The sequence below is a fragment of the Trichosurus vulpecula genome, chromosome 1, assembly GCF_011100635.1.
Source record: "Trichosurus vulpecula isolate mTriVul1 chromosome 1, mTriVul1.pri, whole genome shotgun sequence".
Lineage (NCBI taxonomy): Eukaryota > Metazoa > Chordata > Mammalia > Diprotodontia > Phalangeridae > Trichosurus > Trichosurus vulpecula.
In genome coordinates this window covers 523,575,804-523,832,640 of record NC_050573.1, presented here as the reverse complement: position 1 = coordinate 523,832,640, position 256,837 = coordinate 523,575,804, and the positions used below count along the sequence as shown (strand labels likewise).

The 256,837-nt window shown below is 40.3% G+C and overlaps 2 protein-coding genes and 2 pseudogenes across 3 annotated transcripts; 1 reads left to right on the top strand and 3 right to left on the bottom strand.

Moving 5' to 3' along the window:
• The first annotated feature begins 6,630 nt into the window (after positions 1 to 6,630).
• On the top strand, positions 6,631 to 7,704 carry UTS2R (urotensin 2 receptor). Its single transcript, XM_036753313.1, has one exon. It carries the CDS (start codon positions 6,631 to 6,633, stop codon positions 7,702 to 7,704), a length of 1,074 nt encoding a protein of 357 aa, XP_036609208.1.
• A 38,922-nt stretch (positions 7,705 to 46,626) lies between these two features.
• On the bottom strand, positions 46,627 to 154,276 carry SMURF1 (SMAD specific E3 ubiquitin protein ligase 1). Of its 2 annotated transcripts, none has more exons than XM_036741198.1 (18): positions 153,821 to 154,276; positions 87,419 to 87,457; positions 84,652 to 84,760; positions 83,030 to 83,163; positions 82,815 to 82,880; positions 81,439 to 81,514; positions 80,556 to 80,794; positions 79,744 to 79,828; positions 77,312 to 77,458; positions 75,730 to 75,928; positions 72,679 to 72,782; positions 61,502 to 61,616; positions 60,372 to 60,550; positions 58,730 to 58,867; positions 57,545 to 57,665; positions 54,594 to 54,795; positions 51,737 to 51,821; positions 46,627 to 50,163 (listed from the first exon to the last, which is right to left on the bottom strand). In XM_036741198.1, the coding sequence occupies exons 1-18, from the start codon at positions 153,873 to 153,875 to the stop codon at positions 50,064 to 50,066; spliced, it is 2,193 nt and encodes a 730-aa protein (XP_036597093.1). In that variant the 5' UTR covers positions 153,876 to 154,276; the 3' UTR covers positions 46,627 to 50,063. The 2 variants fall into 2 exon arrangements, with proteins under 2 accessions (XP_036597093.1, XP_036597094.1); XM_036741199.1 differs by having other exon boundaries at positions 51,737 to 51,812; positions 153,821 to 154,039.
• A 14,294-nt stretch (positions 154,277 to 168,570) lies between these two features.
• On the bottom strand, positions 168,571 to 170,796 carry LOC118834870 (annotated as a pseudogene).
• Positions 170,797 to 180,064: 9,268 nt separating this feature from the next.
• Positions 180,065 to 193,785, bottom strand: LOC118841209 (annotated as a pseudogene).
• Between the last annotated feature and the right edge of the window lie 63,052 nt (positions 193,786 to 256,837).

The following is a 256,837-nucleotide window of genomic DNA, read 5'->3' as shown; positions in this document are numbered from 1 at the left end:
CAATAAAAAAATCAAAAAAATTAATATCAAATTTCCCTAGTAAAGGTGTCTTTTCTCAAATATACAGAGAACTGAGCCAAAATTGTAAAAAATAAGAGTCATTCCCCAATTGATAAATTGTCAAAGGATAGGAAAAGGCAGTTTTCAGAAGAAATCAAAGCTATATATAGTCATATGGAAAAATCTATTAGAGAAATGCAAATTAAAACAACTCTGAAGTACCAATCAGAAATGACACATTCTGGAACAGATGAGGGAAAAATAGATAAACTAATGAACTGTTGGTGAAGTTGTGAACTGGTTCAACCATTCTGGAAAACAATTTGGAGCTATGCCCAAAGGGTCATAAAACTATATATACTCTTTGACCCAGCAATACCACTACTATGTCGGTACCTAAAAGAGATCAAAGAAAAAGGTAAAGGATCTATATGTACAAAAATATTTATAGCAACTCTTTGTGGCACCAAAGAATTGGAAATTGAGGGGATTCTCTTCAGTTAGGGAATGGTTGAACAAGTTGAGGCATATGATTGTGATGAGGTACTATTGTGCTATAAGAAATGATGGGGGGGGGTTTCAGAAAAAACATAGGAAGACCTATATGAACATCATCATGCAAAGTGAAGTGAGCAGAACCAGGAGATCATTATGCACAGTTACAGCAATATTGTAATGATGATTGATCAACTGTGAAAGACCTAGCTATTCTGATCAGTACAATGATCCAAGACAATTCCAAAGGACTCATGATAAAAAATGCTATCCACCTCCAGAGAGAGAACTGATGAACTCTGACTAAAGATTAAAATATGATTTTCTCACTTTATTTTTTCTTGTTTTTTGTGTGTGATACAGCTAATATGGAAATACATTTTGTGTGATTTCACACGTATAATTGATATCATATTGTTTGTCTTCTCAGTGGGAGAAGAGCTAAAAGGAGGCAGAGAGTTTGGAACTCAAAACAAATTTTTTCAAAGAATATTAAAAATAAATTAATTTTAAAAAGAAGACACACATTGATATTTACAAATCCTTTAGGACTGAGCCCACATGGCCCACCATACATTTGTTTAATTCAAAGAACATTTATTAACTACCTTCTTTGTATATGACACTGTGCTAAGCATTGGCAATACAAAGATTAAAAATTATATGGCCTCCCTAGGGGAGCTTAGATTTTGAATTTATGTTTTAAAATTCTATTTTGCAACAAAACCATACACTATGTAATTATAATGACCAGTCTGGGCCCTGGAAAAGAGCTGATAAATTTTATCTCCTTCCTTCATTATAAAGGTAGGGGACCATGAGTGTGGAATATTGCATATACTTTCAGATACAGTCGATGAGTTGATCAGTTTTGGTGAATTCCTTTTTTTCATTTTTCTAAAAAGAAATCTTTGATATAAAGGACTGTTTGTTAGGGGAAGGAGGAAAGATGCATTTAAAAAGAAAAATGATATTAAAAAAGACATCAATAAAAATGTTCAGACGGCTCTGTAATCTGATCAGTTTGTAAGCTCCCTCCAAGATTCAGACTGCAACCCACCCATGCCTGGCAACTCTTTGTCCACTTCCTCAAATAAACTCATCACAGGAAAACCACCTCAACTGCTTCTGACTTTTCTCAATCTCTCCTGACTTCAACAGGGTGCCAGAAGAGTACTATGGTTGTCCACTCTCTCTTCAAGATGAGCTCATTTCTTCTTTAGAAATTTGGGAATATGGGATCTCAAAACTAAGATCTTTAAATGTATACTGAAAGTTAACACAAACATGTTATTGGGACCTCTCAGAAACATTTATGCTCTGTTATCCTAAAGAGCATCACATCCTAATTATCGTTAGTAATTACTGAATCTTCATTGTTTGAAGAGGTGGCAATTCTTATTTTCATAGGTCTTTTCATAGGACTTTTCATATCGGAAGACTCTTCCTCACTCTTTCCTTGGAGAATCAATCTCCCGCTTCCTTCACAGCTCAGTTCAGATGCTATTTCCTACCCACAGCCTCATGTAACCTCCTCAGTTGTTAGTGATTTTTCTCTCTTTAACTTACTTTTGATGACTTTGATTTTACTTAGCTGGGTAGATGTATCTCTCTAGTGAAATGTAAGCTCTTTTTAAAAAAAAAAGTTTATTGATATCTTTTGTTTTTATATCACCTATTTTTCCCTCTATCCTTCCTCTTCCCAGATAGCAAAGAATATTTTTTTAAATAATAAAGAGAATGAAGAGAAAAAAAAAACAGTAAAAAAAATACTTGATTAGTTCATGAAAAACATCTGAAAATATATGCAATGTTTCACAAATGGAGACCTCACACCTCTGCACAAGATATCTTCTCCTATGTCTTCTTTTGGGCTGAGTTGTTCTTTGTAATTTTGTAGCATTCATTTTTTTTGGTTTTGTGGCTGTTGTTCTTTCCATTTACATTGTTGCAGTCATTGTATACATTGTTTTCATGGTTCTACTTACTTCACTCTGCATCAGTTCACATAAGTCTTTCCATGCTTCTCTGTAGTCATCATTACATCATCATGTAATATTCCATTACATTTATATATCACAATTTATTTAGCCATCCATCAATCAATAAGCATCTACTTTATTTCTTACCACAAAATGTGTTGCTATAAATATCTTGGTGTATATGGGATTTCCTTTTTAACCTACCTGTTTGGGGTATATGCCTCCTAGTAGGATCTCTGGGTAAGATGTAAACTCTTTAGTGGAAAGAACAGAAAAAACTGTTTTTGTTTTTTCTTCATTATTCTAGCTTCCAGCCCAGTGCCTTGTACTAGGAACTTACTAATTGTTGAATTATTAGCTGAATGCTTAAAAAGTTCCCTTATGGCATAAAATTATGCAGATCCTGCTCTAAGATCAAAATTACATTTAAAATGAATTCCCCAACCTTATTTTAGTAATTGCCTTAAATCACAAAGTAAAAATAAAAGGTCTATATAAAAATAACAATATGTCACTTTTGAAACAAGCAGCTTTTCTGAGCCACAGAAAGGTATCTGCTTAGAAAAATTATAAAATTTTATTTTGCTAGACTTGGAATTCAGGGACCTAAATTCAAATCCTAGTTTTGGCCATTACTATCTTTTTCTTTCAAGGCAATCTCTAGATTTGAACTCAGATCCTCCTGACTCCAGAACCAGTGGGTTATCTGCTTTGTGTGAATCACTTAACTTTTCTGAAGCTCAGTCATCTCATGTCTAAAATGGGGACCAGAATGCGTACTTTCACCACCTACTCTACAGGAAAGCATTTTTGTAAACCCTAAGGTGCTCTAGAAATGTGAATTGTTATATTCATCCAGCTAAGAAGAAGAATCCAGGCTTAATGTGGGAAAAGCCTTGTGTTAGGAAGAGCCATTAGAATGGGAGCTCTTTGATGAATGGAATTATATTTTTGCCTCTCTTCGTTTCAGCCCTCAGCCCAGTGTCTCTTATTTAATAAATGCTTTTTGACTCACTGATGAAGATGTTCAGCCAGATGCCACATGGGTGAAGTAGGAAACAGAGTGCAGGGACCAAGGCAGGGACTGGGCTACTCCCTAATGGACCTAATCAGTATTTGAATGCTGTGCCTTCCCAGAATGCTGTCCTTTATCAGTAGGAATGTGACATCTTTCAAGGAAAAATCCTTGAGGACTTCCTATAAAGTGACTCAGACAGCTATTGTTCTAGAGAGAGCAGTGGAGACAAAACCAAGAATTAGTGTATCAAGTAAGCACATTCTATTCTTCCCCATGGATTCAGCCTCAAGCACATATTCTTATTAGCCTTGGGATAACGAGCTAGGACTTTCAAGGTCTGTTTTCCTAAGGTCTCTTTTTCTTGCCCAATGTGTGGTTCTACTCATTAGACTGAACCAATGAAATTAAAGGAATGGGATGGGCAAGCAGGCCTGAGGAAATCTGGATAGATCAGTTCTTAATTAGCTAGGCGATTGACTGGCTGCAAGCCATTTCCCTGTAAGCTCAATTTTCCCCATCTGTAAGAGGCAAGTGCTGTCTGTGAAAACAAAGAGATCGTGGGAAATATTGGTACTTTCTGTCCCTGAGGTTGGATCCAATTTGGACCCATCTCCTAAGATAAATGGAATGGGAAAAGGACCCAGGGTATCAGAATGTGAGCCCATGGGTCCTAGAACTCAGATCTCATTCAGAAACATTGCCCGTTTCACCTCCAGGATAAGTATAACCCTAGGACCATAACACAGCTATAACATCGTGTCAGGTTACTTAGAGAAATCATTCTACTTTACCCTTGCAAGATACCTTCCTTTGCAGGGGCAGGGGATGGGAGGTGGGGGGGGGTTGGCAACTGGGGTTAAGTGACTTGCCCAGGGTCACAATACTAGTAAGTGTCTGAGGCCAGATTTGAACTCAGGTCCTTTTGACTCCAGGGCTGGTACTCTATCCACTGCACCACCTAACTGCCTGTACAAAGCATCTTTCATGAGAGAAGTCAGGATGGTGGAAGGTCTGCTGGATTAGAAGTCAGAGAACCTAAGCTCTGCCATTTACTGCTAGTGGGATATTGGGCAGCACACTTCTGGTGCTTCTACTTCTCCTTCTACATGATGAGGGTGTCTTTTCCAATGCTAAATCTCTGACCCTATGGTTCTGTTTTGGAAATTTCCAAGCACCTTGAATATTAAGTAGAGTCCCAGGTTTTTGTATTAGAACCAATGTTACCATCAGATCACCTCAGGGAGAATCAGATGCTAATATTCTTGCTGGTAACATGCCAGACTGGGGCACAGTGACATGTTCCAGTTACTCATTCCACTGTTTATATCATCCCTACCCTCCAGCCTCCTCTGCAGCTTGGAAGACCAACCTTTCTGCTGTCTTTCTGATTTTTCATCAGCCTCTTAAATGGTAGGAGGGGTAGGAGAGACAGGGATGGAGTGATTTTCCAGAGTAGGAACTAGTTATATTTGCCCTGAATCTCCAAGCATACCTCAGACCCATCCAGATGTTATTTCAATTTTCCTCTAGAGGTAGCCAAGAAGAACAGAGAATGAAGTCAAAATATACAGCCCTAAAGCAGAGAGGCTGATCAGGGAATCACTTCTTTTTTTTTAAAAAAATGACACTTTAGGCTCCAGCTGTAGCCAGAAGTTTGTCTGGCCAGGTGTTACAGGAAGGAAGACAGAGGTTGCCAATAGGTCTCAGTCACCCAGTGACAAGAAGCTAGTATTGCATAGCCGATGACATCTCTCCTCCAAGTCCTAACAGCAGGTCTGAGAGTGTGAGGAGCTTCTAGGTCAGCAGTGTGTGTGTGTGTGTGTGTGTGTGTGTGTGTGTGTGTGTGTGTAGTGAGTCCTAGAGGAAGCATCAACTGATATCTATCTTTCCCCTCCCCTCCCCAGAGAAATGAGTTGATGCACTCTCTAGGCTTAAAAAAGCAGCCCCCAGTCATTCACTATCTGCTAGCCACCAGCAAACGATCAGCATGACTCTTTACAGAAAGAACTAGCTGCCTCTGGCTGCACCTGGCAATGCCTCTCATCTAGCCTACTGAGAAACCAGCCTTCTCTGGACTAGTGCTGCTCACTTCATCCCAAGGTTTACCGCCTTTGCTGGCAATTTGAAATTCCCCTCCCATCTGGGTGGAGAGAAGCAGCTTATTTGCCTAGCACTGGAAAAGAAGACACGTCTAAGGCACTGGGCTCCAAAGTATCCTCAATGGGTGATAAAATGGGGAATGTAGCTTGTGACTGGCCAAGGAGCTGAGGGTGCTCTGCTTTTCTTCAGCTACATCATAGGCAGGGCTTTTGTGGTTTTTTGGGATCCTAGCCACCTGCCGAGGACCCTTCAATTCATGGAGTTAGAGCTGATCCCTTGCACAAAGCAGGCTACAGAAGGAACTGAGTTGAGCTGTCTGTCAGGATCTGCTTTGGGGAAGAAAAACCTGCTAACTCTCTGCCTTCCAACTTCCACCCTGAGCTCTGACCCCATCCTAGCTCCCCCAGGAGTCATCCTCCGGCCAGCTTCCCGTGGGAGCCTCTCTCCACCTCATTTCGTGGTAAGAACTGATTGATTTCCGTTTTTTCTGACTTAAATGGGGATTTGGGTGCCAAAGCCCACTTGTGCCCAGAGCAGCCATGGTGGGGTGAGAGCTGCCACATGCCTTTCGGAAACTCTGAATGCTTTCTGGTGGAGTTGAGATGCTTGGTGGGTGAGCTCATCTCTGCTGAGCCCACAGCACCCAGGTCTGACTGTCTCCTGCACTTTCACAACTGGAGCCTGACAATTCCCACACATCAGGAGGGGAGCTGCTATAGGTATGTCAGAATTCCTTATCTCCTTCCAACCACTTAGTTGGTTTCTCCTATGAGCTGCCTCCAACCTGGGATTGGTTTTATCTCAGGACACTGAGATGTGGTGACTTGTCTTCACTCTTCTGTCTCTTGCAGATTCCTGATTTGACCTGGTCTGGGCCCCCTGCACACCTCCTGACCATCATCTTGGACTTCCTAGACTCCTCATCTGCCACCAGTCCTAATCTCTGGTCCTGTGCACATCCCCTTGCCTGCAGGGAGCTTGCCTGATCCTGACTCTGCTCTCCTGTTGTCCATGATTCTGGTGTGATACTGTGACATGGAGCTGGGTCACTTCCCAAATGTCACCACCAATGCCACCTTTGAAGGACCAGGGGACACCGATGGCATTTTTATTACTTTCTTCCTGGGATGTGTCCTGGCTTTGATGTGTCTGGTGGGCACTATAGGCAATATCTATACCTTGGTGGTCATAAATTCTTCCATGAAGCTAGGAGGCTCCATGTACATTTATATTGTTAACCTGGCCCTGGCGGACCTCCTGTATCTGTCCACTATACCCTTTGTGGTCTGCACCTATTTTGCCAGGGATTGGTACTTTGGGGACATTGGCTGTAGAACCCTGTTCAGTCTAGACTTCCTCACTATGCATGCCAGTATCTTCATCCTTACTGTCATGAGCACTGAGAGATACTTGGCTGTGGTAAAACCTTTGGACACTATCAGCCGATCTAGGAACTACAGAAGAATGGTCACTGGCATTGTGTGGCTGGTGTCCTTCCTCCTGGCCCTGCCTACCATGATCCTCATAGACCTTCGCACAAGCCATCGAGATGGGGTGACCAAACACATGTGTCACCCAACTTGGCAGCTGGGGGCCTATAAGGTCTATCTCACCATCCTCTTCCACACCTGCATCTTGGCCCCTGGACTGGCCATCTGCTACCTGTATGGCAGGCTGGCCAGGACCTACTGGCAGTCCCAGACAAGTGTTGTCTTTACTGCTGAGAGAACCAAGAGGTGCCCCCGGGAAAAGGTCCTTTACATGATCTTCAGCATTGTCCTCACATATTGGATTTGCTTCATCCCCTTTTGGCTTTGGCAACTACTAAGCATCTATGACCAGCAGCCAGGGAGTAGTGCTGGGAACACTGGAGTCTATATCAACTTCATTGTCACTTGCCTGGCCTATGGAAACAGCTGTATCAACCCCTTCCTCTACACTCTGCTCTCTAATAACTACAAGGAATATCTCCAGAGCCACCAGAAGAGTGATATCTGTTTGTCTAAACTCAGGAGCAAGAGGTCTCAGCTGTCTGGGAGCCTTGGGCAAACAGAGACCACGGCCATTGTCCAGATCAAGGGAACGCTCTGCCAAGCCAGCTCTGTGTGAGAGGTGAGTTGTTTCGTGAGAAGGCACTGTGGGAGATACAGAAAAAAAAGACTTTGTCTCAGACCTCCCCAACCTAGTTGGAAAGACAGAGATAGCAGAAAGAATACTGGTGTAGAAAACAGGTAACTAACTCTCACTTGAATACTATCTATCTCGGTGACCTAGGACAAGTCATCTACCATCTCTGGACCTCATTTCCTTTATAAATAGAATAAAAGAGTTGGACTAAATGAACTCTAAGGCCCCTTCCAGCTCTAACATTCTGCAACCCTAGGAAAAAAGTCATACACTATATTACACTGTTGAGATTTATCCTGTTTTAAATGTATATAAATAATAGAAGTTTATGGCTCTTCTTAGCAATACAATGATCCAAGACAATCCCAAAAACTCATGATGAAGAATGCCATCCACCTCTGGAGAAAGAACTGATGTTGTCTGTATACAGACTGAAGCATAATATTTTTTCCTTCATTCCTTCCTTTGTTCCTTCCTTTCTTCCTTTCTTTCTCTCTTCGTTTCTTCCTTCCTTCCTCCCTCCCTCCCTTTCTTTCTTTCTTTCTTTCTTTTTCTTTCTTTCCTTCCTTCCTTCCTCTTGTACAAAATGAAAAATATGGAAATGTTTTCATGATTGTACGTACATGTATAAACTATAACTGATTACTTAGCATCTTAGGGAGGGGGGAGGGGAGGGAGGGCGGCATAGAATTTGGAACTCAAAACTTTAAAAAAATGTTAGAAATTGTTTTACATGTAATTGGGAGAAAATAAAATATCGTTTAAAAGTAAAAGCAATAATGTTAAACTGCAGGCCAGGTAAACTTTCAAACATGAGGGTTCGAATCTATGCTTGGGTTATAGGACAGCTTCAAGAGGCCAGGAATACTTGGGACTCAATAACTCATCATCAGTCGTGAGCAGAAATTACAATGGTTTTTGTTGCAGGTGTGTGTGATCGGAGAGGGAGCAGGGTGAAGCTGTCCCCCTAAAATCTTTGTTATCTCAACATTTTATAGTCAAAAAGCTTTATAATTTCTTTATAAATTCTGAAATATACATTTTTATATGTATATGTACATACACATACATATATACACACCCATTTTTCCCCATAAAGGTAGTGCAGTGAAGTAGAGAGTGATATTTTCCCATTATGAAAATTAGGTAAGATGATAGTTTCTAGCTATATATTTATTATACCAATCATTATTCCCAACATTTCATGTTTTATTTTTGTATACTATGTACATTATGATGAAATTGTAGCCCGGGATTGTATCTCAGGCTATATGGTATCACTGGTGTTAATTTTTGATAAATGTTCTGTTGTTTATTGGGGAAAAAATAAGAATATAAGAAATATAGTCTTTCACATGCTAGAGACTAACCACTCTGGAACAATTTACCCAGATGAATGGCCACCAGAATTTCTCATCCCTCTCTCCTTCCTTTCTCCTTTCCCTGGACTTGCTGCTGCTGGGGAGACTTTAGCCTGACGGGCCAATCCAAACTGAAGTCAAAGTGGCCGGGCTGGCTGGGATGATGGAGGAGAAAGAGAAGCGGACGAGCATCCCCTCCTCTTCCTCACCACTGTCATTCCCATAGCTGGCCCCTTCAAGAAGCCTCCCCAGCTCTCACTACCTAGCACCTCTGCCCCAACATACGCTGTATAGACTCCATTCCTGTCCTAGCACCTGTGAACTACCCCTTTCCACATAAAACTGTTGCTGATCTTGTCCCACTATGGCTGGCTCTGCTTCTGTGTATTTGTGCAGGGGTGGGGAACCTGCAGCCTCAAGGCCACATGTGGCCTCCTTTTGTGAAGTTTGGGTTCAGTCAAGGGGCTGTACTTGAGGACCTAAGGGCCATGTGGCCCCTAGGTCCTCACGTCTTTTTGTGAAGTTTGGATTCACTCAAAGGGCCACACTTGAGGACCTAGAGGGCTGCATGTGGCCTTAAGGCCACAGGTTCCCCACCCCTGGTACAGGGTGTCCCCCAAGCCTGGATCACATCTCTGCCTGTAGAAAAATCTTTCTCTGCATTCTAGGCCCAGCCCAGGTACCAACCTCCTCCACAAAGCCTTCTGAGACCTACTCTCCCCTCACCACCTCTCCACCCAACTTAAAAGTAATTTCTCCCTCCTCAGATTTTCTTAGAGCACTGCGAATCTCCCCCTCTGACTTGTTATACTCCTTTTTATACAGTTCATACCTCCCCATTAGACTCTACCGTTCTCAAGAGCAAAAAAATAAACCATTTTCCCCCTGTCCCTAGCGCAGTGCCTTACTTAGACTTTGTAGATTTAAAATAAATTTCTATTGGATTGTTAGGTTGGATCACCTTCTTTTATTACCATTTGACCCTATTTGGCAGATTTAAATGGAAAAAAAGAAGGGGTAGTGCAGAATATACATGGATTCTTAGAACTTATGCTGGGTGTTTCTGAGAGAAGCGGGGAATTCAAAGGTATATCTTCGAGGAGATGATGTGGTACTCAATCTGGAATCAGAAGGCCCAGTTCATATCCCACCTTGAATGCTCATAACCTCTGTGACCTTGGGCAAATCACAGAACCTTCTTGGGCCTCATTTCCTTCATCTGTGAAACAAGAAGGCTGTGCTGGATGACCTCAAAGATCTCTTCTAGCTTGAGATCTAGGATCCTCCATCAGATACAATCTCCATTTCCCAGAAGATTATGATTGAGCTAGGGAAATAAGATATCCACACAAACATAGCAACCGGACTAATTCTCCTCACTACTTTCAGGAGAAGAAGGGGCAGAAATTGTGTTTAATTGGTAGCTGCGGCCAGGGCCCAGCCTAGGACATTTGCAGAGGCTCTGGGGCATAAGGGTGGTGGCAACATTAATATAGGTGACGTCAGTTTACTGTGATGATCCTGGGCAACTGAAAAGGAAAAGAAATCATAAAAGGGCAGCCATATGGTGGGGTGTGTGGGTAGGGGAGGATATGGGGGGTGGAGAGGGTAGAAGAGGGGAAGGCACAGTCCTGACCTCTTTGCCTTGGTGATGGGGGAAGTAGGGAGTTTATGATAATAATTATAACAGCCATTAACAGAGGCTTTAAGATTTGCAAAGCATTTTATGCATATCATCTCATTTAAGTCCAGCGACACTGTGAGGAAGGTACCTGGACACAGAGTTGTAGAATCATGAGCCTGGGACATAGCTGGGATTGCTATAATAAATGCTTGTTGACTGACTGGCTGACCGAAGGAATGAATGAATGGAGGTGTTATACAGCTACAAATCTATTTAATCAATTCTCTCAACCACTGGATATGAAGTTTTCTTCTCAGCCTTGAAGCTACTGAGGCTCAGGCTGAGATTACTTCTGCCCTTTGGCTTCTTTTTCTGGACTCTTCTGTGAATTGCCTCGTCCTCTACGGCCTCCCCTGGATCCCTCAATTCAACTGTCCCTCTGATAATTGCCCTCTGTGACAGCGGGCAAGTCTTAGTGGGCAAGACCCTAGGTCGCAGTGACAGGCATTTCTTCCCTGGGAGTTCCCTATGCAGATCATAGGTGTTCATGCTTCCTACACAATATTATAATATATTTACACATAGTCATATTATAGGTCAGTTTTTGATGTTTCTCATGTTGATGGTGTATGTTACAAATGTTTGCGCACCTCATTTACTTTACTAAGGTTGCGATTATTTTATTCATTTATTTTTTTACTGGTAGTTGGGGTCAGAATGGAGATCAGAAAAGGCAAGCAAGAGTGTGACATGTTGCTAGGGAAAGCATAAGGAAGGTAAAAGTGTCTCTCATAATTCTGTGGCCATGGCAGAAGCTGCTACTTGCATAAAAGTATTTTAGAATTCTCTAGCCAGTGTGGGATTTGCTATTTTTCATAGAACAGAGGGGCTGCTGCGATGAGGTTAAAATATACTGATTTTTCCATTTTTTTTCACTTTGAGGAAATGGAGACCTAAAGAGGTTTATTATCAGTTAGGGGGTGTGCTAAGTCCTAAGAATTAAAATGGCTTTCTAACCATAAGTTAGGTGACATCACCACATATCTCACTCTTTATAAATATCCAATGATTTCTATTCTAATTCAGTATCAGTTAGGTGTTTGCTCAGTTCCTTATCCTCAAGGACACCCGTCACTTGCTTGTGTCTAATCTCATATGCATCTTTGGGTTTGATATATTCTATTAACTTCTTTAAGAGACTACCACAGTATATGAATGTAATGGAATACTATTGTGCTATAAGAAACGAGGAGCAGATGGACTTCATTACAACCTGGAAAGACCTATGTGATCTGATGCTGAGTGAGGGGACCAGAACCAGGAGGTCATTATATCTGATTACAGACACACGGTATCTGTAAGGACTAACTTTGATAGACTTGGCTCCTCTCAGCAATGCAAGGTTCAAAGACAGCTCCTAAAGACTCATGATGGAAAAAGCTCTGCACATCCAGAGAAAGAATTATGGAGTCTGAATGCAGATTGAGGCAAACTATTTGCTCTCTTTTTTTTCCTTCTTTTTTGGGTTTGTTTCTTCCTTCTCATGATTCATTCCATTGGTTATAATTCTTTACAACTGGACTATTATGTTAATAAGTTCAATGAGAAGGTATATGTAGAACCTACATTAGCTTATGTACCATCTTGGGGGTAAGGGGGAGGAGAGGGAGGGAAAGAAAATTTGGAACCCCCAAATTTGTGGAACTCAGTGTTGTAAACTAAAAATAAAAAATAAAAAAAATTCTAAAAAAAGAGACTACTACAGTACATCACAAGATCGAGAGTTTCTCCCTTTTATATCGAAAGGTAATTTTGAGAAATGGTATATACACTTGCTGAACTTCCTTGCCACCAGCAAAATCGCTTCTCTGGTCTTTGACATAATTCCTACCACATGATTCAGGATTTTCATGCTTAAATAACTCACCAGTCCAAAGCTGTTCCTTTAGCTGTTCCTCAGCTCTGGGCCCCATTTTTCTACGTTATTTCCTCGCCAATGCCGTACAGCCAGTTTCCACCTTGTGTGAATAATGAATCCTATGAAGTGATCACTTGTGTTCAAATTTACACTCTTCAAAATTACAATTATTTCAAATACGGGCAATTAGTTCCAGCCCAATGAAAAATATGTAGCGAGCATTTCAAATAATGCGACTACTTTGTGGGGTTTGTTATTCGCACTAGCAGGGCCTAGCTTCAGTTGCATGTTGAATCCAAGATTCTATTGATTCTTACCCAGGAGAACACGGGTCAGTTCCTGAGAAATTACCATCTGGGTACGATTATCCTCATTTTACGGATGAGGAAACTGAGTCTTTGAGAAGCTAAGGGACTTGCCCACAGCCACACAGCTTGTAAGTGTGTGTATTCAAAAGGTTTCTCTTCTGATCTCCATCTCCCGGTCCACTGCTCTATATATCGTGATGGTCTTGTTGAATTCCACCTGGGAGTGTGACTTGTACTGCAACCTCACAGCGCTGTTGAGAGGAAAGTGCTTTGTAAACCTTGGAGCACCTTAGAAATCCAATAGAAATGGGAGCTCTTATTATGAATCATCGGCCAGCCTCTGTCTGAGGCAGCAACAGGCTGAGGAGATTAGGGGAGAGGGACGAGTCTCAGATGATCACACTCATTTGCTGTGCCCTTGAGGCAGCTCTGGCTTTGACTTCTGATGAGTGATTCACACTCCCTTAACACCCCGGCAAACTTTGGGGTGAAAGGGAAGAGAGCTTAAGAGTAGGGGAAGGAAGACAACACTCATTCTGAGTGGGCGTGGACAGCAGGAAGGAAAGAGGATAACACAAACACCGTCTGGATTTATTGGTTGAATCTCTTCTGGCTGTTGGAGCTCCAAGAATGACTTAATACCTGGCAGTCACTTCTTAGCAGCAGCAGCAAAACAGTATCTACCATCCTCAGCTCAACTTTGGACTAAGAGCGCTCTCTAGGGGCATGTTGGAGCCCTAGGGCGCCTTGGTCACTGGGGATGTGGAACAGTCCCAAGCCAATTGCTTCACATCACAGAATTTAAAGCTGGAAGGGACCTTAGATACCTTTTAATGAAACTGCCTCCTTTTGTGTGTGATTGTGTGTGTGTGGTTGTGGTTTGTCCTTTGTTCTCAAAGAGGACCATAACATAAGGGAGATATGACATGATTTGCACTTGACTTTGATTTGAGTGAGGGAGGGCTGTGCAAGGTCATCAGCCTCACTTTCTTCTCCAGAGCCCTCTGGATCCAGTGGCCAGATATCGAACAGGATGACTGGAGATGGCCCAAGATGCAGTGGGAGACTTTGGCCCAGAAAGACAGACAGATAGACAGACAGACAGACAGACAGACAGATAGATAGATAGAAGAAATGACCTTGACCAGTCCCTTCTTGGATTCAGGTAATGTCATCAGCCAATGCCAAACAGGGCAGTTAGGACACCAGTGGAAAGAAGGGAAGTTTGAAGTTCCTGAAATCAAAATTGGGATAGGTGGGTAGGGAGATTGAAACTAAGGCAGAAGCCAGGGCTCTCCTCTGCAACATCCCCCCATCAATTCCTTCTCAAGGGTGTGCCTCCTCACTGCCAGGCAGTCAATTTTCTCAGTACCGAGCTGGATATTTTATAGACAACCCACAGAACACAACCTAGTTTCCTCAGTCAATTGGAACATACTTCTTGTGCAGCATCATTGCTACAATTGATTAAGGAGTCTTTCTTCACTTAGTCTAAAGTCTATGATTGATTGAAGTTTCAGGATGCTCACCCTGATACCTTTGGTAAAGGTATTTTACCAAAGGTATCAGGGTTAGCATCTTGACACTCACTTTAAATGTTGGTGGGGTGATTTGATTGACTTACTCTATTGATTCCTTCCCTTTACATAGAGGTAAAGTAAATCAGGGCCCAGGAAAGGTTAGTTACCTGCCCAAGAACACATAGTAAGGCAAAGCCAGAATTTGAACCCAGAAGCTCTAACTCCAATACTCTTTTCAGTTCATCACTGTGCGCTTGCTGTCTGTTCATAGAAACCTAGAATGGCAAAACTAGAAGGGTCTTCAGAAATCCCCTAGAATAATGCTCTAATTTTACAGCGTAGGAAGCCAAGGCCTAGGAAGTTCTAACAAAAACAACTATAATGGCATTTACTTAACCCTTTGAGGTTTACAAAGTGCTTTACGTATAGTAAATTGATCCTCACAAAATCCTTGTGTAGTAGATACTATTATTATCTGTTTTACAGATGAAGAAACTGAGGCTGAAAAAGGTTAAGCGAATTGCCCAAGTAGTAAGTAGGTGGCCTAACAGGAAAGTTCTTGGGCTCAGCTTTAGAGAGAAAATAGTGTAACTGCTTAAAGGAGGCCACTGTGGAAAGGGTACCCATGTAGTTTAAGTGATAGAAGCACCTGGAAGAGTGTCTATTTCTCTTGAACCCCGGCTCTTTGGCTAGAAGAGGGGGTAGTCCCTGTATAGTCTGAATTCTGGAACCTTAGGATCTAGGCCAGGGTTTTTTTTTTCCAGAACAATCTAGCCTTCTAGTGAGAGAAGGGGATGTTCTGCTCAGTACCAATCTCAGGGGCTGCCTCTTCATTAATTCTAAGTCTGAGAATTTGGAGATTGAATTTAATAAGCATTTAAGAGAAGGGATATTTCATTTCCTGGACAGTGGGACTCTTCATGAGAATCCTCGGTGCTGAGAGAGAAATAAGGGACTACAGTTACAATACCGGGGAGCAAGAGACCTGACCTTTGCTTTCTGCTATTACCTGGAGTTATTCAGATGGTTCTGGTATTACGCCTTTACAATAACCTCAGGTGCATTTCACTTCCAAGGGAACTGCCTTTAGGGTAGTAAAGTAAGGCTGAATGCCTCCATAGCTAGCATTTAATGATTTAGGTTTCTAGTCTGACAATGAATATCTACTAATACCAAGTACACGTCTCCTCTGACGGGAGTGCGAACCACACGATAAAACTGATTCTAGAGGATTGCATATATCCCTGTGGAAAGCTTTACACACGAGACAATTAGAGGGCTGCCTTACCAGGAACCCCAAGATCGTTGCCCTTTTGAGGATCGGTGCTATGGTTCTGGAGGGCCCTGGGGAAATGGGACTCCCTACAGAGGGAGGATAATTGCAGTGACTGCTTAGGGATTACAGTGAGTCCTTTTATGTGTTTTTGTATATTCTGGGGGGTTGATATAAAGGCTTTCCTGTACCTGTTATGTATGCTTTATCACCTGGAATGTTTGTATGCAAAAGCATTTGACTGATAGTTCAGTTTTTAGTGTGATATTTGGCACGTCAAAAATTGGTAAATGCTACAAATCAAGGCTCTTTTTCTGCCCAGAACCATTTGCTAAACATTTAACTGCACACACCCCTGCATATGACAACTGTCAACTCATGCTGAGGTTGCTGTCCACTAAAATCCCCAGATTTTTTTTCAGATGAACCACTGTCTAGTAATATGTTCCCCTCTTGGACTTGTGAAATTGATTGTTTGAATCCAAGTGCTATACTTTACATTCATTTATACTTGTGATAGAATCCTAATAAAGCTGCCCCCAGCCCCAATAGTCTAACTTCCTTATAGGCCCCATTGAACAGCAGGCGCACAGCCCCTATGTAGCCACTCACCGCCCCCACCAACTCAATATCCTAACTTCTTCATATATGCCTCACTGCCCACTAGAACAAAAGGTGTGTCCATGAACTCATATTTCTCAAAGAACAGCATGCATGTCCATGGGATGGGATCCCAGCCATTGCCTCTAGCTAGCCACTGCCCCCAGACCCATTCCTCATATTTCCCACAGAAAAACAGGTGTGTCCATGCACTCAATCACAACCACATCCATGTAGCCTTAGATGGGAACACAATACTCAGCCAACCAGAAAGCAGCACTACCAGGATGCTCAAGTAGGATGTAGACCCCAAAACAATAGACTTTCTCTAAGTAGGCACCCGCGCAGTCATAGAAAAGCTGTCCTTTAGGTGAACTTATGATGTAGAGAGGCTTATTATATTATCATACATACATACCCCTCAAATGGTTTTTTCTGTATGCATTGTGGGTAATCCCATGGACAGTTCCACTGTGGCTGGGATCCCTCCGCTATTATCTAATCCCTTAACAAACCCCTCTTGCCTTTTTAATATTCATAATTTCTGTTATGTAATTACATCTTTGCCCTATAAAAATCTATCTTGCTTTCTCTGAAGTTGCTGGCTCCTCTTGGAACTTAGCCTGTTTCATGAGAGGCATCGATCTCAATAAATGCCTATACTTGGGTTAAAGGTGGTCTGACTGAATTCTTTGAGACGGTTTCACCACAACACACCATGAAACCACAATACCTTTGTTACCCTTGGCTCAAAGGGCCAATTGTATTGGACTCTTTCCTCACTGTTGGATATTGGTTACTCAGTGCTTGGTTCCTGCATGAGGGTGGAGTTGGTGAAAACTGAAGAGAAATGAGATTGTCTTCAGTCTTCCAGTGTCAATACATTCCAGCCTTTCTTGATTCTGGGAAGAGACTGCCATGTGGGGAAGCTGGCAAGCTCAATGACATTCCTATCCTGTTAGAGACTGGGCAATTTCCCCTTGGGTGAAAATTGGGACTCTCTCTTGGTTGAGCTGCATTATTTCAATCCCGAAGGGAAAGCTCTCTGCCTCTAGATTATTTAGTATATATCCTCCTATGTATACTTTCTCTGATTTCTATTTTGCCATTGACTTAGATAAATGGGATTGTTTGCTATTTGCTATGTGTTTTCATCATGGAACTGGCAATAGGTAGCATTTTGGATGTATAACCTGGGGCACTCCTTTCCCATTAAAGGACATCAATCAGGAGTATGGCTTGAACCTAAAACTTTCCTTCCCCAGGCTAACAATACTTAAGGATCCAGGTAGAGATAATTCTAACCCTCTAACTATATCTGAGGAGAGCAGAGTGGCCAGTCTCTGGTCCCAACTTTTTGCTTCCCCTCCTGGCAGAAACCAAAGCTCCTTGGAAAAGATAAGAGTAGGCGAGATCCTAGAAATATCTATTTTATCTATTCGTGCCTTCCTGAGAGCCACATCTAGACAGACCCATGTGGCACACGTAATCTACATAGGCAAAAACAAAGTGAAGCGCCCACATGCCACCCCTTATACCTGTAACAATTCACTGGGGGCGTCAAGGGTGGGAGGGTGAGGTGGGGGCTGGGGAGCTGGATAAGAATTGACCTTCCTCCTTCACAATCTCCATCTGCTGGGGCCATCCACGTACCCATCCCAGCTACTTAGCTGCTCAAAGGGCTTGGATGAGATGGAAGTTACCAACTCTATTCCTTCTGGTGAGATGGAGAACCACTAGGCCTTACCTCTGTCCTGTTTCCACACTCTAAAGATCCCTGGTCCTGTCATCTGACCTACTCATATGCTTAAGGACCCTTAGGCCCAGCTTTTCATCTCTGAGGCCCCTGAATGTTTGGGAATCCCTTGCCTTTCTATCTACCCCCACAGCTGTACTTTCTTTTACATGCGACGTCCCCCTCAATTTGAGTGTGAGCTCCTTGAAAACAAGGACTATCTCAACTTGTCTATCTGTATCACCAATACTTAGTATTTAGTAAGAATTGAATAACTGCTTTTTTTCATTAATTCCTTCTTTTTTCAGTTCAAGTACCACCTTCTGCATGAGGCCTTTCTAGGTTCCCCTCAGCTGGTACTTCCCTCCTCCTCCTCCCCAGGTTAATATATGTACATGTGTATGTGCATATACACAAATACATACATATGTGTGTATGCATATACGACACAGCATATATGTAGATATATGTGTTATATACATGTTTATATATGCGCGTCTTGTCTCCCCCATTACAAACCAAGTCATAGGAACAAACATTTATTGAGCATCTACTATGTGCCAGGCACTGCGCTAAGTACCAGGGATACAAAGAAACGCAGTTAAACCCCCCAAAACAAAACGAATCAAAAAAGCCATCCTTGTTCTTCACAGCCCAACGGGGAGACAACACAAAAAAAGTACAAACGAAATATGCAAAGGATAAATTATAGATAATCTCAGAGGGAGGCTTCTAGAAGAAGATGAAAACTTTAGCTGAGACTTGGAGGAAGCCATGGACAGCAGGAAGCAGAGAGTTCCGGGCATGGGAGACAGCAAGTGAAAATGCCCAGAGTTAGGAGACAGAGTATCTTGTTTGAGGAATAGCAAGGAGGCCAGAGTCACTTAATTACAGAGTATGTAGTGGAGACTAACGTGTTAGAAGACTGGAAAGGTAGGAAGGAGCCAGCTTATAAGGGTTTGAAAAGTAAAAAAAAGAAGATTTTATATTTGATCCTGGAGGTAATAGGCATGCACTGGAGTTTATGAAATGCAGGATGCATGTGACAGACTTATGCTTTAGGAAAATCACCCTGGCAGCTGAGTGGAAGATGGATGGTAGCGAGGAGACACCTGAGGCAGGGAAAGCAACCCAGCAGGTTATTGCAACATTTCAAGGGTCGGGTGATAAGGACCTTCCCCAGGGTCTTGGCAATGTCAGAGGAGAAAATGGGGCATATATTGGAGATGTTACAAAGGTAGAAATGGCAGGACTTGGTGAAGACAGGATGTGGGGATGGGAGAAAGAGGAAAGAGTTGAGGATGTCACCTAGGCTGCCAACCTGGGTGACTGGGAGGATGGTGATAGCCTCATTAGCAATAGGGAAGTTAAGAAGAGGGGTGGGTTTTGGGGGGAAAGATAATGAGTTCAATTTTGGACATGTTGAATTTATGAGACTTCTATTTAAGGTGTACAATAAGCAGTTGAAGAATATAATTAATAATGACAATATAACCTTCTGGAGAACATAATTCATTTTGCTTTTGTCTTCATATTATCAGTGCCTATTACGGTACTTGACAAATTGTAGGTGCTTAATAAATGTTTATTAGTTATTAGATCTGGATCCATTTTTATGGCAGGAGAAATATCCTAAAGCCCTACTCCATATTGGCTCTGCTAGTTTTTCCTTACAAAATATTGAAACTGTTCTTGAGACTTAATTGGTCCAAAGGATTAAGACCCATTGAGATAGCTTCCTGGTGGCCTCTGTGCAAAAGCTAGCTCCCTTGGAATCAGGAGTTCCTCCTTCAGGTTTCTAACCAGTGTACCAACATGGCCAACACAGAAGAACAGCTGTGCCCAGCTGAACCAATGCCGTATCCTTACTAATATTCTTTCCCTATTATGGTCAAGTAAACTTTCTCTTATTAACTGTTGGGTGGTCTGTGAATGTTTCATTTCATTCCATTTCTGAACATGAAACACCAGACTGGACTGAATCAGTCCTGTCCTATAATTGTTACCAAGAAATGTGCCAGGGACAGAGCAAAGATGGTGGAGTAAAGGCAGGGACTTGCTTGAGCTTTCCCCCAAACCCCTCCAAATACCTGTACAAAATGACTCTAAACAAATTCTAGAGAAGCAGAACCCACAATAGGACAGAGAAGGAAACAAATTTCCAGCCCAAGACAACCTGGAAGGAAAGGTATTGTACCACTCTGAGAGAGGAGTGCAGTCCAGTGCATAACTCATTAACACAGACCAGGCCCCAGCAAACCTGGAGCAGGCCTCAGGGGCAGCTGTGGTGGTTTCCAGACTTCTCAACTCACAAATGCCAAAGACAACTTAGAAGGTCAGTAGGAAAGGTCTGTTGGACCTCGGTGAGAGAGGAGCATAGTCTGGCCCCAGTCCTGTGGTGGTGGTAGTGGTGGCGGCAGCTGCTGCTTCTGGAGCTCTCAGCCCACAGATGGTGGGGGCATTGAGAGACTGATCAGAGGTAGATTCCAGGGATCTCTTTGCTGGTGCTGAGGCAGGATTCTCTTGCTTTGCCCTGCTTGGATCTGGGTCGTAGTCCTAGTTGGTGGTCCTGGGGGGAGGAGGAGTGCTGGCATGGTGGAGATTGTGGCAGCAGTGGAGAGAGAATCCTTCTCACAGCTCCAAGGCAGAAAAGAGTGTTTGTGGTCACTCACACACTAGAGCACAGGCCAGGAAAGGAATAAACACCTCTCCTTTGATCATACCACCTTGGAAGAACTGAAAATTTACAGGACCCTAGAAGTGTCTCTGCAAATAGCTACACAAAACCTCTGAAGCTTGGGACAGGACACCCTACACACTGGAAGAAGAGTCCTACCTTAACAAAGAGTTAAAAAGTAACTATCTTGGAAAATGAGCAAATAGTGCAAAAAAAACCCTCAGACTATAGGACCTTAGTTTGGTGGCAAAGAAGATCAAAACATACATTGAGAAGAAGACAACAAAGTCAAAGCTCCTACATCCAAAGCCTCCAAGAAAAATATGAATTGGTCTCAGGCCATGGAAAAGCTCAAAAAGGATTTTGAAAATCAAGTAAGAGAAGTAGAGGGAAAATTGAGAAGAGAAATGAGAGTGATGCAAGAAAATCATGAAAAACCAGTCAACAGCTTGCTAAAGGAGACCCCAAAAATACTGAAGAAAATAACAACTTAAAAATAGACTAACCCAAATGGCAAAAGAGGTCCAAAAAGCCAACGAGGAGAAAAATGCCTTAAAAAGGAGACTTGACCAAATGGAAAAGGAGGTCCAAAAGATCACTGAAGAAAATAATTCCTTAAAAATTAGAATGGAGCAAATGGAAGCTAATGACTCTATGAGAAATCAAGAAATTATAAAATAAAACCAAAAGAATGAAAAAATAGAAGAAAATGTGAAATATCTCATTGGAAAGACAACTGACCTGGAAAATAGATCCAGGAGTGAGAATTTAAAAATTATTGGATGACCCGAAAGCCATCATACCTAGCAAAACTGAGTATAATCCTTCAGAATAAAAAATGAATAGTCAGTGAAATAGAGGACTTTCAAGCATTCTTGATGGAAAGACCAGAGCTGAATAGAAAATTTGACTTTCAAATAAATACAAGACTCAAGAGAAGCATGAAAAGGTAAACAGGAAAGAGAAATCATAAGGGACTCATTAGAGTTGAACTGTTTACATTCCTCCATGAGAAGATGATATTTGTAACTCATGAGACCTCTCTCAGTATTAGGGTAGTTGGAGGGAATATATGTGTATATACATACACACGCACATATATACATACACACATATAGATAGAGGGCACAGTTTAATATAAAAGGATGATATCTAAAAAATAAAATTAAGGGGTGAGAGAAAGGAATGTACTGGGAGAAGGAGAATGGGAGAGGTAGAATGGGGTATATCATCTCACATAATAGAGGAAAGAAAAAGCTTTTTCAGTGGACGGGAAGAGGGCGGAGGTGAGAGGGAATGAGTGAACCTTACTCTCATTGGATTTGGCTTAAGGAGGAAATAACATACACACTCAGTTGGGCATGGAAATCTCTTTTACCCTACAGGAAAGTAGGGGGGAAGGGGATAAGAGAGGGGAGGATGATAGAAGGGAAGGCAGGCTGAGGGAGGGAGTAGTCAGAAGCAAACACTTTTGAGGAAGGACAGGGTCAAAGGAGAGAACAGAGTAAATGGAGGGCGGGATAGGGTGGAGGGAAATATAGTTAGTCTTTCACAATATGACTATTATAGAAATATTTTGCATGACTACATATGTATAACCTATATCGAATTGCTTGCCTTCTCAATGAGGGCAAGTGGGGAGAGAGGAATGGAGAGAGTTTAGAATTTGAAGTTTTAAAAAACGAATGTTAAAAATTGTTTTTACATGCAGCTGGGAAATAAGATATACAGGTAATGGGTTAGAGAAATCTATCTTGCCCTACAAGAAAGTAGAAAGGAAGGAGACAAGAGAAGGGGGGTGGTGATAGAAGGGAGGGCAGATTGGGGGAAGGGAAAATCAGAATGCATGCCATCTTGGGGTGGGGGATAGGGGAGAGATGGGGAAAAAATTTAGAACTCAAGATCTTGTGGAAGCAAATGTTGGAAACTAAAAATGAATTGGAATAATAATACATAAATATATAGTAAATAAATAAATAAAATACAAAAATAAATAAATAAACTAAAAAATAATAAGATTAATGAAAGTGAAAAAAATAAAAGAAATGAGAAGTTAAAAAGAAAAGAAATATGCCATCCGAATTTTGTTGGGACTTCTTGGTGCAAGGCACTGGAGGAGTTACTTGAAAGAGCAGAAACTTTCTGAGAGCTGGGGATATGGATGAATATACCAGATTTGATGAACTGAGGAAAGGGAGAACTGTTTCAGTGTAAAATTAGAGACAGATTCTGCTCTCACAATGGAACTGTGACTTGTATCTCTCTCTGTCTCTCTTTTTTAACTGGGACTTCTAGTGAGAGATGATTGAGGGTCCCTGTGTGGTGGGTCCCTCCCCGAACTTGGCTGAACCATCACAAAGCAACTAGAGCACATCTCTGGGAGGCAGTGCTCAGGTCCCTCCAGTGGCAGCACTTGTAGCAGGCTGCAGGCCTGGGAGGGCAGGATTGGGGATGGGGAGCAGAGTCTGGTGCTTGGGCTCCCTGTACGGGGATTGTGAGCAGCACTTGCCCCAGCACAACTGCTGTAGGTCAGGTGAGTTGCAGATAACAGACAACGGCGAAGGCTTTAGCGCTGTCCCAAGGGCTTCAGGCTCCGACAAGAGTAGTTATTAGTGGTCACTGGAACAGGGAGCAACGTGGGCCTTAGTGTCGGCAAAGTGGGCAGCGACCCAGGCTGCGGCGCTGTGGGCACTGACATGAGCAGCAACAAAGCAGGCCCAGAATAGTCATCTGTTCACTATGACGTCAGACTGATGGGGCCCCTCTCCATTGCTCCCTGTGCCACACTCAGTTGTAACTGGACCACGATTTCCTAGGGAGGGTGTGCAAGTGTAAGAGATGGAATCATTGGGAAACATATTCCTTTCTGGCCATAAAGGAGGCAAAATTGTCTACTCATCCCCGGCAGAGGAAAGGTGGGAATGTCTCAGCAGAGTCGTTTTAAGAGGCAAAGACATCTTTTTGGGTGGCTCCCAGGGTGGGGGCGGATCTGGCTGGTGAGCCAGAGAACACTGATTAGGTGGGAGGTTCAGGAAATTATTGATATTTACCCTGGAATTGAGACAGGTTGCATGCAAGAGGATAATGACCTCTTAGATCATCTTGCTACAGCTGACTGTGATGTAAGATGAGGAGAGGTGACTGCAACAAGTAATTCATAGCCCTCATGGTTCTGGCGCTGTTCCTGCTTATAACACCCCCTATGAACTGCAAAGATTTGGCATTACCCACTTCATGATTATGCCACTGAGATACAGAAGTTGGTCCTCTTGAAGCTGGGAGGCAAAGCCTGTATTTTTTGTTTTTGTTTTTTGTGATATTAATTAGGTTACTTCTTCAGGGAGAAGTTATATATCTTGTTTTATTTTTGCCATTTTTCCTTTTCTTTTACCTGTATTAAACTCCTCCTCCTGGGCTGTCTACACTAGGCTTCTCACATCCTCAAGGTCAGAATCATGCGGTAAAGGCCCTAAAGCTATTTAAGTGGGTAGAAGGTCTTCTAGACCTTTTGGGCCTTGCCACCAGTGGTTGGGGTGTAGTATGAACAGCATCCTAAGGCCCTACCCCACTCAGGCAAGGCCAGTTTTTCTTTAAATGGTGCTGAAATAATCCTTGCGGTTTAGTAGTTTGGTACATAAGGTGTGTGTGCATGTATATGTCCATGTATACATATATATATATATATATATATGTATATATATATACATATATATATATGTATATATATGTGAGTTGTAAACATACCAGGGGTGTAGGATGTGTTCAGGGAAGACTAGTATCTGGTATGAGGGCCGCTGAGCCCTTTTCAGGGCTGCTTTCCACCATTGGTGTCTCCCTGACCTACCCAACTCTCACCTGGGGCTCCAAGATGCTGTAGCATGTGCAACGGCCACACCCTGGTAAACCATTTCAGCAGGGGTAACCAAGGGGTTTCAAACCCTTCAGTGAATTAGGGACGTGTTTACCCCAAGTATGTGAAGACTTCCTCTGGTGGAATGGACAGATGAGAACAATTTGTTCCAATGGCCATGAAGGCAGCTGAAGCAGGCTCTGTGGAGCGCTTAGAGCTTTGTTAGATACTGAAGATGCCAAGGTCATCCACTGCATCCCAAGCCATCACCAGTTGTCTTGACTCTTTCCTGGCTGCGGACTGTGATGACTGGAAGAAAGAGTGGGGCTGATGACTTCGTGGAACTCTGCCTCCCTTAAATCCAACTTATGCACGAATCAAAGGATTTCACCCACAGCATTTTATCAATCTTGAAGTCCTTCGGTGACAGGCAAGTGACGAAGCAGCAGTTGCAATTACGCAAGGAGCTGTCATAACGACCCTGCACCCAGGTGGTCTGGGCCATAGGGTCGTCTTATCCCCGGAAGCAGCAGTGGAATTTGGCAGCCCTCTGGGTGTCTGAGATGTCTTTTAAAGACTGCACTGCTCACCTCCTGTGGTGAGGAAGGGGCTAGAAAAGGTGCCCTAAAAATTGGCCTGACTACTGCAGCAGGCAGGGATCTCATCCTGCATCTCCACCCCAAATGTTCCTATGGAATATTTGTGCCCAACATGTGGTAAAGCATTCCAAGCTTGTACTAGTCTGATTAACCACAGTCAGACCCACTGTGACTTGACACTAACATCGTGATGTCATTTTGGTCCTCTCAAAAAATGAAGGCCAACAACTATCATGCACACACCTATACATGCATACACATACTTAATACAAGTACACACATATACATAATTGTATATAAACATATACCTATGTGTGCATACATATACACACTTGCATATACATATGTTTTATATATAACATGTATAGTTTTATATGTGTATATTTATATATTCATAAAACTAACAAATACAGGAGTGAAAGACATTCTCCAGGAGATATGCTATCAAAGGACAGAACAATTTTCAAAAGAATTGTAAACTATGAACAATCACATGAAAGACTAATACTTAAAATCACTCATAAGAGAAATGTAAATTAAAACCATAATGAAGTTTCATCTTATACCCAGCAAACTGACACGATAATAAAAAGACAACAAAAGGCAGGAATAATTAATATTGGAGAGGTTATGGAAAGTGCACTAATGCACTGTTGGTGGACTGTGAATTAGTACAACCATTCTGGTAAACAGTTCGGAATTATGCAAATGAAGTAGCTAAAATGTCCATACCTTTTGATGTAGAGGTTACCTCACTAGGCATGTACTCAAGGAGGTTATTGATAAAAAGAAATGCTCCATATACACCAAAATATGTATAGTTCCACTTTTTGTAGCAGCAAGGAATTAGAAACAAAATAGATGCCCGTCTTGGATGAACAAATTGTGGTACATTATGTAATGGAATATTACTGTGCTATAAGAAACAGTGACTATGATTAATACAGAGAAGCATGGAAAGACTTACATCGATTGATGCACAGTGAAGTAAGCAGAGCCAAGAAAACAATATATAGGATGCGATGACTACAACTTTCCATGTAAATGGAAAGAACAGTAAAAAAAAAACAACAAAAAAACCAAAATGAGCATTGCAAAATGACAGAAAAGCAGCCAACACGTAGAGAAGCCAGCACCTCCCTCACCTCCCTTTTCTAGTTAACCACACTAGAGACTTCAGGTGATTTCTCCTTGGGTAAGATAGGGGACTCTCTTTCTGGTTTGAACTGAGATATGTGGATTCCAGTGGGAGATCTCATTCATTTTGTGTGCTGTCTGGTGTATTCTCATCTATATAACTTCTCTGATTTCTGTTTGCTATCAGCTTGGGAAAAAAAGGGTTTACTTGCTGTCCAGTATGAACAGTCTTTGTAGGAGTGGTGTTTGGTGGGAAAGGAATCAAGTCTTGACTATGTAGTTTGGTGGCTTCCTTCTTTATTAAGGGATAAGGTTTAGAGCTTAGCTCAAGCTCAGGGGATATAAAACTGCTTCGCCTAGTCTAACAATGTTAGAGAGATAGATATAATTCTAACCTGTTACCCCCTCTTTGAAGAGAGTAGAATCTCCTGCTATCCTCCTGGAAGGATTTGAAGTCTCCCTTGGAGAAGGGTAGGTGGAGGAGATAATCTATTCATGCCTCTCTGTGGGCCGCATCTGGACAGACTCACGTTGACACACATAACCTATATTGAGGAATTCTCTCAACCCAAGGAATAGAAATTCTTGGGAGAGGTGGACCCAAGGGGTCAAAGGTAGGAAGCCAAACTGAACACGTATGGCACACACATCCTTTGTACCACTGTACCGTGTGTACCATTCAGCTACTTCCTTCCCATGTTTTTCTTTCCTGAGAATGAGGAGGGAAAAAGGTAGGGGAAAGGAAGGAAAGAATGTTACATTAAAAGAGCATCAGGGACTCCAATTTGTACATATCCACTATTTTGTGAAGCTAAGTTTCAGTTGACTGTAAGTCACCTGATTTTGGAGAAGTCACAATATTACTTCTCCTCCCAAAGGTCACCTAATTTAAGGAATGTCACAAGACTACTTCTCTCCCTCTCACCTCGGTGTCTCCCAATCCTCTCCACCAATAAGAAATCTGGTGTCTCCATCCCTATAATCCTATTTTTTTATGTTTTTCACTCCCTCCAAAATGTATATTAACTGTGTAGAAACCAGTGGTCAGGGTCATTGGCTACCAAGAGCCTTGGACTCAGCTTGTTTCTGCAACCACATGTGTTGCTAAATAAATCGTAGTCTGGATGTCACTACATGGTTTCTTTATTCCACCATAACAAGAGGGATCCTATGACTCTCACAGCTATGAAGTTATTTAGCCTATAGGTGGGAATTTGTTCTTTAGAATGTTGGCTTGAATACTAGTTTATGCAGCAAGTAAACCATAGTAATTTGTGGGGCTTTGTACTGGAATTTATGAAGGATGGTAAGTTGGAGACAGAGGTGGATTCCAAACCCGTACAGGGATTGAAAAGAATTTTTTTCCTTCAATAAAAGATGAGAGTGGAAACTGGGAAGGAGAGAGGGGGAGAGAGAGAGAGAGAGAGAGAGAGAGAGAGAGAGAGAGAGAGAGAGAGAGAGAGAGAGAGAAGAGCGATGCAGAGAGAGAGAGACAGAGAGAGTTTCAAAACTTTTCAGGATATGTCAGAATCCTAATTCTATTCTAGACCCATAAAGAAAATGAACTGAAGAAAAAAAAACATGGGGTGTGAGGGGGATTTAGCCCAAAAGCACCAAGGCTGGTTGGCTTTAGCCTTGCTGAGTTCTATCTTTTAACTTTGGGTCTATAACAGTCAAATATTTCCTATTCCACCCTCTCCCTCCTCAAATCCTGGTTCTATTACTTACTACTATGTGATTTGGGGCAAGACTCTGTGCCTCAGTTTCCTCAGATACAACATGAAGCATCTAGACTAGCCAATCTCTAAGTTTCCATCCCAGTCTAAGAACTGTAAAATGCTATAGAATTATAGAAATTAGAAATAATCAAATATATTAACTCAGGAAAAAAAAGGGAGACAAAACTAGCAATCTGACAAACAATAACCACAAAATTACCACATAGGGACCATTAAGAGTTTTCTTTCTAAAGCTGCAAAAGGAGATAAGGGTAAAAATGCAACTTAAATAGAAGCGAATGCGGAGGAGCAGGTTGGAAGTGTAATAGTCCAAACCTCACAAAAACTCTCCTACAAGTGAATTGTTTTTTTTTTTTTTGGTGCATGTGACTAAACTGCAGAATGGGAAGGCACACAAAAGGAGAGAGGGAAGGTAGAAGAAAGAGGGGAACATGTGATATACTCTAATAAGTTAAAGTTTAACAGTGAAGGAAAATAATTCTTGTAACCTCTCAAGAAGAAAAGGGAGGATCTTGTATGGGAGAATGGGTGAGGTGGCAAAGAGGAATCGAAAGGGGAAAAGAAAGGAGAAATTCTAAATTCAGGGGTAGGAGAGGGTCCCACTGAAGAACATTTTCATTGGTGGAGAGAGATATTCTATAATGAGAGATGGGAAATTTTTAATGGGGATAATCTGTAGGGATTTGGTACAACCTCCTTCTCCTGCCTCAGAGAAGGGGAATCAGAGCTCCTGGAGGCAACTGAAAGAAAATGATAATAATGAAACAAACAACTTACCAAAATTCTGGCATGCAGCTAAAGAGTTCTCAGGAAAGAAATTGTATTCCTAACAATATACAAAATAGAAGAGGAGAGGATTAATGAATGGAGTATGCATTTAAAAATCAGAAAGCCAAAATTAAACTCAAAATAAGCACTGAAAATGAGATATTAAAAAAATTAGAGGAGAAAAGGATAAATTCGAAACAAAAAATACTATAGCACTGAATGAATAAAGCATTTATTAAGTACCTGCTATGCGCACAGCACTGCTAAACACTGGGGATTCAAATAGACAAGTTAGACAGTCCCGCTTCTCAGATAGCTCACATTCTAATGGAGGCAACATATATGGAAGACTTCAGCTGTCAATTAGAAGGAAAAGGTCCATGATCTTTAGGGTGCAGAGGCCAAAAAATGTTAATGTGTCTTCTTTAATGTCATTTCCACTGATAAAATGGTCTTGTCAAAAAAATTTAAAAAAATTTTTTTTAATTTTAAAAAATGGTCTTGTCACTAGACTTAGATGACTCTTAGGAGAGAGGAAGGCTCTCACTTAAATCCAATTCATGGTGCAAGTCAAGACATCACCCTTGAGATGCCATTGGTCCTCTTTGAGAATGAAGGGACCTTCTGTATGAGGTCTCTATAAAGAGAGGCCTTCCAGGGCAGGTGTTCTGAGTTAAAACTTGTCACACATATTTCTTAGACGTGTGGCTTGCTACTACTATGGTCTAAATTTAAGCTTACTCCTCCCATGGATGCTCTGTGTATTTGTGGGAAGGAGTGAGCTGCGCCCTTAGGAGAAAGTTTTGTATTAATTGTCTTTATCATACAATCTGAGAGTAGTAGCAGTAGTAGCTGCCCTCTGGGGACCCAGCCTGCCAATTCAAGCACAAGTTGGAGAATGCTGCTATTTCTTCTTCTTCTCTTCCTCTTTCTCCTATTTTTTCCCCCAAAAGTTGGGACAATTTTTTTTTGTCCTGGACAGTCTTCATTTTTGATTTCTTGAAATATAGCTCTGAAAAAAGAGGCTTTAAAAAAGCTCATTGTGTTTTAGATGGAGCTACTTGACTAAGCCTTCAAGCCCACATCACTCTGGCTTGGCCAATAGTAACCCCAGTCCAAGTGGTATCTCACTGTTTAGGTTTTGATGGTTTAGAATGAAAGTAAATAGCAATTGTTTTCTAGAAACGTTGAAGGTCCTCCCCTCCCAGATTGTTATCTTTGTGATGATAAATTATTTTAATTAATTTTTTTATTTTTAATTCTCAACATTCGTTTCCACAAGTTTTAAATTTTCTCCACCTCCTTCCCCTCTCTCCTCCCCAAGATGACTTGCAATCTGACACAAGTTCTACATATACATTTATATTAAACATATTTTCACATTAGTCGTGTTGTATAGAAGAATTAGAATGAACGGGAGGAACCATGAGAAAGACAAAATAAAAGAAGACAAAAAAAGAGAGCAAATAGTATGCTTAGATCTGCATTCAGACTCCATATTTCTTTCTCTGGGTATGGATGACATTTTCCATCATGAGTCTTTTGGAGTTGTTTTAGGTGCTTGCATTTTGTCTCAATACTTATTTGCCCTTAGTCATTCAATGGATGTGACCTCAGGCAAACTGAGACCTGGGAAAGACCTTAATGTAGAAAGGCCAAGATCATCCACTGCATTCTGGGCCATTGCTGGGTTGTCTTGACCTTTGTCTTGCCACTCTTTCAGAATTGAGTGAGGCTGATGACTTTGCAAAGCTCTGCCTCACTTAAATCTGATTCACATTCAGGTCAAGACATCACCCTTGGGATGTCATTGGTTCTCTTCAAGAGCTAAGTATGAACTACAACAGCAACTGGTAAAATCCTATGAGTTTCTGATATTGAACCATTTGATAGTGCTGAGAATTTTGATCTAGCTGTGGCCATAGAAGAATCTGCAGGAGCTCTTGCCAGGAGGCATCTCCACAAGGGTTGCTTCCCAGAATGATGGCTTGAGAGCACAGGGCTGTCTCCATTAGGGTTTCAGGTGAGATGGTGGTCGAGGTGGTGGTGGTTGTTGGTTTCACTTGCTTCCTACTTGACTTCACTTCCTGGCATATTTTACCTCCTGTCACTTGCTCAGTGTCCCCTGATTCAGCCAGTCTGCCCTATGGGTAGCAGTTGTTTGGCAAATGGTGGAGATGGATGGCTCCCTCTCCACATGATCTGCTTTCCTGGATGATGGCTGGGAGGGCTGGGCTAGAAGCAAGATGAGCAGTTTGGGGGTGGTACTATTATTCCCAGGGATCCCATATCCTTCTGACTATTAGTGACAGTTGTTGCTGCTGGTGATGTGGAAAGTGGGCTGTCTTGGATCCCACAGAGATCATAAAAATGGGAAAAGTATCCACATGTACAAAAATATTTATAGCAGCCCTTTTTGTGGTGGCCAAGAACTGGACATCGAGGGGATGCCCATCAAATGGGGAATGGCTGAACAAGTTGTGGTATATGAATGTAATGGAATACTATTATGCTCTAAGAAATGATGAGCAGGCAGACTTCGGAAAAACCTGGGAAGATTTACATGAACTGATGCTGAGTGAAGTGAGCAGAAACAGGAGAATATTGTACACAGTAATAGCTACACTGTTTGAGGACTAATTTTGATAGACTTAGCCCTTCTCAGCAATTCAATGACCTAAAACTTTTCCAAAGGACTCAGGACGGAAAATGCCATCCACATCCAGAGAAGGAACTATGCAGTCAGAATGCAGAGTGAAGCAGGCTCTTTTCTCTTTTGTTTTATTTTGTTTTCTTTCTCACGGTTTCTCCTATTTGTTATAATTCTTCTATGCAATATGACTAATGTGAAAATGTGTTTAATAGGAATGTATGTGTAGAGTACATATGGGATTGCATGTCACCCTGGGGACAGAGAAGGGGAGGAGGGGAAGAAAATTTAAAACTTATGGAAATGAATGTTGAAAACTGAAAATAAATATTTAAAAAGTGGGCCCTCTTCCCACAACATTTTCTCCCCAGTGATGACTGTAGGGGCTGGGTTGAAAGCAGGTCTGGTGGTTTGGAGGCTACTGCTATTCCCAAGGCTCATGGGCTCAGGGTCCTGGGCTCTCTCCATCAGAGTCTGAGGGGTAATAGTGGTCAAGGTGTTGGCGCTAATAAAACTTGTCCGGCCCATGCTACCTCCTGTCTTTCCCTCAGGGTGCCCCACTGCTTCAGTCAGGTTGACTTGATTGCCCATTTATAGAAATTATAAACAAAGCTAAAAGTTGTTTCTTTGAAAAGACTAACAAAAATGATAAACCTTTAGCCAATGTGAGTAAAAATAAGAGGGCAGAAAATCAAATCAACATAATAGCCAATGACTAAGATAAAATCACAATAAAACCAGAATAAAAAGAATGATCAGAATCTACTACACACAGTTATATGATAACAAGACTGAGAACACGAAAGAAATAGAAGTATACCTTCAAAAACATAAAATACCTAAACTAATAGAAGACCAAATAGAGATGTTATAACAATCCAATAACAGAAAAAGGAAATAGAACTAGCTATAAAGGAACTACCAAAGCTGGTACTCAGAGATTTACGGGAGAATTCTGTCAAACTTAAAAAAAAATTAGTAAAAAACTACTGAAATTATCTTCAAAAACTGAGATAGAAAGCACTCCCCCTAATTCCCATTGTTAAGGTGTAAGGATGCTAGGACTCCGAAATAGCAATATGTGGTTCCTGCCCAAATGAATTCGACTCAATCCTTCTTTCAGCCAAAGAAAAACAAAGTTTATTAAAGATCCACCATATTGGGCAGACTCTTAAGGAATCTGAGCATTTGTAAGGCTAATGTAAGCAGGCCAGATTGAAGCCAAGTACCTTCATGGAGGCTGAGATGGATCCTATATACAGAGAGACTGTGGGAGGGATCTAGGGTTGGCCAAGTAGTCTGAAGAAGGGGGGGCATCTAGGAAGGATCTTGATGGGAGTGGCCAGTAGACTGGGGTGACTAGAGGTCTGAAGCCAGGAACCAAGAGAATGGGGTTTTAGATAGGATCAAGGGTGGGAAGTAGTCAAAGGTGATCATGGACCTTGAAGGGCTAGGCTAGGTTAAAGATAACAGGAAATTGGGCATAGCGATAATGAAAGGTTTATAGCCTCAGGCAAACGCCAGATCAAGTGGGTAGGTTCAAGAAGAGTTCAAGGGGGTTCCTAGAGCCTGTGCCCTGTCACTATTAAGAGACAAATATAGTTCTAATACCTAAATCGGGGAAAGATAAGGCACAAAAGGGGAACTACAGACCAATATCATTAAAGAATGTCAGTTACAAATTTTAAATAAAATCCTATCAAACAATACTATAGCAAGTTATCCAAGAAATCATTCATTATGACCAAGTTTGATTTATATCAGGGATGCAAGTATGGTTCAACATTAGCATAACAATCAGCATAAAAATATGAAAAACATCCAAAACCACTTATCTCAATAAATCCTCAGACGCATCCTTGACCCTCTCTCCAAGCGTATACAGTCGGCAACACATTACTATTGATTCTTCCTTTTCCATGCCTTTTGCGCCTTTCATTCCCACCATCACTATTCTAAATCCAGACCCTCAATGACTCATGTCCATAAAATAAAAATCTCCTTGGCTGGTAGTTCTGCCTCCACTCTCTTCTCCCTCCAATTTATCCTATAAACTACTATTAAGTTTCACACTTTCCCACATCATCTCTCTGCTCCGAAGGTTCAGTGGCTGCCAATTCTCCCCATGAAAAAGCCATACTTCTTAGCATAGTTCTTACAGCCTTCCACTATACGGCCCCGATGGATCTTAGCACCCTTAACCCTCATTACTCTGGTCCAGTTAAACCGATCTGCTCACTGTCCCCCAGATATACTGATGAGGTTTAGAGTTGGTAGAGCTGGTTCAGATGTGAAAGAATTCACTTAGATCGTCTCTGTAGCCACTGGGAGCTTTATTGACACAAAAGCAGCAAGGGTGTTCTAGCAAGGAAGCTAAGTGAGACCTTGATATTTGTGGGGGGGGGTGTTATGCTTATATAGAGGTTTCAGAATGGTGAAGTAGTTTTAGAGGTTTTATGGGGTTGAAGATTAGGGACAGGATGAGGAAGATGGATGTCACAAGATAAGGGAGACAGGAGAAATTTGATGACCCAGGATGGGGGGAGACAAGGAATTTTATGGTTCAGGATAAGGGGGAAGCTTTATGGTATTTCAAGAGAAGGGGAAGAAACTTTAGGATGCCTTTAGGTTAGGGAATAAACCAGGGAAAAGCAACTCTTAACCCATAGGGCACTGTTTGTATCCTCATCAATACTTCAGGGCTTTTCACCTCCTGGGCTCTTCTAATTGCGTTTTCCCTATCTGGGGCATCTTCTTTCTCCTCCTCCTCTCTGCCCAAAGTATTCAAATCTCATCTCCTTCATGACATCACCTCTACCTGGCCTTGTGCTCAGTACTCTCCCTTTCACTCCTCCAGATTTCTTTAGAACTTCAAACAGAAGTTAGAAGTTTAGAGCAGAAAATTCACTTGGGTGCTTGACATAGAGTCTTTACTGTCACATAGCTATCTTATTAGGGTGGAAGCTAGCTGGAGTGACAATGAGGGTGACAGGTTTTATATACAGTGTCCCAAAAGTCTCTTTAGAGTCTGAAAATTCCTTTACATACCTTATCTCATTTGCTTCTCACAGCCCTGGAAGGTAAGTACTACAGACATTATTAACACCATTTTACAGACAAGAGAATGGAAGTTTGAAGAGTTGAAGTGACCCAAGATCAAGGGCTAGTAGGTATCTAGGCAACATTTGAACCCAGAACTTCCTGATTCAAGTTTAGTGCTCTATGTTCTGCTGGCTCGTATTCTTTGTGTCCCCAGTGTCTAGCCTATGAAGTGACTAATGAATGTTTGATGATGAAAAATGCACAAATTCTTAACCAAATTAAGTTTCACTGTTTTCCCCCAATGCTATCGTTTCCCATGACCAGACTCTCAATTGAAGCCTCTAATCAAGTACAGTGAAACAAAACAAACTAATATACTGACCAACCTTTTAAGTCAACCGGTCAACATTTATTAAGCGCCTACTATGTGCCAGGCACTATGTTACAAAAAAAGGCAAAAGACAGTCCCTGCCCTCAGGGAGCTTATGATCTAGTGGGGAGACACGATGAGAAGAAATACATACAAAGTAAACTATATACAGAATAAATAGTAAATAATTAACAGAGAGAAGCCTCTGGAATTAGGAGGGCTTAGGGAAGGCTTCCAGTAAAAGATGAGATTTTAGTTGGGACTTAAAGGAAACTACAGCCATTAGTAGTCAGATCTGAGGAAGGCAAGAACATTCCAGGCATAGGGAGGTTGTTGTTTGTCCTTCATTCTCCAAGAAGATCATGACATCAGGGAGGTGATGCCATGACACGAAAGTGAATTGAATTTAAGTGAGGGAGGGCTGTGCAAAGTCACCAGCCTCACTTTCTCCTCCGGAGCCTCTCTGGGTCTAGTGGCCAGATATAGATCAGAACAACCGGAGATGGCTTTGGATGCAGTGGGAGACCTTGGCCTTTTGAAGCTAACCTCTGTAAGTAGAAAAGGAGCTGCCCACTGGGGACCAAACTAGAACTGGTCAGTTGGGTAACATTGGCTTTCTTTCTTTCTTCTTTCCTCTTCCCTCAGTCCACGTGGGGTATCACAGCCTTCCCTGTGGGTGCTCTGCCCAAAGGGAATGTAAATTTTACTTTAATCTCCGAAACTTTTGTTTAAAACTCCAAATCACTCTGGCTCTCATTGATTGGCCAACAATAGGTCCCAGGCCCAAGCCCAACTTGGTCATCGCAGGGCCCTGATAGGCTCAGAATGGTTGTAAACAGCAATTGTTTCTGTTTTGGCCAGAAACCCTTTTCCTCTCTGATTTTTTTTTATTAGGTAGGGTCATTCTCACCCTCATTCCTTATTAAGCCTTAATCAGGCATACACAACAGAGAATGTCCAGAGCCAAGAGATGGAGTGTGTTTTGCTCCTAGAAAAGCCAGGAGGCCAGTGTCACTGGACTGAAGAGTATATGTAAGAAGACTGGAAAAGCAGGAGGCAGCTAGGCTATGAAGGGCTCTGCATGCAAACGAACATTTTGTATATGATCCTGGAGGCAATAGGAAGCTACTGGAGTTTACTGAGTAGGGGCATGGCATGATCAGACCTGCGCTTTGGGAAAATCATCTTAATGAGTGAACTGAGAATGGATTGGAGTGGGGAGAGGCTTGAGGGGATGAGGGCCTACACTAGATTGTGGTAATGTCAGAGGAGAGAAGGGGGCGTATGCGAGAGATGTTGCACAGGTGAAATCAATAGGCACTGGCCATAGATTGGATACGGGGATGAAAGATAGTGAGGAGTCAAAGATGACTCTTAGGTTGTGAGCCGGAGGGATCAGGAGGGTGGTGTTGCCCTCAATAGTAATAGGGAAGGTAGGGGAGGGAGAGGGAAGTTTTCAGGGGGTGGGAGTGGAAAATGAGTTTTGTTTTCGATATAATGAGTTGTCAATTTTCTCACATCACTTTGTAAATCTTGAAATGCTTTATAAATGTGATTTGTTTCTCTCTAAAACTATAGATACAAAAATACAAACTTGATCCTCTTCGGATTAGAGTTGCTATAGCGCTGATGGTTAAATTTAATCAGTTCTCTGCCTCTGGGCACTCACAATTCTTGGGGACAATTCTGGTCCTCTATTTTCCTCACTTTTAATCATAATAAGCCCCATGTTCAGTCCTCATTACTAAGATGTTCTATTTTTCAAGCAGTTAATTTGGAGGCACAATCACAGTGCAAACAACATATGGTTAGTGATTTTCATCATTATAGTAATTAGTTACTGTGTTCATTTTAATTGCTACTGCCTGCATCTATGTTCCTACGTGAAAGCTAGGAATATCAAGTTCTCTCTTGTGAAAAGCTCCTGAATATGGTTTCTATGTCTAGTTTTTTTCTGTTCCTAACAAGCCATGTAGAAATTGTAAGACTGATAAATAAACATCCTGTCTTCTTGGGCTGTTGCAGGTAATTGTCACAACATTCCCCAGAGGCAACTGAGCACAAACCACTTGCATAAGGATATCTGGCAAAGCGTTAATTTAGCCTTGCAGATAAGTACCAGAAGTTGCTAGCCCACAAGAAGGACTCAGTATTTCACTTTCCTTCCAGGCTGCATATGTGAAAGCCAACTAATAAAAAGCACATTTTTATTGACCCACCAAATTACTGTTGACCCATGACAACTATGAGGGGATTGTTGTTCAGTCTCTTCATGACTCTGTGGATCATACTGTCTGTAGGGTTTTCTTGGCAAAAATATTGGAGTGGCTTGCCATTTCCCTCTCCAGCAGAGTAAGACAAACAGAGGTTGAGTCACTTGCCCAGGGTAACAAAGCTACTAAGTGTTTCAGGCTGGATTTGAACTCAGGTATTCCTGACTGCAGGCCCAGTGCTCTAACCCCTGAGCCACCTAGCTGCCTCTTGAGGAGCCCAATTATCATAAAACCGTTCCAGGTGTGCCATTCAGGAAAATAAATATTGACTTGGAAGATAATTTAATTACTCTTGCTATGCAGCAGTTTAGAACCTGTGATAACAGCGGGAAAAGTGTTGGACTTGGCATCGGAGGACCTACATTTCATATTCTGGTCTTGCCACTCATTATCTGTGTGACTTTGGGTAAGATGCTTAGCTTTTCTGGGGCTCAATTACCTCACCTGTAAAATGATAGGGTTGGATAAGATGATCTCTCGGGTCTCTTCCAGCTCTAAACATACAACCCCATGTTTCTAAGGTGTGGCAGGATTGCGATCTGTCAGGGAGAGAGTACCTACCCTAATGAAATCACATATTTGAAAAAAAGCTGATGCTTTAAAAAATACACACATTTTCATTTCCCCAAAATAGTCCCCCAATAGAACCCACTCCTGTAACAAAGTACATTTAGGCAAAAACAAAAAACAATTAAAAACCAAACCAATCTGACACATTGTCTGACAGTACATGCTTTGTTTTGCGCCTGCACTCAAACACCTCTTGACTAACAAGAGCCATTTTTCATCATTGTTGTTTGGTCATTTTCAGCCACATCTGACTCTTCATGACCCCTTTTGGAGTTTTCTTGGCAAAGATACTGGAGTGGCTTTGCAGTTTCCTTCTCCAGCTCATTTTACAGATGAAGAAACTGAGGCAAACAGGTTTAAGTGATTTGCCCAGGGTCACATAGCTAGTAAGTATCTGAGGCTGGATTTGAACTCAGGTCTTCCTGATTCCTGGCCCAGAGCTAGCTCTACCCACTGTGCCACCTAGCTGCCCCTTTTCATTGTTAGTCCTCAACAATCAAGACTGGTTGATGCATATGCATCTTTTGGTGTTTTTTCCCCACCTTTATATTACTGTAGCCCTGGTGAATCTGCTTATGTCGTTCTATACAATTTGTATACTTCTTTCTGAATTTCTCTGAATTCTTTTTATTCATAATTTCTTTTGCCAAAATAATATCCTATTATATTAATATACCATAATTTCTTGAATGATTCTCCAATCAATTGGGGAATTTATTTCTGGTTTCTTACTACCCCAAAGAGCTTACCTTGTACTTACCTACTTACCTTGTTTCCAGATTCTTACTATCACAGAGTCCTGCTGTTAACTATTGAAATCACAGGGCTTCTGAAGTATTATTGAGACGCCAGCACCTAAGCCTTGACAAAGTCTTACACCTTGTGCAAAGGACCGACATGGCAACATCTCTCCAAAGGGAGGCACTACCAATATTTGCAGTCCTCAACTTTCTTCCTTCCCATCCAAGGCTTGGAAGACATCAGCCTTATCTCCAGGCCCAGAACAACAGCGAGAACAACGGGTCTGAAGTCGGGAAGACATGAGTTCAAATTCAACTTCAGACATTTACTAGCTACTCAACCCTGGGCAAATTGCTTAATGCCTGCCTCAGTTTCCTCAAATGTAAAATGAATCCGACAGTAGCACCTGCCTTGCAGGGTGGTTGTGTAGCTCAAACGAGAGAGCTTAGCACAGTGCCTGATGCAGCTGTTGCTCTTTGTCTTGGAAGAGGACCGATGACATCATGGGGTGATGCCTTGACTTGTGTATGAACTGGGTTTAAGCGAGGCAGAGTTGCACAAAACAGTCAGCCTCACTCTCTCTTCCAGAGTCATTGAAGTCCAGTGGCAAGACAACAGTCAGCATGACTGGAGATGGCCCGGGATAAATGGATGACCCTGGCGTCTCCAATGTCTGACCAGGCTCTGAGTGCTCCTCAACACCTGCCTCAGCCGCCTTCAGGGCCATTAGAACAAATTATTCCCATGTGCTCATTCTGCTGAGGGAAGTCTGCACAGGACTGGGGTAGACATCATCTTAACTCACCAATGGGTTTGACCCTGTAGGTTACCCTCGGCTTGGTTTAGTCTGCTGAGATGGTTTTACCAGGGTGTGGTCACCATGCATGCTATAGCTTCTTGGAGCCATAGGTGGGAGTCGGGTGCAAGGTGAAGAGCAGGCGCAGAACCACATCAGAAGTCCTAGTCTTCCCTGACGCCCCATATACCCGCTGATGCTTAACAAATGCTCATTTCCTTCCTTTTCCTTTTCTTTTATGCTGACGTGATTTCCTTATTAACTGTTCCCCTGCGGTCCCAATAGAGAAGCCTCGATAAAATATTGGCTACGTCTGACAAGGTGTGCCTTTTTCTGTACCTATGCAAGGCACTGCTGAGGCAGGAGACATGTTCACAATTAGTCCTCTGATATCATGATTAGCCACTGTATTGATCAGAGATCTGATAGCTTTCCATGCTGGGTTTTTTTAAAATAAAATTACTATATTTATCTATCTATATGTATATTTATCTCCCTTTGCTCTGCCTCAGTCCAATTTCTATGACTTAAGATTGCCTCGGTCTAAGTTTTATTTCTTTAAAAAAAATGTAATTTATGGAATAAATCAAGCATTTCCATAACATGCGAGATAATTGCATGTGAAACTGTAAATATATTATGTACTACTTGCTATTCCTTTTAAATGTTATCATGTAAAATTTTTTTCCTTTTTTTTCTTCTCTCCCTCCTTGCTCTAGAGATGCCTACCATTAGACACAAATATGTATATGTGTAAAATCATGCTATACATACTTCTATTTATCAGTTATTTCTCCAGACACAGAGAGCATCTTCCTTCATATGCCTTTTGTAGTTAATTTGGGCATTTCTAAGAGTCAAAATGACTTATTTGCTCAAAGTTGTTCTTAAAACAATATTGCTGTTCCTGTATACAGTTTTCTCTGGGTTCTGCTCATTTTGCTCTTCGTTATTTCATGCAAGTCTCTCTATGTTTTTCTAACATCACTGGGCTTGTCATTTCTTATGGCACAGGAGTATTCCGTCACAATCATATTTTCAGTCTAAGTTTCTATGAATTCCTTCATATTTATAGTTTGTTATGGACTAATAACATACTATTACACTCAGGTGTCACAAAATACGTTCAGCCAATTCCTCCGTTAAGGACACCCACTTGATTTCTAGGCCTTTGCCACAACAAAAAGAGCCGACAGGAGCATTTTTGTATATATAGGATATTTCTTTCTGTCTTTGATGCTGCGGTAGGTACCTTGTATTGATTTCATCAAATCAAAAGTTATGTACAATGTAGGGACTTTTCTAGTATAATTCCAAGTCCTTCAGAATGGCTGCGCCAATTCTCAGTTCCATAAATAATGCATTAATGTTCCTGTCTCCTGCGCCAAAATCCTAGCATTTACAAATAATGATTTTTGTCTTTCATTATCTTTGTAGATTGGATTGGTGTGGGGTAAAACTGAGGACTAAAACAATTTTTGTTTTTTATTAGCGACTAGAGGCATTCTTTCTTGTGGTTATTGACAGCATTTCTTCTTTTAAAAAACTGTCTTTTATATTCTCGGACAATTTCTTTATAGTATATTTGTATCACTTTTCTAGGTATCTAGGATATTGGACTGGACCTGTGTACTGTGTAGTGGACTCCTGGGAAAGAAATTCTCTCTACCAACAAAGATCAGCAGCTGTTCTGCAATTTATAGTTCAAGAGAATTGCCTGGGGACACTTAAATGTTAAGTGATAACTTATCATTTAGCCGCTAAGAGTTTGAGGCAGTGGTTCTAGATCATAGGTTTTCTTGACTCTGAGGCCAGCTCTTTGCCTTGCTGACTTTCCTACAGCTCGGCTATCAATTGGAGCTTTACCAGACATATTTGCTGGTAATATTTTCCCCCACTTATCATTTATCTTAACTACGATGATTTTGTTTGTGCAAAATATTTTATATAATTGAAACTTTTATCTTCTGTGATCACCTTTATAGACTTTTTTTGCTAATCATTTCTCCCCAGAACCTTTTCATTTTCCTCTACTCATAAAAATACAACCTTTTATATTTAGTTTTTATATCCATTTCCAAATTTCTTGTGACATGTTGTAAGCTGTTGGTCTAAGCTTGATTTTTGCCTAAATGCTTGTTGGTTTTGCTATCAATTCCTTAATCCAGTGGTTCATATTCTTGGGTTTACCGAACACTAAGCCACTGTGTTTGATTGCTTATGGGTCTTGCTCACTTAGTTTATTTCACTGATTACACTTTTTGGTTTTTTAACCAGTACAAAATAATTTTGATGATTACTCCTTAAAATTTAGTTTCAGATCTTACGGTGCTGATTTCCTTTTTTTTTTTTTCCTTTTCTCCGTGAGATCCTCCTTTTATTGGCCAGGCTGTGCCCACAGCCTTCTGCAGCTGGAGGACCAGTCACTACTCCCTCACCCAGACAGAATGGAAGAGCAGGTGGGAGTGACTGAAGCATTATGACTCTGGTTCTTGACTGGTAACTGCACCTCTCCAAGACCATGAGCATTATAATTTATTTGCTACCATGATTAACCCTATGGCTAGCAAACACTCACCACCTGTTACTTCCCCATCCTTGTGTCACTCAAAGCCCAGACACAGGAGCACATTATCCCCAAGCTCTACGTGTTGTCTTGTCCATATCTTCCCCAACCTTACCCCACCCGCGTCCCATTCTGACTCTTCCACTGTGTTGTCTGGAATTCCTGTTGAACAAACTTCTCTTTTTGCCGGACCCCTTTATCCCATGCTCTTTCCATTTTATTTGTTCTCAGTAGGGCCTCTCTTCACATAAAACTGCAAACTCCCTAGCAATAATCTCTAGCACTGGCTATACCTTTACGCACCATGCCCATGCATCAGGCCTGAACAACATATGGTCCACCAAAGGGTTTTGGATGATTGGAGAAAAATGGAGAGGCTGTAAAAGAAAGTAAAGATGTAACAAGTGCTTTGTGCCCTGCTTAACCCACCTTCCACTAGTCACTACTGTGCCCAACACGTAACTTGGCGGGTGGGTTGCCACCGCACACCATCTCTCATTTGTCACATCGCTTGTGGCAACCAACCATTGCCAGTTTGTCTCTAGTCTGAGGGGAGCGAGAGCCGTATCTTTCCGCTGTTTTCAGTCGTTACTGGTGTTGAAGAGGGACAAAGTGAGTGCAGCCGAGAGCTGACGCAGTTGACGCCCACTGTGCGATGAGGGCAACAACGTGAGAGCTTCTTCCCTTCCCTTGCTGGGCGGCCATACTCCAAGTGACACGGGCTTCTGGTGTTCTCTCCAAGGTCAGATACTCAGTCTAGTATTTCTTTGTATGTCTGTCAGCAGTTGCTGTGGAGATTTTTTGGTTCTAACATTAAAGTTTTTGGGGCAACTTTTAAAATGGGTGATAAAAAGAAATGGAAGATTGAATCAGAATATAGTGATTAATCCGGAGTGGACAAATAGATACCCATTGACTTACGACAAAATATTGTGCCTTGCTTGCTGAGAAGTAATAGCTGTTCCGAAGGAATATAATCTTCGTCACCAATTCAAATCAAAACATCCTGACTCAAACTGGACACCAAGCATCCAAATGGCTGAAAAATCTCAATGAGGAACAACAGCTTTTCTAGAAAGTAAACTCAGAAAATGGGGCGGCTACTAAGGTTAGTTTTCAGATTTCCAAAGAAAGTACTGCTGCTGGGAAGTCTTTTACTAAAGGTGACTTCATAACGAAGTGTTTGCTGATTGCAGTTTCTGGATTATGTCCCGATAGAAAAAAAGGGTTTTTGAGAAATAGTTTAATCATCAATTCTACCTTTACTTGGAAAGTGAGCCACTAAAAACCTATCTGCGGCCCGAAGAAGTCGAGTTCATTTTAATTTTGGCCCCTACCCACTGCCAAGTTGTGTAGGTCTGCCAAACATGCACGCTGGTCTTGGAGGGGGAGTTGGAAGATTCTTCGCTCATCAGTGCCCCTTCCAGACTTCCTTTCTCACCATCACTCAGCAGCCTGCCTCCCTTTGAATTCACTTGTAAAATATTCCAACCTATTGAAATCATGGTAGCTACTATATATTGACCCCCAGGGCATTCTCCTATAATTGTCAAATGAGGTATTTGGAATGTGCTTAGCACAGAGCCTGGCACTTAGTAGGCATTTAATAAACACGTGTTCCCTTCTCCCTTTCTCAAGGTGTTCAGTGCCTAGCTCACCGTCCTCCTCTCTTCCCTAACTTCAGCCCTTACGCTATTCTTGTTAATGCTTTCTCATATTCCCTAGCCTCCCGATTCTTCAGTCTCCTTAAATCCCATGACTTATTCCTCCACTCCACTTCAGACACAAAGATGAGCACATCCTGCATCTCACCATTACGCACACATTCCTGTCCTTAAAAAAAACAAAAACAAAAACCCCAAACCGGCATTATTCTATCTGCCCCTGACCTCCCATCATTCTATCTCTCCCTGTCTTATCCCTCCTAAACACATTCTTTGACTTTATCATAACCTCTAATCCCTCAATCCCTCTGTACTTTTTTTGGGCCATGGCTTCTGCTCTGACTTTCCCCTTCCCTATATATTAAACTTTAGGCTGTCATCTCTTGAATCTCTCACCTTGACGATCGATTGCCTTTCATCTCTTGCCAAGCCCCAGTCCACTATGTGTGTCCTCTGCTCCTACTCATATACTGGGCCCTCATTGCAGCAAGGCAATCCTTTCATCGCTCTTTGGCTGCCAATCTCCCTCCCCACTAAAGTTGTTCCAAACCTTCCATTCTCTTACTCACATCACTCACTCCTCTCACTTCCCTCCTTTCTCAGTGGAAGACCACATCTCTTTCTCTACTGAGGATTGAGGCCATTTGACCTAAGCTTCCTCTTCTTCCTTTTTCTTCATTTTCATGTCTTAACATCATACACTGTTCTTTCCTCCTTTCCCCCAGGGTGGGCACCTAGCTAGGTGATTATAACCACTGTCCTTCCCCACCTTGGCACTTGTGTAGAGCAGGGATGACAGTGATTAGGGTTGACATATTGGACCTTTGTGGATGTGCGGTTCTTCATGAGGAATCCCTTACAGTAGATTTGCATTCATCCTTTGCCTGTCAATTTTGTGTTTCCTATGTTGTAATTTATTGTTCTTTAAGTGGTTTTAGAGAAAGCTGAATATAGTTGTCATCCTTGTCTCTTCTTCTCAACTGCCTCTTCTATCAATTCAGGTGTAAAGTTCTGTTAAGTTTTTCTTGAAATATATCTTATCCATCCCTTTCTTTTCACTAATGTTAGCCTAGGTGGGATGCTCATCTTTTGTCTAGACTACTTCAGTGGGTCTCCCTACTGTGTTCCTTGCTACCAGGCTTTTCTCTAATTCATCTTTCACACACCTGCCAGATTTACCTTCTTAATACTGAGGTCTGATCATAGAGCTCCCTTGTTCAATGCTAATCTTAATCTGACATTCTAGACCTTTCACACCTACCAAACTACCTTTCCAGCCTCACTTTAGAGCACTTGGAAAGTGAACATTTACTGCCTCCTGATCTGATCTTTGTCTCGTCTGTGCATTTGGATATGTCTTCCTCTGTTCCCGTAATGGATTTGTCCCCAGACTCCAAAATCCTTATTCATCAGGCTTACACGACTTTCACACAAGAAAGGTTCTTAATCTTTGTTTGTGTCATAGTCCCATTTAGCAGTCAGATAAAGACTGTATTTTAGAATATTTTTAAACGTGTAAAACAGAATACAAAGGTATACAAAGAGATCCCTCTATGTGTGATTCCTCCCCTCCCAGAATCTCTCATGACTCTGACTTCTCTGCACTTACTCATGTTTGTCTCATTTCTTCTACTACAACGGAAGCTTCACAAGGGCAGGGAATTTATAATTGTTAATATTTATATCCCCAGCATCTAGCAAAGGGCCATGAACAAAACGAGTACTTAAATGTGTTTGGTGGATTCCCATAACTATGCCCGAAAAGTAAAAGCACTTCAGTCTAAAAGAGGCAAAGCTTTCAGAAAGTGACTGAGGAACCGAATGAACTGTAGCTGTCTAATTCTCTAAACAAGCTGGAGGATCATCATCTGCATGGTGGTTGTCACCTGTTTAGTGTCCAAAATGTGGTTAAGACACGGGAAGAGAAGAAAAAGGATTATTCTAAATTGTCCCAGTGAACCACACCATTTACCACCGGCAAACTCCATGTCACATACCTGATGGAGGTACCTGATGGAACACAAGGTAAACCTTATGGCAGAGACAGGATTCTGAGTTTGGCCCAGAGCGGACCCAAGCAAGAGAACGTGGGCAGCTCAGAGTCAAAAAGGAGACGATGCTTTTTATGCTCCTCCCCCCCGCCCCCAAAAAACCTCTTTATATAATCTTCTTACCTGTCCTGTGAAGTAGGCATGGCAGGTATTTTCCTCATTTTACAAATGAGAAAACAGAGATGGAGAAGTTTCATAGCTAGTTAGTACGAGGTCCTAGACTAGGGCCTAGGTCTTTTGATTGGAGCGTGGTGAAGGTTTCAATAGATCACAACTCAAAGCTTAGTTCCATCAATGGTGGATGAATAGCACTATCTTCTTACGTGTTACAGCTAAGTCTTCATACAAGACGGACAACATGTTATAGGTTATACGTGTACTTAAGTTTCAAAGTCCATTTCTCCATACGAGATTGAGGAGGAAAAAGGACTTAAATGTCACTGTTAAGTAGGGAGGACCGTTCCAGTAGATTACCATGTTCCTTTCATTAGTATCATCTCTTATTCCACTTTCAGATTTATGTCCACTGTCCTTAGACCATGACTGATTTTCACAGAATCAAATACTTTCTGAGCTAGGAAAAAACTTCAGAAGGAATTCAAGGGAATAAACATTTACATAGTACCTACTATGTACCAGGCACCGTTACAATGACCCTGGGAGGCAAGTGCTTTTATCTTTTCTACAGCTGAGGTAAACTGAGGAAAGCTGGGGTAAACAGAAGCGAAGTGACTGGCTGAATGTCACACAGCTAATAAGTGTCCGAGGCTGGATTCAAACTCAGGTTTTCTAGACTCTGGGCCCAGGGCTCTGTCTGCTGAGTTGCCAGCTGCTTCTCCTTTTACCAATAGGAAACTGAGGGCCAGTTAAATTAAGTGACTTACCCAAAGTTGCATAACTAGTCAAAGACAGAGCTGGGCCCAGAACGCAGCTCTCTTGCCACCCAGTCCAGTGATTCGTCTTCTACTGTGCCACAACATTCCCTCTTTGGTACTTACTGGCTTCCTTCCCTGCTAGTGTTTAAAGAAACAGGTTTCTAACTTACATGCCAAAAACAACAGATGCCAAAAAATGTAAAGTTGTGAGTTTATTGCATATGTAACAAAAATGAACATGACCTCCTGGGTCCAGCCTACTATACAATCACTGTTTATTTCCAGCTGGTTCCATAACCACATTAAATAGAACTAGTATTTCTTTAAATACTTTTGATTTAGACATAAAACGAAACATTAGTGTACAACTTTCACAAAATAAATCAGCAATAAAAACAGTGGGAAGAGTAACAAGGATAGCAGCAATACTTAAAAACAAGACATTACAAAATAAATTAAAAAAATACATTAGAAAGTGGTTGAGGAACAAAATAAACAAATTAAAAAAAATGTATACTGTGTCTCCGGGAGGCTGTGTGGAGCAGCGGGGGCTTGGGCACTGGCTCCAGAAGGTGAGGGTGATGGTGGTTTCTCTACAGAAAGGACTTTACTTGAAATCTCATGGATTTCATGACCACCTCAACCTGAATTTAGACCACACTGCTAAATAAGCAAGCTTACACTTTCACCATCAGAACTGATAATTTCTGCTTTTCAGAAATCAACGGGTCTTGGTTCCCTTTCAACCCAAACATGAAGAGTCAGCCTCCTCTCCTCTTCCCTGTTTCAAACACAAGCAGAATGGTGGTTTTCCTACATCCCTGAGTGTATAGTGTAGGCTGATGACAGTTTGTGAAGGCAAGCCTGGAAAGTTGTACCCCTGGAGTAAGAGGGCATCGAGGTGAGGGAGTGGGGGGAGTTTATCCTGCATCACAGAGGAGAAAGGCCAATGAGATCATGCTTCAAGATGATTTCACAAGTGCCCCTCCCTCTTCTAAGTAGATCCATGGGAAAGACATAAGGAGCGCTTACAGTTTACTTGCCATATTTTATTCTTTGGGAAGGTTCAGCAAGGCCTGAACCATTTTACACGTTCAAGGTTCTTGGAGTGCAATGTTGTTCGTGATGACGGGACTGTTTGGAAGGAGACAACTGGAGCTTTGAAAAACTCTGCTCATTTCAGGCAACACGACAACTGTGACACTCCGACAACCTTGGACACAAGTCTCCCAAGGTAGGGGCTGTATAGTCAATAACCTGATGCAGAAACAAAAGAAAGAGAGAACACCCTTCCACACATTTTTAGGAAGCTTTCTGATCAGCCTCGTACATACAAGGGATACTAGAAGCTGACCACTCAGGCCTAGCTGGACATGCTTTAATAGACATTAGACTGGTTACAGAATTTCAAGAGAGTGGTTCTCTCTCCTCACTGTTGCTGACACAGAGGAGGTAGTTTTAAGGCTGTCAAATCAACAACACGTTCACAAGCCTTTCAAAACATCTGCCTTTAGTTTTTGGACTGATACAGACTCCAGATAGTGGTTGGGAAATAATGAAAGGTGTATCCTATATAATTTTTGACGTTGCCACAAATCCCTGGACAAAGTCTTTTCCTCTTCAGTTCTCAAAAGAGGAGAATCATAGCAAAAACTTCATTATTTGGGCAGAACTCCCAGGAGGAAACCAAAGAAGTCATACTCAATGGGACCATAAACCAAGACTTTTAGAATTCAAGTACCTAAGAGAATTCCAAAGGCCAGAAATTTGGAACAGTTAATCAAATCTTCCTATTACAGCAGTTTGAAGCAATAGCCTTTCTGCTTCTGAAGAGTCTCAATGGTCCAAAAGTGCCATTAAGGTCCTAGAACCTGTTTGAAGGGAGTGACTGTCCAAATCTTGCTGCAGAAATCCTTGCCAAACTGTGCAAACCAGATTTACAAAAGAGGGTATGCTTCCATACCACTGAGTTCCCTTCTACTCCCTACATTAACTCACAATATGCTCAGAGAAAGACAACAGAAAAAATATATCAGGATTTGAAAGAGTAGGTAGCTGCTTATCACAGTTTATGAACTGTTCTGTTGCAGTTTAAAGTTCTTGGCAATGTCAATGCCTTTTTATTTTTAAAGGAAAAAAAGGACAAAGTACAAGCTTCCAGAAGGTGTTTTCCAATTCATCTCAGACCTACAGCTGAATCACAAGGCTTTAACCCATATACTGAGCAGCGAATTATCCTGGACTTGCCAAAAATAAAATAAAATAAAATAAAAATACAATATACAATCAAATCTGTTGTTTTTAACTGAAATTTTAGCTTTCTGAAATCATGCCATTTTTGTTGAAATACTGTTTGATCTTTTGTGCAAATTGGAAAAACTGTTAGTGACTTACAGCCTGAACTTGCACTGGTCTTCCTTTTATTGGGAAGCCATCTTGGCAAGTGAACTGAGTACCAACCTCTCATGTTGGCTTAAGACACCGGGGGAACAGACAGATGTAGCACTGTGAAATCACCTCGCCTCTGTTGATGACAGCTTTAAATCTTTACTATAATTTTAATATTAAATTTGACAGACTTAGTCACTGTGGTCATCTCCTTTTCCCACTCCCTTCCAAGCTGCCTTTCAAAAGGCCAATGACTTTTAAGAACAGAAGTTTGTTCCGTAGTTTAGCTTTTAGCAATTTCCTCAAAAAAAAAAAAAAAAAAACCCTTACAATTTCAAGTCATACAATGGTTGCTCTATCAGGTAAGATGGTGGCATGGAAATCACAGGTTGGGGAATTAATTGGTTAGGTTGGATATGTGGTCTGTTCCTCATATAGGCTCCACTAGGTGGTGTTTTTACTGGAAAAACATTTGAAACTGGACAGACAGAAGGGACAAGGCCCTCTTCAGAAGAAAGAAAATTGTTCCCATGTGCAAAAAAGTTTTAATAAGTACCCCCCAAAAGAACTCCTCCGAGCCTTCAGAAAAAGCTGCCTGGATTTCTTCGTGCTTCCCAAGATGAACCACCCTTCTTACCTAGAGCTCCTGGCTATGGCAGAGTTTCAGCTGTTTCTGCCATTCAATAGGCATACACTATGCAGTTTTGTTTTTCTGTTAGAAATTAATTGGTTATCTCTTCATAACGGACTGCTACGGTGTGCAATTTGGAATTTCAGCTCTGGTAAGATATCCTGCAGCTACTGAACTCAAAGGGGACCTCAAGGGGGCTTTGAGACAGAACAGCTGATTACGTCTACCAGCTGCAAGTCCTCAGTTAAACCAAGCTCCGTTACCTAACTGTAGGTTGATGCTCCTATAAAAGACCACAGGTCACTGACCCTATCACAATATGTGTTACATGTCTAGCAGAATATCCTGTGTAACCAAAGCCAAATGTTGAACTTGGCTGTATTTTATTGGATGGGTGATGGAAGGGGAGAGAGGGTATCGTAATAAAGGAGGAAAATATGGGTAGGAGCCACCGACAAAAGTCCCTCCCCCCAAAAAAAGGAGGGAAGACAACCCTTTCCTCAGGGCTGTCTAGTGTTCCAATGCCTCAGCCAGCCTAGCAGGAGGCCCACAGAAAGCTTCTAAGCTTTTCATCAGGGGTCCATGAGCTCATATCCATTTCCTTTGGTCTCCTCTTCACTCCACTGCAAACCCACACGTTTCTTCCACAGCCGTCAACAGCTTCTCGTAAAGCTTCTCATAAGACTCATAAGGCGGAATGTCAATCCGATTAAAGCTAGGCCAACCAGACAGAAGGACAATGGATTAGCACAGGTGGATGCCAGGTCTTGAGGATATGTTTAAAAGAACAGACAGGCCCCTTCTTACCACCCAACCAGCTGTGAGAGCGAAACAAGCAATAATCTCTCCAGAAGGATGGGAAAGAAGTCAAGGAGTATTCCTCAACTCCCAAATAAGGTGGGCTGTTTCCAGTGTGAGGATTTTCTAACACACAGGAAAAAAAATAATAATAAAATAAAAAAATTTAAGGTCTTCGAAATGATACGAAATGGAACTATAATCAGTTACACTGTCATGACAAACCTCCCAACCTTGTGAGTTTGTACTAGTTTAAAAAACAACAAAAACCAACCAAACAAAAACCTTAGGACACCGCTCAGGCTCTTATCCCAGGTTTGACTGGCAAAGGAGTCAACCTTCCATCTGCCATGTGACTCTACTCCTCAAGAAACCTGAGAATAGGTTTGTAGAAACAAAGGAGGAGAAATTTACTGCCAAAGTAGAAATTACATTGTGTGAGGGGAGAAAAGAACCCAAGACAAATCTTTGAGTAAGAAGATTAAATAACTGGCTAGATCGCCCATGTGGACATGCACTCCCATTCTCATTTTAGAAGAAAAGACTTACTAGGACATGGAAAACTGTGACCTAGATGATACATATTTTATTTAATGGTTAATAGAAACACCAACAGGTTCCCATTAAGAAAAAGGTGAGCTAAACAGCACTGTGGGTCTCAATTGTAATGGATATCTTTGAATGTCTGGGAGCCCATCTTATTTTAAACACTAAAATACTAAGTGAAACCTGTCATAATGGCTGTTTCAAAAAGTAAATTTACATCATTCATTGAAAACTGCATAATACCATAATTTTGCTGGTAACAGTATTTTCCTCAGCATAAGAGGCATCACAGCAAATTTGGCTAAAGATGGTTGCTCTCCTATAAATGAGGGTCTTCCAACAAAGCTTTTGCTGTGATCTAATTTTTGAATGAAAACAGAATGTTTCCAATGCAGAAAATCAACGCCAGCATAAGGCTTATGGATAGTTTTTTTTTTAAATCAACAAAACCTATCAAAATGGGTGAGAAAAGGTTTGCGAAGAGAGAGCACCAAGAACGCTAAGCCAAGTGAAAGTCTGAGACAAACAACTGAATCTGTAAGGAATGTAGGAAAATTGCAAACAGGTATTGCTTAAATATTTTTAATAATTACTTGCCTTGTAATAAAATCAGTGTCTTAGAAATACTCTATAAGCTTTTTTTGAAAAACCTTTTTATAGTGGACGTAGGTCACAATAGCGGACACGGTGCCTTTATTGGACTTATCTTTCGATTCTGATGTACACAGAAAATACATCATTTTCATTTCAAATTCTCATTTTCAAAGAAAGACATAGTTGGTTATGAAGACAAGAGACACGTCAACAAAACACCAAGTACCACAGAGAAGGTAATGGCATTTTCACTCTACTATTCTTTAATTCGAGTGAATGCTTACTCATTTTCAGAACATATTTAAGACGTTACAAATCCATTTTCCTCACATGCACATGTTTGTTCTTACCAGGTGTGGGCCTTAGGAAGGTTGTCTGTATTCGCATCTATCAAGTGGATGGTAAATAGCCTGGGTCCTGCAGCGCCTGTAGAACCTTACAAACCGACATTCTAGTTAATGCACTTCAGAGACAAATTTATGGCATTTCTCCACCCCACGGCTGTTAAGGGCTTTGGCCCTTAAGGCCAGGGAGCACAAAGAGGGGTGTGTGTGTGTATGTGTGCGTGCGTGTATCAGCGCACGCTCCCCCTCAAACAGCTTGACATGAAGTTCATACATTAACACGGTTATCAGATCAGTTTTACAAAGTCATTATGAGAGGGGGTAAGCCAATTGAGTACCTACACAAAGGTTCAGAGTGAAACTCGAGGTACTTCCAAAGACCAAAATCTCAGAGAATATCAAAGTTATGATTTCCTTCAAAAACTATTCTTCCCCCTCCTTTAAAAAAAAAAAAACAAAACTCTGAGAAACAGAAGGACAAAAAAACAACTAAGATGAGGAAAACCCCCACTATCCCCCTTCCCAACCAGCCTGTATGATAGTAGTGCTCAGTGTGGGTCAGATTCCAGTGATGCTTAAGGAATGTTAGAGCTCCTGACATAAGGATGGGCTCTGAACTGCAGAGCCAATGAATTTTAGGGATGGGAGGAACTTTACTGATCACTCAGTCCATCGCTTTCGTTTTACACAGGAGAAATCTAAGAACCTGAGAGGGTTAATCCCCTGCCCAAGGTCATACAGCTAGAGAGACTACAACTCAGGTCTGCTGATTCCCAGTCTGGTGCTCCTTCTAGTCTGCGCCAAACTGTCAGTGCCTTTTGGGAACTCCACAGCAGGGGACATGGGACTAGAATTACAGGCAGGCTAATCAAAGCATTCAGAAATGGCCAATGGTATAATCAAAAAAAAATGCTGTTTTCCTCCCAAAGAATTATTTTTGCCCATCCTTGGTAAAAGCTACAACACATTACTGTTCTTTGAAAGAACAGAATGCTTGATATATTTCTTCTTCTCTCTCTACTGGTCAGCAGGTGTTCCAGTGTCCCTGGGGGACCATTTTGTTGGTCATCTGGAGGCCACTGATGCACTGAAGGCTTTTTCAGGTCTCTAGAAAATTTCCTGTCCAATTCTGAATGTGGGGGCTTTGTTGAAAGAAGTTAAGTTCTGTCCACTGAATTACATTATTCTTGGATCAAGTGGTTTTGGTTTCTTGACATATTCGTCCTCAAGTTGATAAACATTACCTTCAATTTTGGCAGATTTAACATGGCCTGGATTGTTAATATGTGAGGCTGGCCTAACAGAACTGTTACCATGGGAAAAGAATTTCTCTTTAGAAAAAAGGATGAGTACACAAGATAACTGAGGTTAAGTCTGTCTTCTCTGCCACAATCAACTGAAAACAAATCTAGGAAGTTGGTCTTGTCTTTCTCTGGCTCTTAGCACATATATGCCACTAATCAGATATGGGAATTGAGGAAGAGAGAAGGGTCAAGGATGACTCTGATCGAAAGCATAGGTGTACTGGAAGGGTGGTAGTGTCATCTGTAAAAATAGGGAAGTTTGGGGGGGAAATTCCATTTTGGTTATGTTAGATGCTTATAGGACATTCAGGAAGAGATGTCTACCAGATAGTTGGAGTACAGGAAAGAAATGAAGTCCTCTACAAAGAAGCTGTACAAAGGAGGAGGTTAGGTATCCTAGGTCGATGCCTCAGCTTAGCTAAGATGAATGACTAGCTCTTTGGAAAGATTCTATCGGCTGCCTAAGATGAGGTTCTGTGCTATACCAGTGTGTAGGTGGGTAATAATAAATCAGTAATTAGTGTAGGTAATCCATGCTGTTATGACTACTGATAAAGGTGCTAGCTTATTCATTAATGTCTCCTCCTCTTCATATACCTTACTACTATTGACATTTCCACCTGTATCTTAAAGCATTAAGTGCCTTTTTTATAGTTTTCAAACATCTTCTGTTTAACTCAACCACACATGAAGAGACATCACTGACCTTAAAGCTCACAGAAGCTGAAAGAACAAGTGCATTAAGCCGGTAAGAAAGGGTTTTAATCCCTCTAACAATGAATTACTGAACAGCCACCTGATTATAATCCACAGCTGTGGAATCTGCCTCCTTCAAGAGCTCTGAAAACAGCAGAACCTTGTGCCAAGTGGTACAGTGAACAGGACACTACGCTAGGGGGCGGCAGACCCAAGTTCTTGTTACTGAGAAATAACTGAGTCACAACATCTCGGTTACCTTGTGTGCAAAAATGTTGGACTAAATGATCTCCAAAGTCCCTTCTGCTTCTGACATCATAAGAATCTATCTGGAAACCAAGAGGATGGAGACCTCTAGAACCTGAATTTGTAGTTCTATCACCAGGAATAATCTTTCTTCTTTATTTAATGGGAATGTTCCTCCATCTGGTCACAATCCAGATCTGATAGCAGAGTGCCTGCTACATGACTGAGTACTTATGAGACCGTGGCTGACTGTCATTCTAGATACAGGGGTGGGGAACCTGCAACCTGGAGGCCACATGTGGCCCTCTAGAACTCAAGTGCAGCCTTTTGACTGAATCCAAACTTGACAGAACAAATCCCTTTAATGAAAGGATTTGTTCTGTAAAACTCAGATTCAGTCAAAAGGCTGCACTTGAGTTCTAGAGGGCCACCTGTGGCCTCCAGGCTGCAGGTTCCCCACCCCTGGTTTAGAACATTCAGCAGTACTAGCCATTTATTAACAGCAGAACATATATTAAGTTGAAAAAAGTTCATAAAACAAATACAGATCCCAGCCCTTCATGACACTGACTGAAGTGATAAATGACTCATCTGACCCCAGCCCACACATCAGTCACCTTGCAAAGCCTTGAAGCCCTGGAGAGGAACGCGTGTTGAGCCAGTCACGAACTGCAGCAGCCTGGCTCTCCTTTCTTCATCAAACGTTTCGACTGCTTGCCAGAACCACTTGACAATATTGCTATCTGCCATGCAGTGCTTGAGACGGGTGTTTGACTTCCAATCATTCAGGTCTATTTTATCTAGGCCTCCGATTATAAGCTGGAAAGATGTGAAAAGAGAATTACTTCAAACATCAAGGATAAAATGTATCGTAGCTAAGAGAACTTTACCCCAAAATGAAATACTTCAGCCAAGAATTTTGCTCCCAAATGCCAGTTCCTCCATGAAGCATCCCCGCCCCTCACTGCTGTTAGTTCCTCTCCACACCTCACGTCACATCATTTTGTCCTGTGCCTTTCTAATGTATTACAATTATCTGTATAGGGACTATAAGCTCCATGAGGCAGCAACTACGTCTGAACTATACCTTCTATCAGCCCCGGGGCTCTGCACAACATACAGACTTAGTAAATGTAGAATTACAACAACCAATCGTGACTCCATCATGACTCCATCGTGACGATGAAACGGGAAAGGCAATGGACTGTATGTACACAATGAAACATACATTGTCAGGCATGAGCAATATAAGAATTTGTTTTGCCTGACCACGTTGTTGGTTAGTTGTTTTCAGTAATGTCCAACTCTTTCTGACTCCATTTGGGGTTTTCTTGGCAAAGATACTGGAGTGGCTTACCATTTCCTTCTCCAGCTCATTTTATAGATGAGGAAACAGAGGCAAACAGGGGGGAAATGACTTGCCCAGGGTCACATAGCTAGTAAGTGTCAGGCCAGAATTGAACTCAGGTCTTCTTGAGCCTAGGCCTGGCACTCTATCCACTGTGCCACCTAGCTCCCTTGACTACACTTAGTTACAAGGGAGGGTTTTTATTTTTATTTTTGGTGGGGGGGGGGGGGGAGAGGGAGAGAGAAAACACTGATTGTGACAAGGAAGGAAGGAAAGAAGGATGGACATTTTTAAAACAGAAAAAAAAGGAGTTCAAAAGGGGACACAAACAGGGCCTTATTAGTACTACTGTGTTGCATTTACTACATACTTTAAAATGATCTATTTAATAGACTCACTGTTTCATGTACAATTCCCTTCCTATCCTAAGAAGCATATGGAAATATTCGTGTTGGTTGAATTTAGTCAAGTTTATAAAAGAAGAAAAACTTGAGAATGTGGAACTAAAAGCAAACAGTCATATTCAAATAAATATGAACTGAACTTATTTAAGCAGCAAATATGCTACAAATACTGTACCTACCACCCATCACCATAATCCGTCTGTTTTCTAAAGGTTAATCTTGGTAAAATGTAAATACGCTCTGGGCTCAGTATGGTATAAGGGTGAGCAGAGCTGCCTTCTCAGCAGCTGACCTGGGGTCACTGTAAAGCCAACAAAGGCACTAGGCAAAGGGGAATGGAGTGAGTCTGAGACGTCCATCGAACATCAAAGTAGAAATGGTCAGAGGAGGAGCTCAGCATAACACAGGATAGGGAATGAAAAGAAAAACACAGGCGGACTTCAAGGAAGCATGGTGGTAGATAGAAGAAAGGGAAAATGGAGGAGACATGGAAACTGTATCATAAATGGGGAAAGGGAACAAGTTACTGACTTGCAAACCTTAAGATTTTCTCTATGGAAATTATTATTACTACAAATCAGCACAATTCCCAGTACCACACATGATTTGGCAAGTATACCCATTATTAATAATTAGCAAAGGCTGGTGAATGTGAGACTATGCCCTGTGAGGAACCAAAAATAGATATGTTTGCATATATTCTGAATTTTAATCCAATGACCATTATAGAATGTTTCTCTGAAGAGGGCATAAGGTGAGAGTGGGAGCTTCTGCGGTCTTAATCCTCTTTGAGGAGACAAAGAATAAGGGGTAAAGTGGAACAACAAACACACACTACAAGTTGTCAGAGGAACCTAGATAGTACCAGAGAGCAAGATGTGCTTAGGAAATGTCCACTGGCCATGGTAGAAGGACACATTTTTTGCAGGGGACAGAGGAGAACTCCTTCTGCTAACTGCTGCCTTTAAGCTTCTCCCTTCTCTATAGCTGGCCTCTGTCCATGATCCACACCCATTAGATACCAGACATTTTCATCAAGAAGTAACATCCTTGTGCTTTTACACTGTATTGGGACATGAGGACTCAGTGGGAAATAACACATACACAAGAAAGAAAAGTAAGTGTGATTATGTAGCAATTATAGTGAAATAGCAAGTGTGCCTACATGATGTTGGAAAAGAAGCTGCTGAAAGAATGAAGTGGGGTTCAAGGAAATTCAGCTTTTTTCCTTAGCACATCTAGAAAGTTTGCTCCTGGATCATTTCACCACAATTGTGCTTGAGATGCCACATAATCCCTCCTTGAAGCAGAAATACTTAAACGGTAACTTATGAACATCACCCAAATATAACTGATATAAAGGAGGACCCTGGGCACTTCACCATTTCCACATTGCATAGTTTAAAGCATAGTGAAAGAGTACGGTTAGGGAGAAGATACTTTCTTGACTATGAGGGCAATTCTAAGCCCATAAAGAGAAAAGGTCTTAAGATTCTTCAATGCTAGAGGTCGTTATAATTATAAGAAATGAATACCTTAAAATTATTGGACAGATTGTTGATCTAAATTCACTGCCTTTGTTCATGGCTGATCTTGTTATCATCTGAACAGATCTAACCACCATCACCCACCTTTGTGCTCCTGTATGCAGGCATGTATGACATGACTGTCACCAGTTTCAAAAGGAAGGCAGCATAGGTGTTACACTGATTTGATTCAATCAAAACAAAGAGGATAAAGAACCCTCAGCCCAGTTCTGTAGGATCTTTAACGACATGACTCGGCCCTTCATTCTGACTAGAGATAAGGTGCATACCTCAAGCTCCTTCTGGTCAAAAGGCTTTAGTAAGTGTTGGGGGATGAGCTCATTAAATCCTTTTTGAAGTGCTAGGAACTGAGCCTCGATTCCTCTCATAAACCTCCAATTTACATACAACCTGAAATAGAAAAAGCCCCAAGTTAGAAGCAGTACAAAACACTGTAGGAAGGAATGATTTTTTTCTCCATTGATAGTCAAGAAATCTTGACATGTGATGTCAGAACTGATAAAAGCAAGCACTGCAGGAAGACACACTGTAAGCCTCTCCAATCCCCCCTGCCCCCCAAAAGGTTAGTAATAACTAGATGAACTATCAAGTTTCAAGTACACCAACTCACACCTACACACTTTCAATTGCTTACGTAGAACTGGACTACTAGAAATAATATGGTCTTAACAGTGATTGCTACAGCTCTACCCTGATGCTTCCAAGTTCATTTATATAAAAATATAACTTAGAACCAAGAGAAAGATATGTACCCATTCTACAGCTTAAGGAAAGAGAAATGACCTTTTAAAAAAAATTTCCCTAAATCCCTCCAAAATTACAGGTGTTGATATAATGATTTACCTTGAGTAAGAGGTAGAAAAACAGGCTGCAATAGAGATTAGGGCCCAGCAGAGTGTGTGGTTCTTCGCCTTGTGTCATTCTCTAGTAACCTGCCTGTGACTGAGGGGGTCACCGTCACAACGGAAACTGTAGTGTGGTTGTGGTGAGTGAGGGTACCCCTTGGGAAGTCTGCCTTGCAGCTAGGACACAGAAATCTGTCCCATCCTCCCCACCTGTATGCACTAACAACTAAACAGCCGTTTATAAAGCTGGCTCCCACTTTAGGATAGGGTCGTCACTTCTTCCCTCTCCCTGGGGCACAGATGAAGTGTGTTTGTTTGTTCGCTTTAGAGCCTCGCTAGGCAGGGCTATCACAGTCAGCAACCACAGGGCGCTGGATCCCAGAACCTCTGGAGGTCTCTTCTGGTAAACATGACTCCATGGAAATAGGAGTGTAAGGGGCAGTCAGACCTCAGCTAGAGTCTCGTTGTGTTCCATGACAAAGTAAGCTTCCTGAGGGCAGGGACCAAGACTACGCTAAACTTTGTGAGCAGAGAATTGTATAGTTCTGTGCACCCTTTAGGTGCCCAACATATATTTGTTGCTGCTACTGATGATCCTGTGGGTCTTACCGGACATATTCTTTCTTGTTCTCCTCTGTGACAGGAACATTTCTACCATTTGGTTTGAGCTCATGTTGAAGAATCCGCCCAAAAGCATTATGTTCTACGCAGAAAGTGTGATCCAACACAGGAGTGATGTCGTTCTCTCTGTCAAAGTCAAAAGTACATGTTAATTAGGACTTTAGGACTATAAAACACAACTTACTATAAAACAAACAACTATAAATGGTAGAATCAGAAGGAAAAGGAGAAAACAATCTCCTTTACTGAGCATGTGTGCAGAGCACTATGAAATGTCAGAACAGGAAAAAACTGGTACTTGTCTCTCATGGAGTTTAACCTGACTTGGGAAACAGAGCACCCACCAAGTAGTGGGGTATTATGGAAAGAACAACAGACACGGGGATCAGGAGGCCTGACTTCTAATCACAGACCCAATATTAGCCAGCTACGTGACCCTGAGTAGTTACAATCTTGTTGGCTTTCGATTGTCATCCACAGAAAGTTAAGTAGATCATCTTCAATCTCCATTCCAGCTCTGAAAATCTACGTGATTCTAGTACGACCTAGGTGCTTAAGTGCCGAGGAGGCGGCGTGGGAATCGAGTCAAGAGAGAATGCTGCACAGTGAAAGCAAATATCTTAATACTGCTTCCCAGCCAAAGAAACATACTTTTAAGCGATGCAATGAACCATTCAGATTTGCCAGGCTAAACTGAAAAATCTTTAGCTGTACGGTTAGAACTTGATTTTTCTATTTACCGTATCTAGTACAGTATGCTGAAGTGTAAAGTGCAGAGGATGTAACACTTCCAATAAGATGCCTTCTTTCCTATTTCCTTACTCTACCTAATACACTCCAGATCAAATGGAAAACTATGAAATGAGATGTGCCCTCATATAGGGCTGATCCATTAATGAGTTAGTTATTCCCGTCCAACCCATTCGCTCCTCATCCCAATGAAGCAGACAGGCAATCACTAGTGCTGAGGCTGGACTCTCTCCAATTCTATAAAACATACTCATTCTTCAAAACATGTGGCTCTCAGCATTCTGTGGGTGGCACCTAAAGCACTGGGAGCATATGTCTGAAGAAAGCAGAAAATAAAATGAATTTTGTTTTGGGAATTTAATGAGCCTTACTGAAATAACAATTGTTCACCTTCATATACTGCTTTAGGATTTATAAAGTGCTTTCCTCACAACAACACTATGAAATGATCAACGCAAGTGTTATCATTCGTATTTTACAGCTGAGGAAGTTGGGCCTCGGAGAAGTGAAGTCAGCAGAGCTCGTGGGCCCGTGGCTGCTAAGGGCTGATTCTGAGCCCACTGCTCGACACTGTATCACTCTGGTAACTGGGTACATGCCATGGCATTGCAAACCCAAGGTTAGGGTTCTTTAGTCATTGTGGTTTCAACTCAATAAATCAACTAAAAGAAGAAGAAACTGGACTATAAACTAGAAATATCTGATCAGATACCAGCAAATGTATTTGTCAAGTTTTTATTCTCCTCCACATACACTTCTTCCTGTTTCTCCTTTCTCTTACGTGCCACCTCAGAGATAAAAGAAATCAATAGAATTGCTGCCTGTTTCCATTAAGAAGAGAGCCTTGGACTTAAACCATCTGCAAATACACAGTACTTACAAAATCCAAACCAAGCTCTTGTGTAGCTCTGGGTCAACTGATTCCAAATCTGATAGCTGAATGGGCTTCCCCAGCAGCTGTTTGTAGAAAGGAACTGTGAAACCTCCATTGATGTAGTGTCCATGGAACACAGCCAGACCCATTATCCGACCAACAAAGTGAAAATAAGACAAATGATCCTGCAGGGGACACCAAAGAGCAAGAATTGATAAGAAAATTGACTAGCTAAATGCTGACATCTTGTGGTTTGCTGTCTCCATGCTAGAAAGAAGGCAAGGCTGCCTATAATCAAAAAAAAATCTAAATCTTTCTAGTTTCATTTGTTCTTTTATATGCAAATATAAGAAAACTATGGAAAATAATAAAGCATAGATTTTAAAATTATATTTTGGAAAGATTCTTCCTGACCCAATTATTCTTTTCCTGATCCTTCTTTTGTAGGGGGAAGAGAAGTGAGAAAATTAATCATAGGCAAAAAAAGTCCCCAAACCTTATTTAATAAGCCCTTACCTGTCAATAAGAATAAGATGGTGAAAAAAAAATAACCTTAAAAATAACCTAATAACCCAAAACTTTCATTCCTTTTAACCAGAGAAACCAATTTTTGGTTAAGATGTTGGATACTTCAGCCAATTTATTATGCTCACTTTGCGTCCTGTCAGTGGAAGGTTGTGAAGCTCAAGTAAAGCCTTGACTTAGAAGTGACAGGTGTACTGCTCTACATTAACCACCCACGATATCCAGAGATTGCTAGGACTTATGGGCAATAAGTATAGGAACATGGATATATGTTTTTTGGTTGGAAAAACAGAGTTCAGCACTTATGAACCTAGGAAATAAACTTCTTTGATGAAAATAATATCTATTAGCTGGAACTCTCTCAAATGGCCAGTTTACTTACTGTTCTACACAAAAATAAGTCAACTGCAGATTCTGTTTACTAAAAACCTCAGAAGTACAAAATGATCCAAGTCTTTGAGTTCAAACTAGTCCTCATTAAACTTCGAATGCTCCTGTACTTAACCTTTGAGCAAGTTATTGACTAAATTCAAAATTTAACTGGATGTTAAGAGTCAGCTTTAAAAAATTCTGCCAATTAAGCTGATCAGCATTATGCTCATTAAACTTACAGGGTTGATTGAAGAGTCTGGATTTATTTGCAGCATGTAAATATTATCTGTAGAATACTGGAAGAGTCCGTAATATGGATTCAGCATTTCATGGCACAACAAATAAAGCCACTCCCTAGAGATAAAACAGAATTTTAGTCTACAATGGAACATCTTCATCTTTGAAATTTATCTAAAAGTACACATTCCTAATAGAATTCAACCTGCATCACTCATGCACACAAAAGTCAAACATCCATGTTTATAGAAGAGTTAGTCGTATTACCCCAAGAACAGAAGTAAAAATAAACCAAATTTTTGACCTCAACGACTCAGTATTTACTAGACACATCTGTTGATAACAATACTAGGTATTCTGTGGGTGTGGGTGGGAGGGAGGTCAGGGCAGGATGAGAGCAGGGGAAGATACAAAGCAAAGAGCAGAAACAGATACTGCCTTCGGTAAACTTTCTAAAAGAAGAGAAACTCAGTGCCCTAACATGAGCTGGATTATTCAGCCCTATTCAGATGGATTTAATGAAACTAAGACAAAAGAAAACTGTCACTGAAATTCATTTTTGAAATAGCTGCAAGTGCCTGAGTGTTTTAATCCAAATGACTTTGATACTTTATGTATTCATATAGTTTAAGGATTTAAAAACACTTCTTTTTCTGCATTGTATTTACTTGAAAAGGATTTGGTAGATGCAAACGTGAGGACATTTTGAAGTTCTATAAGCATTTGTTGCACAAAGCACTATGTTATATGGTAGGGGAGACAGAAAGAGAAATAAGAGTTCCTCCCTTTACTTTGGAGCCATAGAATCAACATGAAACATCATACTACAAAATGGAGAAGTGGTCTGCTGTAGTGGATAAAAGGCAGACCAGGAAGATTTGAGTTCAGAATCCTACCTCTGACACAAACTGGCTATGTGATCATGGGCAAGTCACTTAACTTTCCAGAACCCTATACAACTGCTGAACATTAAAGATGTGCTGCTATCTGCATCAATAGAGGGAATTCCCTCTACTGCTTATCTGAACTCCCTGCCTCCCCCACTAAATTGAAAGTCAGTCATGACAAATATTGGAGAAGTAAATAATTTAGTGCTACACAATACAGAGAAAGATCATTTATGACTGAGGTGGAAGAGTTGGCACCTGAACCAGAACCTGAAGGAAGAAAAGGATTTCAATAACTAGAGGTAGCGACTTCGGTCTCAGGTGAGAAGAGAAGGGAGACCATGTGGCTCCCTTTACTGCTGCGTGTGCCCTGAGAAGACGTTTGGCACAGAACAGTTCCCATGTGCCCTAAAGCAACTTCCCCCTGCACCAGGAGACTTCCACCTGCCAAGACCACCTGATTTTTCTTCTCCAGTTAGAAGAGGAAAGAGACCTTCCTCTGACCACAAGCCTACCATCTCCATACAAAGAGGAGCAACCTTCCCTTTGACTTCAGGTCTTCCATCTCCTGCTCCATCTGTCCCTTAAGGAGAGATAAAGAGGAAAGTACAGGAACCGATGCTGAGTGAAGTGAGCAGAACCAGGAGAACATTGTACACTGTAACACCAACATTGTGCAATGATCAACCAGGATCGACTCGGTTCTTCTCAGCAATACAATGATACAAGACAACTCAAAAGATTCATGATGAAAAATGCTATCTACGTCTAGAGAGAACTACGGAGTCTGAATGCAAATTGAAGCACACTATTTTCACTTTCTTGGTTTTTTTTTTCCCCTCCTGGTTTTCCCCTTTTGTTCTGATTCTTCTTTCACAACGTGACTAATGCGGAAATCTGTTTAACATGATTACCCAAGTATAACCTACATCAGACTGCTGTTTAACATGTGGTTAACATGACTGCAGAAGTATAATCATATCAGATTGCTTGCTGTCTTGGGGAGGGGGAATGGCAGGGAAGGAGGAAGAAAAACTTGGAACTCAAAATCTTATAAAAATAAATATAGAAAACTATCTTTACCTGTAATTGGAAAAAATAAAATACTATTTGCAAATATTAAAAAAAAAGAGGAAAGTCTCAGGGTGGAGGGGAGTGGGACTTCCTTCTCCTGTTCCATGTCAAGAGGCAAGAGGAATACTGTCTGAAACGGCCTCCCACCTGACTGTATGCCTTCTACTTCATGCTGTACTTGGCTCCAGCCTGATCTCTAGCATCCTTTGGGAAGAGGAGTGGAGCCTTCTACTCAATGATAATAAATATCCTCACACATGATGATATCCTATACATCCCAGTGATTCTGAATTCCTGTAGGTCATCATCCAAATTCCATTCTCCAGCTCCCACCAACTGATTCCTTATTCCCATCCCCCTCAACCCTCCCACCCCAAAGTTCACACCAATGTCACCCACTCCTTCCACTGTGCTCTCTGGAATGCCTGCTCCATAGGCAACAAACTTCCTTTCATCCTAAATCTTTCTCATCTAACCATCTATCTACCAGCTAGTACTGAAACTTGCCTCCTCACTGATGACTCTGTCTCCCTGGCTGCACCTTCACTCACTTGTCAAGGCTCACTTGTCACTTCCAGGTTCTTTTCCTACACTCAGTAAACTTCCCTCCTTTGAAGCTATTCTTCTCTATCACCAACTCAAAATCCTGGTAGCTATTGTCTACACACCTCCAGGTCAATGCCCTTCCTTCCTCCTGGTTCACAATTCTCCTCTCTTCTCCAACACCCTACCCTCACACTCGAGGACTTCAACATACATACTAACTCTCTCTCAAACACCCTAACCTGTCAGAGTCGTTAAACAGTTAGTGGTTAAAATACCTTAACCACTCTACCTACTCAATTCCCATGACCTACTGCTTTACCCTACCTTGGCCCCACACAAAACTGGTCTTATATTTAATCTTGTCATCACCTACACCTACCACCTCCATATTCAAGAATTCTGAAATCTCCTTACTTGAGCATAATCTATTGGCTTTTTATCTCTCCCTCTGCCTTCCCTGACAAAACCCAATTTTTTGTGGGCATCATGACCTTCAATCCTTAACTACTCTCTTCTCCTTCCCCAATCTTGACCCCTTTGGGAGCAAATCCAACTCCACGCTGTCCTCTCCAGTCCCTAGCCTCCTTATCACGTCAATGATTGCACTTTGCCAAGCCTCACTCACACATATACCTTCTGCCATTCTATTCTCCTTCACCCTTATCTCATGGGAAGAGGTGGCCTTATTCCTTACCAAAGCAAACCCTCCTACGCGAACAAATAATCCCATTCCATCCTGTCTCCTCCAACAAACTGCCCTGTCTTCCCCATTTTAACACTTATTTTCAATCTCTCCCTGGTTATAGGCTCTTTTCCTACTGCCTCAAAACATGTTCTCATCTTCCTGATCCTCATAAAACCCTCACTTGATCCTTCCATTCTGGCTAACTAGCACCCCATATCTCTTCTGCCTTTTGTGGCTAAACTCCCTGAAAAGGCTACCTACAGCAGTGCCTCCACCTTCCCTTCTTTCACTCTCTTCTTAACCCCTTACAATCTGGCTTCTGACCCCATCATTCCATGAAACTGCTCTCTCCAAAGTTACCAAAGATCTCAATTGCCAAATTCGATGCCTTTTCTCAATCCTCAACCTCCACCTCTCTGCAGCCTTTTTGGCCGTTGATCACCGTCTGCTCTCCTTGATACTACTCTCCTCTCCAGGTTTTCAGGTTACCACTTTTTCCTGGCTCTCCTCCTACCTACCTGACCACTCCTTCTCAGTCTCCTTTGCTCAATCTTCATCTAGATGACACCCTCTCCCAGCAGGTATCCCACAGACCTCTGTTTTGGGCTCTCTCCTTTTCTCCCTCTAAACTACTTAGTGATCTCATCAGTTCCCATGGATTTAATTATCATCTCTATGCTGACAATTCTCAAATCTACATATCCCACCCTTATCTCTCTGTTGACCTCCAACCTCACGTCTCCTTTCAGACATCTTAAACTCCACATGTCTAAAACTCATTATCTTTCCCCTTAAATTCTCCCCCATTCTCACCTTCCCTATTACTGTACATGGAATAACCACCAATCTCCCAGTCCTTCCAGCTGCTCTGGTATGACTACCACTCTGGTGCAGATTCTCATCACCCTACACCTGGACTATTGCATCGGTCTGCTCACGGGCCTGCCTGACTCAAGTTTCTCCCCACTCCAATCCATTTTCCATTCAGTCATCAAAATGATTTTCTCAAAATGAAGGTCTGACCATATCACCTCATTACCTCCTCAAATCCTACCTTAGCCCTAAATAAACTCCAGTAGTTCCCTATTGCCTTAAGCATGAAATACAAAATGCTCGGCTTGATGTTCAAAGCCCTTCATGACCTAGCCCCCTCTAGCCCTCCAAAACCATTCTCCCTGCCTGTACTTTTCCATTCAGTGACCTTGGCCTCCTGGCTGTTCTAAGATTAAGACACCCCAACTCTCAGCTTCAGACCCTTTCTCTGGCTGTCCCCCATGCCTGGAATGCCCTCCCTCCTCACTTCTGCTTTCTGGCTTCCTATAAGGCCCAACTAAAATCTGATCTTCTACAGGAAGGCTTCCCGAAGCTCTCTTAATTCTAGTGCCTCCCTTCTGTTAATTATTTCCTGTTTATCCTGTATATAACTTGTTTGTACACATCTATTTGCTTGTTATCTCTCAAATCAGATGGTACACTACTTGAGGGCAGCCACTGTCTTAAGGGATTGACTATTTTTGTACCCCTAGCCCCTGGCACATAGCAGGAATTTGGTAAATGTTTATTGACTGACCCCCTGACAGCTAGGGGGCGCAGTAGATGGAATGCTGGGCCTAGAGTCTGGCCTCAGACTTTTATTGGCTGTCACCCCTGGGCAAGTCACTTGATATGGTTGAGCCCAGCTGTAAAATGGATATAGTAAAAGCACTCACCTTCCAAGGCTGTGGTGAAGATTAAACGGGCTAATATTTGTTCAGTGTTCAGCACACTGCCTGGCACACAGCAGGCCTTTAACTAATAATGCTTTTTAAAAAAGGGAAAAAGAAAAAAGAAATACGTTCTAGGCATGAGTGACAGGTTACATAAATGGATGTAGGTGAGGACAGGAAGCAAAATGGGATTAAGAAAAAGAGAGCAGTATTAGGGATAGCTAGTAGGCTTCTGGACATTTCCAAATGGATGTCATACAAGCGTCTTTCACTCAATGCGTCTAAAACACAACTCTCTGCTCTTTCTTAACATGAGCTTAACATCAAATAAGTACACACAGAAAATAGAGGGAAAGCACACATTTCTATTACATGGTGGTCTTCTTTTGAAATGCATAATCAGTTCAATGGTTACCTTTCAAAACTATTGTACTAGTTTGTCCTATTTTCTGTGCTTTAAAGAGATGCTTCAATTACTCTGTTTCTTTTCTTTATTCTGAACTACCTCATCCCTAGTACCCTTGTCCCACTCTTTTTCCACTGGGAAAAAAACAACCCCCAAAATTCTTTTAAGAAATACGATTAGTCAAACAAAACAAACGCCTACACTGGCCTCGTCTGCCAACATAGAATCTGATTCTGCACCTCAGGTCTACCACTTCTCTCTCAAGAAGGAGGCAGCATGCTTTATCATTGGTCCTTTACAATCATGGTTGATGACTGTATTAAACAGGGACCTTTCCAAGTTGTTTTTCTTTACAATGGAATACTATTATTATATAAATTATTCTCCTGGTTCAGCTTCACTCTGTAACAGTTCACGTAAATCTTTCCAGGTTTCTCCCCAAACACCCTGTTCCTTGTTTCTTATAGTATTCCATTACATCCATATACCATAATTTACGTAGCCAATCGCCAAAAGATGAGTAGATGCTTAATTTCCAGTTCTCTGCTATTACAAAAAAGAGCTGCTATAAATATATTTGGACACATGGGCCCTTTTCCCCTTTCTTTCATTTCTTTGGGGGTCTAAGCTCTGTAGTGCTACTACTGGGTCCAAGGATACGCTCCCTTTACTAACTTTTTGGGCATAATTAGATATTTGCAAAGCACAATGGCCCTACAGAAGTACCAGTATTATTAGCTAACATTGTTCTATCGCTATTAGATACCACTATTCTACTTACCGCTCTGATCAGAACATTCCTTAGTTTCCTCTGGTGGACAAATGTCTATGTTCTACCCCCTAACTAAAGGTGTCTCCCACATTCTATCTAGGAACCTCTTCTTTTTCTTTCTTGATCACCCTTCTATAACTGCTCTTTTTAATTTAATTATTTTTTATGTAAATGACCTCCAGATCTTCATATTCAGCCCTAACTGCTCTCCTTAGCAATAACAAATGGATGTCCCATGGGCAGGCAGCTTTAACTAAATGTGTCTGGAAACTGAACTCAATCTTTTTTATCTAAACCCCCTCCTTCTCCCAAACCTCCCTATGTCTATTGAGGGTATCATTATTTCTCCAGCGGCCCAGGCTCCCAACTTCAGCGTCATCCCATGTGTATCACACCTGCTCCCTGCTCACCATTCATATAGCTATCCGCCTGGTTCATTCAGGACCCAATCTCCTCAAATCAGGGTTATTGGAATAGCCTCTTCAGCCACTCAGCTGCCCAACTAGCATTCCTAAAGCATAAGTTTTACTATGTCACTCCTCTTACAGGTAATCCCAGGTGTCCTCCCCCCCCCATCATTAGGATAAAACAGAAATTTTTCTGTTTGACATTTAAAGCCCTGCAACCTACTTTTCCAGGTTCACTGTGCATCACAGGAGGCCTCCGATTCAACAAACATTAAATACCTATTATGTGCTAGGCACTGTGCTATGTGCTGGGGAAACAAATAAGAAAAAAAAAGACAGTTCTTGCCCTCAAGAAGCTTACAATCTAAAGGGGGAAGACAACACACAAAAGGAAACTGGAAAGAGGGGGAAACAAGTGGAATTTGATACGAGGGTATCTTATTCTATGAAGCTCAACCAAGCAAAGCTGCAGAAAGAAAACGAAGAATTAGCTGGAAAGTCCGGGTCTTAACCTCTATAAAGAAAAGCTTTGGGAGGAGTTTAGTGCTCCATCCTCTAACCCTGCACTAGGAGGGGAGAAGGCCAAAGGAGATGAGATGGTGTTGAGTTTTGGAGGCTGAATGAAACAGCAGGATGCGAGTTCAGGCAGTCAGCTTGTGCTGGGAGGGGCATCTTGCTTTGTGGAGTTCAAACCAAGCAGAGCTTTCTTTGTGCCTATTTTGTATTAAATATTCTGTGTAAGTGCTGTTTCTCCTCTGCTCCTTAAGGGTTGGAGGTGTTTCTTTCTTGTCTTCATCTCCCTAGCCCCAAGTGCAAGCATTTCATAAATACGTGGTTAATGAATGAATCTTTGACTTTGTGATCAATGCCACTGCCACGTCCCATATCCTTGGGTGCCAAGTCATGCAGATTCAATGCTCATAATCTCTCCTGTATAAGTGCTTTTTTTCTTACTCAAATGGCCCTAGTTCAGGTCTCTGCAATCAACTACTACCCATACCATTCCAACAATCTCCTCATTGGATTCAAAGATGATTCCAGTCTCTTTCATCACTAGTTATTTGCCCACAGAGCTTTTCAAATAAACTTCCTAAGGCAAATACCATGTCACTTTCCTATTTAAGTACTTTGATTCCCTATTGCCTCTAGAATAAAATACAGACAACCTAGCTTGGATTTTAAAATCTTATAGAAGCTCACTTTAAACTACCCTTGCTAAAATGGCCCAGTTATTGTTTAATGTATGCAATACTCCATACACAACATTCCATCTCCCAATTTTGTACCTTCACAGAGTCTGCTCCCCATCCCTAGAAAGTGCTTGCTTCTCCCCTCTGCCTCTTACAATTCTCAGCTTGTGTCCACTGTCACTTCCTAATGCCCCAATTTGTATCACTGTTCTCTCCCCTTCTCAAATTCATGTGTAAAGATGCACAGATACTATACATGTGTATTTACCTGTATTCTTATAGTAAAATGTAATCCCTTGGAAGGTGTCAGGACTGGTGTTCATTTTCTCATCGTGTCCCAGGGTCACAAGAGGCACTCAGTAAATATTAATTGGATACTACAGGCCATAGGGAGTCTAGAGAACCCTGAGCTGGAGAATTGCAGTGAGTCTTCTGGGCCAGCAGGACTAACCTGCACTGTGAGGGGGAGGGGGAGGAGGCAGAGGCAGGTCTGGAAGGCCTTAGTGCCCAGCTCCAGACCAGGAAGCTGCTCCTTCTGACTCCCACATCACTCCCCACATAACATCCCGAAATGCAAGTCAGATGTGCAACTTTCTACAATTATTACATCATGTATTTTTCTAACAAAAATACACCTAAGGAAAATATACTTGACCAAAAGAGAAGCAATGAATTATATTAGAGGACTATTCACTAATCCAGGTTTACCATGGTGTAATAGAAAGAGCACTGGATTGAGAGACAGAGGTCTTGGTTTTCCTACTTACTATTTAACCTTGGGTGTAGCAATGCAACCTAACCTTGAGCTAAAGCACTATACCTCTCTGAGCCCCAGTTTCCTCATCTGTAAAATTCTATCTCTAAGGTCCGTTCCAACTCTGAACCTATGATCCTATAAGTCATGACAACAGAAAGAGCAAAGGTAAATGGAACTTTCTATTACAGACAATAAAAAAAGATCAGAATGGAAACAGGTCCAAGATCATAGATACAGTAAGAAATGAGTCTATATTCAACTTTAGAGAGCAGAAAGAAAGTTCAGAATTGTATTTAGATATAAATAGTTCTGAAAGGGACAGGACTACTATCCTCATCAGAAAGCATACTGATAACACTCCTTATGAGAAAGAAAAAAAAATGGTTTAAATAAAAAATTCTGAATTGCCCCCAAAATTTGAGGATTTGGGAAAACTATTTTCCAAAAAGCCAAGGAATTGCAATTGTCTAGACAGGAAGTGATTAAGGCATAAGGAAGTATTTCAGCAGAGGCACAGACAAGGTAAAGATGAACATCAGTTATGTTGTAGAGACTATGAGTAAGATAATAGACAAGGAAGAGCTTCGAGGTCAGGAAGTGTTGTGTCCTGCCCCCCCCCCTCAGTTTACCCTCCATCTTGCCCCAGCTCACCCCACTGTTTGTGCTCCCACCTCCACGGACCCCACTGTTTGTGTTCCCTTCTCCATGGAAATAATCCTGCCCCAGCTTGTTCCACTGTTTGTGCTCCCATCTCCATGGACCCCACTGTTGGTGTTCCCATCTTCACAGATATCAGTTTGTGTTTTTTCCCTTTAAAAAACCTGACCCTACCCCTGCTCGGGGCTGTTCAATTTGAGTCTTTACTCTGAACAGTTGCACGCTTGAATAAATCCATATCAACATTTACATCTGGGTCTTGCTTGCTCTTCTCGGCACAACAGAAGGACTTTGGAAAGAAAAACTTAGAGGTCAAAGGTCTTGAAGATTAAACCCGATTTGGAGATTAAGGACAAGAAGAGTTAAGGAAGAAGGCAGATACAGGGAGATATAAGCTTTAATACTTCAAAATATCTGTAACTTTTATCAATGTGGGCACTCTCTTCACCAATGTAGAAGGAAAGCCCTCAAATGGGTTCATGAATTATGTCTAGGAAATTCATCATGAGGTGGCCAACTTTTTCTTGATCTGCCTCACCACAGTCAGACTGATCCTTAGATAGATAAGTCTATTTACTGGTACTGTACTCAAAGTCTTTCCAACTAGGTAATGTATCCTACTGTCAGTCTTCAAGAACTCAAGGTCACCTTATGTTTAGGATAATTTGTCCTTTCAAAGGCAAAGTTACTGAAAATACAGAAAGAGCACACCCTACATTTACAACTGTCATAAAAATGGCTCTAAGAAAGGCAGGGCAAAGAGGCTAAACAGATTGAGAGACTCAACTAAAGAAGAGAATGTGGGAATTGGGTCCCCCTTTTTTAGAACCAGAGTTTATTAAGCCTCTTCTGTGCCAAGCATTGTGCTAATAAGCAATGCAAACATTTAAATGGAAAGATTCATACCAAGAAGGAAAGGGAATGGGGGGGGGAGGCGGCGGTGCAAGACGTATTGGCCTCTTGCCAGGAAATCAGTTTGTATTGAGGATCAGTGCAAGCAAAACTTTGTCAGGAAGAAGGCAGTTTCTCTGGGACAATAAACAGCAGTTATAACAGGAATGAGGCTTGGAAAAGCAAGTCAAAACTACTGGTTAAGAAAAGGAAAATAAAGTCGAGCTTAGATTTAAGAGCAATTATGGGAGAGAAATTAGAAGCCCCAATGAGTCTGAAGAAATAACAGCAATAATTCTGTTATAAGGAAATAGAACCTATTTGGAAATTTAGATAGTTGTCTTTAAAAAAAAAAAAACAAAAAACCTTTAAAGTCTTCTAAATTGCAGTATGAGCTATTGCAAAGAAAACCAGAGAGACTTGAAAATTCAAACACACCACAATATTACAAGATTATTCAGTTCAGGGTTCTTCTAAATAATGACCTTATTTAATATTTCTAAAATAAATTCATTTTAATGAAACTGAACACTGTAATTAAGAATGGTATGTGTCCCCAAAGGAGAGATTAAAAAAAATATACCCTCCTCTCTTCTTCACAGAGGTTTCGGTACAGAATAGTTCATACATTTTCATATGAGCTTCATATGTTGGTTAGTTTTACTGAATTGCCTTTTTCTCCCTTTTTCTTTCTTTTATGCTTTTTGTTACAAGTTAATGGCTCACTGGAGCAATATACTGGAAATGAGGGTGATGTAAAAACAAAGGATACCAAATTTTTAAAACATTTTTTTAAAACACTTAAACACATCCGGCTTTTAAGGAATATGTATCTATGGCAATGTTTACCTCAGTAGAGACTTCTTCAAGTTTCAATATGATTCCTTCGCAACCATATGCATAGGTTTAAAGGTCCAGCTTCAAAAAGGAAATGGCTAAGGACTTGTACTTCCTGAAAGCCTTCTTTTGCTACACGACATTGAGTTCTTATATATTTTTCAGACAAAGGGAGTGTGTATGAAAGCTCCGTGCAGTAAGGAGAGCAGCCATTTGATGTCTCCACCGCTCTAGGAAGATTAAATTAGCACCACTGATGTGCTTGCGTATTTTAAGGTGTGAATACATTTGCTTTTTAAAATAACTGATATAAAATCCAGGCTAAGACCTAAAAAGCAAAAAGGCAGACTAATTCAAATCTCACCGGGCCACTCCACCATAGTCCAGGCCTTCTTCGCCACGGAATTTCACCATTAACCTCTTTTTTAAGTCTTTTGGTCTCATCTTCATTATCTGACGGTAAGACTCCTGCATATGAAAACAACAGTTTTCAGAGAGGTGGCTCTTTCCTTTATTCTCAAAAGTCACGACAGCACTGAAAACAGATTTACTACAATGATATGGGTTAACAGCAAGTTTCTTTCATTAGGGATTCAGCTTGTCTATTTCTCCATTCTTTTTAGCATCTTGCACACTGATAAGTCTTACAGAAGTCAGTCAAGAAACATTTATTAAGTGCCTCCTAGTAGCTAATGCTATAGAGAAGGGAAAATCAGAATTTAACTGTAAATGCAATTTTTCATTACTTCAGGACATTGATTTTGATAGCTGACTCTCTAAAGATAACTCTCAATATAACTCAATAGACTTTAACCAAAATGAAGACATCATTTGTAGAACTAGGATTTTAATGGAATAATTATTAGCCAGTTTGTTCCTTTCCAAGGAGAATGAAAAAAAATTCCTCGGCAACTAAAACTCAGCTGAGTTTCCCTTTAAAAAGGTTCTAAAAATCATATGAAATTCAACAGTATAAGAACATGTTAGAACTCTCTTCTAAAATTACCAGCTAAATACAGGGTGTCCCTAAAGTCTGGACACACAGGAAATCTCATTAACATCTCATTAACTGTTTCACCAAAGACTCTGCATTGTTCAGCGATGAAGCTTTGTTTTATGTGAATTGTGAGGTTAACAGACAGAATGTTAGATACTGGTTGCAAAGCAATCCGCATTGGGTGGACCATTACAAACAACGAGTAGCACAAAAAATTATGGTGTGGTGTGGTTTGTGGAAAGTTCATGTGTGGGGGCATTTTTCTTCGATGAACATTTAACTATTGAGAATTATCTCACTATGTTGAGAGACCAGTTAATGCCCCAATTTGAAAGGCTAGATGAAGGACTTCCTGAGTGGTTCCAACAGGATGGCACCCCTGCCCATTTGCCATCGTGGTAAGAGACTGGCTGAACGACAATTTCCCTAACTGGATGGGAAGACGTGGTCATGTGGAGTGGTCTCCTTGTTCACCAGACCTTAGCCCCCTTGACTTCTTTTTCTGGGGTATGCTAAAGAAGGTGTACTCAATGAAAATCACAGATGCAACACACTTGACTGAATGCATAAAGAGTCAATGTGCTAAAACTGACAGCAATGTGGAGTTACCGCATCGAGTTCATGTGAATCTTGCAAAGCACGTCAACCTTTGCATCACAAATGATGGAAATTATATTTAAGATGTTATTTGTTAATATTTCAATTAAATAAAATGTTGTTGAAAATTTCACTCATTTCATTTCTTGAAAATATGCATTTTTGCCTATGTGTCCAGACTTCAGTAACACCCTTATATCCCATGAAAATAGGGAACTAATTTGACTTGTCTTGTCCCCAGCCCAATCTGAGCTCCAAATTAGCAGTAGAAACACTTGCCATGGGTTGCAATGAGTTTCAAATAAAACTTTTGTTTTACTCTTGTAAGCGTTGAGGGTATGGAGGTCGGAGGCTGGAGAAAGAGAAAAGAATACTGGTAACAGTGAGGTATATCTAAATTTAGGAAAATTAAGAAATTAGCTATGAGATTACATATTTACCTTAACAACAGCAATAATAATATTATTCTAAGCATTAAGAAAATCAGTGTAAATGAATGTATAAAAAGAACATCGGAGTAGGCCTCAGGGGACCAATTTTAGTTCCAGTTTGGTGGCAAGCATATTCTTTAGATCTTGGTTTCCTGATATAAAAAAAAGGTGGTGGTAGTGGTGGGGGGAATGAAGAGTTTGGAATAGATGCTCCATAAAAGTTCACCCATAATTCTAAGATTATGAATTCTCCTCATTTGAAACCAAAAGAAATTTCTCAAGGGGAAGATCACAACTCTCTCTTCAGCACTGACTTACATCTCATTAGCTCAGAAGCCATCTCTAGAAGTGTGAAACATTTATCTGCTGTCTGCTGCTTTGCATTTTGCCTCTGCTCATTTGACATTACCTCAGAAAGACTGATATTTCACTTCTTCCTGCTTTTATCCCCACAGAATCTGCTGATGTCCAAAGATGATCAAGATGCAGTGGGATGACTTAGGGTTTTACCTTAGAGGGATATCTGTTTTGAGACATTATCTGAAGAGACCCCCTGTAGAGGAACTTACTAGGAGGGATACTCATTACTTTGGTAGAGTTTTATATTGATAAAGTCTATGTATTTTTGGGCATCGTGCATAGGAACTGTCTGTTCTGAAGAATAAATTTCACAAGAAACTAATTACACAGGACAGAGAAATCAAGAACTGAGAAAGTACTAATCATGAGAAGGGTTACACGTCTGCTGCTGTACAAGGACTGTACAGGTGTAAACTGCCGTTACATCAAGTGCAGTCAGGCACAGAATGGTTTAATATGCCATATAATACCAGTTTCAATACAAACCACAGACTCTGGCCTATTCAGGGGTACCTTTGAACTGCTATGATGGGGGAAAGAAGGATGACGGGGTGGGGATGGAGTGCAAGTACACTTGCGATTCTCTCCTTAAGAGATCCCCTCTACCATTGCAAATCATAGCCCCTGCAGAAATGTGTAATCTGAGAGAGCTGCCTGGGCACTGAGCTGTTCAGTGACTTACACTGGGTCACAGGGCTTGTACTGAAAAGGGGACATGAACTCAGCTTTTCCTGATTCCAAGGCAGCTCTCTAGCCCCTATGCGATGCCACCTCTCTTAAGAGGAAATACGATCCTAAAAACATTCAGGCCTTACATGTACACCAAACTCCTCCTGCCTCATTTCGAAATGAAACTGATGCCTAAATATGAAACAAAAAAAAAAAGCAGATCTCACTGGAAAAAAAGAAATGACTTACAGAATGGTTCACTTGTATCAGTTTCTGTTCAGTACAGTATGGCTGTATTAGTGAGTGGGCTACCTTATAGATCTATAACCTATGTCTAAATCAAAGGTGCAGTGTTCTATACCTCAAATATTTCTTCTCTGGATACTTCTATGCGACAATGCCCAGCTTGGGGTTGTTGAAGAGAAAGTTCATGTCTAAGGACTTTTAATTTCTGTACTAAATCTCTCTCATATCTCTGGGCAGGAAGCTCTTCATCCTCTAATGACCCTTCATTCGGCACTGACAAAGGCTGGCTGGGTTCCTTTAGTTGGCATTGGTGACTAAAAAGGAAATAAAAGTAAAATTTACTCCAAAAAACAAAGACATGAGAAACGCAAATTGTTGAAAGTCTCATTACAGATTACATATGTATAACCTATATGGAACTGCTTGGCTTCTCAATAAGGGAAGGTGGGGAGGGAGGAAAGGAGAGAATCTGGAACTCAAAAGTTTTAAAAATGAATGTTAAAAATTGTTTTTACATGTAACTGAGGAAAATAAAATACTAAATAAGGAAAAAAAGTCTCATTATAATAATATATGTAGCATTACAAAATAATTCAGTACACAGACTGGGACATTTACTAGTCAAACATCCCAGGAAACAAAACTATATATCATGAATTATGAATACATCATTCTCAACCTATAACATGGTAGGTAGTTGCCTCTGTCATCTTACATTAATACTACAAAGGAAGCTCTATTATATTTGATATACAAGTAGGAAGTCCATCAAGCAACTTTTTTCCTTTGACCCTAATATTGTAATCTAGGAAAGAGTACTATGCCACAACACTTTTGGGCAGACTGACAATCAAAACTTGAAATATAACGAATGGAGTTAATACTGAATGATGCACCTCTAGAGGGGTGTGTGTGTGTGTGTGTGTGTGTGTGTGTGTGTGTATGAGAACACACACATATACATATACATAATATGCAAATAATATAGGTCAAATCCAATTATAACCAACCACGTTACAGCATTGCAAAACCAAAAGATTTTCAAGACTAGGCAATAACCCACTTATTTCCTGCAATTTTAAAGTACGCAAAATTCTAGTAAAAAGAACTGAAAAAGCATGTTATAAGAGCATTTGATTCATACAAGTTCTGCCACAAATATTAGATGTCACAGAGGAGAGTTATGACGCTTTGTTGTAGGAGCATAACTAATCCGTAACAATAAATGTAGAATCTGCAACAATTCTCAATTCAAAGTTACCCTGTGATGAGGGTAGTAAGTAAGGCCTGATAGGTAACATTATCCCCTACGGGCAGCATTGACAGTGAGTGCTGAGTGGGCAACGATGAAAAATCTCATTTTACTTCTCTGGCATGAAGAACACATTAAGGGCTATGACATTTCATTAGAGTGTTGCTTACATAAGAGTTTTATTAATGGAACTGCTTAATAATAGTTTCAATGAATTTTACTTAGGACATGCAGAAAAAAGAACAAGGTGGCAATAGCACATGGCTGCAGTACTGTACTGTTTATAGGTAATTTGGGGTTTTAAAATATGTAAATGCCCAAGAAACACTTGGAAGATTTTACTACATTTATTGCTCACTAACACTATAGAGCAGTTATATTAGGAAAAAGTTTACTCAGAGCCTGAAGCTAAATTGTAAATTAAAGTAAAAAAACAAAAACTTACTTCATAATGTGATGTAATCTTGGATCTGTGAACTGGGTTGTTCGGTTATTGTGATCTACAAAATATATTCTCCCAGAAACTGTACTTCTAACTTCCCAGCCTGGTGGTAGGGGCCCAAGTTCATCACAATTCACACTGTTAAGGTCTCTACAGATATGAAAACAGACAAAGATTAGTCCATCTTAGAAAGGTGAAGTTGAATGAATTGCTTATCAAAACCACAGCACTGCAATTCTACTAAGTGGTATGTTCATTTGACCACAGGGTCAAACACGTAAGTTATGATGAAAACAGTAACTGCCTTCCAGATGAGCCACAATGCAGCACGGAAATCTGACAAATAAAAATTAAATCTCTAAGAGGACTTCGTTTCATCTGGGTGTTCTAACGCATACACAGAAGGGAAATGATACTGCAGCACCATGCGACTGAAAACACTCCTGAATTCACAAAGTTAAATATTATATTCCCTTGAGTTACACACACTCCTAGCCAGCAACAAACTTTTCAAAGGTGACAAGGCTACGATAAGTGTTTGAAAAACTGATGATGTATATAAGCGAAGTAAACAGAGGCAAGAAGACAATGCATGCCATGACTATGATCACAAAATGTAAGTTCACTCTAGACTCCTCCTACATTGGTGTAACCAACCTAAGCTCAGACGAAATAAATTTTGGAGAAGAGAGGGAGCATTTTTTTTTGTTTCTTTTTTGGCAGGGCAATTAGGGTTAAGTGACTTGCCCAAGGTCACACAGCTAGTACATGCTTCAAGCGTCTGAGGCCCGATTTGAACTCAGGTCCTCCTGACTCCAGGGCTGGTGCTCTACTCACTGCGCCACCTAGCTGCCCTGAGAGGGAACATTTTTAAACCAACTTTTTAAAACAGAATTTTAACTAAATAACATTAGATAGTAATACTGTCCTCAGATAGAAAAAGAAAAAGCCACAAGATGTTTTAGAGTAAAAATGAGATGTCCTCTTGACCTGACTTCAAAAGTGTTGATTCACAGCAGGATTTTGGGGGGGGGGGGCGGAGAGATGATCCAAAGTCTTTCATTGATTTTTGTTTTTTTTTATATAGTATCTTATTTTTTTTTCCAATTACAGGTAAAGCCAATTTTTAACATTTATTTTTAAATAAAATTTTGAGTCTCAAATTTATTCCCTTCTTCCCTACCTAAGAGGGTAAGCAATTTGATATTTAATCATGTAAAACCTACTTCCATATTAGCCATGTTGTGAAAGAAGAACAGTTTGCAAAAACTTTACAATTTGCAAAAGGAAAAAAAAAAAAACAAAAAATAAAGTGAAAATAATATGCTTTGATCTGCATTCAGACTCCATGAATTCTTTCTCTGGATGTGGACAGCATTTTCCATTATGAGCCTTTTAGAGTCATCTTGGATCACTGTATTGCTGAGAAGAGCTAAGTCAATCATAGCTGATCATCACACAATGTTGCTGTTACTGTGAATAATGTTCTCCTGGTTCTGCTCACTTCAATTTGCATCAGTTCATGTAAGTCTTTCCAGGTTTTTTCTGAAATCTGCCTGCTCATTATTTCTTATAACACAATAATATTCCATTACATTCATATACCACAACTTGTTTAGCTATTCCCCAATTGATGGGAATCCCCTCAATTTCTAATTCTTTGCCACCACAAAAAGTGATGATATAAATATTTTTGTACATGCAGAGCCTTTTCCTTTTTTTATGATCTTTTTCAGATACAGAGCTAGGAGTTCTGTGAAGTGGTACCTCAATTTGCATTTCTCTAATTAATAGTGATTTAGATCCTTTTTTTCATATGACTATAATAGGTTTGATTTCTTCATCTGAAAACTTCCTGTTCCTAACAGAAGAGAATTTTATACAGAAATTAATTCTACCCAAGTAGATGCCACATACTCCAAGGAATGGGGGCAAAGAGGAAAGCAAGATTTTGGCAAATTCAAATTTTTTTTTTTTTTGGCAAATTTCTTTAGTTCAGCGTTCACAACCTCTGGGAAGAGACTAAGACAGAAGACAGAGAGTGAGACTCTCTGAATCAAAGATGAAGCTACTTGGGTTTTAAATAGGACTATGCATCTTGAAGGTTGTATCTGAGTTTCCAATAAGACTGATTTTATAGAGTGCATCTGATTTAATCTGGGGCAAGAAAGGATGTCTCTTTTCAAGATATCTGACATGCTGATCAGTTTTTAAATGATTCACTTATGTTTCAGCAGCTGTCAGTTAGAATGTGGTGAAAGTCTGCAAGACAGCAGCAGGGCTGTGCCCGTATGAAAGTCACTACGGAAACATAAGACCGCTGTAGCAAGAGGAGTCATTCTGCGGTTGCTGTCTAGAGCTTCGAGTCTATTGGGCTGCATCGGCCACGCTCGGGGATCCGGGCCATCATCGTGTAGCTGTGGGTCTGCACATACCTCGGTATTCTAGGGTCATGCCACGTGCTCACGCCGGTCTGTGTGTGCAGGAAGTAAACCTGCCCTTGGACGGTCGTTCTTTGTTCTGAGCAAAGGATTAAAAACAAGAGAGCAACAACAATCACTTAGGACGGGGATCTAGGACAATCCCCACTCTTCACTGTAGAGCGCTGCGCTGTGGAGAGTGCGGTCTGAGAACAGCGGTGGCCGGCTTCTGGCCACGAGGCACTCAAAGATGTGCAGGCAGCTTGCTCAGTTGTGACGCGTGCCCACAGCCTCGGCTCAGCCACGCTCCCGAACTTCAGTCCCTGCGCTTTCCTCTCTTTACCCTTGGCAACCGCTACTTTTGACTTCTGTTTCCCAAATCTAAATTATAATCAAGTAATTTAGAGTGAAGATTCCTGATTCTGTAGTTCTCTTTAACGGTCATCTCTTCATTCCCACCTTGACACCATCCTTTCTACACTGGAATTATAGGACATGATGGATTTTCCCTCACTGCCTCACAGGCCACTTTGACTTGCCATTCTAAACTCCACTTACTTTTCTTCTTCCCAGCATTCCCACAATTTCACCTCGAGGGCAGAAGCTAGTGCGGACAAATCACCTTTTCACAGGTATTTGCTTCTCTTCCTATCTATGCAGATAGCACCTTCAAGCTTGTTTTCACTTCTAAGCTGTCTACTTTTACCCTAACAAAACTACTACAGCTGTAAGCATAGAAATCATGAACATACACATTTTTTTTCCAAAGCGACTTGAAATATTTTGGGTGTTTCCCACGTTACTTATAACATTATGGGGAAATTTACCGTAGCCTTCAGGTAGGTCAGGGGATTGGTGGCCATGTGGTCGGTTCTGAGGGGTCTGGATATGCCCTCGGACCTCAGGATTTCGAAGTCTCTGTGCCTGAAGTCTTTGATCCTGACTTGGAGATTCCACAAATCTGCAATTTCCTCCACCTGCAGCACCAGTACTGTCTGTATATGGGGCTGGTTCCTCCATAAAGCAGCTGAGTGGCCTTCCAGGACCCGAGTCTTCATATACCGTTCTGGAACAGGTAAAGTCACATGTGAAAGGGGTCAAAATTTCCAAGTTAACAAATCTGGAACCTTAAAAATTAAACTAGTTTCATCACATACACTAAACCTATTTCTTTTATTTTGTCAAATACAGGGCCCCAATCATGTTGTTCTACAACATTCACTATGAATCATTTAACAGAAAAGATAGGGTATTTCAAGAACTCAAGGTTATTGAAATGTCATCTAGGTCATCAAAGGCTCATCTCTAGGGACATCAGTGACTGAAAACCACACTTGCTCTGTGAAGGAGGCTCACATGACTGACTGAAGTACAAGAAATAGGAGTCCATTTTTCCTCAGTTAAAATTCAAATAACCACTGTTATATTTATTTCCATGTAATTTATTGTCTAGGATGCATAAAATGAAGTTCTCATTTTAAGTACTTTTAAAACATAAGTCTTTACTTTTCTTGATAATTTTATAGACCAGTTTATATTTTATAGACAATCTTCTCTTATGAGCAAGAACTGATGACTTAACTATTCTATTGTATTGTAATATTTGCTAAGCATTCGTCAGAGTGCACTGGTGTATGAAGTCATTTATTACTCATGTGGGGAGTAAGCAGAAGCAAGGAGCCCAGAAGTGACTTCTTCATTTATACATACCCTTCATTTTCTAAGAGTCCTCTGCAGTCCACAACAGAGCCTCCAGTGCCTATTCTGTCTCGTGTCTGTAAACTGACTAAAAAAACAAAGGAAATCATGCATTAAAATCCACTGTTATCTCATCCTCTGGTAAGCTGTCATCCACAGTATATTTCTAACTTAAAAAGTATGGGCAGTAAGGCAAATGCATTCCTATAACCCCCAGGGAGGAAGCAATTTCTCCTAACATGAGACAGCACCGCTGTAACAGAACATCCCTTGTGACAACTGCCAGTTCAGGTCAGAAAGAGGTACTTTATTTCCGAAAAGTTAGATCTTCAATTTCTTTCCAAGTTCTGAAGTTTTTAGAGGTGATAATTCACTTTGGTTAAAGAGATACACAGATGGCACTGCTAACAAAGGCCAAAATGCAGGAAAGCAAAACTGGCTATTCACTACCACTAGATGTCACCATCAAGGGAACTGATAAAACCTCTGGCTCCTTTTCCCTCCCACTGCACCTCTTTCTGAACATCCAAAAGAAACCAAGAAGAGAGAAACAAGCATGAATGTGTATATCCTAAGTGTGTGGGTATTTTTTTTATTTAAAGTAGTTTTCCTAACTTACTCACCATGACCAAATCTATCACTGTAATCTCTCCAATGCACAGAGTCATAATGTTGTTTGACTTGTCATGCAGAATTTTTTCTTTTAGACTGCCTCTGGTGATGGCCATAGATTTCCATTCCAAGGAACTTACCCTAAGTAATGTGGGTATGGGCATTGTTGTATCTACCCCAGTATCCTGATCAACAGTGGCACCAACTATTTAGCAAGGAAATAATTTAAAATGAACTACCACATATATAATCTGCGTGTTATCTAAGCTTTGCCAAAGTTCTGTGAACTTTTTTTTTGGTAACTAGAACTTCCAGTTGCTATAGATCATATTAATACTGAATTCCTTAAAATATCCTTTGCCATTCATGAAACATGACGGACCTTCTGGAGAAAAGGATGATTTCCCCAATTCTTCATAAGAGGCATCATTCTTATAATTGATAATTACACAAAATGATGAAAAATTAAATGTCCATTCAAATAAATATGAAATCTGGACTTGGGATGATCTATAAGGCCTTTTAGCACAAATTTCATTTTATAATCATCCTGAAACAATAGTACAAGGGAGAAAAGAAAAGGATGACAGTAATAAAAACTATGAAATGACAACTAATGGTAGGAGATAGCCCTAGTGCTTATTTTGTCCTTTAAAGTGTTTGTGATTTTGTAGGAAAGATTCTTACAACACTTGCCAAAGATAACATGTTTTTTTCAGACATGAAGAATGGACTATAATCACACTATGATTTTACAGAGATGAGAAAACACTTACCCACTATTTGGCCACGAACTGCATCAGTATCTGTGGGGTTTAGTTTGCATAGATCCAAACGCTGGTCTGCAAATGAACAATTCAAAACTTAACCCAAGGAAATATTAAGTGTGCAGTAAGGTAGAAAATTTATTTTTGATATTCAAATAAATAAAGCTTCTTTAAGCCTTCTGTAAATTGCATTAAATTGCAGAAAGCAAGCCATTGGTTCTTACATCCAGTATCTTTTAATCTGCTGATGGCATTGGAGAGGAGACGCACACACCCCAGGAAGCCAGCTCCCTGTTTCTTGTGGATTTTCTTGTGGTTCCACACACTAATGGTTATCGAATCGGTTTTTCCAACATATCTGAAAAGATTGTACAATACATGGAAAACTCAATTTAAGTTCTGGTCCTACATTATGGCATTTGAGTAAAACTGCAAAAGATTCTTTAGAATAGTGGGACCCCTTTATATACAATCAGAGCTCAATATATGTTGACTGTTAGCAGACTTAACAGTGGCCTTATAAACTGTGTTTATTTGGGGGGGGGGACATTTGGTCAATAGTATACCCAAATACAAATAATTCAATTAAACGGATATTGATTTAAATAGCTACTGTGTTCAAGGAACTCTATTCAATGTGTTGGGGATACAAAAATGAAAGACAACAACTGCTACCCTCAAGGAACTTACAATCTTTAAAGAAATAAGACACACATATAAATAAGCATGGTGCAAAGGAGAACACAAAAAAAGAAAAGGAGAAGTACAAAGTGTTATTAAAAAATGTGATGGGACACATAAGGGAAGGCCTAGTGGATGGGGGGGGCAGGATCTGAGGTAGGGATTGAATAAGGATATCAGTAGGTAGACAAGTAGAGGGAATGAATTCAAGGCATGAGGGATGACCTGAGGAAAGAATGTATGGAGTAAAAAACAAGACAAGATCAGAAAACTGTTGCTGGGCCAGGTGGCTACTAAGCAGGCGTATGAAGAAAAGTAAAGTGAAATGAGACTAGAAAAGTAGTTGGGGCCTTAGACTGTGGAGGACCTTAAGAATCAGATTAAGGAATTTGCATTTTATCCTAAAAACAATCAATAGTCAATGAAGGTTTTTGAGTAATTAATGCCATTGTGAGGATTAATTCTTGGGAAGCTAATCTTGATGCCTGTGTGACTTACAGGCTAAAGCAAAGAAAGACTGGAGGAAAAGAGGATGGGGGAGTCCATGATGCCTGAAGGGAACTTAAAGGTCATCTAGTCCAATCCCCTCACTTTAAAGATAAGGAATCTAAAAGATCTGCCAAAAGTCACATGGTCAGTAACAGTCAGGATTCAGATCCACGTCTGGGGTGGGCCACAGAGCCTTCTGTCCCAACATGGCAGCCAGAGACTAAAAGTGATAAAAACTGCATAAACAGGGATTTTGGAACTTAGGTACATATTTTAAAATGTACAAAGCTGATTTAAGAAGCAGTGTGGCATAGGGGAGAGAAGGCTGGCTTTCAAGTCCAGGAGACTTGGGTTCAAGCCCATCTCTAACAAATACAAAGCTGTGCGACCATGGGGAAGTCTCTTAGCCTCTCAATGTTTCATACTTCCAGGAGGAGGAGTGACAGATGAACTGCTGATAGGCTTTGGAGAAGAGACCCCTTCTGTGCCCTAAGGAAATCCTAGGTCTGTACTCTTCTCCTTGCTCTCTTTTCCTACTCCCCGCAAGGCTTTGTAATTTAGCCACCAATTCTATCAATAAATGGAAAAATGGCTGGTTCATCCCTTAGGGTTTTTGTTTTTCTTTAAGGATATCTCCTTTTGCTTTCCTAACAGTTTCATAGAACAGTTAACTTACAGATCATAATGCTGATTCCACTTAGGATCCAATGTGTTTTTCACAGTGTCAGTTGAATGGCACTGACCAGACCCATCAACCACTATTTTTGCAAAGGGGTCAGGAAGTCCTAGACAAGAGAAAAAAGATAACATCTGTATTTAAATAAATCCATTTACAAAGACACAATGCTAGAGCTAGAAGGGATCCTAAGGATCACCAATCCAGGAAAGAACATTGTATACTTACAAATTCCATTCATAGTTGAGAAAGAAGAAACTGTAAAATAAGTTATTTTCCTTTGGGGTTCTGAAGAAGAGGGGTTCCTCCCCTAAACAACATCATGTATTGAAATTCTAAGAAGAAAAGAGATCTAACTGATCTAAGTTTATACCTAACTAAGAATTTTAAGTATATTTATATTTACGCTATAAACTCTGGGGCACCTGAAAGTGAATCACTGTACACCAGAGTCTTAAAAACATGCCATGGGGCGATGTTATAGAGAATAAAGGGCAATGTTATAGGAATAAAGTTTCATGATCATGGGATCTTTGGGACCTTGGAGATCACAAAGTCCAACATTTCTCCCTCAAAACACCCACACCCACAACCTCCCTCCTCCCCCACCAGTCCCTGTCCAGTGATCCTCCCCCAGCTTTGGCTAGAAGATCTTCATTGAGGAGGTGCTCACTCCCTGGTAACTCATTCCATTCCACTTTTACACACATTTGTCAGGAAGTTTCCCTTTACATTTTGCTGCAATTTAATTCCCTATAAGTTCTACACATCTGCCCTTTGGAACCAAACAAAACAAGTCTAATCTCTCTTCAACTTGAAAGGTTAATTTGGAATATTCAATAATAAATCCCTGCTAATTATTACCTTATATCCCTTCTGCCCTTCCTAGCTAAACTCCTCAAAAAAGACATCTACAACAGGTGCTTCCACTTTCTCTCCTTGCACTCTCTTTTTAACTCTTTACAATCCAGTTTATTATCTTATCATTCCACTGATACTGCTCTTTCCTGAAGAGCATTTCTTAATGGCCTTTTCTCAATTCTCATTCTTCTTGACCTTTCTGCAACCTTCGACATTATCAATACTTTCCTCTTCTTGATAGTCCCCAGGTTTTCTAGATACCACTCTCTGCTGGTTCTTCTACCTATCACTCCTTCTCAGTCTCCTTTGCTGGATCCTTATCCAGATCACACCCTCTGACTATAGTTGTCCTTCAGGGTTCTGTCTCATGCCCACTTCTCTTCTCCTATATTCGTTCACTTGGTGATCTCATCAGCTCTCACAGATTCAATTACTATCTCTATGCTGCCAATTCTTAAATCTACCTATCCTGCCCCAGTCTCTCTATTGACCTCTAATCTCACATTGTCAACTATTTTTCAGGTATCTTGAACTAGATGTCCAGTGGACATCTTAAACTAAACATCTCCAAAATGGAATTCATTATCTTTCCCCCTGTTTGTAGAGGGTAGCACCACCTTACTAGTTCCTCAAGTTCAAAACCTGGAGTCACCCCTGACTCCTCACAATCTCACCCCCCAATCTCACCTTTGCAATACTTCTCCAATACGCCCCCTTCTCTCCTTAGACATTGCCATCACTCCAGTGCAGACCCTCATCACTTCACACCTGGATTATTGCAACACCTTGCGGGTGGGTCTGCCTGCCTCAAGCCTCTCCCCTCTCCAATTTATCCTCCATTCAGCCACCAAAGTGATTTTCCTAAAGCTCAGGTCGAACTACTGACTTTAAATGTCAACAGCAAATCTTGTTTACAATATTAGGTTGTCCTATCTGTGAAGAAAGTGCCTGCTAAGCAAAAATTAGTTTCAGTGTAGGCCCTGTCCAATTAAGTTCCCAAACAATGGAGTACGAATTAATGACGCTTTAGTATACGTGAAAATATAAAACTTAACGACAAAGGTGGACAATTATTTACTTTGTAAAAGAATTTTCTACCTTATAAAAAAGACTCACAGTGAGATCCCTCTAAATAGCAAGCTTTACAGATGAATAGGATCCACAGGTTTAGAGCTGGAAGTAATCTCAGAAGGCTATCAAGTTCAATTTCTTTCATTTAATGATGAAGATACTGAAGTTCTGAGAGGCTGAGTATCTTAGTGAAGCAGCTAGGTGGCGCCACAGTGCACAGGGAACTGGGCCTGGAGTCAGGAACACAAGTTCAAATCCAGGCTCAGATGTGTGCTAGCTGTGTGACCCACAGCATGTCACTTAATAAATACTGGCCCCAATTTCCTCAACTCTAAAATTGGGGTGATAAGAACACTTTACCCCCCCCCCCCCCCCCCCCCCCCCCCGTGCTGTTGTGAGGATCAAACGAGATAATGCTTGCAAAAAGTACTCAGCATAGTTCCTGGCACATAGCAGGCACTGTACAAATGTGTGTTCCCTGTCCCTTGCCCAGGGTCACTGTATAGTATTTACATCGTTGGTGTCTGAAGCAAGATTTGAATCCAGCTCTTCCTGATTGCATGTCCAGTGCCCTAACCAGAATGTTCTTGGTGTGGGGGGATAAGAGGAGATTTTCTTCCTCTAAGCTTAATAGTCTCTGATCTGTGATCACATGAGAATGGAGTCATGGGTTCTTGTCTAGGCCAGGTTCTGTTAGTTCATTCAACAGAGGACAATATTAGGGGGAACACACCCAATGATTTGATTTAGGCGTTTATTTAAAAGGTTTAAAAAAGTTCATAAACATATACATGTTAAGAATTTTGTAAGTCAGCAGCAATAGGCGTTTACTTACTGAAGAAGTCTTTCTTTGCAAGGTTCTTGGCACAAAGTACTGAAAAGAACAACAAAAAAGAGTTAGCACTCGTCAAACAGATTCACTAAGACTTTTGTTTTACTTTTCTGTAGGGAAAAAATCCACAGAAACTCAATTTCCCCTATTATTTGCTTTGCAAATATGACAGCACATTAAGCAATGCAATGATGAGGAATTCAAAATTTGCTTTTTCTTGACCTTTGACATCAACTATTCAAGACAGTGGAACATTAGTTTAACTTTCAAGTGATATTTTAGAAATCTACAAATAGCTTTATTAACAAATATAAAACCACCCCTGTTCCTATGAGATATCTTTGTTTTAAAAAAAAGTTTAAATTATTCCCGGTTGCCTTTACTTTTATATCTAAGCTAAGAGAAAAAAAGGAAATAGAAGCTCTTTATGCATTTCTGGCACTGTGATTAATAATGTGACCTTTGAAATCCAAGCTTCAATGCCTTCATAAAAAAGTAACAATTGTTATACTTTTTTTTTTTCTTGTGAGGCAATTGGGGTTAAATGACTTGTCCACAGTCACACAGCTACTAAGCGTCAAGTGTTTGTGGCCCACTGAACTCAGGTTCTCCTGACTCCAGGGCCAGGGCTCTACTACACCACCTAGCTGCCTCCAATTGTTATATGTCTTGGTGCAGAAATTTATATAGGCCCAATTAGATGACCTTTTAAAAATGGTTTCTTTCTCTGATTTTATCATTCAAGATGACAAACTGATCCAACCTGCCCTTCCCCCATTCAGCAACAGCTCATACAACAGACCCCTGGGGAACACTGCGCTCCCTGGACCTAATGACTCCCAATCCATACTCTAAACCCTCAGACAACTGAATGTACAGTGCACTGCCTGACACTTTCTAGGTACTTCAGTAAATGTGTCAATCAATTAGATCTGAATGTCGAGGGCTGTGCCTCGGAAAGCAAGAAAGAGAAGCAGCATCTGCATGCCAATAGCTCACAAAATTGAAGGCTCAAAAACCAAAAAGTATGAGTTCCTTTGAATCCTGGTTCTGCCATGAAACTAGCTGCAAGTCATGTCAACTTCTCTGGGCCTCAGTTTCTTTATTTATAAATGAGAGAGTTGTACTAAATGACCTGTTCCAATTGTAAGATTCTGAGTCTATGATCAAGTATGTACTGAGCATCTGCTACAGGTCAGGCACTGTGCTGGGTGATAGGGAAACACACACAAGAATAAAACAGCCCAGGCAGTTAAAGAGTTTACATGAAGCACGCCAGATGGAATAGTAACATGTACTATTTAAGTATATATGTAATACAAAACTAATTCAAGGCAGGTTAGAGAAGTAGGGCGGTGTTAGCAGTTAGGGAGATCAGGACATGCTTCCTGTGGGAAGGGGTGCTTAATCTGAGTCTGGGAGGCTTTAAAGAGGCAGAGGGAAGTTGAGAATGTTTTCTCACCAACGAAAAGACGTGAAGGGGGTTAATGGAGTGTCATGTATAAGCCATGGGGCAGTTCAGCTGGAACACAGAGCTCACAAGGAGGAGTAATGAAAAATGAGGCTGGAAAGGTCAATGGTCAGGCTGTAAGGAGCTTCAGATGCCAAAGGAGAGTTTATATTTGATTTTAGGGATGGCAGGGAAGAGACTGAAGTTTCCTGAGTAGGAGAGTAACATGTCAAGCTAGTTATTAAGGAAGGAAGACCACTTTGGCAGGTGTGTGGGGAAAAGATCAGAGGGGGGCTAGACTTGAGGCAGGGAGACCAATTAGGAAATCTAGTGTAACAGTCAATCAAGAGGTGATACTTCCTAGAAAGTCCACAGCACCCTGTCCTGAAGGACCTTACAGAACTGTAAACTATTTCTCATCTCCTGGTCTTCAGCTGCTACAATCTTCTCCACAATGTGACCTTCCATACCATGTGCGCAGTATTCTGTATATGCCAATTTATTTAAAATTGTCTCCCTCTTTAGAATGTGAAGTCCTTGAGAATAGAGCAATTTTTGCCATTCTTTTTATCCCCAATGGTAAGCACAGTGCCTAATAAATATTATTGAATGGAACCTCAAAAAACAAAAAACAAAAAAAACCAAACCCAACTCCTATAACTTTGGAGAGAAAAGTTTCAGTTGACTGATTAGGCTGTAAGGCAGAACTGCACAGGGTTTATTAAGAGTGAGAAGAAACAAAGGCACCAGTTAAGACAACTTTTTCAAGAAGTTTAGCTAAAAGGGGAAAGAAAGATAGAGGACAATAACTGGTGACATGGCAGAATTTAGTACGGTTTGTTTATATTCTTAAAGGATGGAAGAAACCTAGGTCTATTTGTAGGCAATAGGGAAGAAGGGAGGGAGACGTGAAAATTAGAGAAAGAATTTGGATGATGATGGGGGCAATCTGCTGGAGATGTTAGAAGAGGATGCAATCAATGGTATATATAGAAGGGCTGGCTCTGGCAAGCAAAAGGGCCACCTCATCAACAGGGACTGTCATTGTCTGAGCATCAGTATACAGTGTCTCTCTTACCCATATACACCCACACCCACCCACACCCCTCTTGTAAAACATACGTCTTTGTAAAAGGACTCTATAGCTTTAGCTATTTTTTTTCAAGTTCTTTATAATATGACTTAACACAGGAAAAACTAGTGAACAAACAATGACCAAACCGATATTACTAAAGCACAAGTCTGACCACATCACTTGTCTGTGTTAGCTCCAGTGGCTTTCTACTTCCTCAAGCTCTTCCACTTGACATTTAGGGCCCAACACAATCTATCTTCAGCCTACTTTTTAAGGCTTATTACCTGTTAACCACCACCACACACGCTATAATCCATCATCCCAACAGGTCCACTCCCTGGTTCCTCATACCCAACATTCTAGGTTACGCCTTTTTGATCCCTGTGCCTGTAATATACTCACTCCTCACCTGTCTTTGAGAATTCCCACTTTCCTTCAGGGATCAGCTCAAGCTCCATCTTCTATATGAGAACTTTTCCAAGTCCTTTAGTTCTAATGTCTTCCCCTTTCCAAAATTACTTTATATTTACTTTGAATATACTAATTTATATAATGTTTATATGTAATATATAATGTTTAACAATCTATAATAATGTGTGTGTATACATACACACACAGAGTCTATATGTATTTTACTTCCCACTCAATAGAATATAAGATGCTTAAGAACAGGGGCTGCTTCCTTATGTCTGTATTAGCAAGGCCCTGTAGGCGAGAGCCTTACTGCTCGCTGAACAAATGGATGTAATAACATTTTCTAATTTAAAAGTTATATTGTTAAATTCTGTTGTGCTACTCTGAGAGAAACCTCTATAGAAGAAGCACATCCTCTGAGTGTAATCTCACCCTTGATCTGTGACTCACACTTCACAACTGCCATGGACATGTATGTAATTTGTTTTCTTTCAGATTTCCTTTCACTCTTCCTCTAAGCTTTACTCTCAAAGTGCAGATCAGGGTCTCCTGGAGGTTCCAGAAAACATGTAAGGAGGTTTGTGAGGTCAAAGCTATTTTTATAATAATATGAGGATGTTTTAATTTCTAATATGGTAAACATCAATAGCTATAACACAGATATACAAAAGAATGATGCACCGTAATTTTTAAGATTGCAAAGGGGTCCTGAGACCAAAAGGTTAGGAAAAAATGCTCTCATATAAAATATTAAACAAAGCCAAAATTTACTGAACCAAATTTACTGATACCAAAAATTTAATCACAATTCAGATCTTCTGGAATTTCAAGTCATGTTACCAACATTTATTCTATTAAGCTTAAAGTTAGAAGATTTTCACTTTTTCCAAAACTATCATTTGATACTGTACTTAAGCAAAGTAGAATGGAACCTCAACCCCACAACCTAAAAAACAAAACAAAAACAAGAAACCAGTCTTTTAAAAAAGAAGTCACACTATGAATTACTTTTAATAAAAAAATGAAACTACAACCTGAGGCATTAACACTGTAGTAATTTAGGCCAACATGTTTCATTCTTGTCAGATGCCTAAAATGGACATGATACCAGTAAGCCTGGGATGGGTTGGTGATGTTTTTACAAAAGTGATAAAAAGCTTTTATAATAAAATTAGAAATACATGTATTTTTAAACTACAAATTCTCCTGAAAGAAATGCTAACCTTTTGGTTAATTTCTAGATTTTAGAAATTCAATGCCATACTGTGAAGGGAACATAAAACGTCACTGGAATAGGAATGAAAGAATGGGGGCCTGGGCTGCTAGCTCTGTTACTGCCTCGGGGCAGCTTACTTACTTTCTGGGACTCATTTTCTCCATTTATAAAAGAAAACAGGGGATAACAGGGTAAGACAGAATGAAATCTTAAGGTATTCTTTCAGCTCTAAAATCTGTAATTTTAAGATAATCTTGAACACAGTCTTCAAATAAATTAGTTTGTTCACATTTGGAAGGTAGCAATTTTTCACATGTCCTATTCAATTTAAGGCTCATTATAGTGGAATTGATTACATCATAAAAGGGAGGAGGTCACACATGTTATCTGATTGCAACCTTAGGATCTGCTTATGTACAAAGGTTAATTAGGATCATATTGAATCTGGTTCAGTTTATGATACATAACCCCCTTTCAAAAAACATCTTTATAACAATGAAATAAAAACTATCTTCATCCATCCCGGTAGGTAAGATGATGAAACCAAAGTAAGTTGCAAATGGCAGAGTGATTAGCAAGGTAAATTAAATAGCACAAAGTTCATCCATACGCAGACCTAAATACTTAAGAAAAACTCACCAATGATTCTCATTGAGATTAACGATTGGTTGTTGACATCAAGCTCAACCACGAGAAAGGAGAACACTTATTGCTGCCTCAGCCCAACTGTACTGCTATGTGACCTTGGGTGAATCACTTTCCTGCTATAGCTCCATAGCTTCCTAATCACATTCCCACAATTTCCTAATGGGAGAGAGGTGGTGAGATTGAATAAGATGATGTCAGCGACTGTGTGAGGTCCATGGAAGGTGATTTATAAGTAAGAGGCATATTCAATTAGTAAGAAGGCCCAGGGTTTTGTAACCCAGGGGTTACAAAAATGCCACTTGTGGTCTTACATGCTTGGCCCCCTGGTATATTTTCAGGACACTTTTGTCTCAGGAAATACTCCCAATATTGATCTTTGGTTTCCCTTTTCCTTATACCTAAATCCAAACCCTCCCCCCCCAAATGTGGTAATTTCTTCATCAATAACAATCTCTATTTACATGTACCATGTGGCTTGCAATTTATCTCTTGGATTTGTCTTTGTTTATTCCTCTGGTCAGTCTTAATCTTCCGTCACCTCCCACACGGACAACTTAAACAGGTCTCTGTGACTCAACTTCATCCTCCCCTCCAATCAACTCTGTACACTACTGCCAGATTAAATCTCCCTCAACTACTGCTTTTTCTGTGTCACTCTCTTCTTCAGAGGCTTCCTATAATGTTCACTGCATTAAATTCAAACATCCACCTGGCTTATAATGTCCTCCATAATTTGGCCTTATGGCATATCGAGTTTCTCAACACTCCTCAACAGGCAGCTCTCCACTCCAGTCTACTCACTGATCCCACACATTCCATGCTCACTCTTTCTTCATGTCTTGCTCGTATCAGTCCTAGAAGCCGTGCGGTCCAATGAAAAGTACACTGTCTTTTGAGTTAAGACAACATTAATCCAGACCTTGCCTTTGTCCCTTACTTGCTGTGGGATCTCAGGTAAGTCACTCAACCCGCCCTGGGGTTGAATTTCCTCATCTATAAAGTTAGGGGACTGCCAGACAGCCGACAGGGCTCCTCCAACAACAGTAAGTCTGAATCTATCAGCCAGGATCCTATGATCTGAACTGTTCTCCCACTCACCCTTCACCTACCTAAAAGTCTATCTTTCAATGTGAAATTAAGTAAGCTTTCTGATTAGTTTAAGCCACATTCATCCTTTTCTCTTTTCTGAAACTACTGCATTCACAAGAAATAACAGAGAGTTTACTACTTGTTTTCAAACTGTTTATGGATAGTAATTTTGGAAGCTCCTTGAGAGCAGGGCATGTTTCTCCTGCATTTTCCACTATTATCATAAGTGATATTTGCATAGCACTCTAAAGTTTGCAACCCCCCCCCCCACATATGATCTTCCATAAGTCAGTAACTCTGCAAAGCAGGCATAACAGGTATTATTTCTATTTTATAGTTTTCTAGCACAGTAGTAAATGCTGATACTCAATACCTACTGCAGACACACTGGAGCTTGAATGGAACTTAGAGTGTGTGACTCCAACCAATCTTGTTTAGAGTCCACAAGGATACAAATGAGAAAATAAAAGAGCACAATGAGAAAAACACAGGCTGAATCACCCCAATAATTTGAAATGCCTAAACAAAATTTCCATTCATTATAAAAATGAAGACAATTCCCTATCAGAAAGTTCTTATCCAAGTCCAAAAACTCCTATTTGTCACTGAACAAAAATTTTCCTTAATTTGTCGAAGGGAATAAATGGCAGACAACTCAGAATAAAGGTTTTATTTATTTCTTAAGCTCGTTACGGTCATACTATACTGGATTCTAGCTGGGGTGCTAGTCCCTCATCTACCAATTTAGAAGCTGCAAAGTTGATGAAGCCCTCAATTTTTTGATTATATCAGTGAGGAGAATGTTCCTAGTAACATTGAAACAATCAGACTGGGGCAGCTAGGTGGCACAGTGAGTAGAGCACATGCCCTGGAGTCAGGAGGACCTGAGTTCAAATTTAACCTCAGACACTTGACACACTTACTAGCTGTGTGACCTTGGGCAAGTCACTTAACCCCAAATTGCCCTGCCTTCCCCCCTCCAAAAAAAACCCCAAAAAACAAAACAAAAAAAACCCAATCAGACTGCACACACAGACACATACACACTCTCTCAGTTAATCTCAAGACAAATCAGAAGACGCAAACTATGCCTGAGGTTCCATTCTATTATTTGCTTACTAAATTCAATGAAACAAATTCTTTTGCTGCCAGCGCTTTTATAATCGATCAATAAACATTTATCAAGTATCTACTACTTTGCTAGGCACTGTGCTAAACCCTGGGGATACAAAAAGAGGCAAAGATAGACCCTGTCCTCAGTGAGTTTATAATCTAATGGGGTAAACAACAGGCACGTAAATATAAGCAAACAAGCCACATACAGGAAAAATAGCTAATAATGAACGGGGGACGGGACTAGAAAGGTTTGGGAAGGCTTCCTGTAAAGATGTAGCTAATGGAAGCCAGGGAAGGCAGTAGGCAGAGCATTCCAGGCATAGTGGACAGCCAGAGAAAATGTCCAGAGTAGAGAGAGATAAAGTGTCACAGAGCAGCCAGGAAGCCAGTGTCAATGCTAGTAAAGTCTCTGCCAAGAAAACCCAAAGAGTCGGACGTGACTGAACAACTGTAACAACAAAAAGGGAGTAAGGTATAAGATGACCGGAGAGGTAAGAGGGAGCTAGGAATGCCAGAAAGAGCATTCTGTATTTGCTCTTGGAGGGGATAAGGAGCCACCAGTTTAGTGAGTGGAGGCCAGGAGTGGTGGGGATGGGGTGACATGGTCAGATCTGCACTTTACAAAAATCACTTTGATAGGTGAATGGAGAAAGACTTGAGATGAGCAGATCCTCTAGCAAACTACTGTCATGAAATGCTAAGAACCTGCACTAGAATGGCGGCAGTGGCACAGAAGGGGGTGTATTTGAGAGATGTTGCAAAGGGGAAATCGACAAGCTTTGCCAACATTCTGGATTGGGCGGGGGGGGGGGAGGGTGCTGGAGAGGTAAGAGACAGTATGGAGTCAAGGATGACTCCTAGATTGCAAGCCTGAGGGACTGGGAAGATGAAATGGTGGTGCCCTCTATGGTAATAGGGAAGGTGTGGGGGGCTGGGGAGGGGATACTGGTGGTTTAAGGGTAAAGAGGAGTTCCATTTTAGACGTGTTCAGTTTAGAATGTCTAACGGACATCCGATTCGAGACGTACGAAAGGTAGTTGGAGATGTGAGATTAGACATCAGTGGAGAGGCTGCAGGAGGCATAGAGATGGTAATTAAATCCATGGGAGCTGATGAGCACCAAGCAGTATGGAGGGAGAAGAGAACTGGGCCTGGGACAGAACCCTAAGGGACACCTACACAGTTAGAGAGTGTGATCTGGATAAGGACCCAACAAAGGAGACAGAGAAGGAGCAGTGACACAGGTATGAGAAAAACCAGGACAGTCACTGGACTCTGTGGAAAAAGTCACTGAATTTGGATTTCACACATATATCTAGGTATCCCAAATGCATTTCTAACAACCAAAAAAGGCAAAAGTATTTTTCCTCTGTAGGGAGGAGTCTTTAACATCTTTTTTTTTTTTTTTAGGTCAGGATCTGTGTGGATAAACTTCCAGTGTAGAACTCCTCCTACCAATTTACCATCATTTATTTGTAATGTATAGCCTTAGTTTCCTGGGACACTGAGAAACTAAATGACTCTAAATCTTATGGTCTCTTTATTGCGATGTGTAAGCATCACAGGATAGTCATTGGCCTAGGGAACTCCCTTGTCCAAAGCAGGTCAGTACCTTCTCTGTAACTTATATTTTTAGTCATGAAGAACAGAGGTGTCCAACACCTGAGCAGCCTGAAGAAGTCCAATGTAATTGGGAAATATTGAACAAAATAAAAAGACAAAAAATATATAGATAACATTACATTTTAAAGCTAAGTCACTATGTGGCCTGCAGGGTTCCTTCAGTATGGGTCAGTGGGTGACACCCCCAGTCTTAGACCACAGAGAGGTAAATGGACTTGTCCAGTCACATGCCCAGAATGTGTCAGAAGGAGGTCTTGAACTCAGGTCTTTTTGATTCCCAGAAAGGTGAATGCTGTATCCTATACATCGCCCGCCTCTCAAATTAATAAAACACATTTTAAAAGCCCCATTAGTATTCTATCTATTTGGGGAGCCAAAGTAACCTTTGGTGAACTAATCAATATAGAGATAATCATAAAAACACTTCTCTGCATTTGTAGATGACTGTGCTATTCCATCTCCAAGCAACAACCACACTGCCCATCTCTGGAACCAGGTTTCCTCATGCGTAACATAAAGAAGGTTAGATTACAGGTCCTCCTCCTCTGGCCTCTCCTGCCTGAATGATCTATGGAGTTATGTGACTGTCAGCATTTAGACCAGGGGTTCTTTGTGTCATGGACTCAATTCTCAGAATGTTTTTAAGTGCGTAAAATAAAATACATATGATGACAAAGGAAATCAATTATATTGAAATGATAATAATTAAATTGAAATAATTATGTCAATAAATAATTGATGTAATTTTTTCCTATCCAAGTTCATAGACCCCATGAAATCATAAACTCCTAAGGTAAGAACTTCTGGTTTAAACAATGACCAAAAAAACAGCAGGGAGAAGAGACAATTAATTCCTCACCCCTTTTCTTAGAAACCCAAGTTGGGTTGAGTGGGGATAACTCTTATTTGTATAGTGCTTTGAAATTTACTTTAAAAAGCACAACAACCCTGAGAGGTAGGAACTAAAAGTATTATCACTTCCTCTTTTGAGGTATGGAAATGGAGGCAATGAGAGGTTAAGTAATCTGCCCATGGTCACATGACAAGTGTCCATCAGGGGCTTAAGTGTTTGAAGCAGTAATGACAAAACTAAGCTCTCAATCAGAGACTGAGTGGCCTACACATTACCTCAGTGACAACATGGCAGCTAAGTATATTCACACCAGTCAGTAAGCCAGCCAACAAGCATTCATTAAACACTATGTAGGAGACCTTGTGCTAAATAAACACGAAGAATATAAAGAACAGCAAAAACAGGGTCCCTGCTCTAAAGGACCTCACATTCTAATGGGGGAACAACATATAAATTACTGCATAGATACACGGTAGGTACATTTCAACATGTGGCAGGGGTTGGGGTGGGGGAGATGATGGGGACAGAGGGATGGGACGCCAGGAAGTTAGGAGGCCCGGAGAGAAGGGAGATGAAGGGTCATCTGTGAGAAACAAACAAGAAGGTAAGCATAACCAGACTAGACTATAGAGGAGAATAAAGTATAAGCCTGGAAAGGTAAGAAATGGGCTGGTCGTGAAGGGCTTTAAATACTAAAAGATTTTGTATTTTTTTCCTGGAGGGAATAGGGAGCCATCAGAATTCAATGAGTGGAGGTACAACATGGTGCTACCGACCCTTTAGAAAACCACTTTGGCATCTGAATGAGGGATGGGCTGGAGTGGAAAGAGACCTGAGGCAGGGAGAGCAACTATAAAGGCTTCTTTAGTAGTCCAGGCCAGAGGATGAGGACCTGTAGTAGGGCGATGACTGTGTACATGGAGAGAAGGAGATATATCTGGCAATGGACTGGATATGTGGAGTAACTGGGAGCAAGAAAATGAGGAAGACATAGAGGTTGTGACCTTGAATGACTGAAAGGACAGAGGTGCTCTCAATAGTTAATAGGAAAGTTGGGATGAGGCTTGGCTTTTGGGCAGGGGTGGGACACAATGAGTTCTCTTTTGGACACTGAGTTTCAGAGGCCTATAGAGTATCTAATTCCAAATGTCCAAAAGGTAGTTGGTGACACAGCTCAGGAAAGAGATTAGGGATGGATATATAGGTCTGAAAGTCATTTGCATAGAACTGATAGTTGAACCCATGTAGGAACAGATAAAACCATGAAATAAGCTCCCAGTATAGAGGGGGAAAAAGAGAAGAGGGCCCAGAACATAGGCTTGGGAGCCACCTGGGGTTGGTGGGCATCACCTGGGTAAAGATGAAAAGCAAAAGAAACAGAGTAAGTCAGAGAGGGGAAAATATTGCAAATGGTATTCTTTAGAGTCTGTTCATTTATGCAAAGTGCATAATGAGGTATAGGTATATTCATGTTGGAATTTTTTTGGAAATAGGAAAATCTCCAATGATTTCAACAGGGAGAATATTCTATTCCTTCAGCTTGAGAATTAGTGAGTAGTCTTGTCATGCATTCTTATACGACTGCTGCTCTACCCTGGAGGCCAGCACAGCAATGGTAGATGAAATGGAACTTCTGGCCAGAGGCTGTAAACTCTGGAGGCATCTGGACTCTTTAGCTGAAAGAAGCCCTATAAAGTCAGGTTTATTACTATACCATATGGGTTAGTAATTGGATTGATAGTCGCTTACATTCTGAGGAAACACAACAGAGGCATATTTAGCTGGAAAATAGTTTTTTCTCCAATTTCTGCCACTGCCCCAAACCTTCTAAATGGTGGGCTCATTGAAAAATGTAATATTCTTGGGCTGATGTAAAGTACAAGGATGACCGAGCATTTGTGGAATTTGTGGAACACTTGGTGGAATACTCTAAACTGTAACACCTTAAAGTGCTTCTTCAGGACAACAGTTCATGGATCTTCAATAAACTAAATATAGCACTTTTTTAATCCCATAGTAAAAAAGAAAAGAGCTATCAAGAGTGCATTTGTAATACACTTTTATTAACAGAAACATTTTTCTTCCTAATGTTTTGTATGGAGAATTCAATTTTTTGAAGGGGCTTTTACTTCTGAGCACTTTTTTTTAGTTATTTGCTGCTGGCCCCCCAAAATGTTTTACTGGCTTCTGTTTTTCTTTTATGTGCATCATCCCTTCTTTTTCCCCCTCATGCACATAGTGGCATCATAAATGGCACTGCTTAACTCCAAGGACACTGTCTTCTCAAACAGCTCTCAATTTCTAGGTCTCCAAAAGCTCATTTCCTGACAAGCTCGTGGTGACTTTCCAATAGGAACTAATAAACAGTTTGTGACTTCGGTTTCCCCAAACCACTGGGAGCTGTTTGCTTCCAGAATGACCATATGGTCTATATAATTTTTAGCCAAAATGCATGATAAAACCTTGCTAGCATGTCCACACCACATAGCTTGGAAGTCTTGTCTTTGCTTTTCAGCTGTTCTGTGCTACTATATAGCAGATTCACTTTAGAATTGCATATTGATTAAAATGGGTTTGGAGGAAAAGTAGAATAAATATCCTGCACTATTAATAACTTAAAATGAAAGTCTTAGGTACTGGGTTCTCTCATATGGTTGTGTGATTAAAAAAAATCCCACCAGTTTAAAAGTTGACAGAAAGAAAAAACAAAAACAAAGAAGTTAAGCAAGACTAGTCTAGGGTTACCAGGCAAGTGAGCTCAAGATGAGGACCTAATTTAATGACTCAAAATTCAACTCTTCATTTAATCATACTACTTCATCAAGACAGCTGGGCAGGCATATGAAAAAAAAATTCTAACTCACCACTGACTGGAGAAACTCAAATTAAAACAATTCTCAGGTGCTACCTCATACCTATTAGATTGGCTAATAGGACAGAAAAGGTAAATGACAAATGTTGGAGCAGGTATGGGAAAAATGAGACATTAATGTACCATTGGTAGAGCTGTGAACTGATTCAACCGTTCCGTATAGCAATTTGGAATCATACCCAAAGGGCTATAAAACCAAGCATACCCTTTTACCCAACAATACCACTACTAGCTCTGTATCCCAAAAGAGATAAAAAAAAAAACAAAAAGGAAAAGGACCTATACGGAAAAAAAATATTTATAGCAGCTCTTTTCTGGGGGTAAAGAATTAGAAACTGAGGGGATACCACATGTCAACTGGGGAATGGTTGAACAAGTTGTAGCATGTGATTATGATGGAATACTACTGTACTATAAGAAGTGAGCAGGATGCTCTCAGAAAAACCTGGAAAGATTTGCATGGGCTGATGCAAAGTGAAATTCACTGTGTACGAAGTAACAGTAATACTGTAAGGTGATCAGCTGTGAATGACTTAGCTATTCTCAGCAATACAGTGATCCTCAAGACAGCTCTGAAGGACTTAACGATGAAAACTGCTATCCATCCCCAGAGAAAGAATGGACAGTGTTTGAATACAGATTGAAGGTGACTTTTTAAAAAGTTTTTATTTTTCTTGAGTTTTTTTTAATCTATGTTTTCTTACACAACATGACTATTATAGATATGTTTTGCATGACTACACATGTATAACCTTTATTGAACTGCTTGCTTCTCAATGAAGGAGAGAGGAAGGGAGAGAACATGAAACTCAAAAGTTTTAAAAATAAATGTTAAAAAATTTTACATGTAACTGGGGAAAAATAAAATACTAAATAAATACAAAAAAAAAAGAAGAAAGACAACCGGGCAGAAAGGATAAAGCAATGTTTTGTTGTGTTAAAGTCTCCAAAGTAAAGCAGCTAACAATGAACTTGGCAGATTGTTTTAGTTTTTAAAAATCACATCACATCCAAATGGTTTAGTGGTTTTTGTGAAGGACATTTAAATGCCTGAAGCAAGTACCCCTAACTCATTTCTTAGTGCAGTCACTGAGGTCAATTCTGCCGCTTCCTTCTATCCTCTGGGCAGGCCATTAAATGTCCCACTTAGGATTTCCACCGCTGGGCATCTCATGAAGGTTCTAAAATGTATTATTCCAGGTTGGTGGTTATTTATGTTCTAGGTGAGAGAAAAAAATGGGTCCACAGAAAATGTATGTTGCTAAAGGCACTAAATATATAAATATATAAAGCTCTTAAGACTGTCCAGAGGATGGAATAAAACACCCATTTTATTCAGAAATCAAAGGAAATTAAACTGTTGGTACAGGGCCCAGAGGTATCAATTCTAGTCATTTTTCCTGTATTTTGTGACCTGATATTTTGTGGTTTGAGGGTTTCATTCTTTTTTAAACTGTTAATACCAAAAAGTGATAGCAAAAGACAATTCTGTACCCTAGGCTTTGGAGAGAGTTGATAGATTATGAACACAGTCAAAGTCAAATAGTCTCTGTCTCTCCCCCCACCCTCCATTTCAATAATTAGTAGCATCAGAGGATCACCTAGGATCATAGATTTAGAGCTGGAAGTGACCTCAGAGATCATTCTGGCTACCCTCCTTTTCTTTCCCCCCAGGATGAGGCAGTGAAGGTCTGAACCAGGTTCTGGTTCTGGAGTGCTGGTCCAGGCCCAGCACTCTGTCCACTATACTGCCTCACCTTGTTTTCAGATAGTTCACATTTTTTTTAATAGTAGCATCAATGTCAGAAGGGCAAAGGAAACGTTTCATGATTAAAAATTTAAGGTCAGGTTTTCTTTAAACTTCCTGGGAATATTTTTAATTTGTATCACTGAAGGGATATTCTGGATTTAAAGGTGATTAAATACTCTTTTTGCAACTATATCAGAACTATTTCCAGAAAGCCTCAAAGTACAAAATATCAGAAGAATTCTATTGACGAGAACACTAAGTTATTAGCTCCGTTGCATTTTTTCTTTTTTAGATTGGAACAAAAAGAGTCAGTCAGCATTAAGGACTGAAACAAAGTACAAACATTGTCTCAGTAGGAAAGAGGTGCCATCTCTCTGGGGGCAATTTCAAAAAGACACTATTGTCAAGTCAAACCACATGAACTACTTGGAAACTCCACCGCCAGTTAAATTAGCCTAAGCTGGACATAAAGAAAGAAGTTATAACCACAGAAGGGCTGGGAAAACACAAAGAACAAAACAAAGTCAACTGTGTGTTTCTGTAAATTATTGCAGGGACCACTAATTAATGAGTCCCAGATATAAAAAGAAGGCATTTCTAAGCTATTTTAACAAATACTACCTAAAACATATAATTTCATAATAAACTCAAAGTATTTGAAACTGCTTCAAAACTGACTTCCCAGCTTCTGATCTGCCTTATTTCAATCTATTCTGCACATCACTGACAGGTTCCTATTATTTAAACAAAGCTTTCATCATGTCATTCCCTACTCAAAAAACTCTTGACACCATGCCTCAGTTGCCTTCTCAACCTGAATATTTCTCTGCACACTTATCCCATTCTCTGATTAGTTAGCTCCTATCAATGAAGGCTCCATTTTGAGGCCTGGGCCAGTCATCCTTCACTCCCCTCATGGTTCTGCTTGCGACCCTCCAGACATCACCATCCTGCCCCACTTGGTTACCTTCTTCCCTCCCTTGCTTTTTCACTTCTCAAACTACCAGTCCTGCTTCTAGCCCAACTCTCACAACCAATCAATCTCATCTACATCATACTATATTTTTATTTATTTTGTTAACCATTTCCCAATTACATTTTAATCTGGCTTGGGCAGCACTTTGAAATTTTAGGTCTCAATTTTGACACCTGTGATCTTAGGGATCAAATATAAAAATCTTCTGTTTAACATTCAAAGTCTTTTATAACCTAGCTCTAACTACTCACCTTTCCAGTTCTTACACTTTATTCTCCGCTAAGCCATATGCTCTTCCATCCAGTGACACTGGCCTTCTGGCTGTTTCAAGAACAAGACACCCCATCTCACGGTTCCAGGCATTTTCTCTGGCTGTTCCCCATGCCTAAAATGCTCTCCCTTTTCATGTCTGTCTTCTGGTTTCAAGTTTCAACTGAAATCCCATCTTCTACAGGTAGCCTTTCCCAAACCTTCTTAATTCTAGTGCCTTGCCTCTGTTATTTCTGATTTACCCGGTACCTAGCTTGTTTATACATATTTGTTTACTTGTTGTCTCTCCCCTTAGACTGTGAACTTCATGAGGGTAGGGACTCTCTTTTTCATCTTTCTGTATTCCCATGGCTTAGCACTGTAACCTGGCACTTAGCAGTTAATAAATATTTACTGAATGACATTCTGGTGATGCTTATTTATTCAGTAAACATCAAGTAACTATTATTTTGGTATAGGATCAATCAATCAGGGAGATACAAAATTTAGATAAGACAGTCTTGCTCTTTGGGGAGTCTGCAATCTAATGGGGACTTAAATCACAAGAAATAAATCATAACATAAACTATTATATATTAATTATTACACACATAATAATACAAATAAAGACACAACAATACTATGCCCAATAAGAGGTGAGGATCACCAAGGAGAATCATTACTGGAAATGTATCCCACAGATGTGGGGCTGGGTTTTCTCTTCCCCCTCTATAATGTTTCACTTGCTGATCTCATCAGTTCCCATGAATTCAATGATCTACACTGAAGATTTTCAAATCTACTTATCTAGCCCTAATCTCTCAACAGACCTGACATCTTGCATTTCCAACTGCCTGAGGGATATCTCACACTGCATGTCTCAGAGACACCTGAAATTCAACATGTCTAAAACTGAACTCATCATCTCACCCTCACCCCACCACCCCTGCCCTAAGCCCTCTCCTCTTCCAAACTTCCCTATTACTGTCCCGGGCAGAGGTGTCAAACTCCCAGAGGAACCAGAGTAATAAGCTGAGAAATGTTTAACAAAATAAATCAAAGTATAATATAACACAGGTAATGTTAAGTTATGGTTTTCTAAGTCGATATGTAGCTGCAGTGATCTATTTCTACTTGAGTTTGATTCCACTGGTCCAGGGTATCACCCTCCTCCCCAGTCATCCAGGCTGGTACTTACTTTCCCCTAAAATGAATACATTTAGATACAGTAAAGGTATTTTGATGTATTACTGATGTCTTATGTTGTACATGTTGTGTCTTGTTATAGTAAAAGGTATTTTTATGCATATGAGCCAAGTACTTATAGTACTATATCCACTCACCCTACAGTATTAAGAATGATACATACATACATACATACATACATACATACATATATATATATATATATATATATATACACACAAACACACACACACACACACACACATATAAAATCTATATACTATGGCAGTTAGGTGATGCAGTGGATAGAGCCTCCTGGTCTGGAGTCAGGAAGATTCATCGTTTTGAGTTCAAATCTGGCCTCAAACACTTTTAAGTTGTGACCCTGGGCAAGTCACTTAACCCTGTTTGCCTCAGTTTCCTCATCTGTAAAATGAGCTAGAGAAGGAAATAGTAAACTATTTCTGCCAAGAAAATCCCAAATGGGGTCATGAAGAATTGGACACGACTGAAACGACCTAACAACAATAAAATATGTAATATAGATTTACAACATACCAGATCAGCAGCTAGCATTTCCTACAGAGATGAAACTTCTTGAGAAACTTAAGAGTTTCTTGTAAGTATTATTAATTTAGAAATATACTTGTCTATGCAGGAATTATTAGTTGCTGATTTGGTGTATTGTAAATCTATTACTTGGAGTTATACAGAAACTCACAGTTTCTTCTAAGTACCAGAACAGAGCCAAAGGCAGACTGTTCCTATTTCCACTACATGTAGAGACTGGCCAATTCATAACCTGGACTCTCCAGGGAGATATTTAGTCTGTGAATATTTTGATAACCCTGGAGGAAAGGTTTCTTAATATCTTATATATGAAGAGAATGATACATTATTTCTAGTTAGAAGCACTATCCTTTGGAGCACTTTTTAAAAATCAACTCCCATATGTGTACACACACACACAAGATTATATACCTAGACTATTGTACTAATATAGTATGCATATTAAAATGGATAAATATGAAAGAATATTTGAAAGGTATTTTTATTTATTAGTAAAGAAATTCTTGCTCACTAAAGTTATTGATAATATTTTAGTGACAGAGATGTGATTGAATATATTTCATCATTTCTGAAAAATCTGTTTCATTGTCCTGAGGAACAGGGCAATCATAATGATTTTTCAGCAGATGTCATGTTTCTATATGGATATTCACCATATCCAATGAAAAAAAAACAGGAAAAGTGAACAGTCTGAATTCAAATCAGCAGCAATGTTTTAACACAAATCCATCCCTCTTTCCTTATGTGGCTCCTGCTTAATGGATGGCATCAGACCTTAATTTCCTATTTATGTCTGGACGTTTTCCTGGGGCCATACTTGAAGCTCTTCCATTATGATACAACATGTCAGAGTTTGCATTCTGCTGGCATAGCCTTTGAGAATCCATAGTCACCTTGACACTACAATGAAGCACTGGAATAGGGCTTTTTGTGGATTCCGATATGGTAGAAAAAAATCTCAGACCTTACTGATTCCAAAAAAAATGTGACCCAGAAAATAACAACAGCCATCAACCCAGATACTAACTCTCCTATCTATACAAAATCTTCATGAGAGTCATCTATACACAAATGGAGGGCACTTGTGAAGATATTAGTATGACCAAAGCAGGCTTTTGCAGAAGATATTCAACAATATACCACCTCTTTACAATCCCACAAATGACTCAAAGATGTAGAGAATATGAGATGTCATTATGCTTAATGTTTGTTGATTAAGAAAAAAAATCACATTCAACTGAGATCAAAGCATTGCCTTACAGGCTCTTTTACTATAAGGTGTCTTTCATCCTTATAACAAGGTCATTCACAATTTCCACCTCTTCAATGACCTTCTGATAATAAGCATAGGTGAAGCATAAAATAGGGAGATAAATGCTCCCCAAAAGCACCTGCCACAGTGAGGGAGATGTCTCAGCAAAATCAAAGTCAAGGAGGTCTTTGCTTTAGGTTCTCCTGCTTGTGGAGGGCATTGTGCAGACTGTATTAATCCCAAAGACACTGCAGGGGTTTTCTGGAAGAAATCTGTAATAACTCAAAAAGAATAATGAACTGTCCATCCACAAAGGAAAGCCCAAATGGATGAAAAATGTGTATTGCTCAGATTTCAACATGCATTTGACTGGATACTCAGTAGAGCTTGTTCAACTATATGCATATGAGGGACAGATGATACAGATGAACAATGAGCCTGTCCCAGAGTTGAAAAGGAAAAGAGAGAAGAGCCTATAGTGCTTTTGTGGAATTACAAAGCATTTTTACTGAACCCAATCTTGCCATAACAGCAAAGGTCCATCTTTTCAATACAAACATTTTACCGGTATTAATGTTTGACAGTGAGACCATTTGGAGAACATTACTGTCTCCAAAGGACTACAGGAGAGCAATGGCAAAGTACAAGGTGGGTGTGAGCAGGATGCAACATATAATCAACGAAGAACTCCAAAGAACAGGAGTAAAGGATATCATCAAGGAACTACATGACAGAAAGAGACAGTAGATGGTCACTCAGGAGAGTAAGGGATAAGAGACAGTAAAAATGCTCCACTGGTACCCTCTTAATGTCAGGAGAATTCCGCTTTGGCACACTGGGTGAACTGCCTGTGGGAAATTTTGAAGACATGAATGAGAGTAAAAGATGATGGGCAGAAATGGATAAGGTGTGATTTATATCACTGGAGGGAACTCCTGAATGAATCACATATCCATTGGGGTATTTGAGAGTTTGAATGTTTTAGTTGTGCTTTTCTATGTATGTGAGGAATAGCAAGAAGTTCAATTTGGCTGAGTTTCAAAAGGTTATAACAGGCACTGTGCTTAATAATAATAATGATGATGATAGCAACTAGCATTTATATAGCGCCTACTATGTGCCAGGCATTATGCTCCACACTTTATAAATGTTATCCCACTATATCCTCATAACAGCCCTGGGAGGTAAGTGCTATTCCTATCCTTGTTTTATAAATGTGGACTCTGAGGTTCTTTTTTTTTTTTGGAGGTGGTAAGGCAGGGCAATTGGGGTTAAGTGACTTGACCAAGGTCACAAGGTTAGTAAGTGTCAAGCAACTCCAGGGGTAGTGCTCTATTCACTGCACTACCCAGCTGTCCTGGAATCTGAGGTTCTTAACCCAGGGTCAATAAACGTTTTGATAACTGTATGCCTATTTCCTTCGCAATCCTATGTATTTTATTTTATGCATTGACAAACATTATTCTCAAGGAAAAACCAAACATTGTTTTGAGGAGTCCATGACACAAAGAAGGTTGAGGACCTCCTAACTCTACAGATGAGGAAACTCAAAACATGAAGACAAGGTGAAATGAACTAAGGTCACACAAGGAGGCGCAGCCAGGGCGAGAACAGAAGCCCGGATCTGTTTGCTCCCCTAGCAGCTTTCTTTTCACAACTTTCTATCTCATTGCTAGCAGGCACTCAAGATCATCAATCATCCAGAGATTAATGGGAGCAATGATTTTGATATCATTAATTAATTTTAAAATCATATAGTGAATAAATCAGTTAAAAAGGACGAGATGGATGTGAAATGTCAAAAAAAAAACCCACTAGCTAGAGACTAAAAGGGGGAGGAAAAAGAAAAGCAACTTGAATTTAAGGACATGCCCATCAACTGGAGAATAGCTGAACAAATTATTATTTGGCTAATAGAATGCCATTCCATTCTAAGAAATGACAAAAGATAACTTTGGGGAATCCTGGTAAAATATATGTATGCATGTATATCTGTGTATACATATACACACACAACTTGTAAGGTGATAGATGAGAATTTGAAGCCTCTTGGGAAGTGGTAGTATTAAAATTCAAGGCCTTCTGACAGGTTCCCAATAGGATGATAAAAACTGGATTATTTTCAAGAACTGGGTCTCAAAGGACAAGTAGCCACTTACACAGTCACCTTCCCCAAGGCTTTTGGGGTATGTGGAAAGCTGCTGGGAATCCATCCTTTTCTGGTGAAAATGGTTTTTAAGTTTCAGGAAGGTGCCAAGTCGGCAACACTCTCCCTCTATAAACTGACCTCTCAAAATACTAATCTTCCTTTTGCTTGCCCCTAACCTTTCAGAGTTAGTGCTAAATTGATCCTCTATGGGAAAAGGCTGTAGGTAGAATCCTGTTTTTAGACTACTTACATGAAACAGAATGAACTCAATATAAACATTCAATTTGTAATGCAGTAATAAGCAAAATTATCAGCATCCATCGATTTAGAGAGTGAAGACAACTTAGAAGTCATTTAGTCCAACCCTCTCCTTTTATAGAAGAGGAAACTAAGCCCAGAGAGGTAAAAGATTTGCCCAAAGGCTCACAGCTAATAAACAAGTAGTAGAGGAAGGATTCAAAACCAGGTCTAAATTCTCACTCTTTCTACTACTACGAGTTCTACTACTGTGGTCTGCATGGGAATTTCTGCTGTGTCTACCATTCTTCCCCTAAATTTAACAAACTCTATACTATTAGAGAATTTCTATGTCTATTTCCATATAATATTTTATAGAAATATTTTCTATTATACTCAATTTCTTTTTTTTAAAGGGGCAAAAACTATGTATTGACTAACAAGTAATTTTCGCAATGTTACTACCAGGGAGCCAGTTGTAAATATGATTATTAAAAGAACAAATACATATAACTCATCTCCCCCAAATTCTACAGCCACCTAACTCAGGCTTAAAACTTCAAATTATTTTTATATTGCTCAAAGTAAAGGCATGTTTCGGACCCCAAAATAACAAGTGAATTTTCACTAAATCTGAATGGCGAGCAACCTAGTGAGCTGGAGATTTCTGAAGGAAACCACAAAGACAGAAAAAAATGTCCAAAACACTGTCCCAACTTTCATTCATTCATTTATTTACATCAATTCTAAACACACATGATTTGGTGAAGTTCATGTAGCACATCCACAGAATACTATCCAGGTGTAAGAAATAAGAAAAGAACCATACATGAACACTGAAGCATTTTCTTAAAATTGCTATGTTTATATTTAGTTTAAAAATATTTACAGAATACCAAGTAGATAATGATAGAACTTTCATTTGCCCATTAAGGTCAAGGGACTATTTTCTCTCCTCTCAGCTTCCTACCTTTTAAACATTTGGATCAGCCTTCATAAATGATCTGTCTCAGATATATTCTGTGCTATTGCTGAGGTGAAGTGGGAAAAAAACCCCATGTTTTAAAAAGCACTTGACTGAGGTTAGGTTTTCTCGTTCTAGCTAATTAACCCTAAATTCCCTGTCTTTGGCACTCCAGGAGGCTCCTTCTTAGTTCTCAGTGCTTGATAAGTAATGTCATCTTCAGGTTAATCACCTTGAGTTACAACAAGTACAAGGTTTAGTAAGGTTATGAACCACATACAAATAGACTGGTCCCTCCTCCCTAAGTGGACATTCCTCTCCTTTAGTAGAACTCCAGTCTAAGCTGAGCTTTCCCTACCACGGGGAAGCTGGCCACCTTTGGTTCCCTAGATGGGCTGAGAGTTGATGTGGTGAATAGAATGGTGGGCTGGAATCAGAAACACCTGGGTTCAAATCCCTTCTCAGACACTCACTTGGCAACCCTTTAGTAAATGACTGTTAAGTCTAGAGCAATTAAGAGTAATTGGTTGTTGGAAGGGCTGAGAAAAGACAACAACCTTAGAGCAAGTCATTTAAGCTCTCTAAGCCTCAGTTTCCTCATTTATAAAATGAGAGGGTTAGATGACTTGTAATGTCTTCCTTACCTCTATAACTATAATCCTAACAATCCTAAGATCTTATGAGTCTATTCTTGATTCAGGATGAGCTGTACTTCTAAGTCAGTTCTGCTGTCTCTCTCAGGAGCAGGGGTATCCTATTTTCTATTGCCTCTTAGGAGAAATAACTCTTTTTCTGAGCACCCCAGCCTGTAGACAGACTCTCTCAGTGGCTTAGTTAACCTAGTAGCAATTGAGTCTTTTAAGAAATCTTATCTTCAGTGCATACCCTTTGACCCTGCAATGCTACTTCTAGGGCTGTATCCCAAAGAGATCATAAAAATGGGAAAATGACCCACAAATACAAAAATATTTATAGCAGCTCTTTTTGTGGTGACCAAGAAGTGGAAATTGAGGGAATGTCTATCAGTTGGAGAATGGCTGAACAAGGTGTGGTATATGAATGTAAGGAATACTACTATGCTATAAGAAATGATAAGCAGGTGGACTTCAGAAAGACCTGGAAAGACTTACATGAACTGATGCTAAGTCAGGGGAGCAGAACCAGGAGAACATTGTACACAGTAACAGCCAATACTGTGTGATGACTAACTTTGATAGATTTAGCTCTTCTTAGCAATGCAAGGATCTAAGACAACTCTAAAAGATTCACAATGGAAAATGCTGTCCACATACAGAAAAAGAATGGTGGAGTCTGAACGTAGATCGAAGCACATTATTTGCTCTTTTTTTTGTTTGTTTCTTCTTCCTCATGGTTTCTCTCGTTGGTTCTAATTCTTTACAACATGACTAATGCGAAAATAGGTTTAATATGAATTTATATGTAGAGCCTATATCTGTCTTGGGGTACAGAGAGGGGAGAGATGGGAAGAAAATTTGGAACTCAAAATCTTATGGAAGTGAATGCTGAAAACTAAAAATAAATGAATAAATTTAATAATAATAATAATTATAAAAAGAAATCTTATCTTCCTCTACCCAGGCAGCCAACCTTTGTTAAGAAAGATTTAAGGAGAAAATAAGTTCAGCAAGAAACAACCGACAAATCTACCACATCCAAGAGCATATGCAAAATGCAACACTAATAGCTATATATACTTCTGCAAAGAGGGGAGGGAGGTGCATTTCTTCAACTGTTCTCCACGGTCTAAGTTTAGTTATTATATAATTAAACATTTTTTTTTGTTCATTCCACTTACAATGTTGTAGGTGTTGTATATATTATTTCTTTGTTCAGATTATTTCAGAATGCCATCAGTTCATATAGTTCTTCCTGTGCTCCTCTGATTCTTCATTACTCACTGCCTCTTTATGATACAATAATATTCCAATACACTTATGTGCTACAATTTGTATATACATTCCTCAGAGTCAGTGTGGTAGAGGGGAGAGTGCCAGTTATGCAGAGAAAGTACAAATCCTGCTGTTGTCACTACCATTATGACCTTGGGCAACTCAGCTCACTGGGCTTCAGTGTAAACTAAAGGGCTTGGTTTGATAGACTTGAGAACTCTGATAGAGAATGACCAACTATGATTCTAGAAGATTGATGATGAAACTTGCTGCCCAGCTTCTGACAGACAGCTTAGAGACTCAAGATGCATTATCAGACATATATTTTCAGATATAGTATAGGAATTTATTTTGGTTGACTATACTTATTTGTTATATGGGCTTTCTTTTTCTTTTTTTCCATTGAAGGGTAGAGGGCAGGAAGGGTAGGTAAGAAAGGACAGACACAGGAAAGCAAAAAAAAAAAAAAGTTGCTGAAGCATCTTTTTTTTTAATGCAGAAAACAGAAGGAAGCACAGACTAGCAGACCAGTTTTGAAAGCTACAGGTTGAACTTACTATACACTTAAAAAGAAAAATGAGCTGTACATAATAAATTTGCAGTTTCGTTTACAATCCTCTTTTTTTAAATGATACCATGTATGTGATGCTTATCTTATAAAAATGAACAACTCTGACCAACCATGATGAATGCTACCCACTTCTTGATAGACATGGACTATATATGCAGAAATGAGACACATTTTTGGACATAGACAATATGAGAATTTGTTTTGACTTTTTTTTGCTATGACATTTGTCATAGGAGTTTTGATTTTTTTTTCAGGAGGTTGATGAAAGAAAGAAAAAAAATGCTTAACTGAAAAAAAAAATTAATTTAAATTCCAGAATGAGACACATATTTTTGGGCATGGCCAATGTAGGAATCTGCTTTGCTGGACTATTGAGAGTTTGAGGATTTTTGTTTTTGTTGTTTGGGGGAGGGCAGTGGCAGTACGAAGGACAGATATCAATTTCTTGCAAAAACATATAAATGAATAAATAAAAGGAGTTGGCCTAGACGCTAAGGACCCTTTTAGCTTTGGTCTTACGATTTCCAATCAATAAGCATATACTTTCTTGCCATTCTTCATGACAAAAAGTGATTGTATTAATTTTTCGTTCATGCTTGCACACGGAAACTTTCAGTCTTTGACTTCCTTGTAGTACATGCCTTAAAGTGGGATATCTAGTTCAAAGTGAATGGAAATGTCACTTTCTTAGCATGATTCCAAATTGCTTTCCAGAATGACTGAATCAATTCATAGTTCCGCCAAGAGTGTCTATTACTGTGCCTCAGTAGTCTTTTCTCAGTCCTTCCAACAACTAATTTACTCTTAAACAAATGCTCTACATTTAACATAGAAAGTAGCCATTTAACATAGATTACAAGAACTTTTAACTTCACACTCCCAAACAAGCGTAGACTGACAAGACGAATAGAAAAACAAAGTATAAGGGATTCTACTGAAAGAGCTGCATCTATTAAAAAGTGGGAAATGGAATGCAACCACCAAAAGAAGTAAATAAACTACTTCTTGTTCCCCCATTCCATGACCACCTCAAACATTTGTTGTCAGAAGCTCTTATGATGTCTAAAATTCTAAATTTTAAGGAACTTTGTAGAAAACAGTTTAGTCAGCCATGAAGCTGGTCAACATCTTCACCTTGGTGAAAGCTACCAGTTTCCTTTTTTTAATTTTTTCCTCATTTGAAATAAAGGTACCTATGACTCAGATATTCCATTTCCCAGATTCAGTCACAGAAAAGGCAAGGGGAAAGAAAAGGAAAGAATAGTTACACATTATCATTACATAGATATTGTATGCTTTGTTAGACTATAAAGGGTCTTCTAAAATCTACTCAAAGCATTCATTAAAATGAAACAAGGCAACTAACCACAATGACATTAAATTACTGCCAAATGGTCAGAGCCCTGCAAAAATTTAATCCAAATTCTAAACAGTTTTTGTTGTTTAATTCTTGAAATGTTTACGCAAATATCATCTTATGCCAAAGCCAAGTTGTGTTTATGATTTATTTTTCCTCATGCAGTTTTATCAGTTTTTTAGAAACTGTTTTTAACTTAAAACTCAAATATACTTCAGAGTATTTTAAAAATTAAATTCCTCAATTATGAACTGATTAAAATTAGATCAGCTAAAATATAATGCCTAGACATTAATTAGCAACAAGACCAATGCATCAAGTACTTTGTAGTCTAGAATTTATGTTCTAGGCACAAAGATTTAAGTTTCATCAAAAATTCAACACAAAGTACGTCTGAACTGTACAAATGAAACAAATGCCTCTAGGTGGCAGAGTGAATAGTGTTGACACTGAAGTCAGGAAGACCTGTCATTTAACTTCTGTCTGCCTCACTTTCCTCATCTGTAATATAAGGATTAACAATAGCACCTACCTTCCCAGGATTTTGTGAGGATAAAATGAGATAATAAGACTTGTAAACTGCTTTGTAAGCCTTAAATCACTATAGAAATGCTAGCTATTATTATTACGATGAGTATTAAATAAAATTATCTTAGTCATCAAGAATGAAAAATCACTAGGCCATCACGTAAGCATCTAAAGCACAACACTTAAGTCCCTTATTTAGAAACAAAAAATGCAAAAAATAAAAGTGGAGAAACTCTGTCCCATCACACCTAAGCAGATCAATTTTACTGTAAAGATCAAAAGAAAAGTAGTTTCCAAAACATAATGAGCTAGAGATAAAAAATGAAACTCTATGAAGGTAGGGGCAGATAACTTCTTTATATCAATCAATCAAGGAGCATCAGCTGAGTGTTGACTTACAATAGTATAGAGCAGTGCTGGATGCTGGTGCTACAAAGACAAAAAAAACCCTTTGGCTTTCTGAAGAGTTTGTATTATTGGGGAGGGGGCAGGACAATAAAGACATGTAAATATATGTATAATAACTATATACAGAATAAATACAAGGCAGTTAGCAGGAAGGGAGAATCTCAGCAGTTAGGAGGATGGAACACACAGAAAGGGGTATCCCCTACAATGTCCAGAACATGAGCAGGCACTCAAAGAATTTTTCAATATACCGAATTAAGAGATGTCTCTAAGTGGAGATCTGACTTGAGACTGGTCCCATGACCTCATCCTGAAGTCACAGAATCTAGATTTATAGTGACTGAAGAACAAGAAACAATAGAAAAATAAGAAGGCCTAGAATTTGACTAGAAGTGGACAAGAAGTAGGAATTTATAGAGAAAGAATGGATGAAAAAAGTTAAATCTGATCAAGATGGCCTTCCAGCTCAAAACTATGATCCTATAGTCACTGCACAAAACTCAAATGGGAATCTTTTTAACATATGACAAACACAATCTTCAATCAAAAAGTATGCACTGAGGATGAGTGTAGAGCTGACAAGATCTGTGTTCCAATCCATTCTAGAGCTGCCCAATGAATGGGAAACAACTGAACTGAACTTATTTTCTGTCCCTGGAGAAGAGTTCAGGGTAGGGCACCAAAGTCTATGCAAGAGACAGAAGCAGACCACTCTTAAGGGTATATTCCCAGATGGGCTTAAGTCTCCCTTGTTTTAAAAAATATGTATTAGCTGAGTGTCTTATATGATTAGTATGCTAGGGATTGTTGGAAGACTTTTTCAAAAGGCCTTTACAACCCAGGTGCAGACACAAGCCAATGGTACAAATACAGAACAGTTCAATCTTAAATAAAAAATTTAAAGGCCGTCAGTATTATGCAGCCCTCTTTCCACTTCTACGGCAACAGTGGCGTTGCAGTGCAACTACGGAACAGTTTTTAAAACATCTCTAGACATTAACTTAGCTGCTGATACTCTAAATATGAAATCCTTGCCCTGGTGACGAAGTAGACATACTGCTAACGGAGCTAAATCATAGAAATCTTGACATTCTTTCTATAAACAAAACCAGAATTAATCAACAAGGACTTATTTAGGCTGTGTTATATGCCAGCATTGCCCTAAGCTGAGGATACAAAGATAAATGAAGCAGTACTTTTTACTCAAGATGTTTATATTCTATCAGAAACATCATATACATACATACATACAAAAATATATACAAAGCAAATACAAGGCAATTTTAGGAGGATGACAAAAGGACTCATGTAAAAGGTGGGGTTTGAGCTAAGATATGAAGGAAGACAAAAATTCTAAGAGACGGAAGTGAGGAGTGGGTGCATCCTGGGAATAGAAGACAGCCTATGCAAAAGCATACAGATAAGAGATGGAATGACATGTGTGAGCATCAGTGAGAAGGCCAGTCTGGCTGAACTTTAGTGTAATGGAATAGTAGTAGTACATAGTAAGGTGGCAAAGGTGTGATGATGCCAAGCTTTAAAGGCTTTAAATGGTAAACAGAAGTCTGCATTTGATCCTAGAGGTGATAGGGAGCCAGAAAAATTTACTGGATAGAAGAGTAACACAGTTATACTTGTATCACTTCGGCAAAAGTGCAAAGGATGAATTAGAGAATCCAGAAGGAAATAATGGGAAGACATGTCACAGATTATACTCAAAGAGGCAAAGTGGGCTGAGTTGATTTTAACATACATCCAAAGGCAACAAGAAAGATTTCATGGAACAGTTGGTTACTTCATGTTCTAGTGTTCATTATAGGTACTTGCAAAAGGACCACCAAATTATGCATCAACATCTGTGGCAGAAGATAAAAATACAGAGAAATTCTATGAACAGTTCAACAAGACCTTCAAAATCATGATATTTGGTGACTTCAACACAAACATGGAAACAGGGAAGAACTGTGAAAAACGTTGGAAAATACAGTTTGGGATCAGAAAATAAAAAGACCCAAGATTTGTAAACTACAGACAATCCCTCACACTGATACAGCATGAATGTTTTCTTTGAGAAAAGGATTGAGAGGTGGCTGAGCATTAAGAGTACCAGATACCAACACACACACACACACACACACACACACACACACACACACCCCTCTTACATTTTAATGGACAAGAAAATACTTGTTACTGAAATAGTACAAGTCATTCCTGAATCAGCTGCTTATGTAGTCAAAATTAATGGAAAGCTAGAATGGAAATTAGAAAAATATGGTGAGCAATCAAAACAAATTAACACTGAAAAAGGGTATATGGATAGAGAAAATAACACCAATGTGGGCTACAGCAATCTAATACAGAAGCTCAATCTAAGGAAATTGACTGTCACAAACAGGAAGACTTAGAAGACCCTAAAAGTGCCTTAGCTATAAAACACTTACTTGTCAAACAGAAGGGACATGGAAGCCAATAACAACTTCTTTTGGAGAATCTTACAGTGAAAGATGGAAGAAGACCATGAGAAATTCATAAAACAATGAGAAATCACAAAGGGGAAATTTTGTGTAAAGAAGGCCTGGCAAGAGTCACAACTAAACAAGTATATTTTGAAGGTATTTAAGAATGAGACTGTACAGAGGATAGACAATTTGAAAAAGATTAGCCAAAGTGTAATTCTTTTCACCATCAAGGACAGTGGAGTCTCTAAAATCACAGTTCTGGGTGTTTTACTGAGGAAGTAGAAACAGAAAGAAGTCACAGATGGAAAAAAACCAAACGAAATAAAGCAAGAATATAAGAGAAGAAGTCTTTGCTAGAGCTGACACAATTTTGAGGGTTGGAGATCAGTTTTCATGGCGTTTAAGAGAGGAACAGACACCAAAAGTATGGAAAAACCTCAGACACTATTAAAAAAAAAAGTCGACAGTAGTACATCAATAACTACTGACCTATGTGCTTACTTTCTAATCCCATATAAAATCTTCAGGAGAATACACACACCCCCACACCATTCTTGACGAGGGTATGAGAAGAGAATAGACAGACTTTTACAAGTGATATTCCATAGTAGATCTTTACAATCACACAACTAAGTGAAATATGTAGAGAATACAAAATCCCATGTACTTACTGTCTGATGACTTTTTAAAATATTACAAGTATGAAATTATGATGAAAAGTCATAAAATAAAATGAATGGGGAAGAGAATGGACTGGCCAAATGACAACTAGAAAGGAACAGCTCATGATGGAAAGCCTACGTGCTCCACTATACTAACAAGAAAAAACAAACAAGGCCCCCAGCGTATAAGGTGGGCAGTCTGTGGGAGACTCATATAAGAGTCACACAGTGGGGCACACACAGGACAGGCATGGATAGGTTGTGAAGTACAGTTGGAAAAAATACCCATATTCAAAACATCACAAATTCATTTGAATATAGAGGTATCGGTGTATTCCAAAGATACTATGTTGTCAGTGTCCCTTAATTATTTTTCCTTATAACAAGAAAGGGCTTTGAGAAGTAGGAAATGGTAGATGGTATATATAAAAACAGAAAACATGAAGAAAGCCTTAAAAAAAAATAATGCAACACATTTACCTTATCAGCATACAGCTTCCCTTCATGGTAAATATTCAAGGTTATTACTTCTTAATAAACCTAATGAACAGTCCAAAATGTTTTGCTTCTATAAAAAGTTCATGCATTTGCTGATACTGTAAACCTGAATTATCAAATGCAAATATATTTTCTTTTCACATCTGAAATCAAGGAGAGAGAGAGAGGCAAAGCAAGGAAAGGGGTAGAGGGACATGGATGGATGGAACAGACCAGACAAGGGAAAATAAGGAAAAATGGAATTCAATAACCTATGTTTGATAAAATGGAAAAAGTAAATTACTTGGGAAAAAACTCCTTATTTAATTAAAAACTGCTGGGGAACCTGGAAAGCAGTCTGGCAGGAATCAGGCTTAGACCAACACCTTATGCCATAGTCCACAATACATTCTAAATGGCCTTAATATATAAAAATATTGGAAGAGAAGCAGATCCTATATCTCACAGCTATGGGTAAGAGAGATATTCTTAACCAAATAAGAAACAGAGGCAATTAAAAAATAAAACAGATAACTTCGATTACATAAAACTGAAAAGCTTCTGCACAAACAAAATGAAGGCACCTAGGATAACAAGGGATGTGGTCGAATGAGGAAAAAAAAATCTTTGTATGAAATTTCTCTGGTATGATTTAGTATCTAAGCTATGACATATATAACTAATAGCCATTTCCCAATGGTTAAATGGTCAAAGGACATGATCAAACAGTTCTCAAAAAAAAAAACTGCAGGAAGTATTCACAACCACATGAAAAAATGCTTCAAATCATTAATAATAAAGAGAAGAAATACAAATCAAAACAACCCTGAGGTTTCACTGTACTCCTTGCAGACTGGGAAAGATGACAAAAAATTACAATAGTCAATGTTGGAGGGGCTGTGAAATAAGAGACACACAAATGCATTGTTGGTGGAACTGTGAAATGGTACCACCATTTTGGAAATCAATTTGGAATTGTGCAAATAAAGTGACTAAAATGTCCATAACTTTTGGCCCCAAGATTCCACTACTGGGCTTATTATCCCAAGGAAGTCATACAAAGGAAAGGAAATGCGAATAATGTAAGACTTTTCGGTATAGACTAGAAAACACAGGAGGGAATGGAATAATGTGATCCAAAGAACAACAGATATCAGGGTACAGCCTAGGGTGACCTACTCCGCAATCGTGAGCTAGAGCAAAAATGAAAAAGGATGAATGTTCAACAATAAAGAGGTGTTTGAAACATTATATAGCAACCAAGTGCAGCAAGAAGGAGTGACAGCAGGGAGATAAGTAAGAAACTTCTTTCTAAATGTACACAAGAAGACAGGGGTAAAGGCAGAAGAAGGGAGGTTAACAGTGAAAAGGTGGGTCTGGAGCATTATGGACAGAACGTGGTGACACCCTGTCTGCAGGTGAAATCAAAAGAATTTTATTTTTGTTTTGTGGGATTACACTGCAACAAGGCAGTACACATGAAAGGGGTGAGAAGTGCAGGGGAACAGAGGGGACATGTGATGCACCAGGATCAAATCTAGGGCTGCCAATGAGATGACTCCTGTGGTCTCAGAAAGAGAAGAACCTACAGGGAAGTAGGTGAGGAGGGAAAAGAGGAAGAAGGCCTTAGGTAGTAAAGGGGGGGCGGGGTGTAGTTCCACTGACTAATGCTCCTATTGGTAAAGACGGTCTGTGAAAAGACAGGGGAACTTTGTGCTGAGTGTGAGCTGGGGAATCTGCTGTTGGAAAAGTCTCCTCTTCCTTCCTCAAAAGGAAGGAGCTGGAACTCTTGAGGGCAACTGGCACCTGGGGTGATGGAAAAGCATGGACCCAGGGAGAAGATTTTGAGACAAATGGAGGAAGGGGAGGGTATAGATAAATGGTCTGCACGGTAAGGGATGTACTGGGGGAGGGGCCCTATCATGGGGAAATGTCTGGCACTAATTGGCATTGTTCTGGGAGGGAAGCAGAATTGAATCCACAAGGCAAATTCTACAAGGCAGAGGCAAAAACCACCTAGAGGGGAGAGCCTAGAATGGATACCTTGGAAGTTCTGATTGCATGAGGAATATGGAGAAAGGAGAGAAACCAGATAACAGTCATGAATCAGAGAATAAAAGTCTAGAGTAGACAAAAAGAAATAACAGATAATGAAGAGAGTGAGAAAAATCCTTTTTGGAAAGGGGCACCAAAAAAGTAATTAAAAAAAAACAACAACAAACAGATCTAAATGAAAGGAAAAGGACGAATCTATTTGACTGAGAGAGAAAAGGTGGGTGGGTGGGGGGAAATTATATAACCAGATAAAAGCAGGAGAGAAAAAAATAATAAGCAAAACCCCAAAGGGAAAGGGGAAACAAACAAAGAGGAAGATATCAGGGGTGAGGGGAAGAGAGCCAATGGGAACAGGGCCATCTTAAAAAAGAGTTTAAGGTAAATTAACTCAAGGAATATAGTTCTGTGTTTGCAGCAGAAGGGGAAAAAAAATCTTACCTTGAAAACTAAAATCCAATATTACAGACAGATGGAGGAAAATATAAAGCTAACTAAACTTGGAATCAGGGAGAACTGGTTTCCCTCAGAAATCTACCAAATATATGGGCATGGACACTTAACCTCTCTGAGTCTCAATTTCTTCACCTGTAAAATGGGGATAATAGCACAACCACCTCATGGGGTGTCTATTCAATATTCACATTAATCCCATGGCACGGACATATATAATAGTAGAAACTACTCTCAGATAGTGACAGAGAAATTTAGAGAGAAGACAGCGTTAATCACAATTTGGCAGTCGTCCTGATCTATGTTTTGCCACTGTACCCAGATGGCTCCAGAGGAGAAAATGAGGTTGGTGACTTTGCACAGCCCTCCCTCAATTAAATCTAATTCACTTGCAAATGGCATCACCTTCCTGACGTCAAGATCCTCTTTGAGAAGGAAGGATAAACAACAGCAATGGAACTAGGAGTGGACTTAAGGTTTTGAGGCAGAGCTCAGTTTGATTTTTAAGTAAAGAGAAAAAAGACACCATTAAAAACCATAGATTTCAAACAACCTTTTGTCAAAGTCAATGCAAACATGCAAGTCCTCAACCCAACAAATTCATCTGCCTTGAGAATTCTGAAAAATAAAGAATATCTTTAGAAATTCAAACTCGCCATCAATAAATGGCTTAACTTACCCACATCATGCCAGTATCTCTCCATTAGCTATGCTGTCTTATGCTATGAGCTGTTTCAAGGCACTACTTTTAACTTTCCAGTACCTTCATATATCATCTGTACCCCTGAAATCAATGCAAACTCAGAGGCCAATAAAAGAATCTCAGAATTTAAGCAATTGAAAATATATGAGAATTGGAAAGGGGAAGAAACAACAAAAGACTGGTATTTTGTAAGTTGTTTATTACTGCAAACATTCAATTTAATTCATTCTCCAAAATGTTAAGATAAGACAAAGTAAACAAATATGGCTAATAGTATCAATTGCTTGTTCTAATCAGTGACTCCAGGTGTTTTAAATACAAGTATGCATACAGAACGTTTCACAAATTGGCCATCACAAATAATACATTTACATCAGAACGTAACATATACACATAACCTCAAAATGGCAGAATATAAATTTTTCATCTTTTTAAACTAATCCAGAAAACACATAAACAAGTTGATAATTCTAATACTGGATTAAAAAAAAATTATAGGATGATGGCTTCCCCCCCTCCCCATCTGTCTCTCCCTTTAGCACACACAGTCCATCTTCAATTGCAAGTCTGACTGTGCCAATTCACTTACTCAATAAACTCTAGTAGCTTCCTAGCACCTCTAGGATCAAATATAAAATTCTATTGCCATTCAAAGGTCTTCATAACCTGACTCCTTCTCCCAACTTACCAGTCTTCTTACATTTTACATCCCTTTGTGTACTTACTTGGTCTCCTCGCTGTTCCTCAAACGAGACACTCAATCTCCCAACTCTTGAGCATTTTCAGTAGCTGTCCCCCATGTCTAAAATGCTCTCTTCTCATTTCCTGGCTTACCTGTCTTCCTTTACAGCTCAGCTAAAATTCTATCTTCTATTAGCTTTTCCTAATTCTCCCTTAATTCTAGTTCTTCTCTCTGTTGATTACCGGCAATTTATCCTGTACATAGCTTATTGTTTGTATGTTGTCTCCCCATTAAACTGTGAACTCTTTAAGAGCAGGGACTGTCTTTTACTTTTCTTTGTATTGCCAGTGACTAGCATAGTATCTGGCACAAAGTAGGCACCTAATTAGACACACAGAGGCTTTCAAGAAGGAAACTTGTGTGAACTGCCTTTGGGAGCTTTTTATTTCATGTGAAAAAAGAAAGAAATTTGCAGAAGGTAACTCTGCCCCTGTCATTCTTTCAAGCCAAAATAAAGTGAAGTAAAACTTAAGTCTGTCCATTTCTTACTTGTCTATTTCATTAAATACAATACAGTATTTCAAGAAGAATCCTAACTTATACAGTGCCATAGCTCTTGATATATTTAACTTAATAAAAAAATGAATGCCTCTTATTAGATATCATTTACTTCTATAAAAATTCCACTTACAGTGTCTCAACATTGTCTCATTGAAAATTCCATATAGAAAAAAAAATGATTAAACAAATCCCACAAACATCCTACAGGGCTTGCTATATCCCAGGAGGTAGCTAGTAAAACTAGACAGCTGCAATGCAGAGCACAGAGGCTCTCAGAAAGATGGATTTCCTCATTATAATCTAAACCTACTGAAAATAACTGCTATGCCAGCCATCCTGTATTTCAGTTCCTGGGTTTCTACAATTTCATGAGTGCAAAAATATGTAGAATATACAAACAATAGAAAATACTGGGGTGGGTTAATTTATTCTTTCCCAGAGGGAAAAATTTTCAAATACCATTCTATATCAAAGTAGTATAAAGAAATTTGATTTTCCTGACCAAATACCTTCCAATTTATTCACATGTTAAACTCTATCCAAATCATGTATCAAATTTTGGTCCAAACGACAAAAGGGATAAAATACTACATCGTGGACGTTCAAAAATGTGAACGAAATTAGTGTGCTATAACAACATCTCTACCAACATGCAATAATCTAGAAGTAAATTTAAGTAGATAAGCGTTTCAAATGAAACATATATTTACATATCATGAAACCCCTGAACTTATAGAGATTTAAATACTTTTGTCAATGGATCCTTTTGAGAGCCAATTGTACAGAATGCTGTATCACAAAATTCCTTACAGGGAAAGAATAAGGAAATAATATAATAAATTATTTAAAATTTGGTAAACAATGTTCATGAGGTCACATGAATCACAAAGAAGGATGAATCTGGAATCCAGCTGCCACTACAGTAGGAAAACTGATTAATGCATCTATGCAAATTAGACAGGTGGCAGCCTATCATAGGATCTGATCTGCAAAAATCCAAATGCCTCCTGGGAGTTTTGCTCTTTTCCTAAATCAGTTTCCTTGCCTCCTGTCTTACAAAGCTCATGAATTAAATAAAAATCAAGGGGTTTTATGTTTTGATAAGTTATCTATTCTTGATTACATTTTTTCAGCAGCTTCACTGAACTGAAAAGGTAGCATTTGTTTTGTCTCCCTCCTCTCAAGTCAAAGGAAGGTTGGAGAGATGGTGGGAAGTGGGAAGAAATCCAAACGTGACTCCAATTACGAACTGAATACAAGCATATTACATGAGAATACTTCGTGGTGGTCAATTTCTATTCTGAAGCACATTTCTGTACCACCACAAGAAACAATTTTAAAGGAAACAATTTCCTGACCAAACTGCCTCCAGACCAAACCTAGGCTATATCAATGCTTTCAGCTAACAAGAAGGAAAAATGTATAAAAACCCATCTTTGTACCCTTATATGAACTCTTTTATGAGGATACAGTAAAATGTTTCTGATAGCTCAGTCTTGAAGGAGGCCAGGGAAACCAGGAGGCAGAGTGGAAAAGGAAGAGCATTTCAGGCATGGGGGACAGCCAGGACAAAGGCAGAGACGGGAGATGGCGTATCATGTGTAAGGAAGAGCAAGGAGAAATGCAGCTGGATAGCAGACTATGTGGAGAGAGGTAAAGTGTACAAAGATTGGAAAGGCAAGGAAGGGATAGGTCAGGAACAGATTTAAATGCTAAACAAAGCTTTTTCTATGTGATCTAAGAGGTAATATGGCACTACTGAGTTTATTGAGAAGAGGGAAGTAGAAGTAACATGGTCATCCCTATGAACAAGGAAAATCACCTTGGAGTGGGGGGAGATAAGGCAGGGAGACCAAGTAGAAGGCTACTGCAACAGTCCAGGCCCACAGCGATGAGGCCTGCAGGAGGGAGGTGGCTGGGAGGAGAAAGAATGGGATGTATGAGATGTTGGTAGAAATGACAAGACTTGACACCACATTGGATATGTGGGGTGAGTGAGGCTTGAGGAGTCAAAGACAACAAGGTTTCAAGCCTGGGTGACTATGAGAATTGTGGTACCCTCAGCAGTAATAGTAAAGTTGGGAAGAGGGAAGGGTTTTGGAAAAATGATAATGAATTCTGTTTTGGACATGCTGAGTTTGAGGTAGTTGTGGGGACGTGCAGTTTGAGATGTCAAGAAAGCAAATAGTGATGTTCAGGAGAGAAAACGAAGCTCAGGGGAGTGACCAGGGCTGAATATATAGATGTGAGAACCATCTGTATTGAAATAATTGAATCCATGGAAGCTAACCAGATCACCAAGTAAGCTAGTACAGAAGAAAAAAGGGAAGAGGGCTGAGGACAGTCTTGGGGTACACCTAGAGTTAGGAGAAACAGGTCCTCCAGCAAAGACTGAGAAAGATGGATCAGACAAATGAGTAGAGAGCAGCGTCACAAAAACCTAAATGAAAAGGAGAGTATTCTGAGGAAAGGCTAATTCTGAGGACAGACAGATCATGAATGATGAGAACTGAGAAAAGGCCAATGGGCTTATGTCTATTCCTTACATATCAGACTTCTTAGAAACCTCCCAGAAAACTCCTGACTTAATCAGAGAATCTCAGAGTTGGAAGAGACTTCAGGGACCATTTAGTCCAACTCATGCCTGCAAAAAGGAACAGGATCTGTTCAGTACAGTGCAGTGGAAAGTGCTGGGCTTAGCCTCATCAAGACTAACTCCATGATCCTGGGCAAGTCACTTAAGCTCTCTGCACCTCAGTTTCTTAATCTGTAAAAGGATAAGGAATCAATCAGCACTACTGTGAGGTTCAAATGAGAATTTATATACAGTACTTTCTAAACTTGAAATCACTATCTAAATATGAACTATGATTGTTGGGTTTTCTCCGGGTAAATACGAAAGTTGTCTAACAATCAAAAACTTGCCTCCCAGCAGATGGTCTTTCAGACATGGGGGGGAAGAATGGTGACCTTTGGGAAACCTCTTTAAGTGCTTGCTTGCTCTTAGGAAGCAATGAAACCATAATCTCATCCCATACTATCAATGAGACAGCAAGCCAGTATCCCAGGTGCTGATTGCCAGTTACATTAGATGGCACTTTCAGGGAAAAGAGGTATTATTTAGAGCAACCTCACATTTGTTCTTGTGAATACTGGCAATATTTTTTAGGACTACTAGGCTAGCAAGTCTGAGTTTGCTACAGAGATTATTTAACTGTAAAAGTACTTGCATTCACTCACATTTATCATAGAAAATGTGTGACAAACACCTTAAATTTGAGAAGGAATACTGAGTTTTGTCAACCCAAAACTGGCTGCTGAGAAGAATGACAAGAGTACTTTTTCTTGCAAATTCAATATATGTGCGTACACCACCCCAAGATATTCCCAAATTCACTTAAAATACTGGAAAAATCTCTCAAAAGTGTGTGAAAATCACCCTTAGGAAAAAAAATATCAAGTTCATGGGGAGAACTAACCAAGACAAATTACAATGAAACTCATGCTACTATTCACAACGTGAAGAACACGCAGGCATTGTTTGCTGTGAAGGAACCTAAGCTCAACAAATGTTGACTCACTGATTCCTGCCAGGCATTCCCTGTTACACCCTTACACTAAAGGCATTCCATTTAAAATAGAATTAGGGCTTCACTTTTTTTAAAAAGAGCATGTTATTTCAATGAATATTACAATGGCATCTAAGAAAGTCTTTTTAGATGGATGTTTTCTTTAAAAGCTCTTCAATCACATATACCTTTCTCAGCTACCATTCCCATCCCACAAATGAGTCTGGTTCTTTTGTATCGTGACCATTGTAGGCAGGAGGACAGACAAATTTCTAAGAACGGCAGACAAGTTTCTAAAGTAGAAGAGTGCTACTGAAAGGGGTTTTAGGATCAGAGATACGGATTTAATTTCCTCCCCCATTCCAGACACCACAGAACTGGACCATGGAAGCCAAAAATCAGGAACGTAATTTGGCAACAGCTTGACCCCGATGGACCACGCTCATTCCCATCGAGGTACTCATACTATCTGGCAACTACTTAATTAACAAGGGAGTTAGGAAGAGTGGCAAAACATGGCCAAGCCTTAAAATAGGCCAACCAGTAAATGAAGAGGTTTAAGGTGAGAATCATACAGATGACAAATCTCAACCCAAAAAATCTGGGGGGGAAACAGACTAGCATTCTCCATTCCACTGATAACTCATTATACCATATTCCACAATGCAATGGATATGTGACCTTAATCTAAAGAAGAGGGAAAAAATTAGAGCAGTACATCATATACCTTTCACAGCTATAGGCAGGAGATGTACTCTTAGCCAAAGGATAGAAGCAATCACAAAAGATTAAACAGATAATTTTGGTTACATGAAACTAAAAAGCTTCTGGAAAGACAAAATTAACGAACCTACGTTAAGAAAGAAAGAGGTGAAATGGGAAAAAAAAACCCATTCTATCAGATTTCTCTGATAAGTGTTTGTTATGTAAGATATACAAACAACTACTAAATACATATAAGTCATTCTCCAATAGATATGTAGTCAAAAGTCATGATCAAACTTCTCAAAAGAAAAATTGCAAAGTATTCGCCACATGAAAGAATACTCCAGATCACTAATAATAAAAGAAATGTACATCAAAACAACCCCGAGGTTTCACCAAAAACCTTGTAGATTAGCAAAAAATTACCAAAAATGGCTATAGTCAATGCTGGAGAGTTTGTGGGATAAAAGGCACGCAAATGCATAGTTGATGGAACTGTGAACTGGTACAACCATTTTGAAAAGCAATTTGGAATTATGCAAATCCAATGACTAACATATCCATAACCCTCTTGACCTCAAGATTTCATTACTTGCCTTATACCCCAAAGAGGCCACCGATAAGAAGAAAAGTGCCCATATACACCAAAATATTTATAGCAGCACTCTCTGTGATAGCAAAGAACTGGAAACAAACTAGACACCCATCAAATGGGAAATTGCTAAACAAATTGTGGTACGTGGACATAATTGTGGACATATTACTGTGCCTTAAGAAATTATGTATGTGACAAAAATAGAAAAGCTTGGAAAGACCTACACGAACTGATGCACAGTGAAGCAAGCAGTCAAGAAAGCAATATACACAATGTCTACAACAATGTAAATGGAAAGAACAAAAATCAAAATTAAATATAGCAAAATTATAAAGAGAAAGCATGATGTAAATGAAAAAATATTAGAGTTCACCCCCATCCAATCCACCCTTTCATGGAGGTGGAAAGTCCACAGGTGTTACACAATGTTTTTGGACTTTTCAAATCTATCAATCAAGTTTTGCTGATTTTTTTTCTTCTCTTTTTTGTCTTTGTCTCTTAAAAATAATATCTGTTATATGAGATGGTTCTCTGAAAGGGGTAGTGGGTGTAAAAAGCAGAAGACATCAATAAAAATTTATTTTAAAAAGGGAATTGCAAACTATTAAAAATCATATAAAGAATACTCCAAATCACTAATAAAAGAAACATGAATCAAAACAACCCTTTTCACCTTACACCTTTCAACTTAGCACAAATAATAGTCAATGTTGTGGAGGGGTTATGGGAAGACAAGCACCCTAGTGTATTGCTGGTGGAACTATTTTGGAAACCAATCTATAGCACTGGAGCACCTGCTATTTCACAATAACGACAGTAATAATAACATAACGACAGCTTTCATTTAAATGGCACTTCACAATTTACAGTGACCTTTTTCCAGAACAATCCTATTAGCCTACCCCGTTATGGGGTTCAATCTGTAAATATAGCTGAGGCTCACAGGGATTAAACAACTAGTTCAGAGTCACAGAATCATAGATCTAGAGGTAGAAGGGACCTCAAAGGCCATCTAGTCCCACCCTAATTTTACACATAAGGAAACTGAGTCCCAGGGACGTTGAGTTAAGAGAACACAAGGTCACAAAATTAGCAAGTATCTAAGCAAAGGTTCCCAAAGTGGATGATACTGCCCTCATGAGGCGCTGGAATGATGGTGGGGGGAGGCACTTGATAGTAGCCTCAGGTATAGTTGCGGGGAGGGGGGGGCATTGAGTAATTTGGGGGGGGGCAGTAGGCCAAATAAGTTTGGGAACCTCTGAATTCTAGAGCAAGATATAAACCCTCCATCTATGACTCCAGATCCAGCGCTCTTTCCACTCTATCAAGGGACCTTAATTAGTTGAGCCAGACCCTTCAAAGGCTCAGAGCTCAAGTGATTTGCCACATGGCATGATAAATGTGGGGGAAAAAATCTGAAGACATAGCTGCAAGAACACAGTAGTTAGAATCAGAGGTTCTGAGTTTGAATCCTGACTCTACTACTCACTACATATGGAACCTTGGATAAGTCACTTCTGTGAGCTTCAGTTTCCTCACTGGATCTGACGACCTCCAAAGTTCCTTCTAGCTCTAAATCCCATGAAACTATGGGGAAGCACACACCATGGATGGGATTTACGATCTATAGCAAGGGTTTTTAACCTGAAATCTCATGTCCCTATGGAGAGAAAAGAAGAGAAAAACCAACTCTTGGACAGCCTAAGAGAATCTCCCCCACCCTAGGCTTAGTCTAGCAGACACAAGTTAATCCATTTTCTTGGCTTACAAAGTCTTCAAACTACATCCCCTTTCCTACAAATTAAAATCATTGCTTGCAATCATGGTTCGTTAACACATGCCAGAGAAAAAAATGCCATTATATAGAAGAGGCAACACTTGACCTAAGAATAAAGCACTTTTCCTCCATTGTATATACTCCACCCAGACATTCTTTAAAGGAAAAGATATTACTATCATACTATCCCCTTCCCAACTCCACAACATTTTAGTTTCTTACAGTACCCTTCCTTTTTTTTTTTTTGGTAGGCAGGAGGGTCTCCCTATCTAGCCCAGGCTGGAAGTGAAAACACAGCTCATTGGCCTGATCACACTACTGGTCCACACAAAAACTCTGACCTCTTGTTTCTGGGCCAGTTCACCCCTCCTTAGGGAGTTAGGCTTCCCCATCCCTTCCGAGGGGCTCACCATGGGTGCCAGGTTTTGTGCAGACAACCAAATGGCTTTTACTCTACTGCAGCACAGAAATTCCAAGCTCAAGGGATCCTCCACTAGCCTTAGCCTCTTTAGTAGCAGGGATTATAAGCATGGGCCCTCATGCCCAACTTATAGCACTCTTTAAAGATGTTGCTATTGATCACAACAGCAATGGTTGTAGCTAAAGGAGAGGCTGGAGTAGTTAAGAAAGCCTTGTCCTTGGTCTCTTTCTGGACCAACAATGAATAGTGTATTAGGAAGCTTATCAGCATAGCTCTTACAGTCTCTCTTAATAAGTGTTCCAGGAAATCTCCAAAGTGAGTCTAAATTTAGGTATAAAAGCTTTCACCATCAATGCCAACCACCTCAACTAGGAAATTCACATACATGCACAGCAGCTCAGAACCTAACTAGCTTCTTACATAAATGTCTCGGATTTGACAGAACTAAAGCTGCTGCTATCCAATGTAAATTTTCTCCTGACACTACCATAAACATCTTGAACCTGGATAAAATGGGATTAAGCCTTCCTAAAAAAACCCTCTTTCGGGTGTGGGTGGGGGAGGATGGGGGGAAGAGGCCAAAGATTAATGAGATTTTTTTCTTTTTATTAACAAGGTAGCAAAGGATTTGCCCTATGCACCAGATGGCATAAAATAGTTACAGCCTCTATGAAATAAACACTCTAAAACTGGAATTCTCTGACATACTGAGTCATATGGTAGTGGACAACCATATACTTATTCACCAATTCTATTTCCTGTCGCACCTGGGCCCTTCCCAGAGATCTAGGTTCAGCCCTGGCCCTTTGAAATAACAAAATCATAGTAGAAAACAGTGCGACTTGAGATCGCTGATGAATAACAAGGAAACAATGCTGTTTTTTTCTATGCACTTATTCTTAACTGTGATAGTAATGCTGACCTATTCTAATGTCATCTATAGCCCTCTCACACTGATTCTAAATTCCAAAGACTTCTGTTTCTACAGTTAACACTTATAGATGGATGGTGGATGGATACTTATAGAAAGAAAAAAAGTGATGTGGTCTCATGTTTTAAATGACTGTAATTCTCCTCTTCTCCCCACCCCCAATCAGCTGGGAATAATTCCCAGATTTTCTCAAGCTTAGTTTGGAAGTGAGGCTCAGACTTGATAAACACTCGACGCAGGAAATGCTTGAGATCACAGACTACTTAGAATATTTGGTTTATCCTTTCCCAAGAGGTTTCTTTTTTTCTGTAAGTTCGATTTGATAGGCATTTTGGTAGTTTCAAATTTTTTACTGAAATTTCCTAAGATGCTGCTGATAGATCAAATTATAGATTCAAAACAAAACTAGTTGGTAAAGTGCCACAGCCAAGGAAAAGCTAATCAAACTCTGAGGACAGGACAGGACATTGCCTTATATAAGGTCCAACAGTGCAATTAAACAAAAAAGCCTCCCACCCTCTGAGAATGTTTCAGTTTTAAGGCAACCCTCGGGATACCTCCGGGAATGCAGGGAGTGGTGTGGGCAATAAGAGGAGTTTTGCTAGATTGTGATATTACATAATTCAATTAAAAAAAATTTACTAAATCACTACTGTGTCAGACAGTGTGCTATGCCTTGGGAACAAAGATAAGTAACACCTACTAGGGGTGGGGAACCTGCAGCCCAGAGGCCACATGTGGCCTTCCAGATCTTTGGGTGCGGCCTTTTGACAGAGTACAAGTTTTACAGAACAAATTCTTTTATTAAGGGGATTTGTTCTGTGAAGTTTGGAGTCAGTAAAAGGGCCACACTTGAGGACCTAGAGGGCCACCCACAGAGCATTTGATATGACATGTTTGATAAGACATGTATGAAAATATCTGATACAAGGCAGAATGTGGCAAATATATAGAAAAGGGCCAAATAAAATACTGTGGAAAGTTTAAGGTATGGAAAATCACTTCTAAATTGGGGGGTGGGGTAGGTGGAGAAAGGGGAACCATAGAGGAGGTGGCACTCTCCTGAAGGGAGGAGGAACAAGAGACCATGAGGAGAAGGAAAAACATAAATTTTGAGCTTCATTTCAAGCAGAGGGATAGCATGAGTACAGGAAAAAAGATGAAAGTGGGCAAAATGAAAAAGGGGATTGAACTCAATTTGGCTAAAATATCAACTATAATAAAGAGAAATAATGTGAGATAGAAAGCTAGAAACATAGACTGAAGTCAGATTGTGGGATATAGAGTCAAAGGACTTTTGAGAACCTAGTTCAATCCCTTTGTCCTTCAGATGACTAGAGTCCAAGAGAGATTAAATTACTTGCCCAAGGTAACACATGTAGAAAAACAGTAGTGGAGAGAGTAAATGTAGATTACCTTATCCAGAAGTTTGGCAATAAAGGGGAAAAAGATTGATAGGACAAGAACCTGACCTTACTAATATAGGGTCAAGAAAAAATGTTTTTAGGATAAGAGTGTCCTGAGAATGTTTATAAAACTAAGGGGAAAGACTGAAGATACATACGAAAGGATGATTGATAGAAGACAGGAGGGGATGATATCAAGGATATAGGTGAAGGGAGAAGACAGAAGGGGATGAGAGCAAAAGACTAAATGGAGGGGTTAGCCTTGGCAAAAAGACTACTTCAACCTGAGGAGGAGATGGGCCAAAAAAAATAATTTATTTAGAGGAGTGGAAAAGGGTGGTTCGCTTGAAATCAGAAAACCTGGGTTCCAATCCTGGCTTTGTTACTTAGGATCTTATGATCACAGACTCATAGCTTGAATGACCTTTTTAAAAGTCCACTGAATACTTTCCCTTTTACAAAGAAGGAAACTGAGGTATGAGAGAAGTGAAGTCACTTGCCTAGAGTTCCACAAGTAAAGAACATCTGAGGCAGGATTCCAACCCACGTATTCCCAACTCCAAAACCAGGGACCTAACTACTATGCCATGCTTCTTCTATTTCTAAAACTATGGTCAAGTTGATAAACCTAGCTTAACCTGTTTCTTTATTTGCAAAATAGGAATAATTGCATCCTATACTACCTGCTTCAAAAAGGTGTTCTGACATAGAACACTGTGAAGCTTAAAGTAGTACATAAAAGTGAGATCTCCTCTTAGTAAAAAAAAGAAAAAAGCCTGCCGAAAACAAAGGGGTAGAGGGGTTGGAGACTTGAGGAGAGGTTTGGAACAGCTGTCATGAAAAATGTGATAGTACGTCAGTAAGAAATGAATAAAAGGTTTGTTGTGTAGTAGATGAGAACCAGCATAATCTGTATTGGGCTCAGTTAGCACCTTTTCATGAAGAACCAGTCATTGGTGGAAGTTATCTCTTGTCGGGGACTATCTGGTCATGTAGATGACTCCTTAGTGGTGCTGACAACATATGACATTTAACACAGCTAAAATAATAAACACAACAATAATAGAACCTCATATGTTACACAAAACACTACATATTCTATTTCATTTGATCCTCACAACAATGCTATGAAGTACCGCATTTCCCCGTGCATAAAGTGTACCCTTTTTCAAAAAATTTGGGGTCTAAAAACTGGGTGTGTCTTATACAGTGGTTGTAGTATTTTTCCTTGCATTTCCTGCTTTTTCGTGCTTGTTTTTGTGCTCACTGCTGTAGTTTTTTACTTGCATTTCCCGCCTTTTAGCACTTGTTGTCTTTGCATTCATTGTTTTGCATTTGTTACCAGTATATCAGGTTATGTTTTGCCACGTTCTGCCCAGAAATGGCTCAGAAAAGATTTTCGTACAGTGCTGAATTCAAGTTAAAAGTGATCCAGTTTGCAAAAGTGAATGGAAATCATGCTGCTGAACATAAGTTTGGTCCTCCTCCAACTGAGAAAACAATCCAAGACTGGCTACAGGAAGAAGAAACCCTACTGAAAACACCACAGCAGAAGGCCATGAGAGGCAAGTCAGCAAAATGGCTTGATTTAGAGAGGGAACTGAAGATATGGATTGACGAGTAAAGGGCAACTGGAATTCCTGTGTCCACAAAGATGGTTCAGCATGAGGCAAGAAGAATTGCTGATGAAAAAGAAGTTACTGATTTCAAAGGAGGACACAATTGGTGCGAAGTTCATGGAACGGAATGGACTAAGCATGAGTACACGCACCAGACTTGCCCAAAAGATGCCTGAAAGCTATGAGCAGATGAATAAAACTTGAATTCAATAACTTTATGTAATACATTTTTTTTCAAATTTCGGGCCCCAAAATTAAGGTGCATCTTATACATGGGAGCGTCTCATACATGGGGAAATATGGTATATAGAACAACAATTTCATCCTCACTTTGCAAATGGGGAAACTGAGGTTCAGGTAGATGAAGTAATTTACATAGCTAGTGACAGAGCCAGACATCTAACTTAGGCTGGTTATCACACTTCTAGTGCTCCTTCCAGTGACACCACATTCCCCAAATAATCAGGAGGTTCTAGTTCTATTTGTGAAACAGTTTTGGCCATAAAAGGTGCCACTTGACTTGATTAGCATCAACAGCATTCTACCTAGTAATTCATAATTTCAAATCATTTTTACAAGTCTTTTTTGGATCTCTAGCATTCTATCCAAGGCATTGTGCCCCTCTACAAGGCAACCACCATCATTAAGATCCAATATGCATTTAAAAATCACTTCCTAAATATATAAAATATTTATTACTCAAAAGTCTGGTTGAGCAGAAACACATGACAGTCTGTCTCCAAAATTGAAGGACAATGAACTTTTGAAATCAAAGGAAGCAAATTCCAAAGATAAAGCTCTTCTACAAAGGTTAACTAGTAGATAATCCTGATGATGAAACTACAACTGGGCAGAACTGACCTAAATCTTCAAAAAAAAAATCTGTAAATTTGCACATGAAAATACACAAATACATTCAATTGGGGGAGGGGGGTGTCTAGACTTGTGACATCATTAGTTTAGTAGGGAGCTCAGCAACAGTTCTAATCAACTGAAGTCTTGGAGACTTGCCTGTGGCAATGAGAAGTTAAAGTACTTGTATTTGAGACCAGACTTGAATCCAGGTTCCTCCAGACTCAGAGAAGGGCTTGCTATGCACGGTGCCTTATCATATTGCCTCTCTCACACACACATAGTTCTATATATATTTACTTGATGTAAATCAAAGGGCAAAACAGAAAAAGGAATGGTGCCAAAGGCCACCTGCATACCAAAAATAGCAAAAAAAAAAAAAAAATCATCAAGGCCATATATTAATGAAAATGAAGGTAGATGGACTGGTCAAATAGTCAGGGATAACAGATCAAGTAATGCACTGGTACCTGGAGAAAGGCTGGAAAGTGTGTTCTGCAGCTCCTCTCTGGAGAATTTAAAGAAAGACATGGACAAGAATCAAGCAGCATGAGAAGGAACTAAAGCACAACAGCAGAAGGAGCAGCACTAATAAGATCACAAAGACATGCAGTTTTGAAGTATATGTATGTATTATGTATTTGAGAAACCCTGATCAAAAAGGTGAAAATTTAATTATGTATCTAAGGCAGATAACAAAGCCAGTGACACTTGCTAGGTGAAAGTGAGTAGCCAAAATAAGTAAATACAAGGGTCCCAATTCTAGGATGGTTGGGGTGCAAATAAATTGTGTGCAAATAAATATTCTCTTTCCCTTTTATGACACACATCATAATAAAAATAAATGTCACATAGATGACCTTCAAACTGTTCACTTTCACTTTCTGGTTATCCTTAAAAGACTTGAGAAGAAATGTACAAAGTGACAATAAGAGGATAAGAAGGAGATAAGAAAGGGACTTGCCTCAAAAAGGTTACAATCACAGAAATTTAGCATAGATGAAAAAAAAAATCACAAATGTGCTTATAAATTTCCTTGCAAAATAGTAATAGCTTTTATTTATACAGTGTTTTCAGAAATGTTTGATCCTCACACTATTCCTGTGGGACAGAGAGTGCAAAAATGATCAGGCTTCATTTACTGCAAAGAAGATCAGACTTGGGGCAGACATAAATTCTAAGTCCTGAGCTCTTAACATAAATATGAAGCTCTCCAAGCTTTAATTTCCTCCTGTGTACAATGGAGATAGTAACACTTAGATGTGCCTCTCTACACTGTTGCAAGGAAAGTATGGTTTAAACCACAGTGCACCGCACATACATGAGTATCATTATTCCAATTTTAAAAGACCTATAGCCAATAAAGCCAGGACAACGATATTTTTGATTCCAAGTTAAGAGATTTTGCTTCTGAGTGAACAGTTTGAAAAATCCTATTGTAGACGACTTTGGTTTCCACAACAAGGGCAAAGGAAAGCTGTGGTGGCAAAAATTACTTTATGTTCTTGTCTGCCTATAGTCCAATCTTTCCTCTGGTACCAGAATGTGCCCAATTCCATGCCAGGACACTCTTGTGGACAGGAATGGAGAAAGGGAGAGACAGTAAAGAGTAGACAGCTCTCCGGCTTTACTTCTCTTCTGCTCCTATCCTTTCCCTCAAGCCCACAACTTCCTGCTGCACTTTTCAATTCCCAAATCTAGTTAACTCACAAAAAAATTAAGTAAAGGAAACCTCAAAGTGTGCTCCTGGGGCAAACAGCCACCCTCTAAGAGAAAGCACAGCATGAAGAGAAAGGCAGTAGTATTAGGACTACACCAAATAGAAAGGCATCCACAATTATATTAGAGGGAATAAACCAGAGAAAGGACAAAAAGAGTCAGATGGCATAAAGGTCTAAAACCAGAGGCAGGTTTGTTTGCTTAATCTGTGATCTCTTCAACTTATAACAGTATCATGACTCATAAAATTTTGAGTTTAGTTTGGTCTAATGTTCCTTAAAACTTACCTATCGGGTGAAAAATAATTTCAAATTCCAATGGAAGTACTTATATAAAGTAAACATTAAACAAACAGATCTCATTAAACAATGAAATTCTCATTTTTCCTTTAAATTTTTAATAAGCACATTATTTCAAAATATATTATTTACATCTCAATATCAAATAAGCTAAGTTAAAACCTTGTTGAGAAAATTCAACATGGCAAGCAAATTCAAAACAAGTACTCTTCTTTAGTCAACTAGATATACTTTGTTCTTTAATAAAATATTAAATACTGTCAACTAAGTTCATCCAAAGCCTCTGACGTGTCAAATTAGCGAATTTTTGTTGTATAATATCCAAACTGCAGCGGAAAGAGTGCTGGCTATGGAGAGGAGCAGGGTTTGAATTCCAACAAGGCCACACACTGCTCAGGTGACCCTGGGTAAATGATTCCACCTCACTTTAGTTTCCACATTTACAAAATGTAGAAGGTGGACAAGATGACTTCCAAGCTCCTATGAATTATTCGAAGGACCAGATCCTTAATCCTGACTATCTAAAAGGTGACACCTTAAGTTACAGACATTCATATATCTAAAGCCTTGCTAAAAGATTTAAACCTATTCCAAATATAAACATACACATCACTGCCATTCAGTCCATTAGAAAGAACAACGTGGTAGAGATTATAAATTAAGTATTCTCTCCTTTCTTTTGGCAAAATTCTCCTTTAATTGTAACTTAGGTATTATTCTGCAGAAAAAAAAAATTGTACCTTGAGTTGATTCCTTACACGCCAAAAGAAAATATAGCAAATAAAGTCTCACTAAATATGTCGAAAAACTGCTTTTATAGTATTAAAATATACAATGAGACTAGAACAAGCTCCTTACATATTATCACTGTCAATTAATATTTATATCCTCACACACACTTGCTAGATAATATCAAAGCCTAAAAGATAACCTGTACAATGACATCCTATCAACACTTTTCTCAATACATTAACTTTCTAACATACTTGGGGGGGAGGGAGGAAGCTATTGGACCATGGGCATGTAAAACATTGGTACATTTTTTAGTACCAGCAAAGCAACCAAGGGTCCCAGCATTCAATTTCACCCAGCCATTCTTAAGAATCCTATAATCCACCTCAAAAAGTTTCTGCACTCCTCCTGTGTGGTCATTTTAAACAAAAGCAGGATCCTGCCAATATTTCAGCTAATGAGGCAACACATAAACAATGCAAAAAAGTAAACACCCAACTAAGAACTATCTCATTCATTCGATATAAGATTAACATTACAAAACAGGCCCAAACTACTCACAACTTTTTAAAACCCAAATCAGTGGGCAAAAATATCAAGCTTCTAAAAGAAATGCATTCTTTCTAAAGACTGGACTATGCCCATGAGGACAGACTCAGGCTCAATAAATGACAGCTATTTTTTCTAAACCAAGTTAGCACTTGAATGTCTGTGACTATCTCAAGCACTACACTTCTACAATGTACTCCATACATTTGAATTTTAGTGGAAAATCAATCAGCATGAATTTCTTCTAAGAATTAATATGCTTTCCATACTGAATGTGCTGTTACAGCAACACCATTTTTGCAACTCTGTCTTCTTCCATAGGTCTTATTATCTTGGCAAAACAATCTCTCTTCTGCAAAATAGTTCCATTTGATCATTACTAATGATTTGGAGAAAGTTCCCAAATGTTCAAAATCACTGACAACAAATGAGACAGAACTGGCAGGCCCATTCTAACCCTCCAAAAATCTGTTATTAAAACAAAGTGGCATCCTGGTCAGTCTTACAGTACAAAAGAACAAGACCAGTAATTTTAAGCAAAATATAAGCATGAAAAAGAACTTTAGACACAGTAGTATGTTATATTGAAACTAAAGGCAGATGGTAATAGTTTGGGGTCCTGAAACAATTTCTATGACTTTAAATCCAGGGGCAGCCAGAAAGGAATAGCTTAGAGCTTTTGGATAACTCACTATTCCTAAAAAGCACAGTCTGGCTAACTGAATTCTCCGTAGAATTTGCTAGGTAAAGGTTAGAGAGATGACGCTCCAACTATGCAGTAGATATTAACCCATGGTAGCCTGCTACAGTATATTTTAGACACTTTTCCCTTTAAAAAAAAAAAGGCAGTGGAAAACACATTCTGTATGAGGTACATTACATTAAAAACGTCACCATTGTATTACAGAACTGTACAAAAAATCAGAAACATTCTCAGACACAAGTCAAATACGAAACATGTCAGAAAGATTCCATATAGTGTTAATATTCTTCCTGCTGCCCAAATTCATAACCTCCTTTTAAAAGAATAGTTTTGGCTTTAAATCTCTGAAAGGAAGACTATACATCAAATAACTATTCCAGACATGTTCTTCACCAGCATTTTATTATAAAATACCATTATTTTATATCCAGAGTGTTCACATTCAAAGCTTATAGTGCAATTTTTAAAGATAAAAATGTCAGCTTTTTTCCTACCCTAACAACACAAAACATGTTAGACATATTAAAGAAATGAATTATTTTTTTTCATTCTAGTTACTTTCCTCCATATTTCAACTAGTAACAGAAAAAGATTTGTCCACTTACATACCCACTACTGTGAGTGCAAAACCACTATGACTATTTTATCTAAATAACTCAAGTAGTGGCAGTTTCACTGATTCGTGGGAAAACTAGTCTATAAACAAGAGCTACTAAGAAACTTGGCCTTCAAACCAATCAGTCAAAAAATATGTCTTAAGGACTTATTAAGAGTCAGGCAAGTTGCAGTGCCAAACACTAGTTATACAAAGGAAGTTAAAAAACTAGGCTCTGTCTTCAAGTAGCTCATGTTCTGGCGGGGGAAGACTGTAAATAACTAGGTATATAACAAGATATATATATGGAGAAAGAGCAAATTAAAAAAAGCTACTTCTTGAGAGCCAGTTAAATAATCATAATGGTTTGGCCCTCACATTAATGGGGATATAAATGGAGAAATCCCTTTCTGATTAACGTTCTTACGACTTTATCCTATTTGTTCTGTTTTTACCTACTGATATGCCACAGGCTATAAGGTGGTACCAGGGGGCAACAGCTTGGAAGCTTATTTTATTCAAAGTAAATTTTTCCACTTTTTTTTCTTCTTCCTAAATTTTGTGGTGTGTACCTTTCTTTTTGGTGGTAAGGTGTCAAAGACTAAGCAAGGTACTCCAGGTACATTATTTTTTTCAAAAGAGAGAGAATTAACAGAAGGGGCTTTGACAGATGGAATCATTATGGTTTCAAGTCCTGGGTACCACCCTTGCCTGGGTAGTGCCTCATTTATAGACAGTAATGAGAGTGACAAATAGACATGGAAAGCCATGGCAAAAATAGGAATCAAAAAAATAATACCATCTTTCCCCCCAAAATCTAATTTCCTTCAGAATGTCTTTATTCCTGTTGAGGGCAAAACCTCTACATGCCACCCCCCTCTTAACCCCTCCCCCCAACTCACACTGATACCACCTCAGTCCAGGGCCTCAACAGCTCTTGCCTAGATGACTGCAGTAGTCCCCTAACTTAGCTACCAAAAATAGTCTTCTGAATGCACAATTCTGACCATTATTACTCCCCTGTTAAAGAAAAATCACAAAGATAAAATACACACTTCTGAGCTCCACACTCGTGGCCCTTCACAATCTGCTTCCCAGTTACCTTCTAACTTCATTTTATATGCTCCCCTTCACATACTCTAGGGTCCATGCAAACTGGACTACTAGTTAAGCTATTCCCTGATTTTCTCTTACCTTCTTCCCTACCTCTGTGGACAGCACATTCCAAACCTGGGACACATTCTACCTACATTTTTCCTCTACTTCTAGCAACTGAAAACCTCTCCCCTTTCAAGGCTTAGTTCAGATGGGAATGAAGCTCTTACCTCATCTCACCAACTGAAAGTTGCCCTTCCTCAAATTTTCTTCTAGTATTCTGCATGATTTGTGCCTTTTCTCTTATAAAATTCTACCTTGCATCATACCTTTTTGTGCATATGGTTTCTATCCTCTATTGTACTGTAAGCTCTTTCAGGGCAAGGTACCTGTTATTTTTTATCTCTGTAAATAGAGTCTAACACAATGGGCTGGAATATAGCAGACCCCTGATAACAGTTTAATTGAATACAAGGAGGCTGAAAAAAGAACTTCAGGTCTCCAAACTTGTACTGCATAGAGCAGATATTTATCAAACTTTTGTTAAACTAAATAATGCAGGGGAAATCTACTATTAGGGTGATACTAAAAATCATAGTAAAATGTGCCACATACACAAAAAAGAGCTATTTTTCTAATTTGGGAACTGAAGAAAACTCCCTTTACAAACTGACAACAATAAAATAAGTACACCATGAGCAAACAAGTCACTTAAGAATATTGCTTATTCTAAACATATAAATTTATTCCTTCACTGAAATCCTACTTTGATGCCTAATAGTTATCAAATGTCTTTGACCTTAAATCTTCAAAGCTCCGGCAGAACCCACCAAATTAAAAAGGCTCTAAGTATAGACATGGTCACAGGATGTGATCCAACAGAGAGCCTGGTTCACTTTGTAGAGATACAACATTATAGGTAATGAATTTTTTAGTCATAGCAACTCATAAAATTGACAACTAGGATGAGGTGATATTGAAACCTAATTCATTTAAGGGCATGCCAAGATATTAACGAAATCAGAGATTCTTTCAAATAACTGAAAGTAGCATGGAGCCTGTTTGGGGTCAGAGAACCTGGCTTCAAATCCTACATCTGCTAGTTACTGGTTTTATGATCTTGGACAAGTCATTTTTCTTCCCAAGACTCACTTTCTTTACGTGTAAAATGACAGATTAGATGATCCTAAAGTCCCTCCCAGGACTAAAGTCCTTCTGAGGCAGAAAAATATAACTGAATTAAGTACATACCTCAATGCTTTTGTAATTATGCACAGGAACCTTAAATTTATTTACACCAATAGCTATGAGCCCCTCTTTTTCATGTTCCCCACACCTCCCAAAAGACTTAGGGCCATCTTCAGTCATCCTCATCTATGCCTTGCCACGGGACCCAGACAGCTTTGGAAGAGGATTGAGACTGGTGACTTTGTACAGACCTCCCTCACTTGCAAGTCATGACATCACCTTCAGGACGTCAAAGTCCTCTTCCAGAACAAAGGACAAAACAACAACCTCCTAAAAGACTAATCACCATTTTCTGGTGCTTTGTGTTAATAATAAAATACATCAACAGGTCTAAAAATAGATGAGAGAAGAAGTCTTTCTGTGAAGTGCTGATTTTGGCTTTAAAGGAGACCAAAGATGATAATCAAGCACAGCTAAGACTACACGTATCTTAGATTTTGGAATCTGCTGGTACTGTATTTGGAAATATAACCTAGCATGACTTTGGAATTAGATTTCAAAATTGGAAATAAAAGAAAAAATGTAATGCAAAACATACAGAAGCACTTCCAATTTTGAGTTACTAGTCTTCAGAAAGCGGCAGTATCAAAAAAACACAATATACCACTAAAATTTATCAGGCTCTAAACCATATTGAGAGGCAGACAAAACAATCTCTTTAAATAAATAAGAAATACTCAACAACTCTAACTAGAAATGAGGAAATTTGCGCAAAGTTCTACGATGTCCCCAAAATAAAATTCCAAATAAATGACACAAACCACAACTTTAAAGAAAAATTTCCTAATCCAAATCCTGTGCCTGGTTTATTACATAAGTTCAATCTAGGGCAGACGAGTTTTGAAACCGGAAAGAAGCAGGATGATTTTTTTTTATTAATTTGCCATGTTTTTGTTTTTATGTCACCTACATTTTTCAATACATCCCTTCCCCTCTTCCATTCCCAGAAAACCATCTGTTTCAATGGAGACTAAAAAAGGAAAAAGTAATTCACTAAAACTAACCAAGATATCAAGCAGTCCACACTCATCCTCCCCATGTCTGCAAAGGGCAGGAGGTCCATTCGCGTATTTCCACAATGGCTAACACTGAGAGTTTGCAATGTGCTTCAGGTATCTCATTTGAGCCTCCCAACAACCCAGGTGGGCAGGTGCTGTTACTATACCCACTTAACAGATGATGAAGCGGAGGAGGTGAGCAGTTAAAGGATTCCCCCAGAGTCACAAAACTAACATATGTCAGAGGCAGGTCTTTCTTACCCTAATCACTGTACAGGCTAGCTTTCCCAGCTTGCACATTACCATTTCACAGGATTCCATGTCTACTGTTTTGTTGCTCTTTCCATTTACACTGGTTTTAGCCTATCATTTTTCTTGGTTCTGTTTACTCAACTTCAGATTGATTCATGTAAATCTTCACCTGCTTCTCTGAATTCACCATATTTGTTTATTATAGTACACTGCTGTTTTCGTTACATCAATAGGTACCTTGCTTGTCTCAGAGAATACATATGCTTTCTGATAAAAAAGTTAAATTCAAACTATGATATTCTTGTTTGCAAGATTAAAAAAGGTAATTTAGTGTTTTTGTGTCTCCCCGCAATCATTTAAAAGTCTTATTTATTAATATTAAGAACTAGTTTACTAGCTGCCCTATATAATACTGTATTTTTATAAAAACTTTCTGAGTACAGAATGACTACAATTGTACTGAAAATATTTATCATATATATTAAGTCTAGAGTTCTGCAAGGTAATCCATTTTCCTCTTGAACCTTCATTAATTTTACTTTTTTATGATAGAATTAGGAATAGGAAATAAAACAGTTATTTGCATAGTACCTTCCCCCAAAAAGCTGAACACACTTAAAAAAAAAATCTAATCAGGAGGCAGAGCCTAGAAGGGGTAACAATAGGAAGCAGTGCAATGAACTCCACTCCACACACTCCTCCAAAGAGATCTAGAAAATTCACAAGATAGGAGAATAACTTAAATAGTTGGAGGAATATTCAGTGTTCATGTCTAGGCTTTGCCAATATAATAAAAATTATAATATTACCAAAATTAATTTATACTTTTAATACTAAAGTACTATACTAATCTAATTGCCAAAGGGATACTTTATAGAACTTGATAAAGTAATAGCAAAATTCATTTGGAAAAACAAATGATCTAGAAGATTGAGGAAAATGATGAAAAGAGGTAGAGACAAAGAGGGAATAGAACTCCTAGACTAAAACTGTACTGCAGAACAGCAGTCATCAAAACCATCTGATTTTGGGTGAAAAGTGGAGAGAGATATCAACGGAACAGACTGGACAAGAGAGAATAAGAGACAATGGAACTCAATAATCGGTCTTTGATAGGTTGAATTGCCCAGGAAGAAACTCGTTATTTGGTGGAAACTGCTGGGAAAGCTGGAAAGCAGTCTGAGAGATACTGAGCTGAAGACCAACATCTTACACCATATTACACAAAAATTTTAAATGGATATGCAACTTTAATATTAAAGCTCATACTATAAAAAATTCTCACAGCCATAGGTAGGACATGTACTCTTAACTAAACAAGATATAGAGGCAATTAGAAAAGATAAAATAGATAACTTTTGATTACTTGAAATGAAAAAAGTTCTGCACAAACAAAATTAATGCACCTAGGATAAGGGAAGTCGTTGAATGGGAAAAAAATCTTTGTATCAAATTTATCTGATAAGGTTTGATATCCAATATATATGAACAATTAATAAATATATATGATTAATAGCCATTCCCCAATAAACAAATGGTCAAAGAATATGAAAAAACAGTTCTCATGGAAGAACTGCAGCAGAGTACTCACAAATACATGAAAGAGTATTCCAAACCACTAAAGTGAAGTTTTGCCTCACACCCTGGAGACTGGCAAAAATGACAAAAGAGAGCAGTGGTCAATGTTGGGGGGGAGGTTTGTTGTGGAATCATGGGCACATTAAAGCATTGTTGGTAGAGTTGTTAAATGGCACAATCATTTTGGAAAGTAATTTGGAATTATGCAAGTAACGTGTCTGAAATGTCCATCTCCTTTGAACCAGAGATTTCATTAATGAGCTTATATCCTGAGGAATCCACTGATAGGAGAAAAATCCTTATACACACCAAAATATTTATAGCAACCTTTTTGTGATAGCTAAGAATTGGAAATGGAGTAGATGCCCATCGAGTGGCTGAACAAATTGTCTTACATGAACATGATGGAGTATTATAGTGCTGTAAGAAATGAGGTGTGATGAATACAGAGAAGCATGGAAAGATCTAGAAGGACTGATACAGAGTGAAGTGGGAAGAGCTAAGAAATCAATACTCAGAGTGACCACAACAGTGTAAATGGAAAGAATAATGACACACCAAGAAATCAGAAGTAAATGTAACCAAACTATAAGATTCAAGGAGGCCTCAAGTGAGAAGATGGAAGACAACATTCCCAGTCCACCTATTCATGCAGGTGTTGCATATCAAATGTCATTTTGGACTTTTTTAGACCAATTGTTTTTGTCTCTTAAAAAAAACACTGCTGTATGCAATGGCTCTCCAGAAGGTGGAGGGGGACAAATGACTGGGATAACTATGATGATGTAGGAAACAAAACCTATCAATAAAAACTATCAACAACAAAAAAGAATAAATGCATCAGACTGAATCTTCACAGGCAAATCCAGAAAAAGTTACAGTGAATCATTTGTCCAGCTCAGCTTGATATAGGAAAACAGACAGTGAGGTCTATGGACATTGGGGGAGTGAGCAGGAAAACTCTGTGGAAAGCATTCCAGTGCCTAGGGAGAGACTGTACACCAAGATGAGAGAAGGTCTCAAATTCATACCAGGTCATTAAACTGGTACAAACTGGCAGCCATGTCATCCACAACCCAGTTCCTGGTCATAGATTCGGGGCTAACTGCAAAGGGGACCTGTTTAGGGAAGTGGAGTTCTTGTCCAACAAGGCCCTGAATGATATATAGAGAAAGCGGGAAGTTCAGAAATAAGCAGCAGCATTAGCCTGGCTAAGATTCCAAGTAGAGAGCAAAGTCTCAAAGCACCTAGCCCAGCCTGCAGAGGAATGAATAACCAACACAGGTATCCCAGACCAAAGGGGAGTAACACAATTCAGGCACTCTGAACCAATAAAACTTTCCAGGTGGCTTGATACAGACTGAGTCCAATAGCAGTCTATTTTTGCACAGACCCAAACCCAGGTATGGAATTTGCAGAGTTTAGACCGGGGTGGGGGAAGCAATCATCAGACTCTACCCTGAATCAGAAGACTTTGGGAGCACTGAAAGCTTGCAGCTTCCCAGTGTGTCTCAACAACCAATTTCTGAGAAAGCAGCAATAGAACTGGTCCAGACCTTACCTCCAGAAGTATGACAGAGTCCAGCCCTAACACCAAGCCCAAAGTCAGAAAGTGGGCTGGAAGAATGGGCAAACACACAACAACAACAACGACAAAAGATCCCCACCATAATGGGCTTTTATAGTAGCAAAGATGTTCAAGACAAAATGCAGAAGAAAACGACTCCAAAACATTTATAAGCAGTACCTCAGAGATAAACACAGCATGTTTTAATTGAACTAGAATTCCTAGAAGAGATGAAGCAAGAGTTAAAGAAAAGTTTTAAAATGTTTTTATAAATGGAATAAAACTGCCTGAAGAAAAAAGTTGGAAAAGAAAATAGAAGTACTAAAGAAAGAATTGGAAAAGGAATGAACAGCTTGGCACAAGAAGCACAAAACCTCGTCCAAGCATCAAACTTCCTGAAAATTAGAATGGACTAAAAACAAGCAAATGACTTCATTACTTCATGGGGCAATGAGAAATATTAAAACACAATTTAAAAGCTGGGGGAAAAAAAGAAGAAAATGTAAGGTATTCTCATAGCAAACAGATATGAGAGGAAAAAAAAAAGTTAAGAATCACTGGACTATTTGAACTCCATGATCAAAGAGTCCAGACAACATATTTCAATAAATCTTAAAAGAAAATTGTCCAAATCTCTTAGAACCAGAGGGCAAAGTAGAAATAGAAAGAATTCATCGTCACCTCCTGAAAGAAACCCCCAATGAAACTTCCAGGAACATCATAGCCAAAATCCAGAGCTTCCAGGTCTAAAAAAAATATTTCAAGCAGCCACAAAGAAAGAATTCAAGTAAAAAGGATCACATACAATTTAGTAGCCACCATTATAATGAAGCAGAGAGCTTGGAATATGATATTCTGGAAGGCAAAGGGGCCACTCACCCAGCAAAACTGAGTATAATGCTACAGGAGAAAAAAATGAATCTTTAATAAATAGATTTCCAAGCATTCCTGATGAAAAGACCAGAGCTGAGGACAAACTCTGAAATTCAAACATAGGAGTAAACTGAAACATAAAATGAACTAAACAAGGATAAACTGCTTACATCCAAATATGGAGAGATGATACTTGTGTGCCCTTCTCAATCTTATCATCATCAAGGTTCATCGGAGTCCAATTAGACAAGGCCTGGAAATGTTTCCTCTCTTGATGAGCTTAAGAAAAAACTGAGAGGGGAAGAGGAATGGTCGGGGTGGGGGTTGGTTAGGATTATGGAAAATTATCTCATATAATTAGGATGCCCAAGCAGACACTAATACAAAGAGGAGGGGGTAGAAAGGAGTGGCTGACACTTGAATCTCACTCTCATGCGGTCAAAAGAAGGGAGAATACATACACACACAGTTAGATACAAAAATGTATTTTACTCAACAAGAAAATAAAAAGGAATCGGGAGAAACTGGGAGAGGGGAACTGAAGGGAGGTCAGATTAAGGGATTAATCCTAAACAAAACAAACTCTAAGAATGTACAAAAATATATATAACTCTTTTTGAGGTGACAAAAGATGGGACTCTGAGGGAGTGCCCATAAACTGGGAGATGGAGAATAAGTTATGGTATGTAAATGTGACGGAACACTATTGTGCTAAACTTTTATCAGCATAATGACCAGTATTCCAGAGGACTCATGATAAACATGTTATATACCACCTTTTGAGAGATAAAGGACTCAGAATGTAGAATGAGACAAATTTTTTTTTGTACATTCCCAATGTGGAAATTTGTTTTGATTGAAATTTTCATTGATACATGTTTCTAATGGGGTTTGTTTTCCTTGTTATTTCCAACTGGGGGAGAAGGGATGGGGAATAAAGTGAGAAGGCCGACTCTGGCTAATTAAAACAAAACAGTTTTAAAAAATAGTTTCTAATCATTCCCCTGAGAAATCCTTATAAGACTGAGTAGGAAGCAAGTATTATTGCCATTAACACAAGGAAACTGAGGCATAAAAGATCATAATTTGCTCAAATATCTTCTGTAAAGTACTGGTAGAACAAGAAATAAAATTCAGACTTCCAAACTTCTAATACTACGTTCAGGTCACCAGAAAGCAGTATTTCCTTTACTCAGTAGGTTTTTGAAACACAAGAAAAAAAAACAAATTACAACTCTCAATACCCAGGTTTACAATAATATATCCCAAGTCTCTTGAAAGCAAACCACAAGGTTCAGGCTCATGATCTTAAAACATCTGAAGTGCATCACACAGCATCCAGCATAATAGGTTCATGCTCAACGATCCATGATGTTACAGACATTCCTTAGCCAATTAGAATTCCTTTCAACTTCGATAGAGGTGAACACAGCTGGAATTGATGGAGTGATGTGCATCACCATAGACTCACTGGCTGTACATTATTTTAGCCTTATTCTGAAACAATAAAAGGCGCTGCCTTATCCACAAATATGGACTTAGTCTAAACACATCCATGGTGTCACATACACTGCATGTGTAGACACAGTAAGAGATTCCTGCCTGTGCAGGAATGTTTAAACATTTTTGCTCATCTGTTTTAAAATCCTGGCCTGCCGATAAAAAATACTTCTGTACTTTTAAGTGAGTGGCCTTCTAAGTATTTCTGCCGACAGCAGCCACAACGTCCAGGACAATAAGTCAATTTAAACTGGAGGCTTTTGTTTGGGGGAAAAAAATTCACTCACTAAAAAAAAAAATAGCAAACAATCTTTTAAGTTCTCTGGCAATAAATAACTCATGTGCTCATCAGCACGTATTTTAAAATAATTATTTCTCTCAAACTAATCTACCTTTAGTATTAGAAATGTTGTATCCAATGAGAATGTGAACCCTGAAATTCTTTTTTATCATGCATAAATTGAAATAGGTAAAAATGGCATCACAAAGGGATCAAAACATTATTTTTCCAGATTAGGGAAAAAATTTCCTTTCTTTCCCACAAACGAGTTTGAAACAGCCATTTTAATTTTAACAAATACCCTTCACTCAAACAGCTTGGCAAAACGGGACCCTAAGGTTGGGAAAGACTGAAGGAAAAAAGGGGGCCAGCAGAGGATGAGATGGATAGATAGTAACACGGAAACCACAAACATGAACTTGGACAGACTTCGAGAAATAGTGGAGGATAAAAGGGCCTAGTGTGCTATGGTCCACAGGGTCTTGAAGAGTCAGACACAACTGAACAAGAAGTATGGTTAATCCAAACGAATGGGCCGAGTTGAAATATTATGGCACATTTTTTTTTCTGGAAATGTTACCTTCTCAAATAGCTAGGACTCATTTACCACCATCTAACCCACTGTTTCCTCCCTTACCAGGTTGTTTCAAAACATGTGACTAGGGGGAGAGTATTCAGAATACAAAAATTTGCAGAAAAAAAAACCCATGATAGAAAAGTAAAATAAAATTTAGATGCTTCAGAATAGAAGTTTGGTGTTTGACCTATAAATAGAAAGACCTGAAAAAAAAAGTTTTAAGGAAAAGTTTTAACCAAGGTTAATGTCAAGAATGATGGCTTAAATTAAGAGTATAAAAAATGGAGGGTTTGGATTTTTTAAAAATCAGCTAGGAGCAAAACCACTTAGAAAGACTTGAAAATCATCCCATGATCATTCCATGAAGATTCAAAGGGAAAAATGGCTTAGCCACTTTAAGAAGACAAACAGGAGGAATCAATAAAACTGATAGGATTGCTGATATGATACTAAATTCCTTAGAAGGATGTGTGATCTCACTAAAACAGATGTTCTCACCCAATAGTAAAATCCTTCTATTTATACTAGGTAACTAGACCATCCTATGCAACCCTGGACCACTTCCATATTTAAGTTTGTCAGAAGGGGTCTGACAATCAAGAACATGCACTATGTTTCTACAGCAGTCCCAAGATGTAGCTACACTACAGCCTCTGGGAATTTGGCTAAGAGATTTCAATTCTTTTCAACAAAGGTTTAAAGGTCTACGAAGAGCAAAAGACATCATGTGCTAGGCACTATGGATACAAAGACAAGAAAAGCGCTCCTGTCCTCATGGAGCTTTCATTCTCCTAGAGCAGGATCAAGCAGGATCTCCTTCTCCCCAGAAGATAAATACATAATCATTCCAAGGAGAGCATAACAAGTTGGAGGGGAGAGTGTCAAATAAGAAAGGTTTTTGCGAAGAGGTGGCACTTGAAATATGCCTTGAGGGAAGCTGCGCCCTCCAAAAAGAGGAGTGGGGGCGAGAGTGCATACAGTGTGACTCCTGACAGTGCCAAGAATGAGGGATGAGATGCCTTATACCAGGAACAGCTATCGGCAGGTCAGTCTTACTAGAATGGAATACATACATAAAGGGTAAAAAGCCAGTGGGAGTCATACTATCCAGAACTTTAAATGGTATTTTATTTCATCCTAGAGAAAACAGGGACCACCCACTAAAGATTTCTGGGAGGGGTGGTGGTGGTGACATGATCAGATCTGTGTTTTAGGGAATATCAATTTGAAAGTTAGGTAGAAGATGGACCAGAAACAGAGAGGTCAATCTGAATTTCATAATTTGTGTATTCCTAATTGGAAAAAAAAAGAGAAAAAAAAATTATGTTGTGCTATATCACATAGATATAGGTTGAGAAAGCATTTAATCATTTAATGTATTAAGTTTGCTAAAAAACAAAGCCATGTAACTTTCCCACAGAAATGACGCAGTGTAGTCATGGACCTCTTAGAAATCCAGTGTATCCAACCACAGATATATGGATTCTGTGAGGACCAACCCTGACAGATCTTGCTCTTCTCAGCAACACAAGGTACAAAGACAACTCCAAAGGATTCACGATGGAGAATGCTATCTACATCCAGAGAAACAACTATGAAGTATGAATGCAGATTGAGGCACACTTCGTGCTAGCCTCTCCCCCTGCCCTTTTTTTGTTTTACTCTCTTTTGTTTTTGGGTTGGTTTTTTTTTTTTTGGTTCTGTTTCTTCTTTCTCATGATTCATTCCATTGGTTATAATTCTTCTCCACAAATTGACTAGTGTGTAAATTAATTCAATGCGAAGTTAAACGTGGAAGTTATATGGGATTCCATGCTGTCTTGGGGAGGGAGGGGAGAAAATCTGGAACTCAAAATCATGTAGAACCAAGTGTTGTAAACTAAAAATAAAAAAAATTATTTAAAAAAATAAGGAAATAAAAAATAAAGAAATCCAGTGTATCTACTATTAGTAAATATTTCTGAGCAAACACCAAAAAAGCTAAGCTCACTGTCACCTGCTATTGATCAAAAAACATGTATCAAAAAGCCACATTGATGGGAAACCAACAACTAAATCACCGTAACTTCAAATATGAGAAAATTTATAAAAATAGTAACTCTCCACACTTCATATGGTCACAGAAGATCAGAATACTACTCATCTTCCTTTACCTTGAATTTCCCATGCACTCCTAGATACCGCTTATATAGAAAGTTTAGAATCAGAACTTTAGAAAGACAACAAAAGTAACAGATCCAGGATTTTGACTGTCTGGTAACAATAGGAAAAAGCTGTCCTTTCAAGAAAAGGACTGGATTTCTTAGCACTCAGAACACATAAAAATTCCACTCTTACCTAAAATGGACAAAATAAAAGTGTCTGGTATTCATTTATATGCCACATAAGAACAAAGGTTTGCAAAACCTGCTTAAATTTAAAATCAAATTGGTTCTGAAACATTTGTCTGCTTTTTGTGGAAAGGAATTCAACAAGCATTTATTAAGTGCATACTATGTGCCAGGCACAGAGCAAAGAGTGGGAATACAAAAAAGGCCAAAAACAATCCCTGACTACAAGGAGATAATAATTTAATTGGGGAAAAATGTTTGCAAAATGTTTTAAAATACATAATTATTCAAGTATTTTGCATCAAATATATTCAATCAACTACTGAAACTATTTCAAACTAACATAATTATGGCAGCATTTATTTCAAATCTTTATCAAAATATAAATGATTAAGATGTCCACTAATATTCAGGACACATTTATAAATTATCCCTTGAAGGCAAATTCATCATAAAATGGATTTATACAATCATTTTCAAAAACACAAAATAGAGAAATTTCACCATCATGGCAAAAATGATTAGAAATTGTCACTAGACTAAATTTTGTTTATCATAAATCAAATTCAAGATATCTTACTTTAAGCCGAAGTTTCTGCACATATATCCCAAAAGGCATCCTGTAGTTTCCCCTCTTAAAGCTTAGCTATAGAGCAGGGAATTAATAACCAGAAACGAACAGACACCACTAATTTGGAATAGGTAACAATGTGACTATTAGGGCCAGAAAACTACCTTGACTATTAGTTTAATCTAGGTGTTCTTAATGTGCGGTATTGATAACTATTTCAGTATAATTGTTTCCTTTGTAATACCATGCAGTTTATACTGTAGTACTATGCAGTTTTAAAAAATGTTATTCTGAAAAGGGGTCCCATAGTTTTCACCAGACTGCTAAGGGTCAATGATACAAAAAGTTATGAGATCAGTCTAGACCAATTTCCATACTTTATAGATGAAGAAAATGAAGCCCAAAGAAGTCACAAAGGGCTGGGGCTAGAATTTAGATCTCCTTCACTTTGGTTCAAAACACTTTCTTTCCACTTGCCATAAAATTCTGCAGCCAAAAGTCCTAAATATCTTCTCCAACCCTAATGTCTTGATAATCTGTATTTAATTATGCTGCATGTTACTTACTAACCAAAACACCTCTCTAAAATCCATGTTTTCAAATGTCATCAGAGTAACTTAGAAACCCTTTTATCAAAAACATTTAAATGTATTAAGATGCACAATAAACCAGAAGTGAAAAACTGTCAAACTTCCCAACTTTAAAAATAGACTAAAACCAATTTTATTTTCAAACTATTTAGTTCCAACTTTTTCACACGAGTTAATGTTTAACAGACAACTGCCATCATGTCTGTTACACAACTATTACTAAGCTCTCAATTCCCGTTTCGAGAACAATTACATTCACAGATTGACTCAAATCCATTAGGTATTCAGCAATTTAGGCCGGGAGGGAGGAGGGGGAAAGCACTTTGGAAAGAATACCGATCATTTAATCCTTTAATATCAAATGCCATCCATAAGCTCTTAAAAGTATTTCTGCAGCTATCACATTTAAAATCCTGAACAGACCAGTATATGGGAGTGGGGGTGGTGTGAAGGGAAAGACAAACCCTGCTCTCTCTTTTACTTGGGGCATGGGGAAGAGAAGTCAGGTCAATGATCATCAAATACGATTCATAAAAACACACTCGACAAAAGCAAAAAAAAAAAAAGTAAAATGTTTATTTCGGAAACAAAACATTCTAACCACACCGCATTTCTAACAAAACACATGCGTGCAGTTAACAGTAAAAGAGTAACTGATTTAATGTCTATAATAGATTGCATTGTAACTGGGAAGCAAATTAAGGTTGTCTTGTAATTAAACTTTACAAGTATCATGATGTCAAAAACACGACATTTTATGCACCCATAAAAACAACTCGACTTAAAAATAGTGAGAAGTGCCTGAGTACAGCATAATGGCTCCTCCAAGAACAAAGATCCTGTAGGATACACCTGTTGCCTTACAAAACCCCAGTCTGGGCCTGGATCATTAATAATTCATTATTCTGTCAGCTTTGTAAACAGAACTCGCAAGTCCTTTTATTTAAACAGGAAACAGATCCTACAACAGGCAACAGCGGGTTTTCAAAGAGAACATATGGTTTAAAAAAATTACCTACAGATGTTTTTACAAATACTTTTAAATGCCCAAACCGTGCCATGCGTTTGTCCTCAAGGCTCGATCCTCTCTCTTTTTATTTTTATTTTTTGGTTTTGTTTTTAAATCAAACTCCTTTGACAGGAATTGAACAAATACAGATTTGAGGGCGTTTCTTGAGCAGGAGAAAAATCAAGAGGGGAAACTCCTGATAGGGATCGGACAGAACTTTTGGCAGGAAATTTTCTAGCTTGGAAAGTCCCCTGGCAGAAATCTATTTGCAGGGTAATGATTCCGTGCTAAGCACAGATCTCAACACGCAAATCCCAGGGCCTGCAGTGTGGGGAGAGGGGAGTGCGGGGGAAGGAGGGGAGAGAGAAACGGTGAGAGGGGGGTGCCAGACGGAGGTGGAGGTGGGGGAAGAAGGATGCTGGGGCTGGACACTGGACACAGGATGTCTGGAGCCTGCCGGGGAGAGACAGTTTCCAGCAGCAGACACTGTCCACACCACACCCCCCCCACCTCCCCTTCCACCCAACCGCCGGCACCACCCCGCCCCCTCCCCGCAATAGCGCATGCGCACCCCAGGGCTTCCCCATTCACCCCTATGGGGATCACTACGGAGCTGACGGGGGAAACATGGAAATTTCATTGAAGAAACGAGAGTGAATCGAGGAGCCGGGACTTGTGCAGCTGCCAGAACCGAGGCTGGGGGAGGGGAGGAGAGAGGATGGGGAGCCACGGCGCGGGTTACCCCGGGGCGCAGGGATATGGGGAGGGGGGATGCAGGAGAAGAGTCCTGGGGGGCGGGAGAGAGACGCGGGTAACCGGACCCCGGGGCAGGCGAGCGCACGCGGGGCACGACCCGCAGAGGCCTGGGGTGGGGGGTCCGATCAGGGACGCCCCCCACCCGCCCTCGCCCCCTGGCTCCCTCCCGCTCTCGCACCCCCCGCGCGCCGGTACCTGTCAGCCGGATCTTGATGCTGGAGCCGTTTCTCCGAGTCCCGGGGTTCGACATCTCCTGCCAGCGACCCGGGGGGAAGGATCCTCCACAGCCCGTCCGAGTCCGCCCCCCGCCTCGGCCCCGGCCCCTGCCTTCTTCCTCCTCCTCCTCCTCTTCCTCCTCAAGGTGAAGGGTTCGCCGTGGATCCCCGGGTCCGAGCCTCCGGGCCACAAACTCCAAACACCGGGGCAGGGTGGGTGGGGGGAAAGGGGGCGGGCCCCGCGATCGAGCCCGGAGAGGAGCAGATCTCCCACCACCCCCCACCCGCCCTCCCGACCAACCCCCAGTCGAGAGCCACCGCCTCCTCCTCCGCCTCCGCCTCCTCGGAGCCCGAGACCAGCCGCCGAGCGAGCGAGCGAGCGCCGCCCTCGCCGCCGCCGCTGCCACCGCCTCCCGGAGCCGCGCGCGCTCCCGCTGCCGCCGCCGCCGCCGCGCCTCCGCTCCCGTCCTTCCTCCCGGCGACGCGCGCGCCCACGGCGGCGGCCTTGCTCTCCCTCCCCCGCGGCGCGCTCCCGCGGCCGTTCCGTTTTATTTCCCCGCCCAGCCCGTGCGTGCGAGCGTGCGTGCCCCGAACGTGAGGCGGAGACGCAAAGGGCGCCGCTGACGTCGCTCCCCGGGGTGGAGGCGGGGAAGGGTCTCGTTGGGCGCCATGTTGCGGGTCTTCTCGTAACCTGGAACGGGGAGTGGGGCTTCCTCCATTTTTACGGTCGCACGTGCTGAGCCTCACCGGCCGCGGCCGAGAACGTGGGAAGAGGCACCGCGAATGGCTGAAGCGCCGGGCCGGGTGCCGCGACCTTGCAGCGGGGCCGGGGAGAATGCCACCGGGGAAGCCGCCGCGGCGATAACAATGGCCCTCGTTTCTGTAGCGGGGTTTGGAGTCTGGAAGTCCCGAGTTCAAATCCAACTTCATGCATTTAGTAGTTGTGTGACCCTAAGCAACTCAATCTTGAATTCAGTCTCAGCCCACCATGGGGCTTCTCTAAGTTGAACCTGTCTCGCTCGTTGTGAGATCAAGTGAGAATATTTTGCAAACCGTCTTGCAAACCTTAAAGCGCCGTGTAAATGCTAGTTACTCTTAATGAATTCCCCGTAAAATGCCGGCCCATGTAAACATTTTCCCCTTCTCCCCATCGCCAGCTCCTATTTGAAACTTTCCCTCCAGACACCGTGCGCACTTTAACAGACACCTTGAAGTTACAGGTTTCCATAGACTCAACGCTATTTGGGGGTGGGTGGGGGGGGTTGCTTTCTCTTTTTCCTTCTCTTTGCCCCATCCTCTGTCCCAGACCATCCCGATCCCATTCCAGCCGCTCAGTTGCTCACACGGCTTCCACCAACCCTGTTCCTTCTGATGAGAAGTCGTCGTTAGGGTTATTTCTTAGGGAGTCTTCTACCCCTACTAGATTGCGCCCTTTTGGAGGGCACGGATTATATTTAATCTAAATCTTTCCTCTCCCCAATGCCTAAGTATGCTATTGGGCCGGTGTTTCCTGCTTATTGCGTATTATCTTGTACTCAGATAACAGGAGGACTTTCCTTTGGCGTTTGAGAACCTCAAATGGACGGGAAGTTTTCCATATCTAGGATGTTTTAAAAATACCCAGATAAAGAAGTCACTGAGGTGCACCTACTATGTGTTCAGCTCTCTGATTCAGTAGACGATTAAGAATTATGCATGCAACGAATGTTCCGTGAACTATTCGAATAGTCAGTGTTTTTATGCTGAGTGATGGGCACCGTCCTGATGTGCCAGTCTTGTGGGAAGGGGAATTTCTGATAATTTAAACTTTCTTGGGAAACAAGACTAAAGAGAAAACAAAGCCAGTCACTCAACTTCTGTCAGTGGTAAAATTCTTAATAGAATCATATTTGTTGAATGACCGTATAATTCAAAAATTTTTTATTGATATCTTCTTTGAATATTATCAACATTCCTGTTATAACTCCTGCAGAGTTATCCTTTATAATGAAATAATTTTTAAAGAAAAAAAGCATTTCAATAAAATTAACCAACATACCAGGTCCAAAGTGTACAGATATCCATGCACACTCATGGTTTCCGCTTCCGTTTTAAAGAAGGGGGTGGGGGTAGGCTGGTGCTTTCTGGGCTGAGCCCCTTGCCTTCTCTTTGCTGCCATACTCTGACCCAAACCATCCAGATCCCATCCCAGCCACTTGACTGCTCACACAACTTTAGTGTAGGTCACCAATCCTATTTCTTCAAGACCTCCAGTGCTGTCATCTGACCTACAGATGTAATTTAAGGACCTCTGAGCTTTGCCATTCCACTGCCTGCTGTACCCTTGGAAGTTTCTTTTATGTGTTACATCCGCCAAGTGGACTGTGAGCTTCTTGAGAGCAGAGACCATATTGATTTTTCTCTTTGTACACCCAGTGCTTGGTATACAGCAAGTAATAAATAAATGCATTTTCATTCATTCACTGAGGCCAAGTTCCAGCATTGTAATTTCACAGCATTTTGTTTCAGTTGTTTTTATTCTTTGTCTTTAAGTTGTAATCATGGTCTGCTTCCTTTACTCTTCATCAGTTTGTCTTCTCCATGTATCCATCATACTCTTTTTTTCAAGTTTTCAGATAAATTTAAATTGATAACTTTATCACTGACATTTCCCCATACATGACTCCCCTCTCCTTTTCCCAGGGAGCCCTCCCTTATAATTAAGAATAATATGGGAGGGATGGCAATTAATTCAACAAAACTAACCAACATCTTGGAAAAAAATCTGACCCTCTGTGTAATGTTCCACAGGCATAGTCCCTCACCTATGCAAAGAACAGCAGGAGGTATATTCTTATATCTCCTTGGGTACAAACTTGGTCATTACTATTTCATAGCACTCAGTTCTGCTGCTTTTGTCCTCTCCATTTTGAATTGTTGTAGTCATATGTTGTTTTCCTGGTTCTGCACCAGTTTTTATCAGTTCATATAAGTCTTCCCATGCTTCTCTTGTGTTTATTGTTTACAGCAAAGTAATATTCCGTTACATTCATGTACCACAGTTTGGTTAGCTCTTTTTAAATGCATAAGCATCTACTTTGTATCCATTTCTTTGCTACTACAAAAAGTGAAGCTAATATCTAAGAATGCTGTATCTACAGCATTCCCCTGATCTACCAGTCTAGTAACCCGATCAAAAAAGGAAATGAGGTTATTCTGGCATGACCTGTTCTTGATGAAATCATGTCAACTATTTGTGAAAGGGATTTCTCAAAGATTCTTAGCTTGTTCCAGGTACTCTGGATTTCATAGTAATTGCCGTTTTTAAAAAACGTCATTTTTATAGTGCTGTAAATTTTGCAAATTAAAGTAGATTATCTCATTTGAGCCTCATAGCAATCTTGTAAGATAGATACTATAGGAATTATCCACCCTTTACGGATGAGGAAACAGACTCAGGTTAAGTGGCTCAGTCATGTTTGCAAAACTGAGTAACAGAAATAGGAGCCAAACCCAAGTCTTCCAGATTCCAAGTCTAACACGTTATCCATTAAACCACAATGCTACTCAGACTTATGGGATGGATCTAAATCAGACTTCCTTCTCATTTTAAAGTAAGGGCAATGGTACCCTTAGAGGTTAGATTATCAATACATAGCTAATAAATAGTAGAAGCAGAATTTGAACCCAAGTGCCCAATCTCACTGATTATTCTTAAAGATCTATTGAACCGTAAAAGAATCAAATGTCTCGAATTTCATCCTGAAATCCCAGGAAATAGTGGGAGAGGTCAAATTTTGGAAAGCGTAAATATGGTGTGTTAATAGGTTAAAATATGTCTTCTGACCTAGAAACATTTTCACCAAGAAGTAATAGTTGTATCCATCCCATCCATTTGTTCCCATTTCTAATATTCCCACGCACCATAGCAGGTTTTAATATGGAAATAGTAACAGGAAATGCTGGATGTATAGGGGCAGCACAGCACCCTCCATACCATTGTTACCACTTCTAAGGGCTTGATGGATTGCTATCTTGTAGCCAAAAATTCTGGAAGATAGCCCTCCCTGTGTGTCAAGGGGCCTCTGAAACTCATGATGGACTTAGGTCTCTTCCTGTATACTTTTCTCTGGGCTTTTCTAACACTACTCCTTTGTTATTCTTCTAACTAACCACTACTGTCTCCCTTCCCGATCTATCATCCATTTCATGCCTCCAACTAGGTGTTCCCCATGACTCTGTCCTAGGGTCCCTTTCCTCTCTACACTCTCTCCTGTGATGAACTTTTTCTCTATAGCTTTAATTATAAACTGTATGAATAAATAAATGAATGAAGATGCATTAATTAAGCATTTACTATGTGCAAAGCACTGTGATAAGGTCTGTGGATCCGAACAGAAAAGCAAGGCAGTCTCTACTCTTGAGTTCACATTCTAATGTATGAGATAATACATACTGGTTCTTTCACCTACAACTCAGATGGAAAGGTCCTATAGTCCTTAGAGTGCAGTGGTGAAGCATATGGTAATGAATATTCTTTCATGTCATTTCTACTGATGATCATATCCATTCTGATGTTGAGCCCTTTGACAATGCCAAGGACTTTGGTGTCAAGAATCTTATTTTGTGGGTCTTTGGTAACTCTGGATGCTGAAGAAGCAGGGGGCTCCAGAACCCACAGAAACCATTGCCAGATCACATGTCCACGATGATGGATTGCTGAGTGATGTCTTATGGGACCTTGGCTCGAAACAGGACTGATGGCATGGGGGAGGGAGATGGTACCACACCCAGGGTTTATCTGCCTTATAGTGGCAGTTGGTTGGCAGTTGGTGTTGGTCTGGCAAGGTGTATGTTATCTATGCTCATGACTCACAGATTTATACATCCGGCCCCAGGCTTTTCCCAGTGTTTCAATCCTGCATCACCAATGGTCTATTGTACATTTCAAACTGGATGACCCAGAGACTTTTCAAACTATAAATGTTTAAATCCTTCACATTTTTATCCCTTCTCTTTACTCACAAACTCACCATCTTAGTTCAGGCCCTAGTTTATTGCAAATATCTCCAAATTAGTCTCTCTAACTCAAGTGTCTCCCTACTTTAGTCTATCCTATATGTTGCTGCCCAGGTAATTTTCCTTAAACGTAGATCTGACCATGTAATGGCATGGTTCCTGTAATGGCAAGCAAAGTGGGATTTTTTGCTCTTTTTTCTTTTGAAGTTAAGTCTCTGTAACACATTAAGTGCTTAATGTAATGTTAATGGAATAGAATGTTAATGGAATAGGACCTGCTTTGAGCTCTGGCCCAGCTTAAAGCTGTGGTTCATGCTTGGTCACATGGAGCCTGGGTCACATGGAGCCCAGTGTGGGAGGAGTTTATCAAAAAAGGGGAAAATAGCGGGAAGTGAGAGCGAGGCAGAACTGAAAGAGAAAACCTAGTGTGAGGGGGCAGAGAGAAGAATTTTCCTGGGGCAACTTGCTTTTGGGAAGGCCTAATAGAAAGATTGTTTGTGATATCAATACTCCCTCTGTTGATCGGTATTAATTTCTCAGACAGAAGCCCTGTCTATTGATCTATGTTAATTTCTCAGACAGAAGTCCTGTCTGTTGGTCTTTATGAGTGAATCGAGCTGAAGGGCGGAGACCAGCCCACGGGTAGGAGGCTTAGCTTAAGTCCCTCTTAAGAGCTGTTAAAGTGAATTGGAATGATAGTGCTGGTAATGTGTGTAAATATTGTTGTAGTCTTGTTAGGCTTTGTTTTCCCAGAATCAGAAGCTGCAGGCAGGAGCAGGAAGAGCTTGGAGTGGAGCAGTCCCAGTGAGCTGAGACATGAAACAGGAGCATATGAAGCCAGGCAAGAGCTGGGAATGGTTGACCCACAGAGGAGGAGCCATGGGACTTCTAAGCCAACCTTGAGCTAAGATGAAAGAGGACTTTACTTGGAAACTCTGTATTGACTGAGATTGTAACTTACTGTGACCTAGGGGTGGATGGTGTTTGTATTTTCTGATACCCCTTAAGGATGATATGTTGTGCTAGGGAAGACCCTGGTCTGGGACCCCCTGCTTGTGTAAACAAGTATTTTGGGGATGCAATGATATATGCTGTGTGAGTATTTTGAGGAATGCTATAAGATATACTGAATGATATTTTTTATTTAAGATTATGTGGCCACCTTAGTAATAAGTTGTTATGTTGCTATGAATGCTATGTTTAGTTTATTGAATAATGTTTAGTTCTGAATAGAGAGTTCATTATACTATGTGACAAGACCCTTAAAGTTATTCACAGCAGCAGTACTTGAGAGTGATTGGCATTACACTCCCTTACTCAGCTGTGGTTGCCCATTGCCTCCAGGACAAAATATAACATGGCAAGTTTTTAAAGCTCTTCAAAATCTGACCCCAACTTACCTGTCCAGCCTTAATAAACATTTTTCTTTACAAACTTGGTGGTTCTGGCAAACTAATGTTCTTATTGTTCCTCATTTATAACACTAATTTTCTGTCTCTGTGACTTTTTGATGGCCTGGATATACTTTCTTCCCCCCCCCCACCTTAAAATTCCAAGTTTCCTTTAAAACTTGGTTCAAGTGCCATCTTCCATATCCTTTATCCTTCCAAATCCACCTTTCCTAATCCTGCCCCAAATCCCCCTGTGTATGTTTTCTCTTCCCATATGGAATGTAAGCTCCATGAGGGTGGAGGCGGTTTCACTTTTGTTATAGACCATGTAGGTGCCTGAGAAATGCTTATTGATTGATTGATTGACTGGTAGATAGATGTAGGATTTAGATCCTGAGATCATCTGACTGAATCCCTTCATTTTGACACAAGGCAACAAAGGCCCAGAGATATTAAATAAAGATCACTCAGGAAAGAAAGTGGCATTGCCAGAATTCTAAACTAGGTACCCCGACTGTAAATCCATCTCATTTTCTACTACAACATACTCCCTTCTGGGATGTGTTGATTAGGATGCTCTTGCCTCTTACTGATTTGTCTTGAACAAGGATTTTAACTTCAGTTTCCTCAATCTAGAAAATAAAGGGATTGGACTATATCAGTTCTATCAAACTCAAATAGAAACTGGACCCACAGATTAACATTATCTATGTTCTATTGTATTTTCATTTATTTTGTTAAATATTTACCAACTACATTTTAATTTGGTTCACCTGCACTCAGGAATGCTATCACCTGAATGCCCTAGTGTGTCAACCTCTGGACAATGTGATCTCAATAGTCCTTTCCAGCTCTAAAAATTCTGAGTCTAGTGAGCACATTCTATGATTGTGAACTTTAGGAGTTTTCACTGAGTGTCTTTAACGTGGATACTTGGAGCAATGATTCCAAATCTAGAATGTCTATTGTTTGTATTCTTAGGAAGTCAGATTTTTTTCTCTTTTGGTGTAAGCAGGGCTTCATGAACCTCTTCCAATGTCCAAGACAACTTTGTCTTTTGAATTCCAATGAGCTGTTACTTGCAGTATAAGCTGCACTCCTCTCTGCTAGTTATCTGACTAGCATATTTCTTGGTCCCTAGCATTTTTCTTCCAATATTCTCTTACCTACATGGATGCTTGGTTTTATCTACTGTTCTCCCAAACCCAGAGTAGCGCTCTGTCTCCTGTGGGAGGCAGAGAAACCATAGACTCCTTTTACTTATTAACCCATTAATATAAGTTAATATATAAATGGTTAGAGGTCATTGAGTTCAGTGTCCTCATTTTATATATCAGGACACAGAAGTCTAAAGAAGTTTAATGACTCTCCCAGTATTACCAGCTATTTAAGTGCCTGAGGTGGAATAGGCTTAATATATATGCAAAACTTTTATAGTTATGTTGACATATAGCTATATGATAGAGTGATAAAGTTCAAATTAACACTCTAATATTATACTAAATTTAATCATAATTAGGAGTATTCCTGACAAACTATTGTGAAATAAACAAAAATGAATTATTCTACTGAAAGAGAGACTGCTCTCTTTTTGGTCAAATTAAGTGACTTCAAAGTGAATATCTAGTCTCTACATAGGAGAGCAAGCAACTGGTTTTACTCCTCTAAATTTATCACTTCAAAGAGACTCTCTTCAGGTTCCTGAAGGAAAAGTTTCAGGAAAGAAGCCAACATGATTGAAGTCCTGGTTTCTCTGCATGTTAACTTCTTCCCAGAGTTTTTCCCTCCTTTCAGGAACCAGAAGAGGGTCTGGAAATATGAAGCCAAAAGACCAGGATCTCTCTCAAGTTCTTACCAACTCCACCCCTCTTGCAGGCTGAAGCACTAATCAGTCTCCACCAATGAGGAAAGTTCCATGCAAATGGCTCTGTGAGCCAAGAGTTACAGTTATTAAAACTAAAAACTGAACTAAGGCTTTTGAAATTATGTCTCATTCTATTTATTGAGTCTGTTGTCTGACGGGTAGCATGCTTATTTATTGGTCCTCTGGAATCATTGCATCGATCAAAGTTGGATGTCTTTCAAAGTTGTCCATTTTTTTACAACGTTGCTATTTTATAAATTGTTCTGGTTCTGCTCACTTCACTCTGTATCAGTTCATACAAGAAGAAGACTAGAGTTTTTATCTTCATATAATCTGGAGCTGTGTCGAGAAAGAGCTGCGATACCGTTAGCTGAGGAATGGTTCCAAGGTCTCTCTGTTGTACTTGAAAACCACACCATTTGCTGGAGGTGAGCCAAACAGGAAAGACTAGAAAAGCAGGGCCGAGGAAAGGTAATAGTAATGAGAAGGACCCATAAAGCCTGCTGGGAGTTGAGGATGGAGGCAGCAGCGCAGTAGAATATTGACTGCAGCATAGTTGTCATTGAAAGAGCCTTCCCCTTGCTGGTCTTTCTTTATGTTACTGGTTCCCTGGAAGGCTAGAAATTTCTGTAGAGTATCTTGAAATTCTGTGAGTTTGAAAGTGAATCTTTGTGTGCCCTTTACTGCATCATAAGGGAAGCTAGTGGCTCCAGTTACTGAAACTGAGAGGCTCCCAAGGTGTATCCTAGGCCTTCTGGTCAAGAGGAATCTGAGGCAAGGGTTATTTGCTATTACCTTTATGGCAGATTTAGAATGTCTGTTACTTGCTTTGGCTAGACTGATATTTAAATTAGTTTTTGCTCCTATTGTGTTATCCAGAATAGGTGCTAAATGAACATTTGTTGAATTGGGTTTGTTCACAGCCTCTGTGCCAGAGCCTGTAGCCCAGTAACACAATAGAAGCTAGTAGATTAATTTACAAAGCAGGTAATCTATGCACGGATAATCCAAAATAGACTAGAGAAAATATTCACATGTAGAATATATTTTCTGCAAGCAAGGAGGTGACCTAATTCTCCAGCCTGGCTATTGTATTGAACTGGAAACACTGCTTTATGCACACTGTATTTAAATTGAAATCATCTGCTCTTTTTTGATGAGAACCAGCATGGCTGTCTTGTATGCACATTTTTTAATCTTGCCCTGGTTATACAGAAATAGAAACAAGGGCAGATAAATGTGCCAAAGATTTCCTAAATACAAAGAAAAAGATAGTAGCTGAATCTCCTTATTTAAAATCACTAATGTAAACAAATGAAGTTAATTCAGGGTCTAATAGCAGCTGGTCTGTATGGGGTGAAGATGATATATAATTAATAGTTACTACTTCCGTGTTCTTTATCAGCTTTCTTGAAGAAGTATTCATAAGGACTGGTATTTCAAATTCATGCACATGGTTTTATTAGGAACATCTTCCAGCACAAGTGGATTACCTATTAGATTCACCACATCCTTCCATCCAGCTGTTTGTACACTGGTTCAGTCACTCCAGTTTAGGGGAACAGCCACACCTCCTATTCATATACCTCCCAGGCACTATATTTTTTTAAAAACACTGTGCTATTCATTATATGTATTTAAGTGAAAATGTAATTTTCCCAAGTCTCCTTGAGAACTTGGCTCAAGTGCCATCTTCTACAAGGAATCTTTCCTGATGTCCCCCACCTGCTAGTGCCCTTCCCACCAAAATCACTTTGTACCTATTTTGTCTATATTTGTTTTGACCCCATTCGAATATAATCTCCTGAAGTGCAAGGGCTATTTCCTTCCTGGTTTTGTATCTCTTACACTGCATATAATGCCTGTCACACAGTAGGTGCTTTATAAATGCTTATTGACCAATTGATATCTATAATATTATTTCACACTCCTTCTTGTGCTATATTGTTATCATAGAGTATTTCCTACTTCACATGTATTCTATTAGGAAGATTTACAAAGCATTTAGAGTTTTTTGGTAGCGAATCTCTAAAGAAATTATTGATAAATGATGGTAGAAATAATTAAGTTTTGGTATGTACACTAATTTAAATGAACTTGAGACTAATTTTTGGATAGAGGCATTTCTTTTTAATAAAGCTTCACCCACCTTTGATTTTCAAAAGGCTTGTACTGTTCTCCTTTCTCCACAGGCCGCATATTTCTCTACTGTTCATTTCCATTTCCAGGTTGTCACTTAGAGGTATAATCATTCTAGACATTGCAATCTGTTCACAGAGAAAGGTCTGTGATGTCTTAACTAAGCACAGTGCCATTGCTTCAGTGGCTCTCTAGAGTATATGGGATTCTATTGGACTAAATGGGAGAACAGTTTTACTGTCGCTAGGGAAAGACCCTGACTACAGAGAGGAAAGATATTTTTTTAAAAAAAATATTACCTTTTACATTTAGGGGTTAGATTCTCTACTCTTTGGCTAAAGCTGAGAAAAGACAATTAAGAAATAAATTCTACAGTCCAACTGAAACAACTAATAAGGCTAGGCATGCTATTAAAGATTTGAAGGTCAAGGAATAGGGCCTTATACCCTAAATAATTATGCTACCGAATGGAATATTTTAGTCATAGTGGGCTAGTCAAAGGAAAGTGCTTACATTGCGGAGAGGGTGGGGCTTCCTCAGCATGTACTAGCCAAGTTCTATGGAATTTTTCAGGATAATGTATCCCTACCCTAAAGGAGCCTCCATTCCCCAATCTAACTCTGTAGTACTAAGCCATGTTTAGATGTCAAGAGAGGGTTTGTTTAGAGAGAAGAGGGGGCCTGAGCATCAAGGCTTCGTTATCCAAGATCCTGACCGAGCTCCTTCTTTTGGCATTTGGAGGAAGGAACTCAGGTGTGTTCTGGGGAAGTACTATTTCTCTAGGAAAATCTGGTTCAATAGAAGAAAGAAAAAAGTTGCCGCTTGACAGGTGCCTCAGGTTGGAGGACTCTAAGGCTGTTGATAAAGACCAGCACTGTAATGCTAATTAAGCCGGCAGATTTATGCCTGTGGGTGGCCTGCTGCCTACAGTCATGCCGTAGGGAAAGTGAAGAGGAATGATCTTACTTAGGGACAGCAGGGTAAAATTTCTTGGTCAGATTTGCTTCTTATTTAACTCTGTGGAAGAACTCCCATAAAATTTGGCCATGGATAATACTCTAGCTTTTTTGTTCTCACAAACAGGATTTACTTTCTCTCACCTTTTCTTAAAATTAGCACCATACCACAACTGTTTACCAATCCAATATGACAAGGCTTTCTTTCCATGAAATGTGTGGAGATATAAAAATCTGAGGCTTAGAAAGAGAATAGATAAAGTTCAATGTAGTAACAATTCCTTATCACTTGAATTTATAAGGTCCGGTCATCTCATCAACAGATCCTTTTGGTCTGTATGATTTCAGACTAGAAACACAGTGATGGATTATGACTTCGTAACTTTTACCTAAGTTCATAAGTTAGAGAATTCTACAAATTATACACTTTCCATAATTTTTAAATGCTGGGACTTCATGGGTGTGAGGATTCCCTCTACCAATACAGATTGTTACCTTTCGATACCTTTGTATTGTCCTCATCAATTGTTGTGCCTGAAAAAATTCATAACCCACTGACAAGGAGTCTCTCCAAACTTACCTAGGCTGCTTGTTGTGTTGGTAACCAAAATTGGGCTCCTTAGCACTTAGTCAACAAGTGCCCTTGAATAGTTTGGCTTTTTCCCCTGAACTAACTGAATGCTGTTTGTATGTTGGATTGGAGTAAGCTTGTTGGCCCCTTCACCTTGCTTCCCTTGCTTAAGCTGATCGAAAGAACCTGTGCCTTCCCCGGCGTACCTTACACCCCCACGAAGCCGGATGGTTAAAAACAGCTTCTGTTGGAGCTGGAGGCTGCTACAGCTACAGCCACAGTCGAAGCTGAAGCAGGAGCTGCCGGTAACAGAGGTGACCTATGGGAGGAAGCTGAACAAGGACTTGAGGCCAGTGGGTAATCTTTTTACCATAGAGGGGAAGCATGTATATGATTTTGCTTTACACCGTCATGCTTCTCTGTGGCCTCCTGGTTACTCTTGTGAGGTGGACTTATTGGGCCTGGAAGCTTTTGATCAGTATATCAAAATGGGGATGCTGGTTCATGGGTTGGTTACTGTGGAGCCTAAATATATGCTTTGATTCTTCTGCCTCTTATCTTGAGAATTTCTTATATCCGGTGGTTCCGAACCTTTCAGATGTATATATGATCCTCTTTGAAATTATAAACTCTGCCTTCCTAATACACTTGTCAAACAACAGATACATTCTAGTCACTGGATCCATGCTAGAAGTCTTTGCAGATGGGCAATGGCTAAACAGAGTGTGGTACATGAATATAATGGACCATTATTGTGCAAAAAGAAACGAAAAATATGACAAATACAGAGAACCACAAACTCACATGAACTGATGCAAAATGAAGTAAGGGAGACTGAGAAAACAATATATACAACCACTACAGCAAAGCAAATGGAAATAGCCACAAAACAACCCAAAATGAATATTGCAAAATCACAAAGAATAAGCATGTTTCCAAAGATGAGATATAAGACTACACTTTCCCTTACTTCTTTGCAGAGGTAGAAGGTAATAATTGTGCAACATTACATATATTTCCAGATTTTTTTTGATGTATTGATTGGTTTTGCTCATTGCATTTCTCATCTTCCTCTAAGAAAAAGAGCTCTAAAAATGTCTCTTGTTCTATGGGATGACTCTCTGGGAGAAGGGATACAGAAAGAGTTCTCTGCTACCTCAAAAAGTGTTAGTATGGCTTGTTTTGATGTGTGTGTGATTTAACCTTTCTGTCTTTGACCTCCTTAGGGATATATGACTAATAATGTTAATTTTCTTTTTAGGTAGTTATAATCTATATAAAATGCTTCCTTTGGGTATATAAAATCAAAACATCAAATCAATTTGTTTTTAAAGAAATCTTTTTTTAGCTTGGTGGGACCGGTCGGAGCTTGCACGCCATTGACATCACATTGTAGGACCCGTGATCACCTCTACACCTTGATGAGGAATAATCATAATAGACCGTACTGTGAAGGACCAAGAAAGTCACTACCTTCTGATAGCTGTTGGCAATTCTTGAGATAGGGATTAAAGTTACAAGTCAGAATTGTGCAAACTTTTCCCTCATAGACCTACACTTCAGACACAAAAGGAAATTGTAGGTACTCTTATGCTATTCTCTATTGTGGTACTGATGCTGACTTCAGCCTCATAGGCACCTGCACTGCAGGAAAATGACCAACACTTCTCCTTATACACAGACCAAGACAATAAGGCAAGGAGCTTGAAAAAAAATTGAGGGGGGCATAAGTATCCTCAAATTATATGTGCTACAAATGCTACACAAACTATACACTACGTTATGTAATTTTATAAGGAATGGTGGAAGAGAAAATATGGAGGGAAAGGCTATGAAAGCATATAGAAAGAGGAGTTAAAACAATTCGAGCTGATGGTAACATCTGAGTATTTAAACTTTTGATCAAAGCAGAAGTTTTTTCTCTTAACTAAAAAATCTTTTCTCAGCTTATAATCTAAAACAAAAAGGATTTGCTATTAATTTTTAAAAGATGTTAAATTTTCAGTAGGATGGAATTTAGTATATTGAGGGCCCCAAAATATCAGGAATAATATTTTAGGTTTTCTACTGTGAAAGCAAAAACTTTATTCTAGATGTTCTATAGATGTACACATACATACCCACTAAAAGAAAACGATGTTTTTCCTCTCTACAATTGCTAACAGTAAAGAAAACAAAGTTAGTGCTAGGCTAGAAACTTGAACAAGTTGTTGTTTTGATAACTTGGAATAATAAAATAGAGTCGGAAGGGATTTTAGAGGTCATCTAATCCAAGCTCCCACTTAGTGCAGAAGTCTCTTCTTTGACACCCCTGACAGATGGTAATCCAGTGTCTGCTTTAATTTTTCTATTGAAAGGGAGAGCATTGCCCCACAGCACAACCCATTACCCTTCCTTCTTTATGAGGAAGTTTATTGTATAATCCATCTTTTACATCATGATCATTTCCAAATATACCCCTACCCCATAAGCTATCTCCTCTAGCAAAAATAAAAACAAAATAATATAGCACAACCAATCAATACGTCAACTAGGTTTTACAGCATATCCTGCATTTTCAGCATATTTAACAGCACACTCTGAACTCACAGCTCTTCACTTTTTTTCCCCTCTGAAAATGTGACTTTATTGATAGTACATAACAAAGGACTGCGTGCCTCTCTTCCCCCTACTACAAGAGTTCCTCAGGGCAAGGACTATGAATGAGGCATGAGATCCTTAGTACAGGGATCTATCCTAGGTTAAGGATGTGGGATCCTCAGTGGTGGAACTCCTTATTTGGCTGGGGATGAAGATCCAGGTCTTTCCACTTTACTTCTTGGAGAACATGTAGACAATGAGGTCTGCTACATGTTTGCCATAACCATACTCATTATCATACTAAGAAATAAGCTTGACAAAATGGTCAACACCAATGCCAAAATCAGAGACAGAAGGGTGGATATCGCAGTTACAATCACAGCATACGCTGTGGTCCTCTGTTTAGACCAAGATGGCCTTCAAGAACTCCTCTGATGCTGGTTTCATCACTCTCATGATATCATCATATTTGGCAGGTTTCTTTGGGAATCTGAACACAGAAGGCCATGCCTTCGAGTTTCCCATTCAGCTCAGGGATGACCTTGCTCACAGCCCTAATTGCACTTGCTGCTATTTGTCCTTCATTCCTGAAGAGGACTATGACATCAGGAAGGTGATGCCATGACATGCAAATGAGTTGGATTTAAGTGAGGGAGGGTTATGCAAAGTCAGCAGCCTCACTTTCACCTCTGGAGCCATCTGGATCTAGTGGCCAGATATAGATCAAGACAACTGGAGATGGCCCTGGATGCAGGCGGGAGCCCTAGGTCCCTAGCAGGTCTCAGTTTGACTCAGGCAAAGCCTATTTGGTGATTAAGGCTTAATTGTTGTATGTGTCCTTTGTTCTCGAAAATCACCATGACATCAGGGAAATGATGACAAGACTTTCACTTGACTTTGATTTGAGTGAGGGAGGGCTGTGCAAGGTCACCAGCCACACTTTCTCCTCCAGATTCATCTGGGTCCAGTGGTCTGATACTCACCAGGATGACTGGAGATGGCCCAGCATGCATTGGGAGACCCTGGCCCTTTTAGGCTAAGGTCTTTTCAAGTGCTCACTGTGAGTGAGGTTTACATGCATTCTGAGCCAATCAGGGCCCAAACAATGACCAAGTAGGGCTTGGCCTAGAACCTATTATTGGCCAATCAATGAGAGCCATAGTGATTGAGGTTAAGGCTGGTCTTTAAGAAAAAAGAAGAAAAAAATTACACTCCTTTGGGCAGAGCATCTGCAGGTAAGGGTGTGATACCCCATATGGACAGAGGGAAAGAAAAGAAAGAAAGAGAGACAGAAAGGAGAAGGAGAAGGAGAAGATAGAAAGGAAGAGAGAGAGAGAGAAAGAAAGAAAGAAAAAAAAAAGAAAGAAGGAAAACTGTGTTGCCCAACTGGCCAGTTCCAGTTTGGTCGCCAGTGGGCAGCTCCTTTTCTACTCATAGAGGTTGCTGTTTGTCCTTCATTCTCAAAGAAGACCATTACATCAGGAAGGACACCATGCCATGACATACAAGTGAATTGGATCTAAGTGGGGGAGGGCTGTGCAAAGTCACCAGACTCATTTTCACCTCCAGAGCCATCTGGGTCCAGTGGCCTGATATTCACCAGGACGACTGGAGATGGCCCAGGATGCAGTGAGGATCCTTGGCCTTTTCAAACCTCATTGCACTAGGGGAAATAGGAATGTTGTTTTGGGTAGCACCATGCTCATCACACCATGACTTGCCAGAGAGATGATCTCCTGTTTTCTGGGTAACAGTTATGGCATGGACTGTGGTCATAAGTACCACAATGCAGAAGTTGTCATGATGATCTTGGCCAGGGGGCCAAGTAAAGTTCCTAGTGTAGCGGCCATTAACAATAATCTTTTTTAAATTTTATTTTTTTCCAATTACATGTACAGATAATTTTCAATATTCATTTTTCATAAGATTCTGAGTTCCAAATTTTTATCCCTCCCTCTTCTCTTCACCTACCCAGATGGCAAGCAATCAGATATAGATTATACATGTATGATCATGATTAATGATAATCTTAAAGGAATTATCATATTTCTCATGGTTCACTCCCATCACAAACAACGGGGCATCAACAGAAGGGGCAGAGATAATAGCATGCTTAGGTCTCCCCTTCAAGTGAGCCCCAGTCTTTTCCATGGTGGTAAAGATACCAGTAGACTCTACCACTTACTCTACTCAAGTATTCCCCCATTTAATATTGGTGGGATCATGCCTTTGGAAGATAGTAAAGGCTTTTCCATTGATCACTAGCTTTCCATTCGCAGCCTTGACAATGCCCTTGAACTTGGCATGGGTAGAATCATATTGGATCATAGAAACCATGGAATTGAGGTCAGTGAAGGAGCTATTGATGGCTGCAACATCCACTCTGCCTGAGACAAATGCAGCCCTAGTCACCAGTGGCCCAACATGGCCAAATCCATTGACTCTGACCTTTACCATCTTGTCTCAGGGATGCAACTAAAGCAACAGATCCTGGCACTGAGCTTGGGAGAAGAGCTGAGAGTCAGCCTCCTACTTTTTAAAAAAAAAATTGGTGACCAGAGAGGTATATTTTCTTCTTGGGGTCAAGCTTAGTCATCATACCCACATAGCTTTTATTTTATTTATTGTTTTATTAATTTTTTCTATTTTATACTGTATTGCTGTAGTAATTGTGTATAGTTTTCCCAGTTCTGCATACTTCGCTGCATTAGTACATATCTTCCCATGCTTCTCTGAATTCCTCATATTTATCATTTCTCGCAATGTGCTAATATTCAATTAGATTTATGTACTACAATCTGTTTAGCCATTCACCAATTTGTGGACACCCACTCTGTTTCTAGCTCTTTACCACCACAAAGAGTACTAGTATGATTCTTTTGTTACAAATGAGACTTTTCCTTCTGTTCTTGACCTCCTTGGGAGTATATGACTAATAGTGGCCATTCTCTTTTTAGGTAGCCTTGTTCAACACAAACTTCTTCCCTGTGCTAAATCTGCTAAAGACGGGCATTTGCCAATCTTCAGCCTTCTGACACCTCTCCCAGTCTTTGTAATCAAGAAGCAGCATGTGTAGTTCATAGAACATAGAATTAGGAAGACCTGGGGTCAGATCTTGTTTTCCATACTTCTAGGCTGGGTGGCCACAAGCATGTCATTTAACCTCCCTGAGCCATGTTTCCTTATCTTTAAAATGAAGGGGTTGGACTCAATGGTCTCTAAGATCCCTTCCAGCTCTAAATCTGTGATCCTATAATCCTAATTTCTCAAAGTTTCCGAACAGTTCAATTTGTCTGGATTTGGAAACCTGGACATACCGGGTGTCCCAAAAGTCATAGTACAGTTTATAGTTTTGATAGCTATTTCAGAAATTAAATAAACTAAGTAGATTATTAAATGAATGGCTAAGTAGGCTATTAAAACTTAAAACTGCACTAAAACTTTTGGGACATCCTGTTACTTAAAGCAGTAAGAGACTTTTTTACTCCCCTTCTTGCCTGTTTGGTTCAGTTCCCTCCTAACCACTTTTGTTTGACTCTCCCCACCCCACCCCCATGATCCGCAGTGGGGAAGATGGAAGCAAACTAGGGACTGTTCAATAGTTCTGCTTTCCTTGTCATCTGTTAGCATTGCACCGTCTGCCTCAAACAGTAGACATCTTCCTTTGACTGTGAACATAGACTTTTAAAAATTTTATTGATAGTCTATCCTTTTACATCACCTTCATTTCCCAATAGATGAACCCTCCCCACCCACAGAGCCGTCTTATAGAACAATTTAATTTAAAGAGGGGAGAAAAGGCAGTTCAGCAAAACTAACCAACATTGTAAATAGATTTTCCCTTTTTGTAAATAGAAAATCCCTTTTTGTTCGCGTGTTTTACAAGCCACAGCCCATTCTGGGTTTTAACCTTTCTTAAAATATTCTTATGAATTTGTAGCATTCTTCTGTTAGTCCCAATAATAATAATCTTCCTTTCATCGTTCCGAATGTCAGTACTTCAAGGACCTATGACTTCAACAGTGTAGGAACTCTCTTCCAAATCACAACAAGCCTGTGACATGGCCAGCATTAGGGTGCTACTTTATAGATTGAGTGACTTGTCCATATTCAACGTTGGTGGTGTCAGAGGCAGGGTTTGACAAGGTCTTCCTGGCTCCAAGTCCAAGATTCTGGACTTTTCTAGATGTTCTTTTAAAAATCTGAGCTAATCGGAATTCTGCATTGGTTTCTTTACACCCCTCTCCCCCTTTTATTCATCATTTCTTAGAATTTCAGATTTTAGAGCTTCCTGTACCTCTTGAGCTATGTTTTTTTTTTTTTAGTCTTTCTGGTCAGGGCATCTTGACTATTTTTTCTTCCTAAACTCCAATTATTTATTTCTGGACTCCAGATTCTATTCCTTTGCTATTGCAAAATTCTAAAAACTACATGGTCATTTTATCCCAAGGTTCTTGTCATTTCTGAATCTTAACTATTTCTTTCATGGGGTTTTGTGAAAAAGAAAATAAACAACATTTCCATTATTTTTCGAGGGTTTTAATTTAGTTACACTTCTGCCTTGGTTAAAACTGCCCCCCACCTCATTCATACCCCACAGAATTCCTCCATTCTCCACCCCCCCCCTTCCTCCTACTTCTCCTTTGAGAGGAAGTTAAAAATAAAGAGAGCCTTTCCTTTTTCCTCTATACTTCAATCTCCCGTTCCTTCTGCATAAGACCACAGTCCTGGTCTGTGAGTTGGAAGGATGAAAGCCAAAAAAAATGTGTAGGATAAATTGTCCTTCATATATAGTAGGCAAATTTTGCTACTGCTTTGATTTTTTTTTTCTTTTAATGCCTTCCTCTCCTCTCTGGCAGCCGCAAGTTTAAAGCAGTTCAGAGAAGCTTTCTGAGCTAAATTACGCCTCATGAAGTTTTATTGTGCAGCTATGCCAATTTCCTCTGCATTTTTGCTTTTATGCCACAGATAAGAGAACTTTTACATTTAGAGAAAGTTAACATTTAGAGAAATTTGTAACCCCTTTAAATCAAGATTAAATTAAGAATTTGAATGCTGACACTATCAAGGCTACATTTGAAAGTTGAAGATTTGCCAATCTTTAAAAATGGTCAAAATTAGACCAAAATATTTCAGGAGATAAGTATTCATTGCCTGTCCATTGAAACCCATTAGTTTGTTTCCTTAGGACTTGTTTAAGTGGTATCAATTGATAGCCCATGCACAATAACTCTCAAATCTTCCTCTTTTAATCCTCTCTGTACTCCTAAATCTCTTCCCTCTCCCAGGCATTAGGAATTGCCTGGGATAATCCCCCCACACCTGTTGTCCCAACATGAGATGCCTTTAGGAACGGTAGTTCCTAAATCACCAGAACCATTGGCACTTTGGTAACCACCTGCAGTGCCAAGAATAGGTTAAACTCAAAACAATGATCGAAGACAATTCTGAAGGACTTATGATGAAAAATGCTATCCATCTCCAGAGAAAGAACTGATGGAGTCTGACTGCAGATTGAAGTTTTTAAAAACTTTCTTTTTTTTTTTTTGGTTTGTGTTTTCTTTCACAATATGACTAATACGGAAATGTGGTTTGTATAATTGCACATGTATAACCTATATTAAATTGCTTTCTGTGTGGGGGGAGGGGGGAGGGGCAGGAGGGAAGAAAGGAATTTGAAACTCAAAATTTCTGTACGTATTATGTATGCCTTTAAATAATATTCTATAAAGGTCATCCTAAGGCATTAAAAAAATTTAGCAGGTAAAACTGGAAAACAATGAAGATGCCTGGCTTTAAGTAGTCACTCCAGAGAATTAGTTTATCCACTCCCCCCACCCCCGCCAAAAGAGGCTACTCTGGCATTATGCTCCCCACAAGGGGTTTGATATTGTAAGCCAGAAGAAGAGACAAAACCATTTCACGAGAACAACATATTTCCAGCCCCCAATTTCACATGTGGTAGAGACCCATTATTAAAAGAATTCTAGTTGACATCTATAAATGGCCTACTATAAAGAAGGAAAGATCTCTATGGTAACCAACATCCAAACAATGTAGCTGAACAGTACTTCCCCAAGTTAATTTGACCACAAAAATATTTTTTGTAGTTTGAAATATACATGGACGGAAGCCATAAGAGCTGAACAAGGGAGCCTTGAGTATCCCCGGGTTAAAAGAGAAAGGGGTGGAGAGGATACAAAATAGGTTAAGCCTGTTTTCATGTTGAAGAGGTGTAACAATAAGTAAGAACTATGAAACTAAAGTGCTTCTTGGGAACACATTACTAGTATTAAATTCTCATGGAAACTTCATTTCCTTTTTGTGGAACCATGCAGGACCATGCAGAATGTTGTAGTCACCACTATAAAAGTTGATATCCTTGCAATCTGTTTTTGCCACTTGGCCCATTTTTCTTCTTGTTACTTTGACTGCTGTCCAGATTTCCTCAGAGATGTTAATGTCTAGCTTAATGATCTTCACCATCCCATCCCCTACCACTATCCTTGAAGACCTCAGTAATTATGTTCACTCCCCCAACCTCCCATCTCCCCCATCCCTCAAAAATGGAATGCCTCAGTTCCACCAAACTTCTGCATTCCCCTCCAGCTACACACTGGCATGGTTAATCCTTAGATATTACCATTTTATGGAACTGCATAACTTCTAACATCCTAAGTTTCTAAATTATCTTCTTTGGCCACCTCTCCCACTAAAATTGCCCTTTGCCTTAATTATAAACTTGGATCCTATGATTAGTCTTCTCTAGATTCGCTAAACTTGTCTTCATACCAAATCTTGAACCTATGACCAAAGACTTCAATAATTCATTAGTCTCTACCTATAATCCCTGATCTCCTGGACTTTGGCAGGTCAAGAATGACAAATCCTTAATTCCACCTACCCTCTATCCTTCCAGTTCTTTTGCTTGGCTATTGAATATTATTAGAAAGTATCATGTCATTTGCCCTCTCTAAATTAATGGCTGATAACTTTGACTGCTTCTTCACTGATGCATGGCACCCCTTCCTCTCTACTCTTTATTCTCCACAGAAACTGTTCCAATGCCTTTTCTTTTTTTTCCCCCACCTCAAACCCTCAACTTTACATTTACCACCAACACTACCACCACCACTACCACCACCACCACTCATACTGACACAGCAAATGAGTTAGTGGAGTAAGAGATTAACAATGGGGACACTCAATATTTTCATTCTCAAAACTCACAGGTATTCTCATTCATTTTCTTCTATCTTAGAATACTTCTAAGTTCACACACACACACACACACACCCTACTCCTTACTAAAACTAATCCTCCTACCTCTATATTTGATCTTATCTGTCTTTCCTGCCACTTCTAGAACCTTGTTCCTGTAAGCTTTCCTTTCTTACGCATCATCAGTTTCTTCCTTTTAGTTCCTTCATCAACCAACATACCTGGTCAGGTGGCTCCCTATTACCTCTAGGGTTAAATACAAAATCTTGTTTGCCATTTAAAGGCCTTAAAAACCTGACTCCAACTTACCTTTCTAGTCTTATGAAGGGTGTGCTGGTAAATAATTAATAATCAGCTCTCAAAAATGTACCCACAATAAACTTTTAGGTTCAATCTGCATTATTAACATTTTCTCTTTCACTTTCCTAAGTCTGGATAATCAACAAAACAATAAATCAAGCTCTGAGTTATAGCATTTGCTGGACTCCAAGGTGTTTCCTATTCTCACTGCACCATTTTTCAAGATGGCTCTAGCATAACCCTGAGCCTTATTATACATTATTTCCTTTTACAAACTTTATGGTTTGAAATGTATGACCTGAATTCAGCATTCCATATTCCATCTTTATGCCACTATATATTCCTGTTCTAGGAATGCAGTCCTTCTTCACCCATCTCTTAGAACTCCTCATTTCCTTCAGAGCTTAGTTGAAATACCATCTTCTATGAGATGACTTTCTTGATTCCCTTCACAGGTAGTACCTTGCACTGTCTCCCCCACAAAATAACGTGTTTGTTTTCTACATATTTATTTGTGTATATTTTCTCCCTCTCCCTCCCACACCAATATAATCACCTTGAGGGCAGTGATTTTTTCTTTTGTCTTTTTATCCCCAGCATCTAGCACATGGTGGGCACTTAATAAATGCATGTGGATTGCTTAGGTATATGCAATTGCCTCTCCCCCCAAAAACAAAATCTACTTGATAATACCTTTACGTAATAGAACTTCTCTTAAAAGTAACCAGTGACCCAGTTGCCAAATCCAAAGATCTTTATTCAGATGTCATCCTCCTTGACCTCTCTGAATCAGGACATAATTGACCAATTTCTCTTCCTCTTGGATACTTTCTTCTTCCTTGGCCGACTCTACATTTTCCTGGTTTTCCTCCTTGTGGCTCCTGGTCTTCAGCCTGACTCACAAGATTTAGATGCAAAAGCAGCTTTAGAGATCACCTAGTCCAACTTCTCATTTTAAGAGGGGGAACCTAAGTCCCAGAGAAGTCAAGTGATTTGCCCAAGGTCACACAGAAGTCTTAGATGGCATGTGAACCAAAGTCCACTGATTCCAGAGCTAATGATCTTTCCACAATGCCACATTGCCTAGTACATGAACATCCCCACTGGCATCTCAAACTCAGCATGCTCAGAAGCCAACCTTACCTTCTCTACAATCTGTTCCATCTATGATACAGTTGAAAACTTATTTGGCTATGGAGTCAGAGGACCTGGGTTTAGATCCAGCCTTTGATGCTTATTATGTGTGTGACCTTGAGCAAGTCTGTGGGCCTCATTTTCCTCATATGAAAAAAAAAAGAAAGAGAGAGGGTTGGACTAGATGGTCTCTGAGGTTCTTTCCAGCTCTAAATCTATGATCCTATTTTATTCAGTGGCATTACCATTCAACTTGGGGGCAGCTAGGTGTTGAAGTGGATAGAGTGCCAGGCTGAAGACAGGAAGACTCATCTTCCTGAGTTCAAGTCTGACCTCAGACACTTCCTAGCTGTGTGACCCTGGGTGAGTCACTTAACCCCATTTGCCTCAGTTTCCTCATCTATGGCAAACCACTCCAGTATCTTTGCTGCAAAAACTCCCAATAGGGTTATGAAATGTCAGACATGAGTGAAAGGACTGAACACCATTCAACTCAGTCTCAATGCTCAAGGCCTTGGAGTTATCTTTAAAGTAATTTTCCTAAAGTATAGGTCTAGCCACATTACCTACTAAATGAATTTCAATGGCTCTCTATTACCTTCAGGCTCAAATACAAAGTCCTTTGTGTGGCATTTAAAGCTCTTCACAATGTGGCACCTTGTTGTTCCTGTCCTTCCTTTCTAAAGAGGACCAGTGATGTCATGAATGATGTCTTGACTTCTGAGTGAATTGGATTTAAGTGAGGCAGAGCTGCACAAAGTCATCTGCCTCACTCTCTCTTCCAGAGTCATTGAAGTCCAGTGGAGAGACAAAAGTCAGGATGACTGGTGATGGCCTGGGATGCAGTAGATGACCTTAAGGTCTTTGATGTCTGACCAAACTCTAAGTGCTCCACCGTGCCTTTTTTAACTGCCTTCATGGCCTTTGGAACAAATTGTTCTCATCTGCCCATTCTACTAGGGGAAGTCTTCACGTGCTTCACGTACTTCACATACCCTCCCAGTTTGATTTTTTTTTTATAAATTAAAGGGACCATCCCTTGGCTCACTTCTTAAAAGAGGCCTATTCACTTAATGGGCATTACCTCACTCAAAGTGAGAACCTGTAAAGGTCTTAGCCTAAAAGGGCCAGGGTCTCCCATTGTACCCTGGGTGATCTCCAGTTGTCCTGGTGAATATCAGGCTACTGGATCCAGATGGCTCTGGAGGAGAAAGTGAGGCTGGTGACCTTGCACAGCTCTCCCTCACTCAAATCAAAGTCAACTACAAGTCGTGTCATCATTTCCCTGATGTCATTGTCCTCTTCGAGAACAAAGGACAAACACAATCACATGCTTGGGGTAGACATCCCTCTAATGCACCAACAGGTTTCAGGCCTGTCAGTTACCCTTAGTGTGGTTTAGCCCGTCTGTCAAGATGGTTTTACTGGGGTGTGTCTGCTTCGCCTGCTAGAACTTCTTGGGTGTATGGGATGTTCAGGAGGACTAGCACCTCTGCTATGAGGGCTTGCTGAGCCCTTTTCAGGGCTGCTTATCTACCTACTTTTCCAATTTTCTCTCACTCTTCTCCCCTCCACTCAATCTGTGATCCAGCCATATTGATTTTCCTTACAAGTTGACATTCTATGTCTCCATGAATTTATATTGACTGTCCCCCAGGCTGGCATTCTTTAGCTTCTCACTTCTGCTTCTTAGAATCCTTGGCTTCCTCAAAATCTCAGCTCAAGTCATCCGCAGGAATCCTTTCCCTGTCTCCTCCCACCCCCTTTAAATGCTAGAGACTTGCTCTGTAAAGGAATGTAACATCTACTCTGAATATGTCTTGTATATACCTCTTTATGTACATATTTTCCCCTCCTTAAGCATGTAAGCTCCTTGAGGTAGATGCATTTAATAAATACTTGTTGATAGATGAGAGAGAGAGAGAGAGAGAGAGAGAGAGAGAAACACAAAAAGATAATTATCAAGTTCTAACAATTTTGCCTGCAGTATTTTTTCCATTTCTGCTGCTACCATCCTAGTATAGATCCTCTACCACTCATTTGGATTTTGCAACAATCTTGAGCTAAGCTTCTTTCCTTGACTTTGACCTCCTCTTTGTTAAATTCTTGCCGATCCTTTAAGGTTTAGCTTAGATGTTACCACATCCTTCATGAGGTGATCTTCCCTGATTCCCCCAGTTGGTAAGAGCCTCTCTCTTATTTATACTTTTATAATGCACTAATGAAAATATCTGTATGCCCATTATTCAAAGGATCCTAGGTCTGGAATTGGAAGGGACCACAGAGATCCCCTAATTTAACCCCCTCATGTTATAGGTGAGAGCCAAGGAGAGTCTGATTTGCCCACAGTCTCAAGGTAGTAAATATCTATTGATGAATCAATCAATCGACATTTATTAAGCACCTGCTCTGTACCACCTGGGCATTTGGGGGGGTCCAAAGGAAAATGTGGGAGAGAAAAGGTATTATCCTGCTTACTAGACTGAAGGTCTACAGAGCTATTATGCCGACCTCATTGTCGTGTGCCTGCGAAACCTGGATAGTCTACCAGCGCCATGCTAGGAAACTGAATCGCTTCCATTTGAATTGTCTTAGGAAGATTCTGAAGATCACCTGGCAAGATAAGGTACCAGACACTGAGGTCCTTTCTCGAGCTGAATTGCCAATCATTCAAACTCCACTGCAGAGATTGCAACTCCAGTGGGGTGGCCATGTTGTTCAAAGGCCAAAAGTTGCTGTTGAAGAGGACCTTTGTTCTTGAAGAGGACTATGACATCAGGAAGATGATGCCACAACTTGCAAGTGAATTGGATTTAATGAGGGAGAGTTATGCAAGGTCACCAGCCTCACTTTCTCCTCCAGAGCCATCTGGGTCCAGTGGCAAGATATACATCAGGACAACTGGAGATGGCCCCCCAAATGCCAAAAGTACATTTTCCTAAAAGATTATTTTATGGAGAATTCACACAAGGCAAAAGCTCAGGTGGAGGTCAGAAGAAGCAATACAAAGATACTTTCAAGGTCTCTCTGACAACTTTGGAATCAGTTGTGAGACATGGGAGACACAGGACTACCCAACATGGTGAGCCTGCATCAAAGAAGTCTCTTTGCTCTATGAGCAAAGCAGAATTGCAGTAGCTCAAAAGAAACATGAGATGTGCAAATTTAGAGAATCCACCCCAAATGTTCACATGGACTGTTTGTGTCTGGTCTGTGATAGAGCCTTCCAGGCTTATATTGGTCTGATCAACCTCAGTTTGAGCACACTGATACCAATATAGTGATGCCATTTTGGCCCTCTTTTAGCACAAGGAACAACTAACCAACCGACACTGTGCCAGCCATTGTGCTAAACATTAAGGGTACAAATAAAGAACTAAATTCCACAAAAAGGATTGTGTCTTATTTAAACCATTTTCCTTCCATACATTTTGTCCAGCAGGTACTTAATGTTTTAAAAATCTCCCCTAGGACAAATTAGTTAGCAAGTACAGTCAGCATGCTTTTTATCAGGCAGTCCATGTGGCAACCAAGCTAGGGTATTAATTGAGCTAAGCAATCAATAGATTTCACTCAATTTGCCAATGAGGACCTAAGCTTGTAGAGTTTATAGCTGGAAGGGCCCTTGGATATCATCTAACATATTACCACCTTCATTTTATGGAGGAGGAAAAAAAACCCTTAAGCCAAATGACTTTACAAAGTCAAGTGGGTAATATATTTAAGCGGAGACAGAATTTGAACCCAGGCTCTCTGACTCTAATTTCAGGGCTCTTACCACCTCCCACCCCCTGCTCCCTACCATAGCTACCTATTATGGGTGGTGGGTATGTATGTACTCAAATTCTAAAATACATACCTTAGATAAGTAATTCTCAATGAGGTCCAAGGAAGCTTGAAAGATCAAGCTGTTATTGTAAAATTTAATGTAAAGCTCTTCTATTAGTAAGCATAACTTTTCCTTCTCCCTTAGTTTCTCTGCAGCCTGTGGGCAAGACAGCACATGAATAAGTATCTTATTGAGGAGGAAAACCACTGTTTACTGGTATTTCAACAGAAATACCAAATTTTCTGATCAGGGAGAGTTCAGTTAGGGAAATTCTAGTTAAATCTTAAAAAAAAAAACAAAAAGAAAAGCCAATTACAATTCTTTTTATTGCTACCGTAATTTGAGGCAGCTAGATGCCATAGTAGATAGATTGCCAGACTTGGAGTCGGGAAGACCTGGCTCAGTTCAAATCCTACCTTAGATAAGCGTGTAAGGTGACTAGATGTGTGACCTGGGCAAATCAATAAGCTAGCTCAACTTCAGTTTCCTCATCTAAAGTAATTAGAATTTATGGCCTCTAAATCTGTGATCCTGTGAATTAGACCAAGAGTCCTAGACTAGGCTGCCTGCACAATCAATGCTCATCTTTGCCAAATCTGTTATTTAAAGTTACGTGGTCCTACTAGCCAGAAAGTAGCTACTAAAAGGCAGAGTGCTGGGGATTTGTTGTAGCTTGCAAGCTAAGACCCTGAATGGACTTGTTATTTCCAAGGCTACCTCATAAAGCCTAGCAAATGTGGGAGAAAGGTTCTAAAACTCAAGTAAGGGAATAGTAAGGAACCAGTGAGGAACATTACAAAGGAATAATCAAAGGCACATGGTAACTGAATATTATGGGGAGGAGAGGCTAAGTCTTCCAAGATCCCCAAATGCTGATTAAAGAGAGAATGAGTAATGAAAATAGGAAAGCCCAAATGAGAAGATGGCTTTGGAGCTTAGATGGAGTTATGTTTTAGATGTTAACATGTAATATATCCTCTGTGCTTTATCCCCAAATCTTGAAGCAAGTACTGTTTGCAAAATGGAGGTTAAGCAAACATATTAATTCCAAGATATTCAAGTTACCAGGATAGAATCAAAGCCCAGTTCTAAGTAAAACACATTCCTCATTCCTCCCACCCCTAGATCCTTCTAGCTTGTAATACATGGTTCTATGTACCATTTAAGAGACATATTATGCTAAGTGACATTTAAAAATACAGGTCCACTTAATGTATAGAACTAAGAATATTAACATTGTGCTTCAGTTCTATCTGAATATACCCCATGTGAAATGACCCCATTGGGTCATTATTGGGGGTTGGTGCATTGCTGGCAAAGATACCAGAGTGCTTTGCTATTTCCTTTTCCAGCTCATTTTACAGATGAGTAACTGAGGCAAATAGGGTTAAGTGACTTGTCCATGGTCACACAGCTGGTAAGTGTCTGAAGTTGGATTTGAACTCTGGCAGATCAGTTCTCCTGACTTCAGACCTGGTACTGTATCCACTGTGCCACCCAACCCACCTAATAACAATAATAGCTGGATCTAGAAACCTATTTTTAAGTACCTTTCTTTCATGGTTGTTGTTAACAATAATAATAGGATTTATATAGCCTTTAAGGTTTGCAAAGAATTTTACTTATATGATTTAATTTGATCCTCACAACAACCTTGTAAGGAAGGTGCTAAAAAACAAATACAGATTTTCGGATTTCTACTGCTTGGCTCCATTGTTGTCAGTATGGATTTTGAACAGGACAGGACAACTTACAGCACACCCTGATGGTGGGTTTTGCATAATCAAGCTTGAGCTCATCTCTCAGCACCTTGTTATTGGAGTAACTGGTTTTGAATATCTAACCTGGAAGAAATGAGTAATAATGTCAGAGATGAGGAGGAGAGTTTTGCTGTCGTTGACAGTGAGCAGATGGAGCAGAGGTTTCAGGATTCCAAGCATCTGGTGCAATGTTCCCTGACTTGTGAAGCTAGCCACTGTCCAAATAACCTCTTTCTTGACTTTGAATTCTCCCTGCAAAAGAAATAGATAACATTCTTGACATTCTCTACAGACCCGAAAAGGGACAGAAGAGTCCTGCCTGTCTCATTCTATTTCCAGGGGGGCTTAATGAGATTACACATGGAATTTTCATGAACACCTTGGCGGAACTGGACTGCTTCCTTCATTTGTGAGCAGAGCTAATGTCATCTGCCTAAGATGAAGGAAAGAGAAACAGTTAGGCTTGACGACATAGGATGGGCTTCAGAGATATACATAGTTCCTCTAGGAACTATGTAAAGTGGCAGAATATGAAGCTATCTGGGCAATCCAGGAATTTCTTTGAATAAGAATCATCCTTAGCATTTAGAAACTTATGATGTTTGATTATCTAAATTTCTAGATCTTCCCTTGCTATCTGAGGACCTTGGGCAAGCTAATTAGCTGCCACATAAAGTAGAGCCTCTTTTAACATGTGTTGAGTGACTAAGGAAAGTAGAGGGGGGGAACGTAGGGCTACTAAAGTGTTATTAAATTAGTAAGTATTTTGTATTTATAGAGCACATTCCCCAGAGGGTCTTAAAATGTTTTCATCACAGAATTCTGCTTTATCTCAGTGATCCCAGGAGGTTGGTAGGAAGGGGAAGGCATTAGTCCCATTTCATAGCTAAGGAATTAAAATTTAGGTGAAGTAACTTCACTGAGTCTAAGACACTAAAGGGTTCAGGAATAACCTGAAGTAGAATTTAGTTCCTTGATTTCTAGTCAGATCTTTCCAGAGATAAAAATAGCTCTATAATAGAAAAAAATAGTATTTAGTAGTCACATTATTATGACAAATTGGAAGGCACCTTGTCCATTTCCAATGGATCTCTTTTACATGGTTTTAATATAACCAAATAGTTGCTTTTTAAAAATCTGTTATTGCTCAAAATATGCCATTTCTCTCAGGTTAGTTTTGCATAAAACCAAAAATTTACTCTATGTCGTCTTGCCCTAAACAATCAATAGGAGGGGGATTTCACTTTTCAAAACATTCAGCAAATGTGGATACAGTTAAACTAAGTCACATTTATAATCAGAGAGTGGCAAGTGAGTCATTTATTTACTGAAGTCAGACTTTACCAACCTCAGAATTTAAGGGGCCTTTTTTTGGTTTGTTTTTAAATAGTGCTAGTTGAAGAGTTGAGAAGGTCTGCTGCAGTAGAATATTTCGTGTGCATCAGGCAATTGATGTGTTGACTTTGCTAAACTGCTTTGCTTCTCTATTCCAAGGGATGGCTTGCTGGAGAGGTGAGGGGGAAAGATTATATTTGGAAATGAAGGTTTTGTTGAAAACAAAAGGAACACCATTCTTTACTTTTAATTGCTAGGTTAAATTTTGTTTAAATAAAGTAGTCCCTGGTCATCCAGAGGAAGACCAATCATTGCAGTCAGATCCTACTGCTGTAGCTAGTAGCAGACATAGACCAGTGCTCAATTTAAGTAAACATTTATTAGCTACCAACGTGCAACACACTATTTACCTATTCTTAAAGGAACTGGTATAGTTCAGATCATGAAAAGGAGTTCCTACCCTCTTTCCTCCCCCATCCCCACCTTCTTCTTACCAAAGATACCTGGGCATCCTGCTTACATTTCTTAGCAGGGCCACCAAGGATGGCAGCAGCCCACAAGTAATAAGCTGCTGGATCTGTTGGTGAGGTCCTGAGTGCCCAAACAGCCTCTTTCTGGATTGAGGGCCTCTGTGATGCAGGAGACGGAAGCACTGTCAAGAAACCTACATCAGTGGCCACCTGTGTTTGTTGATCTGTCCCAGTCACAAGTTACTAACTTCATGGGGGGAGGGGATATGGAACAACAGAGACCGGTGGTTAACCTATAAGGGTTTCTTAAAAGTCCATTCTTGTCCCCCTCTTCTGATAAGAGGATCCTTGCTTTTCTACTCAGTGTTGTGGTTTCAAGTGGCTCACCAGCATGTACTGTAATTTTTATATTTGTTATTGGCTGCTCTAGAAGATAGACTAGACATCAGTGATGAGCCACAGAGATGAGACACTTGAAGGTTCATCTCTTGAACTTTGTTGCTCTTCAAACCTCTAAGCCAAGGGTTCCTAACCTGAGCATCTGTGAATAGCTCTCAGTAAATTTGGATGGGAAAAATTACATCTTTATACCTTTACCAGAAATTTGGCATTTCCATCAATTAAAAAAATTTTTTTTTGAACATTCCAAGAAGTACTCTATAGACTTCACCAGAATGCCAAAGGGGTCCAAAATATACACAAAAAGATTAAGAACCTGTCAATGGAAATATCCAAAAATAGAGACACCCCCCCCCAGTACTTACTAATCAGAACAGCAGATGCCAGAACACTGTATGTGCTAAGTAAGACCTTCTGTATCAGGTGGAAAACAGTGAGCTTTCCAGGGTAACAAGCATAAACACTGAGTTGGACCCCCAGGGCTTCCTGGTTTGGGACATGGGCACCTGCTAAACTCAGGCTCAGACTATCTCTGGGTGAGAGGCATGAGTATCCCATTCTTCCAACCTAGGCATCTGTCTCACAAGCATCTATTTGGGTAAGATGAAAACTACATAATATGAATTTATAGAACAACTAGTATTCCCCAAAAGAGGCATGGAACCAAGTGCTATTTCTACCACAGTTTTACAGAGCAAGTATACTTAGTAGTCTATATTTTAAAAAATAAAAACAAGGACTTTTGGTCTTCCCAACAGAGGAAAGGGACTTATGTTAGGGAAGGATAAGAGCAGGGCAACAGATGGTTAGCAGTTACCAAAAATGCTTGAACCAATCATGTGGAGGACTGGATCTTGCAAGTCATTTAAATGTCATTTATATAGCATTTTACGTACATTATCTCATCTGAATCTCACAACAACTCTGTGGGGGTAAATGAAGCTACCACAGTGCCTTCCACATTGGAAGAATATGTGTTTGCTGAATGAGTCAGTGGCAGACTAAACAGCCTAGAACACTGACTATCCTAGTGAACTAGAACCTAACCTCTCACATCTACACCATGGCTTTAGAGGACAGGGAGATTTTTTTTTTACATTTCCTAATAAGGTTTTTCAGTGGAAAACTTGAGCACCAGGGTGTATAATAGTCATATATGGACTGCTTATGAGGTAGATTAGCCTTAGAAGGACCCCAGTCTGCACCACTTGGTTAATCCTCTGATGGGGACCATCAGTAAGATTATGACAGAGCCCAGCAGGCTTCTGACAGAATCTCACCATCTTGGTGTTGTAAGAGTTGGAGAAGAACTGGCAGGATCTGCTTCACTGCCTTTGCACAAGGATATGGGTTCCTATTCCAGCAGAGATTGGACAAGGTCCATGTCACATTCCACAGAAATATAATCTACAAAGAAGTTGACAGAAGACTTCTTCAAATTTAATCCTGAAAGGAAAGAATACATTTAACAGACAAGTGAGAAAAATCCTGTTCTTTGTCATATGTCCCAGGCTCCCTCCTTTAAGTAACAATATTGACTAGCAACAGGAAGGAATCTGTCCAGCTTCACCAAAATGTCCTTAAAGGGAATGATTTGTATAACTCTTGAATGGTGGGGGGATTAACAAGATTAATCTGACAGTCACTACTATAAATGCTTAGGGGTAGCTAGGTGACCCAGTGGATAGAATGCTGGGCCTGGAGTCAGAGAAACTCATCTTCCTGAGTTCAGATCTGCCCTCAGATGCTAACTGTGTAACCCTGGGCAAGTCACTTCACCCTGTTTGCCTCAGTTTCCTCATCTGTAAAATGAGCTGGGGGAGAAAATGGCAATGTATTCTAGTATCTTTGCCAAGAAAACCTCAATTGGCATGACAAAAAAGAGTCAAACATGATTGAAATGACTGAAGAACAAAATTTATAAATGCTTATTCCTCTTCCTTTCCCTCCCTCTATTACTGCTTCATGTTTTCATAGTACTTTAGGATCACCAAATGTTTATCTCACAATGTGAGGTATATAGTGTAAGAATTATGTCCCTACTTTACAGGTGAGGAAACTGAGGATCAAAAAAGTTACTCGACTTGCTCATAGGCTAGTAAGTGTCTGAGGTGAGATTTGAACCAGGTGTCAAGACTTCAAAGTAATAAAGAAACTTTCAGTAAATAGGTTGGTTTTCCTATCTTTATTTTTTGATTTAGCAGTCCCCTTACTTGTATATATAATCTTATCTTGACAGTAAGAACCATGGGGGTGAGGAGAAGGCAGCATATGAAACAGTTGAAAGAAGCCTCTGTAATCAGAGGACCTGCTTCTGTTAATTTTTAATCTGCGACTCTGCTTGACTCCTCAAACATCATGCCCCCTACCCCTTCTCTGCTTCCTTTTGTGTATTGTCTTTCCCTCAATAGATTGTAAGCTCCTTGAGGGCAAGGACTGTCTTTTTTTTTCTTATTTGTATCCCCAGGGCTTATCACAGTGTCTGGCATATAGCAAGATGCTTGATAAATGTTTATTGACTATTGATTGTCATTTACTACAGATGTGACATTTATTAAGTCCAGGCATGTGCTAGGCAGTGGGGACATGAGTACCAAGAATGAAACAATCCCTACTCACAAGGAGCTTACATTCTAATGAGGCAATAACTCTGGGGTTGGGGGGGCTTACTTTCCCCATCTATAAAGTGAGGGGGTTGGATTACATGGTCTCTAGGGTCCCTTCCAGCTCTAAAATTGGTGATCCTCTAAGCAGGGCCTTCACGGAGCACCCCCCCCCAGCTTTGAAAACCCAGATGTTGATGCTTCTCTCTCTGATAACCGTGTGTATTGCTATAGTCAGACGGTTAGAAGCCTATCTATTGGTTTGTGTTTATTTGCTCTGTTTATATAATGTATGCCTGTAATTTCTGTTTGTATACTCTCTGAAGTTCAGGGTACTGGCTCTTTCACCTGAACTAAGTAAAGGATACATGTATGTTTAATTAAAGTGAGATTGTAAACCCCTTAAAGTTGTTTCCCTTAGAAAACCGTATCAAAGAACCTGTGCTAGCGGCCCTCCTGTGTGCTGGTGTTGTTGGTCTTACACCTCCACAGCAGCTGCAAGCAACATTGTTATTACACTGGTCAACATTGATCCGGGTACAACCTCTCCAAGACCACCTCTCCAAAGCCCCTAGTCCCAAGAAGATAAATGTTCTATGTAGAGACATTTACAGGTTTAGTAGGCGAGACCAAGGATGAGAGAGGAGGGATCACTTCGTAGAAGATAAAGGCATCTCTCAATTCAGCGCCATCACCTGGGTATTGAGTTGAAAGAACTAAAAGAAGGCTACAGCAATGACTACAACTATATAAGTGGAAAGACAACCCCAAACCCATGAAAAACAAAACTAATTATAAGGAACAATCTTGTCTCTAAAGACGTAAGAAAACCTCTCTACCTTCTTCTTTTGGCAGAGGAGGCAGGGATTATGGATGTGCAACGTGGTCAGACTCCACCTATCTGACGTGGTTGCTGTGTTTGTTGGTTAGTTTTACTGAACTGCCCTTCTTCTTACTCAAACTCTTTTAAATTCTTTTTTAGAAAGCATGGCTTTCTGGGTAGTGGAGGAAGGAGGGATACTTTTGGAAATGAAGTTGATATCAAAACAAAAGACATCAATCAAAATTTAAAATTTCAGAAGAAAAAAATGGAAAAAACCATAACACTAATGTGGGCTAGATAGTTTCATTTTTATTGGGTCATTTCAGTTGAGTCCAACTCTTTGTGACCCCATTTGGGGTTTTCTTGGCCAAGATACTGGAGTGGTTTCCTTCTCCAGCTCATTTTACAGATGAGGAACTGAGGCAAGATAGGGTTAAATGACTTGCCCAAGGTCTGAGGCCAGATTTGAACTCGTTAAGATGAGTCTTCCTGATTCCAAGCCCAGTGCTCTATGCACTGTGCCACCAAGCTGCCTAGATATTTGCATATGTGAGGCTAAAGTGGAATGCTTTATTTGACTAATCCATTCAACACCTCATTAATGTGCCCTCCTCAATGAACCAGAATTCACATTTCTCTAGTGTTTTAAGGTTTGTAAAGCACTTCTTCCCCCTCCCCCTCCAACTGTCTCCTGAGGGGTTTAAAGATGGGGAAATTGAGAGAAACCAAGTGACTTCTAGGTTTCTTTCCAAATAGTTTGCTTCCATTTAGTACTCTCCTTCCCTTTTTGGTGGGGTTGAGGTTGAGGGGAGGCTAGACTCATTATTTTAAGCAATGCTTAATGAGGAAAACCTATCAATTTATAGCAGCAACTGTTCTGCAAAATATGACAGAATGTTGCCTGTAGTACCGAGAGGTTAAGTAACCTGGTCTGGGCCACACAACCAGTATATATCAGAGGTGAGATTTGATCCCTGGTCTTATTGACTCTAAGGCTAGGTCTATATCCATGTTACCATGTTGCTTCTTTCCGTTTAGCTTATTAAAAAGAAAAACAAGACATAAAAGTTATTTCAGGATACTCCTAGGGGATTCTGGAGTGGGGAAGAGAGGTGGCAAGCTGTTAGTGTTTTGCTTTTTAACAATCACACAAGAAGCTAGGTAGGTGTTCATTATCAGATCTCTATGAAATTCCAGCAAGACTGCCAGCTTTTATACTGGAGGCCTACATTCCTGAGCCAACTGAAGACTTTGTCTTCGCCAAGAGATTTGTCTGCCTAATCTTCCTTATGCCTCCCTGAAGTAACAATCTCCTGGATGACACAGGACAGATAGACCCTTCAGAACAACTATTTATAAAAAGTATTTGTTATATTGTCCTCAGTCAGCCAGGAAGGCAGAGCTGAAGGCTCACCTTCTATGTTCTCTAGCGCCCACACAGCTTGCTCACTGATGTGTAAATATGGAGAAGAGAGGAGCAGTTCAATAGATAGAGGGACATCCCTGGCATCCACAATCGCCTTGGTCTGTTCAGATGTTCCCGAAGCAATGTTTGTCAGGGCCTGGGCTGCCTCAAACTGCAAGTCGGGACTATCAGACAAGCTCAGAAATGTCACCAGCTTGGGAATGAAACCCGTTTCAACAGACACTGTTAGGGATGGGTTTCTTTTTCTAGATAACATCTTCCTGTGGAATCAAAGGCAAGATTTAAGGTGAGGAAAGGCAGGAAAGAAAGATGCTTTCTTGCAGGGATGTGCTTGGCATTGTTTAATAGCCTCCATGGCTCTGGGTCATCCACTGGAGCTCATCCTGTAGTATCTTGTGTTGATGAAGCAACATGTTTATTTTTCCCTACAGGTATTTTCTATGACTTAAAATTCTTGTAGAGGCCAGTTGAGATGAAGCAATTTCTTCTCAGACATCACACGGTATCCTTGAAGTTGTGATCAAGGAGAGCCCAGAGTAGCAATCAAGCATCTCTTTTGACTAGGCTGCTACTGGTTTGTGGGCATGGAGCCACTGTCGAGAAATGAAACAAGATACTTATTGTAAGAGCTCCATGTTGGGTTATGCAACAAGACGGAGGCAGAAGACTGATGTAGGCATACCTGACTGCATGGGTGGCCTTGAAACGGAGTTCTGGGTCATTTCCATTCACAGGCTTGACTGCTTCCTCCATTGTAAAATTGACCTGCAACAAAACACTGTGCTTAGATTATCACAAGGTGATTTATCCCCTATATGGAATGCCACATGCCAGCTCTTTTACTATGGGTCATAGCTATTTGGCTCAGAAAGATCGAATAGTTTCAAAATAGATGATACTGGCGAGATCTTAATTCCTTTCCCCTTCCCTCAGTCACCGCATCCTCCTAGGGTATGGATTTTCATTTGGACCTGTGATTTCACTGGGAGAGTTCTGGTGAGGAAACCTGCAGTGTGGACTAGCAATTAGTCTGAAACTTATAAACTTAGAAAGTTGTTTGAAAGGGCATTAAGTGGAAAGTGACTGTCCAGGGTCACAGAGTCAGTATGTGGCAGAGGTGGGACAACCTTGATAAATGTGTCAAACCTTTACAATAAAAAAATTATAATAAATATAACATTATAATAAAGAATAGAGGTTTCAAGTCTTTATTCTGAGGACAAATTATTAATATGTGCTATAACTGGTTTCCTTAGCCATCTTTCCTTTACAAAAGGAGACACTGGGATCTCTGGTGAAAGTAATAATGGGCAACCTGGAGGACAGATCTTAGATATTAAGTTTCTATGGTATAGGAAAGACCAGTATCATCTACCTCAATGGGATATGTTTTAATGTAGGTCTAGATAAACTCCAATACAAAAGTTCATTCAACCATTCAATTAATAAGCATCTACTATATGCAAGACACTGTGGGCAAAAGATTTCCAAGATTAACTTAGAGGAACAGTTGGAAAACTATGACAACAGTCCAGTCAAAAAAGGATGAGGGATTGAATAAACTAGGGTGGCGGCCATGTGGATGTGAAGAGATGTTGGAGGTTGAATCAAAGAACAACCGAATGGATATGAAGGATGAATGATAGGAGAGTCCAGCATGATTCAGAGCTCATAAACCTGGATGCCTGGGAGGATCCCAATTAAATGGGAAGCTTGGCAGCATGGTAGCAGATAGAATTCCACTGTGTACATGTTGAATTTGAGATGCTAATGGCTTGTCCAAGAGGCTACATTCAGTAGACAGTTGGTATGATGTGAGAGAGGAGTTTAGAAGAGAGATCAAGGTTGAATCTTTGGGAGTCATTAGCATAAAGGTAATTGAATACATGGGAATGGGTGAGCTTGCCTAGGGAGAGAATAAAGACAGAGAAAAGAAGAGGGCCAAGGACAGATAAAGCATGTGTCGATGATGAGGTCAGAGGACCATGTTTCTAGGGTGCTCGAGACCCCAAAATACCAACATACCAGGTCCTGCTTGAATGAATTTGACTCAAGCCTTCTCACAGCCAAAGTAAAACAAAGTTTGTTACAGATTTGCCATGTTGGGTTGTCTTAAGAAATCTCACCATTTGTGACACTCAAGCAGGCCAGATTCCATCTGAGGTAGATGGAATCTGAGCACATTCATGGAGGCAAGATGAAACTTATATACACAAAGATTGTGGGAGGGATCTAGGGTGGTTGTGGGGTGATGGAAGGATGGGTTTAGGGAGGGTCTTGAGGAGGAGTCTAAGGAGGAGCTTGATAGGACTGGGGTAACTCTCCAGGAATGGAATTAAAGGTGGGAAGTAGCTGTAGCTGAAGGCTACAGATTTGGGCAGATACTTTGACAGGATCAAGGGTAGAAACTAGGCAGACAATGGAGGGCTAGGTTAAGAGTAACCTAGCCTGGTGATTTGGGCCTAGCAATAATGAAAGGCTTATGGCCTCAGGCAAACACCTCATCTAGTGGGAAGATTCAAGGGGAGTTCAAGGGGGCTCCCAGATCCTGTACTCCATCATTCCCCCTCAAACCAATGGGACCCAAATTCTTTTGGGGTAAAGTGTGAAGGTCTCAGTTTCTGAAATTTCTTCCTGCTGGCAGGGGGTGTAGAGCTGTCCCTGCCTTGAGGGGACCAGTTCAAAGGGTACACAGTCTGAGCAGTCATCTGGGAGTTGATGGCTTGGAGCCTGGAGGAGACAAACCTGGCAAGCAAGGACCAAACAGGCAGCATAGGAGTATAGAGAAAGGACAATTTCCCTGGAGTAAAAGACAATTTCCCTGTTGGGAATTAAAGATGACTATTTCATACCTAGCTCTCCTAACCACTTGCTCTGTGTACCACACTACTTCAGGGTTTAGAGGTGTGTGGCACACCTGAAGAATTAGGTCAGGGGCATCTAAGAGCAAGGCTTGATATTTGGTGACCCTGTGGCTACCCAGCCACTGGTGGCTCTCTGCTTCCAGGATGCAACTCAATGAAGATTCAGAACTTCGAAGGTCTGGTCAACTAGGGGTTTAGAAGCTTCCTCATTTAGTGCGGCTGAAGCAGCCACAGAGTCTAATTGTTTTGAAAAATAGGCGAATGGCCTGGGGTCAGGTCCTAAGCACTGGATTAGGACTCCCAAAGCCTGTCTTCTCTTCTCATCAACATACCGAGTGAAAGGTTTTTCTAGATTAGGGAAAGCTAATGCTCTAGTGGTGGTCAACTTAGTTTTCAAAGTCTCAAAAGCTTTAGCCTGGTGCAGGCCCCATTCTAGAGCGAGTGAGTCAGGTCCCTGAGTAGCAATTAGTGGTTGCAGTCCCTCCCAGGCCTTTGGCTTAATTGGATATTGATTGCAGTGGGGGAGCACATTAGGATCTCTGAGGTGAACTACAGCTGGGGTGGCAGAAGTAGCTCACCCACGAATTCCCTTATCCCAAACAATTGGCTCAACTGTCTCCCACACTTCTGGGGGAACATGGGGAGGTCTCGTAAACAGGGAAAAGGGAGATGGGAGGCTTAGAGAAAATTGGCTCCCCAATTTTACCATCAGATCCCTTCCCAACAAGGGGGTAGGGCAAGAGGAGAACATAAGGAAGAAGTGTCCAAACAACAGATCCTCAAATAGGCAGGGGAAGTGGCATGTCTGGAGACATCCCTTAGTTTCCTCTTCAATGCCCTTGACCCAATGGGTTGAGGGTTGGGTAGAGCCAGAGTGATTAGTTAAAAGAAGAGAGCATAGCTTTGATAAAGTGGGTAACCTTACCTTCAGCTTTGATTTTGCACAGGGCTTGGCGAGAGTGGTGGAGAAAGTGGGAGCACTGCCAAGCCCCAGGCTCCTGGGTCATTCTGAGTCTTGAGAAGATTGGAAGACAGGACACTGGGGGGCGGCTCCACCACCTTTCCAACCTCGGGGATAATCCTTCCTCCAATGTCTCTCCTGGTTGCATCTTGGGCATGGTCCTGGGGTTTCATGGGGGGGGGGCAGCGCCCTGGAGGGGCACTCCTTAGTCCAGTGACCTACCTTGTGGCATTGAAAGCAGGTTTCCCCACTGCCCAAATTGCCAGTATTCCTCCAAGGGGGCCCTCTGGAGGGACGCTTCTTGGGTCTTTTCCTGGCCATGACAGCAGCCAAGAATTGATCATGTTCTCTGTCTCTAGCCCTTTCCCTGTGTTCTCTAGTGTAACCAGAATGGACTTTGTTTTCTTTGAATGACTCAGCTTACCTCATTGAGCTTCCCTGGACACTGGGGCTTGCTCTTCCAGGGCAGGAAGCCCAGCGACCATGCCAGGAATCAGTGAACTTCCTGTGTGATGAGTCATGGGGCTGGCTGAGGGGAGGTGTGTTAACCTGGTCTACGCTAGGGGGAGGGGCCAAGTCAAGAACCAATCGGCCTTGGTCATTCAGGCGGCGCTTGATGATGTCAAAAACTCTACAAGAGGGGAGAAGACAGCTTGAAGATCCCTTTTTCCTTTTCCGGTTGGAGCCAGAGATGCCTACAGCCGAAGCTGAGCTGCTGGTAGCAGAGCTGACTGGAGTGCTGAGCAAGGACTGGAGGCCAGTGGGTAATCTTACCGTAGAGGGGAAGCATGTATACGATTTTGCCTTATACTATCTCACTTCTCCGTGGCCTCCTAGTTACCCTTGTGAGGCGGACTTATTGGGCCTGGAAGCTTTTGATGAAAATGTCAAAATGGGGACGCTGGTTTGTGGGCTCATTACTGTGGAGTGTAAATACATGCTTTAGTTCTTCTGCCTTCTGCCTAGAGAATTCCTTATATCCTGCGGTTCCGGACCTTTTAGGCACATATGAGATTCTCTTTGAAATCATAAATTCTGCCTTCCTAATATATTGTATTTCCCTTCAGGTAAATTTAAGGTCATACCCTTCAAAATGTCTATTCCAATGATGTATTCAGGAATAGGCACAATAACCACACTATATTCTTTCTTGGGCAACTGTCCAATTTTCATCATCAATTTAACTCGTCTGGCTGATATTTCAGTCCCTCCTAGTCCTGCGATGGTAATAGGAGTTCCATGGCTGAATTTGTCTGGATTCCCATAGATAAGGGTGGCCTCGGCCCCAGTGTCTATTAATGCCCTAGTTACTGTACTTGACCCATTTTTCCAATATATGGTCAAGTTAATGTGAGGTCTGCAATCCAGCTTACATATTTCCTTAATTTGGGCTGGGGCTCGGCCTGTTTCCTAGTATTCCCTAGCATGTGATTCACTTTGGTATGAAGGTTCAACGTCTGTAGCATTTGCAGGAGCAGTTCTTATTTCCCTATCTCTCCTGTTATTGAGTCCTTTATCTTGGTACATCCTGTACAATTCATTGGTTGGAATGCCATCTATCATTTCAAAACCTACCACTGCTCTCAATAGAGCAGTGAACATTTCTTTTCTTGTCACTCCATTTTGGCGCCAAGTTTGCTGGCTATTCGCCCTTCTCTCTCGAGGAGATCTATCCCTTCCCCAGTCTCCTAAGTCATGTAACTGTAAAATCTTATTTATCACCGTTGTAAGACGGCTCCCTACTTCCCCAAGTAACAGATTCAAAATTAGTTGTTTATAAGCAGGGGGAGCTGTCCTGATTATTAAATTCCTATGAGGGAGTAGCATTGGATCATTGTAATATTTGTCTGCAGTTCCTGTCATGATAGCAGTCTTCATTACCTCCTCCTTTAGTCTCATGATACAATATTTACGTGAATACCAGGGTCTGTGCTCAGTGGGCCACATAGAATCATTGGTATATCTCTTATTGCATCCCGCAGCAGCTAATGCCAACAGAGTAGTCCTGCTAGCATCATCTCCTTGCTGATGATGTTCCCTAAAAGCTTGCTGAACTAGAGGATCGTGGCTGATACCTATGAATCTCATACAGTCCCTCTTATCTACTAATATTCCACCGGCCCCTTGATCACTGAGTCTTACCATCCAAGATATTAATGGTTCTCCTACTCTTTGGCTGAATCTACTCAAAATATCTGTGACCTCTTGTGGTGAGAAATCTTCCTGAAATTCCCTCGTAACTAAATTGCCACCTCGGGTTTCTGTCCTCCTCCTCTCTACAGGACGAACGCTTGTCTGAGTATTTAACCATCTCCCATTCTCTGTGCAAGGGATGTCCTGAACCCTAGTAGCGTTTTCTGTCTCAGTCCCTAACATTGTCTCATTTTCCCCCCACTCGCTTCCCCTGCCACCATGGCAAGGACAAAGCAGGCAGTCAGGCTTGGTCTGGGCTGAATTGGGATGCACTCTTGGCTTATTTGGCCTCCTGTTGCTCTTAGCCACATTAATAGAAAAGTTCTCATCTGAATCAGTGGGTTCTTGAGCAGCAATTTGTTCTCCTGCTGAGATTCCCCTTCTTGCTGTGGGGTAGGAGTGCACCCATCTCTTTCACTTAATCTCAATCTTTCATATACTAGCCGGTAGGCTGATAACACTATCCAGCTTTGCCTAGATAGTGATGCCCCTGACTGAATCCCAACCTCTTGTAAACACCTTTCCAAATCCTTAGGATCTCCTCTCTGTAGCATTGGTTCCCAGTTTTCACAGGGTCCAGCTTTTTTAGCCAATTTCTTTGCTAAGGAGGAATAAAATGGATCCTCCCACCCTGGGATATTCATTTCTTCCTCTGAAGTTCTTCTGCTTCTGAATAGAGATCTTATACCTAGCGATCCCATCCACCTCGTCGCCAAATATATTAGGAAGGCAGAATTTACGATTTCAAAGAGAATCTCATATGTGCCTAAAAGGTCCGGAACCGCAGGATATAAGGAATTCTCTAGGCAGAAGGCAGGAGAACTAAAGCATGTATTTACACTCCACAGTAACGAGCCCACAAACCAGCGTCCCCATTTTGATATTTTCATCAAAAGCTTCCAGGCCCAATAAGTCCACCTCACAAGGGTAACTAGGAGGCCATGAAGAAGTGAGATAGTATAAGGCAAAATCGTATACATGCTTCCCCTCTACGGTAAGATTACCCACTGGCCTCCAGTCCTTGCTCAGCACTCCAGTCAGCTCTGCTACCAGCAGCTCAGCTTCGGCTGTAGGCATCTCTGGCTCCAACCGGAAAAGGAAAAAGGGATCTTCAAGCTGTCTTCTCCCCTCTTGTAGAGTTTTTGACATCATCAAGCGCCGCCTGAATGACCAAGGCCGATTGATTCTTGACTTGGCCCCTCCCCCTAGCGTAGACCAGGTTAACACACCTCCCCTCAGCCAGCCCCATGACTCATCACACAGGAAGTTCACTGATTCCTGGCATGGTCGCTGGGCTTCCTGCCCCGGAAGAGCAAGCCCCAGTGTCCAGGGAAGCTCAATGAGGTAAGCTGAGTCATTCAAAGAAAACAAAGTCCATTCTGGTTACATCTTTCCTTTGCTGCAACTAGGTCTCTGTTGTTAAAGACTCCAAAGGCAATCTCCAGTAATTCGGCCTGAGGTGTTTAGGGTCCCATTGCCAATTTCTGCAGTTTCCTCCTAATATCTAGGGCGGATTGGTTAATGAAATACATGCTAAGGATTGCCATACCTTCAACAGAATCAGGATCCAAATTCATACATTTCTTAATAGCTTCTACTAGCCGGTCTTGGAAAAGGGCCAGGTTTCCTGTTCTCCCTGAGTAATTTCCCTAATTTTTTGAAAATTTATTTGCTTTTGGAATGTCGTTCTTAGGCCTTCTAACAGGCAAATTACCATATGGTCTCTCTTTCTCCTATCCTCACTCTTTTGATAATCCCATCTCAGGTCACTAGTGGGAACGGCAGCTGTTCCTGGGGGGTATTTTGTGGGGTCATCACTAGCTAAACAATCCCCCAATTTTGGGGTTTGTTCCCAAATCCTCCTCTTCTCCTCAGTGGTACAACAGATAGAGAAGAGGATATGCAGATCACCCCAAGAAAGCTGAAATTGTAGGGAGAGATCCCTAAAAGCCTCAGCAAACTTAGTGGGGTCTTCTGAGTATCTCCCCAGTTTCTCTAACTTGAATGAGATCCAAAATGGAGAATGGGGTACAGGATCTGGGAGCCCCCTTGAACTCCCCTTGAATCTTCCCACTAGATAAGGTGTTTGCCTGAGGCCATAAGCCTTTCATTATTGCTAGGCCCAAATCTCTGGGTTAGGTTACTCTTAACCTAGCCTAGCCCTCCATTGTCTGCCTAGTTTCCACCCTTGATCCTGTCAAAGTGTCTGCCCAAATCTGTTATCCTTAAACTAGCCTAGCCCTACATTGTCTGTCATCTCCAGGTAGCCTTCAGCTACTTCCCACCCTTAATCCTATTCCTGGAGTCTGACCTCTAGTTACCCCAGTCCCATCAAACTCCTCCTTAGACTCTTCCTCAAGACCCTTCCTAAACCCATCCTTCCATCATCCCAGGACCACTCTAGATCCCTCCCACAATCTTCTTGTATATAAGTTTCATCTTGCCTCCATGAGATGCTGAGATTCCATCTACCTCAGATGGAATCTGGCCTGCTTGTGAAAATGAGTGTCACAAATGGTGAGATTTCTTAAGACAATCCAACGTGGTGAATCTGTGATATACTTTGTTTTACTTTGGCTTTGAGAAGGCTTGAATTGAATTCATTCAAGCAGGACCCGGTGTGTTGGTATTTTGGGGTCTTGAGCACCCCTAAAACATATGGTTCCCTGACTTCATCATTGAGGTTTCTAACTTTTTTCTGCTCCTGGTCTACCCTACTCAGGTTCCTTAAAAATACAATGCCAAAGGATATACAGAGTAAATACTGCCTTTGCTCTGTTTAGAAATACCCACTTTCACTTCTAGTTTCTTTTTCTATCCTAATGGACTTGACTGAACAACCAAGAAAGAAGCACTTCCTTTACTTTTCTGCCTTGAACAAGCACAAAGCAAAGGTTTTCTGCTTCCTGCTGCCAAAAGTCACCTCCCAAACAGAAGGCTGCTCCCCAGGCCCCAAAGCCACAGAATCACTTTTGGGAGGAGGGGCTCTGATACAAACATTAACTTTATGGAATTCTAAGTAAGCTCTGCCAGAGATGGGGTACTGTTTGTCTGACAAATTTCTATTTTCATTGTGTGAGGATAAGAAATACCATGACACTCCCATTCTTACCTTCATTTCATACATGGATATTCCTTTAAAGTGCTGAGAATGAGAAAGTGTTAAAATAGCAACTCCCAATTAATTACAGCATCTTTAGGTTTATAAAGTACTTTTTAGAAAAACAAGTAGGTAGTACAAGTATTATTTCCATTTTATAAATGACAAAAACTGAGGCTTAAAGACATTGCCCGTGGTCAAACAGCTAAATGTATGACTATCCCTATTTTTATTTATTTACTTTTTGGGTTTTTTTGGCAGGGCAGTTGAGGTTAAGTGACTTGCCCAAGGTCACACAGCTAGTACATGTGTCAAGTGTCTGAGGCCCGATTTGAATTCAGGCTCTCCTGACTCCAGGGCCAGTGCTCTGCTTACTGTGCCACCTAGCTGCCCCTGACTATCCCTATTTTTAAACTGAAAATAAGGACAGTATGGCATAGTGGGTCAAGAAATGGGATTGGTTTTAGATTTGCTTTGAATCCTGCTTCAGACATTTAGTAGCTGTAAAGCCAATCAGTAAGTAGAAAGATCTTTCCCCCACTGAATAGGCTTCAGGTGGGGCCAACAAAGGGAGGTCTGATTAGAGACAGGCCCACATCCTTTCACTAATTAGATATGAGGCACCAGGCTAGTTAGCAAACTAGTTTGCTAGTTTGGGAGAGGTGTGAAGCCCTCAGGACCCTAAGGGGAGTTGCTAAGATAACCATGAATATGCCTGAATGGTCCAGAATTGCAGGATATAAGGAATTCTCTAAGTAGAAGGCAGAGGAGTTAAAGCATTTATTGAAACTCAAAAATAGCAGATCCATGGACCAGTGTCCCCAATTCGACATCCTGGCAAGAACCTTCCAAAACCAGTATGCCCATCTCACAATAGTGACCAGGAAGCCACAGAAAAACATTATGACAACAAGCCAAGCCATACTGGTGCTTCCCCCCCCAATGCCAGGGCCCTCTAGCAAGAAGACCACCCACTGGCCTCAAGCCCCTGCTCAGCACTCTCTGCCGAGGGTCAGTCCTGCTTTTTTTGTAGCGCTGTCGCTGCCGCTGCCACTGCCACCACAATCTCCAAGCTGTGTTTCAGCTAGCTGACTGCTTCCTCTTTCCTTCCGCTCTTAACTGCTCTCACCAACTGCCTCTTAGCTCTGCTCCAACTGTTCAGCAAGCTCCTCCCACCACAGGCTTCATGTCATCACATGGACCAGAACTGAGGTGCCTACCATTGGCTCCAGTCCTAGCCACTCCCCCCAGGACCCTGAGAGCCCCACCCCCAAAGCCCACTCAAATGGGCGGGGAAGATCTTCCCATTCACTGATTGCCTTTACATAAGACCAGAGCCAATGGTATGTGCCTGAGTTCTAGTCAATCAGATGACTTCTAAGCACTGTATAAAAAGAGAGAACAGAACTCAGAAACAGCAGAAAACTGAGGACTAGAAGGAGCAGAAACTGGGTAACTGAGGACTGAGAGCAGAACTGGACAGAAGCAGTGGAGCAGAGAGCAGCAGGATTCAGAAGCAAGGAGGTGCTTCCAGAGTGTGCAGAGTGGAAAGTGCTGAACACAAGAAGGAGTTGTGAAACTTGGAGTCAGCGAAGCTACAGGAGAGAGTGCTGGGCAGGGAGTTAGGAGTCATGAGTGATCTTCTTATAGGAGGACCCTAGCATTGAGGGGAAGCACAAGTATGGTTTGGTTTGCTGCTATAATATTTTATTATAATCTCTTTGTTACTATAGTGAGGTAGGTTTATTGGTTTTGGGATGTTATTGCCACAATATTGAATTGAGGGCATTGGTCCTTGAGTCTGATCCTTTGGAGTCTAAATGAATGTTATACTTCCTCTGCCTTCTGCCTAGGGAATTTATTATACCTTGCTATTCAGAACCATCTAGGCATGCTCACGGTCCTCTCCGAGGTCATGAATTTTGCCTTACTGATATAGTAGCTGTGTGACCCTAAGCAAGTTCCTTCTCCTGTATGAACTTTGGCTCTCTCATCAGTAAAATGAAGGTGAAAATAATAGTATGTGCTTTACAGGGCTAGCGAAGGGCACAAACTGGGCAATGCATATAAAACACTTTGCAAACCTTAAAGCACTATATGAATGTGAATTATTATCATCATCATCAGCAGCAGCAGCACAAGAGTCAGGACTCTGATCTGAGGACCAGAGATAGTTATATTTATATATCCTCTAAGTTGGGGTTGCGCCACAGGTCCATTTCACATCTTCCAACTCACCTGATCAGTCTGTTTCTCATAAAGGAGTGATTGAAGGGCATTAAACATGTTCCTTTTTTAAAAGATCTATTCCTCTTTCTTTGCCTTCCATACTGACTGCTATTCTCTTTGCCTCATCAGTTAATTAGAAATGAAATCCACAAGAGTGAACTGCATGTTACCCTTCTGATTTGCAAAGTTAAAGAAAGAAAAGTCAGGTTTATCTAACTTACTGAAATGTGTAATTTCCATGAGAATAATTTTCTTAGGGCTCTTAGGCTTACAAAGAGCTTTCTTCACAATAAAGCCAGGCATCAATGTCCTTATTTTACAGATGAGAAAACTAATTCACAGAGATTAAGAGACCTGACCAAGGTCACACAGCCAGGACCTTAATTCAGATCTGCTAAACTCCAACATCAGTAGTGTTCTTTCCAATCTCTTGTTCCCAAAACATTGGGGAAAAACCCCCTGAATCTTCTCAGCATAAAAGAGTACGTGAAAAGAGTATATTTTTAGGATTAAATAACATGACAAATATAAATACAAATAATTATAATAAACAATAAAACAATATATGATAATAAAATAAGAAATAATAATGATGAATATAAATAATTATAATAATAAAATAATGCATAATATATGAATATATTAATAAAATGACATGACAAATATAAGTACAACTAATTATAATAAATAATAAAATAATGTGTGATATAATACTAATATATTAATAAAATAACATGGCAAATATAAATAATTATAAAATAATACATTTATAAAAATACACATGTATTCACTTCAATAACTCAGAGGATCTTATTACTTTGGGTCAAATAGCTCTTAAACAGAAGCTGTTCAAACCTATTTGAAGATCAATGCTAAATTTGTGATTGGAAATAGGAAAGGTGACCAGATAGAGTCTCAGAGGATCCAGTGGGAGGGTCCTGGGGTGGGCAAGCAGACTTAATACTCCAGGCTATATGTTATAGTGACCAACATCACAATGTGGTATCCAGATCAGAGGATCATAGATATAATTATGACCCAGAATTAGTGCTCATAATGACAGGAGCAAACTTATTTTAATTTAGCTTCATAGCTTTTTTTTTCCACCCCTTATTCCAACTTATGTGGACATGGAATGGGATAAATCATTTCACATAAGAGAGTCATGAAAAAGCTATTGAAGGGGAAGACAGAGGGGGTGGCGGGCAAATTTAAACCTTACTGTTATCAGAATTGGCTCGAAGAGGGAATAATATACACATTTATTTGAATACGGAAATATGTCTTACCCTATAGGGAAGTAAAAAGGGAAGGGGATAATAGAAGACTGCTAGAAAAGAGGGCAGATTAGGGGAGATGGTGATTAGAAGTAAAAGACTTGTGAGAAGGAACAGCGTGGGGAGGGAGAAAGGGATAAACAAAGGGAAAAATAGCATGGATGGAAATACACAGTTAGTTATAATAACTATAAATGTGAATGGGATAAACTCACCCCTAAAATGGAAGTGTATAGCAGAATGGATTAGAAACCAGAATCCCACAATATGTTGTTTACAAGAAATACATTTGAAGTACAAAGACACACACGGAGTAAAGACAAGGTCTGGAGCAGAATATATTATGCTTCGACCAACAAAAAAAAAGCAGGAGTAGCAATTATGATATCAAACAAAGCAAAAATGAAAATAAATCTAATTAAAAGAGGCAAAGAAGGAAACTATATCTTGTTTAAAGGTACCATAGACAATGAAGTAATGTCAATACTAAACATATATGCACCAAATAGTATAGCATTTACATTTTTGAAGGAGAAGCTAAATGAATTACAGGAGATAATAGATAATAAAACTATACTAGTGGGGGGGGGAATTTCAACTTTCCCCTCTTAGAACTAGATAAATCTAACCAAAAAATAAAGAAGAAAGAAGTTAAAGAGGTGAATAAAATTCTGGAAAAGCTAGATATGATGGATCTCTGGAGAGAATTGAATGGGAATAGAAAGGAATATATCTTTTTCTCCACAATACATGACACTTACACAAAAACTGACCATGTATTAGCACATAAAAACCTTACAACCAAATGCAGAAAAGCAGGAATAGTAAATGTATCCTTTTCAGATCATAATGCAATAAGAATCACATTCAATGATGGGCAATGGAAAGATAGGTTAAAAATTAATTGGAAACTAATCTAATCCTAAAAAAAATACATGCATTAAAGAACAAATCATAGAAACAATCGATAATTTCATTAAAGTAAATGACAAAATTGAGACCACATACCAAAATTTATGGGATGCTGCTAAAGTGGTACTTAAGGGAAATGTATATCTCCAAATGATTACATCAACAAAATAGAAAAAGAGCAGATCAATGAATTGGGCATGCAGCTAAAAAATAGAATAAATTTAAAATCCCCAATTAAAAATGAAATTGGAAATCCTGAAAACTCAAAGAAGTGATTAATATAACTGAAAGTAAGAAAATCATTGAACTAATAAAACTAGAAGCTGGTTTTATGAAAAAAAATACATAAATTAGTGGTTAATTTGATTTAAAAAAAGGCAAGAAGAAAACCAAATTACCAGTATCAAAAATGAATGGCGTGAATTCAACACCAACAAGGAGGAAATTAAAACAATTGTTAAGAGCTATTCCACCCAATTATATGCCAATAAACTTGATGATCTAAATGAAATGGAAGAATATCTACAAAAATATAAATTACTCAGATTAACAAAAGAAGAAATAGAATACTTAGATAACTCTAAGTTCCTAAGTTAACCCTGAAGTTTCTAAGAAAAAAATCCCTAGGGCCAGATGGATTCACAAATGAATTCTACCAAACATTTAAAGAACAATTGATTCCAATACTATATAAACTTTTTGGGAAAATAGACAAAGAAGAAGTCCTACCTTTTATGACACAAATAATGGTGCTGATACCTAAACCAAGAAGAGCCAAAACAGAGAAAGAAAATTATAGTCCAATTTCCCAAATGAATATTGATGTAAAAATGTTAAGTAAAATTCTAGCAAGAAGATTACAGCAATATATCACAAGAATCATACACTATGACCAGGTGGGATTTATACCAAAAATGCAAGGCTGGTTCAAAATTAGGAAAACTATCAGTGTAATTGACCATATCAACAACAAAACCAACAGAAATCATGCAACTGTCTTAATAGATACAGAAAAAGCCTTTGACAAAAATGTAACACCCATTCCTATTAAAAACACTAGAAAACATAGGAATAATGGGAGTTTTCCTTAAAGTGATAAGTAATATTTCTCTTAAACCATCAGCTAGTATTATCTGTAATGGGAATAAACTAGAAGCCTTCCCAAATAGGATCAGGGGTGAAGCAAGGATGCCCATTATCACTGGTATTATTCAATATTGTACTAGAAATTTTTGCTATAGCAATAAGAGAAGAAAAAGAAATCGAAGGAATTAGAATAGGCAATGAAGAAACAAAACTGTCACTCTTTGCAAATGATATGATGATATACTTAGAGAATCCTAGGGAATTAACTAAAAACTACTTGAAATAATTAACAACTTCAGCAAAGTGGCAGGATACAAAATAAACCCACATAAATCATTAGCATTTCTATATATTACCAACAACATACAGCAGCAAGAGATAGAAAGAAAAATTCATTTAAAATCACTCTAGACAATATAAAATACTTGGAAGTCTACCTGGCAAGACAAACCCAGGAACCATATGAACACAATTACTAAACACTTCACACACATAAAGTCAGATCTAAACAACTGGAAAAATATTGATTTCTCATGGGTAGGCAAAGCCAATAAATATAATAAAAATGGCAATTCTACCTAAATTAATCTATTTATTCAGTGCCATACCAATCAATTATTTTATAGAGCTAGGAAAATCAATTTAAAAAATTCATCTGGAAGAACAAAAGCTTAAGGATATCAAGGGAATTGATAAAAAAAAATTTGAAGGGCAGTGGTCTTCATATTAGATTTTAAACTGTATTATAAGAGGTAATTATCAAAACAATCTGGTACTGGCTAAGAAACAGAGTGGTAGATAAGTGGAATAGATTAGATACACATTGCATTATAGTAAAAGACCATCTAGACAATAGTAATCTAGTACATGATAAAACCAAAGAGCAAAGCTTTTGGAACAAAAACTCATTATTTGACAAAAACTGCTGGGAAAACCGGAAAAAAGTATGGGAGAAACCAGGCATAGACTAACATCTCATGCCATATACCAACATAAGGTTAAGATGGGCACATGATTTACATATAAAGGGTGTTATCACGAGCAAATTAGGAGAGCATGGGAGTTTATTTGTCAGATCTATAGATAAGGGAAGAATGTAGGACCAAAGAAAATATGGAGAGCATTACAAAATGTAAAATAGATAATTTTGATTGTATAAAATTAAAAATGTTTTTGTACAAAGAAAACCAATGCAACCAAAATTAAAAGGAAAGCAGAAGACTGGGGGAAATTTTGCAACAAGTATCTCTGACAAAGGCCTTATTTCTCAACTATGTAGAGAATTGAGTCAAATTTATAAAAATACAAGTCATTTCCCAATTGATAAATGATTTAAGGATATGAACAGGCAGTTTTCAGACAAAGAAATCAAAGCTAGCTATATTCATATAAAAAATTCTCAAAATCACTATTGCTTAGAGAAATACAAATTAAAACAACTCTGAGGAACATGTCACACCTATCACAATGGCTAATATGACAAAAAAGGAAAATGATAAATGTTAGAGGGGATATGAGATAACTGGGACACTAATGCATTATTGGTAGAATTGTGATCCAAACATTCTAGAGAGCAATTTGGAACTTTGCCCAAAGGGCTATAAAACTCTGTATAACGTTTCCTCCAGCAAGACCGTTGCTAGGTCTATATATCCCAAAGACATAAAAAAGGGGGGAAAAGGTCCTATTTGTATAAAAATATTTATAGCAGATCTTTTTGTGGTGGCTAAGAATTGGACATTGAAAAGATGTCCATCAATTGGGGAATGGTTGAACAAGCTGTGATATATGATTGTGATGGAATATTATTGTGCTACAAGAAATGACAAACAGGATGATTTCAGAGAAACCTGGAAAGACATACATGAACTGATGCAAAAGTGAAATGAGCAGAACCAGAAGAATATTGTGCATAGTAACAGCAATATTGTTCAATGAAGAACTGTGAATGGCTTACCTATTTTCAGCAATACAATGATCCAAGATGGTCCCAAAGGACTAAAGACAAAACATACTATCTACCTCCAGAGAAAAAACTGATGTTCATTGAATACAGACTGAAGCATGCTATTTTTTACTTTCTTTCTTTTTCATTCTTTTTAAAATTTGAGTCTTGTACAAAATGACTAATATGGAAATGTTTTACATGAATACACATGTATAAACTATATTAGATTGCTTACCATCTCTGGGAGGGGGAGGGGACAGACGGAAGGAGGGATAGAATTAGGAACTCAAAGTTTTTTTAAAAAATGTTTTAAATTGCTTTGCACGTAATTGAGGGAAAAATAAATTTAAAAAAAGTTAGATGGAACCTGATCATACCCCCTAAGTGAACAGTATTTAAAGGAGCAGATAGGGATGGTTCTAGCCCAACGTTCTCTTTCTATGAGGAAAGCACAGTGGTGGTCTCTGGGGCCAATCTCCTGTTCCCCTCCTTGTAGGAATGAAAGTCTTCCTTGGAGAAAGGTGGGAGAGGAGGCTAGAGATGTACATTCTGCCTCCCACTCTCTCCACATTCATATAGCCACAGATTGTCAAGTCAAGAAGCATTTATTAAGTGCTTGCTATGTTCCTAGCACTGTGCTAAAGAAATAGGAAAACAAACCCTACCCACAAGGAGCTTACATTCTAATTAAGGGTAACAGCATGCAAACAACTACGTACAAGATATATGCAAGAAGAATTAGAGATAATCCCAAAGGGAAGACACAAGTATTGAGAGGGACTGGGAAAAGTTTTTTTGCAGAAGGTAGAATTTTAGCTGGAACTTGAAAGAGCAGGGAAATGAGGAGAGAGAGTATTCCAGGCATGGAGGACAGCCAGAGAAAATATGCAGAGCCAAGAATAGAGTGTTTTGTTTGTGAAATAGCAAAGAGGCTGGTGTCCCTGTATCTCAGAGTATGTGGAGGGTCATATAAGGTATAAGAAGCCTGGAAAGGTTGGCAAGGCTAGGTTATGGGACAGAGGAGAGATATAGGATCGAGATGGATGGATCAAGTGAGTTTTTTTTTCTTTTTTAAGACTGGGAGAGACATTGACAGATTTGTAGGTAACAAGGAAGCAGCCTGCAGACGAGGAGAAATGGAAGATTAATGAGACAATGAGGCTGATGGAGCAATCAGCTGGAGAAGACAGGATGTGTTCATTTGAACACTTGAAGTTTTTGCCTTGGCAAAAGGGACCATCTCTTCACGTGAGACAGAAAAGGGGCAAGAGACAGTTGAGGAAGACATCTGAGTGATGTGAGATGAGGAGGGGAGAAGAAGGAACTCTCAGCAAATGGAATCGATTTTTTCAGTAAATTATGAAGCAAACTTCTTAGGGTAAGGGAAGGGAGAGCCATGAGAGGACTGAGGAGGAATGAAAAGCTTTAGAATATCTGTGGTGGTTGAATGGGATAAGGAATCAGTTAGCTCTGTATAAGAGGACTACTTTTCATAAAATAAATTTATAGTGGACTCAGCCCAATTTTTGATTTTTTCCCCCAAGCTCAGTTCAGCAGCATGTGAACAGAAACAAAGGCAGCAGATGGTAGAAATAATTCAAGGCTGAGGGCTGGAAAGGCATGATTAGTGATAGGATAAGGGTGCAAGAGACTCGAGAGAAAAGGACCATGTGGAGTTGAATTGGTCCATCAAAGGATCAGAAAGGAGAAGTGAAGAGAGTATAGCCAGTGGGGTGGGAAGGGGTGATTGCTGGGGTAAGAACTGAGAGGTAAGGGATTGGGAGGCATGGTAAAGATGAAGAACAGGGTTAGAGGTTGTAAGGCTGAAAGACAGATGGAATAATAAAAGATTGTTATATACACTTGTTATTTAATATACTATGTGGGCAGCACTAGAATAAGTCCTTGGGATACAAAGAAAGGTAAAAGGCAGCGCCAGCTCTTAAGGAGCTCACAGTCTAATGAGAGAGATAACATGCTAATAACTATGTGCAAACAATTTATATGTAAGATAAATTGAGAATAATCAACAGAGGGAAGGCATTAGGATTAAGAGGAGTGGGGAAAGATTTTCCGTACAAGGTGAAATTTTAGCTGAGACTTGGAGGAAGCCAGGAAGACCAGGAGGTGGAGATAAGAAAGGAGAGCTTGGGAACAGCTGAGGGAAGATGTCTGGAGTCAGGAGATGGAGAGTCTTGTTTAAGGAACAAGGAGGCTGGTGTCACTGGATCACAGAGCTCATAAGTAGTGGGGAGGGGTACAAGAAGACCAGAAAGGTGTGTGTTTGGGGGAGGGAGGGGCACAGATTATGAAGGGCTTTGAATGCCAAATGGAAGAGTCTATATTTGATCCTGGAGGTGATAGGGAGACACTGGAGTCTATTGAGTGGGTATGGGATGGGGTGACATGGTCAGAATTGGGCTTTAGAAAGGTCACTTTGATAGCTGAGTGGAGGATAGACTGGAGTGAGAAGAGATTGTGACAGAGAGACCAATCAGCAGGCTGTTTCAATAGTCCAGGCATGAGGTGATGGGGGCCTCAACCAATGTCAGGGGAGAGAAGGGGGTACATGGAAGAGAAGCTACAAAGGTAAAAGTGACAGGCCCTGGCAGTGGATTGTATATGGGGAATGGGAGAGAGTGAGGAGTCCGGGATGATCCTGTTAAAAGAAAATCTTGGCCCTAAGAAAGTAGGAGTGCCCCTCTGCCAAGCCGCTTTTATTAAATTGGAGTAAAACAATTTACATATGAAGATAAGACAATTCTGATTGATAGACTTTTCAATGAAGAGGTGGGATTAGTGTGTTGTTTCGTCGTTTCAGTCATGTCCCACTCTTCACAACCCCATTTCAAGTTTTCTTGGCAAAGATATTGGAGTAGTTTGAAATTTCCTTCTCCAGCTCCATTTTACAGATGAGGAAACTGAGGCAAACAGGGTTAACCCTGGTTTGCTCAGGATCTCACAGCTAGTAAGAGTCCAAGACCAGATTTATATTCAGGTCTTCTTGACTCCAGGCCTGACATTCTATCCACTGAGCCACCTAGCTGCCCCCAGTGTCTCAGGTCCTTTCCATTATAGCACCATTAGGAGATGGGATTCATCCTCAGATTATGGGGATAGTCTGAAGGAGATGGAATTAGTCTTAAAGTGGCCCTTTCCTGAAGGCTGGCTGAGCACTGGTACCCAAAGTTTGAGCAAGGTTAAAACATGGAGGTCACCTGACTCTGTTCCAGTAGCTGACTTTGTACAATACCTAGGTTGGGATCCTGGGTGACTAGAAAGATGGTGTTCTCTCAACAGTAATGTTGTTCATTCTTCTTTTTCGAAGAGAACCAATGACATCACAGGATAATTTGAATTTGAGTGAGGCAGAGTTACACAAAGTCTTCAGCTTCACTTTTTCTCCCTGAGTCATTGAAGCCCATCAAGGCAAAAGTCAGGATGACTGGCAATGGTCCAGGATGCAGTGGATGACCTTGGTGTCTTCAGTGTCTGACCAAGCTCTAAGTACTCCATAATGCCTGCTTCAGTCACCTTCCAGGCTATTGGAACAAGTTGTTCTCATGTACGCATTCTGCAGGGGGAAGTCTTCACGTGCTTGGGGTAGACATCCCCCCAACTCATTGATATATTTCAGGCCTGATAGTTACCCTCAACCTTGTTTAGCCCATCTGCTAAGATGGTTTTATCTGGCTGTGGCCATGCCACAGCTTCTTGGAGCCAGGGGTGAGAATTGAATTACAGTGGACACCAAAGGTGGATGAGCAGCTCTGAAAAGGGTTCAGCAAGCCCTCACACCAAAGGTGCTAGTCCTCCCCGAACGCCAACAACCACTCAACAGTAATAGGGAAGTAAGAAAGAGAGGAAGACTTGGGGGTAGGGGGATGGGGACAGAAGATAACTAATTTACTTCTGGACAAGTTGACTTCAAGATGTCTAATGAACATGCAGTTTGAGATGTCCAATAGGAAGTTGGAGATGCAATTCTGGAAGTTAGTGGAGAGGTTAGGTCTGGATAAGTAGATTCGAGAATCATCAGTATAGGGATCATAATTGAATTCATGGGAGTGGATGACATCACATAATGAAATAGTATAGAGGACTGGGAGTGAGGAGAAGAGAAAGAGGGAGCCAACACACTGAATCCATTGAGAAAAGTAGAAGGAGTGTCCTGGAGGTCAGTAGACAACATCTCCCAGAGATGTTGATTGAGAGGTAACAAGGGTGTGTTGGAGCCAGCTCATAAAGGTCTTGTTTGTTTTAGTCTTAAGAAAGTGATGGAGAAAAATGTTAATGATGCAGATTAAATCTAACAGTATGTATTATCTCATTAGAGCTAGTTGTTAAACATCTACCAACACACCCATGGTGGTAGATAGGATTTGAGTGAAAGTCAAACTGAGGGAGTTCACTGAGGGATGATGGTAGGGGGAGAGCCTGGAAGGGGTGTTGGGGAACTCTCCCATCTCTGCCACTGAGTTGGGAGCCATCTCCAGTTGTCCTGATCTATATCTGGCCACTGGACCCAGATGGCTCTGGAGGAGAAAGTGAGGCTACTGACTTTGCAGAGCCCTACCTTACTTAAATCCAATTCACTTTCAAGTCATGGCATCACTTTCCTTGATGTCATGGTCCTCTTTGAGAAAGAAGGACGAACAACAACAACCACAACAACAACCAGCAAATCAGGAGAATGAGTACAAAGTGCAGCCAGACTTGGAAAGGGAGGCCAGGGAGGTTGTATCATCAGGAGGGAACCAGGTCTCAGTGAGAGCCAGAGGATGGAGGATTGAGAAAAGAAAAGGTGGAAGCAAATGTATTACCTATGGAACAGGCATTCTAGAGAGCACAGTAGGAATGAGGTAGCTTTAGAATGGGACGTTGATGGGGTTAAAGGAGAGGGGAATAGGAATAAGGGATCTGGCAGTGGGGAACTGAGAATGGGTTATGAATGACAATAGCCAGGAGTTCAGAATCACTGGATCAGGATGGGACTTGAGTGTGTGTGTGTGTGTGTGTGTGTGTGTGTGTGTGTTTGGGGTGAGGAGTTTGTTAATCATTGAAGAATGAGTTTGGATTGGTTTTTAATGTCCATAGGGGTTTGACCTCAGGATGGAGTTTTCTCAAGGGTTCAGGTGAGGGGATAAATGTTAGGCGCCATGGGAATGTTGTCACTCCCCTTCCCCCAAGGTAGGAGACTTGATGGAATGGTCCTTTCTTCTCTTCTCTGGAAAGGAGGGAGACTAGCGCTCCATGGAATGGTGTTACTCCCTGGAGAAAGTGAGGCTGGTGACTTTGCCCAGTCCTCCCTCACTTAAATCCGATTCACTCGTAAGTCATGGCATCACCTCCCTGACGTCCTGGTCCTCTTTGAGAACGGACAAACATCAATGATGGCAAGAACAGCACCAAGGTAGGAGATTTGAAGGAATGGAGTTGTCTCTCCTTACCTCAGAGGCAAGGGACTGTGTCCTCTGGAATGGGGCTTCCCGTTTCCTGAGAGGTCACCCAATAGCCCATGAGGTAATTCTAGGCTGCATCTTGGTAAACTCCATTATTTGATTAGAAGGTTAGCTTAGGCACCCCTCTAGCTCACATGCTGGTTTACGAGGTGAATTTTAGGGAAGACACAAAGGCCGAGCATGCCACAGTAGCTAACGTTAACAAGGTTTTCATAATCACATACTTAGCAAAGTCACATTAGTCATCATTTTCAGCCCCAGATGGGAAGGTGAATAGAATTCTGAATGACTTCCAGCCTTTAACAAGGCGATTTTCATTTAGTATTGAGAATAGTACATCACAATCATCCGTCCTATTTAAAGCAACACTGAGGCTTCATAAAAACTCAGGAAAAACTCCAGCGTTGCGGTTAGCCTTATTCCCAGCAGTGTGTCAAAGCTTAAATAGTGAAGGGAAATGAACGGTAGGTGAAGAAGGTTGTGTGTACAGTACTAGCTCAGGAGCTAACGACTCCAAGCTGAGCCCTGAAAACATCATTTACTAGCTTAAAGAATCATAGACTCAGTGCCATCGGGTACCTTGGAGGTCTTCGAGGCCGGTGCTTCTTAAACTGTTGGTCGCAACCCCATATGGGGTCGTGAAAAATCTGGCAACAGTAAAAGGTTTCTGAATGTACAATGACCAAAAATTAATTAAAAATCAAACGAGTAATGAATCCGAGGTGTTTCTGGAAGCGCTCGCCCATCCTCCATCAAGCAACTTCACTGCAGCCTTGGTTCTGAACACAAAGCATGAGTACTTTGCACCAAGCATGCTGTTACGCCATGCAACGCCAACGAATGCTGCCAAAATACAAAAAGGAGTGGTGAGTGGAAAAAGTTTAAGAAGCCCCGTTCTAGGCCAACCTTTTTGTTTTTTGTTTGTTTGCTTTTTGAGACAAGTCCTCCTATTTTACTCAAGATGGAAACACAGCGGCCAGCCACTCCCAGACCCGACCGTAATACTAATACATACATAATCTTTACCTTACTTCTCTTTAGGCAGCTGCTTCCAGGAATGTGCAGCATTGGTGCTGGTGTGGACACCTGATTGGCTTTCGTGCCTACTGCTACTCAGAACCTCACCATCCTCAGCCTTCCCTAGCAGCAGGGCCTATAGGTGATTGCCACAACGCTTGACCCAATCCTGTCATTTTATGGCTGAGGAAACTGAAAAAGTGAAATTACTTGCCTCAGGTCTCACAGGTGGCAAAGACCTGGATTCAAACCCAAGTCTTCAACTGTTTCCAAGAGAAAACTTCAAATTTGTTTTCCAAGAAGAAACTGTAGTAAGGAAGAACCTACGACTGAAAATAGAGCTACACCCCAAATCAAAGGGTAATGCCAGAATCTTTAAGGTCTAGAATTTTAATTTTTGATCAGAATGAGAAGAGGAAAGGAAATGATTATAGGACCGTAGACTTAGACCCAGAAGAGATCTCAGAGGCAATCTAGGCCACCCCTCTCATTTTACACATTAGGCACTGAGGCCTAGAGGAAATAAAAGAACTTGCCCATAGTCCCATAAGTAACATTAGCAACAAATCCCATTAGTAATAAAGCCAGACTTTGAACCTAGGTCAATTGACACTAAATCCAGAATTCTTTCCACTCTGCCCTCCGGCTTGAACATTGTAAAAATGGCCTTTCTGGTTTCCTTCAAGACTCCACTAAAATCCCATCTTTTGCAAAGAAGTCTTTTCCCATCCTCCTTAATATATTAGGACCTTCTCTCTGAGATTCGTTGTTGTTCAGTCGTTTTCAGTTGTGACTGACTCTTTGTGACACCATTTGGGGGTTTTCTTGGCAGAAATAACTGGAGTGGTTTGCTGTTTCCTTTCCCAGCTCATTTTACAGATAAGGAAATTGAGACAAGCAGGGTTAAGTGACTTGCCCAGGGTCACACAGCTAGTAAGCGTCTGAGGCCAGATTTGAACTCAGGAAGATGAGTCTTCCTGACTCTAAGCCTGGCGCTCTGTGCACTACAGAGCCACCTTGCGGCCCTCTCTCTGAGATTACATCCATTTTTATAATGTCTGCTATCTTGTTCATACAGAGGTGCTTGCCTGTTGTCTTCCCCTTTAGAAACTGATTGCTTTCTTTCTATCCTTAACCATCAGCGCCGTGCCAGCACATGGAGCATGCTTAATAAATGCTAGTTGACTTGATCAATGCAAAGGCAGCAGAGAAGGAAGGAGCGGCTGAGAGAGAGAGCCATAACTAGGCCGTTGTGACCAGGGCTTTGCTCCTGGGTACAGAAATTTAGATCAAGGTGATTACATTTATTTCTTCAGTGAGTGAATAATAGCTGAGCTTAGCATACCTAGTTAGCCCCAGGTCATCTCCTTTCTCACCCTGTCCAGTTCTTCCTTCCTCTTTGTGCATCCTCATGTCTCATTAAGAGGGTAAGTGGCATGCAGAGGTTGAAGGCCTCTCTTTTTGTGGTCTTGCCTCCCCTCTCAGCTGAGTTTTTCTTTGCCACAGGCTTTTTTAGCCTTTGCTCTGGGTGAAATAATTAATAGTTGATTGTTCAGTCTGGGACTAGGAGAAGAAGAACTGTCCTGTCAGAGCTTGTGGTGTATAGCCAGGTGTGCTCAGCTCCCCCTTCACCCTTCCGGAAGACCCCTGATGACTCTAGTTGGGGGTCTCAGAATTTGACTGATTGAATATTATACAGCAATATAAAGCAGCCATTTTCCTTCCCCCCACCCCCACCCCATCCTGATTCCCCTTTTATTTCTTTGAAAGCTAGAAGGGAAAGAAAATTATTGGGCTGCTCAATTTGCCAAACTCTGTTATAAACTATTCCATATTTGTGAAAACAAGAAGGATCCCTCCCCAGATTCTTGCTGCAAGTCTTTAATAATAAATTTTGGGCTGCCCAATTTGTAGATTCTTCGATGCTGGTGGAGTAATCACACACATTCCAGCTGAATTTTGTTCTCTCAATGTCAGTGGAAACCTCTCATTAAGAGGCAGAGCTTTAAAAAAAAAAGTGAAATTGAATATATCCAGAAGGAGTCTCAATGGTCTTAAGTACAGTAATTATGTTGTAGGTTATTTTGGAGGCTAGAAACAAATAGGAAATAGCAGAGTCTAAATTAGATAAGATCTGGTACTTTAAAGTGGTTGTAAATACAAAGATGAAGGGAAGTGGGAATGTATTTTTACATTTTATGCAACTAGAACAAGAGGGTAATTTTTGAGAAGAGCTGATCAAAGATACGCCTTTTGATTGGTAGCCACATATCAGGTATTTAAACACTATAGCAAACTCAGCCCAGTGCAATTCATAATATAGCAATTCACATTTCTACAATTATGAAACACTTTTATAGTCATGTGATTCTCACAGCTACCTTTCTGAGTAGGTAGAACCAGCATTACCATTCCCACTTTACAAATGAAGAAACTGAGAAATTAAGTGACTCGCTCAAGGTCCCAAAGCGAGGAAATAGCAAAACTGAGACTAATCTAGATCTTTTAGCTCTAAGACCTGTGCTCCATTCATGACGCCGTGGATGAGATTGCCTTAGACCGTAAAATAAAGCGGTCAGACTATTCTAGAGGGTAAAAATGGCACTAAGTTCTCTCTCTCTCTCTCTGAGAAAGGTGAGAGTTCTTCAGTTCCAGGGCTCCTGGTTTGGAGGCCCCCGAAAGAAGGGAGGCCCCCAAGAAGCTCCCTTCACTTCACGCATATTTCTGACAGAACCACTCAGACTCCTTTACGTTGGATATTAATAGGAATAGACTTCTATGAGTTATCTCTCCCTTTATGGAACTGACATGTTTTAGTGAAGTTCACCATTAAGAAAATTCTCTTTCCTACAATCTAGTCCTCCGGATGGTGTGGCAAAAAGAACTCTAGATTTAAAATGAGAAAATCTGTGTTAGAAGCCCTACTGTGTGCATTACTAAGTCGTATAAGTCTGGACAAGTTGTTTTGTCTCTGAGTCTCACTTTTTCCATCGGCAAAACAGGGATACTAATAGTTGAATTTTCCCATGTTAGGGTCATGGGGAAAGCTCTTTATAAGCCTTCAGCACCATATAAAGGTGAACTGATGGTCATTTATGGACAACAATGGGCAGAAGTCACACAGGAGGAGGTGTGGATAGAGTGCAGTGTACCTGAAGAACAAGAACCCCACAGTTATGAGAGCCAGATCTTTCAAAGGACGATAAAAATCAAATGTTCCCATAGGTGTGTGTGTGTGTGTGTGTGTGTATGTGTGTGTCTGCTGGGGGGCAAGGGGGACTTGTGGTATCTTCTAGAAATGAAGCTCCTATCAAAAATTGTCTTGCCCAGGTTCATACAGCTAGTCAGTGTTTGAGGCTGGATTTGAACTCAGGTCTTCCTGACTCCAGGGCTGGTACTCTATCCATTCCACCACCTTGCTGCCCCACCAAACACCATTTTTAAAAGGAGACAAGAACTTTTTTACTACATCTACCCAGAAAAAAATCACAAAATATATTCCTTTGACCAGGCTTGAGCAAGCTCCATAAAATAATCCACTATCTTGCCTTCTCAAGTCCATTTCCCTCAACACCACTTAACATATACCCCCCTCTGACCCAAAGACTGCGTAATTAAATTAATAAAAGATTGACAAAGGTTAGGTTAAGTTACAGGCAAATACTTGAAGCAAATACAGATTATTTATATGCTGAAATAATCTAAAAGAAAAGATTGAGAGTGAAAAAAATATTGGTTTAGAGAATTATTTAATAAACTTAGTCTTTTTTCTTTTTTATTATAATTTATTTAATATTTTTAGTTTTCAGCATTGATTTCCACAAGATTATGAATTACAAATTTTCTCCCCATTTCTACCCTACCCCCACTCCAAGGTGGCATATATTCTGATTGCCCTGTTCCCCAGTCAGTCCTTCCCTTCTGTCACCCCACTGCCCCCCATCCTCTTTCCCCTTACTTTCTTGTAGGGCAAGATAGATTTCTATGCCCCATTGCCTGGTATGTTGGTAGGCAAAATGGGCTCTTAGCACTTAGTTCAACCAAGTGCCCTTGAAGAGTTTGGCTTTTGTTTCCTTTGAGTAATTCAGTGTATTTCATTGAGTCTTACTAGGTGCTAAGCCCTAGGCCCAAACCCCTATTAGGTGTAAAACCTATGTGGGTATGGATTGGTAACTAAGGTGAGGCCCAAGGTGGGGCTAACTCCAGAGCCAATCATAGGAGCCTAAGTTCTGGTTATTCAGATGACGTTTGATGACATCTGAAATGCTTTAAGAAGAGGAGACAGAGCCATTTGCGCAGGGCTCTCACTCTTGGTGGCGTGTGAAGACTCCCGGGCAGCTGTAGCTAAGAAGCTCTCCAGCTCGTAAACCCGGATGTTGGGACTTTGTTAAACTCTGGTAACTATGTATTGGAATTTGAATCAGACAAGATCTGTCTGTTGATGTTTGTAATTTGTTTGTATTTGTTCTGAAGTTCAGGGTGCTGGATTTTCCCTCTGAACTAAGTAAATTGTATTTGTATGCTGAATTAAAGTAAGCTTGTCAACCCCTTAATGTTGCTTTCCTTACTAAAGCAGATCAAAAGAACCTGTGCTTTTGCAGTGTGCTGGTAGCATTCTCGTTGTTGGGCTTTTGTTGGTCTTTTATCCCCACAACAGCTGCTAGCCAGATTGTTGAAACACCTGGATATCATATTTCCCAGTTGCATGCAAAACCAACTTTTTTTTTAACATCTGCTTTTAAAACTTTGAGTTCCAAATTCTCTCCCCTCTTCCCTCTCCACCCACCCTCCCTAAGAAGGCAGACAATTCAACATAGGTCACATGTGTATCATTATGTAAAACCCTTCCACAATACTCATGTTGTGAAAGACTAAATATACTTTGCTCCCTCCTATCCAGTCCCCCATTATTCAGTTTTCTCCCTTGACCCTGTCCCTTTTCAAAAGTGTTTGCTTTTGATTACCTCCTTCCCCTATCTCCTCTCCCTTCTATTGTCCCCCCTTTTTTATCCCCTTCCCTCTACTTTCCTGTGGCGGTAGGATGCCCAATTGAGTGTGTATGTTATTCCCTCCTTAAGTCGAATCCAATGAGAGCAATATTCACTCATTCTCCCTCATCTGCCCCCTCTTCCCTTCCAATGAACTGCTTTTTCTTGCCACTTTTATGTGAGATAATTTGCCCCATTCTATCTCTCCCTTTCTCCCTCTCTCAATATATTCCTCTCTCATCCCTTAATTTGATTTTATTTTTTTAGATAGCATCCCTTCATATTCAACTCTCCCCTGTGCCCTCTGTCTATCTATATGTATATTCCCTTCAACTACCCTAATATTGAGAAGGGTCTCATGAATTACACCCATCATCTTTCCATGTAGGAATGTAAACAAAACAGTTCAACTTTAGTAAGGCCCTTATGATTTCTCTTTCTTGTTTACCTTTTCATGCTTCTCTTGATTCTTGTGTTTCAAGGTCAATTTTTTTATTCAGCTCTGGTCTTTTCACTGAGAAAGATTGAAAGTTCTCTATATTATTGAAAGTCCATATTTTGCCTTAGAGCATGATACTCAGTTTTGCTGGGTAGGTGATTCTTGGTTTTAATCCTAGCTCCATTGACCTCCAGAATATCATATTCTAAGCCCTCTGATCCCTTAATGTAGAAGCTGCTAGATCTTGTGTTATTCTGATTGTGTTTCCACAATACTCAAATTGTTTCTTTCTGGCTGTTTGCAGTATCTTCTCCTTGATCTGGGAGCTCTGGAATTTGGTGACAATATTCCTAGGAGTTTTCTTTTTGGGATCTTTTTCAGGAGGCAATCGGTGGATTCTTTCAATTTCTATTTTACCCTCTGGCTCTAGAATATCAGGGCAGTTCTCCTTGTTAATTTCTTACAAGATGATATCGAGGATCTTTTTTTGATCATGGCTTTCAAGTAGTCCAATAATTTTTAAATTATCTCTCCTGGACCTATTCTCCAGGTCAGTGGTTTTTCCAGTGAGATATTTCACATTGTCTTCCATTTTTTCATTCCTTTGGTTCTGTTTTATAATATCTTGATTTCTCATAAAGTCAGTAGCTTCCACTTGCTCCAATCTCATTTTTAAGGTAGTATTTTCTTCAGTGGTCTTTTGGACCTCCTTTTCCATTTGGCTAATTCTGCCCTTCAAGGCATTCTTCTTCTCATTGGCTTTTTGGAGCTCTTTTGCCATTTGAGTTAGTCTATTTTTTAAGGTGTTATTTTCTTCAGTATTTTTTGGGGTCTCTTTTAGCAAGTCATTGACTTGTTTTTCATAGTTTTCTTGCATCACTCTCATTTCTCTTCCCAATTTTTCCTCTACTTCTCTAACTTGCTTTTCCAAATCCTTTTTGAGCTCTTCCATGGCCTGAGACCAATTCCTGTTTTTCTTGGAGGCTTTTGATGTAGGCTCTTTGACTTTGTTGACTTCTTCTGGCTGTATGTTTTGGTCTTCTTTGTCACCAGAAAAAGATTCTAAAGTCTGAGTCTGAATCTGAGTCTGTTTTTGCTGCTTGTTCATGTTCCCAGCCAACTACTTGACCCTTGAGCTTTTTGTCAGGGTATGACTGCTTGTAGAGTGAGAGTACTTTGTCCAAGCTTGAGGGGCTGCACTGCTATTTTCAGAGCTACTTGTACACAGCAAGCTCTGCCACACCAGTGCTCCTTCTCCCCCAAGAACTGCCAACCATGACTGAGAGCCAGATCCAAGCAGGGCAAAGCAGGCTCTGCACTGCTGCTCAGATCTGCCACTTAATTCCTCCCACCAGGTGGGCCTGTGGCTGGAAGCAACCTCAGCTGGAGCTCTGGAAGCAGCCTCAGAGCTGCAGCACCTCTGCTGCCCCTGGGGCTGTGGCTGACCACACACTCCTCTCACTCAGATCTAGCAGTTTTTCCACCAACCTGCTCTGTTGTCTTTGTTGTTTGTGGGTTGAGAAGTCTGGTAACTGCCACAGCTCAATGATTCAGGACCCTATGGCCTGTTCTGCTCGGCTCCTGGTCTGGTTGGTCCTGGCCCATGCTGGGCTGTGCTCCACTCTGCTCCCAGCTGTGTGCCATAGACCCTTCCCAACGACCATCCAGGCTGTCCTGGGCTGGAGCCCTGCTTCCCTCTGCTATTTCTTGGGTTCTACAACTCTAGAATTTGTTCAGAGTCATTTTTTACAGGTGTTTGGAGGGACCTGGGGGAGAGCTTAAGCAAGTCCCTGCTTTCCAGTCGCCATCTTGGCTCCGTCCCCGGCTCTGTAGACTTTCAGTTTGGTAGTCAGTCCAATACCTCTTCTGTCCCATATTTTCCCTTAGGGATCTCCCAAACATTGAGCTAGCTCTGGCAATGAGTGAGTAAACCTCATTATCAATGTGTACATCCTGGAAAGTACACTGCCAAGGTGCATTCAACAAAAGTGATGTCCCCAAGGCAAAATGACTACCAGATAAACTAATGTCAACAGATTAGAGATCCTCTCTGAATAGGAACAGTTTGTTTCTAACTTGGAGGGAAGGTTGAGTCAACACACAATTGGCAACAATGAAACAGAAAAGATGTGGGCAGCTTTCAGAGATTTGGGTCACCTAGGTCAGAACACTTGCAAACACCAAGATTGGTTTGATGAAAATGATGGGGACATTCAGAAACTGCTAAATGAAAAATGAGAACTCCACAAGGATTACCAGCAGGATAGTTCATCTGTCTCTAAGAAGGCAGCATTTACTTCCACCAAAAGTAAAGTAAGAGCAAAGCTTAGAGAGATGCAGGATTCTTGACTCAGTAAGAAGGCAGATGAAATTCAGTTTTATGCTGATAGTAACAATCCAAAGCACTTTTATGATGCCCTGAAGACTATTTATGGACCAAAGACCTATGGTGCATCTCAACTACTCAGTGCTGATGGAGCCACATTGATTAGTGATAAGGACATGATCTTGGAGAGATGGGCTGAATACTTCCATAGTGTTCTCAACAGACTATCATCAATCAATGTTGAAGCCATTGATCATTTACCTCAGGTTGAAATCAATCCCTAGCTGAAGTTCCAAATGAAGAAGAGGTTTTGAATGCCATTAGGCTCTTTTTGTGTGGCAAAGCTCCTGGCACCGATTCCATTCCAGCTGAGATTTACAAGGTGGGGATCCATTGCTCATACAAAAGCTGACTGAAATTTTCCAGGTTATATAGCAAGAGGAGGTTATCCCCCAGGAGTTTAAGGACGGCTCCATCGTCCATCTCTATTAAGGTAAAGGAAATAGACTGTCCTGTGACAATCATAGGGTCGGGGGAAGGGTCTCTCTCTTAGTCATTGCTGGCAAGATTCTTGCCAGAGTCCGCCTTAATAGGCTGATCCTTCACTTGGAAGATGGTCATCTACGTGAGAGCCAGTGTGGCTTCAGAAAGGGCCAAGGAACAGTCGAGATAGTGTTTGCTGCCTGACAACTCCAGGAGAAATGTCAGGAGCAGAACAGATGATTCCAGAGCCCATAGGTATCGGGGGCACAATTTGAAGTCAAATCTTCCTGACTTTAGGAACAACACTGAAGCTTCTATATCTTGATGTTTTCCATCAAGTCCTTTCCTAGAGCCTCATCTTGGTCTAGAGGTGACCTCAGGCTTTGCCAGCAGATAACAAGCTCTGACAAGTCCTACGCAATTATTTTTTAAATTAAAATTTTTTAATGTATGAAATAAAAACAAGCACTTTCATAACATAGTAGAATAAAAAAAGATGACTGCACATGAAACCATTATGTACAACTTGCTATTCCTTTTAAATGTATAACAAAGTTATTGTGTAAAATTCTTTGTTATACCTTTTTTCTTCCCTCCCCTCTCCCCCAAAGGTGGCTATCATTAGATGCAGATATATATATATTTATATATAAAACCATTCTATACATACTTCTATTTATCAATTCCTTCTCTGGATGCAGATAGCATCTTCCTTCCTATGTCCTTTATACTTAATTTGATTATTTATAATAGTCAAAATGACTTAGTCACTTGAAGTTGTTCTTAAAACAATATCGCTGTTATTGTATGCAATGTTCTGCTCATTTCGTTTTTCATTATTTCACACAAGTCCATTTATGTTTTTCTAAAATCAACGAGTTCTTCATTTCTTACAGCACAGTAGTATTCCATCACAATCATATACCACAACTTATTCAGCCATTCTCAAATTGATGGGCATCCCTGCAATTTCCAGTTCTTTGCCACCACAAAGAGAGCTGCTATAAATATTTTAGAACGTATAGGTTCTTTTCCTTTTTCCCTAATTATCTTTGGATATGAATAGAATTTTATGACTTTTATATGTAATGAATAGAATTTTAGGCAAGCTAGATATGATAGATATCTGGAGAGAAATGAATGGAAATAGAAAGGAATATACCTTTTTATCGGTGGTTCATGGTAACCTTTACAAAGATTGACCATATATTAGGACATAAAAATTTTATAGTTAAAAGCAAAAAAGCAGAAATATTAAAAGTATCCTTTTCAGAGCACAAAGTCCTATCCGCTGATAAAGGCCCACTATGGAATGGATGTCTGTGGTCCAAAGCCCAGCTGGGCTAAGTTCAGAGAGGCACATCACAGAGGGCTGACTTTCTTTCTTTATTCCTTCTTTCCTTCCTTCCTTCCTTCCTTCCTTCCTTCCTTCCTTCCTTCCTTCCTTCCTTCCTTCCTTCCTTCCTTCCTTCCTTCCTTCCTTCCTTTCATCTACAATAACTCGCGAAACCATCTACTAAGTTGTGTAGGGTTTGTAATCTGCATCAGTGAAGGGCACACCCACACCAATACACCAATGAAACTTGAGTACTAGAAGCATCGAAGTAAGGGCTTACTTAAAACCACCTTTAGCTCAGATGAAAATGAGTAGCCTGGAAGTGACTAGCTGCTTCTGGCTGTCCCATCATTGAAAAGTCACCATGGACTAAAATGTCCACACCCTTTGCAGCAAAGATTCCATGGCTAGGACTATACCCCAAAGAGATCATTGATAAAAAGAAAAGCCCCATACCCATCAACATATTTATAGCAGTACTTTTTGTGATAGCAAAGAACTGGAAACAGAATCACTAAACAAATTGTAATATGTGAATATAATGGAATATCACTGAGCTGTAAGAAACTATGACTATGCTGAATATGAAAAAGAATGAGAAGACTTATATAAACCAAAGCAAAGTAAAAGAAGCAGGGCCAAGAATTCAATGTGCATGATTCCAACGATGTAAATAGAAAGAATAACCACCATAAAACAACCCAAAATGAATTTTGCCAGATTACTAAGAACAAGCTTGGCCTCAAAGGAGAGATATGAGAAGACGTATTGTTTTGCCCCTTTGCAGAAGTCCCCACAGGCATGGAACATTACATTTATTTTCAGATTTTTTTCCATGTACTGATTAGTTTGCTATTTTTTTCCTCTTTCTCTTTTAAAAAAAATCTTTGGTATAAGGGATGGCTCTGGGAGGGGAGAGAATGAGTAACAAAGGGAGAAATTTAAGCAATGTAAAAATAAAAGATATCAATGAAAATTTGTTTTTTTTTAAAAAGCTCACTATAAGTGGTTCTGCAACTCTGGAGAAGATAGGGTATCTTCAGGGGGACCACTCTTCACTTATAATTATAGAGGCTACTCTTTGTCCAACTTAGAATTATAATCTGTTAGAGTGTCAACTGAGAAGAACCAAGGCACTCTGGGTACATGCTCTAGAGGTGGTCCAAAGGATATTATCAAAGGACATGTGGAACCGTGAAAGAAGGTGGGTCGATTGTGTAGTAAGATGGAGATAACAGATAGATGATCTGAACAGCATATTCTTAGAGTCATAGTTGTAGAGTTAGAAGGTCATTCAGAGGTAAGCTAGGACAACCCTTTCTTTGTTCACATAAGGAAACTGAGGAACACAGGCGCAAAGTGACTTGCCCAAGGTTACATAAGTGGTAAGTGACAGAGCTAGAATTTAAACCCAAATCCTCTAATTCTAAATTCAACACTCTTTCCAAAGAGTTATTCTCCAGTCAGGACAACTAGAATTCAAAGAAGGCTTCCCATGAGTCAGGCAGATGGAGGATTTACGGGAAAATGTGGGTAAGAATTACACAGGATGTGGGGTAGCTAGGTGGTGCAGTGAGTAGAGCACTTGCCCTGGAGTCAGGAGGACCTGAGTTCAAATCCAGCCTCAGACACTTGACACATTTACTAGCTGTGAGACCTTGGGAAAGTCACTTAACCCCAATTGCCCTGCCCTGCCCCCTCCAAAAAAAAAAAACAATTACACAGGAGGAGAAAGGATAGAGTTGTGATTTGTATTGGTGGAGGGAATACCAGTTCAAAATCATGGGTCCACCCAAGTACCCAAAGTAGTTGAAATCTTAAAGCCATTAGGAAGCAATGTCTCTAAATTACTCAACAACGGTTAGTGTAGCACCTGGGTCACACTCCTCTCACACATGGAGTTCATAGACCAGCTATACCCTACTGGGTCACATCCCCTCAACATCACAGCCAACGATCCCCCACCAATGGGATTTCTCTATATTATTGCTGCAAAGCAAAGGCTTTTAATGAAATACTCCCACAAATACATGCCCTACCAGTGGGGAGAGTGAGAATCATGTAACATATATACAAGACATATTCACATGTAGATGCCTTTAGTAGAGAGGAGAAAAAGGAACATTTGGCCACAATCTCTTCAATTTAGTTAACTTAGCCTGAGGAAAGACAAGTCAAATATCTGGATTATAGAATTTTTTAAAAACTTGTTTTATTATTCTCAAATTTATCCAATGATGGACTACACTAGCAAAGCCATACACAGTGGAGGTTCTGAGACAGCCTGATTTAATAACTCTGAAAGCTCATATGTAGAAACCAGCCCATTATGCAAATAGCCTTTAATCCTGAGCAAATAGGGAAAATGTCTTAAAGGCTTTTCAAAGCTAACTGAAATGTCAATATCCTCTGAAAGAAGTCTATTAGTGAGGAAAGTATATGGCAGTTAGCTATCTTTTTTAAGGAGAGTAAATAAAACACCAAAATACTTTTAAAAGCACTTGTGGAGGATTTGCGAAACTAATTCTCATGTATTGGAAAGGCAAAAAAAAAAAATTACCACCAATAACAATAGAATTAGTTCACACTGGCACAGGGCCTGGCTTATCCTCATTACCTGAAGTCAGAGCCAACAATCCTAATAGTGCTTAGAAGCCCCCAATATTTCTCTGATTTGGGCAGGATCAATTAGCTTTATTTTTCAGATGGACAAGTCTAATATTTCATGACTTCGTGTCCTAAGAGATTAGAATAGCACCTTACATGTAGGAGTGTGCTAGTAAATGTTTAACAACCAGAAAAAATATGTAGCCACACATACTTTTAAGTCTGATCGACATTGTTAACCTTCTCTCCAGCACTTCCTTGAGTCTAGACAATCAATAAAACAATACACCAAGCCCTGACTTGTAGGGCTTGCTGATTTCCTGGGGTATAAATACTCACACCGAAAATTTAACAACCAGGTTTAAGCAGGCCTTTCAAGAAATGTTGGTTTGGTTGAGATTGTATTTGGGTGAGTATCCTAAAAGTAAGGGTGAGTTTTAGTTAATCGATTAATTTGTCAACCAGTCAAGATGTCTAACAACAGTGAGCTATTTGTCGTCATTATTAATGTTGGTCTTACAACTAGAAGAATAGCATAGCTTATCCCTGTTTTCTACTTTCCTCAAGCTATAATACTATATTTTCTCCTCCTTTTCACAAACGCCTAGAAAAAAAGCTTTTCTCCTTGCCTCCACTTCCTCTCCTTCCCGTAGGATTTTGGGATCATAGATTTAGTGCTGGAATTACCTTGGAGATCACCTAGTCCCACCCCTGCATTTTACAAATGAGGAAACTGAGGCCCACAGAGGTTAAACTGACCAGCCCCAAGTCGCACAGGTAGTAAGCGATGAAGCTGGAATTCATACCCAGGTCCAAAGCCAACAGTCTTCCCACTGTGCAATATTGCCTGCCCTTTTCCAAGCATTCTGACAGATTGTTTATTATTTGTGGAAGAGTCTCTCTTGCATCTCCCCACGTCAACATCTTTCTTCAAGGCCAAGACTTCAAGGTGCAGCCTTCTCCATGAAGACTTTCCTATTCCTTCATTTGGAAATGATCTCTTTCTCCTTAAATGCCTTATAGCGCATTGTCCAAATCTCTCCTTTCTCTCTTCTTACATAATACTTTCTATAATGTTTATCTCTGTATATGTCTTACACTCACTGTTAGTAATATCCTTGAATGAAGAACTATGTAGGAGGCAAAGCAGATAGAGTGTTGGGCTTGGAATCAGAAAGGCTCAGGTTCGATTTCTGACTGAGATATGTGGTCACTGTGTGACCTGGGAAAGGCACCTGACTTCTCTTAGTCTCATTTTCCTCATCTGTAAAATGGGGATAATAAAGCATATAACTTACAGGGTTATTGGAAGGATCAAATCAGGTAACATTTGTAAAGCACTTTGCAACCTTTAAAGCATTAGATAAATGCAAGCTGTTATTATTGTTGTTTGTGATCTTTAAATTCTTAATACCTAATACGGTGGCTTTTTAATAATTTAAAATTTATTGATTTAAAACATTCATTTAAAAATTTTTCGAGATCCATATTCTCTCCTTCCTTCTCTCCCCTCCCCCACCCATTGGGAAGGTGAGAAATGGGGTATCAGTGATACATATGAAATCATGCCAAACATATTTCCATATGGCAAAAAAGCAAGAAAAAGAAAGAAAATTTAAGAATGCTTCAATATGTATTGATTCCGTCAGCTCTTTATCTGGAGGCGGATAACATTTTTTTCATCATAAGTCCTTTGGAATTGTCTTAGATCATCATATTGATCAGAATAGCTAAGTTATGCACAATTAGTCATCCTACAATATTGGTGTTACTGTGTGCAGTGTTCTGTTTCTTTTTACTTCATGCTACATCAGTTCAGATAAATCTTTACAGGTTTTTCTAAAAAAGCCTGCTCATTATTTCTTACAGCACAGTAGTATTCTATTACAATCATATACCATGGCTTGTTTAGCAATTCCCCAATTGATGGGTATCCCTTCTATTTCCAATTCTTTGCTATCACAAAAAGAGCTGCTATACATATTTTTGTACATATAGGTCCTTTTCTTTTTCCTTTTCCTTTGATCTCTTTGGGATACAGACCTAGTAGTATTGCTTGGTCAAAGGATATGCACAGTTTGATCACGCTTTAGGCATAGTCTCTAATTGCTCTCCATAATGGTTGAATCAGTTCACAACTCCACCAACAATGCATTAGTGTCTCAATTTTTCCACATCCCCTTCAACATTTTTCATTTTGCTTTTCTGTCTTATTAGCCATTCTGATAAGTATGAGATGGTACCTCAGAATTGTTTTAATTTTTAGCGCAGTGTCTTGCATATAGGGATAGGGACTAGATCTGTGTTTTCATTCATATGGAAAATGACCTCACTCAATTCAGATCTGTACCTTCTTAGAGAGTCATCTAGAGCATAGAGAGGCTAAATGATTTGCCCTTGTGGGTCACATAGCATATATCATAGGTATGACTCAAACCCAGGTCTTCCTGGCTTCAAGGCTAGTTGCCTCCACTATTTTATGCTGCCTTGTACATGGCACAGGTGCTTACTCACTATTTGATGAAATGAATTGAGTTGGTCTGATTGAGAGAACATAGTTGAGGATAAGAGGTAGAAAAAGAGCCGCTGATGGAAGAAGAAGGATCAAGATAAGGAACAGGGGAGGAGGGAAGGGAACAAGCATTTATTTAGCACCTATTATGTGCCAGGCATTGTACTAACTGCTTTACAAATATTTCATTTGTTCCTTACAACAACCTCATTTTACATTTGAGGAAGCTGAGATAGACAGAGGTTAAGTGACTTCCCCAGCTTACACAGCTAGTTAGTGTCTGAGGCTGGTTTTGAACTCAGGTTTATCCACTGTGTCACCTAGTCTGCTGGTTGGGGAATAGCTAAATAAATTATAACATATTCATATAATGAAATATTACCATACCTTAAGGAATGATGACTAAGAAGAATTTAATGAAACATGAGAAGACTTATATGAACTGATACAGAGTGAAGAAAACAGAGCCAAAGGAACATACATAATGGCCACATCAATGCAAATAAAAGCACGCAGTAACAAAAATCAGGTCAAGTACAATGGACAGTTAAAGCCTACATCTTCTTAATAGCAATTGTTAGACAAGGAAAGGGAAAGTTGCCCAAATTGTCATGAGTTGAGGCAGCTTTGTTTAATTGTTTTCAAGGAATGTACTTTGTGGAGGGTGGTTGTTTGGGAGTTTGTTTGAAAGTTTCTGCTGCATCAAAATAAAATGTGGCAATACCATTTTTAAAGATGTAACAATCAGCTGCTACCAAAATAAAAAATAAAGCTTTGAGAGAAAAAGATGAGAGGAGAATCTTTGCATCTTCTTCTGGGAGAACAATGAAACATATACAGGAGAAAGGATTTTCAGTTTCAGACAGCAAGGAGATATAGAGAGGAACTTGTAGGAGCAGGAGAGTGATAATAGGTTCAAAGGGCTGAATGAAATAGTACTATTAATTATCTTTCTGCTAAAGTCTTCTATGCCTCAGTGTGATGTTTAAAGTTATTCGGAGCCTGGCCTGATCTTACTTCCCCTGCTTCATTCTTCCCTCCCTTCAGTGTACTCACTCTGTGCTTCAGCCATAAAGGCCTGATGTTTACTCACAGACAACATTCCTCCTCTCATCTCTGTGCCTTGCATTGGCTCTCCCTAGTGCCTGGAATTCACTCCCTCCTCACCTTCACCTCCTGGAATCCCTGGTTTCCTTGTTGTTGTTGTTTGTCCTTCATTCTCAAAGACGACCATGACATCAGGGAGGTGATGCCATGAGTTACAAGTGAACTGGTTTTAAGTGAGGGAGGGCTGTGCAAAGTCACCGGGCTCACTTTGTCCTTCAGTGCCATCTGGGTCCAGTGGCAAGATATAGATCAGGATGACTGGACATGGCTCTGGATGCAGTGGCAGTTTCCTTCAATACTTCAGATCAAGTGATTCCTTTGGCCTAAGGTCTATCTCGGTCCTTCCTGATGCTTCTGCTTTTCTCTCCAAGATTTCCTTGCAATAACTGCTCTTTATGGTTTCTTGGTCACTATTGTAAATACCTGTGTATATGTTTTGTATGCATCTATATAGATCAATGTAATACATTATATACAATATAATGCAACGATAGACACAATATAATATAGAAAAATAAGTGAAAGGGAGAGATAAATGTAGTAGAAGATGATTTGATGAGAGAGAATCCTGGCAAGTGAGGGGATCCAGGCAGGCTTCTCAAAGGGGGAAAACAAGGATTCTGAGAAGTAGAAATGAGGATGGTGTGTATTAGGAGAATGTTGATAAATGTTTACCAACTCTCTTTGGGGGAAGGGTGTAATAAGAACATACCTTTAAGTCTAATCTGCATTATTAACATTTTCTCTATCACTTTCTCTAAGTCCAGACAATCAACAGAACAATAAATCAACCCCTAGTTTGTAGTGTTTGCCATTTCAGAAATCTAAATATTCACATTTTAAATCAGCTCTCTAGAGCTGGTAGGAGCTGGTTCTAACATACCTCTGGAGTGTATCCGAGTCATGGAGGATAATTTGTGTGAACAGAGAGAGACAGGAGCTGATATGTGAAGCATAACCAATAGTCTGTAATTTACTTTTGCAGGAAGGTAGATTATGCAAAGGGGAATGTTATAAAATACAACTAGAACAGCTGTGTGGAACAGTGGATAGAGTGGATACTCATCTTCCTAAGTTCAAATCTGGCCTCAGACACTTACTAGCTGTGTGACCCTGGGCAAGTCACTTAACCCTGTTTGCCTCAAGTTCCTCATCTATAAAATGAACTGGAAAAGGCAATGGCAAACCACTCCAGTATCTTTGTCAAGCAAACCCCAATTGGGGTCACGAAGAGTCAGACATGACTTCAAAACAACTGAACAGCAACAACAAAATAAAATGAGACTAGAAAGGTAGGTTGGAGCCAGATTATTCAGGGTCTTAAATAGAGGTAATTTGGGGCCATTAAATGCCTGGTTTTTTTTTACCAGAATAGTGAGGTAATCAGGCTTGTGTGTTAGGAAGATTACTTTGGAAGTCGTAGAGACAAAGGGATGGACCAGAATAAATAGGGAAACCCATTGGAAGGCTATTATAATAATGAAGTGAGAGGTAATGAAGGCATGAACTAGGATGATGGCCATGGAAATAGAGGAAAAGAGATAGATGTGAGAGATATTGTGGGAGCAGAATTGACAAAACTTGTCAACTGATTGGGTGTGGGAAGTTAGGGATAGGGAAGAGTCCCAATGACTCGGAGGCTATACACTTGGGTGATCAGGGATGTTATGGTACCCTCAACAGAACGGGGGAAATTTGGAGGAGGGAGTTAATTCTGTTTTGGCTGTGTTGAATTTTACATGCCAATGGTACATTCAGGAGACATCCAGCAAGAAGTTAATGATTCAGGATGGAAACTAGGAAGAGAGATTAGGGCTGTATACATAGATCTGGGAGTCACTTAGGTAGAGGCGATTGTCGAGCTTATGGGTGTGGGTGCGGTCAGTAAGAAAATAATAACAACCAGCATTTATTTTGAAATTTGCAAAATATTTATATATACATATACATGTATGTATGTATGTGTGTATATATATGTATATATACATATATGTGTGTGTATGTATGTATGTGTGTATATATATATGTATATGTATATATGTATATGTATATGTGTGTATATATATATATATATATGTATGTATGTAAAACCTCATTTGCTCATGACAACCACTCTGTAAGGTAGATTATTAAACCCATTTTACAGGTAAGGAAAATGAGGCTGAGAGGTTAGGTGACTTGCCCATGGTCATACAGGTAAGTGTTTGAGGCAGGATTTAAACTTGGGTCTTCCTAACCCCCAAATGTAGCACTCTATCCACCGAACCACCTGGCTGCCCCTACAACAATAGCAAGCATTAATATGACGCTATAAAGTTTGCAAATTACTTTACACGTTGACTCGTTTGAGCCTCACGACAATCCCGGGAAGCAGGTGTTATCATAACTTCCTTTTCACAGATGAGGGTACTGAAGCATAGAAAGAGGTTACAGGATTTTCTCTGGGATACACAGCTAGGAATTAAGCTCATGTCTTTTACTCTATCCACCGCGCCACCCATCCCACTGCTGGTGCCTTCCCTCTGACATTACCTTCCATTTAACCCTGTAGGGGGCAGGTAGGTAGCGTGGCAGATAAAATGCTGGAAGCGTTTTAAAAAGTCAGGAAGACTGTGCTCAAATCCAGCCTCAGAAACCTATTAACTGTATGACCCTGGGCAAGTAACTTAACCTGTTTGCCTCAGTTTGTTCACCTGTAAAATGGGGCTAAAAATAGCACCTACCTCCCAGGGTTGTTGTGGGGATCCAATAAGATAATAAGTGTAAAGAGCTTAGCACAGTGCCTGGCATTATGTAAATATTAGCTATTATTATTATTACATCTCTGTATCTCTATCATTATTTGCTTATTGTTTTCCTCATTAGAATGTGAGCCCCTTGAGGGCAGAGAAAGTACAAGTCTTTCTTTGAATCCTCAGTGCTCACCACAGTGCCTGGTATACAGAAGTGCTTAATTAATGCTTGTTGACTGACTTTGGTGGACACTGAGAAAGAGTGGCCAAATAGGAAAAAAAAAGAAAACTAAACTAACAGATAGTAATGAAGACCAAGGAAAGACTAGAGGATTCAGGAGGAGGGAGGGGTGGATAATGTCAAATGCAGCACAAAGGTCAAGGAAAATGAAGACAAAGAAATGACCGTTGGATTTGGCATTTAAGAGATTGCTATTGGCCTTGGAGAGAGCAGTTTCACTAAAGAAGTGGAGCCAGAAGTCTAGCTGGAGTTTAGAAGCAAAGGAAGGGAGAGACATAGGAGGGTGGCTCAAGGGAACGATTGGAGCAGGGGAAGATTTTTTAAGGATGGGTGTACCTGAGGAAGTTTCTAGTCTATGACATTTTAGTTGTTGTTCAGCCATGTCTCATTCTACATGACCCCCTTTGAGGTTTTCTTAGCAAAAATACTAGAGTATTTTGCCATTTCCTTCCCCAGCTCATTTTACAGATGAGGAAACTGAGGCAAACTTGCCCAAGTTCACACAGCTAATATGTGTCTGAGGCCAGATTTGAACTCAGGAAGATGAGTCTTCCTGATTCCAAGCCCAGTGCTCTATCACAGAACCTAGCTGCCTTGAGGTAGGAGCCAATAGATAAGGAAATATTGAGCTTGGAACAAAATGGGAATGACTGATGGGGCTGATTCCCGGAAGAAACAGGAGGGAATGTGATTATGGGGATGAGTAGTGAGATGAATTTGGCCTTCGTACAGAGAAAGGTCACCTCTACCTCAGAGACTGGAATCAAGGAGAAGGGGATTGGTGAAGATATAGAGGATTTCTGAGGTATGTTTTAGAGAAGATGGAGAGCTCATAGTGGTTTTCTCAGAGGAGTAAGAAGTCAGATCATCTGCTGAACAAGAGGGGAGGAGAAGGTGTAACTAGGGAGAGAGGGGAAATTTTGGAATTCACAGCCCAGGGAAGCAGGATATAGAGTTAATAAAGGAAAAATAAGATTGCTGATTAGCAAGGAGGGCCTCCTCGAGATTAGATAACATGAACTTGTAGTGAACACAATCAGCAAAGCTGCATGACTTCCTTCTGCTAGGTTCCTGAAATGAAAAGACTGTAAACCAGAGCAGCTAAGTGGCACAGTGAGTAGAGTGCCAGCCCTGGAGTCAGGAGGACCTGGGTTTGAATCCTGCCTCAGACACTTGACACACTTACTAACTGTGTGACCTTGGGCAAGTCACTTAACCCCAATTGCCCTGCCTTCCCCCCTCAAAACGAAAGGACTGCAAATCTCCTTGGTTATCTGGGCTCCTGGGCAAAGTGGGAAGGAGGAGAAGGGAATCAAATGGTTTTCACAAGACAGGAAGCCTCTCCTCTTGGCGGCCATTGGGGTAGCTTGGCCAATAGCTTCAGCCTAGTCCTATCCTTTTTCAGGTTTGACAAAGCTTCCTTCCAAACTACCCAGAAGAAATCCTCTCAACCAGAAGAAATCTAATTGGAAGATGTATCGGTAATTAAGGTGGGGCTTTTTTTTTTTTTTTACTGTTTTAGAATGGTAAATTAATTGTCTTTGATTGAGTCTTACTAGGTGCAAAGCCCCAGGCTGGTTACGAAACTAGCTCAAGAGAGGCAGGAAGCCCCCAAGGTCCTAAAGGGAGTTGCTAAGACCAGAGGCAATAGTATGCACCTAAGTTCTGGTCAATCAGATGACGTTCTACTCCATCGGATGATGATGGTATAAAAAGAGAGAACAGAGTTGTTTGCTGGGGGCTCTGGGCCACTGAAAGAGTGGCATAGGACTCTGGGCAGCTGCTCTAAGAGCCTCCTGGCTTGTGAACCCAGATATTGATGCTTTCCTGGTAACTGTGAATTGTGATTTGGCCTGTTTATATTGCGTATATTTGTAATTTGTTTGTATTTGCTCTGAAGGTTAGGGTGATGGCTTTCCTCCTGAACTAAGTGAATGATATGTGTATGTTGGATTAAAGTAAGATTGTTAGCCCCCAAATATTGCTTTCCTTAGTAAAGCAGATCAAAAGAACCTGTGCTAGCAGCTCTTGTAGCCAGTCTTGCTGGGTGTTACACCCTTACAGCATCTGCTAGCTGAATTGTTGTTACAGAAGAATAAATCAATAAACAATTATTAAATGCCTACTATGTTCCAGGAACTGTGTTAAGAGCTAGAGATGTAAATATAAAGAAGAAAGACAGTCCCTGCCCTCAAGAAACTTACAATGTAATGGGGGAAAGCAACACAAAATAGGAAGCTGGAAAGGGGGTAAAGGAGGTCTGGGAAAAATGGGCAGGAAGGTAGCTACCCAGTGCATGATGGAGAAGTCGAAGAAGTCTACTACATTCATTGATTTCTTTTCATTTATTAGATTTATTGATGCAGTATGGTTTAACATGGTAACATTTCCCAACACACACACCTAAATAAACAGCCATATAAATATAAACTCCCTGAAAAAGTCTATGAGTCGTTAATAGAAAGGAGGGAATGTATCCCTTGGCTTCTGAATTCTATAGTGCTTGTATTAACTGCTGTATTTGATCTGAGCTGCATTGCCTCTCCATGTTGACTTTACTTACACTTATATGAAGTTTTAAGATTTGCGAATCAGTTTATATATGTTATCTCATCTGATCCTCACCAGAGCTCTGTGAGGTGGGCACCATTATTACCCTTGCTTTTACAGAGAAGGAAAGTGGCACTTTAAAAAGGTGACTTGCTCAGGTTCACCAAGCTAGTCAGTGCCTGAGGTGAGATTAAAACTTAGTCCTCCAGGGCAGCTAGGTGGCCCAATGAGTAGAACACCAGCCCTGGAGTCAGGAAAACCTGAGTTCAAATTAGGCCTCAGACACTTGACACACTTACTAGCTGTGTGACCTTGGGCAAGTCACTTATCCCCAATTGCCTTCCCTTCTCCCCTCCAAAAACAAACCAAAAAGCCCCCAAAACTTAGTCCTCCTACCTCCAGATCCAACGTTCTATCCCCAATGCCACCCAGCAGTTTCATTAATTTCAAACTACATTTGCAAGAAACAACTTGGGTTCAAGAGCTATCTCTGGTCTCCATTGCTGCAATATCCTGCTGTTTGGTCTCCTCGCCATAAGTCTCTCCTCACTGCAGTCTATCCTCTGCTCAACTATCAAAGTGATCTTCCTAAAGAACAGGTCTGATCGTGTCACTCCAATTGCTCCCTATCACCTCTAGGATCCAATATAAAGTCCTCTGTTTGGCGTCCACAGGTCTTCATAATCTGTCTCCCAATCTTTCCAGTCTTCTTACACCTTCCATCCCCCCAAGTATTCTGCGATCTGGTGACATTGTCATCTGAGCTGTTCCTTAAACAGAACATTCCATTTCCTGACTCCCAGCATTCTCCTCCTGGCTATGCCCCATGCCTGGAATCCTCCCCCTTTGTTGACTATTTCCAATTTGTCCTGTATATAGGCTTCTTGCACCTAGTTATGTGCATCTTATCTCCCTCCACCCTGCCCCCATCAGACTGTGAACTTCTTGAGAGCAGGGACTGTCTTTTCCCCTTTTTTTGCACCCCTAGTGCTTGACACAATGTCCGCCACATAGTAGGCACCTAATAAATGTTTGTTTACCAAACATATGACTCTGCCCAAGTCACTTAACCTCTCAGTGCTCTAGAAAACTCTAAGACTATAAGAGACACAGAAGGTGCAGATGGCTATTGATAGAGAGAGTTTCCTCATGTGGATATCAATAAGATCACAGGTCTGGTTCCTTTCCTTTGTTCTTGCACCACCCAGACGAAACCAAAACACCTCCTTGGTACAAAAGTGCAGCAGAGCAGTCACCTGATGTGAAGAGGCAGACTCTGGACAGCACGGGCATCATGAATAATGAATCACAAATCTAGGGATGGTCTTTGGCCAGCCACTTCTCAGGTGGTGGTATGTTAAAATACCAGCCTGGGCCTCGAGGTAAAAGACCTATTTTCTCCCTGACCTCTTCACATCCCTTTAATGGGTTTCTTAACACCATTTTACAGAAAGAGAGAAGTGATGGTGAGATAGCATCTTCCCAGCTCAGACTCTCACAAAGCTAATAGTTCCATAACCTCAGGCCACAGACTTTTCCAGACAAGTATTTAGAGTTATAGAATCGCAGAATTCAGTATCCTAGAGATTGAAAAGGATTCTAAAGACTCTGTAGTACAGATCCCATTTGATACATGAATGCCCTCCATGACACCCCCAAGAAGTGTTCAATTTGACTCCACTTGAATAGCTCCAGGGGTGGTGAACTCATTACTTAGCAAGGCGGCCCATTTCTTTTCTGTACATTTCTTTCATTTCTTGCTGGTTTTGCGCTGCCTCCCTATAACTTCTCCCCACTTGTCCTGGTTCAGCCCCCTGGAGCCACACAGAGCAAGTATAATGCCTTTTCCACCTTATGGCCTCTTGAATATTTGCAATCTCCTGCCTCATCTGAGCAGAACCATAACTGGGAGTTCTGATGTCCAGGTGGAATTTAGTTGAGTGGAGGAGGTGCCGCAGAGAAAACAATTCACCCAAATTAGGTAGATTAGCACCCGGCAAGCCCAAGGAAGTGGTGGCTGTGAGGTGGCAGGTGAGGATGGGCATAGCAATGGAATAGGAGAGGAACTGGCACTTTGTGACACAGGGCTAGAGAAGCATGAAGTGCCAGGATGTAAACTGGAAGAACTCCATGGGTGAGAAATACTCTCCTCAGTTGTCAGTGCCCTGGGATAAAGCCCCAGTTGCCCATTTTAGTTAAGTCATTAGAATGGACTTTTCGTAGAGTATTAGAATCTTGCATTCAAAGCAGGGGATATGCCCTCATCTGATGGCCCCCTCATTTTCTGCAGTACATAGGCTGCCATATAAAATTTGTCCCTCTGTTCTGTCTCCCAAAGAACCAGGGATAAAGTTTTACACCTTTATTGGGGGGAGGAAAACGAGGGAAAGAAAGGTTGTTCCTGATATGGGTAAACGGTAGGAAGGGATCTAGTGGTCTGGATCCGTTCCTGGTTGGGTGGGGGCAAAGTGACAAATTCAATGGGGGGTTGCAATTGGCTAGAGGACAACTGGAGCAGTATTTGGTCTCATCCATGCATGGACTAGAACAAATTGTACATGGATCTTGCTGTTTTAGATTTAAGCTGATTTTTACTGTGAAAAGCTTGGAGAGGGGCCTACTCCCAGGAAATGGCAAAAACCCCATATTCCGTTGCTTATCACATGTATAGCTTTCCCAGCAACCTTAGGTATCCTGTTCGTACATCTAATGGCCTTCTGTCTGATAGTCCTCTTTAATTATTGCTGTCAACCAGTAATATTCAGAGCTAGTGCCCAGAGGCAGAACAATTATGGGAGCGTATAGAGCAGCTAGCGCCCTTCCTTTTTCCTCTTGACTTTTATACTAGGTCAAAGTGAGAGAAGTGTTGGACTTGGCATCAGGATCTCTGGGTTCAGATTCCTGCACTTCCACTTATACCCTGTGTGACCTAAGGCACTTAAAGTCTTGGGCTCTCAGTTTAATAATAACTCTCAGTATTTATGTAGTATTTTAAGGAATGTAAAGTGATTTACAAACATTATCTCAAATGCAGTGATCTAAGACAATTCCAAAGGGCTCACCATGAAAAATGCTCTCCCCCTCCAGAAAAAGAACTAATGGAGTCTGACTGCAGATTGAAGCATACTGTTTTTCACTTTTTTCTCATTTTTTTTGTCTGTGTTTTCGTACACCACATGACCAATATGGAAATATGTTTTACATGATTGTACATGAATAATCTCTATCAACTTGCTTACCATCTTAGGAAGGAGAGAGGAGAGGGAGGAAGGGAGAGAATTTGGAATTCGAAATTTTAGCAAATTGTTAAAAATTGTTTTTACAAGTAATTGGAAAAAAGTAAAATATTATTCAAAAATAAATTTTGAAAATTAATTAAAGAACAAACAAACATTATCTCATCTGATCCTCACATCAACCCCAGGACATAGGCGTTGTTATTATCCCCATTTGACAGATGAGGAAACTGAGGCTCAGAAAGTGATTTCACCAGGGTTCTCTCAATTTACTAGCATCTGAGGCACAGCTACAGAGGTGGTGAACTCATTACTTAGCAAGGCAGCCCATTTCTTAAATTCGACCTGGGCACCAGAATTCCTAGTTATGGTTCTGTTTAGGTGAGGCAGGAGATTGTTCTTTTCAAACATTCGAAGGGCTATAATGTGGAACAGATTTGGACTTGTTCTGTGTGGCTCCAGAGGACTGAACGAAGACCAATGGGCAGAAGGTATAGGGAGGCAGCTCAACACCAGGAAGAAAAGTGTAAAGCGATTTGTCCAGATTTTTGTGACATATAGATGAGTTTTGCTGAAATTTTTTCTCTTTTTCTATTTCTTAAAAAAAGATTCTTTGCCATAAGGGCTGGCTCTCTGGGATGTGGAAGAGAGAGGGATACAGGGGAAAATTTAGGTAATATAAAAAAAGATACCAATAAAAAATCTATTTTTTAAAAAAGCCTGTTTGTAAGCATCTGAGCTGGAATTACAGACTCAGGTCTTCCTGACTTCAGGTCCTGTGTATCAGGAATCCATTGTACCACCCACGTGCTTAGTGTCCTCACCTGTAAAATGAGGGGGTTGGAGTAAATGAACTCTAAGGTCCTTTCCAGCTGTAAGCCTGCTGATTCAAGCTCTACCATCTCTAGAGAAGCAAAGGACAGTCAGTCAGTCAGTCAACAAGCATTTATTCAAGCACTTCCTACATAGCAGACACTGTGCACAGTGCCAGGGATATTAAAGAAAGGCAATAACATGGTGCCCGCCTTCAAGAAGCTCATGTCCTAATGGCAGAGAAAACATGCAAACCACCATGTAAATACAAGGCATAGATAGAGTAGACAGAAGCTAATCAGAAAGGATTTGGGTGACAAATGTCGAAATACAGAAATCTTAGGGACAAAAAGGTCATATTCTCAGACAACGAACTTGATTATTTTCTATACTGAATGGAAAGCTTATTTTCTAGATAGCAAGTTGAAAGAAAAAAAAAGACAATCCAAGTAATAGTTCACTTGCATAAATACTCATCGGGGGATAGTTCTTACGATCAGATAAAAGAGTCTTATTCAAAACAATAAGTTGTCTTTTTTTTTTTAAACAACAGTATTAAAATCACACCATCTCAAGTCTGGGAGGGTCTTCTAGTCTGTCTCTGAGTCTGTTGAACTTTGGGACCGCCAGACCATTCTAAAACAAGTCAGGCTTCTTGGCCAAGAATAACATGAGCATCAACCTTCTGAAATGTTGGTTTTGTTCTCTTCTCTCCCCCAGCCAATCTCTCCTTTTAGTGGAAAATTGTCAGTTGGGTTCCCTGTGAGAAATCATATCTGCAATCTTCAGATGAAAGGTTGCTGGGAGGTGGTGACATAGAATGATTAATATGAGTTAGTGTAAGGGACAGAGGTAGTATTCTTAGTAACTGTGCCCAGGATGAAACTGAATAAGGCTTTTTTAAAAAAAAAAATTTTTTTATTGGTATCTTTTTTATATCACCTAATTTTCCTCTGTATCCCTCTCTCTTCCACATCCCAGAGAGCCAGCCCTTATAACAAAGAATCTTTTTTTAAAAAATAGAAAAAGAAAAAATTTCAGCAAAACTAATCAATATGTCACAAAAATCTGACATTTTCTATAATGCTACACACTCATGGACTCTCCTGCCTCTGCAAAAGAGTAGAGGGAGGAAGCTTTTCAAAGCTTATTCTCTATAAATTTTTCAGCATTCCTTTTCCACCGTTTGGTGCCGGCTGCGAATAAGACATGTTTATTAAAGACGTCAAGTGTACCTGATGGTAATGCCCTTTGTTCAAAAATGGATGCTAGTAATAAGATGCGATGATGATACACAATACCCATGACAATGGAACTGGAAAGAACAGCAGCAATAATACGAAACAGAACTGAATGCTGCGTCGTTATGATGACTAAGCTTGGCCTCCAGGAAGAGATGAGAAAATGCACCTTCCTCCCTTAATATCTCCCTCTTTTTTCCCCTCCTTTCTTCTCTCTTTCCCTGCTTCCCTCCCTCTTTTGCAGAGGTAAATATCTGTACCCATTGCATGAGCTGTCAGCCTCGGATGATACAGTTGGTTTTGCTGAACTACTCTGTTTCTCTTTCTTTGTAACCAGGGGTGACTTTCTTGGTGGGGCAGGGAGGGCTATATATGGAAATAAAAGTGACTAGACAAATAAAAGATATCAACAAAAGAAAAGATATGACGACGCTGTCACACTCTTAAAACAACTATCCAGGCACATGAGTCATATGGGATGTTATTTTCTCTGGGCCTTATATTTCTCCTTTGTAAAATTAGGGGAATGATATAATCTGTAAGGACCCTGTCAGACCTTAGGGGCAGCTAGATAGTCCAGTAGATAGAGTCATGGGCCTGGAGTCATGAAGACCTGAGTTCATATTTGAGCTCAGGTCAAATATAGCCTTCTACGATTACTAGCTATGGGGCCCTGGGCAGGTCACGTAAGTGCTGTCTGCCTTCGTTTCACCAGCTGTAAAAAGAAGAAAATAATATCGCCTCTCTCTCGGAGTTGTGAGCATTGAATAAGGACAATATTTATAAAGCACTTAGCACCGTGCCTGGCATGTAGGAGGTGCTCGAAAAAATGCTTGTTGCTTCCCTTTCTCCCTTTTTGTTGTCCTGTCGTTTCAGTTATGGGTGACTCTTCACAACCCCGTTTGGAGTTTTCTTGGCAAAAAAAAAAAGAAAAAAACAAACCAAAAAACTGAAGTGGTTTGCCATTTTCTTTTCTAGCTTAATTACAGATGAGGAAACTGAGGCAAACAGGGTTAAATGACTTGCCCAGGGTTACATAGCTAGTAAGTGTCTGAGGCCAGATTTGAACACAGGAAGAACGTTGACCCCAGACCCGGCACTCTATCCACTGCACTGCCTAGCTGCCTTCTCCTTTCCCCCTATCCCCAGCTCTAAATCCAGTGACTGGAAGAATGTACCACCTAGAATGCATTACCCCTGTTATGTGGGGAAGAGAGAGAAAATGACAAACATCTGGCTTTTCTGGATAACCCTGAGTCAGGTGGGATGTCAAGGACTAACTGGAGCTGTGGTCAATACTCTAGAAGCCTTTGAAGAATTGCTGGGCTGGAAAGGTGGTGTCATGGCTCAGCGGGCAGAAGATTTGAAAGAGGCAGCCTGCTTGAGGTCAATTTGTGGAAATCCTTTGGTGCTCAGCAAATGCAGCTGCCAATGTCCTTTGGCCAGACAATGTGTATGTGTGCCTTAGAAAGTCGGGAGAGTAGGGGGAATGTAACTTCACACTAGGCTGAATGCTAAGGAACTAATTTTAGTTTCTCCAAAGCAGCTACTTGGCTCAGAACCAGAGGAAGCAAAAAATGGAATTTTTTTTTCAAATAAAAGAAGTAATGGGAGATTGAAGCCTAGTTACTTATTAATTCCATCGCCTTTCTAGTATAAGTCACCCTGAGAAAGCTGAGCCCAAATCCCTCCGCAGGGCATTAAGTTCTTAAAAGAATTCTATGTGTGGGGTTTTTGTTTGTTTGTTTGGTTGTTTTTGCTGTTTTTTGTTTAAGTTTTCCTATTAGTATCGTTCATGAGTTTTCCATTGGCCTCTACTTGTTATCTCTTTTGTCACTTTATGAAATTTACTCAATGATCCTAGGACACACAATACAACAAAAGCCTATCAAAAACCCACACACCAAACGTCACTATTCTAGTGGAACAAGGCCGCTGAGGTATTACAGATAGAGAACTGGCCTCAGAGGTAGGAACACCTGGATTCGAGTCCTGGATTCTGTAACATAGTGGCTAGGTGACCCCAGGCAAGTCACTTAACATCTGAAACATATTTCTAAGTAGCAGAGCACACGCTGCTGTATTGATATTGGGAGTTTCCTGTTGGAGAATTTCTCATGCTAATGAAATCACAAGTCTGAGAAAAGGATATTTTATTGGTGCTGGTTTTATGGAATGACTGGGAAATCCTGAAAGACTATGATCTTAATAAGAATCAAAGTGGCAGGTGAAGCAAGGGTCAGTGGGAAGATGCATAAATGGACCAGAGCTGGTTACCAACAATGCCTTGCTCATGACAAGTGGCATGAAAGATATCCTCAAAGACATCAGTGACTGGACCATGAGATAGACTGGTATGTAGTATGAGCTGCAGAAAATGTGAACGTCCTGTTGGTGCCTTTGAAATATTTACAATTAATCAGTTTGTCTCTGGATCCTCAGAACCTAGCACAGTGCTTGGCACATCACAGGCATTCTAAAAGATATTTGTTGAATTGGATTGAGGACTAGAGGCATGGGCTGCCTCCTATATGGAGGATTTATAGGAAGGCACGGGCAAGAATTACACAGAACCAAAAGAATGGAGAAGTTGCATTCCCTACCAGTGAAGGAAATGTCCATACCAAAGAATTTATAGATCCATCTATCTGGAGAATTTACTCATCCCTTGGACCTCAGCCTATTGGGCCTCTGGGAACAACGAGAGTGCACATCAACTGGCACGAAATAATCCAGTTCTTCTGGACAGTCCTTTACCTTTTCTCCTGACACTAGGCTGAGAGTTACCAGGGTCCAAGGCAAAGGAATCTGATCACTGCTACCCCTGCCATCATGGCTAGGAACAAGCCAAGCCTGAGTCCTACTGTAATATGAATGTCATATGAAAGCACCAGCACAGGAAAAAAAACAACATAGAAACCAGAAACAAAGCATGTTGTCATCTTCCATTGTGAAAGACAAGGATACTGACTACTCGAGCTTTAGCTCTCTGGAAGAGATTAGACCAGACAAAAAGAATGATAAAATAACGTGGGAGATTGCTTTTCTTGGCCAAGCAGTTTGCATGCAATGCTGTAAACAGATAAGAGAAATATTCATATTTTTATTATCCCACAAAAAAGTAAAAAACAAAACAATTCTTAGATGATTCTTAGAACCATTTGCCTTTTCCTTTCTCCTCTCCTTTCCTCCTCTCACTTTCCCTCCCCTCCTTTCCCCTTTCCTCCTCTCCCTTCCCCTTCCCACCCCTCTCTTCCTCTCCTCTCCTCCTCTCCTTTCCTTTCCTCTCCTCTCCTTTTTCCTTTCCCCCATTCCCTTTCTTCCCCTTTTCTCTCTTCCTCTCCCCTCCTCTCCCCTCCCTTCTCCTCACTTCTTCCCCCTCTTCCTCTCCCTTTCCTTCTCCCCCTTTTTTCTTCCCTTCTCTTCCTTCCCTTCTCCTCCTCTCCCTTCCCTTTCTTTCCCCTCCCCCTTTCTCTCCTCCCTTGCCATCTTCCCTCTCTTTCCCTCCTCTCCTCTCACCTCCTTTTCTCTTATCTCCTATTCTTTTCTTTCCTTTTTCCTCCCTCAGTTCTCCCTGTCTCATACAAGAAGTACAGTGGCCATTCACAAGCCTTATCCCGTTGTCGATCAGCATGGAAGTTTCGATTTACTCTATTTCCAACCTAGGCTGGTTCATACCTTGCATCTCTCCCCCTCCTCTTTCCCTTAATAAGTCTGGTGGCCCCCTCCCACTCTCATGGGCTTCACATAGGTGTTGTACTTAATAAGGACACTCAATAGGCTTAGCACACTGTAACTCAGAACTCCCAAGCTCAAGCAATCCTCAGCCTCAGCCTTACAGGTGTACCACCATGCATGGCACCCTTTTCCACCAGCATTTTCACTGTGTTGCTGTATGTCAGCAAAACACAGACTAAAAGAGATTCTAGAGAATAGAAAAAAAAATCAGAAGGCAATGGAGAGGGGCCTGGTGGGTGTAATATATAACCAAAGAAGAAATATGAAAAAGAATGTGGTGAGGTTGGCCATGTGTTGAGGGTGAAACAGGCCAGATGGACAGTCAGAGTGAGTGATCCTCCAGCATCCTTGGTGTGTCATGAGATAGAGAGGCAGGCAGTTAGCACATTGGGTGGGTCCTCTGTGGTGAAGTTATGGGAGGACACGGATGAAGAGTTACAAGGGAAGGGCAGGTGTGGACGGGTTGCAATATGAATCACTGGGAAGAACAGTCACATTGATGATATCACAGATCCATTTGAGTATTATGATATCCCACAAGAATCTTATTACGTGAACTCATGGTGTCTTTGAAGTGACCCTGAGTTGTCTAAGACTGGGCTGGTGGGGTGCAATCACAACACACCAGATTCCTTGCAAGCAACTGGCAATGGATGGATCGACTATTGCCTGGGGAACAGAGGATCATAGAATTAGAGCTGGACAGGACCTGAGAGGTCAACCAGCCCAACCTTCTCTTTTTACAGATGAGAAAACTGAGGCCTGGGGAGGTTTAATGACTTACCCAAGGTCACGTAGCTAGTAAGTGGCTGAGGTGAGATCCAAAGCCAGGTCTGCTTATCTTTAATTCCAGTATTCTTTCTGCTAGACCAGTCTCCCTAAGTTCTTGTCTGTCACCAGAGATTCTTGTCTATCTTGTCTATCAACAGCCATAGCAACTCACTGAAGACCCACTACTAAGGAATGATGAGAAGGTACATAGTTTAGTGGAAAATGCCTTTCATTTAAGTCTTTTCTAAACGTATTAGTTAGTGGTGTGACCTTAGGAAAGTCTCATTTAAGCTCTTTGGACTTCACTTTCTTCATCTGTAGGATGAGTGGTTGGGCCAGATGGTTTCTAAGTACTCCTTTCAGCTTTAAAGTTCTGTAATTCCAAGCAGGTGGCACAGTGGATAGAGTGCTGGGCCCAGAGTCAGGAAGATTTGTGAGTTCGAATCTGACCTCAGACACTTAGCTGTGTGACCCTGGGTGAGTCACTTAACCTTGTTTGCCTCAGTTTCCTCCTCTGTAAAATGAGCTGGAAAAGAAAATGGCAAACCACTACAGTATCTCTGCCAAGAAAACCCTAAATGGGGTTATGGAGAGCTGGACACAACTGAAATTACTGAACAACAACAATTCCACACTCCTTGAAACCATGGGTTATTGGAGTATTCAACTAGGAAAAGATTTAGGACGGGAGGGGGACAAAAGGGATGGCAGCCAATTCCTCTAAAGTTATTTCCAGGCCAAACTAGTCATGCTTTGTGAATCACTTGGGTTCAACATTTCAAATTTTATTTTCCTTTTGGTAAAATTAGCACCAAATGCTTTCTAACTCAAAAAGGAATAGGAAGAAAAACAAGTTTCAGACTGGGAAAGGCTTCTGAGCTAATTAAAATTTCAAAAATGCTCCATAGGAACAAAATATAATCAACTAAGGAGAGTTTAAATTCATTTTCTGCACACCTGCAAGGTCTGCCTCCAAACAGCCCTTTTCAGCTATGTTCTTCCATGATCTTATATTCAGAAATTATTAAAGGAGCTTCATTTGATTTAGAACTGTAACATTTTATGCCTAACTATACAAGTCAATCTGCATTTTACCCCTAACCACATAGGTCCAATCCTCCACCCCTTCATTTTACAGAGAAGGATGCTGTGGTCCACAGAAAAAAGGGATTTGCCCAGGGTCCTACACTGAGGGGCGGGATCAGGACTAGAACTCAGTTCTTTACTCCCTTTCTGGTGCTCTGTGCCAATTCTCTGCACAGTTGGTTCCAACCCTCTTCCTCCCCATTCCCTCTGGCATTCGCACCACCAGCCCCCTCACTTTCACCATTTGGAATCCTTAGCTTCCTTCAAGATATAGCTTACGTGCAACCCCTTACACAAGGTGATTCTTGATCTGCCCGGTTGTTAATGCTCTCTCCTTCTTGAAATGACTTGGTGTTGTTTTGAACATGCTTTGTATTTACTTATCTGAATATATGTTAGTTCTATCCTGTAGATATATAAACTCCTTGAGGTTAGAAAATACATTTTTTTTTAACCAATAGGGATTGGGACTTAAGCTGTGGTTTCACTGGTTCAAAGAACTCCCAGTAAAGAGCTTCCCTCTACTAAAGCAGGTCAGCACCTTCTCTGAAAACTTAGAAAGTTAGAGAGCTGCCTAGGGCACTACCCAGGATTAAATAGCCAGTAGGTGTCAAAAGTGAGAGCTTCCTGACCATAGTAGGTACTTAATAACTTTAAAAGCGCATAGTAGGCCCCTAATAAATAAAAAGCACACTGTCAGGCACATAGTAAGCACTTAATGGATGCTTGTTGACTTAATATCTATCAAATTGAATTAAATTTCAGTAAGGAGCCTTAATAATTTAAACTTAATAACTTAAAACAAATAACTTAAGAAGCATATAGTAGGCCCATAATGAATAAAAAGTATACAGTCAGGTACATGGTAAGCACTTAATAAATGCTTGTTGACTTAACACCTATCAAATTGAATTAGATTTCAGTAAAGAGTCTTAGTAATAACTTAAAATTAATAACTTAATAACTTAAAACTTAACTTTGAAAGCACATACTAGTCCCTTAATAAATAAAACAAAGCACACTGTCCGGCCCATAGTAAGCATTTAATAAGTGTTTGTTGACTTAACACCTATCAAATTGAATTAAATTTCAGTAAAGAGTCAAGATCCCCTATATCTTAGTGCTGACAGCAAATTACTTTTCCATAGAAGTTTTTCTCTTATCTCTCTTTTTTTCCCTAAATTCCAGAGACTGAAAGGAAGGGGCTCTGACCTCTGGATTTTACTTTTTTCCACATAAATGGTATTGATTCTATTTACTCTGGAAGCGGACCTGGCTCCATTTGGCTGCAGGGACTATGAAGGATATTTAAGGGTCTGGGCCCTGTGTGCCCTTGTTTGGTGTGAACGTGGGCTGAAGCAAGTTCTTCTGCCTTCCTGCCAAAGAACCAGGCCCTTCAGCCCTCCTGGGAGGGCACTGATCTGTCTTCCCCAAGAGCTGCAAACAACAGCTGGGAATGAGGCTAAAACATTTAAGCAAAGAAGGTCAGCATTTTTTTTTAAAGGGTCCCTTTAAGCAAAGGGACAAAAGGAAAAAAAAGTCTCTTGAGAGCCATTTTTCAAGTGTTTGTTCCTAAGAGTATCTTAAAAACATAGTTTTCATAAGGACTTTCCTTTCCGCTGTGTGCTCTCTTCTATGAAAGCCCAACCAGAGATGTTTCAGTAAGATCTGAATAACTACAGAGCTACTAGTGTGAATTTGAATATATTTTGGACAACTCAGACTCTTCTGTCCTGTGTATGCTTGAACAGATGGAGGCACACAGTAGCTACATTAAAAAAAAAAACCCGAGTAAACAGTAGCTGAAGAGGGTTTCATGAGGACTTGATTCAATTCCACAAATGTTTATTAAATACCTAGCTATCTGCAAGGGAATAAGTCTCAATAAAGCACCTACTATGTGCCAGGTACTGTGCTAAGAGGTTTTTACAAATACTCTCTCATTTGATCCTCATAACAGCACTGGGAGGTAGGTGCTTTTTATGTTTAAGGAAACTGAGGAGGACAGAGGGTAAGTGTGACCCATAGTCACAAAAGTTAGTAAGTGTCTTAGGCCAGATTTGAACTCTGGTCTTCCCTTACACCAGGTCCGGTACTCTAACCCAGGGCTGTCTAAAATACGGCCCGCATGTCGCATGCAGCCCGCAGTGCGATTTTATATGGCCTGCCTGTGGGTTTTAATTTTCATGCGCGAAAAAATAAAATAATAATTTGCATGGAATGCATATTAGATTTTTTAATTCCATCACTAATAAATAATCTCGTTGATGTTAATTTTCTTTGGTGTTTTTAAGCAGTATTACAGATGGAACATATCGCACAGAATTTTCAATCGATCCGTGGGATGCGTTCTGTCTGTATGATGCAGACTAGTCAGTATGCACCTACCTTTATACTGTGGTGTTGTTGATTTGTTGTTTTGTGTTTGCTTTCATGCTTCTCGCCTTCGCCTGTCGGATTGTTGACCCACGTTCCCCCACTTTCCATTAGTGTACTGAATTTTTTATTCTGGGTGCAGCCCTTGAATAATTATTTTATTTTAATACGGCCCTAAGATAACCTAAGGTTGGACAGCCCTGCTCTAACCAATTGTGTCACTAGCTGCCTTTAATGTGTAAGTCACTCTGTCCAACATTACAGATACAAGGATGAAAATAAATAGTCCTGATCCTGCCCTCAATGAGCTTATAATCTAACGCAGAGAGAGGAATGATAACCTACACCAAGATATGAACCATACAAAATAGAACGTGATCCGAGAGATCTTTGAGCAAGCTAGCATCATTCCATCTCCCGTCGGGCTACCCCGCGGCCCCCACCTTGCCTGGAACAGGATCCCAACTTAGACCTACCTCTTTGCCTTCTTCAAGGCTCAGTTCAGGTGCCGTCTCCTTTGTTGTTCGTTTTTTTTTCAGTTGTGACTGACTCTTCGAGACCCCATTTGGGGCTTTGTTAGCAAAGATCCTGGACTGGTTTGCCATTTCTTTCTCTGGTTCATTTTACAGATGAGGAAACTGAGGAAGTGATTTGCCCAGGATCACACAACTAGAGTGAGTATCTGAGGCCAGATTTGAACTCAGAAAGATGAGTCTTCCTGACTCTAGGCCCAGCACTCTATCCGCTATGCCACTTGGCTGCCCCTCTGTTACCTCCTTTGTGAAGTCCTTCCTCATTCTCCTAGCTGTTAGTGTTCTCTTCCTCTTCAAACAGCCTTCAACAGAGTGTCCCAAAAGTCATAAGTGCCATCAACTGCACTAGGATTTTTGGGACACCCTGTACTTACTCGTCTATGTTCATGTTGTATCCAACCCGGTAGAATGATACTTGAGGGCAGGAACAGATTGGTTTTTGCCTTTGGATCCCTAGCACCAACACAGAGCTGTAGGTTAATAAATATTGGCTTGAATCAAATGAGCTTCACAACTTTAATAGAAAATATCACAGTTCCAATCCACCTTTCATGAAGCTACTGGGTTCATCTTCCTAATTAACATGCCGATTATATCAATTTGCTGTTCAGTCATTTTCATTTGTGTCTGATTCTTCGTGACCCCATTGGGGGTTTTCTTGGCAAAGACACTGGAGGGGCTTGTCATTTCTTTCCCCAGCTCATTTTATAGATAAGGAAATTGAGGTAAACAGGGGTAAGTGACTTGTGCAAGGTTACACAACTAGTATCTGAGGTCAGATTGGAACTCAGAAAGATGAGTCTTTCTGACTCCGTGCCTGGTACTCTATCCGCTGCACCACCAAACTACCCTCATTATGTTAATACTCTACTATAAAAACAAACAAACAAAAAAATCTTCAGTGGCTCCCCATTGCCTACTGAAAAAAAAAAATATATATATATATATATATATTCCTGATCCTGGCATTCTAGGCTCTCTACTCTCTGACTTTACTTACCTTTCTCCTCCCTCCCTACTCTGTGGTTCAGCCTATTCAACTTGCCCTTTTCCTAAGAACATAGACCTTAGCTCAAAAAGGCCAAGGTTTCACATTACATCCAGGGCCACCTCCAGTCGTCCTGATCTATATCTGGCCACTGGACCCAGATGGTTCTGGAGGAGGTGAGGCTGGTGACTTTGCACAGCCCTGCCTCACTTCAATCCAATTCACTTGCATGTCATGGCATCGCCTTCCTGATGTCGTGGTCCTGTAAGAGAATGAAGGACAAACAGTAACAGATTTAGAGCTGAGAGTCCAATTCCTTTATTTTGTAGAGAAATAAAGGGGGACCAGAGAGGTTAAGCTATTTGCCCAAGGTCACAAAGGCAGAGGTGTGATTTGAACGTAGGTGATTTGGCTCCAAGGCCAGTGCTCTTTATCTCGTACCCAGCCGGCTTTCTTGCCCTGATTTTCTCTATCTGAATGCCTTTACCCATGCCATTCCCCCAAGGCTGGAACAGACTTCTCCTATTCCGTCTGTTAGAATCCTTTCCTTCCTTCAAGCTCCAAAAAAAGTGATGCCTGCTCCATGAAATGTGCTCTGACCCTCCCTCCAGCCGCTGCCAAGGAATGCGATCTCCCCATTCTCAGATTTCTCATTGCCCTTTGCCTTGACTTTTTCCATTTTCCATTTATCATAAGATCATAGATTTAGAATTGCAAGGGACCTTTGAGGTCATCTTGTTTAATTCCCTTCATTGTACAAACGAGGAAACTGAGGCTCAGAAGTAAGGTGATTTGCCCAAGGTCAAACAGGTAATAAATGTCAGAGTCAGGATTTGAACCCAGGTCCTTTGACTTCAAATCTAGCAGTCTTTCTACTCCACCACACATTTCATTGCACACTCCCTTAGATCATGATTATTTGTATTTCTGCTTCTCTCCTTATTAGAGTATAAGGTCAGGAAAGAAGAGAGTAGAGAAAAAAAACATTTTTATTGGGAAGGGGAAGAGAAGAGCAAGGGACCACCCATGGTTTGTTGCATTGTCCCATTAGAACAAGTGGCACTCTGGAAGTGCCCCAGGACATGAGTCACCTGTTTGTCCCCAAAACACCATGATAGATTATATTTAATTAAAAAAATTTTTAAATTTATTTTATTTTCAATTTATGGAATAAAACAAGCATTTCCATAACATAGTATAATAAAAGATGATTGTACACGAAACTGCAAATCTATTATGTACAACTTGCTATTCCTTTTAAATATGTAATAAAGTTATCATGTAAATTTCTTTTTTTCTTCCCTCCCCTCTGCCCTAGAGATAGCTATCATTAGACACAAATATGTATATATGTAAAATCATTCGATACATACTTCTATTTATCGGTTCTTTCTCTGGAGACAGTGTCTTCCTTCACATGTCCTTTGTAGTTATAATGTTCTAATTAGATAATGCTCTGAGAACTTTTCTAATGCCTCACCCTGTCATTGAGCTGACCCTGAGTTTTCAAAGGTAAACTCTGGAATGTCCTACCAAGTGGAAAGTGTTTTTGGGCAGGCCCATTGACAAGCTCTGTGTCTGTGCCTTAACACCAGCCCAGAAGCTAAGTTCAGAAAGACTCATTGACAAAACGCCTCCTGTGTTCTAGGTCAGAGCTAAATGATGTAGTACTTTGGAACAATACAGCAAACATTGGATGGTCCTTTGCTCTTCCCTTCCTCCCCATTCCTGAGATTTTTTTCCTTCTCTCATTCCTTCCTTGCTCTCAGTGACCTTATACTCTAAGAGGGAGAGAGGCATGTAGACAAAAAATCATGATATAGGGGAGAGCGTAATGAATGTGTGGTAGAGTAGAAAGTAAAGTAGAATGCAGAACCTATATTGGTTAACATGCTGTCTTGGTGGGGAGCAGGGAGGAGAGGGAAGGGGAGAAAATTTGGAACTCAAAAATTTGTGGAACTGGCTGTTGTAAATCAAAAATCAAAAATAAATTAAAAAAAGAAAGTAAAGTAGAAATGTATGCTTGATTTGGAGTCAGTCAGAAGATCTGGGTTCAAATACTGACTGATATTTACCTGTTTATCTGTACACTGATGAGGTGAGACTAGATGGCCTCAAAGACCCCTTCCAATTCTATGTCTATGATCTTCTGATGAAAAAGTGGGGGGCAGTTAGGCGGTGCAGTGAATACGGTACCAGCCTTGGAGTCAGGAGAACCTGAGTTCAAACCCAGCCTCAAATGCTTGACACTTAGTATCTGTGTGACCTTGGGCAAGTCACTTAAATCCAATTGCCCTGCCTTCCCTCCTCAAAAAACAAAGTAGAATATTATGTAAGGCAAATGATGATGAGATCTAGGGGATGCTTTTTTATCCCTCCCCCCTTAATTCACAAAGAACATCTATAAAGGAGAAAAGGATTTGCAATACACCTCAGTAAATGAAACACTTGTGCTGACAAAATCAGAGCCCCTCAAAGGATTGCAGGATGTGTTATATATGTAATCTCATTTGAGTTTCATCATAGTTCTGGGAAGGAAACAGGTATTATTATAATGATGCCCATTTTACAGATGATGGGAGTGAGGCTCCGAGACATATAGTCACTCACCCACAGACATCCTACCAGAAATGGCAGAGAAAGGTCTCTGGCTCAGATCTTCTCAGCCCCACTTTGCTGCCCTTTCCCAGCGTTTGGACTGCAGACATCTAAGGTCCTTTCCAGCTCTAAATCAATGATGCCTGGTTTCCTTTAAGATTCAGCTCATACTGGACTTTCTGCCAGAAGCCATTCACAGCCCTACCCCCAGCTGTTAATACCACCTCCCCTTTCCCAAGGTGACCTTCAGTCTGCTCTGTATGTACCTCGTGGACCTAATGCATGTTTTAAAATGCATAAAATAAAATTTAAAAAAAGCAAAAAAAATGTAAGCTCCCCGAGGTCAGGGACTATTTTTGCCTTTCATCATCTTTCTTTCACTCAGGGTAGTGTCCAGCATATAGTATGAACTGAAAAACTATCTGTCGATCGATCGATTAATTGACGCTGATGGCAATTCCCTCCTACGTAAGATCTGTATGTGTTTATGCAAATGTGTCACTGCTGCTAAAGCTGGAGTTCATGAACTTTTTTTAATATTATGATAACTATATTTCAACATAATTAGCTTACTTTGTAATCCTACATATTTTGTTTTATGTATTTAAAAACATGATTCTGAAAAGAGGTCCACAGGCTTCATCAGACTGTTGCAGGGGTCTGTGACTCCAAGACTGTTAAGAACTCCTACACCAGGGCAGTATTTCCAACCATGTCAGCATTTCCTCCCAATCATGTGGGTTCATGTGGCAGCGACTTTCCATATCATGACACCCTCAAACTCCCCCAGATTATTTAAATCAGAAGTATTCCAAGAGGGATAAATTTAGATAATCAATCTCTATTTTTACAGAAAAAAAGAACCCAGAATACTTTTTATTCCTTGCCTGGTAACACTAATCGTCTTGTCAATTATTGTAAGAGCCATCTAATGAAGGAAACCTTAACCTCCCCAAGGTAACAATCCACTCTCTTCAGGTTATCTCACTGCACTATTTATAAACTGGGATCAAAACTCCAACCAAACTACCCTCAAGAGGAGACCAAACAGCGAGAGACTACACAGGAACTAACCCTGTGTAATGGAAGGAAAGCTCCATTAACTGAGGAATCCTGGTGCCTTCATATGCTCTAGAACATCTCTCCCTGGAAGCATCAGGCAGCAGTTCAGCTACTTCTCGATAGCTCTTCCTGACTTGCACCATTCTTCGGGGAATATTAACCCCTAGGGTGACAGGCCTGAAACAGCCCTTCACGGAACTCTTCTCCATTGGGTTGGCACTTCCAGCCCCAGTTGCCAAATGTCACCTTTGCAATCCTGAGCCACTTACTGTACAGCCCCTGCTACTGACAATAAAACCTGCCTTGAGGCACTGAATGAGCTGAGTGTCATACCTTTCCCTGCTTCGATGCAGATAAATATATTCAATTAGTACAATGGATTGGAACGAGAGACTGTTGGAGCTAGAAAGGGTCTTTGGAAATCATACAGGATAACAGCGTGTTTTGGGGAGGCCCATAATTGAATTAATTGGTGTACTGTTGATTACTATTCAGCAACTTATAGGCTCCTGTTGTGTGGGCTCGTCCTGGGGGGTGATGTGGCCCTATGTTGAAAACCAGCATGGAGAGAGCCAGTCTTTGGAATCAGAAAGACCTCGATTCACAGCCGGTATATGTCAGAAGCAGGATAGGAATCCAGGATAGGAATCCTGACTCCAAAGACTGGCTCTCTCCACTGTTTCTCCACATAGGGCCATGTTACTCTGTGTGTACCAGATCTCAAAGGATCGCAGATTTATAGCTGGAAGGAACCTTAGAGATCATTAAGTCCAACTCTCTCCCTATATAGGTGAGGAAAATGAGGCAGAGAAAGTTGAAGTGATTTCCCCAGGATTTCATGGCTAATGAGGATCTGAGACAGGGTTTGAACTCATATCTTCCTCACCCATATACTCTTAGCTCTCCAATGAAGGAAGGGAGGTACATTCTTTCACTTTGTCTTCTGGGACAGGTTTGGTTATTTTTTAAGAGCATTCACCTTCCTTGCTATTTATTTCCCCAGTGTGGCCAGCAGGTGGGTAGGATGGAGGGTCTAGAACCAGAAGGATAGGGTTTTCTTTGGATCTCACTCCATAAAGCTGGACTTCTGTGCTTTCTCATGCTGACCCACACATCACGCTCTCCTCCTTCATCTCCTTCTTCTTAGTACCCACCAAAGTGCTGGAGGAATAAAGGTCCTCATTTTTCAACCTGTTCAAAGCTCATCCCAGATACTTGTGAAGATCAAGGTGTCAGACACCAAATAATTTCTAGAGTCATCCACCTCCCTTCACCATTAAGATATTGTTTTAGTGGCATTGCTCAAGATGTACCTTTAAGAGAAAAATCCATTAGACAACAATTCTATTTAGACCAACAGCCTGAATTTGGTGTCTGAGGTCATCGGATTCCCTAGAAGGGCAATGAAGGGAAGATGAATTCCCCAAGAAACAGAGCATTCACTGATCCCTCCTGAGGGACTCAGGCTGAGCCCAATCATGTTTCAGAAGATGAGATCAGCTGGGCTACTGGATCCTAGGTATTTTCTTTTCTTTTTTAAGTTCATGCTGGCTCAGACCTATTAAGCAGGTATAAAAGTGGCTGGCCAGCTGCTGTTGGGCAGGCACTGTCTTCCAGTTTGGTCTCTGGTAGGTACCCGAGGCAGGGTCGGTGGGATGGGTGAGGTGGGGAGAGGGTGAATGTGGGGAGCTCTTTAGCACCAACTGTCCTAAAGTGATATAGGAAGCCACCTGAGGGAAGTCTATGTAAGAAGGGTGGGGAATACAGAGCAGAACCATGAACTGATCACTGTAGGAAGGCAGGGTATAGACCGGCCTATGATGAAAAGAGGATGAGACCTAAATTATGTAAGGTGTCCCTGAGGGCCCGTGATCTGTGGGATCATGCCACAAGATGCAGGAGCTTTTCAAGACATGGGGTAAAGAAAGTCAGAGTTGGTGAGCTAGCAGTGAAGGGATGGCATGATACATCCCAGAAATGACTGACTGAATGAAAAAAAAAACATTTATTAAGTGTTTACTCTTTACAAAGTGTTGGGAATACAAACAGGAAAGCATGAAAAGACACAGGGTCTGGGGTGGCCAAAGAGGCATTCTATCACCCTTTCTTTATGACATTTCAAATGTAGACATGAAAGGGACTTCCGCCCTCATTTTACAAATGAAGACACTGAGGCTCAAAGAAGTTGAATGAGTTGCCCAAGTTCACACAGGTAGTAGTGGGCAGAGGTAGGACTGGAACTCAGGCCCTTGGATTCCAGAGTCAAAGCTTTTTCCAAGGTACTGCTCAGTCAGGCAGCACTTTCAATAAGGTCCTTTGAATCAAAGCCAGGCTTGAAAAGTACAGACATTCTAATTAGAATGAATGGAGGGAGCTTGTTGTTTTTTGGTCCATATGCATTAGAGTAATTAAAAACCAACTCATCCTCTAGTCTTATGCAATCATTTTGCTTTAATGATGGGTCTGATGACTTTTAATAGGGTTTACAGATACCTTTTCATGTGGGCTTGGGTCTCATGTCCTCCGTGATATTATCTGCTGTGATGCTGAACCCGAGGAAGGCCAGACTGCAAATTGGATAATGCAGTGGAGATTTTAAGGGCAGTGAGGCCTGCCCCTATGGAGTGATAAAAAGACGTTTAGGGTAAATTGCTGGCCTGCACCCAGCTAGATGTGCTCTCGATGAGGAATATGAGGCCAGATTCTTGCAGACGACTGTGCATACTTATTCCAAAGAATTATAAATACAGCATACGTAGTCAGGGTGGGGGTGGGGGTGAGAAAGGAGGGAGAGAGAGAGGGAGACAGAGACACAGAAACAAGGAGAGAGACAGAGAGATGGAGAGGGAAAGACAGAGACAGAGAGAGACGGGGAGAGGGATGGGAAGAGAGACAGGGGAGGAAGGAGGGTGAAGGAGGAAAAGGAGGAGAGACAGAGACAGAGAGACAGAGAGAGACAGAAAGAGAGAGAGACACAGAGAGAATCTATCAGATTAGCTGAGAAACAAAACCTATAAGCTAGGAGAGACCTTAGACATTGCCTAATGTGGCCCCCTCTTTTTACAGAGGAAACTGAAGTCCAGGGAGGGGAATGGATTTGACTACCTCAAGCTACTGACAGACACACTACTAAAACCCAGGTTTCCTGCCTTCCTGTGTTCCTTCAGTCCTGTGTTCCATAAGTCTGACTCGTAGGATCAGTCTTTGGAGTTTGCAGAAGTAACTAGATTATATCTTTGATCTAGAAGGGACCTCAGAAATTGTCTAATATAGTCCCCTCTTTTTATAGAGTATTATCTAGGACAGGGGTTCTTAGTCTGGGGTCCATGGATAATTGGATAGTTTTCAGGGTTTCCATGAGCTTGAATAGGAAAAAAGTTACTTCATTATTTCAATATAATTGGTCTCCTTTGTAATCCTATGTAAAATGCATTTAAAAATATCCTTCTGAGAAGGTGCCTATAGACTTCACCAGACTGCCCAAGAGGGTCTCTGATAAAAAGATTCAGAACTTCTGGCCTAGGTGTTCCTTGGGAGAACAGCAAGGCTACTAAAAATGGTTATGAGTTTCTCATAGATCTCCTAGACAATATGAACGTCCAGTGTATAAAATTAAAGCATTGATGATCCCTGAGGGTCAGCATACACTGTCCTTTCTGTTGCAATGGAATCTTGTGTACTATAAGGCTTCATTCACTACTTCAAAAGCCACTCACTGGGTGAAGGCTAAATCTTTCTCTAGAGGTTTTCAAAGTCCCGACCCTGAAGATAGAATTTATTTATTGTAGGAATGGGACCTGGTAAAAATGACCACCGTTTTTAGTTTTCACCCAGGAGGTTTGGAGGGAGTGAAGCCTCGGCCCCTAAGAGACGTCATCCCAATGAAGGGGTCAATTCGAGGCCCATCTCAGGTCTCCAAGCTGCTTTCATTCTAGTATACTTGCTACTTCTGCATCGTGCTGGCTCCCTCTGTTTCAAAAAGAAGTAAGAGGTCTCAGAAATGTCCAAGATCCCAGAGCAAGTCAAAGGGGTCAAAAGTATGGACTCTGATGCAAATCTTGGATGGTGTTAAATCGTCACAGGATGTACGAGTTAGGTGGTGCCCTAAGAGATCACCCAGTCAAGTCCCCTTATTTTATAAAGGAGTCATATAAGGATCAGAGAGACAAATTGAGCCCTCCAACCCAGGAGCTGAGTGCAGGCTTCCTATCTTCTTCTTCTTGTTCAGTCGTTTCACTCGTGTCGGACTTTCCATGATCCTATTTGAGTTTTTCTTGGCAAAGATACCAGAGTGGTTTGTACCATTTCCTTCTCCAGCTCATTTTACAGATGAGGAAACTGAGGCAAAACAGGGTGAAATGACTTGCCCAGGGTCACACAACTGGT

What these genes read in the sequence shown, in the direction of transcription:
- UTS2R (XM_036753313.1), top strand. Translation starts at nt 6,631, where the DNA reads ATGGAGCTGGGTCACTTCCCAAATGTCACCACCAATGCCACCTTTGAA.
- SMURF1 (XM_036741198.1), bottom strand. Translation starts at nt 153,875, where the DNA reads ATGTCGAACCCCGGGACTCGGAGAAACGGCTCCAGCATCAAGATCCGG. An exon ending in CAGATTAAAAGATACTGGAT is followed by an intron (nt 82,881 to 83,029) that starts GTAAGAACCAAT and finishes GTTCATTTGCAG; the next exon opens with ACCAGCGTTTGGATCTATGC. An exon ending in GGACTCTTAGAAAATGAAGG is followed by an intron (nt 80,795 to 81,438) that starts GTATGTATAAAT and finishes TACCTGTTCCAG; the next exon opens with AACGGTATATGAAGACTCGG.